Here is a 288,358-nt window from a genome sequence, read left to right as displayed (position 1 = left end):
AGCACGCGCACAGTAAGGCGCGCTGGTAGCACGCGCACGGTAAGGCTCGCTGGGTAAGGCGCGCTGATAGCGCGCGCACGGTAAGGCGCGCTGGGTAAGGCGCGCTGATAAGCACGCTCTTCGAAGAGGCGAGGCGCGGTGACAACACGCGCCTGTTGAGGCGAGTCGCGCCGATAGCGGGCGAGGCGCGGTGACAGCACACGCCTGTTGAGGCGAGGCGCGCCGATAGCGCGCGCCTAGGAGACGAGGCGCTCCGCTAGAGCAACCGCAAAGCACCACCGGACTTGGGCGCGTGCAGAGAGCGCCAGACTTCGCCAGGAACACAGGTAACTTTTTAAGGAGCGCGAGCGAGGGTTTCTTGATGGTGCGGGGCCTGGCTTGGCCCCGCACGGACCCTTACAACTGACGTTCCTTTATTGGGAACTAGAAGCAAACTGAATTCAGATGTCCGCTGGGCCGCTTATATAGCTAGCGATAACATATTCTAGAATTATTGTTTACTTTGTTATTATTTTTGAAAATATTTGAAAATATTTGTTCACCAGTAACAATTTTTAGATAAAATTTAGAACAAACTACTTGAAAACTATACGACCTAAACTTCATGCTAAGGAATTTAGAGTAAATTAATAGTTTGACGGATTATGTCGAAACAAAGAAACAAATATGTCAAGGAAAATTTATAGTGAATTTTAGGTCGATTAGCTTTGAAATCATTATAAAAACATGAAATGATTAGAAAAACAGCAAGGTAAGTTTCAGGAATTATGAAACAGCAAGCGGGGCAGAGGTTTCAGACTTCGCACGCGACAGGAAAGTTCGCGAGAGCTTAAAGCATCTCCGTAACGTTATCCTGTGATTTTCAGGCGCAGATCAAGAAAATAGTAATTTAATTGGAGCCAGGGAATGCAATTTTAAAAGGTTCGATCAATTGGATTCTTACGCTAGAAACCAAAGAAGGGAGGAGTTACAGAGAAGTAATCCAAGCATGCAAGGTAAAACACTACATTACCCCAAAAACCACGGAAAAAAAAACTTTTACGTTAACTTCAACGGGAAAGTTTTTTTTTAAATTTTTATTATTATTGTCTAATATACGTAAAAGTAGTGCAAAGTGAGGTGAAGTGCTAAAGAAAACATAGAATTAATTATTAAAGAAGAATTAGTGCAGGGTATGAGATGAAGTGCTAGAATAAAGTTAAACAAAATGAAGTAGGGAATTTCCTGTCCGTTCATACCTCTCTTTCAAAAATCACGCGATTATCCATCTCTGACATGAGTAAGGGGTTGTGGTTCACGTTCGATGACTCACACTCCTAAGGAAAAACTCTCAATGACCTATGGCTTGTTTTTCGGGAGTAGTCGGCCGCTCCACTGGAAAAAATGATGAAAACTATATACAATCTAGTCGGTTTAGAGCCGACGAGAGTAAGAAAAAATAGAGTTAGTATCTACTTAAGTTGTGGTAGGGGTAGACCTACCACGAGTATTGGGCATAAATAGAATGACCAAGTAGCTTAATATATATATATATATATTTTTTTATATTTTAGATTGGAGAACCGCTCCGGAAGAAGATGCCATGCGAGACATTGAAGTCTAGTCGCAAGCTGAAGCATATTAGATGCCTGGAAATATAAGATAAAAAAATAAATAAACCTAAGATGAAGTGATGAATAATAATTTAATTAGGTATTAATAAAAATTAAGTTTTGAAGTCCTTAATGTGCCATTTATTTCTGGACCCATTAGGATCTTCAAGTATATAGACAAGAGGTGAGAGTTTTTGGATAACTCTGCATTTGATATATTTAGGGGCCAGTTTGGCACTAAAATAGTTGCCGGCATTGCTGAGGACGTAATTTTTCCTCCAAATTATATCGTCAACCTCAAATTCCTTAAAGGATTTTCTAAGGTCGTATCTAGTGCTGTTTTTAGAGTGTGCCTTAAATAGGGCGACTTGAACTTTATCGAAAATTGGGGATAAGAGCGTCAGGTTATTGGCATAAATATCTCTAGGAAGGAACACTATTTCGTCAAGATTTTGACAGTGTGAATAAATAGAACCACAAGGAATAGTTTCGCGTCCGAAAACCAAAAATGAAGGCGTGTAGCCAGTTACTAGGTTAGTCGAGTTATTCATAGCAGACTGAATCGTTGGGAGGTGAGTATCCCATGATCTATGATCATCACCAACCAAGGATGCTAGAGCAGTTATTATGGTTCTATTATATCTTTCTGTCGGGTTAACCTGTGGACAGTAAAGGGGATTAAAGTTAGCGAAGGGTATTTTATATTTATTAATTAAGTTGTGGAACTCACGTGAACGGAATTGAGGTCCGTTGTCCATGATTAGCGTTTGTGGGACTCCAAAAACTAGAAACACGAAATTCTCTAGGTAGTAGATTATGTCTGGAGCTCGGGCACGCTTTAAAGGAAAAATTATACTGTATTTAGTAAAATAACAGTTTATGACTAGTATGTATTGATTTCTTTTTCTAGTCATAGGTAAAGGGCCTAGAAGGTCAAGGGATATACATTGGAAGGGTCGTGAACAAATTTTTGGTTTGCCCATAGGACCATAGGGTGAATGATTGGAGTGTTTGTAGGATAGGCATGTTTCACATGTAGATATGAGTCTAGCCACATCTTTAAACATGCCTGTCCAGTAATAGTGTTGTGAAAGTTTCTTGTAAGTCTTGAAGGTTCCCAAGTGAGGTGCCGACGGAAGTCCATGAAATTTTTCAATCAGCGACTTTCTTTCTGCAGGAGGTGGAACTTCTTTCCAAATGAAATCATTCGATAAGGAGTCTTGATTGCACCTCTGACGGAATAACTTGTTGTCTTTGAAGTTGTAGTTTGGATAGCTGTCGGGATTGTTTTGACAATCTGTAACAAGTCTGTTATAAAGTTCTTCGTCGTTGTTTCTATGCTGATTTTCTTGGACTATAGGTGCTGTATGGTGAAAATCCGAGTCTTTGTTATTGAAGCGTGATAGTAAGTCTGGGACGACATTATCCTTACCTCGTTTGTGCTTTAGAATGAAGTTGAAAGTTGAAAGTCTGAGAGTCCATCTGGCAAGTCTTCCTGAAGGATTAGATAAATTTGAGAACCATTTGAGGGCTGCATGATCGGTGTATACCGTGAACTGTCTGCCGTTGTCGACGTAGCATCTCCAGTGCTCTAATGCAGTAATTACAGCTAAAGTCTCGCGTTCAGTGGTTGAGTAGTTTTGCTCGTGCTTGTTTAGGGTCTTGCTCATATATGCGATGACAGCTTCTTTATCTTCATGTTTTTGAGTCAGAATCGCGCCGATTCCGTAATTTGAGGCATCACAATGGACGGCGAAGGGTTCTTCAAAGTTAGGGCAGGCAAGGACGGGAGTTGTAGCCAAGAGTTCTTTGAGTTTCAGGAAGGCTGTGTTAGCTTCAGAAGTCCAAAGGAATTTAGGAGCGTTCTTACCCGTAGCTGCTAGCTTGTTCAGTGGTGCTGCTATAGTGCTGAAGTTAGGTATGAACCTTCTAAACCAACTGCAGGTGCCGTGGAATCTTCTGATTTCTTTCTTCGTGGTTGGTGTAGGATAGTCTAATATAGCACGAACCTTATCAGGATCAGCCCTTAAGCCTTGTTCGTCGACGATGAATCCCAAGTATTTGAGTTCCTTTTTAAAGAATTGACTTTTTTCGAAGTTAATTGTTAGGCCAGCGTAAGTTAGTTTTTCGAGAACTTTTAGTAAAAGGGAGATATGTTCGTCAAAAGTTTTGGATACGATAACGATGTCGTCCAAATAGCAAAATACCTTATGTTCGAATTCTGGGGTAAAGAGTGTGTCCATAAGCCTTTGCTGCGTTGCAGGAGCGTTGGTGAGACCAAAAGGCATGACCACAAATCGGTACATTCCTCTGCCGGGAACGTAGAATGAAGTTTTGTCCTTGTCTGGAGGATGTAATGGAACTTCCCAGAATGCTTTAGCGATGTCGATGCTAGACAGGTATTTAGCTTCCCGCAGGTGATCCAAGATCTCGTTCATGAAAGGAAGGCTGTAGGCGTCACGACGAGTGATGGCGTTCAATTTCCTACTATCTACACAGAAACGCCACTCACCATTCTTTTTAGGGGTTATAATAACCGGTGATGACCAAGGGCTCTCGCAGGGTTCGATTACCTTCCAAGCGAGCATCTTGTCCACTTCGTTGATCAGCGCCTTTTGCTTCTCAGGAGAGAGTCGATAGCAGCGTTGTTTTATTGGAGGGGAATCACCGGTGTCAATCTTGTGGCAAACCAGGTGAGTTCTTCCAAGTTCGCCCTTTTCTTCAAAAGAAATCTGCCGAAAACGAGTAATTATATCTTTAGCGATGTTTTTCTGTTCAGACTTTAAGGCTTCGAAAGTAAAGATTTTTTCTTGTTCTAGTGTAATCGTGTTACACTTTAAGTCATCAAGAAAATTAGGTTTTAGTAAATCAGGAATCAAGTCAAAAGCTTTCCAGAAATCAACTCCAAGAATTATAGAAGGGTGTATTTCCGGGAATACGTGAGCTCTTATGGCGTGTGTTTTGTTGTTAAAAGTCATGAGCAAGTCTATATGGCCAATTGAATGTAGTTTATTCTTCTTTTTGGCTGTAGAAACTGTAGTTGGACACGACTTAGATAAAGGATAACCCATTTTCAAAAGGCTGAAATGGGAGTTATTGCCCAGAATGGTTAATGAACTGCCGCTATCTAGTAAGCCAGAGAAGGGAATGTTATCTATAGTGAATGTTAAGAATGGTCTGTCACTATCTTGTTCTTCCTCATAGAGAACTGAAGAAATTTTATAGACAGTGAAAAAGTTACGAAGATAAGACAGCCAATCTTTCCAATCATTTGCATTAAAGTAATGAGCTTTATCTAAGTCGCGCTGAGTTAGTTTTTTGGAGAAGAACTATTTGAAGGATTGCATTTAGGGCAATCAGGGGACTTGTGACCTTTCAGACCACATTTGAAGCAAATAGGATAGTGAGGAGGTGCTAAGGGAATGTCCATTGCTACGGCATCGGACGCAGAAAAGGTTAGCAGTAAATTTATTATTAATGCTATTTACTTGCTTTGAGAAATTATATCTGCCAGGTCTAACCTCCGAATTGAATGCAGGTTTAGAATTATAATTAGAAGAGAATTTGGAAGTTGATGGAGTAGGCATATAGTTGAACTCCGAAGCCAGTTGGTCTACAGCTGGTTTGGGTTCTGTGAAGTTGCGGTCTCTGTCCAAAATATGTTCATAATTTTGGCATGCCGCTAGGAGTTCATCAATAGAATTTATTTTGTTGAGTGCAACAAAAACTGAGTAAGAAGGACGTATGTTTCTCAGGAGGATTGCCAGTTGTTCAGATTCCAGCAATTGCTTATTAAGGCGAGAGAACATGCCGTGCATAATGGAGACGTAGATAACGATCGCTTCAGTTTCACCTTGCGTTCTAGCGTGAATAGCAGTCAAAAGTTTGTGATCGTAGTCCGTATTTCCGAAATCTCTAACTAATAAGTTAGAAATATCGTCCCAGGAAAGATCTGGTTTACGGATTTTTTGAAAGCGTATCCAATGAAGGGCTTTATCAGTGAAGATTTCAAACACTAACTCAGCAAGACGTTCCTTTTTAAGGTTGCGAGAGGTGCTGAATTCTTGTACCTTTTGAAGAAAAGATTTTGGGCAAGAGTCACCATTATAAGCAAGTTTCCTCAGCTCAGAGATTACGTTCGAAGGAGAAACAATTTGGAAGGTCTGTTGGCCGAGAGGAGATTTTAGTTGTTGGGAGTTAGAAGTAGCTAATGATGTCTCAGAGGTCTCGGGCGCGGGAGCGTGTTGGGAAAACTGAGGGGTAGATTCCGCTGATTCAAATAGTAAGCCTTCATAACTGTTCTCCAAAACCTTGAATCTTTCAGAGAGAGTGTTAAGATTATCTGCAAAAGGAGAGTCATGATCTAGATCAATACGATTAAATCTATAATGTAAGTGATTGATAAATGATTCCAACCTTTTAGTTGCATATAGCGAAGGTTTCGCTTGAAGCTGCTCAATTTTTGCTTGTATGAAGGTAAGGCAAGTCTCAATCTGTAATAAATCTTCCTGTGGAGGAATAATGGAATTAAGTACCTCCGATGCGGGTTGCGATTGACCCAAAACCTCTGCTTGCTTTTTCAAGGCAACCAAGTTTTCCCTAGGTTCCTCTAACCTAATGCGAACCTCATATTCTAGCTCTGCTTTGTTTAGATTAGCGTATTTAATGGTGCGTGCCATATTTGACTAAAGAAATAAAAATAAAAAAAAAATTAAACAGAAAGAGGCCGAAAAGTTATTTAAGATTTAAAGACACGGATTCTGTCTATAATTTAGAATTTAGTGGGTTAAGAAAGCCGGTAAATTTAAAAGTTGGGCGCCAAAACTGTCACGTTACTCCCTCCTCCACGTATATTGGAGGAGTGAGTAACGGAGCTGGGAGTGAGGAGGTAGAAAGGAAAGGATAGATATAACAGGGGTAGGTTCTTTATTTATCGGCTATAGTCTAAATATGACACGCTAACAGATGGTTTAAATTACAAAAAGAATAAAAATACGTTTATAGTTGCGCTAGTAGCACGCGCAAGGCAGGAGCACGCACACGGATAGGCGCGCTGATAGCACGCGCAAGGTGAGGCGCGCTGGTAGCACGCGCACAGTAAGGCGCGCAGATAGCACGCGCAAAGGTAAGGCGCGCAGATAGCACGCGCAAAGGTAAGGCGCGCAGATAGCACGCGCAAGGTGAGGCGCGCTGGTAGCACGCACACAGTAAGGCGCGCAGATAGCACGCGCAAGGGTAAGGCACGCAGATAGCACGCGCAAAGGTAAGGCGCGCAGATAGCACGCGCAAAGGTAAGGCGCGCAGATAGCACGCGCAAAGGTGAGGCGTGCTGGCAGCACGCGCACAGTAAGGCGCGCTGGTAGCACGCGCACGGTAAGGCTCGCTGGGTAAGGCGCGCTGATAGCGCGCGCACGGTAAGGCGCGCTGGGTAAGGCGCGCTGATAAGCACGCTCTTCGAAGAGGCGAGGCGCGGTGACAACACGCGCCTGTTGAGGCGAGTCGCGCCGATAGCGGGCGAGGCGCGGTGACAGCACACGCCTGTTGAGGCGAGGCGCGCCGATAGCGCGCGCCTAGGAGACGAGGCGCTCCGCTAGAGCAACCGCAAAGCACCACCGGACTTGGGCGCGTGCAGAGAGCGCCAGACTTCGCCAGGAACACAGGTAACTTTTTAAGGAGCGCGAGCGAGGGTTTCTTGATGGTGCGGGGCCTGGCTTGGCCCCGCACGGACCCTTACAACTGACGTTCCTTTATTGGGAACTAGAAGCAAACTGAATTCAGATGTCCGCTGGGCCGCTTATATAGCTAGCGATAACATTTTCTAGAATTATTGTTTACTTTGTTATTATTTTTGAAAATATTTGAAAATATTTGTTCACCAGTAACAATTTTTAGATAAAATTTAGAACAAACTACTTGAAAACTATACGACCTAAACTTCATGCTAAGGAATTTAGAGTAAATTAATAGTTTGACGGATTATGTCGAAACAAAGAAACAAATATGTCAAGGAAAATTTATAGTGAATTTTAGGTCGATTAGCTTTGAAATCATTATAAAAACATGAAATGATTAGAAAAACAGCAAGGTAAGTTTCAGGAATTATGAAACAGCAAGCGGGGCAGAGGTTTCAGACTTCGCACGCGACAGGAAAGTTCGCGAGAGCTTAAAGCATCTCCGTAACGTTATCCTGTGATTTTCAGGCGCAGATCAAGAAAATAGTAATTTAATTGGAGCCAGGGAATGCAATTTTAAAAGGTTCGATCAATTGGATTCTTACGCTAGAAACCAAAGAAGGGAGGAGTTACAGAGAAGTAATCCAAGCATGCAAGGTAAAACACTACAGTCTATCTAAAATCTAATTTCCTGAGTGGGTGTTATTAAAAACACCATATATATATTAATTATTGCATATTATCAATTATGCATATTATTATTATGTCAAATTTTTGTTTCTAACTGACAGGCCGATATTGTCCGGCGGACTGATAGTCAGTGGGCACGTTTAGACAACCTAGCACATAATATAAAAATACATAGAAAGCACTCAAGACTCAGGAACAAATAAATGCTCATCACACAAATAAATGCCCTTACCGGGATTCGAACCCAGGACCATCGGCTTCACAGGTTGGGTTACTAGGCCAGACCAGTTGTCTTTTTGAAACTTTTTGAAAGATTTTCAGTCTAAATGAGACATTTTCTTATGTATTTGAAATGTATTTATTTTATGTAATGAATGATTTTAATGTTATTATTTAAGATTGGCAATATTTTTAATGTTTTTATTTTTAAGATCTTGTTAGTTAAGTTATATTATTATATAAATTATTTTAAGAACATGTTTTTGTACGCCAAAAGGCAAAACATAGTGAGACCAATTTTATAATTCTATACACTGTAACAGTTTTATCTATGTTTTACAAATAAACACTTTGACTTTGACTTTAGCGAAATAAATTTCGCTATATAGTGTAATTTCATAAACAACATTCGTCCCTAAAATTACCGCCACCCATTTCGCTACTCTCGGCTATTTCTCATTCTGCGTAATGTGTAATTTTTCGAGTGCTTTCCTAAGGCACGCATCCATTGACGGAGGACGACCTGAACCCTATATTTTGGCAGATTCCCACTTCTTAAATACATGGCATATCAGAATTTTTTTTTACCAAAAAGTTATTTATTAAGTCCACATACATGTCATACAAAATAAAACATTACAAAAATCTTAACCTTAACTAAAACTAACAAACACAAAAACTATTCACAAAATTTGCCCCGTGCCCCAGCAGACGCAAAGGAGCCCATCACGCTCGCCGCGTTGCCACGTTGAACAGCGATGGTCAACCTTATCATATCAGAATAGAATAGAATAGAATAAAATAGAATTTAATTAAAAATAATATTTATTTGCAGATTTTCACGTCACAGTAAATAAAACAGTAAATAGAAAGTCTATGCATAGATCGTGAATTTAATTTAATCAAGTAGGATTTTACAATCTCTTTTAAATCCAGAACGTGCAAAATGTGGGATGAGTTATAGTCTGCATCTTCTCAAATGAATTTTTCTCCAAAGACCCTAATCTGTTAAACAAAAGCCTGTTACTTTTGTGTGTGCGCGTGCCCATTGTTGGTGAGCGCGTGGCCATTGTTGGAGAGCGCATGCCACTCGCTGATACACAATGAGCGTTCACCAACAATGGGCACGCGCACGCACAAAAGGAACAAAGGCTTTTGTTTAACAGATTGGGGTCTGGCGAAAAAATCATTTGAGAAGATGCAGATTATACCTTCTGAGGTATTTCCTTTGCTAGGCGAAAAGAGAAGAGTGGTGAAATAAAAGGGAACTAATACATTCTATGACTTCTATATTTCCGCACAGGCTTTATGCGACATGGGGTTCTTTAAGTCCCCAGCAAGCTCGGCCGAATTTCACCTTCCCATACAAACGGAGTTTCGTTCTCATTTTAAAACTACGTGTTGGATTGTTATGAAAGTTCCTCGTTTGCTGTCACATAAAAGAAATACACACCCTCTACAACTTAGTTCTTTTTTATAGTGTTGGAATATTTATCAAGTAGATAGTTCTCTTACATAAATAAATAAGAAGCAAATTTTATTTTGACTGACATAAAACCGGAATTTATAAGTAAATTTTCATACAAAATGACCCGTTGACTTTGCTCTCGAAAGTAGGTTAGCTTTATATAGCTTTAAATTTCTATCGCCTGTCAATGGTCACACGACTTTCCCGTCGACTTGAGTTCTAGCTAAATTAAATAAGTCCGGGGTCTATTCCGGCGATATGAGAATGAGAATATCACACAAAGGCTTAACACGTACAATTGCTTTTTTCATCGCGTTTCAGTCGCGGTACATTTCGACTGTAAGTAATTCGGCCGGTGAGTTTTTTAACATAATAGGAATGTTGGAAGAGCAGATTTTGACAGACGCCTGATATGGAACACCTTTGTTCGGGTTTCTTATTTTATTTTAGCTTTTCTTTTGTTGGTGCAAACAGATTCTTTCAGTTTGTTTACGTTTGTGTTTATACGAGTACGTCCCATTGTTAAACAACGTTATTCCAAGACACCACGTGTTTCAGCTATTTTTATAACGATGATAAATAAATTGAAAGATATCGATGGACCACAGTTTTTACTAATTGTTCAAATAATGAAACAATTTATATCTAACACATTTATTTTACTAAAACAAACTATACAAAAATATATATATTTTATATTAAATCTAGCACAATAACGAAAACTAGCGACTTAACAAAAGAATTGGTTTATTTAACTTCATAAATTCTATTACTTAAAATGGCACTTCAGTTTTCGCTGCCACCTTAGTATCAAAAGGACGTAAATTATTTTGAAGTTGGTATTCAGTTACGATCTTTTTAAGTAGCATCTATAGAGCACGTGAAAAATGAAAGCAATTTATTTTCATCGCGTCTTCGTATTGTGTGTTAAATGTAATGTAACTTAATAGAGCGAGTAGAAGTTGTGTAGGGGAGACCGAGGTGAGTTGTGACATAGGAGAGTTGTGACATAGTCGATTTTTTTGGAATCTATTAACTAATAACGAGCTCGCAATAAAGGGCGTTTGTTAGTTCAAGTGACTAGCTAATAAACGCGCACTGTTCCAAAAAATCGACTATGTCACAAATGTCCTCTGACACAACTTACTTGGTCCCCCCTATGTGAAACTTCTACTCGCTGTCATTAAATTTCTTTGTATTCAAATTTATGGCAACGAAAACTAATAAGACAGATATACGAGTATGTATGTTACATGAATGTTCATGTGAAACTAGAAAATGCTCTATGGCATCAAGATTTTTTTGTTTTAACATTGACGCCTTCTTTTGAACAAAAAAACAATAATAAAATGTACTAGTACCTCAGTGAGCTGTTAGACCTCGCGAGCATAGCTCAAAACTAAAGATGCCCACTGACTATCAGTCCGCCGGACGATATCGGCCTGTCAGGGCTGTCAGTTAGAACAAAAATGTGTCAGTTCCGAACAACTGACAGGCCGATATCGTCCGGCGGACTGATAGGGGCTCCTTTGATAAATGTGTGGCTATGCTGCGCTGCATGCCGCGCCCGTTTAGGATAATTTTTTTTTACAAAAAAATATATAATTATCGAACTTACTCATAAAAAGGGCTCAAACACAGAAAAATAGTTAAAGTTTTGAAAGATTCACGGTTAGTTTCACTAGACTTATATTGACCGGGATATAGACCGTGATGAGCAAGAATGAGGGTAGACAGAGCGCTGTCTACACAGTTTTGACACCCACCCGCTATCTTCAGTCATCCGTGAACATGATGCATGTAACTGCGTCGAAATATCGGGAGCTCACAAATAATACAAAAGGTAATCACGGTCTATATCCCGGTCAATATAAGTCTAGTGAAAATAGTTAAAGTTTATAAATGCAAATAGTGTTTTGTTTATAAAATTTATATGTATAGTCTAAAAGGTATATGTAATATGGGCCTTGTTGCCTGATAAATTTTAAAATAAAATAAATAAAAAGACGTAATTCAAGTGCAAAAAATATACAAAAAGTCATATTTCTGCATACATGTCCGGGGTTCGTACCCGGGTCATTAAAGTTAAATAGCGCCTGTTTTCCAACTGCGCCACCATAGTACAGTCGCCATCAGATATATCTGAGCGGACAACGTGTTCACAATATCTGAACACGCACTCTAACGCCTTGACAATAGAGGCGTGTTCAGATATTTGTGAGCACCTCGGCCGCTCCGATATATCTGATGGCGACTGTACATAGGTATTTGGGTGAAATTTGGCTACTCCTTCTCGAGTAGAATTTGAATATAATTTATTCAATAAAATTTCTAAATACAGTCTACCAGCTTTCCAAAATTTTTGAATTTTTTGCCAAACACTGCATACAATGTCTCAAAAACATGATACTCTAATGATATCGAAACCGCTATTTGTGTAGGCGCCATCTAAGTATGACTTCGCCAGTATATATATTGTGAGGCTTATGAAACTGTTAGTTTAAGCGTTTAAGTTATAACAATAATAAATACATATTAGGTTGAATATACCCTTCGGTTGAAGGGTAAAATTTATAAAACGATCATAAGACCTGTCGTCATGTATGGATCAGAGTGTTGGGCCCTAAAGGTGAAGGATGAAAAGAGATTGCATGTAGCGGAGATGAGAATGTTAAGGTGGATGTGTGGCGTGACGAGAATGGATAGGATAAGGAATGAGTATATAAGAGGAAGCCTGAAAGTTGCACCCATAACAGAAAAAGTAAGGGCAAATCGCCTAGCATGGTACGGGCATGTGATGCGGAGGGATGAAAGTCATGTGACGAGAAAGGTATTAAGAATGAATGTGGAGGGAAGTACGAGGAGAGGAAAACCGAGGAAAAGGTGGATGGACTGTGTGAAAGATGATATGAAACTAACGCAAGTGAATGATGAGATAACGGGTGACAGAGATGTATGGAAGAAAAAGACATGCTGCGCCGACCCCAAGTGAATGGGACAAGGGCAAGCGAATGAATAATAAATACATATTATAGGACATTTTTACACAGATTGACCAAGTCCCGCGGTACAAGACTTGTAAAAAACCAACGAACCTGCTCACAAAATTTCACGAGAATCAGTTGAAACGGGGACTTACGCTAACAGTTCGGTCAATAAAAATATACATTTAGTAAGGGTTTTTCACCGCAGACGAAAACAACGTAATTATCTCAGTCTGCTTATTTATTGCAACACTAACTAGGTACTAGACATGAGTAGTTCGCGAATGAAAGATTCAAATGAAGTACTTCACTTGATGTCACTCTTTCATTCAGTAGTTCAGTTCGGATTTATTTACTTCTTTACTTCAACAGTTCAGTTTAATTAACTTTTCATTTACTTGCTCATTCGCTTAGAGTGACAAGGACGCCACGTTTAAACCTTCGATTCATAAATTCATTTATTTGAGTGATTTATATTGAATGAAAATATCAATCGAATCCTTCATTCAACTCAATATATCGGCGAATTATGAGCTACTGAACTAAACTGAACTAGTGAACTAAAAGAGTGAAGTACTTCGCAGCGTATGAAAGATGCATATCAATCTTTTCTTTTTTGTGACACATTTTGCGCATGACTACTAGGTACTATAACGACACCGTGACCTCAGCAGGCGTTTCGAGTCAACAGACACCGCACCGTTCATCACAATAGTTCGCAGGATTAATGTTGGAAGGTGTTCAAACAGCTTTAACAGCCAGCATTTGACATCGATCGGTAATTTGCATCTCGGAGGTCATGATTCTACGTCGACACATCGTTAGCGTGTTCTATTTCGGAGGTGGCGCCATCTCTTGACGAGATTGGGCACCACATAGTATATAAAAAAACCCTTTTTTTCTTTTTGTTCTTTTGTAGATGTATCTAACATCCTATATCGAATCGGACAATGTGAAAACGCTCTAACACAATAGTGATAGAGCGTTTTCACAAACAAACTCTATTAAGAGTTGTAGTTTATTCATACTAGAATAGAATAGAATAGAATAGAATAAAAATCATTTATTCAGACAACACATCAATACAACACATATATAGCAAATACAAGACAAAGATAAACGAAACAGTAGAAATAGAGATGTGAAGCTGAAATGGTCTCCACTCAGCAATGCAGCTGGCACGACTAGCCTGGTCAACGGCGCTGGTTTTCTGTGGAGCCAGCGGAGTGTGCGGGACAGCATAGTTCGTGACGGGACACGTTGTGGACGGCGTGATATAATAACATAGAGTACTACTAACATAAATATATACATCGAATTTATATATATATATACAAATATACATAACTTAACTTGTGAATAACTAAAGAACAGAACAGAATAGGTAATAATGACGATGACGGGATTTTTTAAATTTTTTAAATATTTAGCTAGGCAGCAAAACTTTGTTGGTCCATTAGGTACGCTTTGAGTCTTGATTTAAAGGAACCTATAGTACTGCTCTGTCGGATTGGTGGCGGAAGATTATTACAGCACTTCGTGGCAGCGTAGCGAAAGCTGCCACGGAATGCAGCGGTTCTGTGCCTTGGGCATAGTAGTCTGGGACCACGTCTGATGTGTTGATAGATGGTCAATTTCTCAAATAAGTACACCGGCCTTTTACTGTTACAGATACCAAAGAGGAGCGTAGCAAAATGTAGAATGCGTCGATTATTCATGTTTAAGAGTTTATTAGTACTACCGTACTACCGTCACTTTGCCCACAAATGGCTCGAAAGTTCGGGTTGTTCTAAATAACGTGCACTAAAACCCGTTTAAATAGTTTAAATTAAACGAATCGACGCTCTCCAGACTTTGCACATAAATTCTGAGCGTTTTATCATTTCACTCAACTTGTAATTGGATAGCTGAAATGTACCTAAGAATACCCAGAATAAAGTCGTAATATTATTTTATTTATTTTAACTTTTATTTATTTCCATTAAAATTAAATCGACACTTAATATTTATTTTATTATCATTGAATTGATGTAGTGTGGTGTAGGTTAGTGGTATTTTTTAAATAAATAAATATTAACGCGTTTCAAAAACTTTCCTTAATAGAAACTCTATTCCTAAAAACCACGAATCGGCATAATTAGCTCCATGCATGTTTTTTTTTGTAATGGAAATTTATATCGTTTGAACACTGGAAAAAATAAAAATACTGTTGTAAACCTTCACATTATTGTATAAAAAAATATTAAAAATGTTGAAAAATTTTGAGTCGTTGAAACGCTCATAATTTTTGGCGCGAATTCGCCAGAGCGTGATGACGTCACACGTTAGACGGTCGAACTGACACCCTAGTGAAGGTGTGAATAAAACGATTGATATTAATAAAGAGCTTTATCGGAAAGAACTGTGACGTGGTATTTGTACCCCCATTACCGGCCCGCCCCGATATGTCACGGCAATTAGTCCGAGACGGCGCGTTGGGCCAGAAACGGCGATATTCTAGAAGGGCGTAAAACCAGGAAATTAGATGGACCCAAGAGATATGGACCGCCGTGCGATGTTTGCATCGGAAATAATGGTATTTATGGGTTATGGTGAAACCCGTCCCGAGGGTTTTTACTTTTTATCCCAATTACTGATGCTTTGGTTTTACTCGCCATCCCTCGACTATCACAAGCTATTGTCATACAAAATGTTTACTGCTATAGTATGACTATCCAGGGTAATGCTAATAAACAACCGAAAACCAACAAACATTAGACATGTATTGTATTCGTGATTTTTTGCTATCAAGTTACTGTTATTCTCTATTCAAACAAACATAAGTACAAGTTTGCAGCTGCTTATGCCAAGACACTTATATATATAATTGTTAATGTATACACTTTTCGAACGATCTCTAGGAACTTAAATTAAACATACATATTACTAAGTTACATAGTGGGCGGAGTTTAAAAAAATCCAGATATTTACTACGTTGTATGGAATTTGTCTGCATTTTGGACTGTAGCTATGAAGTTATTTAGTAATTCTGTTACTCGGTACGTGGGTGCGTTTGAACCGTGATAGTGTAACATGTCAGAGGCTCCCTTTCCATGTTAGCATTATATGTTACCATAATATTGTTCTATTTTGAGTCGGTTAAATTCCATTCTTGTGTCTCACGGTAATTCAAACAGCTATATTTCTTTTCATATCTTAAGTGGACCTTGTTATTTGAAATTCTAGATACACCACTTGGAGAGTTTAGCTGATATAGTAAACCAATATATTAAGAAACTTATTTTTAAAATAATTTGAACTTTATTTCAATGTCATAAAGCTTTTTGCGTTATAAATTTTTGTGCAAAGTTAGTTTGGTTATTAATTTCAAGTGTTTGTTTAAAATACCAACTCGGATTTCACGGTAATGATAAAAGTTAAGTTATGACTGTAAAATATTCTATGCAAAATTGTACCATATTATTAAGAATTAAAAAAGGGCGTATCCCTACAATATGTGTCTATATAGAAAAACAAAGACGTTTAGAATAAAAAATTTAAAGACATCCCACCGACGAGAAGGAATAGTTTTGGCTACACCCATTAAGTAGGTCAATTTGGACCTTATGTTAATTAGGAAATAAAGAGTAATTTGTATAGGATAGTACGGAATCATGAAATTCAGGATTGGTTTAGGTGTTACCAATGGGGTGCAAGGAGTTTGCTAGAGCGGGGAAATCGGGATCTGGGAAGGGATTTCATAAAACCCCTTTGCGGGGAATTCTGGTGGCCATTCGCAGAGCGTTGGAGGGAGTTCTCTAGTGTAGGTTAGGTCTATTTAGGTTACCTATATTGTGTCCTGGTCTAGATTTTGCTAGTATCTTATGATGCTGGTAGAGTTCGGATTGGAGCATAATATGGTGTAATCTATCGTGGGGTTTAACTTGAATATTTTTAGAGAAGTGCATTTTAGATTGTGTTTATTTAGTGGGTTTAATTGTTTTATTGGTTTGTGGTTTAAACAAGCGCTAGTGTTTGATATAATACTAGTGAGGTCTAAATTATAAATCAATAAATTTAATAAGATTGTAAAGTTTGTTTTGTTCATAGTGTCATTTATAAACTATTTAGTGAATTGTAATTATTAGTTGTTTGTTGATTTGTGCCCAGACAAGTGCTAATGTAAGTAAATATATTGGTGAAATTTTACTTACAAATCAATATATTATTAAAGGTTGTAAAGTCATGTTTGGTTCATAGTGCAATTTATTAATTTATGTTTTAATTGTGCTTAATATATATAGTGTTTTGACCTGGATTATTTTAGTGATATTTAGCTCTGGAATGATTTTGGTTGGAGTACTTTATATATTATTTTAAAGTTAGTTTTGCAATTTATCTCACAGCTTTCTTAAATAACTTATGGGGTAGAGAGAACTAATTCCGATCCAGTACAGTGCTGGGCAGATGGAGAGATAGGGCGGGTACCTTACGGTGACAACGACAGTCTTAATTCTCCTACTGCGCTGGGTTGATAATATCAGGTGGGTCCCTGACAGTTCCTGGGTTTACAAGGACAGGTTCTAACCCCTGGGGTCTGGACAATTTGGGTTGTCACCTAGACTTCTTAAAAAAGCCAGATTCTAGACCAACTATCCCATTACCTTTTTCCCGACTTACATCGGCTGTCCCAAACCCTATCGCTGATGCTGGTCCACGTGGAGAAATAGGGGGTCAGTTCTAAATCGAGGTGTCTCCACTCGTCTTAGTTAGCTGTAGCCTAGGAATTTCTCATTGCACTTCGAGAAATTACGCGAGTAAATTAAATGTACATCCCGGGATGTTAGTTTGCAATTATATCGATAGATTAGTTGGTTAGTTTAACTGTTAGGGCTAGGATTTAAATTTGTGTGGTTTAGGGAATTGTAGAATTGATCAAGGTTTATAATTTTATATAATAAAGCCATTAGATCTTTACAGTAGTTAGCTAGGTTCGCTTCCGATATATTTATGGCTATTTAAACTACATAGGACGAGTATAATTATGAGTTTATGGGTTAAATTTAAATAGAGGTAGCTAGGATGTAGTGTGGGTTTAGGGATTGTTAGAATTGTATTACATACACTTATTTATGACTCATTGACAAACCTGACATATTTATGATTTTGAATATAATTTGGTCCTTTGCAACACTACTGGTAGAAAAATATATTGTGGGAAAAACATAACAAATAACCACATTATAATGTAGTATTTTAGAATCAATTTGCTTATAAAAGAAATATTTGTTTTGCCTGTCCCTTGGCAGTCTGTATGACGACTTCATTCTGTGTTCTAGATATCTGTAATTTTCACATTCGACCTTAAAAATACAAGGTCATATTATCATAAAAACTTTATTATTGAAAATATATATCAATGAGAGATTTACCCAAGCTAGATCGATGCAGAGCAAGATCGTGGTTTATTTTGGTCCGAAAGGTGATTCAAAATTACTACAACTATAGTTTGGTTAATATTATTTCATCGAATACCTACTAAAATATACTACAAAATTACAGTATTCTGGGAAATTGGAGTGGATCAAATACAGCTGCTCTAACTACCAGTATTTTGTTATGTTAAATTGTCCCTTTGATGTCCTCTCATTTATGACGAAAAATGTCATAAAATAATGTTCAGGGCAAATGACGAAGTAGCCCTGTCATTATGAAAAGATGTCCCTTCAGGACCACATGATAGTTCCTTCAGAACTGGGGCGGGGGTCTGCCCTAGCAACTGGATGATGACCACGGATAGTCGCGGCGGAGCGGGCGACATCTATACCCCAAAAACAAAATATTTGTAAATTGTGACATTTATTAGTGATCGTACTTTGACCATCTGACTATTACATTCGACAGACTTTACTTATTTTGACATACATTATTGAAGACTTAACTAAGACATTCTACAGACTTATAAAATTATGTTTTATTTACTATTTATTGATTGCAATTTAAATAAGACTTCATTTGATTAAGATGTACTTTACATTTGTTTTACAAACTGTATTTAAACTTACAATGATTTTTCTAAATACTCTGACTTATTTTACACTGGCATAATTCACGTTTTATTTATTATTTATCATTATTAGGATTTTTAGGCGTATTATTCATAACTCTTTCCTATTATGCGAAAAGGATTTCGGTTACTATTAACGGTTATGACGAAGGGTTCTACATAAACACAAGACGATCATTTGGCCAATCTACTGATCCAATTCAAGATATTAACTTATATATTTAGATTTGATTTAGGTTATTTACATTATTTTATAATAATTAATAAAGGTAATTACGGATTGCGGTATTTTTAAAGTTTTTTTAGAATTTTAGATTTTCTTATTGGAATTTTTAGTATTTTAGGCAAGTCTAGGTTTAGCTGATTAGGGCTAGTTAGGGAGAGTGGTGGGAGAGTGTTACAATAGCGGACACTTGAATATGCGAAAAGGCTTCAGATTCTGGCTCTACATGCGCTACGCCCTACTGCAGCTATGTAGTAGTTGCCCAGGGTAAAAACTTAACTTTCTTCTGGTCTTGGTGGCTCAATTGGCCGAGCGCTAGAGTATCGATCCAGAGGCCGTGAGTTCAAGTCTCACCCAAGGCAGTAATTTTTCCACTTTTAAATTTATTTTATGTAACATTTAAGTAATAAAAGTAAAAACATATTTTTAGGGTTCCGTACCCAAAGGGTAAAAACGGGACCCTATTACTAAGACTCCGCTGTCAGTCTGTCCGTGTGTCTGTCTGTCACCAGGCTGTATCACATGAACCGTAACAGCTAGACAGAAATTGTGAAATTTTCACAGATGATGTATTTCTGTTGCCGCTGCTATAACAACAAATACTAAAAACAGAATAATATAAATATTTAAATACTCCCATACAACAAACGTGATTTTTTGCTGTTTTTTCCGTAATGGTACGGAACCCTTCGTGCGCGAGTCCGATTCGCACTTGGCCGGTTTTTTTAAATTATGTTTTGCATTAAGCCTAACCAAAAGACTTAAAGGAACTGTCATAGGCACCATTATTCGACGCTTGAGGTTCCCGTTAGTTTCGTAGCCCGCCCACTTAAGCACCCCGCACACGTCCCGGCCATGTCTCCGACTTCATCGGATAGGTGATTATCTTCACGGACGGTAATCCCGTTAATTTGGGTCAATATCGTCCGGCTTTTAGCGGTTAACAACTTTGAATGGACTTATGCGGTGGTTGTTAGTAACAGTTAGGAGTAAAACGGTTTTTAATTTAAAACTTAAACAACATTAAAATATATATATTTTTTTAATATTTATTTTATTTAATCTTTATTGCACAAAAGAAAATACAATCGTACAAAAGGCGGAAGGCGTGCTTTGAGGCATTCTCTACCAAACCAACCTTCAACCTTCAGGCAAAGCAGATAATTTGTAGGCGGTGCAACATTGTGATTACATATATTCAAGTAATATACTTAAATAATGCATAAGCATAAATATACTATACATATATAGGTATATATAATATTCATATAAATACATATAATATACATACTGTATTTATATATATAGGCAGAGGCAGGCCAAAAAGGAGATGGCGAGACGACCTGGACTCTTTTTGTGGCGACTGGCGGGAGCATGCACAAAGCCGTGACGAATGGCGGAAGACAGGGGAGGCCTTTGCCCAGCAGTGGGACACTATATAGGCTATGAAAAAATCATCATTCTGCCAGCAAAGTACTCACGTAAGATTTTTTTTAAATGCAAATCTATTCGGACACTATCTAATTAACAGGGAAACTATCTTCCAATAAAAAAACGTCCAACTTTTTAACAATTGTAAAAATTGTTAATAATAGTGTATAGGTAGTCGTGGCAAATGGCATCCCCAGTGTAGTCGTGGCAGAGGCAATCCGAGAAAGAGATGGCGGGACGATTTGGATGCGTTCCAGCGGGATTGGCGGGATCTTGCTCAGCACAGGGAGGATTGGAAAGGGAGAGGGGAGGCCTTTGCCCAGCAGTGGGACACACACATAGGCTAATAAACTAAAATAAAAATAGTGTCATACCTACTAATAAATAATTTCAAGTGAGACTTCTTTGAATAAAAGTATAAGTGCACCAAGATATTCCAGAAATGTTGCAATATAAAATATAACGTTCTCAGCGAAGCACTGAATCAGCTGAGTACGGTACGGTATGCATACTGTGCAGCGTGCATTCTCCGATTTGCATCAATATGCAATGTCTGCGAAAATATTTCGAGGAGTTTCGCACATATTATTATACTTTATCGTAATGTTGTTTGCTCCTTAAGACGAAAGGGGATAACTGCTTTTTAGGGTCCCGTACCCAAAGGGTAAAAACGAGACCCTATTACTAAGACTCCGCTGTCCGTCTGTCCGTCTGTCTGTCTGTCACCAGGCTGTATCTCATTAACCGTGATAGCTAGACAGTTGAAATTTTCACAGAGGATGTATTTCTGTTGCCGCTATAACAACAAATACTAAAAACAGAATAATATAAATATTTAAATGGGGCTCCCATACAACAAACGTGATTTTTTTGCCGTTTTTTTCCGTAATGGTACGGTACCCTTCGTGCGCGAGTCCGACTCGCACTTGGCCGGTTTTTTTATACAAACGTAGTCCCAAACAGATTTAATATATAAGCTAGATAACGCAAATATCACGATTTGTATTGAAACCAAGCGTGCCGACTTTTTCATACAAAATTTACGCATAATATAATTTTAAAATTACTTACATGTGATAGGAAATATTATGTTTTTGCCTTTAGTGCTCGCAATTTTTTGGCTGTCGCAGTTAATTATCACGCAACGAGGCATTTTTTTCATGGACGTCCGGCTGCAACAACTGGGGCGCGTGGAGTGTCAAGAGCGACAGTGAACCTCGACGCTTGGTCGGCGTTTGGACACGCGAAGTAGATGTAATTGCGTCATCTATGGTATATTTATATCTGTGTAGACCCCAAATTCCCTATATGGATATTGACATTATACAAAAAATATACCTACGCAATTTGATGTGTATTAACCACAACTATGCCCCTTAGTCTGATATTTTTAGATTTTTTAATTATCATAAGAGTTAGGTTTGGTTAAGCTTCTAAAATTGTACATGGCATTTGTTCTTCGCTCTGATGAGTGTTTTTAAAAGTAATATCTTATAAAATAGTACAACAAAGCTTTGCTGAATATACAATAAATTGTTTTTCAACACACCAGCTGGTAAAGGCTCTTTTAATTGTTCAAAAACTGATAAGAAAGTTGCATTTTAATATTCACATGAGAGGCAAAGTAATCAATTGCAGATTTTGAGATGTTTTCTTATGTTTTCTGGTAGAATTTACTTTTAAATGATGATTTTGAATGATAAATACATAATAACATACATCTTGAATCGATTTGCTTTGATTTTGTTTGATATTTTACAGTTAGTATTTTCCTTGTGTGGTGAAAATTTTTGTGTGTCACTCGATGGCATATTTTTTTTAACCCTCGTGCCTTGAAACCCTCGCAACCGCTTGCAACTCGCTACGCTCGTGGTTCAATTTTGGAATCTTTCGCTTGCTCGGGTATCAATATTAGCACGAGAGGTTAAACAACAACTGGCCTTGTAAAACAAATAATTATAAAACTATTTTTTGATAAAGTCAATATCCAGGGAGGAAAATGGGGACTACGTCATTACGGTAACATATAATTATTATTATGTTGCTAGAGCGACAGGCAAATAGGCGGAACTTCAATTTTCGTTAATCGCGGACGCGGTAGCCCTTGAGCACACCCTATCACTGGTCACACTGTTAATTGGCAATTTACACTTTATCACAAAGAAATAAGGTCTACCGATGGTACGTTACGTGATGATATTAGAACATCCATAGTTAATGCCGAAAAATTACCCATTTACATCTATTTCCTGCACGCACCTACATTGATGCCCGAAGGTGGAATATCTTTATTCAATTGAATTATTAATTTTTAATCATTTTTATTGGATGATACTACGCTATGAATTTCATTATTTAATTTAACTGAAACGGAAAAGGAAAGTAGCTACTTTTGTTTATATTGTTACAAAGAAGTATCAATGATCCATTTTAGAAACATTTATTTATTTATTTATTTATACTTTATTGAGATGTATGGAAGAAAAAGACATGCTGCGCCGACCCCAAGTGAATGGGACAAGGGCAAGCGAATGATGATACTTTATTGCACATAAAATAAGTACAAATGGTGGACTTAATGCCTTAAGGCATTCTCTGCCAGTCAACCACTGGGCCAAAAAGAGACGTTCCTAAACATTCCTTCGTAATTCCGCCATACAAAGTTATATGAAAAATGTTTACAAAATAGGAAAATCTTTGGGAAACTGTTTCCCTTTTAAGATTGAAAAATGTCGTAATTCTGAGTAAAAATTGCAAATTCATATAAATTAAAAAAAAAGTATGTGTAATCATTAGCGATTGAAGCAAAACTTCTTTGACGATGACGTTTAATCTCTATGTTGGCATTTTGACGTGTCCTATTGTGCGTGTCACTACTGAGCGTTACTTCCGTCAGAAAAAATCTGAGTTACCCTTTAGTCGCTTTAAAGAAGTTTTGCTTCAAAAAATTAAAGCATCCGTTTTTGTAAAATATTCGTACATTTAGAACACATATACATGTTTAAATATGTACCAACAATATGTGCGGTCGGATTATGTATGACACGCCGGTAAACCCAGGAATGTAATAAAAGCAACCTCCGTCGTAATATCGCATGTTTTGAGATGCCTGCCATACAAGGTACACAAAAGTTTATAATGTTAGCGGAACTAGGGAACAAATCAAATTATTTTATGAAATATTGGCCGGCCGGCGGGCCGGGCCGGGGGTTGTGGCCAGGTGGTCTAGTGGTCAGGACGTTCTAATTCCCGCCTCGGCCACCAGTGAACTTGGTCACTTTTTCTTTAGTGTATGATATTCAGTGGCGTAGGGTGAACCAATCTAGCCGAAGGCGAAAACCACATTTGCGAGGCCCTTTACAATGAATGAATGAATGAATGAATGAATGAATGAAATCGTTTATTCACAATGAACATATGGTAACATAAGATCTTAATTTATATACATTGCTTCCCATTCCCACTATACATTCAGTCAAGATAGACATGAGACATGTGAATATTTGTCAGTGATAAAACCTGCAAACCTGCAACCTGTCTTGCGAAGCCCCCCTAAGTGCGAGGCCGTGGGCGAAGGCCCCATTCGCCCACGCCTAGCTACGCCACTGATTATATCAATTTCAGTATATAATGTTAGCGGAAATTAAGTTAAAAGTTTTTAGACGATTTTTCGGTTGAAGTTTTTTGTGCTTTGCTCATTAATATTGTTTAAAGTGTAATTATTGAGCCAGAGGGGTAACTATTGAGAGTGCAATTACACTATCATTTTAAAATGACAAAGAAAACAAACTAAGGAATGAACTGTTGTCACCCGCGGTTCCGGACCGATACTGCCTTCTCAATCTCAATCTCAAACCTTCAAGAAAAGAGCGTACCTACTGAGCGGCCGGCAAACGGCCGTCAATCTAGATAATTCGAGTCGGGACGGGGCGGTGCGTGGCCGTTCTGTATGATAATACTATTACTTATTCTGTGGTAAGGACACTAGGCTCTCTGAAACATGTCGCGCGAGTGACTAAAAATATGTAAGTGAAACCGTATTAGAAGCTTAAAATGCACTTATGTGTGGTGACCACGTGCTCTTACCTAAACGTTTCATAATGCGATGTTGGTGGCTGTAGTATCATAGTATGTGAGCTAGCCATACAGCCAATGTACTAAATTATTTGTATTCAACCCTCGCCCGCCGCGCGGGCAGTGCCAACAGATTGGGTCCATTATACCCGAACAATGCGGTCTTCACAAAATTCAATGGCAAAGGAGGGTTAGGTTTTTCTGATCTCATGTTTTCTTTAGCGTGTTCAAAGGTGATTGTGGTGTGATTTTAAGGTTTGTCATTGAAATTTTGGGAAGGGTGAAATTACTTGGTAATTTTCAATACGTATAATTTTTCAGAGCTTATTTTTTGTCATGTTGTGATTTATATTTTTGGCACTTATCTGTGGCACTGTCAATTATCGTAGTTATCATTTTTTTACAAGTAAGTACATGAAGAGTCATACAAGAGACGAGAAAATCATGATAAAAGTGCAACCATCATACTACTGGCGTGCCCTTTGTTTTAGTCAGATTTTTTAAGATGTCTATATTGTAGCAAGAGCTCTTAAGAGGCTGTCAATCCCTAAAACGCGCACACTGTCTATTTGTATCGGAGTAAATGAGATATCACTTCGCATGTTACCGCGAAATAATGAGAAAACTATTGTAATAAAAATAAAAGTGCATTATTTGTGTAATATCACTCGTTAGCGGTTTAGGTATCAATGTTTTGAAATGAATATAATGCGAAATAAAAACTTGCTAAAATTTCATTTTGGGAAATGAAACTGATGCCATAAGTTTGTTGGGAAGTGAAATTTGGCGAAAAATATTTTGGCTAAACGGCGGGATCCCACAGAACCCATATAGTGTTAGTACAAAAATAATAATATGCTACCTATATCTATGTTAGTGTGTACAATATGTAGTAAAACAATAAATACCTAAAAACTAATTAATAGTTATTTGTTATACAAGGGTGCAAAGTTGTATTTTACCCGCGAGTGTTTCAACACACGAGAAGTAAAATACATTTGCGCCCGTGTGTAACACAAAACTTTTCACCTCACTATAGCGAGGAAAGTGCAACATCCACAGGCGTTAGATCATCTTCATCACTGGAATCACTCATTTCTTTACGATATTATAACACAAAACTCTGGAAGTTGTGTATTTTTACGCGAGTCGGTGAGAAAAGGTTTAAGTAAATAATTTGTTGACAATGTTGACATTTCTGATGTATGAAATGTCAACGATGCGTTTTGAAATTGCATCGACTCAACTTGTGCGTTCAGAATTATATTTAACATCATTATAAAAAAACAAACGTTTCTTATGGAATTTTAAGGTTTATGACTTAAAATCATTAAATAAAGCTAAATTTGGTATTTTTATTAGATTCTCAAACCATTTATTTAATGATAATTAATATCGAACGAACCATTATCATGAGCGTTTTACGTTTTGTTATCTGTCAAGCTACTTAAACACGCTCCATCCAAGGTCAAATTACTTTCCCCACTAGTGGATAAAACGCGTTTTTCCCCGCTTGTATTGAAGGACAACTTTCCGAGCTAGTGAGGGGAAAAACTAATTATTTCGATGATGCGCTGGGCTCATGTAATTGGTTCCAACGCCTCATCAGTGGGCAGTCCACTCTGACGACAAATGCGTTTAGGAGACTGTTGGTGCTACCCTGCAATCTATGCAATAGGGATGCCGCTCTTTTACGTATAATATCAGATTTTGATTGCAGACCCACAAGTCAAAAAAATAAAGACATAGAACAATTTAATGGTGATTTTAAGACCAATATTTGTAATTATATTCTAAAGAGCCGATTTCGCTCAATCGTGTATCGAGTACGGCCACGGTCTTTGAAACATAATCAATATTAACATTTTTTTGCTTTACTAAAACAAATAGTTTTTTTCTTAGAAAACTGCTTAAGTAACATCAATTTCAAGGACATTGGGTGTTGACAGCCCCTTAAGTAACGAACATCGTAAAAATCCAAATACTTAGTACAGATGCATCTACCAAAGATCCTGTTTTTACACCACTACTACCCAAAATCTAGTGTAATCTTAAACTCACTGTCTCGGGCCGGACTCGAACTTCCAACTCCGGGATACCACCCCACCAACTGAGCTACCGCGACTTGCCCTTTGCCAGTGAATATTTTCACTCTCTTTAATATGCGCCTAAGAGGGGCACTGTTCCTTTATTTCTATTTTTATATTTTTGCTTAATACAAAGTAATGCTGTTACGGAATCGGTTCGGGTTTTTCACGGTTTAAACTTTCAAGGGGCCGCAGTCTATTGCGATGCTCCGACCAGGTTATCAAATCGCTATAATATCCATGAAGGTCCATGATGCCTTAGAAATCGCAACGGATCGGAATGCCTGGAAATGTGCCACTTGGAATAATGTGCTCCACGTAGGAGGTCACGACCCTCAGCACTGAGAAGAACGAAGCAAGGAGGTGGGAGAATCTATTTTTACACATAACTGCCGGTAAAAGATAAATATCCTTTAAAAATCTCAAATCAAATTCTTTTGCCTTTGTCACGGCAACGCATTAATAAAACCTGTATTCTGAACTTCAATAACTGACGTATTTATATCCGATTTAATTTGTCTGTCATTTCAATGCGTTTCGATTCCTCTTACCATTCACGTTTTAAAACACAACGTCGCACGAGCTCGCCGCCAAAAAGCCGCTTGCATACAATCGGAGTTACGCTCTCATTTTAAAACTTCATGAAACTTGGTATGAAAATTTACGTAACATATATCTTTGTCTGTTGCTAGTTTTTGTTGCTAACAATTATTAAACAAAGGAACCAGAGCGAATAGAAAATTTGTAAATTTTATTGAATTAATCTTTGTGTTACAATTTCTAGCAACAAAAACTAGTACCAACGGTATTTCAGAATGTACTTTTAAAATGAGAACGTAACTTCGTATCAAATTGAGATTATATTTTTTACCGCTGCATGAGGCTTCAGATTAAAAATCACAATTGGATTCGTCTGTTTTTTACCGAAAAGGTACGAAGTTGCTAAACCGTGACGAAAAAATTCTACCCCATGTTAGACGCTGACCCGAATGTTTATGTAATGCTCTCCTTTTTAAAAGCCTTTGCAATCGTTATTATCGTAAGTGTATAAAAAAACCGGCCAAGTGCGAGTCGGACTCACGCACGAAGGGTTCCGTACCATTACGAAAAAAAAATGCAAAAAAATCACGTTTGTTGTATGGGAGCCCCATTTAAATATTTATATTATTCTGTTTTTAGTATTTTTTGTTATAGCGGCAACAGAAATACATCATCTGTGAAAATTTCAACTGTCTAGCTATCACGGTTCATGAGATACAGCCTGGTGACAGACAGACGGACAGACGAACAGCGGAGTCTTAGTAATAGGGTCCCGTTTTTACCCTGTGGGTACCGAACCCTAAAAAGGGAAACCCTTCACGACTTTTTTACCATAATGCTACATTATGTTGGAAGATTAGTGACATCGTTATTAGATACTCAACTGTATTCTATTACGAATATAGAAAAATAATTTGTAAGTTAGAAAATTAGTACACCTATATTAAAATGCCGTGATTTGAGAATTGGTTTAAAAATCCATACCTATTGAAATTGGGACGACTTTCACTTTTACGTAATTTCAATTTTAGAAATTTTTGGTTTAAGGACCTAGGACCTACTGAGTTTTTTGTATGCAGTAGTAAAGATATTTACCAGCGGCAGAGATTTACATCTTTTCATTTTAGCTGTGACCAAAATGACGGGCTTAGATGTATTATTACTTAATACTAAATAAGAATATAATTTTTAATACAGTTGCTCAAAAAGTGGTACTTTTTGTGGCTGCGTAGCGTGCGAGAAGCTCAATTTCTCGAACTAGTGCTTTTACTTTTTAGTTCCAAACTATACTTTCGAAACGCAGTTAAAATTGAATTTAGCGCGGAGCAGGTACCAGGGCCTCATGAGTTATGAGGAGGTGTCGTTGACCAACCCGCGCCGGGCCCGCGGCGGCCGCGGCCGGGGCGTGCACGAGTATGAAGGTATCGCGGGCTGCGGCAGCTCGCGTATCTTAGCTGTATAGGTACTTTTGGTTTTGGTTTGGTTTGGTGGTATGATTCTACTAATGATATATTAATTTATTATTTTTTCGCAATTGTATTAAAAAACGTCGTTTACAACACGTGTGAAATGTCTTTTCACACTAGTTGTAAAATGTACAGGCACGTAACGTTGAGTTGAGTTCATGCACATAACAACTTGTCACGAATAGACCGCGGATCTTTCTTTTTTCGTACTGATATATAGAAAGTTTATCAGCTAACTTTTTTTTTAAATATACTACGTCGGTGGCAAACAAGCAAACGGCCCGCCTGATGTTAAGCAGTCTCCATAGTCTATGTACGCCTGCAACTCCAGACTGCAAAAAATATTCAAAGTATTTATCTATCGTACACCCAGTACCTCCAATCACATTTCACTCATTCGCTCTGGACATCGATACTATGGAAGGTATAGAAAGGACGACATATCTCTTATGGCAGAACTGTTGCAAAAGTGACCAGCTTTCAGCTTTAAATAATAGTTCTTAATCTCTCCGGTGGCGCTAGGTAGGCTCAAGGACATCACATGAACCATAGAGATATAATAATATAGAGATGAAATGCTTGAGGGGCAAAAAATAACCCGACCAAATTACGTAGGTTGTTTTTGGTATGTTGTCAGGAATATTAAAACGTGTTTTTAATTTTGTCGCATTGCGTATGTTCTGTCCCTTACGGTCGCACGGGCGCACATCTATATAAAATAATAGATTTATGACATTTCATTTTGGTGTATGGCGCCGCCTATTTACTGTTTTTGATTGACACTTTTCATACACAGAGATTTCGCTCCTTTATGTAGTCTCCATGATCGATATCCTGCTAATGACATAAACAGTAGAGATTGAAACGTCACCTGACGCGAGGGTACATTCAGATTGATGAATGACCTAATACGTGCCACGGACGCGTTTCATCAATTTTACGTTTCCTTCGTTTTATCTACCGGCGGCAGTTTTGTAAAGATTTTCAAAATGAAAATCCTAAATTGGCAACTTTAGGAACAAATCAAATTATTTTATCAAATATTTTGATTTATGTTTTATTAATACTTAGTCACAAATTTTATTAGTAGTGTACCTGCACCATCTCTCTCGCTATATTGTAATCCAGTAGGTAAGGGATAGGTGGTGTAAGCACATGCTACTCGTCTTTAGAGCTGGTCAGAGATACCTAGTCACTCTAAGATGGCTTATAGTCGAGAAATTGGCACGGATACCGCAGTGACCCGGTAGCCTAGAGGTCCAGAGGGTGTACCGCGAACCATGTTCGACGTGTTACCTCCCTGTCATACTTACGTACGAATTTACAAGCGCGACACAGAGCCAACACGTTGAACGTGGTTCGCGGTAGGCCCTCAGAGCAGAGAGGGCCTACTGCTAAATCCGAAATTCGAATATTGCGGGGATCTTTCTCTTTTATTCTCATTAAGACGTAATTAGAGTGACAGAGAATAATGCCCGCAATTGACGAACTTCGATTTTTGCGGTTATAGCCCAGGACCATCGGCTTCACGGGCAGGTTCACTACTACCCACTACGTCAGACCGGTCGTATAATTATGTAATTTTTCATGAGAATTTCCATAAAAAATGATGCCTTTTCATAGCTTTTGAGTCTCAATTCGTTTTAACGAATCAATTTAACGTCTAAGTAATATTATACGCTTATTTATGGAATAAATCGAAGACTTACTAAACTCGCCCCCTTGAGACAACTCTGATTCGGATGTAACAATTTAATATTCGCTACTCTCTTGGGCCTGGATGTTAAATCGAACTTACATTTCGATATCAAAATGACGTCATTCTGTTATCAAACACACGTGCACTTCGCTCGTACTTGTTCTTACATGTATAGGCGAGAGCGAGACGCACGCGCACGGGCGAATTATAACATTTTGATATCAAATGTAAATGGACTTTCACTAAACAGTATTATAACGCATTTAAACTGTTGTGAGGTGAGACATTAAATAACTTTAGTGCTTGAACTAAACTTTAGACACTTGTTTTTAGTCACTCGCGCGACATGTTTCGTAGAGCCTAGGTCTCCTTTCTCAAGCACTAAAGTTATTTAATGTCTCACCTCACAACAGTTTAGTCACTCGCGCGACATGTTTCGTAGAGCCTGGGTCTCCTTTCTCAAGCACTAAAGCTAAACTCTAAACCGTGAAACTATTTAATGTTAGTGTTATAACGCCTTAAGCGACAAGGCGTTTGTATTAGAATAAGTCTTTTTTAATACAGCGATTATTCTTAATGCATACCAAGCTTTGAGAACCGTGACTCTTTGATCTCGCTTAAAATTTTAATAGCCTTGTGTTTTCAATAATATTTTACAAAAAACAGACAGTAAATTATTACTAAGTCTATTTAAATTCCGTCAATTTATTGTCCCTGAATTCCTTTAAAGATAATGAATGTTTTAGTCATAAGATGGAGCGACGACCTGGTGAAGGTCGCGGGAATTCGGTGGTTGCGAGCGGCACAGGATCGGTCGGAGTGGCGAGCCTTGGGGGAGGCCTATGTCCAGCAGTGGACGTCTATCGGCTGACATGTTGATGATGATGATGAAGCTTGGAATTTTCTGGGACCGATTAATAATCGCTGATTGATCTCATCGAGTCTCAGTCTCCGTAAATTTTATATTACGTACAGTCGCCATCAGATATATCGGAGCAGCCGAGGCGCTCACAAATATCTGAACACGTCTCTATTGTCAACGCATTAGAGTGCGTGTTCAGATATTTGTGACCACCTCGGCCGCTCCGATATATCTGATGGCGACTGTACCTACCTAATTTTATTTGCTGATGTTATACTGTGATCCATGATTGTGAAAGTTAATAAATGTATTTATATCTTATTTATGAGAATATAGTAGGATTTATATATTCCTTTTTTGATTTAGATTTGTTACTGTTCATGTAGGTCACTTGTAAGATCTTAAGTTCGGGAAATAAATAGTTTAAATTAAACAAAAATATAGTAGGATATCAAACAATGGTAGTTGTAAAACAAATCTTCGCATAAGCTCAGTAAGTGATAGGAATATAGCAATAGTAGGCGTGTGTTGAGGCTAGCGGCGCGGCGTAGACTTAATATTATTAATACCATTTTTTTTTTCAGTAAAATTGTTTTCTACGAAACATTGGTAAATGAAATACCTTTCAACCAATAGTCTTGAGGATGTTCTTACAGGTATCTATTTTCTTTTAAGTCTAATTTTTATATCCATTTTTAGGGTTCCGTAAATCCGTACCTCAAAAGGAAAAAACGGAACCCTTATAGGATCACTCGTGCGTTTGTATGTCTGTCTGTTTGTCCGTCTGTCACAGCCTATTTTCTCCGAAACTAATGGGCAATTAAGTTGTTTTATCTATATTTATTTATGTTTATTTTTTTTTATAATTTTAGGAGAAACAGTTTAGAAGTTATTCAAGAAAATAGGCAAAAAATGACCATTCCCCCCCTTTATTTCTGAAAGTACTGGGTCTAAAATTTTGAAAAAATTACACATAATAGTTCTTTACCTATACATCACAGGAAAACCTATTAGACTAGTGCAGTCAAGCGTGAGTCGGACTTAATTACTTAGTTTTTGATCCGACCCCTACGGGTTTTTTAGACGTTTCTCATAAAAAATACATTGTTTAAATTGTGTAATGTACGGAACCCTTGGAACGCGAGTCCGACTCGCACTTGGCCGGTTTTTTATCACTAGTAGGTGTATAATTCTTTTCTTTGAGTCTAATGTTGAATCAAACGAGACAGTTCCCTTTTGATGTATGTCTTTGTAAATAAGTTGGTGTTTCGCTCTTGATGTCTTCAGACATATAAATATTTAACTATTTAACTTTAACTACTTCACCAGAGTAATTGTACCTATATTAAAGTAATTTATAGTATATCACTTCGCATTTTAACTTCAACGGTCTGCGTTCGTATTCGGAATGTCACAGTTTCCATCTTCATTTGGAATATCTACGAATCTGGCCGCTGTCCAGTGGCGTAATTCCAATCGCCATTTTCAGGGGAATCAAACGCTCGCTCGAATGAAATAAACCAGTGTAAGAGATCGATAAACCAAAGAGAGATGGCGGGGTGACACCGACTAGCGGAAAGAAGGGGACGCCTCTGGCCAAAAAAATAGATACCAGTAGTTTTTAGGGTTCCGTACCCAAAGGGTAAAAACGGGACCCTATTACTAAGACTCCGCTGTCCGTTTGTCCGTCCGTCTGTCCGTCTGTCCGTCTGTCTGTCTGTCACCAGGCTGTATCTCATGAACCGTGATAGCTAGACAGTTGAAATTTTCACAGATGATGTATTTCTGTTGCCGCTATAACAACAAATACTAAAAACAGAATAATATAAATATTTAAATGGGGCTCCCATACAACAAACGTGATTTTCTTGCTGTTTTTTTTCGTAATGGTACGGAACCCTTCGTGCGCGAGTCCGACTCGCACTTGGCCGGTTTTTTTTATTGGAGCCTGTCGTTAATCGTTATCATTTGATTTTTAGTAACCACCAGTCATCACTCTTATTATCGGGATAATAAAAATCATTACTAAGTAAATGGTATTCACTCACTATGTATACTACAAAACTTATTGTATTAAACACACTTGTCAATGCAGCTCACAGTAGCGTAGTAATCATTTACTCGAAATTTAATATAACTGTGTACCTATGTAAAAAACTTAATAGCGCGAAGTAGCCGATAGAACAGCGCCATCTACTATGAAATTTGGCAACTAAACATTATTTTATTTAACAACAGGTTCAAGTGGCCGGTCATCTCGCTTGAACTTGACCGAATTAATATTTAACTTTGATAACTTAAAACTTATTTACCTACTCCAAATTCGATTTGACCTTGTGTGTAGAAATCTTAATAGCGCGAAGTAGCCGATAAAACAGCGCCATCTATCATGAAATTGGGGAACTAAACAACACAAGTTAGTACAATTGGTCAACGTGGCCGCTCGTCTCGCTTGTACAGTAACCGATCGATGGCAACATCAATCCAGGCCAGTGAGGCCAGTCCAAGTCCGACCCAACGCCGAGTTGCGAATACTTCGGAAGTTTCGAAATTGTTACGTTACAACTTTGTCCCCTCCGTAAGTAAACGCTCCTTAGTAATATGGTAATATTTAAGTTGGGTTAGGATTGAATGGAAAAGTTTTCGTATCGCGAATGAGTTTGATAGTTGTTTTGAGTTGCAACGACAAATTGAAATTGTGTTTTGTTTGATTTTCGATAAGTTTCAGTGTGTTTGCTTGGTTAGTTTGTTTATTGTGCTTTGTTTACTATCACTATAATAATTCAGCTTTTCTATAAGCTTGAGTCTCGCAGTCTTTGGAAAGGTTTTAGAGTGGCGACCACGTACCGCAAGGCGCAGCGTGGGTAGACCCCCACAAGGTGGACTGATGACCTGGTAATGGTCGCGGGTGTCCGCTGGATGCGGGTGGCGCAAGACCGGTCATTGTGGCACTCTTTGGGGGAGGCCGTAGTACAGTAGTGGACGTCCTCTGGGTGATATGATGATGATGATAAGCTTTTATTTGGCATTCACCATTTACAGGCATAGTCAGAGATTTTTTTTATGATAAAGGAGGCAAACGAACAGACGAATCGCCAGAGGAGTTGCAAGTGCGTTGTTGGCATTTGAGATGGGAGTGCGTTTTTTCTAGAGATAGTTGACCCCGCTGCATGTAAAATTCTATGAATGGGTCAATCATTTCTGTACGCTACTGTACATTGTGACTTGTGAGTTGTGACATCAAAATGATTTTTAAATGATGTCAGTCGCCCGTACGTCTCGCTCGCGCTAATACATGTACGGAGTACGAGCGAAGTGATGGACTGACATCGTTTTGATATCATTTTGATGCCACAATATAAGTTTGAATTGGTGTCCAGGAAATTGACGCCCAACTTGGCAACTGAAATCAGATTAAAACCTCAATAAAGAAAGTGCATTCAGATTAAGAACGAATCACATTTTCTGATGCTGGCCGGCGCCCCGCAGTCGAGACAAATAAATTTTAAATTTCGAACAATTCACTACAAACTGAGATTTGCGGGTGGACAAGTTTAAAACTAAAGCGTTGCATGTAATAATATACCTAAAAGCAGGATGACAACGCCATTTTTGGTGGTTTAGATAAATTTGTAACGCAACCTTTGTATAATGCTGGAAAAGTCGTATCGTGTATCAATGTTTCGGAATATGAACCTTAAAACTAAAGCAAGAAAATTATGTTTCCAGTATTCTTATGTTTCGCCTTACGTATCTGTATAAGAAATTCCTCTGTACCTATCTCTAGCTTGGCTGGATCACATCCAGAATTCCTATCGAAAGTTGGAGATTGTTCAAGATTATGCTAGAGCGTTCGACACAGTAACGAACCAATTTAAAATTCGAATGAATGAAATCCGCGAAGATGGTTATGACTTGGAAAACTATTCTTATTTTAAAAAATCTTAACTTGATCTTATTTACCTGTATTTTACGAGGATCGATCTCATTCCCACGAAAAAACAATCACTGCGAATAAATTCAAATCGATATCAAATCCGGTTGAGAATACAAAAGCTCAAATTGGCCTTATTTGTCTGTACAGTTGCTACCAGATACATCGGAGAGGCCTAGGAGCTTTTTTTGACTATCAGTCCGCCGGACGATGTCGGCCTGTCAGTTGTTCGGAACTGTCCAGTTTTTGTTTTAACTGACAGGCCGATATTGTCCGGCGAACTGATAGTCAGTGGGCACCTTCAGTGCACTGCGAGTAAAGTCAAATCAATATCAAATCCAGTTGAAATTTAAAAGTTCAAATTGACCTTATTTGTCTGTACAAGTCGTTGGATGCAGATAAATTTATAAAGTTTCTGCAGTGAAGAAGTTTTGGCAGAAAATATGAATTTTGAATAAAGATTTGTGATGTGATAATATCGGCCTGTCAGTTGTTCGGAATTATCAATTTTTTTTTCTAACTGACAGGCCGATATCGTCAGTGGGCCCCTTTAAGGTTTTGGTTGGAGTCTGCCCTCGCAAATACCTAAAATCTAGTTTCCCTGTGGTTTCCCTTGATTACAGCGCGTCAAATTTCAGCATTAAACCTATAATTTCGCGTTAGCGCTACATTTTACAAGTAGTAGTAGGTATACAGGGTGAATTCGGGGTCATGTAGCAAGAGAACAACATCATACAGAATTCAAAGATGAGCCTAATGATCTTAAGCTTAGAATAAATTTAAATGGTAATTTGGATGGATAGAAAATGGATTTACGCAGTAAATTTTCCATTTAAATTTATTCTCAGCTTAATAACATCGTTCGCAGACGCTTCTGCTTGTTCAAAATTAATTTAGAAGGTAGCACATCGTACCTGACGAATTTAAGAAGTGTAACGCTCTTAAAGGTAGATGTCGCTAGGGTCCCCTAGACCTATATAGTGGGAAGATTTGCTGACTATGGACACACTATGGATGAGGTCTTGGTGGCAGTTGGCAGAGCGCTGGAGTATCGATCCAGAGGCTGTGAGTTCAAGTCTCACCCAAGGCAGTAATTTTTCCATTTAAATTTATTCTAAGCTTAATAGCATTGTTCGCAGACGTTTCTGCTTGTAAAAAATTTATTGAGCCTAATGATATTGTTAATTGGTGATTATGTTTTAGATGACAAGTAGGAAAAAAATGAATTTTGCATTGTTTTTTCGAAATAAACTTGAAAAAAAACGAGCCGTTTCGAAATTTTCCCGGTTTTTTCAACGCTAGACGTATTGTCGCTTTCCATACAGCGTATGTCAAAAGTCAGAGGGTGACCATGATTACTTAGTATAAGATTAATTTTACTTGAAAAATAAGAAAAATTAAACCAATTATCTTTTAATCGAATACAATATGATAAGTGGAATCATTTACAGTTAGAAAAAGTGGTTTTAGATCACGACCCAGAAATCATCCAGTATACATATAATTATTATGTTTTATTATATTTCCGACTAAAGAGAACATAGTATATTTTCATCGGAAAGCTAATGAATAAGTTTTGTTTGACTTTATTTGACTTGTATTTATGCAATACTGACCCAATTTTTCATCCTCATGCAGTAGCTAAGCAATATAAAAGTTGGTTCACTATGAAAATTTCTTTTTACTTAAGACTTGCAAAAAAAGCTAAATAATTTACCCTTAGCGCAATGATTGAATTTTTTTTGCTTTTGCTTTGCAATTAACATTTTCTTCCGAAATGCTAGAGTTTCTATAATATCTAATATTGCGGTACAATAATATGCAAACTACACTATAAATCATTGCTTTTTTTTTCTTTTTTTAATAACCTGTAGTATCCCACTGCTGGGCAAAGGCCTCTCCCTTAGATTTCCATGACTCCCGTTGTTGAGCTGTTTCCGGCCAGTTATTAGTGAAGGTGTCTAAGTCGTCCCGCCATCTCCGCCTGGGCCTGCCACGTCCGCGCTTCTTTTGCGGCATCCACTTGGTGGCTATACTAGCCCACCTATCCGGATGCAGTTACTCACATTAAATTTTGGAGGTACAAAGTTACCACTACTTTTAAGGTTATAAAATTTCTTATCTGAAAATAACGGACTATATGGTACCCCCGTAGACCGTGGCCGGGTGGCCACTTCACGGTCACTTTTTCTTTAATATATATGACATTTCTTCCAGTTTAATTGAATTAAATGGCAATTCGCGAGGGGAACTTTAATTGTCACTAGACATTAGACATATTGAACGGGATATAGACCGTGATTACCTTACCGTACCACCTATCTACGTACCCTACCGTGAACGCAGCCGACGCGCAAGAATGAGGGTAGACCGAGCGCTATCTACACAACTTTGACACCCACCCGCTATCTTCAGTCACCCGTGAACATGATGCTAGTAACTGCGTCGAAATATCGCGAGCTCATAAATAATACAAAAGGTAATCACGGTCTATATCCCGGTCAATATAAGTCTAGTGAAACTAACCGTGAATCATTCTTTAATTGTCTCCTCTGTATTTCCGTAAGTTGTGACTTATCTGCAAGGGCTCCACTTACAAGAATCGCTGGCTGTCATTTTGGGAGTATTTTCAGGAGTTCCGCAGCTAAATTACTTTGGAACTTGGTAAGTGCTTCGTGAAAAGATCTAAGGATTATTGTGTAAAATAATAACAATATTTTTATATTTTGGCGGTTACGGAAGAGGAATTAACTGATGAGAGGTTTGATTCTTACTTTTCTTTTGTTAGCTGGTTTTAGTTTACCCTTAACGTCTTGTAAGCTCGCACTTCGCACGGGTTACACAAAACCTTAACAAATTATACACCTAAACCTTCCTCAAGAATCACTCTATTGATAAGTGAAAACCGCATGAAAATCCATCCAGTAGTTTTTGAGTTTATCGCGAACATATAGACAGACAGAAAGACAGACGCGGCGGGGGACTTTGTTTTAAAACATGTAGTGATCTAACAAATCTTATTATTTATTATGACGACCTGTCAGGCCTAGTGGGTAGTGACCCTGCCTGTGAAGCCAATGGTCCTGGGTTCAAATCCTGGTAAGGGCATTTATTCAGTGATGAACACGGATATTTGTTCCTGAGTCATGGGTGTTTTCTATGTATTTAAGTATTTATATATTATATATATCGTTGTCTAAGTACCCACAACACAAGCTTTATTGAGCTTACCGTGGGACTTGGTCAATTTGTGTAATAATATCTTATAATATCTATAATATTTAATATTTATTATTCAGAGCCAACTGTGTCCCACTGCTGGTCAAAGGCCTCTCCCCTCTTTTTAGTGCTATATATCTGGCCAGCCTCTCAAAAAGGAGTAGTAATTTTGATTCTATATTTAAAATGAAATCCTATGAATGAGACACGCCTACCAACTATATATCTTGTTGTCAGACATCTGACACGACGAGAAGTAAGACGGAACTTTCATCACAATTTACAAAACTCTCCCACAAACTAAAGCTACTAAATCGAAATTTTCCAGGCCGCTACGCTAGTTCGCTCAATTTGCGCAAAGTTTCGAGTGGGGCAGAGTTGTGATTAATTGCACCCTGCTAACGGGCTCTATCTGGACCCAAATCAGTCAACTATACTGCCGACACTCAATACTAGTCACCCTTACTATGAGGCCGTTTCAAGGGCCTGGCACTCTTTGATAGAGAAAGATAGTCTTATTGCGATTCCTATAAGAGGAAAGATAAAATAGTGCCATGCTTTGTTCTTATCACCGACCGGGTTTTTTTTCATGGTCGGGTTATGGCAGCATTTGTAGGAGGCGATGGCGAAATACCGAAATTTATAAGTGAAAGAGAAAAAGGATTATGCTGCCATACATTAACCTGTCAATACATGAATATGTCTTTCTCTTACCCCTGGTCGCTCGGTTTCATGTCTATAACTACTATGTTATATCTATGGGCCGTTTAAGGCCGTTCCATCAGTTTGCCGCTGTCACTGTCACATTTCGCAAGAAAGAACGGGAAAGATCATGCGCGCCAAGTGTCAATTTTGATCGAATTTTGTCGATTTTTATTTATTTTAAAAATGTTACCTTACAATAACGAAATTCAAAAGCTATAAAATTACTATTTAAGTTAAGATTGTTTTATCTTCTTTTTTGTTTATAGACTTTAGTATCACATAATAAATAGCCTAGTAAAGTTTGATTAAAAGTCCGAGTTATAGGTTAATTCGGGAATTAATTGTATAGAGCGAAGTGTCATAATTCGTGTATCGGAAGCTATGTTATTAAAGATAATATAATCAAGAACTACATATATTTTTTCCACGTCTACGAATATCAACGCCTTAGAAAAACATGATCATATAAATAGATTTTTCGCCTTCTGGCTCAGGGAACCTCGTTAAAGTAAGGACGCTAAGCAGAATTTCGGACATTGACCCGCCATTTCCTATCTCTATCGCACGCGCGTAATACTCGTAGGGTAGTTGACAATCCGAACGGTATCTTGTGTTTGCATTGACTCTAAACATGGCAGTTTTATAGGGGGAAGTGCTGGTATGAAGGAGCCATTGAAAGAGCCACTTGCATTATTTCGGTAGCTTTAATTAATTTTGTACGAACTTGTTTTAAGAGTCCCCGGCAAGCTCGGTTCTCCATGCAAACGTAGTTCCGCTCTCATTTTAAAACGACTAGCTAGATTCCTCTGAAACTTCGTACTTACAATATAATAAGATATATCTAGGTCTGTATTTAGTTTAAGTAGGTTCAGATACAAAAGTGAAAAAAATACAGCGAATGTAAGTTTTTCATAAATTTATTTTATATACTAGCTATATAAACTAATTGCAGACCTAGATATACCTCATGTCATTGTATTTTCAGTTTCATTAGAATCCAAACGTAGTTTTAAAAATAAATGAGAACGAAACACCGTTTGTATGGGAATGTGAAATTCGGCCGAGCTTGCCGGGGACTTTTAAGCGAGAACACAAATTTCCCGTCATCTACAAACATTGACTTAACTCGCACAAAATTCGCTCAAAAACTACCCATTACAAGGGTAAGGGTACTGGGTTGTTGGTAAGGGTACTGGTCAAACTAGTCGGCAATCGATGAACTGAACGAGTTACTCATCCGTGAAAGCGCATGAAAGGCATGTTATCAACAGTAGGCTGTAGAAGCTGGTGACTTGTACACGGACTTTAATTGTTAAGCCATTAACCGGTCAATTCGAACAATGAACTAAATACGAGAACAATACGAGATCTAATAGATACGATAGTTCTCAACTAGTTATCTTTTGCAGTTCGATTCGAGAAACCAATTGTCATTTCACGCTACAATTATTCCATTGGATGTCAGAAATATCTTAAGCAAATCTTAAAGAGAACGTTCAAGAGGACATTCGGAATCGCGGAAATGTCAAATTTGACATGACTTTCGTAAATATCTCGTTATCGTTTCTGTTTCATATCATGTGGAGATGTTGATATCTAGATCATCAATTGACCTTCAATTGGAAGATTTAATCAATTAATAACCCACATTTTTAGAATTCCTATATTCTAGACGTGTGTATCAGCAAATAGTAGTGATAATAATTATAAAGCCTAATTAATTGAATCCTTTTGTTTATGTCAAATTATTTTCACCATAGGTAATAACGTAATTTTGTCTTTGGCTTACAAGATTCTGATTTATAATTATAATACAAACTTTATCTTCTGAATAATGTTACGAGTAATGAGTAGAGCGATAGTATACCCACTTAAAAATGTTAAAAAGTATTTATTTTCTGCCGGTCTTAACCGTAATTGAGGAAATGATTAAGTAAATATTAAAAATAAACCCGCTTCAAAATCTAATTGGCACTTATTAAATTACATCGGTATTTACTGTAACAAAATTTTAAATTGGATATTTTCCTTAGGGTATAAATTTCTTGTGGAGTGTGATAATAATATTTGTATAAAACAATAGAAAACCGGCCAAGTGCGAGTCGGACTCGCGCACGAAGGGTTCTGTACCATTGCGTAAAAAAAAACCGGCCCAGTGCGAGTAGGACTCGCGCACGAAGGGTTCCGTACCATTACGTAAAAAACGGCACAAAAATCACGTTTGTTGTATGGGAGCCAAACTTGAATATTTATTAATCGCCTTCAAAAAAAAAAAGGAGGTTTTCAGTTTGACCCGTATGTTCTTTTATTCTGTTTTTGGTATTTGTTGTTATAGCGGCAACAGAAATACATTATCTGTGAAAATTTCAACTGTCTAGCTATCACGGTTCATAAGATACAGCCTGATGACAGACAGACGGACAGACGGACAGCGGAGTCTTAGTAATAGGCTCCCGTTTTTACCCTTTCGGGAACCCTAAAAATGGACATAGTTTTTTTAAACGAGAACGGGTAGTCCCCAAAAATATTGAAAATCGAACTTTACTGTTAAAACAGAAAATATTTGAATGAGGATATTGTGGGTTGGTTCCTGTTTGCAGAAATACATCCAATTTAGGCATAAAGGAATAAAGGCATGAAAAATAAGTCAATCAAAATTAAAGCCAACAAAAGTTTCCGTTTCTAACTTTATTTTTATCGAGAGCATAATGGGCTTTTGCGACTTCCGTGCCCCTAAAATTGACAGAGAAAAGAATAAAAAATAATCCAAGTTACCTAATCAGATACCGAGCGAATTAGCCGGCCGTAGAAATTAGAAAAGTTCCCTGTCATTATTCAGAAAGCAACTCGAAACAGCCCGTAAATATTTAACTTGGGAGATGGCTAAAAATGAGGCAGGTCTGAGATTTGATTGCCATTGGCCGACGGGTTCCCATGAATTCCTTCACTTCAATTTAGAATCAGAATCAAATGTTTTATTCGTGATAAACTTAAAACTAGAAACATACAAAAGTATAACTAAAACTGTAGGAATTTATAAAATAGGTAGGAGTTGAAGTTTACCACAAAAATGGTTTCGCCTCAGCATATTGCTGACCCGAAAGTCAGCGCTGATCTTCCGGCGGGACCATTTTGGGCCACGATTGCAGCCGTACGTCTAATTTAGTCTTAGATTTGTTTTAAATTCTTATTCGTCGTCTTAGCTGCTAAAAGCATGCTGCTACAATGATGAAGCAAGCTGCTATTGAGCACTTTAGGTACTTTTATTTACAGTTTAAGTACAGTATAAAACTGTAACATAGATTCATAGACATAGTATAGTAGTTATAGACATGAAACCGAGCGACCAGGGGTAAGAGAAAGACATATTCATGTATTGACAGGTTAATGTATGGCAGCATAATCCTTTTTCTCTTTCACTCTTATAAATTTCGGTATTTCGCCATCGCCTCCTACCTATGCTGCCATAACCCGACCGTGAAAAAGAACCCGGTCGGTGATAAGGACAAAGCAGGGCACTATTTTCTCTTTTCTCTTATAGGAATCGCAATAAGACTATCTTTCTCTATCAAAGAGTGTCAGGCCCTTGCATAGATTGCACCTTACGGATATACGGATCCCTGTCCTAAGATAGTCTGAAGAATACAGTGTCATGCATATTTAAGCGAGTGGGTTAGGAGGGTTATTTAATTCTCTTAACCAAATTATCTGGTCGCTGGGGTAGTGATGTGATCACTATCCCATGTAGCTACTGGGAAATAATCGACTCGTTTTAATGACAGCTCGTGACATGGCCAAATTAAAAACTGATGAACTGTCAAATCTGCATTTTGCCTTCTGCGACGATTCGGAAGTATAAAATTTATTCCTAAACCTGTTATTTACTGAACGCAAATACTAATATTAAATAAAGTTCGTGACCCATCAGCAATTCAAATTCAATTTGCGATCCCTTGAGTTCGTCTTAAGAAGTGAAAAGTTATTTTATTACGGATGCGTCTTGTCTTATTTCTGTCTAGACCCATAAATATAATACATTAGTACAGTGTGAACATCTCATCTATTATTCTCTTTATTTATTCTTTTTCTTATGTTAGGTTTTTTATAATATGCATATAAAAGTAAAATATAAAAACACTTACAAAACAATACAAAATACATATAAACAAATTATAAAAAACCTAACCTAGGGTGCCGCCAGCAGCGGGGCAGGGCCCAAGCTGCCGGTGGACAGGGCCGCAGAGAGAGGAACCGGCGGACTATCCGCGTCGTGTCCAAGATCACCGCCTTCTGCATCTGACCCTTGATCCAACCACCTAGCGAGAGTCTCTCAAGGTGTTGGTCGAGACTCTTCGCTATGAGACCGTTCGCTGAAACGACTATCGGGACAATGATCGTCGAATCAACATCCCACATGGCGGTTATCTCGTGAGCCAAGTCTAGGTACTTACTGGACTTGTCCTTCTCGGCTTTCACGAGATTCTCATCATGGGGGATGGTGATGTCGACGAGCACGGCCCGGCGCTGCGATCGATCTATTATCACAATGTCAGGCTTATTGGCTACAATAAGATCATCTATTATTATTATTATTATTAATTGTATCTCCGTTACAAACTCGGATTTTCAGGCCCGGTCATTTATCCAGGCGTGCGTGGGGATATAGATCCAACGAGACCAAGAAGGTTGCTTAAGACAGAAAGGCGTGGAAGGATCTTCTGGAGGCCCTATGCACCTCCGGGGTGCCCTAGGACAAACAACAACAACAACATTTAGCTAACCCTCATAATTTAAAACTAATACGGGACTTAATCGCCCTAACCCTCTTAATTGTATCATTAAATCGCATTTGTGTTTATTGACCAATTTTGCGTTTTTTAAATCAACTTGTTTACCTAACTTACCTATATACCCAGAGTTCATACAAACTATGCTCAAAATTCGCCCATAAATCGTATTCTAAAACTTTATAATAAACAATTTAGTAGTATCGACTTGTTCGACTGCACAAAATCAACTTTAAAAAAAAAACGAGTTCAGTCACTGCTACTGAAATCTAAAAATAACGACAATTGACGAAATCTAACTAGGTAACTAATTACACACCTTAATCTTTCCGTCTTCCATTACACACTCAGTCACAGTCACATACACACACACACGAACACGCACACACAATCACTCAAAACAGTTCAGTCACTGCTAATGAAATCTAAAAATAACGACAATTGACGAAATCTAACTAGGTAAATAATTACACACCTTAATCTTTCCGTCTTCCATTACACACTCAGTCACAGTCACATACACACACACACGAACACGCACACACAATCACTCAAAACAGTTCAGTCACTGCTACTGAAATCTAAAAATAACGACAATTGACGAAATCTAACTAGGTAAATAATTACACACCTTAATCTTTCCGTCTTCCATTACACACTCAGTCACAGTCACATACACACACACACGAACACGCACACACAATCACTCAAAACACACACGTACACATGTTATGCAAGCCATCTCTAGTTTGTATAGAATGCTTTTTTACTCCCTTCTTTTTTTGTGTTTCCACTTAGTTATTGCATGTTAATTGTACTTTTGTGGACATCTGTTATTGGCTATGTTTTCTGTTCACTATGATTTGTATTAATTTTTGTATTGCTGTTGATGCCCCAAATAAATAAAATAAATAAAAAATAACTTATATTTACCTAGTACTTTATCTACGGAAATGACCAGCATTATTACAACCAATTTTACTATGAGAACTTTCATATCTGTGGTAGTAGGTAAAATCTGTACTTTAATGTTTCTTTTCTTGATGGACTTGAGGGCGGTGTTGCCCGTAGCCAATGTCACGTAAAAGGGTAGGAACAAAATAAATGCTCTTAGAGCACGACGCTGTTCGGTGGTTGTTGTAGTGTAGTTGTCTCGTAAAACGATAGCTGGATTTTACGAGAAGCACGTGGACTACCGGCCGTTGACTCCAAAATGGTGGTTAAACACGCTTTGAGATTAATTCTCCATTCACTGCACACTACCACATTAGATTATTGTATAATAAAGCTATCGATATTACACTTTAAACAATATTAATGAGCAAAAAACAAAGGAATTAATCACGAGGCTACTATCAAGATGGCGTTCGAACCGGAAGTCCCTACTTTAATGTTATTACATTATAGATTTTTGAAAGGTTATGAGTTTAAATTTGGAATAGCTGTTGGAATTCAAGTGGGTCTCTATTCTAGTATCCATAGATATTAAAACAGTTATCGATACGAAACGTCAATTCAGTATGTTTTTTTAATATAAACCGCACGACTATTGATCTCGAGTGACATGGGAATATGGACTTAATTCGTTTGTCTATAATAATAAAAAAAACCTGCCAAGTGCGAGTCGGACTCGCGCACGAAGGGCTCCGTACCATTACGGAAAAAAACAGCAAAAAAATCACGTTTGTTGTATGGGAGCCCCATTTAAATATTTATATTATTCTGTTTTTAGTATTTGTTGTTATAGCGGCAACATTACAGAAATACATCATCTGTGAAAATTTCAACTGTCTAGCTATCACGGTTCATGAGATACAGCCTGGTGACAGACAGACAGACGGACGGACAGACGGACAGCGGAGTCTTAGTAATAGCAAAGATAGATATAACTCCGTAATAGATGGTTACAGTCTAAGTAAAAAACGTGCCTCGAAAATCAAGAAAATTTGATTCTCGATCAGATGGCGCCACTAGCTTTGGCCTCCTCTCGTATAGAGGGCGTTGACCGTTTCGTTTGTAATTTATAATTTTAACGCATAACCGTTAAAGAACATGGGTCAAAATCATATAAAAATAATTAATGCAAATAAAAAAAATATTTATCCATATTTAATCCGTATTTTTACAAATCTTCATTTTTAGTTTTAAAGTATGTCGATAGATGGCAGTGAATTTACAGTGGTTACAAAATTTACTATGACAGTGTACCGCTCTATCTTATTATATCCTCTTTGGTAATAGGGTCCCGTTTTTACCCTTTGGGTACGGAACCCTAAAAAACATTCGTCTTGACGGGGGTCGAATTGCCGCCGTTTACTGTTGTCATTTATTTTGATTGTTGGTTTTTTGCTGTAACGAAAGTAGCATTGTAAAAAGTTGTTGGTAATTTACATTTTAGTTGAAAATACGAGTAGTTTGTTTCTGTATTTGTTCAAATTCATTTTTTATTGCATTATTTTAATATCATAAACATTGGCTTTATTCGCATTTAGGAAACTGCAGTAGCGACCCAGGTAGCATTTACGTCATTATAACGTCCGTTACGTCATTATGACGTCGTAACGCTCTTATGACGCGCGTTACGTCATTATGACCTCCGTTACGACATTAAGACGCCCGTTACGTCATTATGACGTATATATGTCGTCATTATTGTCGTTGTCGTTACTACTGTAAAATTAAGTTAAATTAATGCATGTCACGTTTGTGGTTTTAAATTCGCATTGTTTAGTTCTTTAGCACTAGATCTAGAGATAGTTTAATTGAATTGTACAAACAAGTCTTGTCTGAGCAACCATAATTATCTAATTTCAGTAGTGGAAACTGTTTTGGCTTATGTATGTATTTAAGTGTAATTATCTATATGTGTCATCTTTCGCTGTGTGTTTCCCATTATCAATAAATAAAAAATAAAAAAATTATGACGTCGCAGACGTCACTGCTTTGCTGGGATGAGGATGACTCACGCCCGCTAGAATGATAGAACAGCACCGAGGCGTCCCGACACTTTAGTTTTCACTGTCACAGTCATAGAAAACGAAACGTCGGACGCCTTGGCGAGGACTCGGACCGTTCTGGATTGAGTCGTCCTTAATGCCCTCTAATTTCTGTCTAGACCAATAAAATGACGACCTTCGTAGTTAGGGAACCAAATAAACGAATAATCACACAATTGTTAGAATATTTCAGGAAACCTATAGTCGTTGCAACCTTCTTACAAATACAAATTGTATTCCATACAAAAATAGCAATGGGATTCTGAAGTTAATGGTGCATTGGACTTGAATAGCGGTTTTGGATGTTATTGCGTCGACATTGAATACATTCGTGAAATCTATGAACTGTAAAGTAAAAATTTGCAGGCCAATTACAGCAGGCGTTTCTACATGACATTAAAGCTCTCCAAAGGGCCTCTTCGTGTTGGATCTGTATCACCACGCAAGCCAAAAGACCAGTATTTATAGGCCCGTGAAATCCAAAATGGAGAAATAAAATAATAATAACAAAACTTTAACAAATTGTAAAATCAAAATACCACCCCTTATTATTCGCCCATCTAAAACTGCTTAATACTGCTACGAGCGTTCTGGAGAAATAAATATCTTATTTAGCACAATAAAGAATATTTGGATGTGTAATGGGTATATTTGAGGGTGCTCGAACGCGTGCTTTTTTTTTTTTTTTTTTTTATTACAAGAAGGCAAGCACTTGACCGCAATCTCACCTGATGGTAAGTGCCGATGCAGTCTAGGATGGATCATGCTTACCTAAAAGATGTCTATTCACTCTTTCTATTTTTTGATCGCAGACAGATTAAGTAATGAAAGGAGGAGTAAGTTTTACAGATTTAAGGTTACATTCGGATGGCGACTGCAGCAGCGTTGCTGCAGCGTTGATGCGAGCGATCTTTCCGATTACTCTTATTTATTTAGCTGCTTCTATATTATTATAATGGATTAAGGCGGTTCCCTGAGCCAGAAGGCGAAAAATCTCCCTATATGATCATATTTTTCTAAGAGGCGTTGATGTTCGTAGACGTGAAAAAAATATATGTAGTTCTTGATTATATTATTTTAATTTATAAGCTTCCGATACACGAATTATGACACTTCGCTCGATACAATTAATTCCCAAAGTAACCTCTAACTAGGACTTTTAATCCAACTTTACTTGGTTATTTATTATGTGACACTATAAACAAAAATAAGAAGAAAAAACTAATTTTACCGCTAAAATACTAATTTTACCGCTTTCGAATTTCGATATTGTAAGGCAACGTTTTTAAAATAAATAAAAATCGACAAAATTCGATCAAAATTGACACTTGGAGCGCGTGGGCTTTCCCGTTCTTTTTTGCGAAATGTGACAGTGATAGCGGCAAACCAATGGAAAGGCCTTAAATAAAGAAAACACGTTTTAGAGATATTACTGAAAACAACCTCGGCAGAATGTAACTTACATTATATCGACCTAGTCCCACACAGTAAGCTAGGCTCGTGTTGTGGATACTAGACGACAATATACACGGTGGTTAAAAATAAGTACATTCCCGTTGCCAGGGAGGTTTTGGGATTATATTAAGCAACTTTCACTATGGGACCAACCCCGAAATCGTGAAAAAAAATTTGGCTGTTTCATACATTTTGGCTGGTCCATTTCCTATGGGAGAATAAAAAAAAAAATCGCGATTTCGTGGTTAATCCCGAAACCTCCCTGGCAACGGGAATGCACTTATTTTTTAGCCACACTGTATATAGGTATACAATATATAAACTACATAACACAAATGCCCTTACCAGGATTCAAATCCGAGACCTCCAGCTTCCTTTACAGGGTCACTATCGATTAGGGCAGGAGGCCGTCAGATTACTACATTGCAGAAGTGAAACTGGTTTGTTCTGCATTACTCGTATACCAAAAAACCTAGTAATTTACAAAAGGAAATAGACATCAAAATATAATTCTCGCATGCAATCAACCTTAATATTAAGCTGGATCGATGGACAAACCAAACAGAATACAAATGAGTATGTGTCCTAATAAATTACGACATAAAATTGCTTTACTGGTCCACATGTTGGTATTGACTTTTCCTATGTCGGCACCATTGGGATGGATGCCTTGTTTTATCTGTGTGTAATATAAGATCATAATACGAAGCCAGCAAGAAGACGTCCTATTGGACGCCCCAGGTATCGCTGGTGCGACATGGTGGAAGCGGATCTGCGCGAACTTGGAGTCACCAATTGGCGAGAGGTCGCACAGGACCGAGAAAAGTGGCGCTGTCTTGTGTCGGAGGCCAACTCTCACTTTGGGTCGCTGAGCCAACGGAGTAAGTAAGTAGTAATATAAGATGGAACTCGCAGAACTGATGGCCGGTGGGGCCGGAAGGTTCTGGAGTGGCGTCCGCGTACCGGAAGACGAACTGCCGGTAGGCCTCCAACGAGATGGAGCGACGACCTGGTGAAGGTCGCGGGAATTCGGTGGTTGCGAGCGGCACAGGATCGGTCGGAGTGGCGAGCCTTGGGGGAGGCCTATGTCCAGCAGTGGACGTCTATCGGCTGACATGATGATGATGATGATGATGATGAATATAAGATGGCGGATTAACAGATGTAAGCGTTTAGGAAGATGTATGTTTGCGACGTTTACTCTGGTATTAGAGGTGAACCTATAGTTGTTCTTTGTGTTATAAAGAAAGAAAGAAAATACGTTTATTTTTAAAGCCACAACATAGAACTTAAAGAAAAATAAGACACGCAGATAAAAAAAACCCTCAGCATAATGCCCTTTTACTTGGGAAATCGTCAAGAAGCAAGTATTCAGAGTTGCGTAAAACATCATAGGCACCTACATAAAAACAAGAAACAACACAGAGATTAATTACAGATACACCAAAATAGGATGCCGCTCAGCATAACGACTTTAGTTTTCAAGACCAGGTTTGATGGCATAAGTGGTCACTCGTTGACCACGAACGCTGTAAAGGGTTCGAAACGTCGGGATTATAAATTCAATATACGCGATATAATCCGTTTTCATAGTTTTATTTCACCGTCTATAATATTGAACAATGCAGGAAAATTTGGAATTTACACAACGTATTAAATACAAAACATGATATTCTGATAATTATGAATTGTTTAGAATACAATTCACTATTTACGTTCACTAAGATCCGGTTACAATTGAACATTAATCCATAAATTGAATCGTAACAATGCCGTTAATAACCATTAGACCGGAAGTCCCACTCCGCTGGAGGAAGCGGAAATGTATCGACTAGAAGAAAACAGTTTTGGAGCGAGGTTTGCGCAAACGCCGGTATGTAACTTCCCGTACAGTATCGAGATTGAAAACAGTATCATCACTTAAAAGCCGAGGTTAGTAAATAAATTATTTACGTCAATTTTACACATATCGACCTTATCCCACAGTGAGCTCAATAAGGCTTGTTTTGTAGGTACTAAACAACAATATATCATAATATTATAAATGCGAAAGTCTGTCTGTCTGAGTGTTAATATTACCTCTTCACGCGTAAACCGCTAAACTGATTTAGTTGAAATTTCGTATAGAGATAGTGAGTCCTGGAGAAGGACATACGATAGTTTTTATCCCGAAAATCATCCCTTGAGAGGGTCAAAAGCGGGGTGGAATTGAGATAATTAATGAATTGCTTGATAATTTGTGTAAGCAATTAAGCATAATTATGCTCAAATTGAATGATTGAAATTAGACTTTATCCATGCGCTATTCTTACCCTAGCTGCGGTTACTAAGTCCACGCAGACGAAGTCGCGGGCAAAAGTTATATCTAAATACTGATATAACCAGAAAACATCCATCACTCAGAAACAAATTTTTATAATAAACACAAAAATAAGTGCCCTCACCAGGATTCGAACGCTTGATCTTTTGCTTGGCCGGCAGGGTCACTACCGACTAGGCCAGGAGGTCAAAAACAGAAGACTCTTTAACCTCCATACAACGTCGCGTGATGCAGATGATTTTTGCGTTTTGGCATTGAGCGTATGAAAACTACCACTTTGCATATATTTTAAAGTATCGAAACTAATTTGGACTTTCTTGACTGCTGTCACAGTCACAGCCACAAAAATACAATTAACGCATAGTAAATGCATTTTGGAAAACAATCTAATTTAATTTACTGCTCTGTGCTTTCAAAGTAATGATAAATCATGGTCATGTTTATAGTAAAATAAGGGGAATTTGGTTGTACTTATTTTTCACTGTGAGATTTCTGTTTGTTAGACTGAGTCACAAATTTAGGGGAGGAAGGGAGAAACATTCAAATGCTATTTCGGGACAAGTATTCGTTCGTCAGCTTTATTTCAAAAAGTTTACATTTTTGAGTTGAAATTTTCTGGTCATGCCAATAAAATTCTTAATGAAATTTATCAAAATTCGAAGATATTGTGATGCTTCTTCTCGCATAGTTACTATTACCAACAAAACAATGGAGGTACTTACAGGTACTCTGACCTAACCAGTCCTTTGCGATGCGTCCTCTTCCCGTCTGACGGCCTCAACCCAAGTGAACGGCTTTGAACAACCGTCTCTTTAACTCCCGCTTATCACCCTGATATTACGTTCAGGTATTTTAATAATATTGCCAAGTAAAATTCATTTTTGCTCACACTTTTGATATAATTACTCACGACAACAATGAGTCGAATTGTCACGAATGTCGTGACAATGAGTCACGACATTCTTACCTACTGTGGTATATTCTCCTCACTGCGCATCCGACCTAGAATGCCCGGCAGTTTTCACAATTTGCTAGACATTGGCGGTTCTCCAGGGCCCGGCTACTCTGTATCCTTTTCCGGTGGCTCGACCTTGGGCTGCATTTTTATTAAACGACCCACTGGGCGTCGAGACGAATCTCCAAACATGGTGAATGTCTTCAGTATTTTATACTTTCCGGTTAGTGATAAAAGCCAGGGCCTTTCATAATTTCTGACATCCATTACTATGCTCTAATGGCCCGACGTGGAAGCATAAGCCGCTGCAGCGATTTGTGTATACACCACGTACCAACATATCCTTAATGTGTAAAGTAATTAAAAAGAAATGGCTTAGAAGATGGTGGATGTTATCTATCCATCGCAATAGAACTAAGTACCTAAGTCAATTTACTAGACTTATATTGACCGGGATATAGACCGTGATTACCTTTTGTATTATTTATGAGCTCCCGATATTTCGACGCAGTTACATCCCGCAGTTATAGTTATATCCCGGTCAATATAAGTCTAGTGAAACTAACCGTGAAGTCAATTTAAATTTCGTCATCAATTTAAACTCTTCAAAGCTTTAAAACCCTACTGAAAAATCATTACTTGTATCTTCCTTAATATGCCGCTAATCTAATATTTATTTATTTTACTATTGGTATGTCTTGTTATATTTATTTAAATTGTGAATGTTCTGTATGTACTATCTGCGTAATGTATGTGTAATTTTCCTATTAATCTAATTAACTTCATATAATTACAATAAATCAAATAAAAGGCGTCGGTTTCGAAACATCATAATTATGTCCGTCTTTAGGAACGTGACCAAACAAGCCAACCGCAACTGACAACATCATGTTACCATAAAACATATGCGTTTTTGTCCGCAGCAGACGTGACCAACCCATCTCGACATACCAATTACAGTACAAAAAAATACGTGCAAAATGTCGCACACATTCAATCATAGCTTCAACAACATCCCATTTGCTCTGCTCACGTTTTTCAAATTCCAACCGTCGGATCTAGGACATTAAATTGAAATTCCGAAAACTTTTTAGGAGTTTTGGAAATTTTTGAAAATTTTCTATTCAAGGGCGTTGTTAATTGTTTTCCCTCGCTAAGTGGAGTCGTGTTAATGACATTTAGGCTTGATGGGAACTTGAAACAAGGCCACTTACGAAGGGACACTGTCCATCGTAGGTGTTCACTTTTTTATTTTTTATAATAAAATTACCAGGATAATAGTCTCGTTTCCGCTTTTCAATACCAAATTATTAATGTAATTTAATTGACGATAAAAATGGTTTGTTTTGTTATTCGTTCCTTTCTCATGTAATGGGTGTGTAAATGGGTAATTTTAAAACTCATCCAATTCACATTTAAACAGACAATGGACTTTAAAATGACATATTGTGAAGTGGAGTTTATCAAGGATATTGACAGATTGACAGTGACAGCGCCCTCGTACGCGCCGCAGCAATAATTCCGCAACAAAAATAACCGTTAATATTGTCTTCGGTTACCGCGATAGTTACTCATGAAATAAAACTATGAAACCCACCGGTCACCCATTGACCACGAACGCTGTAAAGGGTTCGAAACGTCGGGATGTATTATAAATTCAATATACGCGATATAATCCGTTTTCATAGTTTTATTTCATGAATAACAACCGTCTCAATGACCGGTCTTGCGCCACCCGCATCCAGCGGAGTACCGTGACCTTTACCAGGTCATCAGTCCACCTTGTGGGGGTCTACCCACGCTGCGCCTTGCGGTACGTGGTCGCCACTCGAGAACCTTACCGCCCCAATGGCCATCAGTCCTACGTGCAATGTGCCCCGGCCACAAGGAAGGGTGGCGCAAGACCGGTCATTATGGCACTCTTTGGGGGAGGACTATGTCCAGCGGTGGACGTCCCCTGGCTGATATGATGATGATGTTGATGATGAACACCCGTTACAGTAATTAAGCTGAAGTTGCCATCCGAATGCCACCTTAGGTGTATTTTTAGGGTTCCGTACCCAAAGGGTAAAAACGGGACCCTATTACTAAGACTCCGCTGTCCGTCTGTCCGTCTGTCCGTCTGTCTGTCTGTCTGTCACCAGGCTGTATCTCATGAACCGTGATAGCTAGACAGTTGAAATTTTCACAGATGATGTATTTCTGTTGCCGCTATAACAGCAAATACTAAAAACAGAATGACATAAATATTTAAATGGGGCTCCCATACAACAAACGTAATTTTTTTGCTGTTTTTTTCCGTAATGGTACGGAACCCTTCGTGCGCGAGTCCAACTCGCACTTGGCCGGTTTTTTTATATAAGTACACGTAGTTTTCCGAGCATTCAAAATAAAGCTTGTCCCGGAAAAAAATGACGCATTTTAATTTTCACAAAATCTTACACAACAGTTAAAAACCAACTGTTTTACGGTAAACTCTTGTTACAAATTTAATAAACAACTTATGTGTATGCATGTTTTGAGTTTTTGACTTTATAAAGCCAGAAATTTTGAAATTTTGTTGTTTTGTTGTTGTTTCGACATGGGATTCTTCAAGAAGCGGGTATTTAGGGTTCTCAAGGGTCGGCAATGCTTAAGTGGCTCCTGTGATGTTGCTTACGTCCATGGGCGACGATGACTGCTTCCCATCAGGCGGCTCGTCTGCTCGTTTGCTGAATATCACATAAAAAAAAAATGCCTGAAATCAGGTTTTGTACATAGGACTCGTTATAAATTTCTAAGCTTTTTTCCATTTCGACTTGAACTTTTCAACTGATATGGCATTAGTTTTATGTTTTAAGAGTTTTATTATTACTTTATTATTTTTCAATGGATCGTAATTCAGAGCAGTTGGGAGGAATAAGTGTTTTTCCACAAATTTGATATTGTTGCCTTAGTACCACTTTATCGCTTTCTTGGATAATGGCAGATGTGGTTTCCACTTCAGTTTACTATTTTGCATTTTTGTTAGGTACTTTAGTTTATTTGTAGGTCTTTATAGAGTTATATTTTTAAATAGTTTGCTCTGTTCATTTGTACGTTTTGCACTTTTGGCTAAATATAGTACAGACAGGGTAATAGGCGGTTTTTGCAGCGCAGCTATGATGTTCTTTTCTGTATTGTTTATTAGAAAACCCGGGCTTATGACCATTTCCAGTCCGCCATTGTCTTCATCAGTTTCTTAGAAATGTTTTAACACCCTTTGAACAGTTCTTACTAATTACATATATTAACTTCACTGCTAGATTTTCGTGAAAATGCCTCCATTTTGTGTCTGTACAACACTTTTTTATGTAGTCTTTTCTGTAATGGCGATATCTTCGAAAATGTAAAGAAAGAATAAGAAAGCAGGTATTTTTATACATATAACAGTCTCCTTAAGCCTTCTGGTCGGAAGTCTGTGCAACCGGTGCGAATACAAACAACATTTTTTCTGGGACAAGCTTTACCGTCCAATTTTATTCTCTTTAGAATTTACCTTAGTACAAAACTTCCAAAGCGACACCAAATGAGCAGCATGTCCTTTAAGAAAAAACTTCGGACAAGTCGGACTCGCGCACGAAGGGTTCCGTACCATTACGCAAAAAACAGCAAAAAAATCACATTTGTTGTATGGGAGCCCCACTTAAATATTTACTTTATTCTGTTTTTAATATTTGTTGTTATAGCGGCAACAGAAACACATGATCTGTAAAAATTTTAACTATGTAGCTATCACGGTTCATGAGATACAGCCTGGTGACAGACATTAAGATAAGCGTGCTCCACCGTAGACCACATCATCACTTACCATCAGGTGGGATCGTGGTCAAACGCCTGCCTATTCATCATAAAAAAAAAATATATATATGTACAGACAGACGGACAGCGGAGTCTTAGTAAAAGGGTACCGTTTTTACCCTTTGGGTACGGAACCCTTACAAGGTTCAAAGTTCTTAATCTACCGACAACCTTTGGGTGAAATTAGAAAAGTTCCTTCCTTATTTTGAGAGAAACATCCGCTGTTAGTAGCAAGTATTTAAATATTAAATTTGTTTATTAAGCCATGGCCTTATTTTTAATTTAAAGGGCGATACTTTACTTTCACAATTGGTGGAGTTAATTAAAAAGGGAAATAAGGGAATTTGATGTTAAAGTACAAAACGCTAATTTGAGTTGTTGCGGTCATGTTTCTAGAATGTTTACCACTGATTGGAAAAGACGATATTGGATGACACGTTCGTTATGATCTATGAGATAACATTTGGATAGTGACTGCAGCTAGGGTTGCTATTAGAGTTGTGCCATTCCCGGTAACATTCCCCATTTTGTATGGGGAAATTTCTCGCTCGGTAACATTCCCCATACAAAATGGGTAATGTTACCGGGAACGACACAACTCTAGTTGCTATATAAAAAGTGGAATAACCTGACAAAATTCCGGACATCAAAATTCTGCCAATTTCTGGACGGTAATTTCTTCGTAAATTTATATCTTTTATTCCAAAACCATTGGTGTGCCACTAGCCCCTTAACTCGCCACAATATGCTGTAGCTACATACCCAGGTAGCAAAATTACGTCAGCGACGTCTTAATGACGGCATTATTACGTTATAATGACGTCGCTGACGTCATAATGACGTATAAATGCTACTGGGGTAGTAACATAAGTTTTATGTTTCTTTAGCATTTAGTTATACAAAAGCGATGAATAAATTGCTAGGAAAGTCATACATATTATTAAATTAGCAAGTATAAACGTTTAAACTAACCGAGATTTAATGAAGTGAATTTATGGAACTGTTTTTAGACTTCATGAATATACATCTTAAACGCCTCCAAAACTCGGTTATTTTATTCATAGCACCGGAATAGTTTTAAACTGTAATTGCCTTCAAAGATGTTTTCTGGGGTGCCGCCATTCACTCTAACTAAAGAGTACTCAATCAATCAATCTTTAATGTCAAAAATTACAATACAAATAAAATTAAAAATAAACAACTTACACTATATTAAATAACAAAACCACATAATAAAAAATAAAATATCGTAAATTATACAAATGTCAAAAATCAAAAACCACTTCCACTTACTTCCGTGAATTAAAAATTCTAACAGTGCCCTGTTTATGCATTCTTGAGGTAGCAAAATATATGTGTTCTCTGTCCGTCTGTCTGTTACCAGGCTGTATCTCATGAACCGTGATAGCTCCAGAGTTCAAATTTTCACAGATGATGTATTTCTGTTGCCGCTATAACAAATACTAAAAAGTACGAAACCCTCGGTGGGCGAGTCCGACTCTCACTTGTCCGGTTTTTTGAAGTAAAACTTCTTTAGGCGCGACTAGAGGGTAACTCAGATTTTTTTCTGACATAACGCTAACGCTGAAGTAACGCTCAGTAGTGACATACGCACAATAGGACACACGTCAAAGTGCCAACATAGCCATAAACGTCGACAAATAATTTTTAATTCAATCGCGCGTAAAAATTACAAGCGCACACTTTTTTTAAGGTTTGAAGGTCGCATCTGTTCGGAAGTACCGCAGGCGATAGTTCATCCCTCAGTTTAGCTGTGCGGTTTCTGGAAACGCACAGTTGAAGACTGCCAACAATCTAAGTGGTGAAGATGGCACGTAGAGCGATGGCGGAATGAAGCGGCAGGGATTCATTCGAAAAATTTCTCGGAGCACTCCCCGTTATACATGCGATAGAAAATGCAGAGACAGTCCCTACGTTCAACGTACTCACTAGCGCCACTGCTTAATAATTGGGATTATTTAAATTTAACGATATATATTCAAAAAAGGGGGCCGCTACGTACTATTGTATTTAAGTACCTTTTGAATACATCAAACTAGTTTTTATGTTGCCGATCTATGAACTCAAAACAAAAACGACCGTTTTAACTTTGAACGCATAGATTGACGAATCCAGCAACGTGAAAACTATTATAATGTATTCAAAAGGTACTTAAATACAAAATACAGTACGTAGCGGCCCCCGTTTTTAAATATCTATCGTTTACTAGACTTATATTGACAGGGATATAGACCGTGATTACCTTTTGTATTATTTGTGAGCTCCCGATATTTCGACGCAGTTATATGCATTATGTTCACGGGTGACTGAAGATAGCGGGTGGGTGTCAAAGTTGTGTAGACAGCGCTCTGTCTACCCTCATTCTTGCTTGCTAATTCTTGGTCTATATCCCGGTCAATATAAGTCTAGTGAAACTAACCGTGAATCATTCAAAACTCTAATCTATCGTTAAATTTAAATAATCACAATTATTTCGTGGCGCTAGTGATGGGCTCTTAAGTATAGTTTGCGTATACTTACTCAAAGTTAAACTCGGTTTAACTTTCAACATTAGGCCTAATGTTTCTCACACCCGGATGTTAACACGATGAATTAATGGAAAAGGGCGCAAACAAATAGCATAATGATGTAACCACCGCAGAACTAGTAGGCTGACTACGGTTATAGAATACTAAACAGGCTAAACGGGAAAGATTTATATCAATTTATTTTTAGTTTTACTTTTTCACAAAGGGCTGCTACTTCAACGCAAATGATAATAGTTATTTGTTATACAAGGGTGCAAAGTTGTATTTTACCCGCGAGTGTGGAATTGAAACACGAGCAAGGGAAAGGATCCTGAGCGTAGCGAGTGTTTTAACACACGAGAAGTAAAATACATTTGCACCCGTGTGTAACACAAAACTTTTCCCCTTACTATAGCGAGGAAAGTGCAACATCCACAGGCGTTAGATCATCTTCATCAACTGGAATCACTCATTTTTTTACGATATTATAACAAAAAACTCTGGAAATTCTGTACTACACTACACTATTCTGTACGACAATGTTGACATTTCTGACGTATGAAATGTCAATGATGAGTTTTGAAATTGCATCGACTTAACTTGTGCGTTCAGAATTATATTGAACATAATTATTAAAAAACAAACGTTTATTATGGAATTTTAAGGTTTATGACTTAAAATCATTAAATAAAGCTAAATCTGGTATTTTTTTATGATTCTCAAACCATTTATTTAATGATAATTAATATCAAACGAACCATTATTATGAGCGTTTTACGTTTTGTTATCTGTCAAGCTACTTAAACACGCTCCATCCAAGGTCAAATTACTTTCCCCACTAGTGAATAAAATGCGTTTTTCCCCGCTTGTTCTAAAGGATAAAAGACGGCTTTCCGAGATAGTGAGGGGAAAATAAATAAATACTGGACAATCTTATACGAATCGTCCTAGTCAGCTTATTAAGGCTTGTGTTGTAGGTAGGTAGGTAAAATTTTAGTACTCAAGAATATTTTTAGACAAGCAAAATTGAAAAAAAAAAAAAAACTGAGCGCAGTTTTTTTTTTTAGTTTTGAGTTAACTTAAGATTATAAGGCAAAGTGCCTCCAGGGCCCATAATACATATTTTTTAATATAGTTGCTCAAAAAGTGCTACTTTCCGTAGATGTTTAGCGTGCGGAAAGTTGGTATTCGCGAACTAGTGCTTTTTACTTTTCCAATTTTTCAAATTTATACTTGTTCCAATTCATGACGACTTATTGATGAGTGTTAATATTAGTTTCCTTTAAACGTCGTAATCAACATAAAAACCTACTGTTAATGTAAGAATACGAAAAATATACATATTTCATATTTTATTACTTACCTCTTCATCATTATAACACGTTTATTTTTAAATATTGAAGATTGAAAAACCGTTTTTAATAAGTTGTCTGATTGGACCGGAATAAGTAGCTATGCAAGGTAGAGGTAGGAATAGCTGCCGAAACGCCTGTCAAAGAAGAGGCGTTTTTTCTTACTGCAAGCTAAGTTTCCAAAGGCAACATTCGATATTGGTTTTATTCCTTACTTGTTGTTTTTCTTACTTTTTCGCAACTGCATTAAAAAACGTCGTTCGATACACGTGCGGAAATGTCATTCTTCACTGGTTCCGAGTCTTGCCACTCGCCTACGGCTTGTGGCAAGATATCTCGGTGCTCGTGAAGTAATGACATACTTTCCGCACTAGCATCGAAATTTACTATTTCCATACTGTATATGATACGTCCATAACTTAGAAACAAATATTTGTGATAAATACACAAATTAATGCTTTACCAGGATTCGAATCTAGGAACTCCTGTTTTATAAATAGGTAGCCTGCTGCCTCGTTTAACTGATGAAAAATAAAGACAAATTTAAAAAACCGGCCAAGTCCGAGTCTGACTCGCGCACCGAGGGTTTCGTACTTTTTAGTATTTGTTGCTATAGCGGCAACAGAAATTCATCATCTGTGAAAATTTCAACTGTCTAGCTATCACGGTTCATGAGATACAGCCTGGTGACAGACAGACAGACGGACAGACGGACGGACAGACGGACAGCGGAGTCTTAGTAATAGGGTCCCGTTTTTACCCTTTGGGTACGGAACCCTAAAAAGCACCATGGGTAAAGGTAACCCTAAATGACCCTACAGTTATACAGCAGCCCTGCAACAAATCATACGTGAGATTACAGCATAGCCACCTACCTATAGGAAAAGTTTTGATACGATTTCTTTAAGAACCTTCCGAGAGATTACGCTAACCAACATCATAGAACTTTCATAAATATTAAAAACTGATATGCAAGGACGGAGGTGCTTTGCGAGGGATATTTAATTCAAACTTTCTAAGAGATTGGCTAGAAGACTCATTTAAAAACATTATAGTTAGATGTTTATTGGAACTAAGAAAATTGGTTTTGGAATATTAAAAAAAACCGGCCAAGTGCGAGTCGGACTCGCCCACCGAGGGTTCCCTACTTTTTAGTATTTGTTGTTACAGCGGCAACAGAAATACATCATCTGTGAAAAATTTCAAATGTCTAGCTATCACGGTTCATGAGATACAGCTTGGTGACAGACAAACAGACGGACAGACGGACAGCGGAGTCTTAGTAATAGGGTCCCGTTTTTACCCTTTGGATACGGAACCCTAAAAAGTAGTTTATCAAGTGTAGTTTAAAATAAAGATACGCGCCACCTAGTGAAGATAAAAAAAACCTACCGTTGAAAGCGAACGCACGCACCGCGCCGCGCTCCGGTTGAAATTATTCATATTTCGAGTTCTGTCGTTGCAATTTAAGTGAAAATCAACCAGAGATCTTTCGTAACCCAATGCCTATCGGATATATGTCAGCTGTCGATAAAAGCCGAGGATCTTCACATAATATCAGCGCAGCACACGGTCTGCAAGGCGCTACTGGATGTAATGTAAGTTTGCCCTCCAAATTATCTCAGCTATATACATATTATATTTATCCTTGTCTGAGTACCCAGTACCTACAGTTGCCTTCTTGAGCTTACCGTGGGACTTAGTCAATTTGTGTAAGAATGTCCCTATAATATTTAATACAAAAATACATTTTTCAACTACCGCCAAGAATTTCATCACAACATTTTCATAGCGCCTTCAAACGCTTTAACAATTCCAGCGCCTCAGTTGGCTCATCTCATCTGAACTGAATTGAACTATGATTTCGTTCTTGAAATATTCTGCGAAATAAAAATGTCTAATGCAGTTGGCTTGAGCAGGTTGGTGTGAAATATTTGTTTAATGCTGGGTGCGCATATTTTGAAACTACCTACATCCATACTCGAGCCTGCCAATAGTAATTAGCTAAGTACTAACCAAGATTGATCATCTGTTTGGAGGACCAATAAATTCGATCTCGTCGAGTACACTATAATCACAGACCTAAAATGTATGCTTAGACAACATATAATATAGGTAGCTAGAGACGTGAATATTTACAAGTATGTATTAATACTTATTGGGGTTATTAAAAAACCGGCCAAGTGCGAGTCAGACTCGCGCACCGAGGGTTCCGTACTTTTTAGTATTTGTTGTTATAGCGGCAACAGAAATACATCATCTGTGAAAATTTCAACTGTCTATAGCTATCACGGTTCATGAGATACGGCCTGGTGACAGACAGACAGACGGACAGACGGACAGACGGACATCGGTCTTAGTATTTTTTTAATAGGGTCCCGTTTTTACCCTTTGGGTACGGAACCCTAAAAAGGTTTTAGGGCGAATTGTTTTATAGTTAAGATTTGACTTGAAAGCCACAAATAATGATTTAATCCCTAACATCGCTTCATGAAAGCAATTTCAGTTCAAAAATATCACTAAATTTATAAAATAGGTACTCGAGTTTAAAGTCTCGTCGTTTCTAAAAAAAAAGTGCGGCCAAGTGCGAGTCGGACTCGCGCACCGAGGGTTTCGTACTTTTTAGTATTTGTTGTTATAGCGGCAACGGTCAGACGGACAGCGGAGTCTTAGTAATAGGGTCCCGTTTTTACCCTTTGGGTACGGATCCCTAAAAATGAAATAATTCTGTAAAACAAGATAAGTTTTTTGTTTAATATCGATATACTCGTAAATACCTTGATGTTGCCAAGATTTTTGACATTTGCAACCGCAATGTCGCGCAGTAATACTGCAGCAGTTATCCTGGTGTCGTCTGAATACGAACGCTACCTTTAATGATTTCCAACCTGGGGGTAAATGTTGATCAATTTTGTACCTGTTTCCAGAAATTCTGCCATCGGCAGGGTTTTCATCCTCACACCCTAGCACCTAAATGGTCGCGTACTGTGCCGTTTAAGAGGAATTTCCTTCCGCGTACGCTTCGGCTGTGGAATGAGCTCCCTGCCGAGGTTTTCCCGAGTGGCTACAGTATGGGGTTCTTCAAAAAAGGAGTGTACAGGTTTTTAAAGGGTCGGCAACGCGCGTGTAATATCTCCGGTGTTGCAGGTGTCTATAGGCTACGGTAACTGTTTACCATCAGGCGGGCCGTATGCTTGATTGCCACCAACGTGGGATAAAAAAAAGAGAAAATCCCAATGTAGACGCAGCATAATGATGCGTTGGATAAATTCATGACTTACTTATGTTTGATTTTCTGAGCCTTTTCAATTATTCAGGACCCTGTCCTTAATAGAGAAGGGGTATATGTAACAAGCTGATTTTCCTTTTCTCAGCAATCTTGTCTTGGGATTTCTTTGTTTATTTAGTATATAGATAAATAAAATTGAACGTAGGTACGATTAATTTAGGTAATAGTTACGAATAATGGAAAACCATTTTCAATTATACTGTGTCACTTTAGATCAGAAATGACACTATGACATAGTCTCTTATCAAATTAGATTAAATGTTCAAGATTTGTATGTATATTCGTCAAGAAGTAGGTACCTAACGACATAAAGAAATGAGTAAGCTAAGAGTAGTCATTCCATACATACATAAAAACTCATTTTTAATAAGTTTTAAGCGAGCTTTGCGAAAACTTATTTGTAATAAAATTTAACCTTAATTAGTATTAAGTTTTAAGCGAGTATAAAACTTATTAATAATATGTTTTTCAACACACTTGCTCAAAACGACGTTTTTATTCCACCGATTTTTGGCTCATAATCCTAGATATTAAACACGCGTGCTCTTTCAGTGTATTATTCCACTCGTGATTTTTCATTATATTATCCGACTGAGTTAAGAAGGTAACTGATTGCTAATAATATGCCTGGAAAGGGAGCCTTCTTTAATTGGTCAGACTGGCGGGCACGGGCGCGCCCGACCTCCTGCGCGGCCGGGGCGAGCGAGGGCCGGCCGGCAGTACGAGTATGACAGATGAAACACACAATACTAACTGTTTTAACTATTAAAATTTGATTAATATGAAAGTTTCTTTTTTTCTCGCAAGTTGAAAAACGTCGTATGAAACGCGTGTGCATTGGTCATTACACACATCGGCTTTCTTATTGCGCGCTCGCTTATAGCTCGCGCGCACAATATCGCCTTGTGTGTAATGACCAACTTAGCACACTTGTATCATAATGTACTATTACCACACCTCCAATAGGAACTTATTATTTATTAGCTAAGGAAACTGATGTATGGAGTAAACACTCTAATCTTACTAATTACTTTATGCTAATTGAATATCAAATTACCACATTAAGACTCGCAACATTAAAAACTGATTGATTGATAGAATTACCGCATAATGAATTGCTTCAAGTGATATTTTTTATCCCAGACATTTTAAACTCGGGAAAAACCCATCACTACATTATCACAGAAAAAGATGTCATCAGCTAATGATTAACCTTTAGGTAAGATTAATGACAGGTCTAATTTAAATTTCAGGCTTGGTGAAAATAATTTCATCCAAAACTCTCGTGTCAATTCCCTTTTGGGTAGCTTTTAATATCGCTTTGGGGGTGAGAGCTTTTCGCCTAATTGCAAAAAAATGCGTGAATTTCATGCAAATTGCACGCGATTCCGTAGGAAATATAAGTACTAAAAAGTACCACAATTCACCAAACTTATATGTTATTAAGTTTATCAAATTATTTAATCATTTAGTCGTATGGCATGTTCTTGCAAAATAGGAATTATATTAATACACTTTTACGATTGTATTGCGAACAATAAAATGGACCCAAAAGAATAAAATTCTAGAAATTTAAAGGTCTACATTTAAAACCTATTCGCATTCGTATTCATCGTAATATATTTGCTTCGTCTTTTGTCACTCTTTAAAGCGCTGGGCCTAGTGGTAAGAACGTGCGACTTTCAATCCGGAGGTCGCGGGTTCAGACTGTGGTTCGTACCAATGAGTTTTTCGGAAGTTATGTACGAAATATCATTTGATATTTACCAGTCGCTTTTCGGTGAAGGAAAACATAGTGAGGAAACCGGACTAATCCCGATAAGGTCTAGTTTACCCTCTGGGTTGGAAGGTCAGATGGCAGTCGCCTTCGTAAAAACTAGTACCTACGCCAATTCTTGGGATCAGCGGACCCCAGGCTCTCAATTATGAGCAGTGGCAAAATGCCGGAACAAAGCGAGGAAGATGATGATGGTTTGTCACTCTTTAGTTATAAACTAAAGTGACAAATGCACGGTTGTGGTGTTTATTATATTCCTAGGCCATTTTATTTAAACTGTAGGTATACTACTTACACTTTTTTCACATTTGGTATTTTTTATTATTTCTACTTATAGTTCGTTCTCGTTAAGGATGTAGTAAAATCATCATTGTCCGCCGGTCAAGCGATGCTCGTAACCAATCAAATCGTTTCTAATTAGAAAATATGCCTTCAACTGGTCACTGTGAACTTGACTTTCTAATTAGGAACAATTTGTTTGGTTACGGGTGTGGCTAGGCCGACGGACTATAATAGATTCACGAGCTCTTTCCATCCTAATAGGTGAAGAAAAGTGTCCCAAAATTTCCATGCAATTTTAGTTCCTTCTATCTAGCCTTTTGTGGTATTGTCTATTTACCAAAAAAGTGGACGGAAATCTTTTAAGCTTAGAATAAATTTAAAAGTGGAAAAAATACTGCCTTGGGTGAGACTTGAACTCACGGCCTCTGGATCGATACTCCAGCGCTCTACCAACTGAGCCAACAAGACCTCATCCATAGTCAGCAAATCTTACCATTATATGTCTAGGGGACCCTAGCGACATCTACCGTAAGAGCGTTACACTTCTTAAACGGCCACCGGAGTTAAGTCATATTGGAAATTAACTATGTGCTACCTATTCTATATTAATGTTTAACAAGCAGAAACGTCCGCGATGCTATCTCCCAACGACGGTTTAAAACTTTTATCTTAACAGCTTTGATATCTACTCTTCTTCTCATGAATAAAGAACGTTTTTCTACTCCAGCACTCTTATTTGTAGATTAAATGACTGCCAGTGAGATCGAAATCAACTTTATAAGAAGTGCGGCGCGCGGGGCCCCGGCGCAGTGTCTTTTTAGGAATATTCGTACAATATTATGCAACTGTTTTTTTATACTGACTTCTAGGCAAAGATCTACAAATAATTATTTAATAATAATTATTATTATAGGCGATATAATCCGTTTTCATAGTTATATTTCTTAGCAAATGAGTAATGTTAAAGATGATATTGTTTGTATTTGTATACTATCTTGTGAGCGTTTTGGGATCAACTGTTATAAGCCCGCAGGAGTTTTTATAATAAATAAACAATTCGTTGTATTACTGTACATTTATATTGTCAAAAGGGCCTCAATGTGCTGGTTTCTCTGCGCATACACCCAAATGTCCGGGACATTATCGTTACAAGAAAGATTTACGGTAAAATTTCCTTAAAACGTCATATTTACAGAACCCTAAAAGCGCAGGTGTTGCCGAGGTCAGCAAAAAAATTGAGACTTCTTTTAGTTTTTTAGCTTGCCAGACCCCATTCAAGATTTTTGGGGATCACGAAAGCATTTGCAATTTCTTGTAAGAAAAACACTACCTATTTAGAGTCTGTGCGGAAAGAGTCGTGGAATATAGGGGACCCTTCCCATTCCGCACAGACTAGTTAATTTGGTTATCTTTGTATACCTTCTTAGCATGGTATAATCAAAGATAGATATAACTCCGTAATAGATGGATACAGTCTAAGGAAAAAACGTGCCTCGAAAATCAAGAAAATTTGATTCTCGTTCAGAGGGCGCTACTAGCTTTGGCTTACTGTCGTATAGATGGCGTTGACGGTTTCGTTTGTTATTTAACAATTTTAACGCATATCAGTAAAAGAACATGGGTCAAAATCATAAAAATAATTAATGCAAATAAAAAAAAATCATTTATCCATATTTAAATACATTTTATCGTATTTTTATAAATATTTATTTTTAGTTTTAAAGTGTGTGAAAGATGGCAGTGAATTTACTGGGGTTACAAAATTTACTATGACAGTACCGCTCTAGTATAAATTTTATTACTCTATGGTATAATAAAACAAGGTACTCTCTTCCGAGACTCGCGAACTACGTGACTGACACAAGCCTACGTCATCGTGCTGTTAACAGGTTCACGATGACGTAGGCTTGTGCCAGTCACGTGGTTCGCGAGTCTCGGAAGAGAGTACCAGGCGGAGTATATTATTATACCATGCCTTCTTAGTATAACTTGTACCTTTTAAGGTTTTAGCTGGAATCTGCTCTTGTATATATAGTCTAAATATAGTATCTATGTGACTTTTTTATGGCATTTGCACTTGATTAAAAATACGATTTTGTGATAGCCCACTCTTAGTAAAACAATAAAGTAAATAATAGTACATTACGATACAAGTGCGAAAAATAGGGAATTCGAAACGAGTGGCGATAAATTAAAACACGATCGCAGGGAGTGTTTTAAATCGACACGAGTTGCGAATAACCTATTCGCACGTGTATCGTACAACGTTTTACAGTACATATGGCCCTTTGAACTTTCGACATATGCACGAAAAGTCCTCATTCCCGCACTAGTGCGAAAAAGTATCACCATATGTACTGTAAATAAATATTAAAGCACATCATTCACAGATTGACTAAGTCCCACAGTAACCTCAAGAAGGCTTGTGTTGTGTGTAACTACTCAGACAACGATATATATAATATATAAATACTTTAATACATAGAAAACTCCCATGACTCAGGAACAAATATTTGTGCTCATCACATATTAAATGCCCTTACCGGGATTCGAATCCAGAACCATAGGCTTCGTAGGCGGGGTCACTATCACTACCCATCAGGCCAGACCGGTCGTCAAAACAAAGTAGGGACAAACAACATTTTTCCCTCGTCCTTTATAAACCTTTGGAACCCATGAGGTTATAATGCTACTTTTAATTGCATCTGCAATTAACGGAACCCAGTACAAAGCGACGAATATTTCATCTGCATTTTGTAATGCAGGTACTCAAACCGAAGCCAACAGACTATAAAGGCTCCTTCTACAGGAAATTCTTTCTTACCGTAGCTTTGGAGCGTTTCCCAGTAATGTAGTTTGCCAAAACTTTTGACTTCTATTCTTATGGCGATAGGGTTTATTTTTAAGTGACAATAAAGGATGTGATTCCTCATTTGCACTAAAGCTCTTGAACGTGGGTAAGTTAGAGTTTAACTCTGTATAGCTACCTACAATATACCTACTTTTCGTGAAATAAAACTATGAAAACGGATTATGTCGCGTATTGAATTTATAATACATCCCGTCGTTTCGAACCCTTTACAACAACATGTGAACCATAATGATGATGTTTCATGAGAAACTATCGCGGTAACCGTAGACAATATGAAATACCTAGTTTTGTAAAAAAAAATTGCTTCGGCATATTGTTGATAATTTTAGCAAACATTTGCGTTTGTGTATCGACGATAATGACGAATATTTTGACGAAAATACGTTTTGGTTTAGTTAAATGATTGTAGTTTTAATTGTAAATTACATTAGATGTGTAAATAAGAAATTCTGTTAACATATGTGCCATTTTCAACCAAAAGGTTACTCATACTCATATAAATATTATTGTTATTCTAAGCTGCATGTTTTCTATGTACCATGTATGTTGTGGAAATGAATAAAGTTTTTATCTATCTATCTATATTTATTGCATCCATGGTAGGTACACAGGTGTTACATAATAATTGGTCTCACATAGGCCCTGGTAGGGCACGGCATATACTTAAATCTAGAGATTGTATGTATGTACAATGATTATCAATATCTTAATTAATTAAAATTAAATATTCATGCTGAAAAAAATATTACGGTAAATGTCAATTATCAAATTATGTTAATAAAACTTAAATAAAAAATTAAAAACAAAAATTAAAATTAAGCATCAAAATTTAAACATTAACGTTACTTATTGTCGCTTGTCAGTAAGGCGCTATTTCCATATAGCTTCAATTAGAAATCAACCTTATAAACAAGCGACAATGTGGTACCTTTTGGTTAAAAACACATATTTTTGGGCCAACCTGTCACATTGGAGTCATAATATTATTTCAAAATGAAAATGTTACATTAAGCATGTGACGATTTTAACGTAATATTATAAAATGTCTTATTTAAGGTTAAAATATTTATCGAAACTACCAAATCATGACTCTAACTTAAGATAAAGTTTACTTAGAATAGCTGTACTAGATCTATCAGGGAAATCCATCCAATCGTTTATTGCAACCATGGTCACTGACAAATATTTTTACATGTCTATCTTGACTGAATGTATAGTGGGAAGCAATGTATATAAATTAAGATCTTATGTTACCATATGTTCATTGTGAATAAAAATAAATAAAATAAAAATAAAAATAATTTATTTTCAGACAGTTACAGTCCATAGTTGTTAGTTTTAACTTACAGGCTATGTGTTATGTTACAGAACAGTACCTACACTAAATTACACACATGAAACTACACACTAATAAATTACAAATTATTGTGGCCGATCTATCGAACTGCATGTTTGTGAACATGCAATTCGATATACCGTCCCAAAACAAACGAATCTAACCTGTTGGCTATCATTTTCAGGATCCCGTTGGAGCTCCCACGTATACGGTGTACCACTGATGCTATATTTTTCCGCATAATGGCATAAAAATCATCTACGTGCGCGTCCGCAAACATGCCAGAGGCACTACAGTATCGCGGGAGCCTCACCAGGGCCCTGAAAATGTTGTTATACTGGACCCTCAGAGAGTCAAAGGACTTCTGCTTAAAATTAGCCCACAGGCCGCCAGTATAATAAACGATTTCATTCATTCATTCATTCATTCATTCATTCATTCATTCATTCATTCATTCATTCATTCATTAAATTATTCATTCATGGTATTACAAGGTGTTGGTTCTTTCGATGTTAAATTTATAATATCGCTTCGTATAGTTTAAAAATATTAGCTTCTGCGTGAAATGATAATGATGAAATGATACATATCAAATTTCATCTAAATCGGATTAGCGGATTAAGTACAGACATAGACAGATAGACGGACAGTTACTTTCGCATTTATAATATAGGATGCGCAAGATAAGTTGCGCACGAAACATAACGTAGCCTGTAACGTGTGACATGTGATATTTGATTTTACTCCCATACATTTTCATACACCGGGCTTATATATGAAAATCTATTCTTAAGTAGTAAACTCCATAAACATACGTCTAAAAAGTAATTTGTTAACTCCTTGTTTTGTTAATGGAGATCGGTGCGGGGATTAAGAAGTTGCTCTGTCGGCTTATCTCGCCTCTGGAACCACTTTACTTAGCCAATTACAGAACTGAGCGTTGCGGAAGGTACTCGTGGAATAAGGAGCTAAATTTAAATTACTTGTTTTAATGGAAGATTAAGATGTAGAGGAATTGAACGCAGATAGATAAAGCCTGACCAGTAATATATGATCACGCGCCATGTTGCGGAATTTCAGAGGAACTAATTTATTAATACTATACTTAACTGTCAGTCTATACATGAGAATAATAGCGCCCTCTTGACATTGATCATATATTACTGGTCAGGCTTTACGAGTACATATTATTCCTTTATTTATTTTCAGTCTTAGGCTAGGTTTTTTATAACATGAGTATAAAAGTAAAATATAAAAACACTTACAAAACATTACAAAAATATATAAACAGATTATAAAAAACCTAACCTAGGGTGCCGCCGGCAGCGGGGCAGGGCCCAAACTGCCAGTGGTCAGGGCCGCAGAGAGAGGAACCGGCGGACTATCCGCGCCGTGTCCAAGATCACCGCCTTCTGCATCTGACCCTTGATCCAACCACCTAGCGAGAGTCTCTCAAGGTGTTGGTCGAGACTCTTCGCTATGAGACCGTTCGCTGAAACGACTATCGGGACAATGATCGTCGAATCAACATTTCATCATATTATTATTATTTATTTGTATTAAGACGATAGTGGATGACCGCTTTTTCATATCTACAAACGTAGAACAAACATAGTCTTACCACGAGTATACATACTATGGCGTACTTGATCTTAGAAAAGCAGAATTCTATACTTACAAGTACATATACTTACTTTGAAATTAAATGTCACTCCATCAACATGCAATAACCTTACCTGAAAAGCCTTTATGAAAATACAGTAGAATCCGCTTATAATGATATCGAGGGGAAGTGACAAACACGTCATACTAAGCGGATGTCATATAAAGCATAGAGGATTATTAACTTCTTATTTTTGTTAATTTTTCCAAATGAATCTCAAATTCCTTTGTGAGAGATAAATTTTATTTACTTTGTACCTACCAATTATCAACTTGTCACTGAGAATCAAAACTAAAAACAACTTACGAATAAATGGTTTATCTATCTATCTATCTTACAAGCCACGCAAGCTCCAAACGTCCTCGCAGGGAAAGACGAGGGGACGGCCACGAAAACCAGCGCATGTGTCAGTATAACCGGACATAATTTCGTGAAAATTAGATTTATAGGTCATATAGGTGTATAGTAAGCGAAGTCATCTTATGCGACTTCGTCACAAATAATTTTACATGAAATTCAAACTTCGCACAGTAATTACGTCATAGTAAGCGGTTGGTCAGTATAAGCGGTGTCATAATAAGATTCCACTGTAGTTTATTTGGAAATCTTCTTAAATAAAATCCACTGTTATTAATAATAACTTCACAACAATGTCACTCAAGTTACTGAGATTAATTTGTCTGCAGATTTCCGAATCGTAATTTAATTCCAAGTTCGGAGACAGTTTTGTCCGAGTAATCGTTATCCTGAAGAGCATTGAACCGTGGTTCGGATGACTTTTATATCTTGCCACGGGCGAGAGATAAAAATGGAGCGTTTTTGTAAGAGGCTGCTGACAGTTCACAAAATATTTTATTGTAGCGGCGTATTTTTGTTGGCTAAGACTCATTGGTTGTATGTCCAAGACAAAATCATGCTTCAATTTTTTTCACCTAATTTTAATTGTTTTTTGGACTTCACGACTGTCACGATCCTTTTTAGAGCGAGCTTGTTTAAAATGACCCATATTTCAATTGACCCCAGTCTCCCTTACTTAATGTCTGTCTGTTTGGCCGAGTGGTTGATTGGTAGAGAATGCCTTAAGACATTAAGTTCGCCTTATGTACTTTTTACTTCTTTTGTGAAATAAGCTTAAAATAATCATATTAATACTGAATTCTTCTTTGGAGCATCATGCAGATGACGCCATTAACGCAGCAACCAGGAATAGGAAATACAAATTAGACCATATCTACATTTGCCTGATGAGGAATAGAATAAAATAAGCTTAGTGGAGCTTTAAACCATTTATACGTTATAATTCCTTGCGCGATTGTCGTTTTACATCTAACGTCGTGAGGCGGTAGACCTAACCCTCCCACGAGTATACGTACAATACGGCCGTTCAACTCTACTGCCGTGAGTGTGAAAGAGTTTGAGAGCAAGTCTGGCATGGCCAGCCACATTAGAGCTCATGACAGGAAAAAGTTGAGGTCGCCGTCATCGAAATCGATGTGGAGGACTATATACGTTATAATTATTATAATCAATAATCATGTTTCAAATTCCTAGGTTCTATTATCAGCGGTTTAGGTTTATGTTTGGTTTCCGTTGTTAGTGCATTGCTGTAGCGATTAGACCGTACAATCCGTCACTCATTTTATGGCGGAAATTGACAGTGACAACATACCGTCCCTGTAAACACCGCAGTAGTGAGGTTACAGGGCGGACACGCTATACATCAAAAATGACTTGCGTTTCTATATGTGAATGGCACGTCTGTACACGCGTCATGCGTCATTGTGTAAGTTGCTTAAAAATAGTACTGAGCGGCCGGCAAACGGCCGTCAATCTGCTGTCGCGGGGCGAGGTAATTCGAATCGGGGCGGGGCGGTGCGTGGCCGTTCTGTATGATAATACTTTTACTTATTTTGTGGTGACGTTGCAACCGTAATTCAGCTACAGTTGCCATCTGAATGTCACCTTAATGCTGTTGCATTCGCTATCTAAATAAAGATAAAGATAAAGATGCGCTTATCAACGTCAAATAAAGCTACGCCGGCTCTAACCCTACAGCTCTGCCCGAGAATATTTAAATCCCTCCTAAATTCTAGGAGGGTAGGTATCCCAATTTGGGACCGGCAAGAAACTCGGCGGAACACATCTTTTCAAAACATTACATCTTATACTTAATTAATATGCATTAATACACTTTACGTAATTTACTTGAACTGTGTCAGTACCCTAGTCTCCTAGACATATTACAATTAACATTTAAAACTTTCGCGTTTTGAACACATATTAAATCACATTTACAATCGGGTCTATCGCGAATTTATTTTGTTACCTTTACTTACCGACGTTGCGACAGGTTTCAGTAGTCGTGGTCGCGGCTAACTGATAAATAAATTCGCGATAGACCCGATTGTAAAATGTGATTTAATATATTACAATTATTTAATTGCTACTCGATTTTGTTATAGGTTCTGATTTGGAAAATGCATGTTTGTCTGTCAGGTAGGTAGGGTAGGTCCACTCTCTAATACCAACTTTAAAGGCAGCTTCGTCGTTTTCTGTCATCGGTGTCAGTGTCGTCTCAATGCAGTTCGCAGCATCTCAGGGCACGCCAATCGAAGTTCACAAAATGCGGGCATTTTTCTCTGTCGCTCTAATTACGCCTTCATTGGAGTAAAAGAGAAATAGCCCCTCAGTTCTTCAGTCCCCTAAGGGCCATATACTTTATCGTTACAACAATATATTCGGGTTTATCACCTAGCTTTATTGCCACTTTAACAGTTATTCATTGCTATTGAGTCTGGTTTCTGATATTCTTTTAATAAGATTTATTGTACAAAGTTTTAAGTTCAACAACTTCCTACATGGGAAATAGTTTTGGAATGTTTTTTGATTACGGTAAGGGTTTCAAAGGTTATGATTTCAGCAGTCTGTGATCTTCCACGGTAGTATTGAAATTAGTGAGATAGAAGACTCGATTGTCATCTCACTAAATTTTAATGTATACTAGCGACCCTCGCTGGCATCGCACGGGTTTAACAAAACCTTTACAAATTATACACCTCAACCTTCCTTAAAAATCATTCTATTGAAACATGAAAATTGCATGAAAATCCGTTCAGTAGTTTTAGAGTTTATCGCGGACATACACACCTACATACAAACAGAGAGACGCGGCGGGTGACTTTGTTATATAATGATATGCATATGCTGAGCCCGCTCCTTTTGTCGCGCATGCCAATTTTTTATGTTATTCGTTTCCTGTAATTTCTCTTCTGTTGTGTGGCAATAAATGTTTTCTTATTCTTATTCTTAGTGATAGTGATTATAGATTATTCTATAATATAATATTAATCTATTGGGACCATGTACGACGACCGCGCACACAGCGGTTGCAACTATTTAGGCCCGTATTTTGTCACAATTACATATTAAGCGAGACGTAAGTAGTAAATCTTTATAATTTCAGTGAAATGCACTGAACGGATTTTTATGTGGTTTTGATGTCACACTGTAAATTTGAATTGGCCTCCTTACCGGCCAGGTATAATTATTCCTCACCGTGTATACCGGCGCGTGCGTTATTCGAAAAAGGCGAACCTAAGCTGCCGGAAGGCGCAAACATTGAGCTAAGAGCCAGGAATGTTGAGAATTGCCTTTTCTGGCAAGAATCACATAGTCAGGAGGAAGCCATATTATTAATATTTGTCTTTTTGCTCACATTATCTATATAAAATATTGCTTTGTTTAAATACTAACAGGCAACGAACCGTGAACTATAATAATTTTGAGCGTTTAAAAAAAAATATTTAAAAATATTGCATTAAATTCCTTAAGTGTGACAAAAACCTAAGCTTGTTATTATTTCACTCTTATCAACCATTTTGGTCCTAATAATACTAATTTTATTATCCTTCATAACCATTAGGTACACCAAGTATAATTCGTTTTTGTCATAAAAAAAGGGTAAAAACAGGACCCTATTAATAAGACTACTGTCCGTATGTCTGTCTGTCTGTCTATCACCAGGCTGTATGTCATGAACCGTGAAATTTTCACAGATAATATATTTCTGTTGCCGCTATAACAATAAATACTAAAAAGTATGGAACCCTCGGTGGGCGAGTCCGACTAGCACTTGTCCGGTTTTTTTATATTTGTTGTATACGAGTTTACGTTGTATTTACTCTATGAGTAAGAAGTGTTGTATTCCTGACGAAGGGTACCTAACGTTTCCAGTGCTCACAAGGAAAAAATCTTGTAAGCTTGTAGGGTCAGCAACGCGCGTGTAACTCCACTAGTTGCCAGCGCCCATAGGCTGCGGTAGTCGCTTAAAAACAGCAGGTAGCAAGCTTGTTTACCACCACTGGGGTATCACAAAAAAAAAACTAAAAAACTAACAGAGAGAAGAATTATCACACATTTTTATTTGATGCCACATCTATCATCCAACTAAGGCCGGTAAGATACACCGTTACTCGTACGTCATAACCGGCTATTATTTCAGCCCGCAATTTGCTCTAAATAAATCACCACCGAACCAAGCCGAGCTGCCGGTGGTGTTTATATTCCCTATCTCGGTAATATCAAAGGCCGTATCGAACCGAACATCATATTTCCTTGATTATGGGATGGAAGAGTTGATGCTTTTCGTACAGGAATAATTTAAGGTAGAAAAACTGGTGGGAAATATTGATACTTCTACTAGATTGTTCTGTTTGCTTAAAGGAGGACATTTCTGATGAAAATACTGTATATTTATATGTAAAGTGGTGGGAGAGTATTACAATTGGTGCCGTGACCAGGATAAAGAATAATACACATTTCTAATCCAGCTCTCCAACATGGTAATACCCCCAGCGTTAAATTGGCTCTTTTGAATCAAAAACGGCAAAAAGCGGCCTTTATGAAATACTAATTGTTATGTTGCTTTACATGTTATGTTGCATTGTGCACACAATTGCGATGGCAAAAAATTTAAATCAGTTTTTAACTGTCGTCAGTTATTTGTCTAACTTACCATCTAATCTCGTCTAGATAAATAAATAAATAAATTGGCATGTAACTGCAACTTTACTCTTAACTGAACATTAGTTACACAGCGTTTCGACGCATAGTACCAGATACGCAAAGTGCCATTTGGCATTTCGCTAAATATAAATATATTTTACGCAAAGTATCAAGTTCTTAAAATACCAAAATACGCTTAGTGCCATTACGCTTAATGCCAATTACGCAAAGTGCCATTTGGCGCGGCGCGCAGTACATGTACCAATTCCTCGAATATGTGCAATCTTTGAAAGACTATGCTTTTTAGGGTTCCGTAGCCAAATGGCAAAAAACGGAACCCTTATAGATTCGTCATGTCTGTCTGTCTGTCTGTCTGTCTGTCCGTCCGTATGTCACAGCCACTTTTCTCTGAAACTATAAGAACTATACTGTTGAAACTTGGTAAGTAGATGTATTCTTTGAACCGTATTAAGATTTTTACACAAAAATAGAAAAAAAACAATAAATTTTGGGGGTTCCTCATACTTGGAACTGGGACAAAAAATTTTTTTTCATCAAACCCGTACGTGTGGGGTATCTATAGATAGGTCTTCAAAAATGATATTTAAGTTTCTAATATTTTTTTTTCTAAACTAAATAGTTTGCGCGAGAGACACTTCCAAAGTGGTAAAATGTGTCCCCCCCCCCCTGTAACTTCTAAAATAAGAGAATAATAAAACTGAAAAAAATATATGTTATACATTCCCATGCAAACTTCCACCGAAAATTAGTTTGAACGAGATCTAGTAAGTAGTTTTTTTTAATACGTCATAAATCGTAAACCGCAATTTACCTTTCACTCACGTTTCACATTAAAAATACATTGTTAAAATTATGTAATGTACGGAACCCTCGGTGCGCGAGTCCGACTCGCACTTGGCTGGTTTTTCTTTAGTATATGACATATATTTCAGTCTGTAATTAGTGGGCCCTTTATCTTTGTAGTAAGGTTTACTAATTATCAGTAAAGTGTCCAAAACGACAAAATTCAACGCTATTTAGTTAGGACAATTGTGTTCTGCAGTCTGCAATCGTAATGATTGCTCAATGTACTCCGTATGATGTTCAAATTGTAGTTAAATATAAAGCCTTGCTTGCTTATATTGGCAGTAGATATACAGTGTGGAAAGAATAAATGGAGGAAAAATACCTCAAAACCTTAAGTAAGCTCATTTTGCTTAAAGGAAACATTATATTAAATTTTTAAAATAAACAAAACTGCATTTAAAGATTTTTTGACATTCGCTTGTTTCACTTGGAATAAGAAAATTATGTATAAGTGATTAAGTTTGGAAGTAGAAACTAAAATGATTTCAACTAATGATCAAAAGGGGAAAAAATATTTTTGCCCATTTTGATCACTTTTTCTTTATTACAGATTATAATATTGTTTCACTTAAATCGTAAAAGTTTAGAGTATCATCTGAAAAAAAAAAAAATTAGGTTATTTCAGGAGGATAAATGTTAAGAATATCACGTTACAAATTTAACTCAACTGAAGTTTATACAAAGAAACATTTTCTACAAGTAAAAATTACTGTCTCGCTGCCAACTGAAGCCAAAATGCGTATCAAAAGAAAACTCAAATGTTCATCGTACTGAATAGTGAAAAATGCATGTGAATTTAGTATATTTCTGTGTCCTCTTTGTGGAGTTTATCCTTCGTGTAAGCGAAATTTAGATGTATAAATAAAAGTAAAGAGAGCAAAAATTACGTCGCTTGGTATCCCTGTCGATTTTTTACTTGAGTGTTTTGAAAGGATTAAGAAATAAAAACCGGCCAAGTGCGAGTCGGACTCGCGCACCGAGGGTTCCGTACTTTTTAGTATTTGTTGTTATAGCGGCAACAGAAATACATCATGTGTGAAAATTTCAACTGTCTAGCTATCACGGTTCATGAGATACAGCCTGGTGACAGACGGACAGCGGAGTCTTAGTAGGGTCCCGTTTTTACCCTTTGGGTACGGAACCCTAAAAATGAACGCAATTTTTTTTAACAATGTTACTTACCTCTAGAATAACTCGTTATACTTTGTATAATAAGATATCATTATTTCGATTATCCTTATCGCTAAATTATTATCTTTATTTTTTTCTTTTTGAACTACTTTATGAGTTGTCTTGTTCTCTCTTTAATTAAAAACATGATTTCGCTGTCATCTAATTGTCGCTGCATTTGACCATTTAAATAAAACTTTCTTAAATCATAAAATTCATGATTTATTCAAAACAATAACTAACTTATATCCATTTGCACCAAGAAAAGCATCTTATCACTTCACCTTTTGCATTTCCTGATTAGAAAAGCCATCTACAACAATACAGCACTCAGAGCAGTCATTTGCCCGCATTTACCACAAAGAACCTTCTACAAGCCTATTATGTTTCAGAAAATTGATATTAATTTTATTTTGATGTTACCTAAATTCATGTCTTAAGGCATCTCACGCGCACCAATAAGCAGGAGATACTACAGGATACAGGAGACGAACTACCACGTAGCCTATACCTATTTAGTTTTGCTCATTTTTATATAAATTTAAATCAAGCTCCTACGTATGTCTATACGCGCAGACATATATTTGGGTCTTATGAGACCACTTCTGATTGCATCTCTTGAGGACCAATTAGCGTTAACGGCTCACGCTGTTTGGTGGTATCAACGACTGAAGGTTATGTCAAAATACAATGAAAACGATATCAAATTGCCGAAACAGAATCCGTCACCCATTCAACTTTTATTCTCGTAGTTCCCCTAGTGTTGTTTTAGCGGCCACAAAGGCTGTTTGAGATAAAATGCAACTGTTTTATCAGGCTTCACGTGTACCATGCAATTGCATCGCAAAGGTGACAGGTTTTGAATTGAAACTGAAATTGTTTTAGACTGGGCACAGAAAAATAGATATAGTTTCAATGAAAATATGATGCGGATATCAAAGATATATTTACCTCTCAAAGTTGCTTACATCTAGCTAAGAATTTTAGAGCATAAAATTTGTGACAAGTTAAATTTTAGACATTTTTCTTGCCATGTCATACTGTCATAAAGGGTTTTGAATTGATACTGAAATTGTTTTAGACGGGGTGCCTTGAGTGAGTAGCGTAGAGAAATAGATATAGTTAATAGGAGAATGAAAATATGATGCGGATATCAAAGATATGTTTAGCTCTCAATGATGCTTACCTCTAGGTAAGAATTGTAGAACATAAAATTTGTGACTATTTCAGACATTTCCTTGCCATGATTACTTTATGTAACGTTTTTCAACCACATACTCAGTGGGTTAGCTACAAATGCATTGTGCAGGATGTATGTCATCGTTGTAATTGCAACGTGTTTTTGTTGCAACTCTTTTCTTCCATCCTTTATTAAAAACTGCTTCTATATTCCAGTGAAGTGGTGGTGGCCGAGTGGATATGACGTCCGACTTTCAATCCAGACGTCGCGGGTTCAAATCTTGGCTCGTACCAATGAGTTTTTATGTACGAAATATCATTTGATTTTTACCCCTAGCTTTTCGGTGAAGGAAAACATCGCGAGGAAACCTGCGTACCTGCGAAATTCAAAGGTGTATGTGAAATCCCCAATCCGCATTGGGCTAGCGTGGGGATTATAGCCCAAGCCAAGCACATGAGAGGAGGCCTGTGCCCAGCAGTGGGACGTACTGTCCGCGCGCGAATTCCGTGCACGGATGAAGAATGTTAAGAATAAATGTTGGGCGTCACGACCGATCAAGTGCTGTCATTTTGACGTACGGGCGCGGCGCACACCCTCCCACTTCCTCGACCTCCGAATGCACGGAATTGGCGCACGGACAGTATATAGACAGTTCAAAACCTTCACGTTGATTGGTGCATACGAATCGGAAAGTCGTGCTTGGGATGCGCGCCAATCACCAAGTTGATCGTTAGGGTCGTATTAAAACCAGATCAAAACCATAATGAATTGTTAAATTTGAATCGACCTACTGGAAAACGCAAAGGATTGAAGGGGGGAGTCAGACAATCAACTGAAATTATCAACAAGCTACGTTAAACTTGCTTACAAAACTGCCATAAAGAAAACAGTATCCAAAATATTTCCTCATAAAATTTTATGTAAACTGTCAACAAATCGTAATCGCATATTCCGTAAACCCGAAACGAGGGCTCATTACATAAAATAATTCTATGACATAATAAAATGATGTTTAGTCATGGCTATTCCATATTTTATGAGTGGCCTGTAAATAAAGTTACCCGTAAGGGCTGTGTCACGGGGATGATATATCTGGGACGAGGGGGAGTAACCAGGGTTGGTGGTCAAACAGCTGTTAAGGGTTTGGAATTGATAATGTATTTATATAGAACATTGTTGTACCTACAAGCAGAGTATTAAACGAATGATGTAGTACAAAATTTAAGTGACATCATTTTCAAAAGATGACATTATCTTATAAAATCTGTGCGAGGCAGCCAAATTTTGTTTTGGAACGAAGTTCCTTATCGGACGGTTGGCGGCTGGCGGTTAGGGGCCAGACAAAAAAGTAAGATAAGATAAGATAAGATAAGATAACGGTCCTCTTTTCTTTAAATTATTTCTTGAGAATAAGTAGCCTAAATTCGACAACTTACGTTTTTCCTATAGTGGCGCAGTTGGCAAACAGCCGCTTAGAAACAGGTGGTAACAGCGACAGTTCGGGTTGTATCCCTCGGACGTGTATGCAGATGTTATTTTCTGTATTTTTTTTGCACTTTAATTTTATATTTTTGATTGACTAAGCGAGTGTGAAGCTCGAGCTAAGCGTATCAGTTTCAGCGTATACAATAATGTTTTCTTATGTTTATTTGGTCTCCCTGCCTGTAAGTCGCGAAATGATTTGTGAAATTTTGTGAGCAGTTTCGATAATTATTATTTTGTTGATTAAGTTTTTTTTTGTATTTGTTAAACAATAATGTACTACGTTTATCAATAATAATATACTTCATTCCAACCACATTTTTTTTCTTAACTCCGACTCTGGCTTGACTGTAGATTTCTAAAAGGTTTTTCTGTCATCTAATAGGCAAAGAACTATTTTGTATATTGGTTCAAAATTCTAGACCGGGTAATAGTTTCGAAGATACGCGGGGATGGTAATTTTATTTAAAAAACTTCATGTATATAACACGATAGGTATAGTTAATTTTTTTTTACTTTCTCAGTAACCCTACAATAGATTTTACCTTTTGAGATACGGAACCCTAAAAGTAGGTACTTATACACAATTTTTTTATGCGAGCACGTTACATCTAGGTACCGAAAAGGGAGCGAGCCGTAAGTTTTTGCGTCATTCATATTATCATTTACAGGTGATCACTAAACAATTAGGCAATGGCATCAGTTTTATCTTAGGTCCACCGGCACCGTAGCACATAGTACCCAGCATTTTTCTATTCTTGCTTTTGTTATTTATATTCTTTCGTAGAAGAATATATGAACACAATAATAAAACGTCATTGAAACGGTAAAGGAAATTATTTTTCATTTTTAAACATTTCTCCTTAATGCGTCTAAAGCTTTTTCCAAGTCCTGACGATACGCGGTTGTGCTGGGAATTTTATTAGCAAGGAAGGGAAAATGTCTTTATAAGTGTTGGAAATGGGGCCTGGTGAATATAAATAGGAGTCTGATACGAACTTAATTAATATAAAACCATTTAAAAAAATGACTTATTAGTAGTCTTCTACAGCATGAAAGAGTTTAACGATTATGATAATAGTGCATGCATGTATTAATTTTGTTATTTAGTTATGGTTTAAAGAACTTTATTTCCCAAAGAAATTTACATTTCGCTTAATGAGAAAATTGCATACAATACAAGTGTATCTTGAATTACAAGAGCATCAAAAGAGCAGTTTACATTAAATGTAAGTACTCACTATTATATCTATAAAATAAAAATAAAAAACTAATATTACAATTGTACATATAACTATTAACTAAGGCAATCATTCTTATAACAATGTTTATGCTACACAAGTGTGTGGGTATTTTGCAAAACGTAAAAGTTAACTTATAATACTTATATGCTAATCACTGGTGCAGTTATAGGTTAGTAATACCGTGATGGATAAACTGTTGGTTCCTAAATGTATTATTGTCAACATCTCTAAACACAGTTATACAAAAAAAAGTCTGTTCTTATCTCATCTCATCTTATCTTATCTTGTCTTACAACATACTGTTATAAGTTATAAAAGCAAATCATTTACGCAATCATACTTGCTAGATCATAGCATGAGGTGCGTTCTCGCGCGACGCGCGCGCTTCAAGTATGAATCCGCGCGCGAGAACGAAATGCTAGCCGGTCATATATTTTTTTCTCAATTCAATACTTTCAATGACACTTGATATCATTCCGAGTTTAGTCGCACTTTTGATATATAATATTTGACAGTGCTTGCTCACCACATATTTTTTCTGAAAGCTTAAATCGGCAAAATCCCGCTACAACAACAAACGAAGGCTTCACGTGGAACGATCCAAGGCCGTATAAATACTATCTAGAGTATTCCAAAGGGTGCCTGATGTAAGCAGCTGAGTCTCAAGGTTAAGTTCAAGACTCAAGGTCACCGGCCACTTTGCGATCAGGCTTGTCCCTTCCTAGATATATTGTCTCGTCCTTGACATTACTGTAGCTCTTAACGGATATCTTTATTTATGGGCTTCAGGGTATTAAAGTTGGGTAAGGAAGACCCTTTTTACGTTAGCGAGATTATCTTGGTTAAGTTGTTGCGCTAGTTGCTGGAGTCAGGAAATAGTAGGTAAGTAAAATCTTATGTCAGTTCATAAGGCAGGTTTTTCGGAACTTATGTATGAAATATCATTTGATATTTACCAGTCGCTTTTCGGTGAAAACATCGTGAGGAAACCGGATTAATCCCAAAAAGGCCTAGTTTTCCCTCTGGGTTGGAAGGTCAGATGGCAGTCGCTTTCGTAAAAACTAGTAATGCCAATTCTCGGGATTAATTATCAAGCGGACCCCAGGCTGCTATGAGCCGTGGCAAAAAGCCGGGATAACGCGAGGAAGATGATGATGAGTCCTTAAAGCAGGTGTATTAGCAATCCAGGCAGCTTGATAATGTAGCCAACTAAGGTTACCTCTCCACTAAGGCGGAGTTCAGTGGAGATAAGAGGAGACGTGCGGGAATCAACCAATTGCATTGATTGGTTGTAATCCGTCCTCTTTTCCTTTGCGCTGGATTAGGGCAATGCTATTTGTTGATTCCCGCACAGCCTCTCATCTCCGCCTCACTAGAAAAGCAACCTTAGGTGTCTACATTTTCGCATTGGCAGAGATAAACTAGGTACTTATCATAAAAATAATTAAGTTTGGAACCATAATTTTAACAATTCATTAAAAGTTTTTTTTTAAATTAAGATATCGTCCATATCTCAGAATTAAAACTCTTAGTTAGTCATATTTGGTTAGAATAAATTTTAATTTCTAAAGAAAGATCACACCTGCCTTCTCTATTCATACTGAAAAGGAATAATATAAGCATCCAACCACCGTCCAACTTCTATTCCAATTTCTGACATGGGCTACAAAATCACGATTTATTATTTACTAGCGATCCGCCCCGGCTTCGCACGGGTAATTCCACTAATTTACACAAAACCTTTACAAATTATACATATATAAACCTTCCTCTTGAATCACTCTTATCTATTAAAAAAACCGCATCAAAATCCATTGCGTAGTTTTAAAGATCTAAGCATACATAGGGACAGACGGACGGACAGACAGCGGAAAGCGACTTTGTTTTATACTATGATTAGGTACTCTTCTGTTTTATTGCTAATGTAAATCAAAGCTCTTTACAATTTCCTGTTAATTTGTTGTTTAGAAATACATAGTTTTAAATCGTTATTATTATAATAAAAGCTAACAACAAACTAGGCCGAATATTTCCAAAGATACGGAAGATAACATGAAAACCGACACAAATTCCAAAATACTACTATTTACGAGTGTACCTATATATACTCGTTTGGAACCAAACATGTAAATAGACTTTTACTACTCCGACCCACCAAATCCCATTCAATAAAATTTTAAATAGACCTTATGTGTACATTCAAAAGGTTCTAATTTGAGTGCTGGTTTGAGAGAAATAAATGAAACTGGTGACATAAACAAGGCAGATAGCTTCCATGGCATTTTACGACGCGTTGGATGATATAGATACTTTCTCATATGACTCATATCATCACGCGTATATATTACTAGCTTTTGCCCGCGACTTTATCTTCGTGGACTTAGTAACCGCAGCTAGAGCAAGAATAGCGCCTGGATAAAGTCTAAAAGCAATCATTCAATTTGAGCATATGCTTGTTTACACAAATTATCAGGCACTTCATTAACTATCTCAATTCCACCCCGCTTTTGACCCTCTTAAGAGATGATTTTCGGGATAAAAACTATCGTATGTCCTTCTCCGGGACTCAAACTATCTCTATACCAAATCTCAACTAAATCGGTTCAGCGGTTTAAGCGTGAAGAGGTAACACACAGACAGACAGACAGACAGACTTTCGCATTTATTATATTAGTATGGATGGATTTTGATATCTAGTGTAGGAAGATACTGGCGGCCTATGATTTATCTAGCAAATCCAAGACCTTTCTTAACGGGTCGACGGTCAAATTAACTCGTTCAACTATTGGCAGGCGTGGCTCACTCCGCGATTTCATCGCGTCGCTACAAGTACATGCGGCCCACACCAATTTTGGTGTCTAGCCATAGAAAATGCCGCGCACCACTACGAAACGAATGCTTGCTCGCGCTTGCGCCACCTAGCGGTCATATGTGTCGTAATAGACGCGTTTTGTTAGAGAGTGAACCTTCTGTACCTAGTACTATTATTTGTTCTTGCTTGGTCACTTTCTAGCCTCTTCAACAATCTACTATTAGGTACTAGATTACTACTACTATACTGGGCTGTCCCAGAAATATAAACAAATTCATTTTCAAAATATTTAATATAAAGCTAAATACATACACATTTAATATACACAATAGACAAGAATTGAATTATATCTCATTATTCACACCAATTAATGTACATACATACAAAATAAAATATTACAAAAATCTTAACCTAAACTAGAACCTAACAAACACAAAAACTACTCACAAAATGCGCCCCGCGCCCCTCCAGATGCAAAGGAGCCCATCACGCTCGCCGCGTTGCCACGTTGAACAGCGATGGACAACCTTTGCAAAAGGAACGACCCGGAGCGAGGGTCATGACCACTCTCCCGCAACCGTCTGCCCACTTCCCGAATAAAAGTTTAACAAAAATATAAAGTAAACATTGAAAGTATTGATTTAGGTTGAAAGTTGTAATTAAATTATTAGGTTTTCTTTTTCGTATGGCTTTTTGTGTTACTCTAGTTCAGAGATTTATAAGTTTTTAAGTATTGTACCGCTTCCCTGGTTAAGGTGGTGAAATCTTCCACTTTGCCCATGGTATAACATTTTTTTGGGCGATCGTTTGGGCATGTTTGGGCATGAACCGTGACAGTTGAAATTTTCACAGATGAATTTCGGTTGCCGGTATAACAACAATTCAAATACTAAAAACAGAATAGAATAAATATTTAAGCGGGGCTCCCATACAATAAACGTGATTTTTTTGCCGTTTTTTGCGTAATGGTACGGAACCCTCCGTGCGCGAGTCCGACTCGCACTTGGCCGGTTTTTTTCATAACGTCTTATTATTCTACAACAATACAATTTTTTCTTGCTCCTCCTTGAAGAAAGTGTTTTACTGTGCCATTTTTATTATGAGACGCGTAAAATAGAATTATTCTATTATCAAATGCTTTATTATTATATACTTGATGCTTCATTTTAAAACACTAACATAAAAAAACTAAATTCCTGCTTCAAATGACAGATAATAAAACCACAAACGCCTCGATGCCAAAACTTTTTTTTAATAAAACAGCCAATAAGACTTTGAAAATTGTCTCTACTCCTGGGACAGACTTTATTAGGCGAAAAGCACTAACTACTTAATACCAGTCATTTTATTCGTCTGCGCTAGTAATCAGCATAATATTTTATTACAGATTGTTAAATAAAATTGTACATTTTGTAGACGACGACTGTAATGTTCTAAACCCGCGTAATTGTTGTTTTAATAGTTTCTAACTCAGTTTTATCTACTAGCTCTGAGCTCTGAGCTTCGTGAATTTTAATTATACAAGAAATAAAACGATGAAAACGGATTATATCGCGTATATTAAATTTATAATACATACCGACGTTTAATTATACAATTTCATTTATTCGGAAATTCGAAAGAGCGGTGGTGGCCTAGCGGTAAGAGCGTGCGAATTTCAATCCAGACGTCGCGGGTTCAAACCCCGGCTCGTAACAATGAGTTTTTCGGAACTTATGTACGAAATATCATTTAATATTTACCAGTCGCATTTCGGTGAAGGAAAATATCGTGAGGAAACCGGACTAATCCCAATAGGGCCTAGTTTATCCTCGAGGTTGGAAGGTCGCTTTCGTAAAAACTAGTGCCCACGCCAATCTCGGGATTAGTTGTAAAGCGGACGCTAGGCTCCCATGAGCCGTGACAAAAAAACCGAGACAACGCGAGGAAGATGATTTATTCGGAAATTCATTAAAAAACTATATTTATATAGAGAACATATTCGTGATTTCATTAAACTAAAAAATACTAATATAATCCATTAAAGTAAGCTCGTTGCTAATATAATGTGTATATTTATTTATACAAATAAATATAAGTATATTGCGGATGTCCATGGGCGGCGGTAATCGCTTACTATCCTCGCGCACTAAGGGTTCCGTACCATTACGCAAAAAACGGCAAAAAAATCACATTTATTTCATTTCGTTTAGTATTTATTGTTATAGCGGCAACAGAAATACATCATCTGTGAAAATTTCAACTGTCTAGCTATCACGGTTCATGAGATACAGCCTGGTGACAGACAGACGGACAGGCAGACAGTGGAGTCTTAGTAATAGAGTCCCGTTTTTACCCTTTGGGTACGGAATATTAAAATTATTTATAAGATTTATAAAATTATTTGTAGAATTTTTTTTTTTCACAGAATGATAAAAAAACCCTAGCCAAGAAAACAAATGTACGTATTAAGACCGTAGGACGCTAGAGGCCGAGTTCCAGCTACAACATGTAAAAGGCAAAAAAAGACTCAAACGATATCCAAACGTACATAACGCGGAAATTATCAAAACCCTATAAAAACACTCGTTCCGAACTCCAACGTACAATATCTGTGATTTTGTTCGTGAAGATCAAAACTTTTTGTCGAAGTTCTGAAAGTCATTGAACATTGTATTTATTCAATACGTCAGGTGGGAATAACCCTTTGACAGCGACGAAGTTTTCGGTTGGATTCCGGGAATTGATTACATTTATTTTCAGTTCCATTCCCGAAGGGTGACAATCTGACAATGGGCCAGTTTTTCAAAACTTCAACTGTCCGTCTGACTTCAATAGGATGAATTCCATAAATACACAATAAACATGCGATACACGCATACATACACGTGTTTTTATTGAATTCCATTAACTTCAGGGTATAGTTAAGTACGTTTAAGAAAACTAAATGGCATAATTATTTAATTTAAAAATATTTTTTATTTTTTATAAAAAGTAACGAGGCCGTGCCGTACAGCTGCGATCGTGGCCCACAAATAGACTCTCCGGAAGATCAGCGCCGACACTTTGGTCGGCATTATGCTGAGGCGAGACCATTTCGTGTTAAACACTGCAAATATGTTTTTTTAATTTTCCTTGTAATGTTAGTATGTAAGTTTATCACGAAAATAAATGATTTATGAATTAAATTAAATTTTGGAGGCTGTCCAGCAGTAGGACACTATAATATTAGGCTAATAAAAAAATATACTAATTTTTCGTTTCATATCAAACTAATGTTATAATTTACAGATGTTTGGCTCAAGTGTACCTTTTGCGTCATCCTTCTCAACCCTGTCATATGCATGCCTCAAAAACCGGACTCGCCCACCGAGGGTTCCGTAATTTTTAGTATTTGTTGTTGTAGCGGCAACAAAAATACATCATCTATGAAAATTTCACCTGTCTAGCTACCACGGTTCATGAGATACAGCCTGGTGACAGACAGACGGACATCGGAGTCTTAGTAATAGGGTCCCGTTTTTACCCTTTGGGTACGGAACCCTAAAAAAACATGGACCGACCAGATATCGTAAATACCGATTCCGTCGGACCGTCATCTCAGCAAGACTCCTTTCTTAATCTGAAATCGGATTTATCGGTATACTCGAAATATCTGCCTTGGCTTTTGCCCGTCGGATTATTGATGAGCACTTGGCAAATGCAACTAAATGTTATATTCGGATTGAGACTGTAGGTACTAGCAGTATCATGGATTTCTTTAATCAGAAACGTCACTTCTGACACTAACAGATCATATCCATAAAAAATCCAGATCAAATTCTATCGCCTCACATATGATATCCATGATCATATTATGCAGGGATATATTTTTACTCATTATTATTCACAAGGACGGGACTTAATCGCGTAAAATAAGTTTTAAATTTACATCCGACGTTTCGATGTTAATGTCAACTTTAGCCAGTCTTCTTCGATACCACGGGGACAACGTCCTCCTCGAAACGTCGGAGGTAAATTTAAAACTTATTTTACGAGATTAAGTCCCGTCGTTGTGAATATGGGGTAATACCATAATTACTTATTTTTTCTTCTCTCGCCTTCCACTGCCAATAAAAGTAACAAAGACTATTTGTTCTTCATCGCTATCCGAATCCATTTTACAACTCGCACGAGTTCCAAATACTTAACTCCTTACTACGAAAAATGACATCAGTAATTCGCACGATGTGATCCGTATAATGTGATGCGTGATATGCGGAACTGCGGATATATCTGTCATATGGCTGTAAATCACTTTTTCCCCTCACTAGCTCAGAAAGTTGTCTTTTATTCTTTAAAACAAGCGGGGAAAAACGCATTTTATCCACTAGTGGGGAAAGTAATTTGACCTTGGATGGAGCGTGTTTAAGTAGCTTGACAGAATCAGATAACAAAACGTAAGACGCTCATCATGATTCGTTTGATATTAATTATCATTAAACAAATGGTTTGAGAATGTAATAAAAAATACCAAATTTAGCTTTATTTAATGATTTTATGTCATAAACCTTAAAGTTCAATAAGGAACGTTTGTTTTTTAATAATGATGTCAAATATAATTCTGAACGCACAAGTTGAGTCAATGAAATTTCAAAACGCATCATTGACATTTCATACGTCAGAAATGTCAACATTGTCAACAAAATTTTTAATTAAAAACTTCTCACGTAAAAATACAGAATTTCCAGAGTTTTTTGTTATAATATCGTAAAAAAATGAGTGATTTCAGTGATGAAGATGATCTAACGCCTGTGGATGTTGCACTTTCCTCGCTATATATTTTACTTCTCGTGTGTTGAAACACTTGCTACGCTCAGGATTCTACTATTTTAGAACCACTCGCTTCGCTCGTGGTTCAACTATAGAATCCTTTCGCTTGCTCGTGTTTCAATTCCACACTCGCGGGTAAAATACAACTTTGCACCCTTGTATAACAAATAACTATTTCACATCACCTATTCGAAAAAGGGCTTATTCTTACATTTACACATTTAATTCGGTTTATTTTGTAATGAGTTAGGATAAAATATTTTCAAACACACAGCATGACATGTCATTACATAAAATGACATTCTAGATGTTTCCTGCAGCAATGTAGTCGGCTGCATTACTGCAGCAGTATTGCAGCGCGACTTTACTGCCGACTGAACGACGCCGCGCCGCGCCGCACCGCTACGAATCCGAATATCCGATTACGTCACAAACATTATACTATTGCCAGACGCCGAACTCAATGGGGTTGGCTCGTTGAAATATTTAGCAGATGGCGCCAGCATAGCTTGCCCTGTCAATCCCTAGAATAGTGTCAACTTTTTGATTTTTTAATGGATGGCAGCCCTTTACCTAAGCCAAATCTCATAGAAAAAGGGGCAAGCTATGATGGCGCCATCTCTGCAAACCTTTGACAGTTGCCAACCCCATTTGAACGCAATTATTCTTAAAATCTTTTTATCCAAAAAAAAATAGGTTACGAGCAAATCCAGGGCCAGGAAATTAGTCAAATTTGGCTCGCTCGGAGAACTGATTGTCTTTTATGAAAGCTTGGCCGGTTGCCTAATTCGTTGCCTTTTAAAAGAAAAGTGTACAGCGGTTTATTGTTTGGTATTCGAGCTTTTGTTTATGTTTTTTAATTGGAATTAAATAAATAAATAAATATTATAGGACATTCTTACACAGATTGACTAAGTCCCACGGTAAGCCCAAGGAGGCTTGTGTTATGGGCACTCAGGCAACGATATATATAATATATAAATACTTAAATACATAGAAAACACCCATGAGTCAGGAACAAATATCTGTGCTCATCATACAAATAAATTCCCTCACCGGGATTCGAACCCGGGACCATCGGCTTCACAGGCAGGGCCACTACCCACTAGGACAAAGGATCATTTCATAACGGGATATTATGTGCGTAGAATGGTAAACAGCATATTTTATTTATGTATTATGTTTATAAGTAAGATGTATTGTTATAAAAGATGTGTCCCGCGGAGTTTGTTGCCGGTCCCATATTGGGATACCCTCCTCCAATTGAGGGGGGATTCAAATGTTATCGGGACAGAGGTGTAGGGTGAGAGCCGGTGTAGCTTTATTTGACGTTTATAAGCGCATTGTAATATATTATGCCTACTTGATTAATAAACTATCTAATATTGTCTTCGGTTACCGCGATAGTTACTCACGAAATAAAACTATGAAAACGGATTACATCGCGTATATTGAATTTATAATACATCCCGACGTTTCGAACTCTTTACAGCGTTCGTGGTCAACGGGTGACTGAGGAAAAATTACAAAGTGCAAAAATACCCACATACTAAAATAATGAACAATCATAGACTACAAACTTTAAGGCTGGTTGTACATGCAAAATCGGTTCATAAGGCTAGTTATACACTATAATTATTTTTCAAGTAAAGATATATATATATATACGCGATAAAAACTACGCCGGCTCCAACCCTACACCACGGACCCGAGAAGATTTAATTCCCTCCTAAATTGTAGGAGGGTATCCCAATATGGGACCGGCAACAAACTCGGCGGGACATAATCCGTTTTCATAGTTTTTATTTCATAATAAACTATCGTTATCTTTATCTGTATTTATTTTTATTCAGCCCTTATTCACCCACTTCTGAGTATAGACCTACTCTTACTTCGTCACTCTCGACGATTCTCAGCTGATCTTATCCATCGCAACAAGAATGTGATTTGGTTAAGTGAAATTAACCTTTATTTTTTACACTTGTGATATTTATATAGGTATAAAGTATTTAATTTATTTTATACATGTATATTATTGTATAATGTTATTTATGTGTTTTATTTATTTGTAAACAGTACAAAATGTAATCACGGTCTATATCCCGGTCAATATAAGTCTAGTGAAACCCGTGAATCGTTCAAAACTAAATCAATTTTGCTGTTTTTTTTAATATACAACATACTTAAATAATGCCTGAACCCAGTACAAGCTTTGCTTAGCGTGGCCGGGTGGTCTAGTGGTCAGGACGTTAGCCGCGTAAGTTGAAGACGCGGGTTCGATTCCCGCCTCGGCCACCGTTGGACTTGGTCACTTTTTCTTTAGTGTATGATATCTATTTCAGTTTATAAACATAGATTAAATAAAGAACTTATTCAATGGAAATAAGATAAACAATTGCATGACTTTTTAACGGCGATTTCGCTTTCCGCTGTCTGTATGTCTGTCCCTATGTATGCTTGTATCTTTAAAACTACGCAACGGATTTTGATGCTGTTTTTTTTAATAGATAGACTGGTTCAAGAGGAAGGTTTATATGTATAATTTGTAAAGGTTTTATTTAAATTTGTTGACCTACCCGTGCGAAGCCGGGGCGGGTCGCTAGTACTGCATAATTTTATTATGATGTAAGCACGGCAGAATTAGGATTATTCAGTATGGATTAAGAGATTTACCACCCATTACTGGATTACGCAGAAGCTTAATTAACTCCTAGCTGACCATTGTAATAACTAAAATCCTAGGAACTAATCCTATTCCGTCGCAGTTGAATGCTCACCGCGATCCTGCGCCGCCCCTTTAGAATAGAATAGAATAAAATATAATTTTATTGATATTAATCACTGTCTGTTACACAACAATAATTACTTACAAAATGATAATGAATTTACATTCATAGAATTAGAATTTGTATTTGTGGCCACCTGACGAAGCCTGCGTTGCGGATTTTTTACATGTAACTATATTATTTTTTAAGATTTTCTCAAATTCTGTATTTTATTTTTAATGTAGTGCGCAAATTAAATATTTTTTTTTTATAAACATTTATTTACATACAAGATATATACAGTGGTACTACGTAAACGAAATTAATAACTAGCTTAAATCTAAAATAGGCCCTTGAGGCATTGTACCAAGGATGCTGGCGGCATTTCCCCGCTGTATCGCAATGCTGATACGTTGTGAGAGAAAGCCGCCAGCTTCTCGGTCACCAGTTACGTCAACCAGACGCTTCGCGATTTCTGCAAACAACTTTTGCGCGCTGGGACGCCATGGACCTAGAGTTTCAACTCCAAATAAATTATTTAGATTCATATATCAATATTTTTAAAATGCACATAACTATAAATTAATAATTTTATTTTATTTATTAAGTACATCCACATCGTATGTATTACATATGTTGCATTAAAATTGTGTCAAGGTACTTCACCTGATACAGTACGACAATTAAGGAGTACATAGCATTGACTGTGTATAATAGGGCTAGGAACGAGATCTTAAACTATACATAAAAAGAAACATTAAATTTTTAAAACAATTAACAATTAACTAATATATACATTATTTACAATTTTACGGTAATCCTTAAACAAATTAATAAATACTAATACAAATGGTTTACTACTACTATTTTCGTCAACAGTATAATGTATCGTATAATGTCAACAGTTCCATAATTCAAATTCATCAAGAGAATAAACAGTAAGATATATATAATTCCAATTACAATACAAAATTACACAATTTATTTAATCTAGTCTATGTACTTGGTCACATGTATAATTTGGCTTTAAAGGCGGAGGTGGCACCTCCTTGGGTTTTAAGACGGTAGTAGGATCCTCGTCCTTCAGTCCGTCATATCCGTCTCGCTCCCCTCGAGACGGGATGCGTAAAGGCATTTTCCCAACGTAAAAAAAAGTGACTAATCCTATTCAGCTTGTTTAAATTTTTCGTGACATGGCACATTTTTTTTAAAGTAACCGTTATTTTCATTGATAAAGCGCTGCAGTAGTTATAAGCATTATTTAAAAGAAATATCATTTTTCTTGTGACAATAATATCTTACACTAGTTATTACAAGTTACAAGGTGGACTGATAACCTGGTAAAGACCGCGGGAGTCCGCTGGATGCGGGTGGCGCAAGACCGGTCATGGTGGTACTCTTTGGGGGAGGCCTATATCCAGCAGTGGACGTCCTCTGGCTCATATGATGATGATGATGATGATGACTAGTTATTGACAGTTATTACTATTAGACTTATATTGACCGGGGTATAGACCGTGATTACCTTTTGTATTATTTGTGAGCTCCCGATATATATCCCGGTCAATATAAGTCTAGTAAAACTAACTGTGAATCATTCAAAACTCTAGTTATTACTATTATTTTTGCGTTGTATGCGAAAGAGACATGGACACTGAGACAAAAAAACAGAAAAAGGTTGGAAGCTTTTGAAATGTGGTGTTGGCGGAGGATGGAAAGGATACGTTGGACTAAGGATAAGGATAAGAAAGACGAATGAAGAGGTTTTGAATATGGTAGAAAGGCGAAGCTTATTAAATACAATAAGGAATAGGAGAGGCTAGATGTTAGGGTACCTGATACGAAACGACTTTTTCCTAGACATTCCGGAAGGCAAAATTGAAAAGACGAGAGGCAGTGGAATCACATATCTGAGCCAAGTTAAAGAGAATGCATCGTACGAGCAAATCAAAAGACGGGCTCAGTAATGTAAGGATTGACAATTGGTGAGTTCCTATAATTGGCTTCCTGTAATATTTTTTTTTTAATATTAATTAGGGGATTCTTAAAGGGGAACGAAAATTTAATTAATTTTGCGCTACGACGCACGGTTTAGGTTTAGGAGATACAGGCCTATAAAGTTTTTTTTTCCTTTTTTTTTATTTTTTTTTTCATTGTGTTTTTTATATATTACTTAGGGGTCTCTTAAAGGGGAACGAAAAATTTGATTATTTTTGCGCTACGATACACGGTTTAGGAAGCACAGCCCTATAAAGATGAAAAAAAAATATAATTATTATTAATTGGTATTTTTACTGTCATTCTTACATTAAAATTTCAAAAAAAATTACTAGGCAAAATTACTTTACAGTTCTCTCGGGTTGCTCCGCCCGAAACGTGATACTTTGAAGCCTGTTATAACGCACGTATTAACGACATTTCATTGCATGTTTGAGAAAAAATTCAATTCATAATACTTTCAAAAATCACCGCTGGCAAAAGCCATAAACTAAAAATTTTACCTCTGATAATCCAATCCTAGAGAAATATTTCGTTAAACTTTTTCGAGCTATTTACAAGATTAACTTTCTACAGTTCAACCGCAAACTGTACACGTACAGATATATTAAATAACAGTAAAGACACCTAAGAATCCTTACAAAGATCTGCTAAATAAAGATGTGGGTTTTGTACGAAGTTGTGCTACTGTTTTTATGTAGCTGTGCCTGCGCGCTCCATCGCCGCGTAGACCTCAGTCTTGCTACGCCAACCGCCTCGGCCGCTCCGACGCGTAGCGGTCACGGATGGCCGTTTGCTACGAATGCTACGAAACTACAACTTTAGCTCGACTCAACTAAAAAGTGTGTGTTATTTAGTAAAACAGATTTTTAGTGGACTAATTTTAGTGTTTGTGTTTGGTGAGTGTGAACATGGAACGGTGTCCAAATTCCAAAAACAACAAACGATGACCTTTATATTTTGCAGGTTAGTTGTTTTTTTTTAATTAAGGGCAAAGTCCGTAACGTCTCTTGGTTGAGTAGATGGTAGCGCTAGTGCAAAAAGGCTTTGCAGGTCTGTTATTTGAATTTTAATTAGCTCTTAAGAGTGTGTTTGAAGAGACTTTGGAATTAAATTGAGCACCGTTTTGTAGTTTGTAATTAGTTTTAACTGGTATTGCGTCTAAGGCAAATATTGCGGTGAATTTCAATCAATTACCTCGTTCTCGATAGGTAACTTTATAAATTAAAATTTTCGAAGGTTTGATACAAGTAGTGTGTAAGTGTGTGTACTTAAATTTTTACCTCTTGAATTTGTAAACGATTTAGAACTTTGAAAACAATTTAAGCGTTTCCTTTAAATATTCATAATTAATTACGACATCTAATTACAATAACATTATTAATAATAGAACTTAAACGTAACTTAAACGATGTTATTAGTTATTCACCGTAACCTTGAGATTAAGTTGATATTGAATGCTTATTTTTAATAATTTCCAATTTTACAAGACAAAATTATTGCTACCAAAAAATATATTGTATAAAATGTAAAGGCTCATTCTCAAAAAATATGTCTGCAGTCTAATTGCCGCGATCCATACACAATATATGAAAAGATTCGTGGCAATTAGACACAACCGCAGAAATATTCTCAGAGAATTACCCTAAAAACATTTTAAGATAACATCTCAAGAAAAAAAACATTATATTCATCAGATTTCCAATTTTTTTAATTAAATTAATGAATAGCGAGCAGACTAGCCTCAGGGGAAGCAGCTATCCAATATAGTAATAAAGCCAATTTACATAAGCAAAATCAGGGAGCCTAGCCAAGATGAAGATTGTTGATAGCTTGTAGATGGTTGATTGTTGATTGTTGAAAACGTTAATCGAAACTTTAATAATGTATGGAAATAGTCACGTGACTTTTCGTAGCATTTGTCATGCGTATAGGTACATTTTGTCTTTTCATTTGGCGTTTGTACGATTATCAATTTGGCTAGACCCCCAGCAGTCACTTATATACAGTATGTCTCTGACCATGGGGCTTTAAATTTAGGGCTGGATTCTACTCGCTAAACTGAGCTACTTTTATTATTAGACCGACCCCAAAATCGTGAAAAAATGTTTGGCTTTTCCATAGAAAACGTCGACATCTGATCAGCCAAAATGTATGAAAGAAACAAATTTTTATTCGCGATTTCGGTGTTGGTCCCATAATTAAAGTAGCTCAGTTTAAGTAGAATGAGCCCTGAATTTAAAGCCCTTCTTCTTCTTCTTTTTGTAATTTTGGGTTAATTTTATTGTTTGTAAAAATTGACATGTAAAAGTGCCCCTGTGGCCTATTTGCTGAATAAATGTTTGATTAATTTTTAACAAGCAGAATCGTCTGCGATCGATGCTATTAAGCTTAGAATAAATTTAAAAGTGGAAAAATTACTGTCTTGGGTGAGACTTGAACTCACGGCCTCTGGATCAATTCAAGTCTCACCCAAGACAGTAATTTTTCCACTTTTAAATTTATTCTAAGCTTAATAGCATCGATCGCAGACGTTTCTGCTTGTTAAAAATTAATTTAGAATGGGTAGCACATCGTAACTGGTGAATTTCCAATATGACTTGGAACTCCGGTGGCCGTTTAAGAAGTGTAACACTCTTACGGTAGATGTCGCTAGGGTCCCCTAGACCCATATAGTGGAAAGATTTGCTGACTATGGATGAGGTCTTGGTGGCTCAGTTGGCAGAGCGCTGGAGTATCTATCCAGAGGCCGTGAGTTCAAGTCTCACTCAAGACAGTAATTTTTCCACTTTTAAATTTAAATGTTTGATGTTTGATAAAGCCCCATGCATGGTTAGGAATACCCTGTATGTCGACTATTAAGTACCTAGTCTCTTACTGTGAATAATTTACTTATATACTATGTGTGACGTCAATTTTACAGCATTGAAGATTCCAAATAAGGCATTTGTAATTAATACATAAAACATTTAACGATGACTAGTACATAATTAATCTTATCTTCCTTCCTCTTGATCTGATCTTCCTTGATCTTTATTCCTATTCTTATTCTTATTATTTATTTATTTATTTTAAACTTTATTGCACAAGAACAAGTACAAAAGGCGGACTTAATGCCTTGAGGCATTCTCTATCAGTCAACCACTGGGCCAAACAGAAATTCTTCCTAGTTAATCCTTCTTAAAAAGCAAAGAGATAGGTGCGGGCTGAAAAACGGCGCTGTGCAGTCGCTAGACTCGCGGCACAAGCTGAGTCCCGAGCCTATTGTCGCACGCAGCATTTATAATATTGTTAATTATAATTTTAAATGTCATATATCCATACTAATATTATAAATGCGAAAGTCTGTCTGTCTGTCTGTCTGTGTGTTCCCTCTTCACGCAGGTTGAGTCCCTGAGAAGGACATAGGATAGTTTTTATCCCGAAAATTATCCCTTAAGAAAGTAAAAAACGGGGTGGAATTGAGATAATTAACGAAGTGCCTGCTAATTTGTGTGCATAATATGCTGCAAATTTAGATTGCTATGAGAATTTTTCCAGGCGCTATTCTTACTCTAGCTGCGGTTACTAAGTCCACGCAGACGAAGTCGCGGGCAAAAGCTAGTGTATATATAGTTAGTTCCTACTTGTATAATAATACTGCTGTAATCTAAGCTTGTACCTACTACTGTTTTTTTTTTGTATACTTACTGCGACAATAAATGACTTTTTTTTTATGGTTCGCTTGAGTATGAGGATCGTGACCACATGCTATTGCTCTTCATAGTCTTTATACAGCTCGGGTTTCTGACAAAGGGATAATTTGGCCTGGTAGCACATTACATTGATAGCACACACACACAGCCCTCTTATTAATTGTGGCTATTAATAGGTATATCTCTACATAATACATTTCAAGATTCAAGATTATATCCTTTATTCAAATAGGCCTAGCAGCAAATAATTTCTAATAGTAATTTCATTACAAATACAAATCGTAAATTTGAATTCGTATTATATTAGGTTCCCTGTACATAATTGTTAAAAAAATTCAGACACTTAAGCTCATATCAATTTTATTTTATTACTAGCTTTTGCTCGCGACTTCGTTTGCGTGGACTTAGTAACCGCAGCTAGAGCGCGGTAATAGCGCCTGGAAAAATTCTCATAGCAATCTAAATTTAAGCATATTATGCACACAAATTAGCAGGCACTTCGTTAATTATCTCAATTCCACCCCGCTTTTTACTTTCTTAAGGGATGATTTTCGGGATAAAAACTATCCTATGTCCTTCTCAGGGACTCAACCTATCTCTATGCCAAATTTCATCTAAATCGATTTAGCGGTTTAAGCGTGAACAGGGAACACACAGACAGACAGACAGACTTTCGCATTTATAATATTAGTATGGATAGCAATAGAATGTATGATGTAATTTTATTTTGAAATGTTGAATCGAGATGTCAAATTTTAAGAATTTTACAATAATATCGTCACATAAATAATTATGTATAAAAAAAAAATGTAAGTAAATTTATCTTTCCAGTGATGAAAATGTTTGTTTTTTACTATAATTTGCAAACTTAGATAATATTCAACTAGGGAACAAATCAAATTATTTTTATGAAATATTTTGATTTGTGTTTTTTAAGTGTTCACACTACTATTATATAAATTATAAACTGAAATAGATGTCATACACTAAAGAAAAAGTGACCAAGTGGCCGGGTGGTCTTAGTAGTCAGGACGTTAGCCGCGTAAGCTGAATACGCGGGTTCGATTCCCGCCTCGGCCACCGGTGGACTTGGTCACTTTTTCTTTAGTGTATGATATCTATTAAGTTTATAATTGATAATATTGTTAAATCTACACACTATTTAAAAATCATAGGCTATTTGTGTTCTTGTGTCGCATTCGGGTAAAAGTGCCAAGCTTTAAAAGTAAATGTAAAGGCAAAGAAATTCGGTTAACTTCAGACAGTTCTCTAACGTTCCATTACGTAGAACGACGTCTTTATTACTAAGTTTGGACGTTGGACTAAATCTGGAAAGGTTTTTATGGCCGATAGGATTGAAATACTGGCTTAATTGAAATAATCTAGACAGTAGAGTGTCTGAAATAATGTTATTTTTGCTGCTAATTGCAGTTTAGGCTTATTATTAGGGTTATTAGCTTCGCCGTCGTGTTAATGTATATTTACAATAACCGCTGGACTTTTGAAGTTTCATTAGTATCACATAATAGTAAAGAAAAAGTCGCCACCTTGAAATACTCGAGTGCGTCAGATTAAGATATGGTGCATTAATTACTTGTTAGATAGTGCCCGTTTCATAAATCTGACGATTTTAACGATCCGAAAGCGAATGCTGGTGGCAAACGGTACCTTTATTATCGCCCCTGTACCGACTATTTTCCGTACATGTCTGGGTCGGTAAATAACGACGGCACATATTATCGTCAATGTTTACTTGTAGGAACTGTGCACGCCCTTTACTACCAGGAGCAGCTTATTTGAAATATCTCGTTATCGTTTCTGTTTCATATATAGTTGATGTCTAGGTCATTGTTCGAATTGGCCCGTTACAAAGAAACGCAAATGATTTTTGATGTATGGCGTGTCTGCCCTGTGGCCTAGGTTTACCTTTATTTAAAACTTTAAGGTAATGCCGACTGACACAAAACCCTAACAAACTTTAAAAACGTGTAATTATTTGAACACATGTTAAACCTGTTACGGTTCACATGTGTAAAAGGGTTTCGATCAAACAATTAAACAATTAGGCACTTTCAATGTTTAATTGTTTGGAACTCAATCTATATCGAAGGCTTGATAATTTGCCTTTAGCACTTTATCTTTTCGGTACTGTCTCGATTTTTTGTAGGTAAAAGTCAGAATAATATTGAAAATGCAGTTTTGATTTTGGCGATTCTCTGTAAACTCGTAAACGTCTGTCCTGAAAATAAATAATATTTCCGAAATCAAAAACTTACACATAAAAGCATAGCAATATTTATAATTGGAGCGCTTGTAAATAAAACGAAATAATTTTTAGTTTTTAGGGTTCCGTACCCAAAGGGACCCTATTACTAAGACTTCGCTGTCTGTCTGTCTGTTTGTCTGTCTGTCTGTCTGTCTGTCTGTTTGTCTGTCTGTTTGTCTGTCTGTCTGTCTGTCCGTCTGTCACCAGGCTGTATCTCATGAACCGTGATAGCTAGAAATTTTCACAGATATAACAACAAATACTAAAAATAGAATAAAATAAATATTTAAGCGGGGCTCCCATACAACAAACGTGATTTTTTTGCCGTTTATTGCGTAATGGTACGGAAGCCTTCATGCGCGAGTCCGACTCGCACTTGGCCTGTTTTTTATAATAATTCTTGAACTACCTGAAGCACAGTCCCCTGGATAAAAGAGGTTGTAGAATCTGTTCAATTAGGTCTTATTTAAATATCTCATTAATAGGGTTTTTTTTACGTAGTAAAAAACATCATAAAAACCTGATAATGTTTCATACTTAAATATACTCCAGAAGTCGAGTACTATCAGCTATAAAAATATTGGTCACTAATTTGTTAGCACTATCACTACATAATATATAGTATAAAACAAAGTAGCTTTCCGCTGTAGGTATGTCTGTCCCTATGTATGCTTAGATCTTTAAAACTACGCAACTGATTCAAGATAGATAAAAAACATTATTCTTCTCGTAATTACATTTCCCTAATTAAGAGAGGAAGATTTGGGTTGCCAGAGCTCAACGAGGGAGAGGAGTGTTACGGTCGGCAACGCGCGTGTAATATCTCCGGTGTTGCAGGCGTACATAGGCTACGGTAACTGCTTACCATCAGGCGGGCCGTATGCTTGATTGCCACCGACGTGGTATAAAAAATGTATAATTTGTAAAGGTTTTGTGCAAATTTGTTGAACTACCCGTACGAAGCCGGGGCGGGTCGCTAGTAAGTAAGTAAGTAAGTAAATATTCTTTATTGCACCAAAATTATACATTTTACATACATGTAAAACTGCAAAGAAATATTTAAAGAAAAATAGAACCAGGTAACAACAGGCGGTCTTATCGCTAAAAAGCGATCTCTTCCAGACAACCTTTGGGTAGCAGGAAATGTAGAACTCATACAAAAGTCAACAGGTAGTGCAAAGAGCTAAATATGGAGACTATTAAACACAAACACACATACTACAATTACTACTTATACATATAAGTATTAAAACAAAACCTAACACACAAATAAATATACAATACAATATATATATACCTATATATATATATATAATATATTTATACAAGCATATATACAATATGTAAAATGGCAACTTAAGGCAGAGATAGAAAGTATAGTTTTAGCTGATTTTTGAATATGGGGAGAGATTTAGCTAATCTTAATTCTAGTATATATTATAGTAATAATAAGGATATAATACACTACCCCTTAATGAGACAATTAATTGATGCCGACATTGCCGACGTTCGAGATCAAGGGTATCAATATCAATGGATTCATTATCGCGTTAATAATTAAACATTGTTCGGGAGCTGTGCAAAACTAGTTCTATTTACGTTACTACCCGTTAATAACCTGTGGTAACGTATGGGAACAGGCAGGTAATAGTAATTAGTGACAATCGGGGAACATATTGCGTGTTACAGAATGACAAATTGTAGTTTGTTGATAATCTAGATAATTTTTTGATATAGTCGTGGTGGCATCATTAGTTTTCACAAAAACGGCAAGAAATCAGTAATCATCGCATTTATTCTTTATAATACACAAGTATAAAAAATTACAGACCAGTTATTAGTACATTGTGCAACATGGGGCGTAAGTTAAATGTTGCAAACGAGTGTATCGAGTTTGCAATATTATTACGCCCCGAGTTACACACAATGTTTTTCATCAAACTTGCGATACAAAAATGAAATATAGAGACAAAAAACTGTTAATTATAATACTAGAAATTTCATAACTTCCTAGGGAAAACGCTTTTTATATAGTTCCCGCTAAGCCTGCGTGCGATTCCACATTTACTTAGCGAGTGTGATGAAAACATTATTTCAGATATTTAAAATTACTAGTTATGCATCATGTAGCATTAGTTTATAACGGCCGTATTCGAACAATGCTTCTAAGAGATTACTGCGGTATGATAATGATCTGTCAGTGTCAAAAGTGACATTTGTTCAACCAAAAACGTCACTTTTGACACTGACAGATACATACTGACGCGAAAGTTAATTAATTCGTGGACGCGAAGCGCAATTTACTTTTACTTTAAATCTTATTAGTAGGTATCTGTTGGTATTTTCTTTGACATTGGCGATTTTTTAAATCTCCAAATTTAATGTGTTGTTGTTGTGTTGTGTGTTGTTGTTACACTGTTATACATTTCTGTTATAAGTACGGTAGTAATTGTTTATTGAAGTAAAACTTCTTTAGGCGCGACTAGAGGGTAACTTAGATTTTTACAGTACATATGTTGCTACTTTTTCGCACTAGTGCGGAAATGAGCACTTTTCGTGCATATGTCGAAAGTTTAAAGGGCCATATGTACTGTAAAACGTTGTACGATACACGTGCGAAAAGGTAAAACGCAACTCGTGTCGATTTAAAACACTCCCTGCGGTCGTGTTTTAATTTATCCCCACTCGTTTCGAATTTCCTCTTTTCCGCACTTGTATCGTAAATAACTATTTTCTGACGGAAGTAGCGTTCAGTAGCGACACACGCACAATATGACACACGTCAAAGTGCGAACATAGCGATAAACGTCAAATTAGTTTTACTTCAATAGCGCGTAAAGATTACACGCACACGCTTTATTAAAATAATGTAATAGTTATCAACCAAGGTACTGGCTGGTTTATTTATGAAAGTTACTATTTATGTATTTTTCATGTCACTATAGATGTTGTTGTAATGACTCGTGAAAGAGCCCTTTGAGCCCTCTATATAGACAATACATTTTTGAATTTAATACTTTTCATGTTAAGTAATCATAAAAATATTCGCCTCCAACGTCTGCCTGAATCCATTTGCGCGTAACGTACACGGGAGTAATGTCGTTGGGATAACGACATGTGCTCTCAGCGTTGCTATTACCGTGCTTAATGATGAGCGCCGGCGGTTGCTAATGGTTTTAGTGATCATGCTAGAGATGTCAATGCACTATGACTTGACAGCTGATATTGATCCATAACGTTGCCGGTTTCGCCCTTTTTTAGGGCAGTTCGGATTCAGACTGCTTCATGCCAACTGCATCATCATCATCATGTCAGCCGATAGACGTCCACTGCTAGACATAGACCTCCCCCAAGGCTCGCCACTCCGACCGATCCTGTGCCGCTCGCATCCACCGTATTCCCGCGACCTTCACCAGGTCGTCGCTCCATCTCGTTGGAGGCGTACCGGCAGTTCGTCTTCCGGTACGCGGACGCCACTCCAGAACCTTCCGGCCCCACCGGCCATCAGTTCTGCGAGCAATGTGCCCCGCCCACTGCCACTTAAGATTCGCAAATGGCTGACTGCTGGAAATATCTACCAGGAATTAAACCCCTAACCTCCCGCTTAACAGGGTCACTACTGACTAGGTAGGCCTATTTAACTTACCTAAACTTAACTGCACTTTTAACGAACATATTCCATCATGAAAATGTCAGAATTTTATACTGTTGGTAATAAAACAATCCAGAAAGGGAAACTTGCTTAAATATAAATATAAAACTATCAGCTGCGCCATTATATTTCAGTTTTTATGATAGGCAAACTATTACCAATATTGAATATACTTATCTAGTAAAAATCGACCAAGAGAATGTCGGGCCATGCAAAGTATAGGGTTCCGTAGTTACCATTCTGTCAGAATAGGTTAAACGGGGGCTTTTACTTAAACATATAAGTATTATGTACATTACAAGCATAAGGGAGTAACTTCGCAGCGCTTTGCACGTTTTTTTACTAAGAACAGGAGATTTTTTTTATACCACGTCGGTAGCAATCAAGCATACGGCCCGCCTGATGGTAAGCAGTTACCGTAGCCAATGGACTCCTGCAACACCGGAGATATTAAAAACCTGTACACTCCTTTTTTGAAGAACCCCATACTGTAGACTTTTGCAATAACTCAAAAACGGCTGAATCGATCATAGATTTCATTGAAATTATTTATTAAGCGTTTGTTTTACGATTTTTTTTGGACCTAATGGTTCCAAAGTTAGAGGGGGGTGTGATACATATTTTTTTTTCTTTCGGAGCGAATATTTCCGAAACTATTAACTTTACTTCTCGACTATGGAACCCTAAAAATGGCACATCTACTAAGATATTGTCATAAAATAAGCCTACACATAAGATTGATGGATCTTGTTTAAATATATTTTAACACCAAAAAACACTCACGATGTAATATTATTTTGAAGCAAAATGGATTAAACTAAAAGCAAGCGTAAAAATATAATAGTATAAACTGAAATGAGGTATGTCTTAATAATAAAAGGTTACTTTAGTATTGTATTATTTTTCTTAAATACCCTGATAACAAAACTGATGCAACTTTCATTTTATGAAAATCAACGCGTTTCAGCATATTAACATTATTTTAAAACGGGTCACTCACGTATATTTACGAAATCCAATTTACGAGGATCCTCGTCACCGTCATCGTCGTCGTCGTCGTCGTCGTCATCGTCGTCGTCATCGTCATCGTCGTCGTCGTCGTCGTCGTCGTCGTCATCGTCGTCGTCGAGTCTCACGGGAGTTTTAGAGTTTCAACATTTAAAGAATTTGTTTAAACAAATGTACTTGAATATTTTACTTTGATTTACTTAGGGCCACTTGCACCATCACACTAACCTGGGGTTAAGCGGTTAAACGTTAACCCAGTGTCAAATTGCACCATGTAACCATGGTAACTCCAGGTTTAACCGGTTAACCCCGGGTTAGTGGAATGGTGCAAGTGGCGCTTATTGTATTATAAGGGCAAAAACCTATAAGTAGTTACTTTTTAGTTAGTGCAATGAAAGTGTAAGGGAAACTATTGGGATTAGTCCGGTTTCCTCACGATGTTTTCCTTCACCGAAAAGCGACTGGTAAATGTCAAATGATATTCTGTAAATAAGTTCCGGAAAATTCATTGGTACGCGCCGGGGTTTGAACCGGCGACCTTCCGGATTGAAAGTTGCACGCTCTAACCGCTGGGCCACCAATGCTTTTTATGATTTTCCAAAAAGTACAAACTAGGTACTAGTCATTAAGCTAAGTCGTAACACATGTAATGTTTTAACTTTCACAATAAAATCGCTTTCCACCTTGCTTATTGCTGCCTAAAGAGGAAAAAATTCTTCCGCAAAACACGAAACCGCACGGTCACGGTCTAAGATTTTTTCATCAAAAGAAAAGGCAATCGTGGCAATATTTATAACATAGAATAGATCGTAACTATAAAAAAGTCGTTTGCCAACCAACGAGCCGGCTCGGCAGGGATCGCTAAATCCAGGTATACTTATTGGAACAATTGCAAAATGCCTTCTTTAACTGAGGCTCGTGTACTTTTAAATCAAATTATGTGGTGCCTATGCGATGCGGTGTTGGGTGAATCAATACTATGATTTTAACTATAAAACTCCCGTGAGACTCAAACATATTAAATTATTTTAAAACGGGTCACTCACGTATTATTAAGTCGAATAGCTCGACATGTTTCTGCCGTTTTGGGTGGTTGAGGGGTTTGGTTTTGGCCGTTTTGGGTACTGCGTCGGTGGTCAGTGTGGACCAGCCTTTAGCAAGTGACTCAGTGAGTGTTGTGTGCGATCCGACATTTGACAAACGCAATACGGAGGGTAGAGCCATCCTCGCAACGGTGACGTCGTTGCTCCGTGAAGACGGTCCTCGTAAATTGGACCGAAACATGTCGAGCTATTCGATTTAATAATACGCGAGTGACCCGTTTTAAAATAATTCAATACTATGATACCTATAGAAGTATCCTACGTGGGCGATCTCGTTGTGAATGGGCCCGCCGCGCCGCTTCGCTTCCCGTTCGCGAGTCGTTCGCTTACGTAAGACGCTGCGTTATTGTTCTCACATTCAAATCGAATTGACTCGGTCGAATTAGTGGTAGTTATATTTGGGCCGATTTTTAATTTGTCGTAGATTTTTTTCGTCAGATTTGGATAAACTTTGGTGGATGGAGAGAGTTCCCTAACTAATTCTAAAAAATCTTTCGTTGAGTTACGAAAACGTATAATGGTACTTTGGTGGTCCTCTTAAAACAAACCAATTTTTATTCAATTCCGACTTCCACTTGGCCGGTTTTTCTTTAGTGTATGACAGGCTGAGAACGCACTGAAATTATTTCTTTGCGGTTTCAGAACCGCAAAAAGTGTTACGTACGGCATGCTTCATAAGCGCAAGCACTTAAAAGACTGAAACCGCAAGAAATTAGACTGAAACCGCAAGAAATTTGACTGAAACTGCAAGAAATTTGACTGAAACCGCAAGAAATTAATTGCAGTGCATTCTAAGCCATATCTATTTCAGTTTATAATTTACATATAGTAGTGTGGCTACAAAAAAAACATAAATCAAAATATTTCATAAAAATAATTTGATTTGTTCCCTAGTTGGATATAAGTAGTATAGAGAAACTTAAACGGAATACGCGGTTAGGCGCTAAAGAAGAAATAATAATGTGTCCAAGACATTAATAGCGTTTCAATGTGAGAAAATAATAATTTCTTATTCTTTGTTCATGCTTATAATTTAGAATTATTATACATTTTTCGTTATAGAAACATTCCAATTCCAATTCCAATTCCAAATTATTTATTTGTTAAACATAGGTATGTACAACAGTTCTTAAATGTATAATATAGTATCACAATGTTTCGCCACATGGCACACAAATAGCTACAGAGCCGTAGCGTGAAATTATAAACTAGTCTTAAAAAAATATACACAACACAACAAATTAAAAGGAAATGAAATCTCCTGAGTCAGACAAAAAATCTTGAATAGAATAATATGCTTTACTTACTAGGAAATCATATAACATTTTTTAAAATTTATTTAAATCATCAATTACCAAAATTTGTCTTTAAATCATCAATTACCAACATCAGGGATCCTTAAACCTTTTACGTGTGATATAAGAATAGATGTCATGGCGATTTTTTTTTGTGAGAATGCATGGGCGCTAAAATTAAGTTGACGTAACATTTTATGATACAATACATAAAAATAAATGTTAAAATACACCGACTGTTGACCTCGAAACTCGATGTATCCGATTCTGTAGATTTCCCCTGTGCCTGTAGGTGCGAACGATATCGTTACCAATATGTAATAACAACAATATATTGATGTACTAACACAATATACATGTCACAATGTGATGAGATGTTGATTTGGTAGTTCCAGCGTTAAAATAGTAAGGAAGTAATGTAGCTACATGCATGCATGTATTATATCGCGTATTTTAAATTCAATATACGAGAATCCGTCTTAATAGTTTTTATTTCATGAATAACTATCGCGGTAACCCAAGACAATGGTTCAATGGTCGTTCCGTGGTGGAATGTTATCGATCCCAATGCGCCCTCACAAAAAAGACAATGGTCGTTACTTGCGATTTTTTAACGCATCACAGTGTTTCAGATTAAAATATAACTATGAAAACGGATTATATCGCGTATATTGAATTTATAATACATCCCGACGTTTCGAACCTTTTACAGCGTTCGTGGTCAACGGGTGACTGAGGAAAAATTACAAAGTGCAAAAATACCCACATACTAAAAATAATGAACAATCATAGACTATAAACTTTAAGGCTGGTTGTACATGCAAAATCGGTTCATAAGGCTAGTTATACACTACAATTATTTTCAAGTAAAGATATATATATATAATAAAATAAAATAAAAAAATTGCGTTTTCATAGTTTTATTTCATGAGTAACTATCGCAGTAACCGAAGACAATATTATTATTTCAGATTGTTTAATCTATAACATTATTTTTGTACAAATGGGAAACTTCAGAATATGCTCGAACTAGACGAGAACATGTGCATCGGGGCTAGTTGATTCCTATCTCCTATTGTTTGTCAATGACTTAACACAAGAGCACAGAGACAAGAGCTTGGATGCAACCGTCATTCAATGCTGAATGGGGTTGAATACTCGAAGATAAAGATGTGGGTTGGCGCAGGATGAACTGATTTAGTGTACGTTTGTGTGAATCTACGATAAATCTACAATGTGAAAAAGGGAAGCTATCACGTATATAAATGTTTCATGAGTGCGAAAGAGGCAGACTACAAATGAAAAAAAACGTGACCACTTGAGTTTCATACCGGCCAATACGGGCGGCGGAGGTTAGCGGGGGAAAGCTGTATCTACAAGATACGGTGCATAGGTGATTAATGATTATACCCGTCGGGTGAGAATATACGTTTGTGTCATACGCCACCATTGGTTTGCAGGAGAGCGAAAAGAAGCAAAATTGTTATTTGTGCAACAAGAGAGGAAAGTTGGTTTTTCTTGCGAGTGTTTATTTTGAGTCCCAAGAATGCGAAAAATTCTATAATTGAATCACGAGCGAAGCGAGTGATTATAAGTTAGAATCTTGAACGTAGCGAGGGACTCAAGAACACGAGATGTAAAATAACTTTGTTCTCGTGTTGCACATACAATTTTTCACCTCAGTAGTGAGAACATGTTAAAGGTAAAAATGTATTTCGAATAACACAGAATAATACAGAGAAAAAAAAACAATTTGTAATAGAAGTATGAAGTGGCAGTTCATGGCCTTCACTAAATTAAAAAGCTACTTTGTTTCACTCCCTGGAGTGACGAAAGTAGGCTTGTTCGAGCTGCTGAGGTAAAAAAAATATTTTTTGAAAAGTTTTAAATTTAGGACATATTGAACTTATTTATTATTCAGGCCCATATGTTTTCTATATATAGCACCATACCAATATTTTTAATATGGTGGTAATCATGAAATAAATTTTTATTATTGGCATATCCGTTTTTGAGTAAATATTAAACGTACAATGTATGACATACTGTTGGATATGTCACACTTTTGTGATAATTTTCTGTTAACTGACATTTTTGAAAAATATGTTTTTCAAAAACCGATACTAATAAATACTTATGGGTATTTTTATGTATATAAGTATGTGTTTATATATGTATATATAAGTATGTATATCGTCGCCTGGCACCTATGGTACAAGTTTTACTTAGTTTGGGGCTAGGTAGATCTGTGTAAGATGTCCCCTAATATTTATGTATTATTTCTTTTACTTAATATATTCGTCATTTATTCGTCGTTTTCTGATTATGAAATTAATAATTTACGAATATGTAAGGTTATACAGAGTTTATGATGCAAGAACTACAGTTAAATAAGTCACTAGCCTTTCTCATTATCTACCAAACACGCCGTTTAAGTTTGAGTGCCGGGAACCCGCTCGGCGGGCGCTCTGTTCGTAGTCGCTTTCCTCTACAAAGCGGGAAAACGCTGGGATCGGCTACGCGTGTAGCGCTACGAAAACGTTGGCAGTGAATGTGTTAAACCCAGGCAGCTCCCCATCAACCCATCGCCATCCATGCATTTGACAACAGGTTGACAACCGCATTGCTGCATATTGTCCCCGCTGTTTCATTTACTTCCAAACTCACTTCCTAATTCGAACGAACACTGACATCAAAATGATGTTCGAATAATGTCATTTTATCATAGTGCATTTCGCTCGTACTTGTCCGTACATGTGTTGGCGCGAGTGAGACACACCATATTAATGACATCATTTAGATATCATTCTGATGTCAGTGTACATTCGAGTTTTAGCACACGCTGTTAGTGTTAACTGACAGTAGGCCGAGCACATGATTGGCGCGACAGTATCTCGCCGCGAGATAGACTACCCGTCTTTTACTAACTGTATGAATTAAAGGGGGACGGGTAGCCTATGTCGCGGCGAGATATTTACTCTCGCGCCAATCATGTGCTAGCCCGGCTGGCCTGGGATGACAGGACTGACAGCTGATGTTGAATTTTATAAAGGTTTTCATCGATTTTTAACAGACGAAAAAAACGGACGAGGTTCTCATGACGACGCGTATTTTTTTTGACAAGTTTACAAGTTTTAGATAGATAGATAGCGTTTATTCGTGGCAAAAAAGAGGAAAACACGTAGGTAACCAAACATAAATAGTATAAGCCACGAAATGGATCGTATCTCCTAGTTTTGCAGAATTTTAGAATAATAAGACGTTCAGCTATCGGTTCCTCTATCTTTTATCTCCATTTTCGTCTACCGGATTTTGAAATAAATGAATACTTATTTATTTATGATTTTTTAAACATTGTCTAAAAAAACTCTTTTTTCGTATCTCGATTGTTGTGAAAGATCTTACATATACGAAATCTACATATTTGGGTTCATCTTTGACGTCTCTAAAAATGTGTCTAAGGTTTAAATTTTAAACTATTTAACACAAAAGTTATGGTCAAAAAACCAGTTTTTTGCCTAATATTGTTCAATTTTGATGCCAAATATCTCGAAAACAATGAACTTTGAAGTAAATATGGGATATTATATTTCTTAAAGCCGTTGCTGTTAATATGATAAGCTACAAAACACATCAGAAAACTAAGCTATTCAGATCGAAGGTCATTGGGACATGGGATCCCCTTAAATAAATACATAGAAAATTAGCAATTTACCACAACGAGGACACAAAATAATGGCAATGACAAAAAAATACCAGACTTTATCTAAGATTAAAAATTTCTTTTTGTCTATCCAACTTGAATCTCTTAAGGTTTTGGTTGGAGCCCTTTCAAATATACTTACGCAGCGTAATACGTAGGCGTACAACACGCGAACGCGAAGCGAAGCGATGCGGCGCGGGGTAAATCAATCCTTTGATACCTATATCGCCGCTTCACTTCGCGCTCGCTAGTTGTTCGCTTACGTAAGACGCTGCGTAAGTAAGTTTCCGTGAATTTTATCATGCCATTTGCTCTTGAACAATACGTAAAATTTTGACATAAAAACTACAATGTTGCTTTAGCCCCCTATTCGTAAATCATATTGCAAGGGCATAAGGTTCAAGATAGTGTGGCTAATTTAAAATTAAATTGTGACATCAAAATGATAATGTATCTAAATGATGTCAGTCACGCGTGCATTTCGCTCCTATTTGTCCATATATCTGAAACTATATTAAAAAAAAAAAAAATATCTTTATTTAAATAAACACAATTTCACAGAGGCACATTGCAGTGAACCCCGCACTAGGCATGGCCTGTATCGTGGGGGTCAAGGTCATCACGAGTTACCAATATTATATTTATGTGTATACTAAACATAAGGATTAGAAAGAAAGAGGAGTGTGAAGTGTGAACTTGTATGTGTGTATTTGTGTAAGCTTGTTGTGAGGAGGGAGTGAAATGTGTGAGTGAAATCTAAAAGTGTAATATAATGTAAAAGTTTGTATGGATTTAATTGTGTTCGCGCGTTATGAAAAAGTGAATAGAAGAACTCGAAACAGAATAAAGAATTAATCCTATGTATTGGCGTGAGCGTGACGCACACACGGCCGACTGACATCACTTTTTAATTTTAGTTCGTAGTGGCCTCAGTGCAGTGTTGCTGTTATTACAATGTACGAGCATTACATCCAAAATTAACATTACCGCGATGACAACGTGCATCGTCAGAAATGCATTACCCGTTCTGTGCGTCTAAGGGAAAAAAGGCTTATATGCTTTTGTTCGGTGCAGCCGAATGCATTGCTGCAGGAAACATCAAATAGGTTATATCATCGAAACTTTATATCGAACTAGTTTTTGCCCACGACTTCGTCTGCGTAGAATTAGTATTTTGGGTAGCTTCTTTTTTATCTAATCTGTTTTTATATTTCATAATTTAATATTTACATTTCTTATACATTTACAACAGTCTTAAACGTATATCTCACTTTCAGAGTAGAAGTGAGATAATTTTCACCCTCTTAATCTCTATGTCAAATTTCAACGGAATCGGTTCAGCGGTTTAAGCGTGAAGAGGTAACACACAGACAGACAGACTTTTGCATTTATAATATTATATATAAGTAATCAAGCATACGGCCCGCCTGATGGTAATCAGCCACCGTAGCCTATGGACGCCTGCAACACCAGAGATATTACATGCGCGTTGCCGACCCTAAAGTATCGACCCTATCTGTAGAAAACACGAGGGAATCCATCAATATAGCAAGAGAGGAAAATATAAATAACTTCTAGCACCCAATACGTCCTATTTCAAGTTTCCTCGCAACGTATTTCCACAAATAAATTATTCAATACCCGAGCGTTTAAAATTAGAAAATCAAAGCGCCTTTTACTTTTAGTGTAAACGTAGTAATTCTCCAAAGTTGCGACGGCTCGTCAAATATTAACCCGTCATGAATAATATAAGGAGCGGCGCAAGTACTCGACGACAGGCAAGCAAAAACGAGCCTCACGTGGGTGTGTTACCAGCCTTATCTAAAAAGATATATATGTCTACAAAACACTGGTATACGCCTTTTTAGCTTACCACTAAAATTTTGTACCGGATTTGTTGGTAGGGATACTAAGAGCGTTTACACATTGTGCGATCCGATATCGGATGTAGGAAGGAATGAAGTGGCTGATAATTTGTGTACATAAGCAAGTAGCATTGAATTATTGCTATTACACTTTATCCAGCCGTTATTCTTACTCTAGCTGCGGTTACTACTAAGTCCACACAGACGAAGTCGCGGGCAAAAGCTAGTAAAATGAATTATGTCCAACAACGATAACATTATTGTGCATTATAATAATTAAGACACAAAATAACCTTCATTAAAGAACATTACTCTCTAAATTGTCCGCTTGTGTTTGTAATGGGCTAAAGTAATGATTTTTCTAGTAATTCGACGAACCATTTAGGGAACCATAATTCGGTAATTTATTTTTAGGGTTTCGTACCTCAAAAGGAAAAAACGAAACCCTTATAGGATCACTCGTGCGTCTGTCTGTATGTCTCAGCCTATTTTCTCCGAAACTACTAGACCAATTAAGTTGAAGTTTGGTACGCATAATTATGTAAGTTTGTGACCCAAAGACGGAAATGAATTTTGAACACGGGGGCCACTTTTGGGGAGTTAAAAAGAAAATTAAAAAAAAAATAGTTTTTTAAACTATGTCGTGTTACATATCAAATTAAAGAGCTTGTTGTAAGAATCTCAGATATATTTTTTTGTAATTTCAAAATAAATAATTTAGAAGTTATTTAAGAAAATAGCCAAATAATAACCATTCCCCACCCCCTTTATCTCCGAAACTACGGGGTCTAAAAAAAACTAAATAGTTCTTGATATATACAGTGGTACTACGTATGTAAATAAATGTAATACTTGTATGTAAATAAATGTAATACATTAAATAAAAAATATTTTGTGATAAAAAAAATAGTTCTTTACCTATATATCACAAGAAAACCTATTAGAAATATGCAGTCAAGCGTGAGTCGGACTTAATTACTTAGGTTTTTTATTCGACCAATGCGGATTTTTTAAAAACACTGCTAATTTTTTTTGATATTTATGATATTTGTTGTCATACAACCTTTACAATACAACTCGTGTGATGCTGAAGGGTCCTGGATTTTCCCCAGGCTACCACACAGTCCTACCGCTCTAATTTCCCTAGAATAGAGCCCAAGTCAGGTTAAAAAAAAAAAAGAAAAAAAGAAAAGAAGACGCAGCGTATTTCGCTGACGGAACCAAGTACAGTCAGCATTAAAATTAGGGAATTAGACTAAGCGTCAAAAGTAACAAAACGAGATGATAATATGATTAATAACTTACAAGAAAACAACAAGCTTTAATAGAAATACTTTTTAGAATAATAATTTAGAATCAAATCAATACGACGCCAATACAAGCTAGCTTCCCAAGCGCTAGCGATGTGCGTATACTTAATTTAGGGCCTGTTTCACAATGTCCAAGTAAAGTCCTGAATAAGCTACTTGCCACTTATCTGACGAATAAAGTCATCGTTGGCGTTTCACAATCTCCAAATAAGCTTTATCTGCTGGATAAAGTGCTTTTTTTGTAGGAAATTTTATCTGGGAATTAATTTATTTGTTAATTAGCTATCCAACACTTTACTTGGACATTGTGAAACAGGCCCTTAGTAGTTAACACTATATTTAGTAGTTAACACTATTTATATGTAGAATAGTTAAATTGTAACAGATGCTTTTGAACACGAACTGTACATATTCATCTCTAGTTGTAAAAGTATTTTGGTGTGGCAGATAATTTTGGCTTGTATGATCCGCTACTGATGCAGACAGTACGAGCAAGATGTCTTATGACACGAGTCACAGTGCCTTTCACGTGTAGCAATAACCACGAGCGATCGTAACTTATCGATATCAAAACTAGAAAATATGCTATCTGAATACCCATATTCCTCCACCAACAAATTACAATATAAACTAAAACAGTTAAAACTATGAAAACGGATTATATCGCGTATATTGAATTTATAATACATCCCGACGTTTCGAACTCTTTACAGCGTTCGTGGTCAACGGGTGACTGAGGAAAAATTACAAAGTGCAAAAATACCCACAAAAAAAAGTGCATAATATATTTCATAGTTTTATTTCATGAGTAACTATCGCGGTAACCGAAGACAATATTATAAAACAGTTAAATTGACATTAAATTTAAATTCTAGCTTTATGTCAATACAGAACTGTGCAAACCCAAACACGCACAAACAACTGACGAGAAAGCTCACAGGTATAATTATAGTTTGCTTATCACGAGGTCCCTAAACTTTGGCACTTTAAATAAATTTACCTAGCATTACATAAACATACATTAGTAAGTTTGGTGTTTGACGATCCTTTTGTGAAATTATTATTATTATGTTTGACATATCCATACTAATATTATAAATGCGAAAGTCTGTCTGTCTGTCTGTCTTTCTGTCTGTGTGTTCCCTCTTCACGCTTAAACCGCTGCACCGATTTAGATGTACCTAATTTGGCATAGAGATAGGTTGAGTCCCTGAGAAGGACATAGGATAGTTTTTGTCCCGAAAATCATCCCTTAAGAAAGTAAAAAGCGGGGTGGAATTGAGATAATTAACGAAGTGCCTGCTAATTTGTGTGCATAATATGCTCAAATTTGGATTGCTATGAGATTTTCTCCAGGCGCTATTCTTACTCTAGCTGCGGTTACTAAGTCCACGCAGAAGAAGTCGCGGGCAAAAGCTAGTCTATAATAATTCAATGTTTTAAGAACAATAATGGCTGCAGCTGCATCAATAAATTGCTCTGATATTTAGATTAATGTAATATTTATAAAACTTGTTAATTTAAAAGTATTTGTTGCTACGCCTATTTGAAAGAGGAATATTTTGACTTTTGACTTGACTTTGCTTTTACAGGATTGTGCACGTTAATAGAGTGCATTTTACAAAACAACATAATTTACCTACATTTGCATATAGGACATAACATTGATTTATATTTTATTCAGACAGCATTAGATTACACATTATCGAGATTAATAATAATAAAACATTTAACTAAACTTTAATTATCAAATTCTAAAACTAAACAATTAATATCATGTAGATTAAAATAAAACCATCTTACGCAAGAAAAATCAAAAACAATCAATATGTATTTAATTAAAAACTAACTTTCGACAACAGACATTAAATAACTAAAACACATGCTAAAATAAATATACTTAAGATTACAAATAAACTATACAACAACTACCACACAAACACCCAAAACACTAATCCCCAGATGATGTCCCCTAATTTGATTTCCAACGGAAGAGTTCCCATAATACTGGCTAATTCCCCACTGGATGGCATTATCCAATGATACATACTCGACTACTCTTATTACATAATCATTTCCAACATTTGGAGCATCTTCAAGCGCAATGAACACGTCCTTATCAAAGTGTGTGAATGTATAATAAACGATCCCTAGTAATTGTATTATGTCCCCTTATTACTTAAGTTTCTGAACAAGCGTTCCTTAATTTATTCAGAAGGCCGGTTCTGTTGTAATAATTTGATATCGCTCCTTGAGTATCATATTCATATTTACAATACAAAATATGGTTCTTAAAGTGCTTATATTATGATTTTCATCTCATTTTGATGCGACCTTTAGTTGTGTCATCACTCATCAAGCATCTCACGAGAACCAATAAGTGCAAGCGAAATGCTTTATCAGATCCGGATTACATTTCATCGGTGCCAATTAGCGTGAGCCACGTGTGAGCCACTAACGATATGAACGATGAAAACCATATCAAAAATATAAGACATAATCGGCGTCAAGTTATCTAGTTAGAGGAATATAGAGGGTTATGTGATGACGAAGATATTGAATTTACGTATTCGATATAAACAGTATTACTACTAGTAGTAAACGCTTTATTGTACAAAAACACTAACACACAATAGAAGTAACTTACATTACAAGATTAGCAACAGCAATGCAGTCGGCAGCAATGTTGCGCCGCAATACTGCAGCAGTAATGTCGGTGTGGTCTGAACCCAAACAGCACTCGCCATTCGAATGCCACGCGCACACACAACACGGCTGAGGCAGATGGCTGTCTTTATCATTTCATGCGACACTCAAATCCATGATTATTCACTGTACATATAGGATAAATGAAATATTACGTTTCAAATATTCATCATAATTATCCAAACATGAAATTGTTACAGTGTGTACTTTTTAATATACTTCACAAACCAGCGATCACATCTCCCCCGAGAGAACCAAACTCATCTTTAGCCATTTCGCCGTTACTCAATTTACAAATACCTACCTCTGTTCGAACGAAAAAAATACCGATCATGAATTTAAACACGTACCTATTACAGCACCGATAGAATATATTGGATTACGGATCGTAAGGACACAAATTTCAACCGCAAATTGGCGACAAAGGGGCTAATTTCAATTCTGCGACGTTTTCAGAATGCTTTGTAAGCACTTGCCTCCTAATGAGTAACTGGCAACATTCTTTTGTAAAAGTTTCATTATTTTTCAACAATGCAACAGAATTTACGTGTGATGTACCTCAGTAAATTACTTTGTTTAAAAACTTTTCGGCATCGGCTCGTGTTGTTTTTGATGTGTTTTTGCGAGTGTTTATTATTCGAGGCTGGATAAAGTAAATGAACACAGTCATGTTTTTCTTTAAAAGCTTATGGTTTTCAGGTCAGTATTCTCTCCAGTCCAGAAAGCGAAACATATCTCAATGAACATTTCTGAATTGTTTTATACCTATAAGTACTAGACAAGGGATAATGGCGAGGAAAAGATTAAGCTCCCAATCAGGGGCAGCCGCTGCGCTTAATGATCTTATGTTTAGTTCGTTTGCTTGATCTCGATTTTGGATTTCATTGTCAAGGATGTCAGTCGTTAGTGGTAATTAATAAAAGCTAAGGTTTAGTATGTTTAAAGATTTAGTGCGTTATTATAGGAAATATCATAAAACGACAATAAATGTTAAATGTTATTTTTGTGTTAAATAACAAAAAGTATGAATACGTAAAAAAATTAAAATTATGTAGTTGCAAACTTATCTTCAATTTGAACTAGGTAATAAAAGCCCAAAAGCTATTTGTGAAGGGTCAGTAAAAGAACAAAGTTCGCCCACATTGATTTTCTTTTTTGGATTGGTCTTATTTGAATTCATTGGTCACAAAAATTAATAACTGATAATTTGTGGAGTTTTTGGCAAACCGCGAGTTCTCAGTTGGGGTCAAACTACTAGTTAGTAGATGTGTGTAATGTAACTAATAATTACGTAAGTGTAGATATTGTGCATAACAAATCGGAATATATCCTTAAAATATGGATAAAGTCCCTATTATAATACTTTAGACTCATTGTAATTTACTAAAATAGATGTTATAAGAAATTTACGGTAATATACTACTGGGATCGAACCAAAAGCGTCTTCTACTTTCACAGCAGACACAAATAATATTTAAATGTTAAAACTTAATTTTATCTCTAGTTAACTACATATAATTATGTTATTAACCAAAACAATTAATATTTTTATTCTTCGTCTTAAATAGTACCGAAGTCTTAACTCCTTTAACCCCATTGCAGCCTCGACTGGTAATTGCTGAGAGCATCACTTCTTTTGTTTTGTAGTTGTTCTCGAGTTTCAGATCTTTTTATTATAGAATGTTTTTGTTTTTAGTGCTGGCGACTTCCTTTGATTTTCTTTGTTGAGTTTTGGTAGTTAGTCTATTATTGTCTTCGGAGAGAGTTTGAAATTTGTTAAATTGAACTGTACATTTAAAATTTACGCCTCCGATGCAGTATTTAGGTTTTAAAATTTGTTAGTTTTCATATTGTCATAACTAGCAGTGCTAACATTAGGTATTACATTTTCTGACAGCTACTTAACTTTAAAATTTTTAATGTTTTTACCTAATTCACAAAAAAGCAAACAATTTTGTTTACAAGAAGACTTGATCATTGATACGAATTAATATTGAATAAAAAATGAAATAGCTTCTACCAGTTCTACCGAAATTCGTGTTTCAATAGAAAAATTGTAAAACATAACATTTAGTCGATGTAATACCTATATCAGTTGATGTTATTTGAGATGTGTAATAAAGAGTTGGTTATTGTATTATATTAAACCTGTATTTAGTGAAAAAGTTATGAAATACCTTTATCCTATCACCAATTTAAACTGTTTTGTTAATTTATCTAAAATCCGACTCATTTAATACTCAACTTTGCCCTTTCAAAACTTTACTAGGCTACAACGCTTAACAGAGCCTTTCAGCCCGTAAAAGCCTCCCTAATTTACTATTTCCGTTTCCTATGTTAATCCGTCCGGTTAGAGCCCGCGCATATTTTTCACCGATAACTTTGGCCGAAAATATGCTAATGTTATTCAACAAAACGAGCACAGGATCCGGCGATTTGTTAAACATCTAAAATGTGTTAAGAATGATTTCTTTGTAAAATACAGATAAAGCACATAAACATCCCACAGCTACAAATAAACAAATAAAGTCGCTTCTGGTGCAAAGGTGCAAGCAGCATAATTTATTTAAACTTTATGGCACAAATAAGAAAAATATAAAAATGGCGGATTTAATGCCAAAAGGCATACCCTCTCAGTTAACCATTGGGTCAAACAGAGACATATACGAGTATGTTGGTAGGAGAGATTCATAACTTACAAAGATAAATTTAACCGTGAAGTCAAATATTGTAATGTGTAATAAAAATAAAGCTACAAAATGTGATTAAATACTACTACTTATATGATAAACAAAAGAGAAGCTATTACTACTACACGCATAATACAAGATGAAGAATATTATTCAAATTATTCTGACAGATGATGCTTGCTAAGTAGTCGCATTTTTGTACCTATACTTATGTAAACTTCATGTGTGTGTGTGTGTGTGATCTGTACACTAAAATGATTACTACTTACTCCTGTGCCTGATGAATGAAGTCCGTGCAATTGTGCCTCGAATTTTTTATGTATATATTATTATTATCATTATTCAGGTAATCTGCCTCATCTTTGCATAATTCTTAGTAATCAGGTAGGTACGGAACCCGAAGTATATCATTACCAAATTTTCGGCCAATTTTTTTCGAAACCTGTACGCACCGCCATTCACTAACGACTTCGTAACTAAATTTGACTGACGGGTGACTCGCCCGTTTTGTAGCGTTTGTGGGTTGCGTTAAAATGGCTGTTAAGGTGTTTCCTGCTTGGGAGGTCATTTGTATGGCCCAATGCGGTGTACCGCAGGGAGCTATACTTGGCCCTACTGTTTACACTTTAATCAGTAAAGTTGTACTAAGCAATTTGTTCAGTTGTATAAGTTTTGTGAAAATTGCTTTAATTATTTATATTGTTTTTTTTTAATTGGAATATTAAATAAAAAGTTGTATTCCATAATCCATAAGTGAAAAATTTATAATTGGATTTTTTAGTAAGTGGCATTATTGAGTTCAGTTTAATTTTAGGTTAATTAAAGAAACCTAATTAAAATGAATTCGTTATTAATTAATTTAAGATTTTACACTAAAGACACTCGCAGTATTTTAGGTTTTTTTTTCATACCTACCACAAAATAATAATTATAAAATTTAAATTATATTTTGAAATTTTAGAATACTTTGAAGCAATGTAGGCACACTTTACGGTAACAGAATATTCCCTTGACGATATCGTATTCGAGGGGCGAGCCGGCGTTCGCTAGTCTATAGGATCATAATAGCAGTGTTATTATAAATATTCATATAATATAGTACCATCGCCCACACTCTTGTAATTTTTTTATGCTAATTTAAAGGCCAATATCTACAAATCACATTGATTTACTCTTATGCAGGTATACCTATCTAAAAGCTTATTTTAGTATCTCCTTTATTAAACTGAAACATTTAAAACTGAAGCCCTGCTACTTCTTTTTTATACTTGTTCAAAAAATGACTGTCTTTATCCTTAAGTATAATTTATTCATTGCACGCGACCCGGAGCGTGACTGCCAAGGTGATGCCAATAATTGCTCTATTACTGGGAAATGATTTACTGAGCTAACAGAGGAAAATGTGCAGTTTTTAGAACATTTCTGTGGCATAGTGAACTATCTATAAGTGTTTGGCTACACTTATATTGACCGGGATATAGACAGTGATTACCTTTTGTATTGTTTATGAGCTCCCGATATCGGGAATATCGGGAGCTCATAAACAATACAAAAGGTAATCACTGTCTAGGTATATTCTGGTCAATATAAGTCTAGTGAAACTAGAATGGTAAGCGTAAAATTGGTGGCCAGCACTTGCGATACAAGGATGTTCTGAAAAGACATATGAAGAGATGCAAACTACAACCCTCGGTCTGGGAGCGGAAGGCAGAGCAGCGGCCCGAGTGGCGGCATTCACGATCGAGTCACTGATTTCGAGACTGAACGCCGCAGTGAGCTCGACAGGAAACGAGATGAGCTTAAGGCTCGGCCGCCAACCTCGATTTGCTACAACTATGTAGGTGGTGCGCTGACGTGCCCAAAATGTGCTCGAGTATTTAGCAAGAAGATAGGGTACGTGAGCCACCTAAGGGCGCACCAGAGAGCGGATCAGCTACACGCTAATAACGCGAATTAAAAATTGCCTACTCCAGAGCACACAGTCGCTGTGGCCGAAATCGGTCAGGAGAGCATCATCATCAGTGAAACTAACCGTGAATCATTTAAAACTCTTATAAGTGTTTGATTTATGGCTTGCATTAGGTTTTATGGTATACTTACTTACGTACTCCGTTGGCTCAGCGACCCAAAATGAGACTTGGCCTCCGACACAAGACAGCGCCACTTTTCTCGATCCTGTGCGACCTCTCGCCAATTGGTGACTCGAAGCTCGCGCAGATCCGCCTCCACCCTGTCGCACCAGCGATACCTGGGGCGTCCAATAGGACGTGTTCTTCGTTTTCAATATACGCGATATAATCCGTTTTCATAGTTTTACTTCATAAGCTTTAATTAGTTTTAATTTATTGTAGGTAAGTAGACCAATGAACATTACTGTAAGAAATGTAAATTCTTCTGAATTACTATAAGAAATGTGAATAATCCAGAACATTAACATTGCAATTGTAAATGTCTGCATTACGTATATTGCTGTAAGAAAAAGCAATTTAGTAATTTAGTCTCCGAAATTAAAAACTTTTTTTCGTACTTAATTTTTTTCGTTTAATTTGTCAACATTATTTAACTAACGCCAGTGAAATTTTTGAAAAACCATTACCTAATTTCTAATAACACTTAGTATACTAACCTAGTATTTTTGATCGCAGAACCAAGAACTGACTTTGTTATATGACACTCCAACAAAAACTTGATTGATGGCCTAGGCCGTTTGATTTTATACCCCAACGTAGGCGTATCCCACAAAAAGAAAGAGCCGTACGATATTCATGCTATAATGATCTTAAATAACTGATGTTTATCGATCTACTAGTACAGGTCAGGCATAAATAGTTGAGAGGAATTCTGGGAAAGTATGTCAATAAGTATTTTAGTTCGATCAAAGATAGATATATCTCCGTAATAAATGGATACAGTCTAAGGAAAAAACGTGCCTCGAAAATCACGAAAATTTGATTCTCGATCAGATGGCGCCACTACCTTTGGCCTACTCTCGTATAGAGGGCGCTGACGGTTCGTTTGTTATTTAACAATTTGAACGCATATCAGTTAAAGAACATGGGTCAAAATCATATAAAAATAATTAATGCAAATAAAAAAAAACATTTATCCATATTTATACATTTTATCATATTTTTATAAATTTTAATTTTTAGTTTTAAAGTGTGTCGATAGATGGCATTGAATTTACTGTGGTTTGAGTGTGGTTACAAAATTTACTATGACAACAGTACCGCTCTATCCTATTATATCCTCTTTGGTTCGATTGAAATACCTAGAGTAGATTATACTAAGAGGCAAATTCCAACTTACATTGTATACACTATTATTATGGAGGCTTTTCTAAGCTCAATAAAATTGTACAAACTGCTTATGTGATGATGGCATACATATATGACACACTGCAGACTTATCATGACTTTATCAGACTGTAAACTGAAATAAATGTCATATACGAAGGAAAAAATTACCAAAGCCTCCAGTGTCCAGAGCTGGAATCGAACCAGCGCCCCCGTTTAACGGACAGGTGCCTGAACCGCTCGGCTAACCGGTCACGGTGGCATAGGTCGAAATTTCCTAGTATATGACAATTTCCCGAATTGTCAGTTTATGGTTTAAATAGTATTTAAACCATAAACTGACAATTCGGGAAATTCGGGGGACGCTGGTTCGATTCCAGCTCTGGACACTGTCTACTTGAAAAAACACAAATTAAAATATTTTCATAGAAAATAATTTAATCTGTTCTTAGAGTTTATCAGACTTATTTTACCTGTATATCATAATCATGTGTAATATCATATTTTTCAGACGACCTGTCTGGCCTAGTGGGTAGTGACCCTGCCTGTGAAGCCGATGGTCCTGGGTTCAAATCCCGGTAAGGGCATTTATTCAGTGATGAACACGGATATTTGTTCCTGAGTCATGGATGTTTTCTATGTATTTAAGTATTTATATATTATATATATCGTTGTCTAAGTACCCACAACACAAGCTTTATTGAGCTTACCGTGGGACTTGGTCAATTTGTGTAATAATGTCCTACAATATTTATTTATTTATTTTTTAAGTAAGCACACTCTTCTTGAGCCGACTGGCATTATCAGAGATGATGGCAAGAGGCCCGATGGGATGTCCTTGGTTCCTTGGAGCTTGGGACGGATGTTGGTGTGGGATGCTACCTGCGTAGACACACTGGCACCGTCCCACCTCCAACGGACTAATGTAAAAGCGGGCGGAGCGGCGGAAAGCGCCGAAATTTTAAAACGTAATAAATATAAGAGCCTCGGTAGAGAGTATCATTTCGTTCCATTTGGAGTTGAAACTCTAGGTCCATGGGGTCCCAGCGCGCATAAGTTGTTTGCAGAAATCGCGAAGCGTCTGGTTGACGTAACTGGTGACCGAAGAGCTGGCGGCTTTCTCGCACAACGTATCAGCATTGCGATACAGCGGGGAAATGCCGCCAGCATCCTTGGTACAATGCCTCAAGGGCCTATTTTAGATTTAAGCTAGTTATTAATTTCGTTTACGTAGTACCACTGTATATATCTTGTATGTAAATAAATGTATTTTTAGCACACTTACATAGGATATTTACACAATCAGTTAAATAGTATGTACATAAAACAAACATAAAAATATAAAAACAGAAATAATACTAAATTAAATTAACTACAAATATCTACCTATACACATATTTAGCGCCCTGAATAAACCGAGAATTTTATAAATACCTATTCCAACCCGTCCCCGAAAACGCCCACTCGCCCAAGTGAGATTAATTATTTAGGTGAAGAACGTTTTTAGTAGGTACAACTAACTATAGGGGAACGCGTATAATTTAATTTTGACTGAAATATTAGGTTAAAGCCGGAACAGTTACGTACCCAAGTTTAGCTGAGAGATACATTTTTGATGTGCGATGGCTAATAATGTTCGTTACTCGAAAGTTTTCTAAAGTTTGAGGCTTGAGACTACTGGGTGCTGGGGGTCAAAGGCTATTGCCTTTATTAGGGAAGTGGGACATCGCATTAGGGAGAAGGGGTCTGACGCCCGCGCGGGTTCGTACCCGGTGCAAAGGTTGTCCATCGCAATTCAACGGGGTAACGCGGCTAGGGACAACTTTCTTTTTTTAACTTCTTTTTCAACTCTTAATTTATTATTGAATTGTTTTTTATTGTCATACTGACATTTATTGAATAAATAGCATCTTCTTCTTCTTTTCGTGTCGAGGTTCCTTTTCATACGATGGATGCCCAGCAGGCAGCGGTGTTGACAGCCCTGGCTGTCGCGTCCCACAGATCCAGCTCCGAGCAGTGATGTGGGCATGCGGGGCACACCAGTGGATGTGCCATTGTTTGCGTTGCTGTGCCGCAGGAACATTGAGTTGAGAGGCTACGGAGCAGTCCCCATCTGGCCATGTTTTGCTTACATCGACCAACTTGGGACCTGAGCCTATTTAAGGACTTCCAAATTGGCCAAGCATAAATTGGTCAATAGCATTATTATGTCTTAGTTATATTTACGGCTGTTGTTCTCCTAAATACCAATAAAATAATAATAAAAATAAAGAATAAAGGGTATTTGGCATGTTACAATAACTACGTCACATGCAGCGTTGCAAAAAGCTTCCTCATTCAACAGACTCAGCGAAGTCTTAAAATTAGAGTTCCTTTATGTCACTTTCACACTAACCTTTCATCTGGAGAGTGAGAAAGCACGCGTAATTTCGACGCGCTCTGACCCCTTTTGTCAACAGAAAGCCTTTCATTGTTGCCGCTCTAATTCGCAGCGGATACGGCGTTTCCTTTTCTTTTGATTAGTGGCTTTGCTACAAAAATTCGACAAAGGTATCTCAAAGTTTGATAATTGCCACCTCTGGACAAGGCGTGGGCACGGCAGTGTCTGTTTTCAATCAGTGAGAGCGACAAAGGAGTGACAGGCTGGATGTGCGAATTAAAGGACCAAAAGCGGCAAAGAGCCAACTGTGCTCAAAGTAAGAGCGAGGTGAAGTTAACTTCATTTTGGCCAACCCGCAATCAAAAAAGGCGATGAAAATATATGAAATTGTTAACCTAGGTATTAAGCGTAGATAATAAGAGTTGATTTGTCTTGCTATGTCACAATAAGGGTGACATTTTCATTTGTGAAAAAACCCTTTTTCTAATAAAGATTTTTAAAAAAGGACCAAAAGCGGCAAAGAGCCAACTGTGCTCAGAGTAAGAGCGTTCTCACATTGTCCGATCCAATATCGGATGTAGAATCCTACACCTACAAATATAAAAATACATAAGTAATAATACAATTTTAACAATATTTAAATTAATTAAATTAGAGAAAGAAACAAACATGTGAAAGTATGATGTGTTATATATTGCAAACGGGTCTCTGTTGTTTGACATAATTATTGAAAGTCATAATGTAATGATTGTCATATTATCATTAGTCATAATTTGGTTTTGGACATACTTTTGTTATTAGGTACAGTCACTAGTCAGTATCAATACTAGCGAATAAGATTACGTACCAAAAGTGTCGACTATATTCTAATAGCTTTACAAAAAGTTATACGTATGTATGTATATTTATGTGTAAAATAATCAGGATCTGGCAAGTTCTTTTTTAGGGTTCCGTACCCAAAGGGTAAAACGGGACCCTATTGCTAAGAGTCCGCTGTCCGTCTGTCCGTCTGTCTGTCTGTCACCAGGCTGTATCTCATGAAACGTGACAGCTAGACAGTTGAAATATTCACAGATGATGTATTTCTGTTGCCGCTATAGCAACAAATACTAAAAAGTACGGAACCCTCGGTGGGCGAATCCGACTCGCACTTGGCCGGTTTTGTAAACTATTAAAGAGTGGCAGATACTAATCTAACCGTCTACAATAATTTTACATATTTTAAAAGAATAATATACAATCATTAGCGAACTGTGCAGGAATCTGTAAGTGAAAAATATATTTCAAAAGCTTCGTGGCAGTTACTTGGCTAAAACAAAAAGATACTAGATACATTCATATACTCGGATATAAATATGACACAAATAAACAAAATGGTTTGACATCCTCGAAATGGGCCCACAAATACCAGCACAATATTTCACTGCCCGCGCTGGACTTTTACCCAAATGATGTACACAAATTTTATGAGGAAATTATTCTCATGATCCTTGTTTCTTTGCTGGTTGTTATATGTAGTATTTCCTATAAAAAGGGACATTATTGTCGATGGCGCTTACGCCATTATAAACGATGCTCCGATATAAATACAATGCCGCGCGACGCCGTGCGGCGTAAGCGCCATCGACAATAAGGTCCCTTTTCATAGAAAATGCCCCATATATGTTTTGTAATTAATTGTCCGATTGCTATGCATTATTCAATTTGTTTCTCCAATCAAATATCGGTGTGGAATATGTTATTTGATTGTTGCTTCCACATTCTTCGAGGAAACTTTTTTTTTTGCTTTTATCCGATTTCGGGAACGAAAAGGTATGTTTTTTCAAATTTTACTACTTGTTACGGGTTTAAACTGGTTTTGATGCCATCTTGAAGATAATTATTATATCTCAACATTAACAGTACCTATAAAATACTTCACGATTATAATACAAACTTACGACTAAGTTAAACAATACAAAAGGTCTTATGAAATAAATATTTAATGCCTTTTTAATAATTCAAAATTGCCAACGCTGAAAAAAGTATCGAGTTAAACGCGTTAACTTGAATTGCACCAACGTCCAATTGTCTTTATAAGGCCAGGATTACACTTGCAAGTTTTACTTACGTAAGTAGGGACAAAGCTATTTGCTAGAATGAGATAACGATATTCATATCTCATTCTGTAGTATAGCTGTGTCCCTACTTACGTAAGTAAAACTTACAAGTATAATCCTGGCCTTATGTCAGCAATTCACGACCTTAATACAGTTTTAAGAAACCATGTCCACCACTCAAGCAGTTATTTCTGATCTAGGACAAAGTAAAACTACGACACGCGAAAAGTTCGCCCATAAGCCAAACTTGAAGGGAAAAGTTCTGATGGCCGATCGTATTTTTTTTTATACTACGTCGGTGGCAAACAAGCATACGGCCCGCCTGATGTTAAGCAGTCTCCGTAGCCTATGTACGCCTGCAACTCCAGAGGAGTTACATGCGCGTGCATGTTACATGTAAGAATCAGACTTCATTCATGACTTTTTACGGCTATTCATCACATGACATTATTTAACACATTTACTTATTTAACATTAAATAAGTAAAAATAAATTAATAAAATAAGTTTAAATTCGAAGACATGACACTTAACTGTTAGGGAAAAGAAAGAAAAGATTTAATTATTTTTGTGGTCCGTAGTTACGGGTGAGAACAAAAGATACTTCTTTCGCTAAGGATCGCTCCTACATTGTTCGATGTAGGTGTATTTAATACAAAAAAAAAACCGGCCAAGTGCGAGTCGGACTCGCGCACGAAGGGTTCCGTACCATTACGGAGAAAAACAGCAAAAAAATCACGTTTGTTGTATAGGAGCCCCATTCAAATATTTATATTGTTATGTTTTTAGTATTTGTTGTTATAGCGGCAACAGAAATCTGTAAAAATTTCAAATGTCTAGCTATCACGGTTCATGAGATACAGCCTGGTGACAGACAGACAGACAGACAGACAGACAGCGGAGTCTTAGTAATAGGGTCCCGTTTTTACCCTTTGGGTACGGAACCCTAAAAATAAGACATTTATGGGGCGGATCTAACACTCTTTATATACTTTTCCTACATTCGTAGTCAATTAGAAATCAAACAAGATTTATTAAGTTACTAAAAACACAATGGAATATACTTTTCTGAGCTTAATTTCTAAAATTGTTAACTCCTAAAAAGCTGGCCTACATTTTTTAACGTGTATGCCACAAAATTTAGGTAAAAAATAATATAACTCGTCGAGAAGGTAGTTGTTTTCTCTTATTTTCCTACTTTTGTGACCCGATTTGCAGGTTTGATTTATACAAAAATACAAACACAAAATAATTTCTGTTTGGCCCAGTGGTTGACTGGTAGAGAATGCCTCAAGGCATTAAGTCCGCCTTTTGTACTTGTTCTTGTGCAATAAAGTTTAAAATAAATAATAAATAAATAAAATAGTTTACAAATTACAAACAATTCTTTATTAACATAATTACAATTTTACAAACGAAACTTACATTATAACGTCATAATAAAATAAAAACAGGAAATAGAAAATCCATGCATAGATCGTGATCGGCAACAGACAATTTACAATTAATATACAATTTACAATTAATATACATTAAATTTATAAATTATATTAAAAATAACTGCTTCATTAAGTTCTCTAAAATACTCGTAGTTGTATTTACTTTTAACCTTCAAACCTTCCAGAAAAGAGTGTACTTCTTAAATGCCGGCAACGCACTTGCAAGTCCTCTGGTGTTGCAGGTTTCGATCAGGCGATTTGTTCGCTCGATTGTCTTTTATATCATAAAATATACAAACACAATATTTACATAATAAGTAATACATATTATTAATATTATTATACATACAAGAATAAAAAATGGAAGCGCTTGGTGGCCTAGCGGTAAGAGCGTGCGACTTGCAATCCGGAGGTCGCGGGTTGAAATCCCGGCTCCTACCAATGATTTCTTCGGAAGTTACGTACGAAATATCATTTGATATTGCCAGTCGCTTTTCGGTGAAGGAAAACATCGTGAGAAAACCGGACTAATACCGATAAGGCCCAGTTTACCCACTGGGTTGGAAGGTCAGATGGCAGTCGCTATTGCCCACGCCAATTCCTGGGATTAGTTGCCAAGCGGACCCCAGGCTCCCATGAGCTGTGACAAAAATGCCGGGAAACCGCAAGGAAGATGATGATACAAGCATAAAAATAACTACACTCGATTTTTTCCCTTTCAAACCTGACAAACGCATGTCCCACATTTACAAAGCTTTTGTAACTCTTAACAAAATACCTGAAGAGTATTACATATATATTTTATTATAACAAAAACGTCATAAATTTGAAGATACATTACATTACAAACACATAAGATACATTTGTCGCTCTGGTTACGCAGTTGAGTGTAACTGATGGCCCGTGCTACGGAGCCCAATTCAGATTTAACAACTTGTTACGGAAATATACGAGCAGCCACCATGCAGACCTTCACTTGACGACTCTACGCCCCCGCCTCCGCCCAATCAGCGCGCGCGGGCAGTGCACAGAGTACAGCCGCCGCGGACACTCGTGCCTGAGGAAGGACTCCCGTTGAGTCCAAAACGTGTCGCCAAAAGCGACTAAAAATACCAGTGAGTGAATTCATACACCTGACATTTTTTTTTTTATGTGATATTCAGCAAACGAGCAGACGAGCCGCCTGATGGGAAGCAGTCATCGTCGCCCATGGACGTAAGCAACATCACAGGAGCCACTTAAGCATTGCCGACCCTTGAGAACCCTAAATACCCACACACATCATCAAAACGAAATGTAAATAATGTAACCCCACCAAAATTTTTTTTATGTAAAATGTTGCCAAGACGAGACCATTGTAGCTCGCACTGTCACAAAGTTATCAGATCTCATGTAGAGCCAAGATTCTAACTCTACACGTCCTAACTCCACAAGCCCTAACTTCACAAACTCTACACCTTACGGCGCGATTCGGGAAATGAATTAGAGATTCACTAGATATGAAATAGTAAAGATATGTGACGTCCCACGGGTAAAGGTACCTTATGGCAGTTGGAGCTTACGCTATTATTGACGCCGCTCCAATTAATATTGAATGGCGCTTACGTCGCATAGCGCCGCAATAATTTGCGACGTAAGCGCTAGCCGCCATAAGGTACCTTTTGCCGTGAACAAGCATATCTTTACTATTTCATATCTAGTGAATCTCTAATTCATTTCTCGAATCGCGCCGTTAGTCAAAATATGTGACTTGGCCGTTTCAGATTATTATCGTTTCGATGTCAAGTGTACTTACGTTTGAATTATTCTCCTGGTTTTGATGTCTCGTGCACGTTCGCCTTGACCTAATTGGCGCGCATCTCACGCACGACACTTCATTTCGCATACAGCGATCTTCAAGGTCGCATCAAAATCAAAACCGTAACAAGTTCTTTAATCTGAATCGGGGGCCTGTCCGCCTCTCGCTTTTTGTTCGTCAGGTAAACACAGAACGTATTTTAGCGCTCTGAGAATGACAGGTACTGTATTTGAATGGGAGCGTTGTACTTGTTATGATAGGGCGGATTGATTTGATTCCACGTTTTACGCTGAAGCTATTTTTGTGCTGCCAGTAATGTAATGATCTGTCACGAGGTGGAATGAGAGATATTAGATATACCATCGCAGACAAAATAGTTTCCGTGAAACCCAACTATAGTAAAAAGCTCCGAACTATGATCAAAAAACTGGAATATCTTCGTTTGTCGTGTCACTATTGTTTGAATGTCGTGGTTGTTTTGGCAAAATATGTTTATAAACGGAAGGAAAATATACGAAACAAATAATAAGAGCGTTGTTATTATATTTACATAATGAATGTCTGGACCATAGTTGTAGTACGGTTTTTATTATTCCTTTTTTTTATTTCTCTGTATCGTTTTGTCTAGAGAAAAGTAGGACAGATATGTATCAAAGATTTGCTAACCTACAAAAAATATACATAATATAGTTTTATGTATTAAAAGGAAAACTGATGAACTGCTTGACTACTAACATAATTATAAAAAACATATTTTATGTCTGCCTGGTTACGTTACTGAAAACAAAGACACACATTTTGCATCTATTATTTGCGGGTCTCTATTGTATCTTATAAAGTTTTAAGTCATAATGTATTGTTTGTCAGAATTTTCGTTAGTCATTTTTTTGTCAGAAACGCGTTACTTTTCAGAATTGCCATAAAACAAACCTAACCTAACCTGATGATGATGATGATGATCCTTCCGGCCGATTTCGACCATGGCGACCACTTCGACTCCTAGTAACTAGGAGCTAACTGTTACAGTTAGCACGGCGCTCGTGCACCCGAATATGGCTGACGTAGCCGATCTTCGAGGCGAACTTCCGTGCACATTAAGAGCACGTGAGAACACCAGCCACATAATGGTAATGAATGGAAGCAGGCTGGCGTGCTTTCAGCTCGTCGCGTTTAGCATCGAGGTCAACTATGCGTTGCTCCTCGAAATCACGGACTTTGTCCTGCACCAGCCTGCGCCACTCAGGAAGCTGTGCTGCCAAACCTTCCCACTGAGAGGGCTCGATGTTGCATCTTTTCATGTTTCGTTTCTGAACATCTTTGTATCGGAGGAGTTGTCCGCCAGGTCTTCGCTTACCCTCCTCTAGTTCAGAAAAAAAAGATGCGCTTCGCCACTCTCTCCTCCGCCATACGTGATACGTGACCGCACCACCGAAGCTGTCGACGCAACCTAACCTAACCTATCTATAGGATAACCTTACGAAAATCCTGAAATGTTAACGGTTTCAGAATTATGACTAATGATAATCATTATTACATTATGACTCAATAATTATGTCAAACAACGGGATCCCATTATTTATATCGCCCGCTCGTTTATTTTTCTTTGTTCATATTATGTTTATTCGCTATCAAAATGCATTTCAAATCTTGTCGATTCCATCAGCCTTAAGACTCAGAGCCTTCAGAATCTTCCACTCAATATCGGGTTTAACTGTGATAATTCAGCTTCTATGTAGTGCATCGCATGTTACGAAAGCTCTCTGACACTTAATAAGATTAATTATCGTCGTATTTCGAATGTAAGCGAGGAATATACGTTAATTATATTCATATATCGGATTATGGTATTCACATTAGCATCGTCATCTTTTTAGTGCTCCGGAATATCGACCCGATTTCTATAATATTTCAATACTAGAATAAACTTACTGCTGTGGCGCAACGACCCGAAGTGGATCTTGGCGTCCGACGCCAAAGACCGCCATTCAGTAGCATGACGCCACAGACAGAGGACAGAGTACTGTCCAAAGCCGTTTATGTCCAGTCGACGGCGCCGAGTTCGCTGAGGTCTACCAGAGTAGAAGAGAACCCAACATGAAACTGCCCATAAAAAAAAACATTAATTCAGAAAACATGGTTCCTATAACCTATCTGTATCTTTATAGTATTTATATTATCTGTATTTTTATATTTGTTTCAAATAATCTAAGCTACCCTCCGGCTCCGGCCCGGGGTGCCACAGAAAACCAGCGCTGTGATATTTATTTATACCAGAGCATATGCTGAGTGGCGTCCTTTTGTAGCCACTATAGCGGCGCCATAATTTATTTTGTAATTAGTTACCTTATAAAGAAAAAAAGAAAGAAAGAAAGAAAGAAAGAAAGAAAGAAAGAAAGAAAGAAAGAAAGAATGAAAGAAAGAATGAAAATATATTTATTTAACGCCAGAACAAATTACATATATGGAAGAGGAAACATACAGACATAAAACATTGGACGCTAAAATAGGACCCCACTCAGCATAATGCCGCGGTAATCCGTGGCGCTGGTTTTCACTCCTTTTACTTCTCTTTTTCACTCTGCTGGTGGACCTATCTATTTTTGTGTAACATTTACTTTAATAACTACCATGTACCTAGCTTTAAGTGTTTAGTAAGTTTTTTTTTGTAACTTTTTATTATTATTATACCACGTCGGTGGCAATCAAGCATACGGCCCGCCTGATGGTAAGCAGTTACCGTAGCCTATGGACGCCTGCAACACCGGAGATATTACACGCGCGTTGCCGACCCTTTAAAAACCTGTACACTCCTTTTTTGAAGAACCCCATACTGTAGCCCCTCGGGAAAACCTCGTAACTGAAGTGGCGCTGTTTGTAGAAGGTTTTTACAGTATGTCTTTTCTGTCTAGATACTTAAAAATGGAGGCCGCTAAATAAAAAATACAGTTCGTAACTGTATTTTGTATTTAAGTACCTTTTGTATACATTAATAGTTTTAACGTTGCTAGATTCGTCAATCTATGCGTCCAAAGTTAAAACGGCCGTTTTTGTTTTGAGTTCATAGATCGACGAATCCAGCAACATAAAAACTAGTTTGCTGTATTCAAAAGGTACTTAAATACATATCGTTAAATTTATATAATCACAATTGTTTAGAAGTGGCGCCACTGTGCACAGTAATGTGTGCGAAAATAATACATATAATATTATATTCTCCTGAATTTTAACTCCGTCACCCAGATAATCTAATGAATATTTATGTATATTATTATTGTGCCGTGGAGGCGTGAGGCGCCTGTCAGGACGTATTAATTATTTGACAGATTCTGATGTGACACGGGAGTACCTATATGCAGTCTCGCTTTACAACGCGTTGACAATAGGGATGATGACATATGTCACAGAGAATTAATAAAGACTGCGTGCCTCATTGTGTTGCGGATGCCGTTGTTTACTGTTTATCCGTATTTTTATCGTATCGTATTCTTTTTCAGTTTTGATTTAGAATTTTACCGTTTACCTCTCGCGTCGAACGACGGGCCCCTATGACAGTTAATTTTTTTAGGGTTCCGTACCCAAAGGGTAAAAACGGGACTCTATTACTAATACTCCTCTGTCCGTCTGTCTGTCTGTCTGTCACCAGGCTGTATCTCATGAACCCTGATAGCTAGACAGTTGAAATTTTCACAGATGATGTATTTCTGTTGCCGCTATAAAAACAAATACTAGAAAGTACTCGCACTTGTCAGGTTTGATATGGATTCCCTATCACGTAAAATTATTGTTGACATTTGTGCCATTTTCAACCAAAAGGGTACTTATTGTCGCTTGTAAGTAAGGCGCTATTTCCATATAGCTTCAATTAGAAATCAACCTTATTGACAAGCGTCAATATGGTACCTTTTGGTTGGAAAACGTCACATTTGTTAAAAGCTTATCATATTAATTTATTTAGAAATGTTACATTTAGATACTTACTCTGAAAATCACTCATAATTCTACCATATTTCGATATTAGAGTCCATTTTCAGAATTGAATTAAATTATACCAAATTAATTCGCTAGTTTCGCAAGTAATACCCAAATACACCTAATTTAAGGAATATCTTATTTTTGATTGTACATACTTTTTTTATGATTATCTTATAAAAGAGTATCAATTGACTCTTCCCCCTGTCAGTGGTCCCCGCCATTTTGAATTATTATAAAAGGCACCCAATGTATACCTTCAGCCAGGGCTATGAGGCAGTTCGGTTCGTTTTGTTCTAAAGATATTAGATTATTTTAAACCGGGTCACTCACGTATTGTTAAGTCGAATAGCTCCCTCGCCGCTCTACACGCCGCGCCCTCGACCAGTGAAGACGTGTCGTGTCTCCGTGAAGACGGTCCTCGTAAATTGGACCGAAACATGTCGAGCTATTCGACTTAATAATACGTGAGTGACCCGGTTTAAAATAATCTAATATGAACAAGTTTGGGAACAAATCAAATTATTTTATTAAAATATTTTGATTTGTGTTTTTTTAAGTAGTCACACTACTATATAATTATAAATTAAAAACGGTAATAGATGTCATATATTAAAGAAAACTAGCCTAGGGGTTCATGGCGATAGCCGCGATAGCTAAAGACGCCGGTTCGAATCCGGCCTTCACCACTGGAGGGCTTCGTCACTTTTTCTTTAATATATGACATCTATTACAGTTTATAATCTAATATGTTTGGGTTTCACGGGAGTTTTATAGTTTAAATTGTTCTAAAGATGTTTTGTGAATATTATTGTAATTTTTTGGTTGTAATTGAGTTTGTAACAAATTAATATAAAGTGAAATTACTGGTAAAAGTATTCGGTTTTATCATCAACCCGGTAATATCCCAATACTAGTAATAAAAATAAAAACATTTCCTCCAATTCAACACGAACACACTCACCGCCCATACTCTAAACGCAATTAATCAAACGTAACCTTCTTCAGGTAATTAATATTACCCAAATTAATAATGTGTGTCAAAGGCGAGGCGTATAGGTAATCGTGCCATTATGGAACCTTTCCGCTCTAACAACCCGTCTGATATCGTATACTAGTTAATGAATAGGCAGCATTAGGTGAGTAGACAAGGTCCTATACGGTCATTGAATGGGTTCGATTGTCAATTTCAGTGAAGAGAAAATCGGCGTGGGAAAACAATATGAGTCACAGCCTTTGAGACGAATTGGAGATAAGTACATAATATATTATTGCAAAACAACGGAAATAAAATGAAATTTATAAAATTACCTATATTGGGCTAGCATAATATATAATAAAAACCGGTCAAGTGCGATTCGGACTCGCGCATGAAGGGTTCTGTACCATTACGCAAAAAACAGCAAAAAAATCACGTTTGCTGTATGGGAGCCCCACTTAAATATTTATTTTATTCTGTTTTTAGTATTAAAAAAAAGTCATTTATTGTCGCAGTAAAAAAACAGTAACAGGTTTGTTGTTATAGCGGCAACAGAAATACATCATCTGTGAAAATTTCAACTGTTGTCACGGTTAATGAGATACAGCCTGGTGACAGACGGACAGACGGACAGACGGACGGACGGACGGTCGGACGGACGGACTGACGGACGGACGGACGGACAGACGGACGGACGGACGGACGGACAGACGGACGGACGGACGGACTGACGGACGCACGGATGGACAGACGGACGGAATCTAATTTTAATAAACATCAAAAATCGACGAAAATCGTTTTGCTTCAGACAAAAACGTCACTTTTGATAGTGACAGATCCGTTTCATATCGTATCGAAATCTAATTTTTCACGTTTACTAAAATTAGAATCAGGCCATGTCACAAACAGCACAAATTTCAAGGTTCAGATTGTCACAACGCATTGCATATGTTGGGTAGGTGGCGTGGGCTCAGTATGTCCCGGCCATAAGGCCCCCACTGACTATCAGTCCGCCGGACGATATCGGTAGTGTCAGTTGTTCGGAACTGTCAAATTTTTGTTCTAACTGACAGGCCGATATCGTCCAGCGGACTGATAGTCAGTGGGCCCCTTTAATCAAAAAACTTCAAAATTAATTGGTACTCCTTTGCATTTTGAAAATAGGGTAAAATTATTTAAAACGAATGTGTAATGTAAAGCACCACAGGTTATTTAGGTACATAGTTTCTAGTTTAACCCTTAACCACCTACGCAAGGTCTCTCAGACCTTTGCAAATACAAAATAGTGAATAACTCAACACATGTTCATTGCACGGACCTCTGTGACCCTGTACCTTTCCCTGCAGCCGTCTCAGTGCCGGCCATGTGATCGATGCCTTCGGACGTGTGTCTTTGTGAATTTGGTGAGCAAAAGACTGTCGTCGGTGGTCTCAGCGACCTTGCCTAGGTGGTTATATACTATATCTCGCTGGTCTCTGAGACCTTGCCTTGGAGGTTACGTTTATTTTTATGGGCTTGTAGTTTTTAATATTTTAACGCATTTTATGTTTTTTCTTTGTAAAATTGTTATGCCTGCACTCCACTAATAGGGGATAGAGGGTAAAAGTTACAAATTTCTTAATTTTTATGATCTTTGTATAGAAATCATATAGGCTACATACCAAATATTTTATCTCTCTAGGACATCGGGAAGTGCCCTGGGCACACTAGTTCTGTATAAGTATTTAGAACTGCACCCCCTTTATAACGGGGTGCAGTTTTAGGATAGCAAGCGGGGGAGAGGAGAGGGGGAGGGGGTTACGGTACAGCGTTTTATGTAAACCGTAGGCTCATCAGGACATCGAGAAGTGTCCAAGTTTTACTTGTAATATATTCAGAACTCTACCCCCTTTTTTTGAGGTGGGAGGGTGAAAGTTACAGATTTATTAGTTTTACTGTTCTATGTAGGTATCTATAACATAGACTACATGGGAAAGTTCAGCTTTCTAGGACAGATATAATAAAGTATTGAATAAAATGTGTAAGTATTGTATTTATTGGCTGTGCATTGGCTGCCGCGAAAAATGGCTATTTGAATAGCTTGCAATTTTATAATAATAATACGTTTTTATATAAAAATTATAGCTGATTAGCTAGACTGATTATTGTTCTTTAAGATTTATTAATAAAAAAATATATCATGCGAATAATATTTTGTGATCCCTTGTCCCAAAGGATTTACAATGATTTTTTGTTAAAAGTAATAAAAATGTTATATGTTAAGTTCAAGCTATATGTTATTGATTAATGTTGTATCGGTATTTGTTAATAAATGCCTTTAACAAATAGATAGGTAAATATTATTTAATTTTCCCTCTAACATAATTCTTATAAATATTTTAGACCCATTTCAAATAGTGGTCTACCAGACCTTTCGTAGGTGGTTATGCTATAGAAATCGGACGTAGGTAGTTAAGGGTTAAGGGGCCGTAGTCGATTTTGGAGCAAAAATTTAAAATTGATAGATTTAGTCGTTGAAATTATACACGTTTTGTTACGTAATATCTAAATAACAAGTATTGGTTTCTATTAGCACGTCTTCTCATCTTGCCTTTAAATAATCAGATCAAAATTATGTTGAAATTAAGTCGATGTTCAGAGAAATTGTTACTTGTTTTAAAGTAATTTCTGGAGAAAATTGATTTCGTCTAACTTTCATTTACACTACTTCAAAGTCATAATAATAAAAATGTAGTCTGATAAACGTCAAGTACAGGATATGTGTAATACAAAATTACCATGCCTAAACATCCAAACTTTAAGAAATATACAAATAAGAGCGACAAAATCAGTGCTTTACGCGCGTTTACCTAAACGTCCATCAGAAAATCCAACATTACTAATTTAGTGAGTCTGTTTTCAAAAAATTGATCTGATAAAAGGTAAGATAAGAAGACGTGCTAATATAAACTAGTACTTGTTATTTCAATTAGGTAACAAAAGGTGTACAATTTCACCGACTAAATCTATCAATTTTACATTTTTGCGACTAAAATCGACACCGGCCTCTTATTTGTAAATTAATGTGTGAAAAAAAAATGTGTATCGAAAATTGTATTCATGTTGTATCCGTTGAAAGAAATATTGCTGAACAAGAATAACGCAATCAGATTCCCTCGTATATGTTTCAATACTATGTGTACAAAAGCTTGTCTATATCCTGGGCATAAAAGACTCGTCTGCTATAGTCAGAAATATAGCTCACAATAGCATCCACAATTATATTCATTCCTATAGACGTTTTGCATTCATCGTTGCCACGTTTTATTTTCTTGACTGTGGTGTAAGTTATAGGATTCTTTTAGTAAAAAGCCAGCTAGCTAGTTTATGGTTACTGACTTTAACATCAAAGAAAAAAGTTCCTGAACCAAGAATATTATATGTTTTAGGATCTTTTTAAAATTCGATATAAGGAAACTCAAAAATGTCTTCTTTAAAGATGTAATGACAAATATTGAAGATTTATTCATCCTTTAAAAAAAATGCGTACGTATTCTAGGCAACATCAAAAGCCCAGAGAGTTGTAAGCTGCTCAATCTATATTCTCGCAATATATAAATTCGTTCGGAAATATCCCCACTTATTCACAAAAGTCGATGAACAACCACGACGATACCCCGCGAGATACGAAAATAATTTGGCAATTACAACAAACATTAATTTAAAATTGTACCAAGTAAGCCCAAACATGATGGCTATCAAGATCTATAACAAGCTCTCAGATAAAATAAAGAACGAAACATCTGAAAAAAAATTCATAGATAAACTCAAACAATTTCTAATAAATAAAAACTACTATAGCCTTCAAGAATTTATTGATGATATCGAAGAAACATAACAAATAAAAATCGTCGGTCTGCCTCTATTCACACTATTCACAGCAATGTAATGCGCATAATAAATTCCAATAATACATTATATTATTATTTTAGCTAAGTATGTAGTAATGTTATGAATGATGAAACTAGGATTTTACATTGCAATTTGACATTTTTTTCTATCATTAGCCTACTTATTATTATACGACATCAATAAATTAAAATTATAACTATTAATAATAAACTGACAAATCAATTCAATTAATCATTTACCAATATAATTATTTTTGACGATATATTCTTAGATTTAGTTTTAAGATTTGCGGTCATTTATTTTATTTTAATTTAAATTGATTACTAATAAGTAAATGTAATTAGCCTAGAATAATATTACTATTGTGTGCCCTTACAGGGTGTCATGATCTGACTTTATATTATGTAACACCTATTATGTACATGACAATACAATAAATAAATGATAAAATAATCATGGACAAAGAACTACTTTTTTGTGAAATAAAACTATGAAAACGGATTATATCGCGTATATTGAATTTATAATACATCCCGACGTTTCGAACTCTTTACAGCGTTCGTGGTCAACGGGTGGGTCACGAACGCTGTAAAGAGTTCGAAACGTCGGGATGTATTATAAATTCAATATACGCGATATAATCCGTTTTCATAGTTTTATTTCATGAGTAACTATCGCGGTAACCGAAGACAATATTAACTACTTTTTTGTTTGAAATAACAAATTATCAAATAAAAAAAGGTCAGTTTTAATAAAATTTGTATATCTTGACCCAAGTAATAAAATGTATATGTCTCGTCTTGCGCACCAAAAACCAATTACTCGGCCAAATGACAATACAGTATAATGACTCGCCGTGCGTCTCGCTCCCGCCAATACATGTACGGACAAGTATTAGCAAAATTCACGTGCGACTGACATCATTTTTGCCTTTCAGTTGTCGCTACATCCTATAACTCGCAAACCACATTCATTCGTTTATCTCCCATGACTCGGCAAATGTGCCAGTGAATGGCATTCAAGCTCGCGTCATCGTTACTCTGTCATTACCTGCGGAGCGAGAATGACTAACAGTAATGACGGAGACGGCGAATGAGCGTACCGCTCGAGAGCTACATTCGAATTTTGAAATCTGTTTTTGGTTTGTTATAACTTGCGAGTAATAGGAAATAAAGAAAATACATTTATTTAACGCCAGAACATAAGTACATAAAGAAAAAGAAGACATGTAGATGTAAAAAACAGGAGCATAAAACAGGATCCTGCTTAATGCTGCATCAATCCGTGGCGCTACACGGTGGTACCGCCATAGGTCATCTCCCAAAAACTGATTAAACCATATACGACAACCAATGACAGCTTTCGATAGGCCGATAAGCAAGCTTTGTAATGGTATATAACACTTCGATTTTTTCCTCAATCATCACTTTGTTATTTGAATTGAACGCATCGTAATTAGTACAACCACTCGACGCTGGTTTTTAGTGGGGACCCGACTTAAAACTATTAATTTAGTGGCGACACATACGACAACGATAAACAGAAATAAAAACAGACAAAATAATGAAAACAACTAACCATATAATAAATAGATAAGCCATACACATGACAATTTTAATATTTACTAACGCCATTACACTAATAAAATGTTAATAATAACGCATCTTGCGCACTAAGCAAACGGCTCGCCATCGGGTCATCATAACTATGGACGCCTATAAATCCAGATTTAAGTAACTACATGCCCGTTGCTGATCAAACATCAAACATTTATTCAGCAAATAGGCCACAGGGGCACTTTTACATGTCAATTAGCTGACACTTTAAAATCCTGTACCTAGACTCCTTTTTTGAAAAAGCCTATACTCTAGCCCCTCGAGAAAACCTCGGCTCGGCAGGGAGCTCATTCCACGGGAGAGTAAATTCCTCTTAAACCGCACAGTGCGCGAACATTAAGTTCTAGGGTGTGAGAATGATCTCCTTATACCGATGGTGAGCGGTGCGGTGAAACAGAAAGCTTTCTTTGGCATCATATCAAACGATGAGGGAGACGATGGCTGAGATACGCGTCATACTCGTGAACGGGTGCTGTTTGTGGAGACCGGTCTGTTTAAGTTTACACGGGCTTCATGTTACGTCCTATGTAACTTTACTTTTGAGTGGCATTAACGTGAGATACTTCATTCGGTTCTTGTCTGATTTAATAATTACTTATATAACAATTCAAGTCTTGGAGACCCTTTACACCTCTAAGGATAATTTGATGATCGTTTTTTTTTTTCATTATACATATTTTATATCTGACACCTAGAGACTTTTACATCTCTAAACAATTTTAGTAATTGTCTGTTGCTTGTATATTTTTTATTAGTTTTCTTTTTTTTTGTGTAATTCGACATTTAGACTGGAAGGATACATCTCTGACAAAGTATCTAATATTTTATTGATTCCATATTTGTAATTGTTTTTTGTAAATTTTGGTTTTGTATTGCTTGTAAAAATTGACATGTAAAAGTGCCCCTGTGGCCTATTTGCTGAATACATGTTTTGTTTGTTTGATTCTTCAGAGCACAGCCCATTGTACAAGCGGATCACACAGGGATACTTTCAGATGTTCTAATTGCAAAATGAGTTTTGGCCTCCACAACAAGAGCACTCCACTTTGCCTGGTTCAAAGAGATATCACGCCAGCTTTCACCGACGCCGAGCTCACGGAGATCCGCCTCCACTCCATCCGCCCAACGATATCTAGGACGACCAACAGGACGGCGTCCAGTTGGTCGACCCAAGCCCTTTTGGCTGCCCGATCTTCACCCATCCTTTCGAGGTGGCCAAGCCAGCGGAGACGATGCGCTTTGGTCTCACCTATTATATTTGGCTCGGCTATTAGCTGTTCTATTTCGGCATTCTTTCGGATTTCGGATTGAGATCAAAATCAACAATAATTTGCAAGTTCGAATCTGCCTCTAATCTGCGACAATGGCGGTGTCACTCCATTTGATCGAGAAATTGCACTGAGTGCTTTTATGTTTTTCATGCTTGAGTGAAGATGATGTTACTTTCATGACGTATGTTTTGATCAGAAGAAGAAACTGTTTCAAAAAATTCAAGGAGTTGATTCTAGATAAACCTTGAACGAACTATCGACATTGTTATATTTTATTCAGTCTTTTTAAAAATAGTGGATGGTAAGTGTTTTAATAATCAAAAAGTAATTAACTAATAATCACTGAGTTCCCTCGAGCATAATATTGCTCATTTTTAGGGTTCGGCTCGGTAACGGGACTCCGCTGTCTGTCTGTCCGTCTGTCTGTCTGTCACCAGGCTGTATCTCATGAACCGTGATAGCTAGACAGTTGAAATTTTCACAGATGTATTTCTGTTGCCGCTATAACAACAAATACTAAAAAGTACGGACGTACGGTGGGCGAGTCCGACTCGGATTTTTTAGAAATATTTTTAGTTTCTGTGCAAAAATTATAATTTTGTACGTGCAAGTTAGAACTAACTTCGTAATTTTTTTCTATCGAGCTAAAGTCAAATACTCAGGATTCGAATCCCTAGAGAAAGGCCTTAAGATTGCTAATGAAATTTTTGGCAACCGTATTGTGATCTAAAAAGGCGCTACGGCTTTTAAAATACTCCGTTCTCTGAACCTACTGATCCATAACGCTCTGTGTATTTGTGTTTTATAATAGAAGGAAAATGTTACACAATAGTACGTAAATGCTTGATGAAGCTTCGTTAAAGTTGGATAGTTAGAATTACATTCTAGTCTAACTCCTCTCTAAGTCCCGCTATCTGGAAACTTGGCGCTAACACGCCGATGCGCCTTTATTAAGTTATGCCGCGATCATGGCATAACTTGGTGAAGCTGTGACTCTAGCTTAGTTCATAATGTGTACCTATCACTTAGATGTTAATATGCACGCAAAATTAGAGGTTAGATCTTAAGAGGGTAGAGGTAGATAGATCGCTTCTCGGTACAAACAAGGACTTCTCTGGAGGTTGGCTTTATGGAAAATATTCCTATACCATTTATTGTAAATTAACCATTAGCTATGATATATTAATAACGGATCACTCACGTGTTTTAAGTCGAAAACGCTCGACATGTTTCACTCCGTACCGAGGAGCTATTAATATATTTAATATGTCTGTGTCTCACGGAAGTTTTGTTATTAAAATTAGCTATGAAGCTATGATCCTTCATTTGACTTGTTTCCATACCCAAAGGGTAAAAACGGGATCCTATTACTAAGACTCCGCTGTCTGTCTGTGCGTAAATTTTCACAGATGATGTATTTCTGTAACAAAAAATACTAAAAACAGAATAAAATATTTTTTTAAGTAGGGCTCCCATACAACAAACGTGATTTTTTGCCGTTTTATGCGTAAAGGTAGGGACCCTTCGTGCGCGAGTCCGACTCGCACTTGGCCGAATTTTTGGTTATTAAAACGGTTACGAGCAAAATAGCTATTTATGCAACAACTGCGGAAAGTGTATGTACTCGTATTCCTTTATACACTCGCTCGCTTTGCTCGCTCGTGAATAAAATTCCACTCGTCGGAAATCATCTTTACGCACGTGTATCAAACAATGTTTTACTATGCATTGTGCGAGTAAATAAAAAAACATATCATGGCAAATAAGTTTAATTATTAAAAAAATGAAAACAAGAAGCACTAGTGCGGAAAGTGCTCTTTTCCGCACTAGTGCGAGAAAGTAGCACCATATGTACTGTAAAAAAAATGAAAACAAAAAGCACTAGTGCGGAAAAGTAGTACTTTCCGCATGATATGGCTCCGTAGGAAACGCACTTTTCGATCACATGCATTGTAAAACAAATTTCATACACATTCTTAAAAGCTCCTAACTCTGATAATCATATTTATAATATAATTATCGGTTTTGTTAGTCTAAGAAACATGTAGGAAAACTCAACTAGGTCACTTTACTAAATGGAATATATATTATATATCCCACTTGGTTTAAGTCTTTTACGATCCGCTTCTTTAACTCATCTTTCGCAGGAACACTTACGTAAAAGCCTGTATTCAGATTTATTGACAACCAATTTCAATCAATCTGTGTCAAATTTATCATAATCTCATACAATTGTTTTTTTTTTTTTAATTATAAACTGATCGGCGATTGGCCCTAGTCACACCTGATGAAAAGTGAAGACAGGGCCTAAGATGGAGCTCACCGGTTCAATAACAGCCTATTCACTCTTGTTTTAAAGAGACCGAGGTCATATTGATCATTTCTCATGCTCTGAAAAAGGGTCATTGTTGTTCTAAAAGGTGTGCCGAAAATGATACGTGTCTACTAGGGCATTTTACGTTCAAGTACAATTTTTTTTACGATAAGCAATTAACTTTTGTATTTAAATGGATTTGTTATAAAATTTCCATTCTAATATTTGACTCCCTATTCCATAAATCTTTTGCCTAAATTGTTAATTGAAAGTACCCTCAAGAAATACTGTAAAAAATTATACTTAGTCGTTGTTTTTAAAAAAAACACATGCATTTTACTTTCCTCGTATTCCACTTTCCGAGGGTTCCGTACTTTTTAGTATTTGTTGTTATAGCGGCAACAGAAATACATTATCTGTGAAAATTTAAACTTTCTAGCTATCACCGTTCATGAGATACAGCCTGGTGACAGACAGACAGACAGACGGACAGAGGAGTATTAGTAATAGAGTCCCGTTTTTACCCTTTGGGTACGGAACCCTAAAAAAATTAACTGTCATAGGGGCCCGTCGTTCGACGCGAGAGGTAAACGGTAAAATTCTAAATCAAAACTGAAAAAGAATACGATACGATACGATAAAACACAGTGACAGACAGATGGACAGCGAAGTCTTAGTAATAGGGTCCCTAAAAAACTACTAACCAGCTCATTTTTCATTTTAATCCAAGCTGGCTGTGACTGTCCAATACATTTCCAATCTAATTTCTGTGTCCAAAACAGAGAATGGACACAGGTCAAACTAATGCTGAAATTAATGGACACCTTTTTGACGGCACTCAAGTGGAAGGGCAAGCCCGTTTATCTCCTATTTGACCCTCCATTAGGCGAGGCTAAACAGTTCAAGTATTTCGGAAAAGTTGGAGGCGGAAACAAAGTCACGTATGGATGGTACTAAACTCTAACAATCCCTAGGGAGTTACCTATAGATTCTTTACAATTCATAACTCCCGGGGGTAACAATAAAACCAGTCCTTTGTCCTTCAGTATACCTGCATGAAATAAGATCTTTTTCGAGCAAGTGTGATAAAAATATCATTTTCAATAATTATGTTTCTAATACTTTATTTACTACATTATGTTCACGAAATGACTTAAAAGTCTAGAAGTTTTGTGTATAAAATGTTTACTCACTCTATTTTATTTATTTATCTGAACGCTATTCACCAAGACGAGCCAAGCGAAGCGCAAGGAGGGCACTACCTACGCTTTCTCTGGATTATACCAGTTAAATAAATTCTCGGAATATGATATTAATAGTACAGTATTAATAGTACTATTAATATCATATTCCGAGAATAAACCTACTTAGGTTTATTAAGCAGAATTTTTTTCAATTGCGTAGCTCTTATATTTTATATTTTATTTACATCTCTGATTTTTACTGATTCCCCATACAAACTTCAACCCCCTTTTCCCCCCTAAGGCACTTAACCACCCTTTTCACCCTTATGAGGTGAATTTGGGATTGAAAACTATTTTATATCCTTAGTGTAAAGGTAAGGATGTAGTTTGTGAAGTTAGGGCTTGTAGAGAAGCTTGGCTTTACAAGAGATCTGATAACTTTTTGACAGTGCGAGCCTCATGGTTTCGTCTTGGCAACATTTTACATGAAAATGTTTTGGTGGGATTACAATTTCTAGTAACGGAAACCAAACATAGTTAGATTTAATATTATGTTACTTGAATGTCTAACCCAAGTTAAATATCGATTTATGGTGGCTTATAATATAATATAAGCTTATAAGAATCGCACAACCCTAGCCTTGTGCTATTCTTATAAGCTCAAACAAATAATACGGTTTCTGAAATGAGATTTACCATACAATTTCTTTTAGTTTAAATACCAACACGCTTATTTCCATGTATTTTATATATATTTAAAGTTTAAAAATAGAAGTTATCTTAATAAAGAAAAGTAAAGTTGTGGACATAATTTTAGGCACGCAGCATAAGAGCTCGTTCCCACTATGTCGGATGTCGGGACGACTTTTAATCGGGTGTCGGCGCCTTTGTTCACACTAGTCGGCTGTCGGGACGATTTTTAATCGGGTGTCGGTGCCTCTGTTCACACTAGTCGGCTGTCGGGACGATTTTTAATCGGGTGTCGGTGCCTCTGTTCACACTAGTCGGCTGTCGGCCGTGACCGCAGCTAGCTGGTGCCATTTGAGGTTCTCATTTGACGCGCGGGAGGCACAGGGGGTGCGGCGCGGCCGGGGTCGGTCCGACATCCGACATCATGTGAACAGCGCCGCCGACACGATTTTTTTCCGGACAGAGGGCTGACAAAACACACGATATTTTATGCCGGATCCGACACAAAATCGTTGTCGTTCGTGTGTGAATAGCTTCATATAAAATGTTCTGCCGCTACAACACCCGATTAAAAATCGTTCCGACATCCGACATAGTCAAGTGGGAACGAGCTCTCAATCAACATTTTCATTGAAAGACAGAAGTAATAAACAAGTTTCAGAAGTACTGAAGTTACAACTACGTTAGATATGAGCTGTTCGTGTTCGTTAGATTTCAAATACTCGTTATTACTTCAAATATTATATAAGTCTTATTTAATTATAAAAAGCGATTCAGGTACATTCACTGCCGTATCACACGCAACTCATGTCAACGCAACTTTAAAACATGAGTTACAATATAATTACGTATAAAGTTTTAATGACTCAAATGCCGTTATCGTTGACGATTCGTCGTAATTAATATTTATTTTATAATGTAGATCTAGGAATTATGGTCACAGAAGAGCTCTAATTTATTTTTCGTATAATTGAATAGTTTTCATTTTGTTCGAGTTAAGTTCCGCATGACCAACTCTTCTATACTATAAAGTTTTTCTCGGTAAATAGTTTATTTATTTTATTAGCCTATGTGTGTGTCCCACTGCTGGGCAAAGACCTCCCCTCTCCCTTTTCAATCCTCCCTGTGCTGAGCAAGATCCCGCCAATCCCGCTGGAACGCATTCAAATCGTCCCGCCAGAGATGGTTCTCGGTATGCCTCTGCCACGACTACACTGGGAATGACAGCTAGTGGCTATCTAAAAAGATAAAGATACACTAAACAGTTAAGATTTTAAATTTTTTTTAGTAACTAGATATGTTGGACCCGGGTATGACCTTAAACTACGTCCAAAAGGACCCAGGTATGTCCTTAAACTACGTCCAAAAGGACCCGGGTATGTCCTTAAACTACGTCCAAAAGAGAGGTATGGGCACTGTGAATGACATCTCGCTTTGTGTGGTAGGGCACAGGACAGCGGATATCATTCCAGATCTAGAGCAGAGCCCAACCTTACAGAAAACCGCAGCCAAATAACACTAGACCCTAATAATAGTGTTGTGTTCCTGCCGGTGAGTAAGGTTGCCAGAGCTCGAGGGAGAGGACTGTTAGGGTCGGCAACGCGCATGTAACTCCTCTGGAGGCTATGGAGACTGCTTAACATCAGGCGGGCCGTATGCTTGTTTGCCACCGACGTAGTATAAAAAAAATGTTAGCGCTCGGCTTCCTTAAGAGCGCTATTCGTAGTAATTTATAACAGGAGGGCTGAGGTCTTCGGTGTAGAAAAGAAACTTCGTTGTAAGACACTAATATTTATCGTTTATAATAATAATCCATACTAATATTATAAATGCGAAAGTCTGTCTGTCTGTCTGTGTGTTCCCTCTTCACGCTTAAACCGCTGAATCGATTTAGATGAAATTTGGCATAGAGATAGGTTGAGTCCCTGAGAAGGACATAGGATAGTTTTTATCCCGAAAATCATCGCTTAAGAAAGTAAAAAACGGGGTGGAATTGAGATAATTAATGAAGTGCCTGCTAATTTGTGTGCATAATATGCTCAAATTGAATTATTGCTATGAGAATTTTTCCAGGCGCTACTTTAGCTGCTGTTACTAAGGCCACGCAGACGAAGTCGCGGGCAAAAGCTAGTAATAATATATTCTTTATTGTGCACCACATAATGAAAAAAGAATACAGATAAAGAACACACATTTATTTATTTATTTGTAACTGGCGTAGTAATAAAATTGGCATGTCATGGCGCGTATTTGTTTTCCCTTTATATTTTTCTGCCTGCTTGCCATTTCTTGTGAAAATAAAAAGCATTACGGTATGCCGAAAAGCCATTTATTATTTAAACACATTTTCCCGTCAACATCACATTTCATCATATGATTGAAATGAATGAAATAAGTATGAACTCCTTTAGGCATACGTAGAAAATGTAGATATGTAATATAAAATAACGCTATAAATGTTGATGATTTTTATTGTTGTCGATTTTTTTATGTCAGAATTCGATACAATTTAGTGGATAGATAAAGTTCTCTATTCTGCGGCGGTATCATGGTTGCATTTTTATCACTTGTCATGTCATGCGTCACTTTCGCTTTTACATACTTGTTAGAACGTGACAGACATGATGACATCCATACTATCCATACTAATATTATAAATGCGAAAGTCTGTCTGTCTGTCTGTGTGTTCCCTCTTCACGCTTAAACCGCTGAATCGATTTAGATGAAATTTGGCATAGAGATAGGTTGAGTCCCTGAGAAGGACATATGATAGTTTTTATCCCGAAAATCATCCCTTAAAAAAGTAAAAAGCGGGGTGGAATTGAGATAATTAACGAAGTGCCTGTTAATTTGTGTGCATAATATGCTCAAATTTAGATTGCTATGAGAATTTTTCCAGGCGCTATTCTCACTTTAGCTGCGGTTACTAAGTCCACGCAGACGAAGTCGCGGGCAAAAGCTAGTAGGTACATAATAGTTGATAGCTGTGCTAATATTACTGCTCATATATTTTTGGGAATATATTTTTGGGAACCCTGTCCGGTCTGGGTCCCCACGATACAGGCTGTGCCTAGTCTGGGGATCACTGTAACTTTTATATGTGTACAAATGGACTTTTTGGAAAATACATAGATTTTGTGTTTTTGTATTTTGTATATAAAACCGGCCAAGTGCGAGTCGGACTCGCGTTCCAAGGGTTCCGTACATGACATAATTTAAACAATGTATTTTTTATGTGAAACGTGAGTGAAATGTCTTTAAAAAACCCGTAGGGGCCGGATGCAAAACTAAGTAATTAAATCCGACACACGCTTGACTGCACATTTCTAATAGGTTTTCCTGTAATCTATAGGTAAAGATCTATTTTCTGTATTTTTTTTCAAAATTAAACCCAGTAGTTTCGGAGATAAAGAGGGGAATGGTCATTTTTTGCCTATTTTCTTAAATAACTTCTAAACTGTTTATCATAAAATTATAAAAAAAATATATTTGAGATTCTCACAATGAGCTCTTTCATTTTATTTGTAACACCATATAGTTTGAAAAACTTTTTTTTTTTTTTTCTCATTTACCCCCCCAAAAGTGGCCCCCGTGTTTAAAATTCATTTGTTTACGTTACATGTCCGTCTTTGGGTCACAAACTTACATATGTATACTAAATTTCAACTTAATAGGTCCAGTAGTTTCGGAGAAAATAGGCTGTGACAGACGTACAGACAGACAGACAGACGCACGAGTGATCCTATAAGGGTTCCGTTTTTCCTTTTGAGGTACGGAACTCTAAAAACGAGACAATCGCATTTTTTGAACTCGGAATTTGTTCTACATGTTTCGCTTCATTCGCGTCCGATATAAATAGTTTGGACCTGCAGATAGAGTAGATATACCTGGTCTTCTACTAGCACACGGTCTGATTCGAGCTTTAAGATTCGTCAAAAATTTGCTAAAGATTCGACATGGATCGGATGTCAGTATCAAAAGTGACGTTTTTGTTTGAATAAACTTCACTTTTAACACTGACATATCCGATCCATGAAGATTGGAGAAGAATGGAGAGAATAAGTTGGACGGAGAAAAAAACGAACGAGGAAGTGCTGCGAATTGTGGGAGAGAAGAGAAACCTGCTGAGAACCATAGAAAATAGACGAGGCAGAATGATAGGTCACTTGATAAGACACGACACTTTCTTTAACACAATATTAGAAGGCAAGATAGAAGCGAGAAGAGGCCGCGGAAAACCACGAGCAAGCTACACACAACAACTGAAAGCGAAAGCAAATGTCGTGTCTTACAGGGACCTAAAGAACCTGGCCGAGGACCGAGAAAACTGGCGCATACTCCACCGACAAGAGCCATGCTCTTAAATTATGATGATGATCCGATCCATATCATATTTTTAGCTAATTTTGGCTTAAAGGGGACAGTATACAGAAAGTCTTAGGAAATAATGATTGAAACTATAAAACTCGTATTATCTTGTCCAATGTTTTTTCGGTTCTCAAGTTCTATAAGTATAAAAGTCATTACCATAGTCTAGAGCGCCATCTACGTTTAGTTTCTACCGTATCCTATTAAGATGTATTATTTGTTTCATTTTGTTGACACTTAACATAAACGCTTCGACATTTATTTTAAGTCCGGGCAAGCTCGGCCGAATTGCACATTTTCATACAAACGTAGTCTTCTCTCATTTTAAAACTACATATTGGATTGTAATGAAACTTTGTACATACAATGATTTGAGGTATATCTAGGTCTGTCATTAGTTTATATAGCTCCAGTTTATAAAAAAAACGAAATAGAGCAAAAACAAGTTTTGCATGAAAAACTTAAACGCGCTGTATTTTTTGTAAATATGGTACCTGAAGCTACATAAACTAGTACAAACATAGATATAACCTTATCCTATTGTAAGTGCAAAGTTTCAGAGCAATCTAGCTAGTCCTTTTAAAATGAGATCGAAACTACGTTTGTATGGAGAAACGAGCTTGCCGGGACCCTTAAATGCACCGGTTTGAGCACCAATAATTCCTGGCCCCAATAACCCGTCCGACGTTCCCAAACTTCGTCATCAATATTACAAGCATTATAGCCCATAAACAGGCATGTGCGTATAAAACTGCAATCAAATAGCGATCGAAGTGGCCATTGCGGGCAAATGACTGCGGACGGAACGACCAGTCATTGACTGACGGGCTATGGCCCGGTTCACTAAATTACGTAGAGTTTGAGTACACAGGGGAAAATTATACGATATCTATGAAAATTAAATCATTTTACGGTTTAGACTCACTTGTTTTAGTCACTCGCGCGACATGTTTTCTCGGCGCGCGCGCAGCGAGCGACGCGGCGCGCGGCAGCGGCAGTACGCAATACACGGTCGTCGTGAACGCTGTTCGCACTATTAGTGCTTGAGAAAGGAGACCTAGGCTCTCCGAAACATGTCGCGCGAGTGACTAAAACAAGTGAGTCTAAACCGTAAAATGATTTAATGTTAGTATGTCTCACAACAGTTTAAATTCGATCTATGAAAATAGTTTTTTTTTTAAATAATCATTTTGCTTGTCAGCGGCAAATAAGCATGCTTGCTTACCTGGTGGTAAACGGTTGCCCTAACATATAGACTGCAATTCTGATAACAACCATCATAGCATTGATTGCTGATTAATGATATGGGTTACTTAAAGGTTAGCTGGAAGAGATGTCTTAAGGGGATAAGTTCGCCTTTGTACACATTTACTGTATTCTCTCTGTTTTATATACTTGTTTTGTGCAATAAAGTGTTTACTACTACTACCTACTACTACAACCTATGAGGTGTCGCGAATATCGCGAATCGGCTAATAGTTGCCAACGTCAAGGAGTAGATGAACAAATCTACGGGAAGAGCATGTAACTCCTTTGGAGTTGCAGGCGTACATAGGCTACGGAGACTGCTTAACATCAGGCGGGCCGTATGCTTGTTTGCCACCGACGTAGTATAAAAAAAAAGTGATATTTGCTTTGGATCAATTCACGAACTTTCTTATGGTGTTATTAGAATAATGATGTGTCTCTTGTAGATGTTTACGAACGTATATCAGATATTCAGAGTGAACAGTGATCCGATGGAAAGCGCGAGGAATGGGGTCGCTAATGTCGCTATAAGGGGAGGTTTGGAGGCGACTATTAAGCTCAAGAAACCAGATGAATAATCAGGTGAAACTCACGTTGTCCAGCTGTAATAATTAAAACTACACTAATTTAATAAAACAAAACGTATTTTCAAAATATTCTCCTTTAGCTTTTGCGCAAACGTTTGTTGAAATTATACTCACCAAAAGAGCATTATTAACATTTATCAATAACAAACCGTCTTTTTGTTACAGGTATTATACGACAGTTGGTACTATCGGTTATTCCTCACTTTGAAGCAAAGAGGTACCTAGATTTATAAGCTATTGCACTTTAAAGAACCAAGTAAAATAAACGTTCAAACGAACTACTTGATTCCTGACCCAGTGTGAAACCTTTTCTCAATTGCTACGTCATCGATTTACTACGTTCTATTCGTGAGTAACAAATCAGTTTTTTCGATTGTAAATGCATTCAAAACTTATACTTATTCATCATTTTATTTAAAACTACTAATAACTCGAGTGTTTGGTATTAGTTTTCCAATTTACACTAAACCGATTAATTTACCACATTTTCAACTGTCGCACTGTAATAAATCACCAAATATAAAAATATGGAAATGAAACCATTGAAAATTTATAACAATGGGGTTTTATATTACATAAATTAGGGAACAATAAAAACCAACTTTGTTGGCCTTGCGCGGTAATATGCATTTTATGGGTAAGTGATTTATTGCTGTACTTATCTCCGCGTAGGCATATTTTAGGAGCTTTTGGACCGAAAGCGGGGAATTTGTGGAAGCTAAAAGACATTTTTTTACTGATTTCGGTATATTAAAATATGTACATTAAAGCATTCACTGCCAGTGCGAGCTACGCGCTACGCGTGTAGCCGATTACTTTATTTTTCCGCTATATAGCGAAAAGCGTCTACGAACGGTGGACCCGCCTAGCGGGTCGCTTGCAGTGAATTCGTTAAGAGATTGTTATAATAGGATTTAATGTGATATTCTGTTAGAATGCGTTTCCTAGAAAATAGATTATAGTAACAACTTTAGAAAACGATTTTTTTTAATACCATAACGACCACTCCGTTTCATCATCATCATCATCATGTCAGCCGATAGACGTCCACTGCTGGACATAGGCCTCCCCCAAGGCTCGCCACTCCGACCGATCCTGTGCCACTCGCATCCACCGAATTCCCGCTACCTTCACCAGGTCCTCGCTCCACCTCGTTGGAGGCCTACCGGCAGTTCGTCTTCCGGTACGCGGACGCCACTCCAGAACCTTCCGGCCCCACCGGCCATCCGTTCTGCGAGCAATGTGCCCCGCCCACTGCCACTTAAGGTTTGCAATTCTGCGAGATATGTCGGTGACCCTAGTTCTACTGCGGATATCATCATTTCTGATTCTATCACGCAGAGAAACCCCGAGCATAGCTCTCTCCATTACCCTTTGCGTGACCTTGAGCCTTCTTATGAGGCCCATCGTTTATTTACAAAAAATGCATAAATCACATATTAAAATTAAGACAGATCGAAATTATTGAGATCACAAATTAAAAAGTTTTAAGCACTATCTTTGAAGAAATAAGCTGAGGTTATAATTCTATAGTAAATGTGAAAATCGACGACAAGTTCCTATATTCAGAGCTTATGAAGTTAGATTTTAGAGTTAGCTTTTAGTAATAGGTATTAGTTAGTGTAGTTAGGTATACTAACTACACAATGACCGTAAACCGTAGCCGCCCTCAATGCCCTCATACTGAAATAACGATGAACTACTATGAAATTAACTTACATAGACTTACCTTTTGTTTTTTCTTCAATTGCAAACCTAAATAAATACCTTCATCCAGCTCCTAGTATACCCCTTTCGGCTCTTCGGAAGGGCGTAGTTATGTAAGATACGACTCCGTCCGTACTAATGACGACCGGCCATCGTTACGGCCGCGTGCGGAAAAGCGATACGAGTAATCAACATGGAGGCGATGGAGTCTGCTAGTAGGAAGTAGAGTTAATTTAGACTAGATTCTGAGATGTTGCCAGACATTGCGTGATTCGGGAAATGAATTAGAGATTCACTAGATATGAAATAGTAAAGATATGTGACTTCCCGATCCTAACAAGGCCTAGTTCCCTCTCTGGGTTGAAAGGTCAGATGGCAGTCGCTTTCGTAAAAACTAGTGCCTACGTCGACTCTTATTTTTACCCCTTGGGTACGGAACCCTAAAAAAGATAATACCTGCAATAGGTTGACTTTTGAGAATAGGTAGTTTTAATGGAGGAAACCATTATGAATATTTGGAAAATTGTTTATGGGACAAAAACGGTTCAAAAATTTTAATGGACATAATTGAAGTTGAGTTAATGTTTTAAACTAAACTTAAGAGTTGTCAAATAAGTTTTTGTTAATACAAAGTCTTTTTCTCTTCTACGCTTCTAACATAAAAACATCCCTGACAATTGTCAGTCCACATGGCACAATGAACGAACTTGATATTCCGGATGATATTTCATTTCATTATGCTGCCTCGTCGTTAGCAGAATCCTTTTAGGGAATTGCGGTATAAAAATAATAAGTGGATTTCGGGATAGATATACGTAAAACGTATGCTGGGTAAAAGTAAATTTAGGTAGCTTTTGTTTAGGTTCAATTTACATTTAGCTTTTAGGGTTTACTAATGTATTGCCAAAAATCGTTTCCCAAAGTATTACTTCCCAAACTATTTTACGCAAATTATCATTTGGCAAAATTTCATTTCGCAAATTTTCATAATCCAACCTAACCTAACCCAACCTAGTACGTCATTTTCATTTCGCAAGTATGGGGTTGGGAAATGAAATGGTTGCGAAGTAAAAAATTTGCTAAAATTTCATTTGGGAAATGAAACTGATGCCATAAGTTTGTTGGGAACTCAAAATAATTATTCTCTATGACGTGCACAAGGCTTCATCACTTACCACTTTACTGGGAAGTGGGTTGGGAAGAACTGGGTTATAAAAATCTGTTACTAGCTCATGGTCCACTTTTAAAGCTCATAAGAGTAAGTATAATAACAGTCATCTAGATAGCTTAATATCCTTTAATAGCGGTATACCAGCTCCTTAAAACGCTAGAACCTCGTAAAGCTTATGATATAAAACCTGTGTGCCCTCATGATGGCAACGATGACCTAAATGGAAGGAACGAAATTAGCTGCGTAATTTTATGGGCGTAATCGACCGCTTTTAAAAGGTTGTATAGCCATTGGTATCACACTTTTTTTTAATACCACATCGGTGGCAAACAAGCATACAGCCCGCCTGATGGTAAGCAGTTACCGTAGCCTATGGACGCCTGCAACGCCGGATACATTACATGCGCGTTGCCGACCGTTAAAAAAACTGTACCTACACTCCTTTTTTGAAGAACTGTAGTCCCACGGGAAAACCTCGGCAGGAAGCTCTTTCCACAGCCGAACCGTCCGCGGGAGAGGTTGTAGGGTGTGAGAATAAACACTAACCGACGGAGAGTTTAAGACGGCCATGATACGTCTACTTTCCTGTAAGCTTCTAACATCGCAGCCTTGAGCTAAACCTACAAATCGATTACACACATCATAATTTTACGTCCTTTTACGACGATATATAATAAAAATATCAAAATATCCCCTACATGTGTATGGCGTACAGTCTCACAAATGCTTTAGCTTTGGGAAAATAAACTTTATTTATTAGGCCTAGAGGTTATTTTGATGTATTAAGCTTGTATCGATGCCTGAAAGCATTTGATTTACGAAGGGTCGTAAAAATGTGACAAAACTGTACCAGTCAGGGACAGATACGATGTTATAGGCGTATGTCGTTGGATCTATTGATTCGGTGTTTAAATATCTGTAACTGTCTAGCTTACAAAATAAGGTCAAGTTATTACGAGAATGTAGTTTGAATAAAGTAACATTTGAGTAAAGTAATAGGCACATTCCTATTAATTAAGTATCTAACTAACTATTATTACTTACTCAGCGATCAGAAAAGGTTGTGGTTTCCGAAATCAGAACACGCCATCTATCCAGATCTATCTCCATCCCGCGCAATTTTTTACTTGTGATTTGTTGTAAGCTGATTGGCCGGTAGGTACATTTTCACGCCAGTGATGCCTAGACCGATCGATCAGATCGTCTCAAGTACTGCAAAAGGTTTGTAACCTTTACAGCCTTTTTTATCTTTTTTAGCTGGCAACAGCCACGTTTTGAATTTAGAATCGTATCGCCCTGTCAAATGGAACGGGGGTGCGTGATCGCCATTCCTGAAGAGGCAGCCATCTAGGCTAGTCATATTTAATTGTTACTTAGCTAACCTGTGAGAAAAGAATATAAGTATAGATCAAAGAAGTGCATTTAAATATCTACATCATCCTCCTCGTTAGGCGTATCCCCTTTACAGTACGCACTCTTGACAGCTTGATAATTATTCACACGTTATCTGCGAGCATCTATTTTGCGCACTTATAGCTAACGAAGTTTTAGGAATTTTGATATGCAAAAAGCTGGAGGGTACACCGCCGTACACCGGTTTCAGTTGCATGTGGGTCTTTCCTAAGATTGCTCAGACTATATACCTGAATTTTAGCAGCCAAACCTGCGGTATGTGGGATTCCATATTGTCAATAATACCCTACATCCTGGTACTTCATGGTGTTACAAATTAAACAGTTTTTTTAACTTTGCTTCATCAAAAGTCAAAACAGCTACGATACAAGTGACTTGATCAAATTTAAATTGTTGTTTGTTGGAGTTTTGTTATTCAATAAAGTATGTTTTTATTTATGAAATAAAACTATGAAAACGGATTATATCGCGTATATTGAATTTATAATACATCCCGACGTTTTTACGTTTTTATCGCGTATATATATATCTTTACTTGAAAATAATTGTAGTGTATAACTAGCCTTATGAACCGATTTTGCATGTACAACCAGCCTTAAAGTTTGTAGTCTATGATTGTTCATTATTTTAGTATGTGGGTATTTTTGCACTTTGTAATTTTTCCTCAGTCACCCGTTGACCACGAACGCTGTAAAGGGTTCGAAACGTCGGGATGTATTATAAATTCAATATACGCGATATAATCCGTTTTCATAGTTTTATTTCATGAGTAACTATCGCGGTAACCGAAGACAATATTATGTTTTTATTTGTTGGATGTTGTCGGAAATATTCTAGAAAATTAAGCTTCAAAATAACTTTTCAAGTAAGATGTTAACTTCTAGTTTTCTTGACTTAACAAGCATCCTCAAAAGGTTTTATTAATCAAATATCCCGATTTCTAGGATCCATCCGTGGGGAGTACAAGGTCCCAGAAGTGATAAATCAAATTATATCGAGTTGGTTCATGGAAATAATTCTATTACACGATTTACACGGTTCAGACACAACAACAAAGTAATACGTACATAATTTTTGTAGATTGTACAGAGGTAATATAATTTTGTAGATTGCAAAGAATATTTCTATCGTACCTTTTCTCAACTGTTTTTTAGAAAAAATATTTTAATATAGGTAGCTTCCCTGTCCTGCTGCTTATGACTGACTTTTCACCTAGTTTGTTTAAGTTTTATGGATAATATGGTACCTATTTTCCACTGCGTTTTTAGATTTTTTACGGTACCGTAAAATGGGGTGAGTAGGAGCAAAACTGACATTCAAACCTCGATAACATTTTATTTTTACATATGCAAACTGAATGGTGTATATAATAAATGTTCCGGACCTTTGTATTTTAGTTTTTATTTTATTTTGGGTAGTTCCATTTTATAACTTTGACAATAAACAGGAAACCCCACCTCATCCCGTAGTCTCTCGTAGTTGGGGTGAGATGGGTTTTCATACAAAGATGATTTTGGAATATTGTTGGATCGATTCTTTATTATTATGAGTATAACTATAGCTCCATTTTAAATTGGAATACATTATTTTTGTAGCAGTAGTCTTAAAAACCCATCTCACCCCCCTTTCAATCCTTCTCTCCCCATTCATAACCCAACTCTCCCCGCGAACCCTACTCACCCCATTTTACAGTACTTAAAATACATGTGTTTTCGCAAGTCAAGTTTGAAACACCATTTTATTTTAAGTATAATGCTTAAGCACTACGTACTTTTTTTCTTACTTACGTATGTACTTGTATTGTTTATTTTATTTGTATAAAGATGAAAATAATAACATATCTTGACACTCAACAGCATTTCTCAACTCCATTATGCTCGTTACATTCAACATTATTTACAGGTACCTTACCTTATGCGCAATTGTTTTAACACGCTTGTATAGTTAACGCTATCTCTACTGAGCTCGTTCACTTACGTACTAACAATGGCATTATGTTAAACAAAAGCCATTATGTCTTTTGTGCCCGAGCGCGTGGCCTTTGTGCCTGAGGCTCCCACACAATAGCCACGCGATCAGGCACAAAGGCCACGCGCTCAGACACAAAAGAAATAATGGCTTTTGTTTAAAAGAATGTCATTGTCAGTACAGGTAAGTGAACGAGCTCAGTAGATAGACCGCATACTATACCACCTTTTGTCGTGCCTGACTTTTTGCCTTAAATTTTTTTCTTATAAATGTTGGATAGGCCTAAACTTCTGACGAGGGTGGGCGCTCCAGGCAAAGTTAGTGCAGTCTTACTCATTCTGACGGGCACACCTGCGAAGTAAAACAAGTATGTATATATACTATAGGTATATATACACGACCATACTTGCTAAGTAAGTTCATGTTGTCTCTTGGGGCAGTATCGAACATAATGCCTTGCATTTCAAAAAATTTATTTGTACTTTTATCCTTAGCTTTATATAGGTACTAGCTTTTGCCCGCGACTTCGTCTGCGTGGACTTAGTAACAACAGCTAAAGTAAGTATAGCGCCTGGAAAAATTCTCATAACAAATTCAATTTGAGCATATTATGCACACAAATTAGCAGGTACTTCATTAATTATCTCAATTCCACCCCGCTTTTTACTTTCTTAATGGATGATTTTCGGGATAAAAACTATCCTATATCCTTCTCAGGGACTCAACCTATCTCTATGCCAAATTTCATCTAAATCGATTCAGCGGTTTAAGCGTGAAGAGGGAACACACAGACAGAAAGACAGACAGACAGACTTTCGCATTTATAATATTAGTATGGAAGTATGGATGTGCAAATGCAGTAATTACATAGGTTAATAACGTAGGTTGTTGTGTAGAGGCTTAAAACTGGTTTGAATAGGTAATATTTTGAACTATGAAAATTCTTTCATGAGTAACTATCGCGGTAACCGAACACAATATTATGAAAATTAATTTAAAAACTGTACCAGGCTGTTCCCCTCTCCCCTATGGAGATAATTACGCATGTCTTTGTTATTAATTTTCTGCGTATTCTGCAATCGCTTTTACATAATATTTTGACTAGCTCTCGATAGTTCATAAATCCTTCCGATTTTCCTCTTTATTCCAGTAATAAGGAAAGACTGACTGGGTGATGGATGGTTGGCAGTAAAACAAAAGTTTTTTCCGAGACTTTTTGCTGATAAACAAGGCCTCGATTTGTGAGCGCTATTTAATGATGCTGTCAAAATATTTAGGCTGCAGATTTACAGACGATTTAAGTTTTTTTTTGTGGCTTAAGGTTTAGGGAATTTGATTTGGACCTAGGATAGACTGGTGCATAAGATAAGTAAGCGGACGATAAGAGTCCACAGTGAAACTAGCTAGCTTAATTCACCTGCAGTCACTATAAATGTTGCTCCAGTTGATGATCCTCAAAATGGATCGAAAATTAGGCATGTGAGCGACAATCGACCAAAATAATGCGAGGAATCCGTTTTAAAACAATTGTAATATCAGAATCAGTTTTTTTTTTTTATAAAATACGGAAGACGAACTGCCGGTAGGCCTCCAACGAGATGGAGCGACGACCTGGTGAAGGTCGCGGGAATTCGGTGGTTGCGAGCGGCACAGGATCGGTCGGAGTGGCGAGCCTTGGGGGAGGCCTATGTCCAGCAGTGGACGTCTATCGGCTGACATGATGATACAGATTAATCAAAGCAAGACAAAACATGTAAAATAGTAAAACTAAAATAACAGATGAAATAAAACTATGAAAACAGATTATATCGCGTATATTGAATTTATAATACATCCCGACGTTTCGAACCCTTTACAGCGTTCGTGGTCAATGGGTGACTGAGGAAAAATTACAAAGTGCAAAAATACCCACATACTAAAAATAATGAACAATCATAGACTATAAACTTTAAGGCTGGTTGTACACGTCGGGATGTATTATAAATTCAATATACGCGATATAATCCGTTTTCATAGTTTTATTTCATGAGTAACTATCGCGGTAACCGAAGGCTATATTAAAATAACAAATATTAAAATTTTATATAATAAATCCGAAAACTTCCGGTATATATCCGGGCAGAAATAGAGCAAAAAGAAACAGTGAAGATTACCACTAAAATAAAATCGATTAGTTCATTACAATTAAATCATGATGTTAATAATAAATATGATAACGAATCCAAAGTGACTACCATAGTCAAATTACCGACCAAACTCTTTCGAATCCTCATCGGATCTGCTTATAATGCAAATGTCCTGGTTAAGCGTAAATTCCGTTCGGTCTGATTGTTTTCGAGAGATAAATTTTAATAGCTGCGATACAATAGGCAATTAACTGGATTCAAATCACAATCGGTGTTAACTCTTCTGTATGATTCTGGTTACGGCTGATTACAGTGAATTTTAACAGTTCAGAGGTCAATTGCGGGTAATTTACCCTCTTTTATAAGGCTAGTCGTTACCCGCGACTTCGTTTTCGTTGAAATTGTTGAAATGTTCGTTATTTTAACCCTTAACCACCTACGCAAGGTCTCTCAGACCTTTGCAAATACAAAATAGTGAATAACTCAACACGTGTTCATTGCACGGACCTCTGTGACCCTGTACCTTTCCCTGCAGCCGTCTCAGTGCCGGCCATGTGATCGATGCCTTCGGACGTGTGTCTTTGTGAATTTGGTGAGCAAAAGACTGTCGTCGGTGGTCTCAGCGACCTTGCCTAGGTGGTTATATACTATATCTCGCTGGTCTCTGAGACCTTGCCTAGGAGGTTACGTTTATTTTTATGGGCTTGTAGTTTTTAATATTTTAACGCATTTTATGTTTTTTCTTTGTAAAATTGTTATGCCTGCACTCCACTAATAGGGGATGGAGGGTAAAAGTTACAAATTTCTTAATTTTTATGATCTTTGTATAGAAATCATATAGGCTACATACCAAATATTTTATCTCTCTAGGACCAGGGACCGGCCCGCTATCCCTTATCGGGGTTTTATAAGGGTATTGCATAAGGCTTAACTCACCATACCCTTTGCCAGACGAAACCCTTTGTTTTGGTTTTAAAAACCCTTATATAAAGCTACCACATTTGAGTAATCGGTAGCCCAAATACCCTTACAAAACCCTTATCATCCGCTTACCAACACCTTGCATATTGCTTATAAGGGTTAGCCTTATAAAGGGCTTCCCTTTTAGCATATAAGCGTGCTAATTTAAGTCGTCTACCTTGTTCATAAAGCACACATTACTTCGAATCCGAGCGATCGTCGGCGGCGACGGCGGCGTTCTTTGACTAGGCACGTATTTTCTTTCCTTTTAATACACTACCGTAGATATATACTAATCCTGTCTCTTTCACGCAAAGGGAAACCTTTATAAAAAGCGCTTAAAGATAAGGGTAACCCTTATTAAGAGCTAGCCTTATTTTTGGTTAGCTTTTCGGTAAGGGTTAGTCAAAGTAAGGGTATGAATGGGCTTGCAGTTCAAAAGGGAAAGTCTTTCAATGTGTTAGCCGTGTTTAAGTGTCGCCCATTGAAAGGGTTTTATCGCGGAAGGGGTTGTCCGGTCCCTGCCTGGGCACACTAGTTCTGTATAAGTATTTAGAACTGCACCCCCTTTATAACGGGGTGCAGTTTTAGGATAGCAAGCGGGGGAGAGGAGAGGGGGAGGGGGTTACGGTACACATGTCCTGATGAGCCTACGGTTTTATGTAAACCGTAGGCTCATCAGGACATCGAGAAGTGTCCTAGTTTTACTTGTAATATATTCAGAACTCTACCCCCTTTTTTTAGAGGTGGGAGGGTGAAAGTTACAGATTTATTAGTTTTACTGTTCTATGTAGGTATCTATAACATAGACTACATGGGAAAGTTCAGCTTTCTAGGACAGATATAATAAAGTATTGAATAAAATGTGTAAGTATTGTATTTATTGGCTGTGCATTGGCTGCCGCGAAAAATGGCTATTTGAATAGCTTGCAATTTTATAATAATAATACGTTTTTATATAAAAATTATAGCTGATTAGCTAGACTGATTATTGTTCTTTAAGATTTATTAATAAAAAAATATATCATGCAAATAATATTTTGTGATCCCTTGTCCCAAAGGATTTACAATGATTTTTTTGTTAAAAGAAAGAAAAATGTTATATGTTAAGTTCAAGCTATATGTTATTGATTAATGTTGTATCGGTATTTGTTAATAAATGCCTTTAACCAATAGATAGGTAAATATTATTTAATTTTCCCTCTAACATAATTCTTATAAATATTTTAGACCCATTTCAAATAGTGGTCTACCAGACCTTTCGTAGGTGGTTATGCTATAGAAATCGGACGTAGGTAGTTAAGGGTTAAAGGAAATCTTTTAAATAATGCCTGCCTGCTCGCAGTTCAGAAGAATTTGTTTTGTTATTTCCCTAAAGGTGATTAATTTAAATGATATAGATGTAGGTCTTATACCTAGAGTATACTTGACAAAACGCCTCTAAATCAGTCACGCGCCAATCTGATTCCGAATCACACCTACATAATCTATGATAATCCACGACAAGGCTTTCCCTAACCATTTGTAGGGTAACCTCAGGAACGTTTTCACATTGTCCGATCCGATAATGTAGCATGACCCTTTGAGAAAGGGAGCTTCTAGAGAGTGCTCTATATCATCAGTCCTTTCACTTTTGAATTAATGCTTAATTTTAAACAATAAACACTTTTTGAGTTCGTAAATCACTTCAGTTCGTATAATAAAGGCTTTAATAATAAAAATAAAAAAAATCACTTCATAATAACAAAACTACACGACCTGATCCCACCTTCATGATCGGACATCCAGGGATCCGGGGAGCGAATGCACCCGTTCGTGGTCCACATTCCATTTGTTCGGACGAAACGTTTTGCCTCCTCCTTTTTGGTACGGACGGCTAAGGCATGGAATGCGCTCCCGCCATCTGTATTCCCTGAGCAATATGACCTCGGTCTCTTTAAAACAAGAGTGAATAGGCTGTTACTGAACCGTTGAGCTCCATCTTAGGCCCAGTCTTCACTTTCCATCAGGTGTGACTAGGGCCAATCGCCGATCAGTTTATATAAAAAAAAAAAAAAAAAAAAAAAAAAAAAAAAAAAAAAAAAAAAAAAAAAAAAAAAAAAAAAAAAAAAAAAAAAAAAAAAAGGAAAAAAAAAAAAAAACTTCCGTGAGACAGAATACGAATACGAATACGTGAGAATACGTGAGTGACCCGTTATTAATGTTTAATATATGTTTAATAAATCACTTCTTTGTGGTCGTATACTAGCCGTTCGTCCATCCGTTATGCTCAGATAATGCGCAAACGCTCTAATGTCGATTACCGTGTAATAACTGCTAGCTCATTATGCAGACTAACATGGAAATGTGCAGCTCTAATGAAGAATTAGTCTTGAAACGCTGACCATTATTTAGTCACCCCATAGTGCCTTCATTTGTTAAGTCCAGCTCTCACTTTACCAAAAGCAAATACCGTAATGCTCAACTGCACACGTTCGACATTATCGAAATCATAAATTTGATGAAAGCCGTTTTTATAAGGAGAAGTAAGATGAGATAATGGAGTTTCCTTATTTTATGGCGGGGATGTGCCAGCCCTAATCGAGATACAGGATGATTAGAATGTTAACCGCCCCGCGCTCGGAATCTGGATTGTACGCGTAAATCGTTAGGCGCAATCAACCTGTACGTAAAGCTGTTGATACATGGCTGTGCTTTATTTAAAGGATATATATATTGTTATAATATAAAATATAGCATCAGTGGTACACCGTATACGTGGGAGCTTCAACGGGATCCTGAAAATGATAGTCAACAGGTTAGATTCGGTTGTTTTGGGACGGTATATTTGTGAACATGCAGTTCGATAGATCGGCCACAATAATTTGTAACTTATTAGTATGTAGTTTCATGTGTTTTAGTGTAGGTACTGTTCTGTAACATAACATAGCCTGTAAGTTAATACTAACAACTATGGACTGTAACTGTCTGAAAATATTTTTTTTTAATAGGACATTCTTACACAGATTGACTAAGTCCCACGGTAAGCCCAAGGAGGCTTGTGTTATGGGTACTCAGACAACGATATATATAATATATAAATACTTAAATACATAGAAAACATCCATGACTCAGAAACAAATGTCTGTGTTCATCACACAAATAAATGCCCTTACCGGGATTCGAACCCAGAACCATCGGCTTCACAGGCAGGGTTACTACCCACTAGGCCAGACCGGTCGTTATTTTTATTTATTATTATGTAACGATTTTGAAAGAAATTTTAAATTTATCCTAAAGGTATCAAAAATACACGCTGTCGCTGTATACACGTTACCAATTACATTAAATAAAATGGTTCAATTGTGACGCGATAAAATTAAATGTTTTTTTTAATGTACCAATTTACAAACAATTCTATTATTTATCTATTCAGAGCCGTCTAACACCATTCATCATCATCATTCGCTTGCCCTTGTCCCATTCACTTGGGTTCGGCGCAGCATGTCTTTTCTTCCATACCTCTCTGTCACCCGTCATCTCATCATTCACTTGCGTTCGTTTCATATCATCTTTCACATAGTCCATCCACCTTTTCCTTGGTTTTCCTCTCCTCGTACCTCCCTCCACATTCATTCTTAATACCTTTTTTGTCACATGACTTTGATCCCTCCGCATCACATGCCCGTACCACGCTAGGCGATTTGCCCTTACTTTTTCTGCCGCCTAACACCATTATCTACCTATATTTATAGTGTATTTCTTCACATATTATAAGAAACATAAACCTCTTTTTGCCACAGCGGTTTCAAACTACGACACGTAAGAAGACAAAACTAAGAAAGATGTCTCGAATGTCTCGATCAATCCAGTAATGTGTCTTGGGACCGAAGTTAGAACTCGGGACTCAAACATCCGACTTAAGAACTAGTAACTTAATTAGTGGTACCAAAGCTCATCGACACGTGGATGCTCGCGAGGATTTTTGCTGCTAGGTACTGTGTGTCTTAATCTCATGCCAACTAGACTTATATTGACCGGGATATAGACCGTGATTACCTTAAAGATAATAAGATTAAAGGTAATCACGGTCTATATCCTGGTCAATATAAGTCTAGTGAAACTAACCGTGAAACATTCAAAACTCTCATGCCAACTATTTTTTAAGAAGTGAAAAATATTTATTTTCTTCCAAATATTATTGAGATAAAGATAAAGATAAAAGACATTTATTCGTGATGATCACAACACAAGTACGAACATGTACAGACAACAACAGCAAGAAAAGAAGAGATCATCAAGTGTGCATCACGAAATGGACCCAACTCAGCATAATGCTAGCTATAAAGCCAGCGCTGGTCTTCCGTAGGGCCCATTTGGTGATACCACGACACACATAATATATTGGCCCACAGCACAATGAGGCAATTGAGGCAATCTGTAATTCTTACAAGTAAAAATTAAATATGTAAATAGTCATAAAAAATAACCTCAACACTTGAGCATAATGAAAAAAAAATGTACAATTGGGTTGTGTGACCGTGACTTTAGGAATTGATATGAGCGTCCCACAGGGCAGCATGGCAATGTAAACACTGATTATATGTAAAAGCAGGATATTTACTGCCTTTCAAGGGAACAATAAAATTATTCAAGTGTTAAACTTGACATCACAAACTGCACATAATATTTTACTGTAATGTCAAATGCAATTAAAATATACTCCATTATTTCACAAAATTAATTTCAATTTCAAATTCAAAATAACGAAACGTTAAACATTTTATGAATGCCTTTGTTTGATCTAATTGAAATATTTGTATATGCACTTAATTTAATTCAGTGAGCATTGCGATGTTTGTGAAGTTATTTCGAATTTACAACGTGTAAAATATAACATGTAAATATTGCTGGCTGGTATTTATATCAAGCTCGAAAAATGCAAAATATGAAGTAAGTTTATTTATTCCTATTCATTCACAGTAAATCTTATTTTGCTATGTACCAATTCTGCAAACAATCACCACATTTGTATAATAGAATAAATAAAAAATACTATCCACTTTTGTTATTTATAAGCTTCTAATCTTACTTAATATAAGTACTTATTGTTCATTTATTTTTATTATCTAGGTAACTAACATAACGGATGAACAAGATCTCCTGCCACAGGTATTGAATACCTACTAGGAGATCTTTACCATTGTAAAATAACCTGTATGTTTTAACAGAAATAAACATTTTTCATTTTCATTAATTTTTCATTCCTATTTTGAAAATGGAAAGAGTAGGTACTTTTACTTGCCCGTAATGTGGAACTTTTATTAAACCAATTTTAGTCTCATAATAATTATTAATACCGCGTGCTTATTTCTTTATAATTATCGAACTTGTGCGGTAATGTTATAATTATCCAAGTAGTGCGGTAACGTAAGTTGACACTTTTTTTATTGTACTTTTACTGTTTTAACAATTAAAATTTGATGAATGTATACAGACAGGGTGGCTAAAAAATAACCCCTGGCCACGAGAATGCACTTATTTTTTAGCCACCGTGTATATATTCATCATTAATATATATATTCATCAAATTTTAATCGTCAAAACAGTGTTTTGTTTTTTTTCCTTTCAAGTGTGTTGAAAACCTTCGTATGAAATACCTGTGCTTTGGTTATTACACACACACACTGACTTTCTTATTTCGCACAGTATCGCCTCGAGTGTAATGACCAACCAAGTACCTAATAAAATATCGGCTCAGTACACTCAATATCTGAAAGCCTCTAGATCTAACAGCATCTCAAGCTTTACACCTAAATACACACATATCGTTGTCATAAATCGAATCCCAGAGACCATATATTATATTATAATATAATATTTGATGCGAAATCCTGTACTTAAGCACAATTTATACGACTTCTACATGTAATTTAATACTACTACATATGGAAGTCGTATACATTTCACTTTAGTCACGGGTGATTCAGGATTATGTACAAACACAGATCCAACCTGATCTACTAAAACGCAAAAATTCGCTTTAGAAACAATTGTCTTATACACAGTGGCTAAAAAATAAGTGAATTGCATTTTTTCTAGAGTTATTTATTTGACCTCCAATGAACAACTGCCAGACGCCCGTTAGCCGTTATCAAATATTATATACTAACTATTTTCTTGTGAAATATATTTGTCCATTAAAATGATACAATATTTTCTTAAATTCAGCCTTTGAACTTTTCAAACATGCCACTGTTTGCGAGACGTCTCAAACAATAATGCTTGTTTTCCACAAATTGTCTTGAGTTATATACAAGCACTAAACAATGGGGTGATTTCTTCGCATTCTCAAAAATGTTTTATATTTCTTGCTTCACTGCTCTTCTTTGATAACTGCCTGTTGAGTGCCTTGTTGTTGCCTTTTTGTAATTGTAAATCCCAAAAAATGGAATGTGAAGAAAAAAACAACATAACTATCACATACCTATTATCATCTTTATATGTGTACATGTATAACTATAGGTATATGTTTTATCGTTGACATAGGTAACTGGATTTGTGTTTCACATATCTCAGCTCGTTATTTAGAATCCTGCTCTAACTACAAGTTTATGTTTGACCCAATGGTTGACTGGCAGAGAATGCCTTAATGCATTAAGGCATTTGTACAATTTTATATCATGCAATAAAGTTAAAATAAACAAAATACCTACCTAATAAAGCAATTTAGTAAAAACGTCTGTATGAAATGAACAATTTAACGTTTCCTACAGCAATTCAGTCGCAACTATCATCTGTAATAATGCTGTGGCCAATGATGATGATGATGATGACAGCAATTCAGTCGGCAGCATTACTGCAGCGTCTGCAGCACTATTGCAGCGCGACGAGTGTGACTAACGTTGTGTTGTGATATAGGTATACCACAATACAACGTTAGTCACGCTTCTATGACACCTCCAGTGAAGGCACTTTTAGCATGAATTGTTCCAATATCTTCAGTTTCAATTTTCTGGTTCAGAGACTCTTTAGATGTCTCAATTGGCACAGTTCTTATACAAAACATGTTTAAACGAAATAAAACCTTAACCTAAAGGAATAAGAACCACTTATTGAATCAATACGTCTTTAATGTGGATCCTTTTGTTGAATACGAGGAAACAGTTTATTGTTAGTAGTTGATAAAACTGAAATGATACGGATAACAATAATTGAAGTAAAAGGTTAGAAGTGAGATGGGTAGGCATCCTCTAATGGTTAAGTAAGTGATGGGTAACATAATATACTACAAAACCGTATTTCATGGAACTTTATTCCTTCTATGTTTTTGTTATAATAGGTATGTAATTAATCTCGTTTTTGTTTACGAATAATAAAAGTATTCTATTCTATTATATGTATACATATTTGGAAGGAGTGGCAAAATAGAGTAAAAACATTACATTTCATTATGTTATAGTCATCTTGATTTGAAAATACTCACGAAATATTTTTGTTTATAGACAAAATATAATTTATTTATGAAAACGAAAATACGTGTTTTTATCCCAGCAATAGTTGTAAGTAGTATTTTTTTAAAGGATTGATCAATTTAAAAATATGACAAAATTGCGAGGAAACTACAAGAATGTTTAGACAGTTGTGGCGTTATTTATACTGTCAAATCTAACAAACCGTTGATAATCGGTTGTCCCTATTAGTCATTTTCACTTTTTTTTTTGTTCGAAAAAGACAAAATTGAACTAAGGTTTGTAAGTGGTTGCTAAGTTTTATAAATAAGGAGGAGGTACTTAATGGATAAAAAAACCGGCCAAGTGCGAGTGAGACTCGCGCACCGAAGGTTCCGTACTTTTTAGTATTTGTTGTTATAGCGGCAACAGAAATACATCATCTGTGAAAATTTCAACTGTCTAGCTATCACGGTTCACGAGATACAGCCTGGTGACAGACGGACAGCGGCAGCGGAGTCTTAGTAATAGGGTCCCGTTTTTACCCTTTGGGTACGGAACCCTAAAAAATGATCTGCAAATCGTCTGTTGCTTATACAAATAAATAAACAAAACTAGACCAAATTCATTAAGAAGCTACTCTGAATCTGAATGCTAATAAACTAGGAGAGTCTGATACAGAAAACAAAGATACTTGTGATAATCTGCAAAATTAATACAATACATTTCTATGCCAATACGTTCCGAGCCATGAATGACAGCCATCTTGAATTATCATAGAAATCTCTCGACTTTATCCGAATAACTGTGCTATAAACAGAGCCTGTTTCTATAGGTACTGAAACAAATGGTATACAGAAAGCTGTTCTTTGCATTTCCTCAGGCTCAGTACAGTATACGTTATTGTATATCAAAAGAAGAATAACGGTACAGTTCGAACCATAGCAACATCGAATTTGTCATCTGCTGCAGCAATGCAGTCGGCAGTAATCTTGCCCTGCAACACTGCAGCAGTAATGCTGGTACAGTTTGAATCCGAACGATGCCTAAAATACAAAATTTAAGGACAGTCAAAGTAGGATATTAAATTGAGATCAACAAATAGGCGAATACTAAGTCCATAATCTACACACATGCTAATACGATAATACTTACCCCGTTACGAGTATGCCAAATTGCCGGGTGATAAATAATCTAAATCTCTTGTGTAAAAGAAATGAGCGACCCTCTTCAATATAATACGAATAGAAGAATCGAAACTAGTTGAATTATATTAAATTATTTTGAAACGGATCACTCACGTTTTATTAAGTCGAATAGCTCGACATGTTTCGATCCAATTTACGAGGATCGTCTTCACGGAGCAACGACAACGACACGTCTTCACCGGTCGAAGACAATAATACGTACCTAAGTGACCCGTTTTAAAATAATCTAATATGTTTGAGTCTCACTAGTTGAATTGCAACTCATTCCTTAATTATATTGAGTACAACGTTCCTATAAGATAAAGTTTTAATGAACCGAATCACATTTAATTTTCCATTAAAGCCATGCAGTCGCGTTCAAAGTTTGTTAGTTCTAGCTTATTCCCAGGTGCATGCGCTGAAAGTTCTGCATGTAATCATGTAATTTTGATATTAATTCGAACATAAGGAATTTATAATAGTTCTGCCTTTGAAAATTGTGATTTAAAAATGTATTAATAAATCATCAGATTTATTATAACCTTTCGCATGGCTTGTCCCGTATACAATTAGTCAATTTCAAGGTTTATTAATTAAGTAGCATATTTTTAACAAGGGTATACAAAGGGTTAAGGGTTTATTTTTACGGAATAACCTATAGGCGTTATTCGGCAAACGAGCATTTCTTAAAAAAACCTAAAACTTTTTTTTGAGAAATTTTCCGTAATATTTATTTTGTTTCTTTTTAGACTTATGAGCTCTTTTGATAGGAGCAAAGATCTTCCAATGATTCTATTATGTTGTGTTACCTTCCATTATTCCATATATTTCATATAAACCTATAGATGTTCCGAAAAATTGTTATCCGATTTTCACTTTATGGAAAACGGTTAGCCAAACTTATATAGCAATATATTATGTTTTTATACCTATACACGTGCAACCTGTGGAGTGACTACACTAAAAAAGCCTACAGTGCTCTGCGCGTCCAGTACAATAACGCCTGCAGGGGGTTGTTGGGGCTGCCCTGGCGCTGCAGCGCGTCAGGAATGTTAGCCGCGTGGAGAACTGACGGTTTTCAAGCCGTGCTGCGCAAGCGGGTGGCGTCCCTGGGCGAACGCGTGCGGGGCAGTACCAACACTCTCCTGAAGGTGATCGCTGAGAGGATGGACAGCCCTATCCTCGCTCACTGGATGTCCGTGCATGTCAATTGTAATTATAATTATACTTTCCACTAACACACCTAATATAAGTTACTACTAACATAATATGGATTATTTGTATCCGAAATAAATGCTTTTCATTTCATCTCATTTATATCACAAACTAGAAGAACAATGCCTAACCTTATCATTAACATTTGACAACTAATTCGTTTATCATCTTCTCATAATCCCGAATTCAAAACGGTTTGAGGCGTATTTGAAGTAGAGGCCACTTGAAACGTACATATTCATATTATCTAAATGATGTAATTCGTTATCATTTCCGCGTACATTTTATAAGTACTTGTTCGTACAACAAATGGCGCGAGCGAGACGCACGGGCGAATGATATCAAACAGATATCATTTTGATTTCAAAGTGTAAATTCAAATTGGCCTCCCGGTTGACGTCTCCTAGACTAATTAGTCATTAGGAATGCCTATCAATTTTGAATTCTCGTTCCGTAATTATAAAGCAGACTGGTTTAGAAAATGAATTCGATTCCTATACCGAAATAAACAGAAAATTAGGTACCTAAACCCCAAACTTATCAGACTATACAATTTGAAAGGGAAAAAACCGGCCAAGTGCGAGTCGGACTCGCACACGAAGGGTTCCGTACCATTATCTATAAAAACGGTCACCCATCCAAGTACTGACCCCGCCCGACGTTGCTTAACTTCGGTCAAAAATCACGTTTGTTGTGTGCCCCACTTAAATCTCTATTTTATTCTGTTTTTAGTATTTGTTGTTATAGCGGCAACCGAAATACATCATCTGTGAAAATTTCAGCTGTCTAGCTATCACAGATCATGAGATACAGCCTGGTGACAGACAGACAGATGGACAGACGGACAGACGGACGGACAGACGGACAGCGGAGTCTTAGTAATAGGGTCCCGTTTTTACCCTTTGGGTACGGAACCCTAAAAATGATTATTTGAATAATTATTTAAGTTTAACCTTATAGTTTAGAATTTTATGATATTTGTAGTTACACGCTGCAATGTAACATACTTATTGACAAGTAATGTTAATCATAATCATGATCATAATCATAATCATAATCATAATCATAATCATAATCATAATTTATTCATAATATAACATTACATGTCAATAAGTATGTTACATTGAATACGCGTATTTTATGAAGCGGCATTGTAGCTAATTAGAGTTTTAGGAAATAATTTCATAATCATAATCATGATCATAATAATAATCATAATTTTGAGAGACTCTCGCTAGGTGGTTGGATCAAGGGTCAGATGCAGAAGGCGGTGATCTTGGACACGGCGCGGATAGTCCGCCGGTTACTCTCTCTGCGGCCCTGACCACCGGCAGCTTGGGCCCTGCCCCGCTGCTGGCGGCACCCTCGGTTAGGTTTTTTATAATTTGTTTATATGTATTTTGTATTGTTTTAAAAGTGTTTTTATATTTTACTTTTATATGCATATTATAAAAAACCTAATGTAAGATAAAGAATAAATAAAGAGAATCATAATTTATTCATAATATATGAAATTATTTCCTAAAACTCTAATTAGCTACAATGCCGCTTCATTAAATACGCAAAGTCCAATCAAAGTCATAAAATATGTACCTACAGTTTACACGTGTTACATTATTATTTCAAAGGATTCAGGTTTAGAATTTTAAGTAGAACCTTACTTACATAATTAAGTTTATTCGGATATCGGCACAGATATTTTCACTAATGGATAATACTGTTCGGGTTGAATAAATTGCTTATGATATCACAAACTACATACCGGTTACGACTTTCCGTTTTTGACCGTAATAAATAATTTGGCTACACGAAGCGTTTAGAGTACAACTCAGATAGGGAAGTTTGTGTATCATTAAAAATGTACAATTTGTGTTCGTTATTTACTGCTTTTATCTCGGTGGGATAAATCCCAAAGTGACTTTATCCTAATTAGAATAGGAGCGGCAGCCGGGCTAGCACATGATTGGCGCGAGAATATCTCGCCGCGACATAAACTACCCGTCCCCCTTTAATTCATACAGTTAGTAAAAGACGGGTAGTCTATCTCGCGGCGAGATACTGTCGCGCCAATCATGTGCTCGGCCTACTGGGCTCGGAAACCGTTTTACTTCTCAAACCGGTTTCTTCTTCACCCGGGAACGAAAAGGATTTCGTTTCCGTTTGCGGTTGCCGGTTAAAGAACTGTCTTTTTGAGATAAAGGTTTATGCCAAATAAACTAAATTAACCGGTTAAATTGAATATAATCAAGCAAGATAGAACGAGTAAGTATTGCTGCTTCTTTCACGTATGATAACGAGTTTAACCCATAGTCTCCGAAAGATAAGAGCAACCGGTATTATATCGTTCCCCGCGAACCATAAAATTCTATTTCCCTGTTTTTTACGGGTTAGAATATAGAAAGAATTATTTTAGTTCGTGTTCCAACAATTAACCGGTTTTTAATCAACGAAATAAAACGATATTAACAGATACTTTATTACCGGTTCCAAGCCCTGAGGTGCGGTATTCTGATATTTTAATATATACGTCGTGATGGCTTTCCTTTTCAACACTTCGATTATTGACATATATTTAAGCGTAAGCGTCATTCTAGTCACACAATTATATAGAAAACCACTGTTTTGCACGATTAAAATGGCATCGAAGACTAAAAGCTTCATTAAGTCTTTATCAAACAGCCAGTTTGTTAGCTTCAAGAGCCAAAGGCGTGAAATCAGACTACTATGTAAAGTTGATATTGAGCTTCTAATAGGATTTAGCCACTAATCATTCTTTGTTGGATATGTTGCACAAATGAAACTTTAAAATTCAATGTACCGTAAACCGTGTATCGCGCAGGGCTCGGAACCGGTATTTTTTTAAAACCCCGAAATAGCCCAATATTTTGAATTTTTTTATGCTCATTACGTAGGACTGAATCATGTATTTAGGAAACAATTTTGCATTATTAAAACGTCCCATTAAAAATGAAATTATAAACAAAAGAACGAAAAAGAACGTAATAATACCGGTATTTTTGTATGGAGCAAATACCGGTTTCCGACCCCTGGTATCGCGTCGTGATAGCGGACATGCAAGAGAACAATCTCACACCTGAGGATTCCGAAGAGCGAGCAAAGTGGAGAAGAATAATAGGAAAGCGGACCCTGGCGCTAAGCCTGGAAAACGCTAGGTCGAAGATAATTGTGCCTACTTTTGCTTCTAAATTTTCTCCTAAATTCGAAATTTTTTTTTTGATGTTATATGTATACACATACCAACCGATTTAAAGTAGACCTTCACTACTGTCATGTTGTAACACTTTAATGAGGTTGTGTTATAGTTTTCATAAGTAATTATAATAATAAGCTCACAGACTCCGTTGGTTGGGCCATCTTGAGAGAATGGATGAGGATCGGAACGTGAAAAGAGCATACCTGGGCCGCCCAGCAAGAAGACGTCCTAGTGGACGCCCCAGGTATCGCTGGTGCGACAGGGTGGAGGCGGATCTGCGCGAACTTCGAGTCACCAATTGGCGAGAGGTCGCACAGGATCGAGAAAAGTGGCGCTGTCTTGTGTCGGAGCACAGAATAAGTAATAGTATGTCGGAGGCCAAGTCTCATTTTGGGTCGCTGAGCCAACGGAGTAAGTAAGTATGCAATTATAATTATAAAAACTGCTGGAGCACAATTACCCAGTGGGAACAAAGTAGACACATTTTATAATATCCTTGTACTCATACGTCATATAAAATCTTTGTAAACTCATACGTTCGTTGTATAACTAGTGCCGGTGAGGGAAAGAACGCACCCAATACGACGAACTTAAAAATTCGTTTTAACATTACTGACAACATACAAAAAACAACTAACGTAACAATCGGGTTCTTTAAACAACATTAGTGAGCAAAAAATGTACCTACTCCCTACTCCGAGACGACTTTTTGATGCTCAACCGAGAATCCTCATCAACCGTCTTGTAAAGGTTTGTTCGGACTAACGGCGTTAGTAACTTAGTCGAGAAGCGAGTATTTTAGTTGCTAAAATCAATCAACTGACTAAATTAAAGTACAAGAGGCTAATGCCAAAAAATTATCGCACTAATATATATGATATGATAATATAAGAATAAAATAACAATTATCATATCATATCATATATTAGTGCGATCGTTTTTTGGCATTAGCCTTGTACTTTAATTTGTTATTGATATTTGATGATAAATTTTATCTATATTAACATTCGTATATATAATTATAATAAATAGTTGACGATCATAATATAAATTAGCTTAAAATTATAATTTATAATGTAATTTAATATTATGAAATAAATAAATTGCAAAATAGAAAAAATGGGATCCACTCGACTAAATCACTGACACGCTTCTCGACTAAATTACTATCGTAGTAAGAACAAGCCTTATGAGACACGCGCGGCATTTCCCAGGATGACAGTTGCGGCGCGTAGACCCGAGATTACCCTTTAAATCAGTCATAAATTCCCCGAATCGTGTACTTCACCCTCGGGGTTGCCAGATCTAACCGTGAAACACCCATTTCAATGTAGCAAATCTATTTCGGTACGTGCGCGGTTTGCACTGATTACTGTTACGTGACACGCACTCGTATGTTATTGGGAATGGTGGTACATTTTTAGAGGTTTTTTCTTTATTTAGTGGTGGAAGTCTTTTTTGACGTACATAAGAGTAATTTTAGGGTTAACGATAGTACGTTGGCTTCGCACCCAGGGTCCCAGAGGCTATAATTTATCGTTTTATGTATTAATGTTGTTATATTGCGGTGCACTGGTTGAAATTTATTTATAACCTTATACATATATTATTTCGATCCCACGGACTTTAAAGTTAGCTACCTACATGATTCATCTATGAAATCTGTGATTGTGAGAAGTCAATTGTAGGTATGTTACTTTTTACTTTTTTCATTAAGTAGGATTTACTAAATTTGTACTATTTAAATGAGTAAGTAAGTAAAAATATACATGTCTTTGATATTTTTAGTCAAAAACTATAAAAAGTGCTTTATTTAGCGAATAACATTTAAAATATAAACTTTATCCCGCCGTAAGGAAGTATCGGTACGTATCGTGTTACTTTATGACTTAATAAGCTTTTTTTTAATTTAAAATTTGAATTATAAACCTACGAATTAAGCTATACAAACAACATGTATTGTTTATTTATTTAAAACATTTAATTAAACCTTTAATACCCTATAGTTAATAAGTACTTTACTTACGAGAAAAGAAATGAGTTTTTCTCACTCCAAAGCACTAAGTGTAAATGTTTTGCATAGCAGAGCAAAAAAAAAACTTTTAATTACCTCTCTCACAGTCAATACGGTATTTATCCACAAAATGTGCCTCAAAGCCCTATTGCTTCAGCTTTACGTATTTAATTAAACATTTCCTACTTGCTTATACTATGCATGTATGTCTTTATTTACTACTTTTTCTAAACGCATTGCTATGTTCAAGAAAATTTACGATAATTATAGGCCTAAAGTGCTTGGTTACAGAAATAATATTCGCAAAACATTGCCTGATAAAAAAAACTTGGTTAAGTTAGCTCAGTTAGCTTTATCATTAAATTTAAGAGCTGTGGGCTCTTGTCGGAGCAGCGTGATTAAGTTGTCTCCACTTTGGTCGATCCGAAGCCAGCCCTTTGATTAGTGTCCTGGTACGACACGTCCCGGCCCCTACATAACATGCTCCTTTACTTGGCTCATATAACTTGTTAGCTTAGATAAGGGAAAAGGATTCAGTCCACCATTATTTGTGTCGTTCTCAATCAATAGGTACCACATCGTCGCTTGCCATAAGGACTCTCTGACAGGTTATTCGTATTAAGATACAAGCCAATTTCGTCATTGTGGTAAGCGACAAAGTGGTAACTTTTCATTGAGAACGTCACATTTGTAGTTATACTATTCCCAATTTCCTACGGAAGTCAATTTACAATGTATTGAGTTTGTTGTTTCACTGAAACAAATAACTTACTGCAGCACTTTTAAAACTAGAAATTAATTTAACGAAATAATCTAATTGCACATTGCACACAATGCTTTACTATCTCAAACATTTTAAAATTCTATACCCATTCCCGCAAACCGCCAAAGAATGGAAAGCACCTGCATAAGGCGTTTTCGCTTAATCTTTCCGCATTTGAGATGTTTTGAAAACCTCCTTATCGCCGGGATTCTGTTGAAAAACGCCCTTTGCACGAGTCAGCCATATTTTTATAGATAACAGGGATGACAACGTTTCTCAATGGTTTTTAAGAACGAAATACTTTTTAGGGTTCCGTACCCAAAGGGTAAAAACGCTGTCCATCTGTCCGTCTGTCACCAGGCTGTATCTCATGAACCGTGATAGAGAAATTTTTACAGATGATGTATTTCTGTTGCCGCTACAACAACAAATACTAAAAAGTACGGAACCCTCGGTGCGCGAGTCCGACTCGCACTTGGCCGGTTTTTTACGTATTATGTTGCAGGTTAATTTGACAGTTTTGGACATGGTATCGTTTCTCAATGGTTTTTATGGTTTTTAAGAACGAAATACTTTTTAGGGTTCCGTACCCAAAGGGTAAAAAACGGGATCCTATTACTAAGACTTCGCTGTCCGTCTGTCCGTCTGTCACCAGGCGGTATCTCATGAACCGTGATAGAGAAATTTTCACAGATGATGTATTTCTGTTGCCGCTACGACAACAAATACTAAAAAGTACGGAACCCTCGGTGCGCGAGTCCGACTCGCACTTGGCCGGTTTTTTACGTATTATGTTGCAGGTTAATTTGACAGTTTTGGACATGGCATCGTTTCTCAATGGTTTTTATGGTTTTTAAGAACGGAATACTTTTTACGTATTATACAAGCAGTATGCTACAGGTTTATTTTGGGTGGATTTCGGTGTTTTCTTACGATATAGAAATTACTTTATCCTTTGTTGTTCTAAGTGCTTTAGAAAGGTTAATACTTAGTTTAAGGTGATACAGAGATAATACCTTCGCTTTCTGAATAATAATGTCGAAATACGCCCACGACTTAAATTACAAGTGACGCTGAGGGATTTTATTTTGAAGGTTCTCGAAGTTTTCGATCATTATGTTAAGTAAGCCGTCACCGTCAACGCAAGCTCCTGATGAACCTCGGTACGGAGTGAAACATGTCGAGCGTTTTTCGACTTAATACGTGAGTGACCCGTTAGTAATATGTTTAATATGTTAAGTAAGCTTTTAAAATTCCCAGATATTTATATAAAATACTCCTTTCTTCGTTTGTTAACACAGTGTGGATTTTTCAACGCGCTAGCGTAGACAGTTACCAGCAGAGTCACAGTGCCTCCCTAGCTGTCACACTTACGTGTTTACAAGTGCGATAGAGAGGTAACACGTGAACAGGAACGAGATTCGCGGTAGTCACGTGCAGTCGGCCTGTAGTTCCCATACAAATGACAGTTGGGTTTAATTTTTAATTTTATTTATTTGGGAAACATACAGCACATAATAATACAATAAGGTAAAAGTTATAGTTAGAACATAGGCCAAAAGAGTTTCCATTTATAGTTAATACAAAATTCCTTTGCTCCGAAAAAAAAAGTACAATTATTAGGTATTTTGAATTTAAAGTTTAATTTAACAATAACATTGAGTAATATTCCACGAGCACGATAAAAAATAAAACAAGCATAATTAAGAATTTGGAAAATAACAAGCACAATTTTCAATTTAGAATTTGAAATCAAATAGGTACAATTACAACAACAATCATAACAATACAACACAAGATTACAATTTTATTACTAGCTACGAGTTAACGAAATTTGCCATTTTTTATATTTTTTTATTTTGTTTGATGACAGAAACAAATCTATTGCACCTATGCTGGAACAAATCAATGTGTGAATTTTGGGTTGCAGTCCGTCTGCATCGGCCCTAAGATCCTCGACATTTATACTAGGACATAATAATCCTGGTAAATTCGCACCGTTTCGCCAATATTCTACGTGAATAACAAATTAAATCGGTGTCAAGACGATTGGAATTTTAATTCGGCTGCGAACTTTAGCTTTCCGACTAGGGAATCTTTCAGAAAGCATTTAGTTGCTGCTAGCTTTGACATAGAATCCCTAAAATGGAATGCTAGTTTCTATACCTAGACTGTGCTTAGGGCTGGGTCGTTTCGAGTTTTCCGTGTAACGAAACTGTTTTTAATCGCTTTTGGCGACATGTTTCGGATTCGTCGGGAATCCTTCCTCAGGCACGAGTGCCCGCGGCGGGGGTACTCCGTGCACTGCCCGCACCGCACTGCACTGATCTAAATATTTTGAAATATATCCGATTACGAAATTGTTTTGAAAAACGAAAAAAATTGGTTCTTCTTCTTATCGGATCAAAACTATATAATATTTTGCCAATATCTTGCCACCTCTAACCCCCGGGGGGTAGCTCTTATCAGGTCTTCTGTAGTGCACGTAGTTGGACACAGGGAACACTGCATCATATGTTGCGTTGTTTGTAGGTCGCCACATTCGCAAAGTACATCACTTTGTCCCGGGTTCATTCCCCATTTCAGAAGGTTGTCTTTGGATCGGCCCACTCCTGATCTTAATCTATTTCAAGACTTCCAGGTCACCCATTTTTCTCTTGCGCCACGGGGTAAGTGCTCTTTAGGTGTTATGTTTAGAGAGTCTTCATTGAGCTGCGATTTCCATGCTGTAATAATTGGTTGCTGTAGGTAAACGCCAAAGCAAGGTCATCTAAAGGCTACAGGGATTTCACCATTATGTGGCACAGGTATTTTTGTACTGAATATGCTTGTGCCGCCGTCATACATTGCGCTCGACCAAGTATATAAACGGGCTTATTTTGCTGCTCGCCGCGCGCCGCTTGCGTTTAGTCCGCGGCCTTTGCGTTATGATACATACAGCTACCGTCTGCTAATATTTTTAGTCTTTATTACATTAAAAACAGGCCAAGTGCGAGTCGAACTCGCGCACCGAGGGTTCCATACTTTTTAGTATTTGTTGTTATATCGGCAACAGAAATACATCATCTGTGAAAATTTCAACTGTCTAGCTATCACGGTCCATGAGATACAGCCTGGTGACAGACAGACGGACAGCGGAGTCTTAGTAATAGGGTCCCATTTTTACCCTTTGGGTACGGAACCCTAAAAATGACCTTACTGCTACCTAATCGAACTGCGCGCGGCACGCGTGTCTCCCGCGGGTTATAAATCCCGACCCGCTCGCAATAATGATAGCGCGATGTCGAACTATTACGTAAAACAAGGATTTGATGGCCGCGGGGGCTCCAAGGCTTACATCTAACATCGCGGCTTTGCGAGCATCAATGGGGAATTAGTGACCTAGTTTTGCCGCCGATTTTTAAACGGTGTAACTACTATAAGAGCCATTGTGGGAACAACTTATCTGACGTATACCATTTATTATTATTTATTCACCATTTATTAATATAAAAATGACATGTAATATTATAAATATTGTAAATAAATATGATATGATATGATATGTACAATGTAATAGCAATTGTCAATTAAGAGTAATTTATTCAAACGATAAAAAAAATTACGTAATAATAAATAAAATAATCGTAAAACTATAGCATAACAAACGTACAAATAAAAGATAATTATAACTCAACACCAAACATTATTTTGCTGGACGCTGTTCCAATATTTGCTACAAACGCAACGCTTCGTCATAGCCGATGGGTGAAAATTCTTTTCATTGTCTTGTTTCTAACCACTCAGTTAGGCTTCTATTTTTGTCTTTTATCAAATAAATAAAAAAGTCGAGTGCTATTGCATGCTAGATTCTGATTTAACAACTGGTTACGGCTATGATCTTATTTTGCTACGACCTTGACGACGACTTAGTGTAAGGTTAAAGGCCTGATTGGACGCTCGAGTTGGGCGTGTAGCGGGGCGGGGCGTGCGGCGTGCATGTTAAACAAATGCAAACGTATAGGAGCGGCCTTAGTGCACGCTGCTCAAATCACTTGTGAGCCCGACGCCACGCTGCACGCCCCGCCGAACGCTCCGCTTCGAGCTTCCACTCGGGCCTTACACTTACGCAGATTACTGCTTGCGAAATGAAGTGAAAGTCGTGCTTAAGATGGGCGCCAATCACCAAAGACGATCGTCGAGGTTCCAGCGTACGAGCCAGAACGAATAACATGCTTTCCTGACCTCAATATTATAGCCTTATCCTAGTATTACTAAAATCTAGATAAGATTACCCGTATCAATCACTTAAATCAGCTACTACGGCAGTCCGCTCACGCCTGTGGCTAAATAGGGCACGGCTGCTGGCTTAGTTGTAATATACTAGATTGAGTACATACCTGAGCCCGGACCTATCTAATATAAGAACAAATAAAACGGCCACTAAAACGGAACTTTGACTGGAATACATTTTGTAATTATTTCTGATTTCTTGCTAAAAAAAAAGTAACAGGACCAAAATCTGTCAATTTCCTTAATAAAATTCCGTTCATTCCACCACCCATTTTATCAAGGCAATTGACAGGTACAGCGCTGCGATGGTAACAACTACGTGGCAAAATTAATTCGGCTGCAGTTGATAATTGATATCCGAATTTCACCTCAATAATTACGTTGGGTTTATGGGTTCTGTAACATAACATAGCCTGTAAGTTAATACTAACAACTATGGACTGTAACTGTCTGAAAATAAATAATTTTTATTATTTACTTTTATTTTTTATTATTTATTTTATGTCATAGATTTAGCAGCACAAACGGTTCGTCAAAGTCTTTTGAACGTAAGTGTATAGCTTCTCAAGGAAAATCCTCCATTATCTACATACTCGTATTACATGGTATTAATCGTCCCAAAATGCCAGTTTAACGTCAGATCGTCACGCGATATAGTCGTTTTGAGGATGAAGCGTTTCCAATACGCTTTTTTGAGCAACTAGCTATTAAGCTAGGCTAAGCAAGTTGTGTGCTTTATCGAGAAATTAATGGGCTTTCATAGTATATCTTTTAAAATAGTTACGCACGACGCATTATATTATATATATTACGATAATACGTGTCCGAATAATTTTTGAAACAATCATTTCATTTGCTGAAAGTAGTGATTCTTTTTAGGGACGGGACGAAAACGGGACCCTATTACTAAGACTTCGCATGGCATGGCCTTTAGAAAGGTTAAGCCCTAACCTAGGGATTGACAATGTTTTTTTTTATGTCCACCCACTCTGAACTGACACAGATGGATTTCCATGCGGGCTGAGCCACAAAGCCAGTATAGTTGCTATAAATAAAATTGATCTTATAAAATAGGTAACCTTTGAAACTAATCAGGTAATTTCTTATAATACTCCAGTCATTTTACGGACCGGGAGTATGGCGAATTTGAAATAATTTATAATAGCTGATGTTTTTAGTTTAACGGATAATATATGTGACGTTATCAACCAAAAGGTACCGCATTGTAGCTTGTCGATAAGGTTGATTTCTAATTGAAGCTATATGGAAATAGCGCCTTATTGACAACCGACAATAAGTACCCTTTTGGTTGAAAATGGCACATATCATGAATGAGCACTTTCCGTGCCTATGTCAAAAGTTTAAAGGGCCATATGTACTGTAAAACGTTGTACGATACACGTGCGAATAGGTAATTCGCAACTCGTGTCGATTTAAAACACTGATTTATCGCCACTCGTTGCGAATTTCCGACTTTCCGCACTTGTATCGTAAATAACTATTCTAGGTCGTTTAGTGAGCATCAAAACACAGTTTTACTTATTACTATTCGTTTCCAGCACATTAAGACAAGTATCACAAGCGCCGTAAGTTTGTAGATCTATCCACTATCATTATACAACAATACAAGGAATTAATTTTTTTTTCCAGAGGCCGTGAGTTCAAGTCTCACCCAAGGCAGTAATTTTTCCACTTTTAAATTTATTCTAAGCTTAATAGCATCGATCGCAGACGTTTCTGCTTGTTAAAAATTAATTTAGAATGGGTAGCACATCGTAACTGGTGAATTTCCAATATGACTTGGAACTCCGGTGGCCGTTTAAGAAGTGTAACACTCTTACGGTAGATGTCGCTAGGGTCCCCTAGACCCATATAGTGGGAAGATTTGCTGACTATGGATGAGGTCTTGGTGGCTCAGTTGGCAGAGCGCTGGAGTATCTATCCAGAGGCCGTGAGTTCAAGTCTCACCCAAGGCAGTAATTTTTCCACTTTTAAATTTATTCTAAGCTTAATAGCATCGATCGCAGACGTTTCTGCTTGTTAAAAATTAATTTAATACAAGGAATCGTTTTATAACTTTAGAACCCAGTCTCATTGTCCACGCAAACTTAAATCCATAGACCGGTATACTGTTCACTTTTTCTACAATAGTCCCAATGCCTGCTGCGACCGATTCATGTGTGTCTATTGTTACGCCTGGTGAATGTTCTACATGATATTAAAGCTCTCTCTACGTGTTTGATCTATATCCCCACGCCTGTCAAAAAATCGGGATTTATAGGCCCGTGAAATCCAAGGAGATACAAATAATAGATTTAAATAAAAAGGGGGTTATTATTTTCCTATTTAGGAGGAAGTCCCCGAGTAGCGGACACTTAAGGTTTTATGAAGAAAATAATAATAATAATAAAATCTTTATTTATGAATTACTTTAGTCAATAAACTTTAGAATCGGAATAAAATAACACAAATACAACTTCTACATAAACTAATTCATATTCATAAAACGAAAAGAAACTTTCCTTTTCCTTTTTCGAAAACCTCAGTTTTTGGACCTAGTACCGGACGGACTACATTTCGAAACCCTAGCACCGGACAGTTTAAATACATTTGACACTGATCGCAAATATAAGCTTCTGAACATTCTGAAATGTAAAGCACAGGCTTCGTGCGCCCACCCATGGCAACTGGAGCACTGTCTCCAGTCTTTGTCATAGTCTAAACATACTACGAGATGCTTCAACCAATTGCTGCTGTTTTACCTCCTTCTTTAACTTCGCTTTTCACTTGTTTATTTAGTTTCGCCTTAGCTGCACCTTTTTCTTTACTTATTGTATCGTTAGCTTGCTTTCCTTTATTATATCAAATTTTCACTTCTTTCACACTATCCTTTCTGAACTATTATTTTCTGATCTTCCATTTTTATTTACCGTTCTTCTATCTGAAACGTCGTAGGTACAAAAATAATGTGAATGTGAATAATGAGTATATTTAAATTAAACATCCAGCTGAACACAAAAAGTAGGCAAACACTCACTCGAATCTTATTTATGCGACGCACACACAGTTGCTGCGCGAGTCACAAGCAATGCGCGTCCCGTTTATCGACATTGTTACGTCCCCCGCGCTCCTTTCACTTAGCCTTCAATTCCTCGCGTTGTTAGTTGTCGAGTTTGTACGTGTGTCCGGCAATATCTGCCATCCGGCGTTACGGGACTTCCCCCTACCTACTTCCGGGTAGGATTTTTGTACGTGCATATAATTATTATCTGTAAATATCTTATTAGAATGATGAATGATGAGGTGAAGAAATCGGGCTATTATTTTAATATTTTGCGCAACTGTATCTTTACTGGGCTAAAACACATTTTCCCGCTGCTAAAAATAACAAATTCCATTGTGATACACTTTCCATCCCAGAATAAATTCGCTTTAATCCTCATCGAATCCACTCGACACTACATCGGAACCACGAAAGGGCAATCCAATTTTCAATTTCAAGCTATTTTAAGCGTCTCTCGTAACTGAAAAAACATTTCATTTAAGTACTATAAATAAGTATTTATTGAGACGACTCCCTTTGATCGTTTTGCTTAACTCTCAAGTTCTGCGTATAAAAGGTAGTAACTGATACTAATTTCCTGTCGTTTCCGAACATTTGTGTCAAGAATATTGGGATTTCAGAAGTTCCCAATTCGAGAACAGGATATATTGTTTGAGTCTTTATCAACTTGACGGATTTGAATATTTCAATATTTGATTTGGTCGTGAAAATTGAGTTTTGCGACTTGTTTTGGCATATAGGTATTGATTTTGTAATTGTGTGGAAGTTTTAGCTGACGAATCAGTATCATATAGCTTATTAGTGCGAGTCGGATTCGCCCACCGTGGGTTCCGAACTTTTTAGTATTTGTTGTTATATCATCATCATTAGGCCTTGTCCATCTTTAGAGACGATTTAAGCAGCATCCATGAGTTGTGTTATCTAACGACAGCGTCGCTCGTGGCAAAATAACCCGATCCTTGAAGTCGTTTACATCTATAACAAGCAAAAGTACATTGAGGGTCCACAGCGAGGCGACCCTCATCGCGGATGTGTCTTATGGCGCGTTTTCGAGCCGAGTGGGTTTAGCGACCTCTTAACAGGCTGTTCCTCCAATCAGCGCGGTTTGTTGCCAGGTCTTCCCATGAGTCGCAGTTGATGTTAAACGCAACCATGTCGCGCTTTACGCAGTCCTTAAAGCGGAGTAATGGGCGTCCCACGTTGCGCTTGCCTACTGTTATTTGGCTCAGCATGGTCTGTCTGGGCAAGCGATCATTTTCCAACTGCATTCATATTAAATAATTATAAGAAAAAAATATATAATAAAGGGTCTTCCTTCGTGCGAGTAGCGGGTACCTTATATATTATTTTGCTGCTAAATTAGTAAAATATACAAAAACAATTCAAGTTAATTACTGCTATTCTCAAACACACTGTTCTACATAAATATATTATTCAATAAAATAAAAAAATGTCGTTTTATCCAGAATACGAGTATGAGTGAAAGAAGGCTAACAAAGAGAGTGTATAAGGGAGTGTAGAAACGGGAGTTGGAAGGGGCAGACCTCGGCGGACTTTCTCTGATCAGATCGGGGAAATCCTGAAGAAAGGCCAGGTCAAGAGCACCCTAAACCGGCGAGCGTGTATGAGGAATGTCATGAAAGTGAAGGAAGCAAAAGAGGTATGTCAGGATCGTAGCAAGTGGAAATCCGTGGTCTCTGCCTACCCCTCCGGGAAATAGGCGTGATTATATGTATGTATGTATGTACGAGTAAGAATTCTGGATAACACGACGTAATTAATTAATTATTAACTAAGTAACTACGTATAGTTGTTCGCATGATCTGTAAAAAAAAGGTTACCTTTTAGTAATGTCATCTACCCTGCACCTGACATAAACTAGTTTTAATACTAATTTGTTAAATAAATTAATACTTACATAATGATCGTTAACGTCAATTGAATTCTTTTCATCAATAAGCTTTTAAAGTAAATACAATTACACAATCCAAGACAAACAACGCATTTTTAGAAAACATGCTACTCGTACTTCGCCTTGAGCTACTTGTACAGTCGAGATCAGATATATCGGAGCGGCCGAGGTGCTCAAAAATATCTGAACACGCACCTAGCGCCTTGGCAATAGAGGCGTGTTCAGATATTTGTGAGCACCTTGGCCGCTCCGATATATCTGATGGCGACGGTACTTAGCCTTGATGCATATGTAATATTAATAGGTTAAAATTCGGGACCAATGAATTGTCAATTAATACTGGGTATACATAATCGACGATCAAATAATAGAAATGAAATTTAACCGATACAGTATCTAATTGACAAAGGTAAATCTTGTTATTATTATAGAGAAGCAATGGCAAACAATGAAATTGTCGTAATCACAACCTTTGCCACGCGACCAAAGTCGTAAGCGACGTAAAATTACGCGTTTAGGTCGCAAGGTTCACGCTCATGGTTTGTTGTCAAAACAACATCAACTTATGGCGCAAAATACTGGTTCTCTGTGCCGGTTCTATATAGTAATAGTTCAATGGGTAAATCTAATAAATGGGGAACCCTCCGGCGGCTATTTGACACTCAAGTTGTCGAAACTTGTATAGATGCAAATGGTCCAATAAACTTCGAAACCGATCTAGCCCATGTCAGACTTAGTTTCAGAATAGATTTAGATAAGTATTGCCTGGGGCGTTGTGTTGTGGGTGATTTGGGTGATCAAATTGCGAGACGACATGAGCGAAAATCGATTTCTAGAAGACTTCTAGACAAAATACTGACTCAGTAACTCAATTTGAAACTGAATACAAGCAAATAAAAACCGGGCAAGTGCGAGTAGGACTCACACACGAAGGGTTCCGTACCATTACGCAAAAAACTGCAAAGAAACGTGTTTGTTGTATGGGAGCCCCACTTAAATATTTATTTTATTCTTTTAGTATTTGTTGTTATAGCGGCAACATAAATACATCATCTGTGAAAATTTCAACTGTCTAGCTATCACGGTTCATGAGATACAGCCTGCTGACAGACAGACGGACAGACGGACAGCGGAATCTTAGCAATAGGGTCCCGTTTTTACCCTTTGGGTACGGAACCCTAAAAAAGCATAAATCGGATACTTCGCCATCTATCGGCTAATGGCTACAAACACTAGTGGAGTGTACAAAAGCTAGTGTGTCGTGCATTACCGAGCCACTTTGTTCTCAAACGGCAACACTCGGGTAAATGTAACTGATACTGACGGGCGTTGTGATCGGATACTGCCATTGCCCACACTGTTGATTGACAACTCTTCCTTATTACAAAAGGCATTTTAATGTTCACTAATGGACATTAAAGTACTTGAATAATTATGTATTCTGCTTTTGAAGCCTTTAGAAATTCGTTTCTTTCTTAATCGGTTTTATAACGCTTAAAGAGCCTTTTACATCTCCAAATGCCTATTAAGCGAAGTTTTTAATACATTTATTATTTACAATTACAATTTCAATTATTAAATTAAATTATTAAATTACAAAACAAAAAAAAAACAGAACAAGAAAAGCACAAGCAGCATAATTAACCACTAATCAAATAACCCACCCCGAGTCACTCCAGGCGCAAAAGTTCCCAACACGCTCGCTGCGTTTCCCCGTTGAACCGCCATAGATAACCTTTGCACCAGGAATGACCCGGAGCGGGGCGGGGCGGGGATCTCTAAATTGAATGTAATAACCATAGAGACTATGTACACCTCTTTTTAGCATGTCCTTATGTTATGTTTTATAATTGTTTGTATATTTTTTATTATAGTTTTTTTTGTAACTCGACATTTAGAGACTGGATACATTTCTAACAAAGTATCTAATATTTCATTGATTCCATATTTGTGATTGTTTTTTGTAATTTTTATTGATTGTAAAAATTTCTCATGTAAATGTTCCCCTGTGGCCTATTTGCTGAATAAATGTTTGATGTTTGAATGCCATTGTATTGACTTGTAAAACGACTTGCAAGTAGGCCTCATACTTGCAGAAAAATAAATCTGAATGTTGTCATTTATATTTTAAAAAAAGTATTCATTTTATAACAGGATAACAGGACTCTTCAAAATATCTTGTTACGTTTATAATCTGTTAAGTGAGTGTTCATTAAAAATTCTTTCATTCGAGTTTTGTCCGCGACGCGCAGCCGTTTCTATCATTTTACTTTTTAGTACTAGGTATAGTTAACGCTATCTCTACTGAGCTCGTTCACTTACGTACTAACAATGGCATTATGTTAAACAAAAGCCATTATGTCTTTTGTGCCTAAGCGCGTGGCCTTTGTGCCTGAGGCTCCCACACAATAGCCACGCGATCAGGCACAAAGGCCACGCGCTCAGGCATAAAAGAAATAATGGCTTTTGTTTAACAGAATGCCATTGTCAGTACAGGTAAGTGAACGAGCTCAGTAGATAGACCGCATACTATAACTGTACTATTTGTTAGACTATCTATAAGTTTAGTTGTTGCTAATAGTGTGTCAAACTGCCACATCGTTACTGCTGCAGTGTTGTTCGCGACATTGCTTCCGTTTGCATTCCAGCTGCAAATGTCGAAATCTGGGCGTCAAAATTGACCCAGCAGCAATGACGCGCTGCAATATTGCAACAGTAATGCGGCCGACTTCAATACTGCAGGAAACGTCAAATTGAAAGTATTTACAAAATACGTCTTAATAAAATAACTTTTCGACTGTTTTGTGTAACGGGTATTAACAACATAAAATTAAACAACTTAAATATTGTCTTCGGTTACCGCGATAGTTACTCATGAAATAAAACTATGAATCCAAATTATGAATTCAATATACGCGATATAATCCGTTTTCATACTTTTATTTCATAAACAACCTAAAATTAAAAGGAAAGGAAGGACATAAAAAGGAAATGTAAATTGATACCTCACTTACCCATAACGACTATAATGGTTGACATTTACTGAATAAATAAATGTATAAAGTACCTCTATTTACTTTCACTGAGACTCAACAAGCAGTAGTGTACACGAGTATGTTTAGTACACAAATACGGACAGTATACTATGTAGATAAGTTCTCATGTATACCTACGATAGTAAACCGAATATTCTCTTTGTTATTAGTGTTCCTTACGAAACTAGGTTCATGAAACATAGATAGTTTGTTTTTCAAGTGCATGTATATGCACTTATGAACGTCAAATGGGATGACAATGAGACACTAATGGGATCAGTTCGGTCTGTCCTTTTAGGCGTTTTTCTCGGATCTTTTGATGTTCTTTTTATGACGGTATTACTGCCGACTTCATTGCTTCAAATGTTAAATCCGGGCAGCAAAATCGATTTTGTTACAACAGTCGGTAGTTATATGAATATCGCGCTACATTACAGCAGCAATCCAACAATCAACAACGCAATAGCAATACAGAAATGCAGCACATCAGGGATGTTTGCGGAGGCGAGACTTGACTGCTTCTAACGCCGAAAGAAATGCACGTCCCTGGTGCGGCGGGTGCGGGATAGCCGCAACAACATCCTGGCCATGATAGCTGATAGGATTGATTATCCATATATATATACGACATTCCTGCAGTGTGCACATCTCTAACAATGCTCAAGTAGTCTCTGATGTGCGCACAGTTGACTGTTGCAGTGCACCGTCTGTCTGTCTGTCACCAGGCTATCTCATGAACCGTGATAGCTAGACAGTTGAAGTTTTCACTGACAACAAATATTAAAAATTACGGAACCCTCGGTGCGCGAGTCCGACTCGCACTTGGCCGGTTTTTTTATGTACATAAGCACCTAAGACAGTGTAAACACGTTAGATATAAGAATACTAACGTAGAGAATAAGGTAATGAGCATTATGTTACTAATCATGTATTATGAATCTTTGTTATTTGAAATAAATAATTATTGAATTGAATTGAATACTGCTGCAGTAATGCTAAATTGTTTAGTCTGAATTCAATCAGTACTTTTATTTTGCGTTTATAATAAAGGTATTATTACAGCTGTCAATAATTGCTGTGCTGAAGGCAGCACAGCAATTGTCACCAAGTTTGTTTCTCGAAACTGTAAGTAACAAAAGATTTTAACCTCGTTTTCAAATTCATTGTTTCCCAACGCTCCACCAAATGTAGCCAATAACGGGCACAATAACGATACGGGTAACGTAAAACCGAGCATTGCTGTACATATTTTACGGAGTTATAATTTTTTCGTTACATGCTAATGGATATTTTCTGAGTGCGTTTTTTATTACAGGCGTAAAATGAATTATAAAATTACCAGTAATGTAACATAAAGCGCACTCCGAAATATTTAAAATTAAAATTTGTGTATTTAGAGAAATGCTAATACCGTACAAATTATGCTACGCAAAATATTTCACGTCACATCTCCGTCACCTTAAAAAACTAACTTAGACCTTCTTCTTTTGGTGCCATGCCCATCTAATGGGCGTCGGTGATCAGCATGGCATTCAGCTTCCTGGTCTTTGCTAATCTCTTGAGAGTGGCTGCGTCTTTTGTAAGTGTCCAGTCCTTAATGTTATCTATCCATTTATATCTAGGTCTACCTCTCCCTCTTCTTCCCTCAAATTTTCCCTCGATAATAGTTTGTAATAAGTCGTATTTCTTATTTCTGTATATGTGACCCAGATAGGCTATTTTTCGTCTTTTAATGATGTTGAGTATTTCTGGAATCTTCTTCATTCTACGCAGTACTTCTTTGTTCGTAACGTGTTCCGTCCATGATATCTTTAACATCCTTCGGTAGAGCCACATCTCAAAGGCAGCAAGTCTATTTGATGTGTATTTATTCAGTGTCCATGCCTACATGCCGTACAGCAGGATAGATATAACATAGCATTTGACGAGTCTCCACCTCAGTTTGGTATTTATGCTTCTGTTAGTAAACAGCGATTTCATTGACATGAACGTGTTCCTTGCGATTTCTATTCTTGTTTAAATTGCCTGATCTGGGTCCCATCTCTAATTGAACCACGCTCCCAGATATCTATATTGCTTAACTTTATCTATGACTTGATTATCAAGTGTAAGGGGTATTGTGTTTACTCTATCGGGAAATTTCGAAACTACCATGTACTTTGTCTTCTTAACATTCATTTTCAGTCCTTAGACCAACTAATACTTAATTACTATTAATCTAAAATGTATTTTAAACATCTTGTAAACTAAGTACACATGCATTGACAACGATTGTATTTCATGTTTAGTAGTTTCCTAAGGCCCGTAATCATAGGGTCCGAATTTACTAGGAGACGATTTAAGAGTTTAAACTCGCGTTTTGAACACATTTAATTATACGAACGGGTCTACCCCCCATCAATGTCAACGTCGGGGGTAAACGTCGGAATTTAAGGTAAAAACAATGAAATTAAATCGCAGCAGACCCGGTATAATTAAATACGATTTAAGACATCCGTAATCGTCTTGGTGCGTGACATCTTCTGAGTATTTTTTTTCTGTATGTATGTGTTCAAAGGTCGGCTGGAAGAGATCCCCTATATGGATTATTTCCCCTTTGTACATTGCATATATTTTGTTTTTATTGTGACTGTAATCTGTCTTAATAAAGTGTTTACATACATACATTTGAAAAATGCTCAGTAAAATAATCATCGACTTGATAATATAAAAATAGTAATAATGTAAGTCTATATACGTCCTACTGCTGGGCACAGGCCTCCTCTCATGCGCGAGAGGGATTGGGCTAAGTTCCCACGCTAGCCCAATGCGGATTGGGCTAGCGTGGGAACTTACACCTTTGAGTGTCTTCGCAGATGTATGCAGGTTTCCTCACGATGTTTTCCTTCACCGAAAATCTGGTGGTAAAACTAATGATCGCACATACGTTAAGAAAAACTTATTGGTACGGGCCAGGATTTGAACCCGCGACCTCTGGATTGAAAGTCGGACGTCATATAAACTCGGCCACCACCGCTTCGACTTGAAACATTGAAAAAACCGGCCAAGTGCGAGTCAGGCTCGCCCACCGAGGGTTCCGTACTTTTCAGTATTTGTTATTATAGCGGCAACAGAAATACATCGTCTGTGAAAATTTCAACTGCCTAGCTATCACGGTTCATGAGATACAGACAGACGTATAGACCGACAGAGAGACAGCGGAGTCTTAGTAGATCGTATATACCCTTTGTGTACGGAACCCTTAAAATGTAAGTAATTATACGAAACAAAATGCGTTTGTACGGGACAGCAGCTCATGGAATGCACCTAAATATGTGACGTTTTCAATTAAAAGGTACCACATTGTCGCTTACCATAAGGACGAAAATTGTTTGTATCTTTATACGAAAAACCTGTCAGAGCAGCCTTATGGCAAGCGACAATGTGGTACCTTTTGCTTGAAAACGACGCATATTAAAAATATATGATCTATCTTCAATACATTTTTTTTATTCGCGCCTTTTGCTAATGACAAATAGGTTTGCCAATTACACAGCGCTAAAAGACCCTTAATAACTTTTCGCGCAGGAATTTCGCAGAGTTTCTAAGGGATTTAACTAAATTCAACGCCTGAAAGCCACGGACAAAAGCGAGTATGAAATAAATTATGAATACGACAGAGTACGCCAGAAGTGCAAATTCTCTGTACTGAGTTTACGTTATTTTCACAAACTTGTCAGTACATACATTTTAAAGTACCCTTCCTGCTAGAACAATAGTCTGAATCTATTTTTTCACTATTGTAAAAATTAGGCGCGAAAAACAGATATCATACAAATTTTTAAATACTGTTAAAATATAATATTGTCTTCGGTTACCGCGATAGTTACTCATGAAATAAAACTATGAAAACGGATTATATCGCGTATATTGAATTTATAATACATCCCGACGTTTCGAACCCTTTACAGCGTTCGTGGTCAATGGGTGACTGAGGAAAAATTACAAAGTGCAAAAATACCCACATACTAAAATAATGAACAATCATAGACTATAAACTTTAAGGCTGGTTGTACATGCAAAATCGGTTCATAAGGCTAGTTATACACTACAATTATTTTCAAGTAAAGATATATATATATATATATATATATATATATATACGCGATTAAAACTACGCCGGCTCCAACCCTACACCACGGACCCGAGAAGATTTAATTCCCTCCCTCCTAAATATCCTTCCACAAAGAAAATCGATACCCCACACGAGAGACAATAAAGCTAAATTTAATGATGTTTAAGCATAATTATGCAGGGTTTAAGGGTAGCTTTAGGTACGCTGCTTCAAAAATATGGAACAATATACCACCACCGATTAGATATAAACGTTGTTTGATTACATTTAAAAAACACTGCAAACGCTTAATATTTAATAAACAACTGGAAACGGCAAATCTGCGTACCTAGGTAAAAATAAAATAAATAAAAATAGATGAGTAGTCTTAGAGATTTTCAGCACTTTGTTATTTATATAAATTGAAGTTTGAGATTTGGTTAAGTGAGAATTGTATTTGTGTTGTGTAGTTAAATACGGAGCTAATTTAATTTATTTTAATTGGTATCTTGGTCTGGGCTGAAAAACAGCGCTGCAGTGTCACTCACGCTGAGCTGATGCTGGCAGCATTATGCTGACGCCCAAACCATTTGTCACAGCAAATGTTTAGTTATTAAGTTACAGATATAAGGTTAAGGTTATAGATATAATGTTTATAGGTTAAGTAACTTTTTGATATTGTGTTTTCTGTATTCGCTGTTGTGGCAATAAATACATATTCATTCATTCATTCATTCAAAATTGTAGGAGGGTATCCCAATATGGGACCGGCAATTTTGCATGTACAACCAGCCTTAAAGTTTATAGTCTATGATTGTTCATTATTTTAGTATGTGGGTATTTTTGCACTTTGTAATTTTTCCTCAGTCACCCGTTGACCACGAACGCTGTAAAGAGTTCGAAACGTCGGGATGTATTATAAATTCAATATACGCGATATAATCCGTTTTCATAGTTTTATTTTACTGTTATAATAATTAAAAATTCAAAAAAATCTAACGTAGAGGCATAGCTGTGGTTGATATACAACAAATTGTATCAAAATATTTTCAATCCGGGGAGGAAAATTTGTTTGTACAAACTCATATTTTTTTTCTCAGTAGATATCTGTTACAAAACTCACTTATTTAAATTATATTTTTTAACTAAAACTTATTTGAAATCAAAAGTACCTAGTGCATTTTATTAATCAATTATTCACATGTAAAAATACCTTACTTATTTTGTGCAATTACAGTAATCAGATCATCAAGTTTTCATACCGTTTGATTATCTTATTTTGTCCTTAAAAATACAGCAAGTAGGTTTAAGTAGATAACACTAAGAAAAACACTTATTAAACAATTGTTCGCCATTAAATATGACCATAATTTGTGTACAAATACCTAAGAGAATATAACATTTAAAACTTTCGCGTTTTGAACACATATTAAATCACATTAACAATCGATCCCGAATCTATTGTGTTACCTTTATTTACCGACGTTTCGAGACAGGTTTCACTGGTCTGATGGTTTCTATTGACAATAATTAACATTTATGTGTAGTGGGTGGTTTGAAAATGTGATGTCTACCCCAAACTTTAAATGCACTTTTCGTGGGGTAGTCACACAAATCTCTGTTTTGACATTTTGCTGGGACGTCAATAGCCGCGACCACGACCAGTGAAACCTGTGTCGAAACGTTGGTAAATAAAGGTAACAAAATAAATTCGCGATAGACCCGATTGTAAATGTGATTTAATACCTAAGAGAATACCCGGCCACCATCACTAGATCTCTCTTCTCACCACTCTCGCTTCTCAACCATTCCTTAATTGATCCTGACATGGTGCAAGTAACTTTGGTTGGTTATATTTCTAGTTGCCATGGGAAATTACCCAAGCAATTTCTTAGTCGGATCGTGTTTTGTTCGGGATAGATTTTATCCAGGATAAATCGGGGATATTGTTGCTTTAGGGAATTACTGAAAACTGAGAAGGTCAAAGTCTAAGCTTACGATGGTTTAGGGTTGTAAATTGGTAGGATAATTTGCTTATGCCGATGTTGCTTTGAACAGACTGAATAATTAAAGCCAATTTTACAAGATATTAACATTATTTATCTAAGAATGTTGTACTAGTACATTGAAAAGCTTTATTAAGTGATTTCTTAACCAAGTAAATAGTAAAGGTTTTAAGAAGCTCAAAATAATAAATCTTAAATTAAATTCGATTGAAACCCACTACGAACCCATTACGCATTACAAAAGAGAGGTATGGGCACTGTGAATGTCATTTCGGTTTGTGTGGTAGGGCACAGCACAGCGGATGTCGTTCCAGATCTAGAGCAGAGCCCAACTGGGGAACTACCTCCACCATACAGAAAACCGCAGCCAAATAACACTAGACCCTTCCTGCCGATGAGTAAGGTAGCCAGAGCTCAACGAGGGTGCGGAGTGTTAGGGTCGGCAACGCGCATGTAACTCCTCTGGAGTTGCAGGCGTACATAGGCTACGGAGACTGCTTAACATGAGGGCCGTATGCTTGTTTGCCACCGACGTAATATAAAAAAAGTCGGATTTGTGACTCAAATCGTTTGTGTTTTGTTTCAGATTATGAGGCGTCGCATACGCGGCCTCGCCCGGGCGCCATGTGGAGCGCATGCGTGATCCTGCTAGCACAGATAGTCGTATGCCAGTTTGCTACAGGTAACTAATCATTTGACGACCGGTCTGGCCTAGTGGGTAGTAACCCTGCCTATGAAGGAGTCTTAGTAACAGGGTCCCGTTTTACCCTTTGGGTACGGAACCCTAAAAATGATAGACAAAAGTTTATTTCTCAAATTTTAAGTGAGATGTTTGCGGCGACCAAGAAGTAAAGCAACGGTAGAAAATAATGCTGGGAATATTTTTAAATGTTGCAAATTTTATATTTTTAATAATGCTGCGAATATTTCTGAATGTTGCAAATCTTATATTTTTTACGCTCAATAAGATTTAAGACTCTTCACGGCTTATGTATTAGTCAGTGTCTTGAAGTTTAAAGATTAGTTTACTTTTGTTTAATTAGTTTAAAGTAAGTAAGTACTATCCGAGTCTCAAGTAATTCTAGTCTTTGTCTCGGTAATCTAATTTCATTTATTTGTTAGGATCATCTTAAAACGTAACTTCGAGCGGCGAAATAAAGAAGAAAATTTTATTTGCAACATTTTCATACTAATTCGTTAATTAGCACAAAGCGATACCTAACTTTTACTTAAAACTTACTAGTTTAAATACTAAATGGCTTCTGCTATTAAATGAAATTCACCTTTTCACAATAGTTCAAAAGTTCTACCGGTTCTTAGAATAAAATGACCATCGCGGTCCGTTTCTCATTGAGTTTATTAAATAAGCAAAAAAATAAAATCCGTCGGCGGTCCGGATGCGGACTGCGGTCCGCCATTTGGTGACCCCTGTTCTAGAGGTACAACAAAGGCGCATAATACATATACCTAATTACCTACACATACTTAATTAACATCACTATTGGAGACTTCTGGTGGCATAGCGGTTTTTTCTTACAAAAAACACAACTTTACATAACAATCAAAATGCTACAGTTTCAGAATCTTTATTAGCAGTTCAACTTTAGGAAAACAGTATTAATTAGAGCTCAAATTACTTTTTAAGTTCCCTAGATATCTCCAGGGTTCCATCATCAGATACTAATTTGCTGACACTATTGATTTACTTTAAAGTATTGTAACCATTCCTAACAAAAAGTAATTTCCCGATGTGGCACAGGGATATTTGACAACTCGGCGACATAAAGTCCCTTATAATTAAGAACCTCCAGCGAAAAATTGAATGTTAAGAGATACTCACTACAGATTTTTCTGTTTCAGATAACCCTACAACACTGACAACGGAAGAGCAAACGGTCTCATCATTCTACCCTCTCAGCTCAGCACAATCCCCTGCCCCAATAATGCTGCGCCTGGGCAAGTCCACCATCGACAGCACCAAATCATTCAAAGTACCTCAGCCATCTCCACAGCCCACTACCCAGCCGAGCTCAGACCGGCCGGCAGCTTTAGGCAAAGTAGTGGTGCCCCACGTCGTGTCAGTGTCGAGGAACACGTACTTCGACCACGATCGGAGATACGGGCCGACGTTTGAAGATGTGCCTGATGGAAATGTTACGAAGATAACTGTGCAGTTGGGAGAGGATGCGCATTTGAACTGCAGGATCAGTTTGCTTCAGGATAAAACGGTGAGTGACGGTATCAGAAAAGAATTCTTGGCTGTTAATATGGCTGTTGAGCTCGCTACATAATGTGATACCGATGTGATTAAATTGATCACGTCACGGCGGAAATATCACACTTTGTTAGTCGACTATAAATCGAAATACGGCACGTCGACATGACAAAATTCTGCAGTTCAAACATGACATTGTTATTTATGCCCAAAATTATCCAAACGAAAGTTGTTGTTTTCATTGCTCCGAGGTCATCAACTCATTAATGGCGCCCAACGTGGGGCCATGATTTACTGACATGAATGACTAGCACAGTTTACATGTGATGGAGTTTAAACCAATTGACATGATTTAATGTAGGCATATTAGATTGCAGCAGATTCATGATCAGCTGTTTGTCTAAGAAGATAGTGGAATTTATAGCTTGTCAAAGGACTGTCTTATTTAAAATATAGACAGAGAGAATCATAGTAGGTACCTATCTTTGTCTTACTGTCTGTCTAGTACTAGCACCCAAAAGATAAGGATGAGTATAGTTTTTTTTTGTTCTTTTTTACTGCCAATTTAGTTTGACCAAATATAATTATTTCACACATTTTAAAATAAATATTAAATAGCCTTTATTCACTTTCTGCATTTTCTTGTTTATTTATCTATCTCTGTCATTTTGCTGACATATTTTTTCTCCTTATTCACATTTACTTTATTTGGTTATATAAACTCTGGTTTGTTGAATATAATTATTGCTCTTCTATTTTATAAACATTATTTTTATTATGCTGTCCGATCTCTTTTAATTTGGTATTTTATTTCATTCGTAATAAAATTCGTAATAAAGTACAAGCACTACACACACGAGGTCCATGCTACGTTTATTTGAACATAGGATTATATACATTGACTGGTTACAATTGTACACAATACAAATTGTACTTACATTGATTAGTTACAAATATATTTTTCTGTGAGAAGGTATATTTTTGTTACAAAAAAAGTGTGTGTTGTGTTGTGTTGTATAGGTATGTTTTTGTATATGTGTTATATAGTCATATAACAGTCATTTTGTAACAAAAATATACCTACTCACAGAAAAATATATTTGTAACTAATCAATGTAAGTACAATCATAGTCCTATGTCCAAATAAACGTAGGACGGACCTTGTGTGTACAACGTCACAAATATCAACATCCAATAAACCAACCTTTGACTACTACACGTACGTATGGCAATCTCACTTACGGCTTTCTTTCAGTTATGAAGTCAAAGTCCACAAACACCAATTTGATTTTAGTCCCTAGGGCACGACGGCGACGTCTCTTCACACCCCCTTCAGTTGACGCAAATGTTTCCCATAAGTTTTTGTTTTGTTTAATCTTTAGATGTCTAAAACTAACTAAGACCACAGTAAAAAAATCATACCACAATTTAATAGACTTCTAATTTTTCTGAATTTAGTTTTACAAAAAACATGTTTATCTTCATATTAAAATCATAAAGTAAATCATTCAGAGCTTTTTGAAAGGGCCCTCGTATATTTTTTTAGTTAGTTGATTTATGTTTCGAGGTAAAAAGAAAGCATTTTTAACAAATAAAATATTTTGTAAGTTTATTTCTTTCGAAAAATATTATTATTAAACTAGTGATTGTGTTCATATTATTAAGAAACTACTTAGTTGAGAAAGAATTAGAACTTCATGTGTAAGAAATAACATCAAGAGCTTTGTGGTTATCAGGCACTAATAAAAATGAAAGCAAATCACACAACTTCAAATACATTCCCTAATTGCAAGCAAATTTAATCGTTAATAATGAAATTTAGCTATATGTTAAAATTTGCACGCCAAAAGGTGAACTATTTGCACGACATAATTATTAGTTATAATGGGCATTTCCCCAAATTGACAACCATTTGCCTGTTTAGATTGCACGAAATCATGTCAAGTTAATTAAACTTTATTACGCATAAAATATGCTTGGGTTTGAGTTCCAAAATCAAACTCTAACCATGGCTCCATGTTGGGCGCCATAATATTATATGAGTGTGTACGTGTTCAAAAATATTTGAACACGCACTCTAACGCCTTGACAATAGAGGCGTGTTTAGATATTTGTGAGCACCTCGGCCGCTCCGATATATATCTGATGGCGACTGTACATAAACAAAGTACCTAACTTGTGACACAAAGATGATGATTAATGACTAAAATAACTTAAATTTATTATAATTATTGTAATATGAATATTAACCATTTATTCTTTCTTCCTTTTGTATTTTTATTTGTAACAAATAATCGAAATTAAACTATCGTCCTAAGGATGGATTCCTGGTGAATCCGAAACGTGTCGCCAAAAGCGACTAAAAATAATAGTGAGTGAAACCGTACTGATCTAAATATTTTGTAACAAATAATACGTAAGAGTATAAACGGGTGTGTTTATCGGCTAAGATAGAAAAACTGCTATGGGAGAGATAAAACTTCGCTCATTCTGTCATCTACATTGTTATTTGACAATATATACCTTATTTCAAAACCATAAGGTCCAAAGTGGTGTGTTTTGTGATTGGTACGGCGGGTTTTGACCTCATAAAGTAATTTGGTTAGTTGACCGTTAATGTGATTCGTTACAAAATGTTATTGTGCTATATCATTATTGATCTTCATTATAAAAACAAAAAGATTGGTTAGTGTGATTAGAAATAAAGGAGTCCTAGCAAAATTAATGGTATCAAAATATAATATTAATACAATATAATTATCTATAGAAATGAGGTAAAGTATTTCCGTTATATCACGTCGGTGGAGAACAAACACACTGTTGGCCTGATGGTAAGTAGAAAAAAGAAAGTAATTGCAAAAAAAAACATCTTGGTCCCACATGAGTCAAAACAGTGGCTTTTATCAACATCAAAACGAGAAAACCTTGTGTAGACGTATTTTACGACAAGTACATATTATGGATCACCGTTTGAATAAACCAAAAATTATTTACACATTTCCTTAATTAATAATTTTATTCTACCCCAGTATGCAGTGATTGCGAGAACTGTCACACACCAGTCACGGGCTTGCGGCCTCGCCTGTAGGCTGAATATAGCCTCTATTTAAACGAATATAAACACAGGACTCGGAGTTATCCATTTTGTGTTTCTTTGCTTGAAATGCCCCAATTAACAGCTCATTTATGATTACCTTTTGTTTTTCGATGAATATGACAGGAACATAGTCATATTATTAAATTTTAAACCGGGACTTAATCGCGTATTTAAGTTTTAAGATTTACCTTCGACGTTTCAAGGTCTCGGAGAAGACTCCAAAATAAATAAAATAAATGGGAAATAAATTAAATAAATAAATAATTAATAGTAAAAATAGTCATATATAATCGAGATATATCTAGTAATATTTCCATGAGTTTTCTTTGCTCAATATAATGTACCACTCAGATATTAGTTTTAAATACACGCAGAAAATTTAAACACTGTTTAAGAAATAAAAACAAGTTACTACTTCGTAAAAATAGAACGGGTTACGGCAAAACCAGCGTAATGTATGAGGGAGCACGGATGTATAATGAATTAATGAACTACCATATAACGCATTTAAAGCCAAATTAAAAATACAAATACAAAACAATAACCTCTAGCGATCATGCTATTTATGTTAATTTTAAGAAAATTAACTCATTTTTAGTGAACTGTATTGTTCTTATGAGTAATAAAGAATCTCTAAAACCTAAATCCATATTATGCAGATACGGTCGACAAAATTTTTGTGCGACTTCGTATCTTGTCACAGCCTAATAATCTGAGATCCCTAGTCCGCTAGCGGCTTTCATATGGATTATCGCTATGACAAGGTACAAAGTCAACAGTAAACAACGCTAAACGCGACGAGCTGAAAGCACTCCAGTCTGCTTCCATCCACTACCACTATGTGGCTGGTGTCCTCACGTACTTTCATTGTTCGCCTCGAAGATCGGTTACGTCAGCCACATTCTGGCGCACGAGCGCTGAGCTAACAGTAACAGTTAGCTCTTAGTTACTAGGAGTCGAAGTGGTTGCCATGCTCGATATCGGCCGAATCATCATCATCATCATTAAACAAGCATATGAATTTTATTTAATCGTATGGCATAGTAAAACAGTTATAGATACAAATTTAGTCCAATCAGCCACTCGATGGCCTCTTCGCTAAGGACGATCAGGTCTTCAGTAGGTCCATTGGCATAGCGCGTTATGGGGTAATCCTCTATTATATGTTTGATAGTTTGTGCAGCCTCGCCACAACTGCAAGCCGGGGATTTCACACATCCACAGCGGTGTCTGAAATAAGCACAGCGACCGTGGCCAGTGCGAAGTCTATTGAGGTTGCACCAATGCCGTCTTGGGAGGTCGGCCCCTTTAATTATAATAATAATAACTGATAAAGAATCTCTCAAATCTGTTCCTGACATGGTTTTTGATCAAATTAGCATTGATTTACTACAATCAGTAATAGGTAAAACGCATAACTGGAAAGCCACTGGTTCAGATAAAATCCACAAATACTGGTTAAAAAAGTTCACTTATTTTCACCCAATACTGCTCAGACAAATTAATGATTTCATTGACGCTCCAGAAACACTACCGAAATACATCACACAGGGCGTAACATATATGTTAATTAAAGAAAATCAGATAGAACAAATCCCGCTAAATATAGGCCCATTACTTGCTTACAGACCATTTACAAAATTATTACATCATGTATTAGCAAACTTATTTACCGTCATGTAGAAGCACACAATATATTGGCCGATCAGCAAAAAGGGTGCCGCCAAAACAGCCAAGGCTGCAAAGAACAGCTTACAATAGACGCCGTCATCTCTAAACAAGCTAAGAATAACAAGAAAGATATCTACACTATGTATATAGATTATAAAAAGGCCTTTGACTCAGTACCACATACTTGGTTAATCCATATCCTTAAGCACTACAAAATACACAGCTCTATCATACATTAATGTAACATAGTATTTTTAAGGAATAAAAATACTATGTTACATTGGTCAACTGTTCTGAAAATAATTAGCAATACCACTAATGTCGAAACGGAACCCATTAATATCCGCAGAGGAATTTTCCAAGGGGATGCCCTGAGTCCGCTTTGGTTTTGTCTTGCGCTCAACCCGCTATCTACTTTACTGAACAACAGCAAATCTGGATATAAAATCTGCTATGATAATACTTCGCACACAATATCGCATTTGATGTATATGGGCGACATCAAACTATATAGTAATATATATCACACAATCGTTTTCTTCAGATATACACATGGAATTTGGCATTGACAAGTGTAAAATCCAATCAGTTCGAAGTGGTAACATAGAACGTAACAGCTACACCCTCAACAATGGAGAACAAGTAGACCCTGTCGACGAAGAAACTGGTTACAAATACCTCGGTTACCAACAAACACAGCAAATCCACCATAAAATAACTAAAGCTTCACTTAAACAGAAATTTATAGGCAGGCTGCACAAAATTCTCAACACTTATCTTAATTCACGTAACACCATCAAGGCAATTAATACATATGCAGTACCCATTCTAACCTACTCTTTCGGTATTATACAGTGGTCACAAACAGACCTTTGTAATCTTCAACGAATAATTAACACTTTAATGACCAAATATCGAAAGCACCACCCGCGAAGCTGCATCCAGAGACTGACCCTACCAAAATCTGAAGGCGGAAGGGGCTTAATTGATATTAAAAATCTTCACAACAGACAGGTAAGCTCACTCAGGAATTTTTTTCACAACCACGCTATTAATTCCGAAGTACATCAAGCTATTGTAACCGCTGATCAAAAATGTACTCCATTGAACTTAAACGACCGCAGGACGCAGAAAAGTGAGGTAACAGTAGATCACCAGCAAAAACAACAAGCATGGATCCAAAAGTCACTCCACGGCAGACACCGACTCGACCTGATCAACCCTAGTGTCGACAAGCTGGCGTCAAATATGTGGCTTAAGAGAGGTGAGTTGTTTCCAGAAACCGAAGGATTTATCATAGCCATACAAGATCAAATAATAGATACTAAGAACTACAGAAAGTATATAATCCGCGACAGTAATTTACAAACCGACTTGTGCCGACGCTGCCATGCTGCGTCCGAGACAATACAACACATAACAGGAGCATGCCGATCCATAGCCCAGACCGATTACAAACACCGCCATGCCCAAGTTGCAGCTATCATTCACCAATATCTTGCATTTAAATACCACCTCATTAATAACAGATCCCCTTACTATAAATACACCCCACAAATTATTTAAGAGTCTACCGACTACAAACTTTACTGGGACAGAACTATCATCACCGACAAAACAATACATTACAATAGGCCTGACCTTACCCTCCACGATAAAGTTGCAAAAACTGTGTATCTCATTGACGTAGCCATACCCAACACACATAATCTCACTTCAACTCACACTGAAAAGATAAGTAAATACGCAGACTTATCAATAGAGATAAAAACCCAATGGCGGGTGAATACCGTAAAGACTATCCCAATAATATTTTCATCTACCGGTGTTATCCCTCGTACTCTGCATACCAGCCTCAAAACCCTCGATATACATCCACTCACTTACATTCTTCTTCAGAAAGCTGTTATAATGAACACATGTAGGATAGTACGCAAATTCTTAGCTTTAGAAAATTAGGGTATTACACACGAATTAATAAACTAGTGGATGTGAAATGACTCCTATTTAGTATGAAAACCAGTGTCGCTAAACTCACACATTCATAGCCACGTTAAAATACGTCACACACTTACAAAATTGCTCTGATTCGTAGCAACTTTCCCTACCAAAAGGTTATTACCAGTGGACATTTCTCGAACGAATATCAACTGTAGGCTACATGAGTGACGGTTTAAAATATAATGTCAAAGCTATATGACATACGACTCTTTCATTATCTCATTCATCTCACAAAAGCTCGCTCAACGTTCACCTAATACAACTACTCAACACCAGATGGCGGTATTTTATATAATTTTAAAATCACTTACTTATTACAGGCGAGAAAAGGGCTAAAAAACCAGTATAAGTAAGGTCTAATTACGCATGGTTTGTTACGGATCTCACGGTCACGTTACACTGGTGTTTTCGAGATCTCTACACGCCTGCGAGTAGCTAACCTTTGGAACTTCTTTCCATTCGACGATATAGGGAGGGGACAGTGTAATCGGAGTGTTTTATCGATATTTGTGTGTTCAGTTAGGTATTGATATTTCATTACTGTATGTTTTAACACATTTAGACGATACTTTATTTATGATTATAATATAGGTAGTGATAATCGTGATTGTATGAAAAATAATATGTAGTACAGTACAACAAATATCTAACTAGAAATTTGTTTCTTATTAATTGACCAACTAGGTTGTTAATGTGAACATTAAATATATCTTAGTCAAACAGATAAAATCATAGTTCTTTAAAGGTCTATTAACTCGGTATTGCTGTTATTTTGTAATCACAAATCTGCAATTACTTACATAAGTAAGTATTCGTCTTTAACAATATATTTACTTGTAGCAGCATTTAAGGCTAATCTAGACGGGACAACCTGATTAAATTGTCAAATTAATTGTATGGTGTGAAAGCATACATGAAACTGGCTCATCGATCCCACTTGATTTGATTGTAAGATTGTGACCTATCAAATCAGGAAGGGGGGCGGCAAAATTCCAATATTTGACGCTAGTTTCCATGGTACGGAACACTTTTTATTAATTTAGTGAGCCCGAATGTCACTAATAAGTACTAAATTAGTAACTAAGTTTTAGGCGTGTGGACGCTAGATGAGATGTATGGCAATTTTATCCCCAGAAATCTTTCTCTAAGAAATGCTCCTAGCATATGGTGCTATATTCTTGCCCAGTAGCATTGATCCATTTATTTTTAATATCGGCATCTTGTGGTAACCTACAATAATTAATAATAAAGAAATAGAAAATATAAAACGTTTATTCATGGCACATTGCATGCATTGTACGCATAAGTGCATTAAGTACCTAGTCTAATTATATTAACGATGAAAATATGATGGGTGTAAAAAACAAAAACGTATGTAAAGGAATACGAAGGTTTGAAAGGTTGCCATGAAATGACCCCGACTTAACTTAGTGCTTGATGACCAGAGCTGCCATATTTACTAAGACATTGATTATCCCAAATAATAATTAGAAACGTGTCTAAAATAATAATTTATTACCGAACTAAACATCAAACTTGAAATATCGTAACTTTAACTTTATCGATATAAATATCGACATTGCGCAGCATCTGAGTAGCGAAGTTATTTGACATTTAGGATAGCGAATATTCCAGATAAACGTAAAGAATAGTGACAAAGGATTGTGAACTCTAAGTTCTAACTGATAAAATATAAATTTACTTAACGAACATCGTAAATAATGCAATATAAACAGATTTTTCGTATTTATCGGATTATATTTAAATAAATAACCACCGGTGATAGGAAATACCTCCACGTGAAAGATTTTTTAAACCGCTGTGATTTCTGCAGCTTAATACTGCACAATACGGCATTTTAAATTTAATTATCAATTTTTGTTAGACGAGCGTACGTACGACGTGAATGTCATTCGAGCATGAAGTTTACACAACAACTGAGCATAGTCTGTGCATAAAGTGAGTCGGTCGCTACTAACTGTCGGATAGACGGGAACGCCCACTTGCCATCTCCATCCTACTCCGTGGTATTACATATCCTTCTATATTCGTTTGGCCAAAAGCCCGCGAATATGGAAGTAAAATCACCTCCAACCGGAGAGAAAAACAAATTGAAACAAATAAATAATAATAATAATATTGTTTATTTCAAGTTTTAAACTCATACAGTAAAATAAAATAAGGTAACATAAAACTTAAAAATGCAATACAATACAATGATGCGGAAGCTATAATTAGATCCTTTGTTAAATTATACCTTAAATAAGTACATAATTATTATTTACCATTTTGGTTCAGGTGGACGGCCGTCCAGTGTTTTAGGATATTATTGCTCGGGTTTACAGTAAACAGCGCCAGAATATCATTTTGCTGCGAGTTTTGCCATACGTTTGCCCAGACCGAAGCTATGCGGGACCTCATGATTGCATAAAAATCAGGTACTCCCGCATTAGCAAACATGGTCTTAGCACTGCAGTAACGAGGTTGTTTCATGAGTATTCTGAACGCATCGTTATACTGAACCCGAAGCGCGTTATATGAGCGTTTGGTGTAGTTACACCAAAGTGAGCATGTATAAAAGCACTGACAGAATGCCCTAAACAAAGTAATTTTTACGTCAGTGGTGCACTTGGAGAATCTTCGCGACAGCATGTTACACCGGACCGCGAGCGCGCGGCGCTCTCGCTCCATATCCATGTCGTCGCGAAGGTGCTCCGTTAGAAAATGGCCTAAGTACTTGAAAGATGCTACGACCCGAACCGGTGAACCATTCAAATAAACTGGCGGAACTACCTCCGGACCCTTGCCGTATCTGAAAACGAGCAGTTCTGTTTTTAAAATATTTTAGATAATGCTGTTTTGAGAATGTTTCGCAGATAGTAAGCAATTTTTGGATACCCTGGCTTGAGGGGCTGAGAAGCACCATATCATCGGCATAGCTCAGGTTGTTAACGCATATGTTAGCAACATGGCAACCCGTCCTGGTACCTCTCAGCTCCTCAATCAGACCATTAACGTAGAGGCAAAATAGGTCCGGAGAAGTTATGCCCCCTTGACGTACACCACACTCTAGCCTATAATAGTTAGAGAGGGTATCGCCCCATTTTACGTTGTTTGTTTGGTTTTCGTACCAATACCTAAGAACATTGACCGTGTCTACCGGCACGTTTGATCCCAAGAGCTTAGTCCACAGTAGTTCGTAATTTACTAGGTCGAAGGCACGGCTCACGTCTAGAAAACATGCATACACAGATGTATGTTTACTGATGTAGTAGTTAACTACGGTTTTGAGACTAAGTATCGCGGACTCGGTCGATAGGCCGGCACGAAAACCAAACTGCGCGTCATTCAACCTTATGTTTTTCGTCAGTTCGGGCTGCAACAACCTCTCAAGCACTTTACCAATTATTGTGCCCAGGGATATTGGCCTATAATTTTTCAGGTCAGACAGATCACCGCTTTTATTTTTGACTATAGGGACCACTATAGTTTTCATTAATGCTTCAGGTAGGTAGCTAAACTAAATTATGGCACCTGAAATTATTTATGAAATATTTAAAAATAATTAGCATATGAATGATATAATAGAAACAAGTGACTAGAGGGTCACAAAGATAGCATAGCACACGAATGTTTTTGGTTAACTGGTTGATATTTCCCAGTGGATCATTAATTTGTTCAATTAATTAAAAGTACAAAAAGTTTAATACATTTGAACAAAATATCCGTCAGCCGTATGCTACTCGTCTATTTTACTCGCCTCTAACGACACCAAGTCTTGGAAACTTGCAAAATTATCCGAATTGTAATACAAAAGGCAAAAGTTTAAGTTCTCCGCAATACAGTAATAACTTGGAATTTGTCAAAAGTTGAGCGAAATCTAAGCGAAAACTTCGCGTCTTATAATTATTAAAGTTGATAATTATCCTAAATTGCCTTGGGGAGCGTTTTTGCAACAACATTTAAATATGTTGAGAATTAAATAATGATAGGTGAAAATTGTAAATAATATATATTATAAATCAAGTCCAATCAAAAAACAAAAATCATTTATTGTCAGACAACCATGGCACGTACATACATACCTTACAGACTAACATAACATACATACAATAATTATAACCTTTGAAACTAAAAATAATTTTGCCGACACAAGTTTTTTGCTGCGTCAATTGTTCTGGTGTAGGATTCGGCAGATTCACACGGAACCGCCGAAAGCACGCGATACGTATTAACGGCCCGGCCACGACATCGCGCGGCGGCCATAGGTGGGAACGAAAGGTCCGATCGCTGTGTCTCGCTCCAACCTATGGCCGCCGCTCGCCGCTGCCGCCGCCGCGCTATGTCGTGGCCGTTCCGTAATTACCATGAATAGCGCTCAAAAGGAAGTCGAGCGCTAACATACATTTCATAATCTCTCCAACCTTAATATTGAGTAAGAAGCCTATTATATCCCATAAATGAATAAATTATTTATGTTCTTTATAACTAAAACTCCCGGCTTCATCTGATCAATCGCGAAAATTAATCATCGGCCGTGATTGATCGCACACACGAATACATCGGATTACTATGGATATGGATCCCGATATCCTTTAATCACTTCGGATCATGTTGCGATGACGGATGCTCACACAATGGATAGTTGAGGTTTCTTCTTTATTTTGTTGATGTGGACAAGAATAATTCCTTTATAATAATATGTAGTATCATTTCACTTAATTAGTTGTTTCCCTTATTTATTTTTTTACATTGTGTTTATTAGTCCATCTACTGGGCCTTACTGAAAATCAGCGTCGCGGAGTGTGCCATGTTGGCTCACACCGTGACACCAAGCTGAGTAAGGACCATTTAGCGCAACCTCATTCTGTTTAATTATTTCTAGTTTTAGTCTTGTTATGTTGTGCTAATAAATGCTTTTTCTTTCTTTCTTTCTTCTTTCTTTCTTGTTAAAATAGTTTAAAAGGTGTAGTGACAATTAAACAAAAGGATAAAATAATATCTTTTTTTTAATAGTCATCATAAACTATCGCCATGCATGTTCGCTTTTCGGATAGTATCTAAGTTTAGTTTTTTAAGTGCATAAATGTTTAAAATATAAAAATTAGCGCGACCTCGCCAACAAACTGCAATCGCAGTTTGGCGAGGAATATAATTATAAGAAAATTGTTGTGTTGTAATTTGAGATTAAAAAAAAAAAAAAAACAATTCAATTTTATTCCAAATTATTCAATTTATTTGTATAATCTGACCACGCTATATATGTGTCACTCAAGTGCTATGTATGTTGGTGTGAACATAGACATAGTATATACAAGTAGTTATAGACGCGCCACAGAGCGACCGGGGGTAAGATAAAGAATATTCATTTTTTTTCTTTCACTCTTATAAATTTCGGTATTTCGCCATCGCCCATGATGCCACCCGGTCGGTGATTAGGACAAAGCATGGCACTATTTTCTCTTTCCTCTTATAGGAATCGCAATAAGACTATATTTCTCTATCAAAGAGTGTCACGCCCTTGCGGTGTAAACTTACCGAAGTGCACTCTTGGCACATATGTGTTTTTGAGTCATCGGTATGATTTAACCAACTCAACATTAAAATGTCCATAAAGCATTTTTTTATGTTGATTGGTTAATTCAGGTTTAAATATCAAATATTTATTACCACACATTAAAATTTTACTTTATATAATTCAAAAATACTTGGCCATTTAAATCGTTCCTATGCCAGAAAGTCATATTTATTTAAGCTATACATAGGTATTTAAAACAAATAATATTCAATGTTCTAACAGAAGCATTAAACTGTGACAAATAAATAAAAAATATTCATTTTGAGCTTCATTTTTCTTTTTTAGGGTTCAGTACCCAAAGGGGGGGGGGGGGGGGGTCCTAAGGGAAAACGGGACCCTATTACTAAGACTCCACTGCCGTCTGTCTGTCTGTCTGTCACCAGGTTGTATCTCATAAACCGTGATAGCTGTTGTTGACAATTTTACAGATGATGTATTTCTGTTGCCGCTATAACAAAAAATACTAAAAAGTACGTAACCCTCGGTGGGCGAGTCCGACTCGCACTTGTCCGGTTTTATATTAAGATTGATAGCCATCACTTAAGTTAACAGAAAGTTACCCTCGTGAATGCTCAGTCACTAGTTAGCTAGTTTCTTGCGAGCTCCCGAATTAATTCTATCCCGAATTAGTGTAGGCCGATTCAGCCAAGCGAGCACATGATTGGCGCGAGAGTATCTCGCCGCGACATAAACTACCCAGTAAAAGACGGGTAGTCTATCTCGCGGCGAGATATTGTCGCGCCAATCATGTGCTCGGCCTACTGTATCAATTTGTTAAGATTAAGCTTTGTTTTGTCCGCTAACCTACCCAACGACACTACGACAACACACCTACTTAATTTTGTTGTAGTTACTAAATTTAAGTCGTTAATTTGTAACATTTAAGGGTGGGGGGTGGTATACAGCTGCTTAATGTAATTTTAATCAGTTTCTGTCGCTCCTTATGTGACATTGGATGTGTAATTAAAATATTTAAGTTCTCATTTAGGTGAATTGTACAAATTCTTATGAGAATAAAGAATCTTTAAACCGATTTCGATACGACTTTGACTGGTGCGCGGTGACTGGGCGATTGGTGCGCATCTCACGCAAGACTTTCATTGCTTTTCGCATGCACCAAGCGCGAGCGAGCAAGGTATTTATGTAGCCATTAATTACATCACACGTTTAGGGGGAGGGAGAGGGTCAAGAAAATGTGACATGTTGTGACGTCACATCAAAGGGGGTAAACCCACCAAATGTGACCAAGTGTGACAAGGCGGGGGGGAGGAGGTCAAAAAAATGTGGAAATTCCTGTGACGTAACGTAACAAATTGTTAAATTACAATTGGCCATCTGAACAAATTGATGAAAATAAACGTATGTATTATACATATCGTTCCCAACTAGTTCAGAATTCTCTAACGGCGGAGAAAGCCTCTTTGTTTCATGTTCCTTTTGTTGTAGTAATTAAGCAAATCACTCCCATTGTTTAAGAATATTAACGTTAGCGAAGCGTTTTTTTTTGTTTCACCTTTGCTGTTACTTGTATTATTATCCGTCCTTAGATATATTTGAATGCAGCTTACCCACATTCAAAAATAAAATCCGCAAAATTTTGTGTCCATAGGCTGCGTTCATAATTGTAATTTCCGTAAACGCTTTTTGATTAATTAATTAATTGAAAATATTTAGTATAATTTAGTTTTAGTTTTAGACTTAGGTAGATTAATTACTAGCGCACGCAACTCTGTAAACTGGATCTTGCTACTGTTTATTTTACTTTTCTGTCCATAATCTTGTGTAGAAATGGCATCTCACCTCCCTAGCAATAAATTGTAACTAAATCTTCTAATCCTTCTGTGCACACATGCTTAGAGTTATAGTCTAGATCTGAACTGTATGCTAATATTGTATTAATTTCTGAAATTGTCTGTAACTTGTTTTGTGAGCCAAATAAATAAAATAAAATAAATAAATTATAACTAAAATGACAAAAAATAAAATTAGGAACATATTTGTAAAGACAGCTAGGTAACATGGTACGTATTATAGAAAAATAATAATTTGAAGTACCTACATGGAAATAATCTTTTGACTCCAAAGTGACATACTTAAAATCCTTTTTAGTCCTGCTAGAAAAGTATGCAAAATTATTATTTTTATTTATTTATTCAGGTAAATACACATAAAATACAACTTAATTACAAAAGTACCGTTAAACCAGTAAGGTTTGTCTCGGTACACCATCCGCAGTAGATTTGATGCAATAATAAAATATAACAACAACATAAGAAAGTTCATAACATGCTCAATTTAAGTAATCTATTATTTAAATTACAACAATTCGACACCGTTGCACTGAGCGCATATTAACGCATTTTTTCCTTATTAGACCGATAGTGGGACCATATTTTTGACCTTAAAGTTATGATAATTCTAAAGAAGGAAAAGTGATGCTTATATGGCAGGGGACATGTTTTTAAGCATATTTGTAATTTAAGACGAAAAGTAAGAACGAGCGTTAGGTATAAATTAGGTATTTATATATTTTGATTGATGCTTTTTGAATATTGAATTAAAGTGCAAAGTTTAAGCTTCATCGTTTAAATTATGTATGACTCTTTAAACTGTTACATTTTTAGAAAAAAATTTAACATGCTTCTTTGTCAAACTAAAATTAGCTTATTATTTTGTCGATATTGAATTAAAATTTTAAAAATCCACAATAATATCTCTAAATTCTTAAGTTAATAGACAAAGACGAAAAATTAGAAAAATAGGATTGCTGCTTAAATTTTAATATGCGTTTTTTGTCCTGTAAGGTCCAATATTGAATTAAAGTCTATAAAGATAAGTTTCATACTATAAAATAATATATGCAACCATATTATGAAAAGTAAGAAATTTCTGTGTGTAGCTTCCATTGTTATAGCCAAATCTATTTAAAAAGGCGCAAAATTCATACATAAGCCGCGCTGGTCAGTCAAGGTGCCGGCGCGGCACGCGGGAGCCTATCGCAGCATTCGTATCTATCTATACCTATAGGTACCTCGCCCGGTCGCCCCGTTCCCCGCTCAGCTTTGTAAGCGCTGCTTGACTTTTCTTGTCATTCATTAGTTTGTTTACCGTGCACATACATTAGATGCCGATATTACGTGAAATTAATGTAATTATGACTTCAAAATGAGTACAAAATGTTTGTTATGTGGACTGATTATTTGTAGTTACTTAGTGGTCCGAGAGCTGGTAGACATTTTGGAGTAGGTCCTTGAGGCAAGCTGAAAATTTGCCTGATACTTCTCCTATCATACCCTAACTCAGCACTGGAGGTCTGGCTGCAGGGTAGTGGGGCTAAATCAACCCTTATATTTTTTAAGATTTTTTAGGGCTCCAAAAAAGTTCGTGAGGCAAACTGTAATTTTTACAGGTTGAAGTTAAGTATCTAAATAGTCACAAAAAAATAAGCCTGAACATTTGGTCGGGTCTTTGACCTTGCCAGAAGATCTAAAAAGTAACGTATGGCACTTACTCGTACGCAAAATTAAGTTTGTCTACTATAGCAATTGTATGCATTACAAAGTTATTTTTGTAGTTCAGTAAATTAAAGACTACTAGGTAGGATGTACAGTCAGCAATACTATTCGCTTAGCACCGTTGCATACAAACTTCTTTACAGGGGTGGTATCTTTTCTCTGCAGCTGACTGTACAATGTGATTGTAACTATGACGATGGTGTATATTTATGATGTATGTTATTTATTGTGTTTTTTGTATCTTACTTAAGGGCTTCTGTTAAGGGAACGAAAATTTGATTATTTTTGCGCTACAACGCACGGTTTAGGACATACAGCCCTGTAAATTTTTTTTTTGTTTTTTTTTCTATTTGTTTTTTTTTTAATGTTTATTAAGGGTCCAGTGCAGGCGAACGAAAATGTTTATAATTTTGCGCTACGGCACACGGTTTAGGAGATACAGAATTATAAAGGTTATTTGTGTTTTTTTTTTAATATATTAATTAAGGGTTTCTTAGTGGAACGAAAATTTGATTATTTTTGCGCTCCGTCGCACGGTTTAGGAGATACAGCCCTCTAAAAAAAAATTTCTTTTTTTTCTTTTCTTTTTAAATGTTAATTAAGTTGAACGAAAATTTTATTATTTTACGCTACGACGCTATTATTAAATTATGTTAGATTTTGAAATTTTTATATTAAATATATCTACTTATATATAAAGTTGAAGTTTGGTTATGGAATTTTATATTATATAAATATACAAAAAAAGAAATATAGGGCTGTATCTCCTAACCCGTCCGTCGTAGCGCAAAAATAATAAAATTTTCGTTCCCCTTTAAAAACACTTTTAATATACAAAAAACACAATGAAACACAATAAGAAAAAAAAACTCTACACGGCTGTATCTCCTAAGCCGAGCGTCGTAATATAAAAAAATAAAAACAAACAAAAATACCAAAAAAATCTTTATAAGGCTGTATCTCTGAACCGTGGGTCGTAGAGTAAAATAATAAAATTTTCGTTCAACTTAATTAACATTTAAAAAGAAAAGAAAAAAAAAAACAGAATTTTTTTTAGAGGGCTGTATCTCCTAAACCGTGCGTTGTAGCGCAAAAATAATCTAATTTTCGTTCCCCTTTGAGAAACCCCTAAGTAACATACAGAAAACACAATGAAAAACTAAAAAGAAAAACAAAGAAAAAAATGTTTATAGGGTTGTATCTCCTAAACCGTGCGTCGGAGCGAAGAGCAAAAATAATTAAATTTTCGTTCCACTTTAAGAAACCCTTATTAATATTTAAAAGATACAAACAACCCTATAAAGATTTTTTAATTTTTTGTTTTCTTTTTTGTTTTTCATTGTATTTTTTGAATGTTACTTACGGGTTTCTCAAACGGGAACGAAAATTAGATTATTTTTGCGCTTCAACGCACGGTTTAGGAGATACAGCCCTGTAAAGATTTTTTTCTGTTTTTTTTTCTTTTTTTTAATGTTAACTAAGGGTCCACTGCAATGGAACGAAAATTTTATAATTTTGATGCACGGTTTAGGAGATACAGCCTTATAAAGATTTTTTTTTAAATATAAATTAAGGGTTTCTTAAAGTGGAATGAAATTTTGATTATTTTTGCGCTACGACGCACGGTTTAGGAGTTACAGCCGTGTAAATATTTTTTTCGTTTTTTTTTTGTTTTTTCTCATATTAAAAAAGAGTTTCTTAGAGGGAAACGAACATTTTACTTTTTTTGCGCTCCGACGCACGGTTTAGGAGATACAGTCCTATAAAAAGATTGTTTTCTTTGTTTTTTTCTTTTATGTTTTCATTGTGTTTTTTGTATGTTACTTAGGGGCTTCTGATAGGGGAACGAAAATTTGATTATTTTTGCGCTATAACGAAGGGTTTAGGAGATACAGCCCTGTAAATATATTTTCTGTTTTTTTTTCTTTTTTTTTTTAAATGTTTATTAAGGGTCCACTGCAGGCGGACGAAAATGTTATTATTTTGCACTACGGCGCACGGTTTAGGAGATTCAGCCTTATACGGATTTTTTGTGTTTTTTTTATACCTATATTAATTAAAGGTTTCTTAAAGTGGAACGAAAATTTGATTATTTTTGCGCTCCGTCGCACGATTTAGGAGATTCAACCCTATAAAGATTTTTTCTTTGTTTTTCATTGTGTTTTTTGTATGTTAATTAGGGGTTTCTCAAAGGGGAACGAAAACTAGATTATTTTTGCTCTACAACGCACGGTTTAGGAGATACAGCCCTCTAAAGATTTTTTTTCCTTTTTTCTTTTTTTTTAATGTTAATTAAGGGTCCACTGCAGTTGAACGAAAATTTTATTATTTTGCGCTACGACGCACGGTTCAGGAGATACAGCCTTATAAAGATTTTTTCGTTTTTTTTGTTTTTTTTTTTTTTTAATATTAATTGAGGGTTTCTTAAAGTGGATCGAAAATTTGATGATTGTTTTTGTGCTACGACGCGCGGTTTAGGAGATACAGCCGTACAAAGATTTTTTTTTCTTTTTGTGTTTCATTGTACGACCGGTCTGGCCTAGTGGGTGACCCTGCCTGTGAAGCCAATGGTCCTGGGTTCGAATTCCGGTAAGGGCATTTATTTGTGTGACGAACACAGATATTTGTTCCTGAGTCATGGATGTTTTCAATGTATTTGTATATTATATATATCGTTGTCTGAGTACCCATAACACAAGCCTTCTTGAGCTTACTGTGGGACTTAGTCAATCTGTGTAAGAATGTCCTATAATATTTATTTATTTATTGTGTTTTTTGTATATTGAAAGAGGGAACGAATTTTTTTTTATTTTTGCGCTGCGACGGACGGTTTAGGAGATACAGCCCTATATATATTTTTTTTATTGTTGTTTTTTTTTGTATGTTATATAATATAAAATTCCATAACCAAAATTCAAATTTTTATATATAGGTAAGTAGATATACTCAATATAAAAATTTCAAAATCTAACATAACTTTTAATAGAAATATCCTCATACATCATAAATTTACACCATCCTCATAGTTACAATCACACTGTACAGTTAGCTGCAGAGAAAAGATACCACCCCTGTATAGGTTTGTATGCAAAGGTGCTAAGCGAATAGTATTGCTGACTGTACATCTTACCTAGTGGTCTTTAATTTACTACAAAAATAACTTTGTAATGCATACACTTTGTTTAGTAGACAAACATAATTTTGCGTGCAAAAATAACTGCGATGCATACGCTTTGTATAGTAGAGAAACTTAATTTTGTGTGCAAAGATAACTTTGTAATGCATACAATTTGTATAGTAAACAAACTTAATTTTGCGTGCAAGTAAGTGCCATACTTTTTAGATCGCCTGGCAAGGTTAAAGACACGACACGACCAAATGTTCTGGTTTATTATTTTTATGACTATTTAGATACTTAATTTTAACCTGTTAAAAATACAGATTGCTTTTAGAACATTTTTTTGAATTTTGTGAAATATTATTTTGCACGCGTCTAGCAAGGTTAGGTTACCCGCTAGCCCGTTGATCTATATACCGTTGATCTACCTATATATCAATACCGTTTGATCGCTGCCTCGGCGGCGCACAGCGCGGCGCGCGCGAACATGCCGCGCGTTTGAAATGTAACGTAAATATAAGCACGGAATGCATACGTATCAGTATTTAGTGACGCACAGATTTTATATTTCTAATCTTTTGTGTGGGAACTAAGATCATTGTCATAACCGTTTAATATTAACTCTACAAACTTTAATTCAATATTGGCTATACTGCTTAACCAGAAATCAATATCTAGAGAAGCACATTGTCTACATTTCTAATTTTTTACAAGTATAATAAGCTGATCCATAATATCGTAATTTTGCAATGTCAGCTACTCTAATTCTTTATTTACAAAATAATTCATGTTTTTAAGTTCACCAGAAAGCACATGTTCCAGATTTCTAAAAACCGAATATTGTGTATAAATTAAAGTGGTATTGAATATGTTAAAGTTTTTTGTAACTTTAATTCTATATTTACAAAGTTATTAGCAGAAATTAAAATATTTCAATATATCCGAACGCTCACCCTAAAAATTTCTAACTTTTTACGAAAGTCTTATTTAACATGCTAACAATGACATATCGAAAAAGAAAAAACTTTAATATTATCAAAACCCATTTTTGTTCCACCGCTGGTCTATATCCTATTGTTCTGCCGGCCGGCCGCTCTGTTCGGACCTGTTCTGCACTCGCTCGAGTACAGGATGAGTACAGGATGCTCCAATTATGTTATGAAATTATTAAATATTATTATACAATAATGTAAATGCGAAATTAACTCTGTCTGTAATTTTACGACTTTTCTTACAGCTGATCCAACAATGCTCTTTTAAGATAGCTTTTAAGATAGCTAAATATTTAGGGAGAGCTTTATTCAACTATTACTTTTAAACCATTAGTTAGTAATAGTAGTTAACGTTCCTTTCTTAAAAAGGTCCTAATGCATAATGTATGGATTCAATACAAACTGCTGATTTGCTATTAAAAAAAAAAAAAAAAAAAAAAAAAAAAAAAAAAAAAAAAAAAAAAAAAAAAAAAAAAAAAAAGCCGATAATACTTTTCATTCACTATTTACGGCAAGATTTCACATTCACAATGCATGTTTTAAAAACATATTTTATTTCTTTTCTACCTAATGTCTGATGATATATACAGTTCAATAGACCTTTCTAAAAAACAAAGTTATATTAATCTAGGCGATACTTTACTACGAACAACAACTCGTTTACGACATCGACAGTAATAAGATTTCAGACGTGACTTCACTCTGCTTAGTCACTTGATGGAATAAAAAGATTTAAGAAGTTGTATCGCAGGTTTACTGCATTATGAATAATGTTATGAATGCTTTAAATGAATTGTTTCTAGATGTTGCAAATCAATCACTTTTTGTAGTTTTTGTTTTGCATTTCAAGATGTTTCTTTTGTTTAATCCGACAGAATTCAAGAAGCACTAGATCTAGAGATAGTTTAATTGAATTCTACAAACAAGTCTTGTCTGAGCAACCATAATTATCTAATTTCAGTAGTGGAAACTGTTTTGGCTTATGTATGTATTTAAGTGTAATTATCTATATGTGTCATTTTTCGCTGTTTGTTTCCCATTATCAATAAATAATAAATAATTTACTAGCGGCTCCACGACCTCTATTTTCAGTATAAATCAATTCGACAAAAACTAATTTACCTATTTAAGCGCGAAGCGAAGGCAGAAACTCATTATGGAAGACTTAAACAAAAACGTTTACTGAAATTTGCACGGAAATACCGACGTTATATTTTTTGTAGTGAAAATATTGTCATTATTCATTATGTTCGTCATAATACACTTTATACGTACCTGTGGGCACTACGACATGCCTGAAATGTACATATTTTTATACAACGTTGGTCCGCTAAAGTTACCCTGAGCCGTAGACAGTCACATCATACCTATAGTTCGGTTTTTAGCATTAGAAAAATGGTAGACAAACCCTTGACGTGCCTTTTTATTAAAAAACGCTTTTTAAAAATCAGTAACTACAACCTATGAAAGCATAAGAATGTAAATGATTATATATGATTTATAATTGTTGCAATTTGCTGTAACTTATTTTTCAAAAGTGTTTATCAATAAAAGACACGTCAAAATAGTGTACTTAGTCTTTTTCTAATGGTAAAAAAACGAGGTATACACGCCGCCGCATAGATAGGTGCGTCGTGTTATACATTAAAGTTTTACGTTGTTATTGTTTTATTACCCCATAGTAAAGCCATTTCGAGCGCTAACATTCATCGGTGCAATATTTCTTCAACACCACCAGGTATCCTGGGTCCGGCGGAGAGGCAGAGACGAGATGCCGGAGCTCCTAACAGTCGGCGCGGTGACGTACGCGGCGGACGACCGCGTCACCGTAGCCAAGCGGTACCCTGGCAACTGGCGGCTTCTTATTAGGGAGGTGAAGCCGGCGGATGAGGGCGTGTACGAGTGCCAGATATCCACGCACCCGCCAAGGGTCAGCAGGACCTATTTGCATGTTAACAGTGAGTATTTATATGTCTCTCATCTTAACACAATATAACAATTATTGTTATAGAATCGCTTTCAATAACGATTGATATATAAACTTTGAATAAATTTAAGAGATGAAAAATTACTGCCTTGGGTGAGACTTCACGGCCTCTGGATTCTGGAGTCACCCAAGGCAGTAATTTTTCATCTCTTAAATTTATTCTAAGCTTAATAGCACCGTTTGCAGACGTTTCTGCTTGTTCAAAATTGATAATACAGAAAATACAGAAATACAGACTTTATTGGTAAATATAAACATAGTATATTTATTTTACTATGATATATAATATATCAATCGTTATCGAAAGCGATTCTTACCAACCCAAAGTGTACTTATAGTTATTCAAACCAACTGAGCCGCTCCGCCACCACATGGAGTGTCTTGAGGATCTTAATAAATACAGTAAAACCACATATTAATAACTATGTTTCAACACTTTAACTATGATCCAAAAGTTCAATACGTATTAAGTACGAAATCTAATGTTCTTTTTGGTTGTTGCTTATTTTTTCTTGTATTTATGAAACTATTTTGCCTCTGAAATAAGGCTTTCAAATAATGCTTACATCTAAACGAATATATTCGAGTTAGCTTTGGACTATAGATATTTAAGAGATTTTAGGCTATAGTTAGGTAGTCTTAAGGTACCTAACGTTACAATTTAGTTATTTACGAGAATGCAAAGTTGTAACGAAGTTGTAACGAAATTGTAACGAAGCTGTAACGAAGTTGTAACGAAGTTGTAACGAAGTTGCAACGAAGTTGTAACGAAGTTCTAATGAAGTTGTAACTTCTTAATTCATGACACTGCGTAAAACGCTTTTAAAATATTTACACTAGTACACCATTATGACTATTATCAACTTATAAACAATTTTTTTTAGACGAAGCCAATTTAAAATCATAATGTATTATGACCGTTGAATACCTACTTAGTCATAAATATATTTCAAATTGAATAAAAATCATAAATACTTTAACAATTTAAACATCAAATGAATTCAATAATGAAAATATTTTCGACGCCACCGATAACAATAACGCGAAACATTTCGCATTTTTATTTAAAAATATTTCTGTAAAAATGATTGACGTAAACAAGAAAATATTAGCAACAAGGTGAAACATTTAAGGCAGGCGTGGCTTGAATACGTTATGCCAAAAGAACAACGTTGCCTTTCCGATATAATCGTCTTGACATAAGCCAATTTTCATCTGAAGGCAAATATTTCACGGTCGCTACCCACTGAATGACAAAAAGATCGTAAAACCGTTTTTGCTAAATGTCCGAATGAGAATTCCTCGGCGTAATTGCTCTAGACGCTCCAACAATTTTGCTTTCGATAGCTTTCTGACATTGAAAATATTGTAATAAGTGGTCTTAGGTACCATTAATTTTGCCATCTTGTGTCTTTTTTATTATCTTTCTGTAACTAAAATGGTAAAGCTAAAAAATTTGACAGCTGATGACATCAACATTTTTCACAAAAGTCTAATGCTGCCTGATTTTATGACAAGCTTTATTTACTCGTCTGTCGGTGTGTCTGTCTGTAATCAAATCTTACAAGTAAAATTTGACCCGCTTCCCGGGTTCCTGAAAATTTGCACACATATGTAAGTTGGATAACAATGCAATATTATGGTATCATCGAGATGATCTGATGATGAAGACAGGAGGTGGCCATACGTACTCTGTGATAAAACAACGAAACCTAATTGTTGTGTTTGGGGTTGTTAGAATTATCTCGATGAGTATTAGTTGCCTGTAGAAAGAAAAGTACAGTCAGCGATAAAAGATTATAAGCAGACTAAATTTGCATCAACGTGAGCCCAATTTGGTCTACATACTTTATGGGTCTTGAGATACATCGGCCCAAAGTTGCTTGATTTTTAGGGTTCCGTACCCAAAGGGTAAAACTAAAAACGTGACGCTATTTCTAAGACTAAACTCACTGTCCGTCTGTCTGTCACCAGGCTGTATCTCATGAACCGTGGTAGCTAGACAGTTGAAACTTTCACAGATGATTCTCTTGCCGCCATAACTGTTTTTTTTTCAATGCCAGTAATGTGTGATACCAGATTGAACATAGTACAGATCTGGTAACCAGAACCGACTTCTAATATTTTGTTAAGTAATGCAAGGCAAAATGGAGCAATTAATTGGGACACCTAATGTTAACCAAACACTCATTTCAAATTAATTATAAAAACTCAATCAATTTAAGTCAATTTATTGAAACGAGTTTGGATTACATTCGAAAGCGACTTCGTTAAAGCTTGTGAAAAACAGTTTCATTTGTGCTATTAAAAACAATGTGGAGGGTGATACCGAATAAAAAACTGAAACGGTGCAATTTCAGAATAAATCACATCAGAATATTTTAAAAAGTTTTAACACGAAATCGTTAAGGTAATATACAAAATTTAATGTTGAATTACAAGCTTATGTGAATGTTAAGGAATTTATCATGGCTCTTTGTGTAAGTATAACAAAATAATTAATACATACAAAATGGCTTACATAATCATCAGCGGCGGCACGTCCACGGAACTCGAGTCCTACCGACTTGCCTAATTTCAAATTAAGTAGCACATTTCGTGCTACAAACGTACAATAATTTGATATGTAAATATATTTCGTAAAAGAAATGGATATCTTACTTATAACAATTATAGTTAGTATGTTAAATTTTCAAAAACCTTCTACAAATAAAATATTTTACAAAAAATTTAAAACCCTAACTATCAAACACAATTGCTTAATTCCATTTGAAACATCTTAATAAAACAGTCAATACAATGAATCAAAGCAATTTGTCGCAGAGTAAATAAATTAATTACTGAATAAATTTAATCCTGGTAATTGGATAACACTGTTCAACAGACTGAAGCGACCTTTGTGATTTAAGTGTAAGTATCTACATAAAAGTCGTAAGAGACTAAAATTTTCTATTAACAGGTAATAAACCTTTTTAATACAGTTGCTCAAAAAGTGCTACTTTTCGTGGCTGTTTAGCGTGCGGAAAGTTGGTTTTCGCGAACTAGTGCTTTTTACTTTTCCAATTTTTTTAAATTTATACTTGTTCCAATTCATGACTACTTATTGATAAGTGTTTATATTAGTTTCCTAAACGTCGTAATCAACATAAAAACCTACTGTTAATGTAAGAATACGAAAAATATGCATATTTTATTACTTAGCTCTTCATCATTATAAGTATTATAACACGTTCATTTTTTAATGTTGAAAAACCGTTCTTAATAAGTTGTCTGAATGGAACGGAACGCCTGTCAAAGAAGAGGCGTATTTTCTTACTGTAAGTGCGTTAAGTTTCCAAAGGCAACATTCGATATTGTTTTTATAAATATACGATACACAAATAATCGTAAATAACGATATTTAGGTAATAATAGTACAATGTTTTAATATTTACAATTGTTTCTGTCTTATAGAACATGCATTTGAAAAAAAAACTTTCATTGAAGTGGGTTCAATAACAATAACAAAATCTATTCTAGTCGAATAAAAGCTAGAAAAACACCTCTTCATAATGTCATTGTCAATGATGCCACAGAATTAATAATATAAAAAGTTTCGAATTCCATTCCTTAATACTTGTTGCTTTTCTTATTTTTTCGCAACTGTATTAAAAAACGTCGTTCGATACACGTGCGGATATGTCATTCTTCACTCGTCCCGAGTCTTGCCACTCGCCTACGGCTTGTGGCAAGATATCTCGGTACTCGTGAAGTAATGACATACTTTCCGCACTAGCATCGAAATGTACTATTCTCTACCTTCACGCTTAGATAAATCTACAAGTAATTTCATGTTAATAAGATTTTTTAAAATAATTTAAAGGGTGAGGATAAAATACCCCGCTAAAAAAAGTCTGAAACCTAAAGGAAAAAGGATAACGAGACCTTATTACTGCTAAAAATTTACTGTTTTTTATTGCCCACGCTCAGGACCTAAAAAGGTTTCTTTTTGCTAACTACAATTGAAGCCTGCCAATCACAAGTCAATTAATAGAAAAATACAATCAGTTTAAGAAGTTTAATTTTACTTTTTAATAAGAGCGGATTTTCCTACGTATTTAATGAATTAATACGAACATCAGAAAATTTACATCACGCTTCTGACTTCTTAAGAACAATTTAAGTCCACTATTCGAGAGCGTAACTTCGTATGTATAAGGGCGGCTTTTTGGGTCCGGGTCATCTTAGCTACGGCCCCAGGTGAAACAACATTTCTAAATGTAAAACTTTAAACTCTCGCGTTTTGTACATATAATTAATGTCATTACCGGGTCTAACGCGATCATATAGTTTAGTGTTGTTTACCAATATCTCAATTGACATTTGGCTGGGACGTCAGTGTTCCGTGACTACAGCTAGTGCAACCTAGCTGAAACGTCGGAAATAAGGTAAAATAATGAAATGTTATCACGTTAGACCCGGTAATGACATTAATTCTTTGTAAATGTGTAGAAATACACGATTTCAAACAATAGCTTCCTATATTATATGTTTGTAAAAAGCCCATTTCTAATAGTAGTTAAGACAAAACTTATATTATTCCCGCAGCTCCACAAGTGTGGGTTGTCGACGAGGCCGGCAACCCGCTCCTAGAGAAGTTTTACGAGGCCGAATCCACTTTGGCCCTGGTCTGCCGAGCGAGACACGTGGAGACCCCGGCGGTATTGATCTGGCTCCATGAAGGAAGGGCCCTTAATGCTGATACTACTAGAGGAGGGATCAGGTAGGACACAATTTGCTTACTTTCTACTCATCATCATCATCATCATCATGTCAGCCGATAGACGTCCACTGCTGGACATAGGCCTCCCCCAAGGCTCGCCACTCCGACCGATCCTGTGCCGCTCGCAACCACCGAATTCCCGCGACCTTCACCAGGTCGTCGCTCCATCTTGTTGGAGGCCTACCGGCAGTTCGTCTTCCGGTACGCGGACGCCACTCCAGAACCTTCCGGCCCCACCGGCCATCAGTTCTGCGAGCAATGTGCCCCGCCCACTTTTTACTGATTCAATTTAAATCAAATTAATAGCGTTATGAAACTAAGTGATGTAGTAGGTATCAATATCAGCACAAGGGGTAAATAACAACTGTGCTGCCTTGTTCCTAAATAACTATTATTTGCTCAGCTATCGATATTTTGAACTTGAACAAGCGATTACATGAATATGTCCCCGCACTGCGCAATTCTTTAGCTAGTTTCAATGTAACTCCCTTAACATTACTCGGTCCATTTAATGTTCCAAATATTAAAAAAATATCGGTCATATCTGGTACACAAAGGGCTGGCTGTGAGCCAATCTATCTCCACTATCGCGTCGCGTTAACCGGAGTTTATAGAGCGCAATGGAGATTTCCGGGATATACGATAGTACAAATGTACTATCAGCAATATCACCATCAATTAGAGTTTTGAATGATTCACGGTTAGTTTCACTAGACTTATATTGACCGGGATATAGACCGGGTCTATATCCCGGTCAATATAAGTCTAGTGATCACCATCAATATTACCCAAAGGATGAGAATACGCATCGCATTGTTATGTTATACTTAAAAAATAGTTTTAAAAATATATTATTATGTCTCTAGTTTACATTTTGCTACACTATTGCATTGGGCAGCTCTTATGATATCTGTATCGTTATTATCAATAAATAAATAAAATAACTTCTGCCCACGACTTCGTCTCCGTGAAATGATGATAATGATGTTTGATAAAAACTATTCTGTCTCAATAACAAATTTCATCATTTTAATTTGATTTAAGCGTGAAGAGGTAACGGTCAAACAGACAAGAGTTTTCACATTTATAATATTATTCGTAGGGAAGTATGTATTAGTAGGGATATACTCGTATTATACGTATTATATGTATAACAAAAGATACATTCGGGGGTAGACTAAAAATCAGCGCTGTGATAATAAGTCTGCTCCACGCCAACCACTGAGTTCAGTCATATTAATAATTAATGTCATTAACGGGTTTAACGCGATTAAATTTCATTATTTTACCATTTTTCCGACGTTAAATAACGACGTGAATTAATTATGTGTACAAAACGCGAGAGTTCAGCCATAATGTCATGTAATTTTAGTAATTCTAGTTCATTTTCTGTTATGTTATATTTTCTCTATTCTTTCTACGTTCTATGTCTTCTTCTATGATTGTAAACTACTATATTATATTATTCTATCATAGATGACTTTTGATTTGATGATTGATAATTGGGTTTTAAATTGTCATTCCTTTTTTCGAAACAATATCTTTGGCGACACAAATCTCATCAATCAATCTGAATATAGAGCAAAACTTTATAAGGTACGGTTTTGAGAGCATTTCAAAGTTACGTAATCGACATTTGCATATTTTTTTTACTTTCTAAGTCTTCTCTTTTGGCTTGGCTTTTTAACTATAAGCAAGCTGCTTTAATATAATTCTAATAATACACTAGTATTATCTTAAAGCAGCTTGCGTTCTTACAACTTTATAACTTACTTTTACTAATACCTACGTAAGTTGACAAAGAAATTCGATATTAAAGAAAACGCGAATGCAGTTTTGTTTCTTTTTAAAAATAAAAGAATGTCTCCTTTAAGTAAAATGAGCTAACTTAAGGTTTTGAGGTACCTTCCTTCCAGGGCCCATTATTTTTTTCACACTGTAGTTTTATTTCATAAGGTAGGTGTTGAGAACTGTCAGTCACACTTCGGCCCAAGCAGTTTCTCTCTCAATATTCTTTTTCCACTGAGAAATCTAAGAATATTCTGAGGTTGAATTTCAAGAAACTTTCAAGTGTTAACTTGATTTATTACCCCTCTCGAAAGTGAAAGAATCGTTAGGCTGCTCTTCTCAACTAAAATGTTAGTAATAAATATTTATTTTCTATATAGTTATTATTATTTTAGAAAGCGCTGGTAAGAGCGTGCGACTTGCAATCCGGAGGTCGCGGGTTCAAACCCCGGCTCGTACCAATGAGTTTTTGTTTTAATAAATGCTTACTTAGCACCCGCTTGCTATAAAACTTACTTGGAGCTCATCTATTGTTTTATCTAGTTTAGATAAAACAACAGATAGAGCTTATAGTTGCAACAACAAAAGTCATTGTTTCTTTTGTGCGAGCGCGTGGTCATTGTGCTCAGGCACAATGGCTTTTCTTTAACAGATTAAGGTGTTTGGCGTAAAAATCATTTGAGAAGATTCAAACTATGTATGTTGTTTAAAATTTGACAGTACCGTAAACCGGGGTGAATAAGGATGGCTGGGGTGAATATGGACAAAACTTAAAATGTGTTTTACCTGACAATTTCTTAAAACTACGCACACAAATTGTATCATACTAAATCTACTATTATTTTCAATCGAATGACACATTTTGTGTAATTATTTTTTAAGAAATTGTCAAGTAAATCACATTTTATGTTTTGTCCCTATTCACCCCAGCCATCCCTATTCACCCCGGTAGACGGTATCTAAACGTTTATTTATAATCTTCCCACGAATATAAAAGCCTAGAACCCTTTTCTGAAAAGAAACGAGCCCTATAGCAGTTCTTATGATGTAATTTTCGTAAGAAATATGTCTGGAAAATATATCCCGAATAAAAAACATTTGTGTTTGACACTTACCTTAATTCGTTACATGACTGACAGCCCAATCGTACAAAAGATATTTTTCTCGCAATATCGTTGATTGAATTCTTTGGTCAGTTATTTTACTCGGAATAACACATCGTATTTTGGATTTGCTTTACAGACTGAATAGTTACACAAAGGGCATATTAAAATAAAAGGATTGTATGATATTTAAGGTGTGTGTCGTAAGTCGTTTTTAGTTTTGTAGTTGAATTCTTTAAAAAAACATATTTTCATGTGAGAAACTACAAGTAATTTTAAATTAATTTTAAACTGGTATTTAGAAATACTGAAACTTAAAGTTTGTTATATTATACAAGTTTATACGAAGATAATAACAAGTTTTCATGACGAAAATGTTAACGAAAATATTCGCTCGATTTAAAAATAATGGCAGTGCTGTGTAGTCGTTGCTCCGAGAAAAAGATCCTCGAAAATTGGATCGAAACATGTCGAGCGTTTATTCGACTTGATAATACGGGAGTAACACGTTTAAAATAATATTAATAGATATATCTCTTTTTGGACAACGATTACAGGGTGGCAGATCCTTCCTTCATCTATATGACAAAAGGATCTGCCACCCTGTAATCGTATTTGATCCATTATTACTATTTAATTGAAGCGGCCTCAATAATTTAAGGCGCCATGAGTTCAGAGGGCCTACCGCGAAATAATCGGTTCTTTCGTTCGTCTATTTGCTTCTCTATCGCTCTTGCATTGTTAATTTTTAGGGTTCCGTATCCAAAGGGTAAAAACGGGACCCTATTACTAAGACTCCGCTGTCCGTCTGTCTGTCTGTCACCAGGCTGTATCTCATGAAACGTGATAGCTAGACAGTTGAAATTTTCACAGATGATGTATGTCTGTTACCAACAACAAATACTAAAAAGTACGGAACCCTCGGTGCGCGAATCCGACTCGCACTTGGCCGGTTTTTTTTTAATATTAACCGTTAAAAGGTTAAATAAATGTAGTATTATAATCTAATGCAATGTTTATATCTACAGCGTCAAGACCGAACAAGTCCCAGGTGGTGCGGACAGCCTGCTTCGCCTCGCACGAGTGAACAGCAGCGACGCCGGGAACTATACGTGCGCCGTGCGAGGAGCTCGCCCACACACCGTGTCCGTGCACGTGCTCAATGGTACGGTCTAACTCACTCACAGCGTCATGACCGAGCAAGTCCCAGGCGGCGCGAGCAGCCTGCTTTGCCTCACACGAGTGAACAGCAGCGACGCCGGGAACTACACGTGCGCCGTGCGAGAAGCTCGCCCCTACACCGTGTCCGTGCACGCTCTCAATGGTATCTCACTCAATCATATAGCGCTAGAACGAGACAGAGCAACACCTGTCCCGTGCGAGAAACTGGTCCCCACAGGCGTGTCCGTGCACGTACTCAATGTTATCTCACTCACTCATATAGCGCTAGAACGAAACGGCATTTGCGTGAACAGCAGGGCAACAGAACTAAAGTAAGGACGCTAAGCAAGGATAATTTCGTAAAGTGCCGCCTGTTCCTATCTCTATTTCAAGCGCATAATTATTTTGTTGTCCCGCTTGCACAATGGCATTGACCGCCGGCATCATCGTCTTGACAGCAAAATAATTGCGAGCGTGTGATAGAGATAGGAACAGGCGGGTCAATGTACGGAATTGTTCGTGCCTAGTTTTAATGTTTTATGGCGTTATTCATAAACGCGTTACTGGCCTGAATTAGCTATGAATCGTTTTTCTTTATCTATCATTTTGACTTTTGTATTTGTAAGAACAAACATAGGTAAACATAGGTAATTTAACTAAATCAGGCCCGTAAATTTTTATGAATAAGGGGGTAAAATGTTTATTTGGGAACAAACGGTCTTATACATAATTCATAAACCATGACAGTTGCCACCACTTATTAGCTCATTAAAGAAAAACAAAATACGGGATAATTAAACTTAAAAAACTAACGACAGTCGAATTAGGACAAGGGCTTAATTAATGAAGGTAAAACTATTATTATACATGAAATATGCAATTAAAGTGTAAAGTTACAGTGTATTTAATTCGTTTATTCATTTACTGTCTACTTTAGAACGTGAAGCTTATTCGACAGTAAATATAACACCTCATTAAATTCAAAAACTTCCGCGCACAAATTCCAAACTTCCACGTTAAAATAACTGTGTAATATGAAGATGTCGAAATCATTAACGTATTAGCTCATTACTACGCGAACTCGTACTAATTTGATAACTAGGAGTAAAGTTTGATTAGGGTTTAGGAAAATTTAATATTAGCAAAATAAACGCCGCCGTATGGCATGTTTGCATTAGTTATGAGCTGTAATTTAATCCATATTATTCCATAACTAACATCTAAATAACCCTTCAACGAATTAAATATTCTGTCATCATTAAACTAAGGTATAAAGTTGCAAGATGGCTAAAATTAAATTCAAGTTGCAGTGAATGTTATGCTCCAAGCATCGTTGAACGGTAGTGGACGACTAGTAACTGGTCAGTTTTCTCGTATCCTCATTATCCAGTATAAACTGACGGTGTACTGTTCCGGCTTGCTAACATAGCAGAAACAAGTCATAGTAACAAAGATAACAACTCTGACAAGATCATTTTTAGCATTGAGATAGTGTCGTACAAGCAGCTTATGGCAATAATGATTGTACCGTTAAACGGGGTAATCCAAATAATAAAAGTAAAAATTGTGATTCACAACTACGGGACGTAATCGCGTAAAATAAGTTTTAAATTTACCTCCGACGTTTCGAGGACGGCGTTGTCCCCGTGATAAAAAAATCGAGTAAAAATCGTGAAAGTTTTAATCAGTGAAAAGTAAAAACTATGACATTATTTTTGGTCTTGGTTATTACTTTAATTTTGCATGTGAAATAATTTTTTACCCACCTATTTTAGACAAAATCAAAGAAAACTACATGTTTTCTTCATACCCTGGGGCCGATATCACTACTTATATATATAGTTGGTCAAGCAAATCTTGCCAGTAGTAGTAGAAAGTAGGGCTCGCGGTCGAATCCGTGTTTCGTTTACACGTTTCGAATACCCGTTTCCGAATAATACGTAAACGGTTTTCTGGCCCGTTCCACACGTTTAATTAAGAAACGTGTAGTTAAGACCCGTGTACACGGATAAACGGGTATTCGAAGATACGTATCTTATTTATCCGTGGCGCCGGACACGTCCTTGACGATAGTAGCGAAGGAACGAACGCCAGTTACAAATGAATAGACAAAAGATTCATGACGAGTTTCTGTCATATTTAACCTTGTTCCGTGGGTCATAGAGTCGAAATTCAATAAACGGTTTAGAAACTCCTTTCTTGAGCATGTAGTTTTTGCTTGCAATAGGTATTAAGAGTATTCACGCTTCTTATCAAAGTATAGTATTTTATATAGCACTTTAAATAGCTACTTTTTTTTACGTTGCGGGTTAGCAATATAATATAAAAACCTGCTAGTACCTATTTAAAAAAAATATTAGAACCATCGAGTTCAGTATGTAGGCAGGAAGTCAAACTAATGTTCGAAATTGGCATTAAGTATTTATAAAAAAATACAATTTTAACTTGCTTCTTTATTTTAAGTTTAATTTAAGAACATGATATGAAATTGTATTTCTTGTCACGTAATGTAGGTAAACCTTATAAAACAAAGTCCCCCGCCGGATCCGTATGTCTGTCTGTATGTTCGCGATAACCAGACCTCACCTATGAATGAAGTTTTTCTTTGGGAATGTTTATGTGTATATTTTGTTAAGGTTTTGTTTAAATTGGTAGAAATATGACGATGTTTGCTAATGAAGTTAGAAAAAATCACGCTGGCTTAATCGAAAACGCTGCCCAATCTATTTGATGTCAATGTATGGTGGACTTGTCTCTTTTTCATTGGTCTACAAAAAAGTGCGCCATGGCTGTCTGTCTATATTTTAAGAATAATTAACCCATTATTAACTTCTAAAAAAAAACCGGACAAGTGCGAGTCGGACTCGCCCACCGAAGGTTCCGTACAAATACATCTGTAAAAATTTCAACTGTCTAGCTATTACGGTTCATGAGATACAGCCTAGTGGGTGGTGACAGATAAATGGACATTGAACTCTTAATATTATTAGGCTTCCGAAGTGAATACTTGTTACAGAATGTATTTTATTATGCTTGACTCTCCATGCGAAGCCGGGGCGGGTCGGTATAGTTATTAATAAACACTTTAAATCAACTTGATAAAATTGTACCTTCTCAATAAATTCTAATTGTTTTTACTTTAGGTACCTCTTACCACAGTAAAACGCTTTTTAGTGCGGTGCAGCTACAAAACAATTGAAAACATTTTCTTGTGCAGATGTTTTGACCTTATTACAACGACATAAAGCTTGTAATTGGCAGTGACACTTGTGATAATAGTTTGGGAACCTACATGTTTTCGACGATGACAAACAAAAGGATATTGGAAAACAATGGATGGATGGACCACCGGTCGGCAACGTGCGCATTTAAGTTTATTACCTAAACGCTAGTGCGAAAGTGACCAAAGTGAATTATGAATGATTACCAATTTAAAGATCTATCTTAATGTAATTAGCAATATTATCGCAAGTTATCCAAGGCAGTATGGGTTTTTATGGTTCTTGGGTAAAATTACTCGATAATCCCGCTTTTGTGTACCTACTAATAACTTTTTTGCGCCGTTGGCAGGTTTGTTGTTTTCGCAAAGCAGTAATAGATCCGAGATAAAAATAACCACGAAATAATTAAACTGTTATTTTTAATTAATATTGTATTCTGTCTGCACACCTATTATTAACGAAAATACTATACCATTATGTAATTATAAAAAAAAACTATGATCGATATCAAATTTTTGTAATTAGCTTAGAAGCAATCGGTTTTATTAAATGATATAAATAGTTTAAAATAAAAATTATGTATACCTACTATTAAAGTACCTATGTTTTATCAATACGGTTAAAAACAATAAAAAAAAGTAATTGTGCGGTTTTATGAAACCACGATGCAAGTGAAACTTTTTTCGGATTGTAGGCATTTAACTAAAAAAAATCGGAAATTAATTCGATTTACGGTATTAAAATCGCGGTTTTAATCTTAACTTAATAAATTGGGGCGATAGAATAAAAGCTTCACTTTAAAAATCGTACGACAAACGAATTCATCTGAAGTCAACATAATAATAGTGGACCTTGTTACCATTGTACATTGGCTCAAACTGGTTCGGAGTATTCAGACCCGTTCGGAACGGTCTTAAGTACCCGTGTAAACGGAGATACGTGTCTGAGATACGTTTCTTGGGAACGTTCCTTCGAAACGTTTTCGAATCCCGGCGGTTCCGTGTAAACCGGGTTCTTAGTACCGCCGGGCTTAAGAACACGGGTATTCGTATCGGCGTGTAACACGGATACCGGGAGCCCTAGACTAGAAAGCGCGAAATTCTAATTTTCTATGGGACGATATCCCTTCGCGCCTACATTTTTTTAAATTTGCCGCCTTTTTCTACTGACAAGATTTGCTTGACCAACTATAACTACCTGTCAAGTCAATAACATAGAGTTTTGAATATTAGCCCAAACTTCTTCCAAGTCCACTTAGTTTAAACGGTCGTCCAATTATAATTAATTAACAACTGGATAAATTGAGTTGATGGTAATTATATATTCTGAACTACTGAAAACTACCCAAGTAATAACTATATAATAACTTTAGTATGTTTCAGAAGTTCATAAAATATTTCGTCTCAAAATTGAGTAATTTTGTACGGGATTTTGAGTTACCGCTTGGCGCGCTGTTAAAAATCCCATACAAAAATAGACGTAACGCAAACGCGAACGCTTGTCACGCTATCGAATGAAATTTAAACTAGGGGTTCAGTACCCGTACCATGAGTCACTGACAGTATCAAAACTGACATATAGGTATGCTAACGTCCACGTAATATTTACTTTCTATACATCTTGCTCGCACTAATAATATGCGAGTACGAGTGAGATGCAAAGAGAGTAAGTTACGTTCTTTTCAGTGCCAAACTGGTGTTGACCACATAGTTACCAAAGTCCAACTTACTGTTACTATCCCGCTTTTGAAAATAACCTCAATGCACCTTATAACCCTTATATCCTTTATAGTGTATCATTTCCAATTTGTAGCACAATTTACCTTGTTCCAGAAGAAAGCCTAGCCGAGCTGCACGCCGGCTCAGCACACCACCCTGTCTCCGCAACCACAATAACGATAGCGTTAATAACGTTAACCGTTATAACGTACGACATAACGTCGTTAACGCCGTTGCTCGTCGCATCACTAGTCTGCGCAACGAAGGGTCCATCGAACGGAAATGTTAGGGTACTACCCACGTGATAAATAATATTGTGTAAATAAATTAAGAGATTATTGAATAAATAATATAATTAACGGTTACGGGGAAATAAAATTTCATTATAACTATGTTTTGTTGTTTTATTTTAGTGTGACATAATATTGTCTTCAGTTACCGCGAGTTACTCATGAACCCGCCCCCGAACCACCCGTCACCCGTTGACCACGAATGCTGTAAAGGGTTCGAAACGTCGGGATGTAGTATAAAGTATAAATTCAATTTACGCGATACGCCGTTTTCATAGTTTTATCGGCCGGAGCTTCCTGCCCTTCCGTTCCTGCCTGGAAAGCACCCGAAGGACCATCCCGGTCTAACGTGAGTCATCCTTAAATTAGAATTAGCAAAAGAGCAAACATTCCATTGGTAGACAACATTTTACAGAAATAAAATTTGTAATTTTTATATTTTCTGTAATCGCAACGCTTACTCAACCCTGAAGCCACTTCGCTCAATAACTGAATGCTCAACTCAACTACAAGCGTGTAAATTAAATTCAAAATGTAAATTTATTAAACCGTAATACTGTGCTGCATAATTAATTGAGTTTTCTTTACAGAATGGTGGGTTTGAGTATGCTAACTTATTATTAGTTTTTTAACAGGAAAAATTACCCACTGTTTTCATTTCTGTCGTAATATTTTCTATATTGTACTTTATTTTATGTTAAAATTATTAAATTGTCAATTATTTGCATGTCGTGTCCTCGACTGAATACTGATACATGTAAACCTTTTCTGTTGTCATCTTATACACGTATTCTGGCAAATAAAGAAATTCTATTCTATTCTATTCTAATTAAATGTAACGTGAGTAATTAGTTCTAGGCTGGGGTCTAGTTTTTTCTTCATACAAAAAATACCGGCATTTTCACGTTCCATAGAAATAGTATCTAAAAATAACTGCTGTCTATGTTTCTCTATTAAGAGCCCGTTAACGATTTTCGAGCAAAAATGTAAAATTGTTAGATTTAGTCGTTGAAATTATACACGCTTTGTTACGTAATATCTAAATAACAAGTATTGGTTTCTATTAGCAAGTCTTCTCATCTTGCCTTTTAATAATGAGGCCGCGAGCGTGCGTCACCGGTAATATATGAAGAGATTGTTTAAGTATCAAAATTACGTTGAAATTAAGTCGATTCTCAGAGAAATTGTCACTTGTTTAGAAAGTAATTTCTGGAGAAAATTGATTTCGTCTAACTTTCATTTACGCTACTTTAAAGTCATAATAATAAAAATGTAGTCTGTAAAAGGTCGAGTACAGGATATGTGTAATACAAAATTACTATTTTTAGCCATCCAAACTTTACATTTATAAATAAGAGCGACCAAATCAGTGCTTTACGCGCGTTTACCTAAACGTCCATCAGAAAAAAAAACATTTCTAATTTAGTAAGTCTGTTTTCAAAAAAAATATCTATAAAACGGCGAGATGAGAAGAAGTGCTAATAGAAACCAGTACTTATTATTTATATAACGTATCAGAAGGTGTACACTTTCAGCGACTAAATCTATCAATATTACATTTTTGCAACTAAAATCGATAACGGGCTCTTTTTTTTTTAAATCTTTATTTAGGAAAACAGGCCTTCGTCGCTGAGCGATGATGCCGGCCTCGTAAGAATTACATAATAATTATGATTAATGTCTACACTTTAACAATTTGATTATTAAGTGGTACAATTTAATAGTCTGCTTAGATGTAGGTTTAGACAACAAAATATTACATGAGCCCACGTCAGTTAAATTAAGTTTGGATAACGGGCTCTTAATCTTCTAGTGCTTTATTTCTTGCATGATAATTTATAATAAATACAGTCAAATACCCTATTGGTACGTTCTACGTGAATTTATGCTATGAATTGAACTCAACATCTTCATAATTGTGATTACCTTATTTAAAGCGCAGCCAAAGTGACGATCACAAGATCACAGCAACACTAAAATCCTCAGCACTAATAGCATTCTAAATAATAAATGAAGCATTAAACATATTAATAACGGGTCACTCACGTATTTTAAGTCGAAAACGCTCAACATATTTCACTCCGTACCGAGGAGCGTCATCCGTCACCGTCGACGTAAGCGCCTGATGACGCTACTCGGTACGGAGTGAAACATGTCGAGCGTTTTCGACTTAAAATACGTGAGTGACCCGTTATTAATATGTTTAATATGTCTGTGTCTCACGGAAGTTTTGTTATTAAAATAAATAAAGCTACCTCAACTCTATTAAAACTGTAGTAAACTAGCTCTGTACTCCTACGTTCAACGTACCAACCTAATGTCGCGGAGTAAAGTAGCTGGAATCAGGTGGTCCATACAAAGGTTTATTTATGTTGTTAATTAATTTTAATCGTTTCTATCTTCACCACATATATATCTTCAACTAAAAACGTCACTATTGACACTGACAGATTCGCTTTTACCAACAAACATGATTATACTTAGTATCACTCGTTCACTCCTAATAGTCACAAGACACCTTTTTGATACGAAAATAAGCTTTATAGTGTCTCAAGGTTCAAATTGCAATAACGTAAAATTAAAAAATAAAACACCCATCACTATTTGTCTTCTCAAAGAGGTAAACTATTATGTGTTTGATCTGTCGTTTTGGAAACTTTCTGAGAAGTTACAAAGTGATCGAATATTTGACGTAGATACAAGTATATCTATTTTAAGCCTACTTATACTTATATACTCTTTGCTTGAATTTTAAATTAATATTACTGTCAGGATTTGAAGTAAACAACCACCCACGTAGTTCTGGTACGCGAGGGTATACGCCAGCCATACTCAACCTGAGACCCGTGAGGGCCGGGCTTTTTAGGTGGTCCGCCAGGTGATCCTGGTATAGATACCTCTATCTGAACGTCAACTTTATGCAAATTCATCTCGCGACCCGCATACAAGACAAAACGCGTCTTTGAGGCCCTCATAAAAAAAAGTTTAAGTATGGCAGGTCTACGCAATCAGCTCAAATCCTCGACATCGAGATCACTTCGGGACTTTTAGGATGCCTGCGGAGACACAAGCTGGATCCTGCGCGAGGAAACCGGAGCCCATAATAATAGCCATATGTCAAGATATTGTTTACAATAATTCATCTTTTGTTTTCCTTGGCATCATGTTAAATATTAAGTTTCTTTTTTATTTTGAAATAAGTACCTAAATAAAGTAAACAACAGAACATGTTAAACATGGATTGGCACGTGTTAAAAATAAATGTCTATAGGACGGTGAATCCTGATCCACCGTGATACATTTACATTAGTACTTTTGGTCATAAAATAAGTTTTTTGTCAAAAATCTCATTTTTGGTACAATCTTTTACCGCTGACTGTACTTTTCTTTCTATAGGCAACTAATACTACTACTAATACTCATAGAGAAAATTCCATAAACCCCAAACACAATTAGGTTGCGTTATTTTATCACAGAGTTCCTATGGCCACCTCCTGTCTCCTCTCCATCATCAGATCAGCTCGATGGTACCATAATATTGTATTGTCACCCGACTTGCATATTTGTGGCCGGGAAACCAGACCCACACAGACAGACAAAAGGACCTTTTGTAGACCAGCCGGCGGTGATGAAGCCTCTTAAGATGAAGTCACGAACTGAAATCAAAGTGAGGAGGGAATTATTGTGTTACCGCATTTGTATTCTGCTCGGCGACACAGGTGACATGAACGTCTTGTTAAAGGGGCTTGGCACACTGCATCCGATTCGCACGACGCTCCCAAAGTTTGAGCGAGACAACGCTATGCGCGTATTATAGCGACGTCCCGCTTGCACGTCGGAGCGACGAGCCATGCTCCTAATTTGGGGAGGGAGAGCGTAAGTATCCACATTTGCGATAATATAATTATCTAATATATCTACATCCATTGATATATACCTAGACGAAATGGCTTGGGTCAATAATCGAAAAAAAATGTTTGTTCGTTCCGCTTTTCATACTATTCATACCATAAGCTAGGTAGTAAGCTGGTAGTAGGTTAACTATACTCATCATCATCTTCCTCGCGTTGTCCCGGCATTTTGCCACGGCTCATGGGAGCCTGGGGTCCGCTTGGCAACTAATCCCAAGAATTGGCGTAGGCATTAGTTTTTACGAAAGCGACTGCCATCTGACCTTCCAACCCAGAGGGGAAACTAGGCCTTGTTGGGATTAGTCCAGTTTCCTCAAGATGTTTTCCTTCACCGAAAAGCGACTGGTAAATATCAAATGATATTTCGTACATAAGTTCCGAGAAACTCATTGGTACGAGCCAGGGTTTGAACCTGCGACCTTCGGATTGCAAGTCGCACGCTCTTACCGCTAGGCCACCAGCAGCGCTTCAGTAGGTTAACTATACTATCTTTATTAATATTCGGAAAGAGAATATATTATACTAAATCTGAGTGGCTTGAAATTATAAGAAAGGTAGTACACCCTATTTAGAAACAAATCAACTATTGAAATAATTTTCCATTATTTCTTACGCTGCGTCTTACGTAAGCGAACAACTCGCGAACGCAAAGCAAAGCGGTGTTACCGTTCGCAACGAGATCGCCCACGTAGGACACTTCTATCGGTATCAAAGGATTGGTTCACCCCGCGCCGCATCGCTTCGCTTCGCGTTCGTGTGTTGTTCACCTACGTAGTACGCTGCGTTAGAACTGCAGTAGGTATACACTATGCAGGTTCTTACTAAAGCAACTGACAATTACAGGTTGTATTGCGCTATTCGCTAGTACTAAAGCCATAGCAACTAAGTGGGCTCAACACAATGCTTTGATGCTCGCTGTATAGAAGCCAACCTCTTGTAGTGTGGTGCAAGTAGAAGCGATAGGCGATCGTACTATCTTATCCTAAGGTTTTCGGGGGCCCTTGCGGATACACTTCGACTACGGTACTTATGTGCAGTTACCCCCTAGGAAAGATCCGTCAGCTACTCAAGCTTTCCCACCATCTCCATGTGCCGGATGATGGAGCTCATGGGTAGCGTTTTGAATTCCTTTGGTTCCAGATTGTTCCAAAGTCCTTCATTCTTTGTCTGCCGAGGGCGTGACATTCACACATCAGGTGGTCTACTGTCTCTTCCTTTTCGCCACACATACGACAATTTGGTGTTGTCAGCGTGTCCCATCTTGGCCATGATTCCCTTGACCCCGTAATGGCCATTATTTTATTTTTTGGAGTTGTCTTTGAAGCTCTTAATACAAGGAGTAGACTCCGGTTGGAGCAAAAAGCTTTGGAAACATAGCAAAGATAGCACCCAAAAGAAAAGGATGAGTACAGTTTTTTGTTTTCTTACTTACAGATAATTTGGTTTGACCAACTATAAAGCTTTTTTGGCATTGGTCTTACGATTAGCGTAAATTTTTAATTTAATAGTTATTTTGGAAATCGTTTGTGCGTTGAGGCGTCTCCATTTCTCCTCTACTGTGTACTTTACAGTAAATTTAAGGCTTACTTCACAGACCGAGGCGTTCTCGTGTTTCGCTGTCGACATAAATTGGCTTTATACTGATTTCGATGTTATATTTAGTTTCGGATTATCCTTGGATATTACTTGTATTCGAGAAATTCATACCAGCGTGGAACTAAGCTAAAGTTAAAACTTAAACCGATATACCTACCTATGATTCATTAAATATTTGTGAGATTAGGACCATCCTTCTTCTTCTTTGTCGGTCCCTCATTACTGAGGATCGTGAGCATTGGTTTTGCAGCTTCTGTGATTTGTCTCCTTCGGTCTCGATCTTCGGTAGCCCATATCCATACCCCATCGATATAATCACTGATTTTGGTAACCACAAGGTTGGAGAAGGGGCTACATATTCGTTCACTCAAAGAGAAAAAGAAGGTTTTGGATAGGAGGATATATGAAGCGAGAATACATTAAAATATTTAGCCTCCTAAGGCCAACAAATGAAAAACCCAAACTTTGCCACTAAAAGTTGAACCTAGTGCAGGGAATAGAGATGAGTTCAAAATGTGAACACTCATTCAGAGAACAATCAGAGTGGTATTTTCTTTCGAAATAACAAAACGTCTCATCTTCGAATGTGCTGCTTCATGAATTTGAATCATATAAATAGGATGGTAAATTTGCTTTTTAAACGGGCTTGTTCCCGTTACTTATGCCGGGGCTATTAGCAGTAAGCAGTGTCACTACTGCATAAAGGAAACAATACCTTTTGTTTAACAGATTAGGGCCCCGAGCCAGAAAAAAACATCTGAGATAATTCATACTATACCAACAAGTGGTATTATTGAATGAGTGCTAGCGTTTTTGTGCTCACTGGCGCCACTGTAGATGTAGGCCCAGAAAAACAGATCTCAAAATTCTTCTATGCTTATTTTTATAAAATCAATACGTTCTAATATACGTCTAAGGTATTTTAACGTCTAAATGTGCCATTTTTTTAACCTGTTTAATTTTGCATATATTATATTTAAGTTAGCACTTTTTTAAATCACTTACATTTATTGAGCTATAAGATGAATATCTATTGTTTACCATGATTATTCAAAGATGGACAAAGATTTACCACAATTATAAATAAGGAGTGAAAATTCCAGATAAAAAAGCTTGAATCCCCCAAAACTTCTATGCATTTGACATTTTGAAAGACCTCTATCTACACTAGCGCCCCTAGCGGCGAAATTAAACGCGGTAGCCCACATTCAGCGACATCTCCCAAGTACCAAGGAAGGTCTAATATCAGTGACCACTTGTCACTGATATTAGACCTTCCTTTCCTTACCTGAATGATGAGGATCGCGGATCGTATGGCTGTCGCACGAATCGGAATTTGAAGAACGTATCCAACTTTATCGGCACTTGGAATATTCGAGTGACAGCGACGAACACAGTATCGAGTATCGAAATTTCAGCCGTATTTCCGTACAATGTTTCGCCCGTGATTCCGATTCTCGGCAGCTCTGACAACATTGAATTGATTATTATTCGCAACGACGGGACTTAATCACGTAAAATTAAGTTACAGGACGGCGTTGTCCCCGGGCCGTGGTCTCGGAGAAGACTGGCTAAAGTTGACATCAACATGTTCTAGGCGCGCGTTTTTCGAAATTCGAACTACTCGCACTTTTTAAATCAGTACATTTAATTGATATTAAGTTAGACGTGGATTTTTTCTGTTTCCCACTTGGTCTATAATGACAATAAGTTTTGGACAGTACCGTTGGCCTAGATGACAAGTTTTTAGACGTATTCATCTATTTGCGGGCTATGGTAGCCAGTTTTAAGTAACGCTGCTGCTATCGCAATTCGAATGTCACCTTTACGTGGCAAACGAAGCTGAAGCAACCTCACTACCTAATCTAAACCTCGAAATAAGTGATGGCCATCAATGCCATGATCTCACTTTTTTCCATAAAACATTTCTAAATATGACATCATTTTTCCTTCGGGTGTCGGTTATCGTCAATCTCCCATCACATTTCCTCAGTGACATGAGAAGTGCCAGCGCGACAAATATCATTTGTCACAACTGTCAGCTGTCGTGTGCAGATATAGGTATTTTGTCGAATTAAGAGAGAAGGTTAGGTTTTATTGGAAAAACGCATTCACGGAATGGGTGATGTTTGTGATATGACTACTCGTTAAGATGTGCTTATTATTACTATCGAGTTATAAATCTTCTACCTTGCCGCATCCGTTAATGGCGACCCCATTAACAATTCTTGTCCGGATTATGAAATGCCCTAATGTGGCTCGCAAAACCAAACTTTGTCTTGAAGATGCGGTCACAGGATACGCAATGGAGTTGTCCAGTCGAGTTGCGGGTGTACAGTTCCTACACACAAAAAATCTCAAATATTTTTGCTATAATATTACCTACGTAGGACCTAGTGACAATTAAACCAATAATATTTATTTTGTACATACTTAGACTTTGGAGGCGAAGAAAGTCGTTAGGAATTTGGGTCGGCGGCTGAGGGACGAGGGTGTGACCCTCGGTCCGGGTCGTACCTAGTCCAACAGATCTCGTTGGCCATTCAGCGGGTTACGCTACCAGTGTGATGGGGACATTTGAGCCTGGTACGATTCGTGACGATTATTTTATTTAGCTTAAATGATTATTTAAAAGATGACGAGGCCTGCGGCCGTAGCACGGTCGCATTTTTATCACCTGTCACCATGCCTGTCACGTTCTAACAAGTATGTAAGTGCGAAAGCGACAGGCATAGTGACAGGCGATAATTCATAATTCATTTATAATTCATTTATTGCATTTATAATCATGTGTTTACAGAAGGTCTTACAAAGAGCATTTTACAGCTAAAGTGTTCACATGAACCCTGTTAGGGTATATAGCAATGTACTTATTAACTAAAACTTAATACTAAATACTAAAACAATAACATTTCAACATTTATTTTTATATATATTGCATGCAACATGACACGTCAAAAATACATATTTTTCATTTTAACTAGATTAGGAACCATTAAATTTAACGTCGACAGTAAAATGATTAAATTCATATATAATAATAAAATTTCATTTTTAATATTTTACATAATTGCTTAAAATCTAAATTGATTCAATGTACAAGAAAATATGATTTACATTTTATTAACATTTACATATATATATTTTAATTCGATAAGGTTGTATCATTAAAAAAATCTTCAATAGAGTAATAGCACCTTTTAATTAGCAGATCTTTAAGTTTTCGTTTGAACAATTCATCTTTGGTTTCGTTTTTTATTTCTTCGGGTATTTTATTTGCTATTAGTATACATCGGTAATACGGACCATTTCTGAACATTGCTAACGTTGAAGTTGGTAATTCTAGCTGGTTTATTTTATTTCGTCTCTGTGATTTTATTACTTTTTGTTTAAATAAATTCATGTTCTTCCTAACAAATAGAGCTGCTTCCAGAATATAAATAGAGGGTAACGTAAGGATTTCAAGTTTAATGAAATGCGGACGACAGCTATCTGGTACCCGGGTATTTGATAGAATGCGGATACATTTCTTTTGTAATATGAGTAATTGGTGTACATCAGTGCTGGCTCCCCATAATATTACACCGTATTGGAGCCATGCATGGGCGAAGGCAAAATAGGCTGATAACGCGGTTTTCTGATTTGTATTGACCTTGAGCACACTAAAAATGGAACCATGCTGCCACCGCTGATGCGGACATCAGCATTGATTTATTCCGATTTGCGTTTGAGGCCTGACGAAGCCTGCGGCGTTGCGGATATCTCACATACGAATTGAATATTTTTTATAGTTTTGTTTTGGTTATTGAAATTTTGAATTAAGAGGCCGGTGTCGATTTTAGTCGCAAAAATGTAAAATTGATAGATTTAGTCGGTGAAATTGTACACCTTTTGTTGCCTAATTGAAATAACAAGTACTGGTTTATATTAGCACGTTTTCTTATCTTACCTTTTATCAGATCAATTTTTTGAAAACAGACTCACTAAATTAGTAATGTTTGCTTGTCTGATGGACGTTTAGGTAAACGCGCGTAAAGCACTGATTTTGTCGCTCTTATTTGTAAATATCGTAAAAATTTAACGGCTAAACATGGTAATTTTGTATTACACATATCCTGTACTTGACGTTTATCAGACTACATTTTTATTATTATGACTTTGAAGTAGTGTAAATGAAAGTTAGACGAAATCAATTTTCTCCAGAAATTACTTCAAAACAAGTGACAATTTCTCTGAAAATCTGTAATTTTAATGCTTAAACAATCTACAACATTTGCTGAAACTATTCTTATACATCAATTTGTATAATTTACCACCATAAATTTTTAAAAACTGCCCATTCTTTTCATATATTAGCATATCTAATGCTTAAAAGAAGATCCCATCCCATGCTGTAAACTACTTGTAAGGAACCAATAAACATTTTTTTCATTTTTCATTTTTTTCATTAGCGGTGACGCACGCTCGCGACCTTATTATTAAAAGGCAAGATGAGAAGACGTGCCAATAGAAACCAATATTTGTTATTTAGATATTACGTAACAAAACGTGTATAATTTCAACGACTAAATTTATCAATTTAAAATTTTTGCTCCAAAATCGACTACGGCCTCTTAAATATTGGTTTATAAGTACTTCAACGACATGTTTCAGAGTGTAACCACATAAAAACTTCCATTCAGAAAACCTATTCCGGGGCCCAGGTGCGGTGCCGTAACTAGATACGGCCGGCAATTTGTTCATTGCGATACACTGTGGGCTGCGGGTTATGTGAATGGATGTGGATGGATATAAAATATGTGCCGGTTGTCAATAAGGCGCTATTTCCATACAGCTTCAATTTGAAATCAACCTTATTGACAAGCGACAATGTGGTACCTTTTGGTTGAAAATGTCACATGTGACGTTTTCAAGCAAAAGGTACCGCATTGTCGCTTACAATAAGGACGAAAATTGCTTGCATCTTTATACGAAAAACCTGTCAGAGCGTCCGTATGGCAAGCGACAATGTGGTATCTTTTGCTTGAAAATTACACATAATTATGTTGTTGAGATGTCGCACTAATATAGAATAGTGATAGAGAGACACAAATCGTTTCGTTGTCGAAGCGATAGCGATTGTCACCTTGGCTAGGCCGGGCACTACGTAAAGTAGCACTTTTTGAGCAAGTGTATTAAAATAGTTGTTTACGATACAAGTGCGGAAAAGAGGAAATTCGAAACTAGTGGCGATAAATTAAAACACGACCGCAGGGAGTGTTTTAAATCGACACGAGTTGCGAATTACCTATTCGAAAGTATATCGAACAACGTTTTACAGTACATATGGCCCTTTAAACTTTCGACATATGGACGAAAAGTGCTCTTTTACGCACTAGTGCGAGAAAGTAGCAGCATATGTACTGTAAACATTATTCCGATTTAGGTCGCAATTTTGATATGTGACAGGCAATGTTGTACATTCTAACCCCGTGGTTTGCATTCACCATCCTTTTGTTATTTCATGCTCTATGTCAAAGTTAGAAATATTGCCACAGTTTCGAAACACGAAAAATATATCAGGTGCATTTTGTCGTAGTCGTTTATCAAATGCAACAATCGACAGCAGCAATACGAATAAAACAGAAACTATAATGTAACTGCTGTTGTGATACTACAATAGTTATTTACGATACAAGTGCGGAAAAGAGGAAATTCGAAACGAGTGGCGATAAATTAAAACACGACCGCAGGAAGTGTTTTAAATCGACACGAGTTGCGAATTACCTATTCGAAAGTATATCGAACAACGTTTTACAGTACATATGGCCCTTTAAACTTTCGACATATGGACGAAAAGTGCTCTTTTACGCACTAGTGCGAGAAAGTAGCAGCATATGTACTGTAAACATTATTCCGATTTAGGTCGCAATTTTGATATGTGACAGGCAATGTTGTACATTCTAACCCCGTGGTTTGCATTCATCATCCTTTTGTTATTTCATGCTCTATGTCAAAGTTAGAAATATTGCCACAGTTTCGAAACACGAAAAATATATCAGGTGCATTTTGTCGTAGTCGTTTATCAAATGCAACAATCGACAGCAGCAATACGAATAAAACAGAAACTATAATGTAACTGCTGTTGTGATACTACAAAATATATTACCTTGCTGTGTTATTCCATTAGTTTTGGTGTAAACTAAATAAATGGACCGGCTGTATGCTATAAAATTTATACAAAGCTGATGTTAATTCCGCAGCAAGCTCGGTTCTCCATACAAACGTATTTACGCCCTCATTTTAAAACTACTAGCTGGATTGCTCTGAAACTTTGTACATACATTAATTTAATAATAAAGGGGCCCACTGACTATCAGTTCGCCGGACGATATCGGCCTGTCAGTTGTTCGGAACTGTCAAATTTTTGTTCTAACTGACAGGCCGATATCGTCCGGCGAACTGATAGTCAGTGGCCCCCTTAATATTAATATTTGTAATAGGATAAGGTATATCTATATTGTACAACTAGTACTAGCACCCAAAAGAAAAGGATGAGTATAGTTTTTAGTTTTCTTAGTATAGGATAAGATGTATCTATACATTTAATTAGTTTATATGTAGCTTCAGATACCATAGTTAAAAAAATACAGCGAATTTAAGTTTTACATACAAAACTTGTTTTTGCTCTACTTCGTTTGTTTTATATGCTGGAGATATGTAAACTAATTACAGGCATAGATATATCGCAATGTATGTGCAAAGCTACAATACAATCCAACACGTAGTTTTAAAATGAGAACGAAACTCCGTTTGTATGGGAAGGTGAAATTCGGTCGTGCTTTCTGCGGACTCTTAAGGGTCACACGAACCCGCCGCCAAAAAGCCGCTCCCATCCCTCCACCACGCGCTGGCTAAAAAATAAGTGCATTCCCGTTACCAGAGAGGTTTTGGGATTATATTGAACAACTTTTACTATGGGACCAACCCCGAAATCGCGAAAAACATATTGGCTGTTTCATACATTTCAGCTAGTCCATTTTCTATGGAAGGGTAAATTTTTCTTTCGCGATTTTGTGGTTGGTCCCATATTAAAAGTTGCTCAGTATAATCCCAAAACCTCCCTGGCAACGGGAATACACTTTTTTTAGCCATCCTGTATCCAAGTTATGCTCTCATTTAAAAAACGACAAGCTTACTAGGTACAGAAGGTTCACTCTCTAACAAAATGCGTCTATTACGACAGATATGAGCGCTAGGTGGCGCAAGTGCGAGCAGGCGTCCGTTCCGTAGCGGTGTGCGGCAACTACTATGGCTAGACACCAAAATTGGTGTGGGCCGCATGTACTTGTATTAGCGACGCGACGAAACCGCGGAGTGAGCCACGCCTGGTAGTAGGTACCTACTAGTTTTTGTTGCTAAAAAGTTACATATTACTCGCTCTAATTTCTTAGTGTAACAATTTCTAGCAACGAAAACTAGTACCAGACATAGATACATGTTATATATTTTTTTTTTTTCTTTTTTAGTTGTATGTATAACATTCATTCAAGCAAAGAGCATCGGGTAGACCTCCGGCTTCCTGGTGGTCCACTGTCAAAAGAGACCTGAAGACGCAAAACATCCCACCACTGACAACACGGGACAGATTGTCTTGGCGCAGATGCACAAGAAGGCCCGACCCCAAATGAAGTTCGGAAAAGGGCAGGATGATGATGATGATGATGTATAACATTCATGTCAAATTTCATGTTATATCAGAATGTCGTTTTAAAATTCAATTGAGATCCAATTGAGATTTGTCGTGCCCAATTAAGAGGGGATTTAAATCTTCTCGAGGCAGAGGTGTGGGGTTAGAGCCGGTGTAGCTTTATTTGACGTTTATAAGCGCATTGTAACATGCCTACTTGAATAATAAACTATCTTTATCTTTAAATGAGAGTGTAACTTCGATTGTAAGTATGGCGGCAACTAGTATGTAGGTTTGTGTGACTAAGTCACTGTTCTTGTTGTATTGTGCTCGCTCGTTTCCAATAATTAATATTTCTTGTCCACAATATTCCTCTTAGTAAATGTCGCTATAATGAATATTCTGTAGTGTAGCATAATGGCATGCTTTGTGCATAATAACGAGAATATTATGCCGCATAATTCACGGTTGCTTGCTCCCGAATCTGCGCGATCGACATAGCTGATAATAGCTTTATTAAATTCAGAATTAGTTAGTCCGTTGGTGGCCTAGCGTCACCTAGCGTCGTGACATCAAAAACATCGTAAAATAACTGGTCTGGACTAATCCTAATAAGGCCTACTTTCCTCTGGGTTGGAAGGTCAGTAGGGTAGTTTTTATCAATCATCAACATCACCATCATTTATTAAATCATTTTACGGTTTAGACTCACTTGTTTTAGTCACTCGCGCGACATGTTAAAAAAAAATGATTTAATATTAGTATGTCTCACAACAGTTTAAATTCGATTATCACCATCATCATTCCAAGCAGATGAAGTCACGGGCAGAATAAAAAAGGAAACCTAGAATAAAACCCTTACAAAAGGTCCTAGAGTAATAAAAACTTAGAATAAACAAATTTAAACAATCTTCGAAATTCAAGGTTCAGCAGTTTGGTGTAGCATAAAATCCATAATGCCAGAGGGTTCCAGAGGGCAGAGGCCAATTAAAACTTACATTGTGACATCAAAATTATATCTAAAAGGGCCTACTGACTATTAGTCCGCCGGACGATATCGGCCTGTCAGTTGTTCGGAACTGTCAAATTTTTGTTCTAACTGACAGGCCGTTATCGTCCGGCGGACTCACAGTCAGTGGGCCCCTTTAATGATGTCTGTCGCGCGTGCATTTCGCTTGATGTTTTCGAGCCTGCTCACAAAATTTCACGAGAATCGGTTGAGAATTACGAAAGCATTTTTGCCAAAGCTGAAACGGAGACCTTCGCTTACGCTCGGTACGCTCGGTCAATTATTTTAAAACTGACCTTTTTATCAGTTAGAACCGTAACTCGTGACCCAACCCCGACCCATAAACTCCTCTTCCCGCCTCTGACCCATATCCGTGTTCGTATCGTCCAAAATTTTATCCTTCCCTTGAGGGTTCCAGGAACAGTGACCAGTGACAGTCAGGCCAATTCGAGCGTACACTGACATTAGAATGATATTGAATCATAATATTTAGTTATCGTGTGTCTCGCCCGCGCCAATACATGTAATATAAGGACAAGTACGAGCGATATGCACGATATTTGAATGACATCAGTTAATGTCAGTCTGGTATCAGTGTACGTCCGAATTGGCCTGAACGTCACGTTAACTGGTGTATCTGCTATGATATAAGATAATCTGTAGCAGTTGTTCGGTTACGGCTTGATGGTAATACAGTTGGTTCGCTCGTTAAACACGTCATTTTCTGCCCTTGTTCGCTAACTAGCAAAAAGGGATACAACTTTCCTCGTTGTTGCGGAAGCAATGAATGATGTAATGTGCTGTTTTGTGTGGTGCTGAGGAAATAGACATTGGGTGGATGATAGTTATTGTGTTGCGTACCTTTAAGTTTGGCGAGGGATGCTATGTCTATTTATATATATTTTGAAATGAACAACTTATTAACGCAAGAACAAATGGGATTTAGTAAAGTTAAGTCCATCATACGGCAATTTTTGACCTAATGCGCGTAAATGTAACAATTATTGATAAGCGCGTTTCGGTATCAGCACTTTATATGGATATGTCGAAAGCCTTCGATTTTGTAGATCATAGAATATTGCTAGATAAATTATATTATTATAAATATGGAATTAGAGGTAACTCACATAGTCTAACTTAGAAAATAGAAAACAGTTAACTCAAATAAGTAGACAATGCGTTAAAACGAAAACCGAAGTCACTTATTCATCAAAAGTTAGACAAATTTACTATTGCGTGCCTCAGGGAAGCGTCTTAGGACCGTTATTATTTATAATTTATATTAATGATTTACCACAAGCCATCGAGTATTCAATGGTTCTTTTTGCTGATCGCTATCGTGTATCTCGCTCGCGCCAATACATGTACGGAGCAAAATAGCATCATTTAAATAAAATTCTGATGTCGGTGTACGTTAGATTTGACCTGTTTGTCGGGAATCATGGGCATATCATGTTAGAGAGAACACATTAGATCCTTCAGTCGTGGACGCCCCCTAAACGGTACGGTACCTACGGTTCATGACGTCACGATCAAGTTAAACCATCTTGAAGTTTGGAAATAGAGAAAATTTCGATTTTGACGGTGAATTTTTGGATTTATGTATAATTATAGTTGCTGTACAATCTTATTTTTAACAAAATGTTAGGAAACGAATTTTCTCTTATTTTCTTTTTGGAAGTTAAAAAAAGAAACGAATTTTGTATCTGAGGTCTTGTATTTTTTTATCATTTCCTTTTTTTTCATTTGCAAATATTGTGATATTGCTCATTTACTATCTACGTAACTAGATTTTGTTATAAAATTCAACATGTGTCATTCCCTATTGTGCCCAATGTTATTCATACTTAACATTATATAACTCCCTAAAGGTGCGAGATGTGAGACTTAAATGGAGTTGGGCGGGACATGTTGCCAGGCAGTATGATGGCAGGTGGACCAAAATGTTGACGGATTGGTGGCCGCTTTCGATGAAAGAAGCGCCTGGCGTCCGTTGGCTCGTTGGGTGGATGACGTTCGAAAAATCGCGGGGCACTTTTGGATGAGACTAGCCCAGGACCGGGATAAGTGGTGTACACGAAGAGAGGCCTATGCTCAGCAGTGGGCGACTGAAGGCTAGAATGATGATGATGATGAACTCCCTAAATATACCCCTTCTCGATCTAGAAGTATAAGACTTCATCTTCTTTATTTACATTATATTTAGCATTTTGTATGTTATTATAAATAGCTTGCCAATTCCCCTATTCTCGTTACCTTCATATGCTAAAAAGTCAATTATCCGCTCTGCCGGTTCGAGGCTCATTGAAAAGTGCTCGAAGTAAAAACCACTTAGCATTTTGGGTTAACGATTTACATTTAAAATTGTAAAGGTAAGTAATTAATAAAACTGTCCTGTCCAGAATTATGTTTAAATTGGAATTGTTAAAACGTCAGACTTTAAAAAATGTAAGCTTCAATATTTTTGGTAATTTGCGAAAAGTTACTTACTTGTATGCATTTAATGGTAGGTAGGTAGGTACTAATGGTAATATTAAAGTTATAATGTTTTATGTAGTTAGCTAAAAGCTTAAAGTTGAGTTAAAAAAGGTGATGCCTAGCTTTTTAATGAAACAGAGAGCTGGTTTTTTAAAAATGTAAGGATATTTACATCCGTAATTTTAAACCCACAACACTATTCACGTTTTAATAACTGACACTAAATATGTGACGTTTTCAACCAGAAGGTACCATTGTCGCTTGTCGATAAGGTTGATTTCTAATTGAAGCTATATGGAAATAGCGCCTTACTGACAAGCGACAATAAGTACCCTTTTGGTTGAAAATGGCACAAATAAGCCATCTTTGATGTTGGGTCGTTTCAAGATAATTTTATTTTGAACTATACGCTCGGCAAGGGGTATGTTTAGTTTGGAAAATAAGTAGTTAAATCAAGAAAAGGAGATTTTTACAGCACACGCAATGCCAGTGTTATTCTTACGTCATTACATAACTTCATAGTTTCAAGTTTGACGTTTAATATAACACCTGCACTGCTGCGTGTGCTGTCAAAATCTCTGCAGACTTTTCCTGGTTTAACTCTAACATTAAATTGTAGTTCTTAAAAAAATTGACATTTTAATGACATCGATCTGTTTCTAGACTTTCTAGAATAAAATTATTCACACAATAATGTATGTTATATCATTTTAATAACAAAATTTCCGTGAGACACAGACATATATTAATAACGGGTCACACGTATTTTAAGTCGAAAAACGCTCGACATGTTTCACTCCGTACCGAACGTTAAACATATTTTAGTATTACATTTTACATGATTTTGTTTTTTAAAAAGAAACCTACTTACTACTTAGTATTACAAAGATCCTTTACTACCTGACTGTCCACTAAAGCTAAGCTAAGGGTTATGTTTCCAAACTGCTTACTTTGGCCTCAACCTTCGTAGCAGCTTTGTGTAAGCTAAAGTTACATGCACTTACGTTGGTTTTCGATTCGACAGGAAATCCGTTTAACTCGGAAATCATAGGAATACCAACAAGGCAAGGGATTTGCTGAATTCCGTAGTCATGCACGGTGTTTAAAGTGTAAATACACGGCGTTGTTTTGTGAGCGTGGCCGCAGCGGTTTATGCCAAGGTATTGTGACTTGAACACGCAATTCAGTGTCTTGTTTAAGTTTCATCGGTGCACGGTGGCTAGTATTGACGACATTGATGTTTGACAGAACCCCTGTTTAAATTTTATTCGATAGCGTGACGAGCGTTCGCGTTTCGTGTCTATTTTTGTATGGGATATTGAACAGCGCGCCAAGCGGGACTTTTTGGAAACTCAAAATCCCATACATAAATGATGTACGCAAACGCTTACGTCACGTCGCGCTATCGAATAAAATATAGGGGTACAGAACGACATACATCTTATATATTTTATAATTAACATGCATTACAAGTAAATAAGAAAAAATACAATTTAAATTAGTAGTAGTAGTAGTAGTAAACCTCTTTATTGTACAAAAATAAACAAAAACACGAGAAAAACGCATCATTTTTACAAATGCGAACTTATACCTTAAGGGATCTCTTCCAGTTAACCTTTGAGCAATTGAGAACGGTAGACATCAAAGCTGTACTAAACGGCATAAAAGAAAATATTTAGTTTCCTAAAAGACAGGTAAACCTATAACCTACAGTATATAGCATGGGCATGGGATTTATGTAAAATAAAACAAATATATTAACAGTCATCTATAGTTATAATATATATGATAAACTACCTAACCGCACACATCTTTTAGTTCCGAAGTTCCGTCCGAAAGCCATAGCTTTTTTAAGTTCGCCTTCAGCGATGCGACCGACTGACACTTTCGAAGAGAAGACGGCTAATTACTATAGAATTCATGCTTGTTGAGTAGGGTTGTAAGTGCGTGGTAAATATGGGGCATTTTCTATGAAAAGGGACCTTGTCGATGGCGTTTACGCCGCACAGCGTCGCGCGGCATTGTATTTATATCGGAGCATCGCTTATAATGGCGTAAGCGCCATCGACAATAAGGTCCCTTATTATAGAAAATACCACATATGCTCTTTTCTTGAAGGTCGTGGCGGTCCGAAAATACCGCAGGCCATAGTTCATGCCACAGTATATCTGTGGGAGGCAGGAAGTTTGAAGAGTGCAGGAAACCGTTGGATAGCGCATTCCAAAGTCCATTAGCGAAACAGAGGGGGTACCGCGAAAACCGCAATTCGCAAATTGCGGGGATTTTTCTCTTTTACTCCAATGTAGGCGTAATTAGAGTGACAGAGAAAAATGCCCGCAATTTGCGAACTTCGATTTTCGCGGTTGTAGCACAGGACCGTCTGTATTTAATAACCCTGTATCGTCACGCATGGAACGTGTGCCATGTAATGTGACACGCGAACTAAACTCTATTGAAGAGTTAGGACTTACGAACAGGTATGTGGGGCGTGCCTGACATAATCCTCATTTTTTACAGTACCGTAGAGACCGAGGTGAGTTTTGACAGAGGAGAGTTGTTACATTGTCGATTTTTTAGAACCTCATCTTAACTGTTAGCGAGCTCCCAACGGTGCGCGTTTGTTAGCTAGTAAAAGAGAAAAAAATCCTATGCTGCCCAAATTTTATATGAATATTCTTTCTCTTAGCCCCGGTCGCTCGGTAGCGCGTCTATAACTACTCGTATATATGTCTATGCGTGTAACAATAACTCTGAGGTATCTAATCTCATATCTTATCTGTGACAGTACGTAAAGGAATCAAATAAATTGATGTATGCATTATTTGAGTTTACTGGGACCCGAAAGCATTGGCGATATCACTTTCCGTTAATGACTTCAATCATGTAATGTGTTTGGGCTTTATCGGTCAACTGATATCATCATTATGTTGCCTTAATGATTTTTCCTGTTGTAAAAAGATTGCCTCGCGACAACCTTATTATTACAACGGTCACAGCATGGTTCCATTTTTATCGCCTGTCACTATGCCTGTCACTTTCGCACTTACATACTTTTTAGAACATGACAGGCATGGTGACAGGCGCTAAAAATGCGACCGAGACCGAGCTTAGCCCGCTGGGCTTCAAAGTAAAAATTCATTAATGATAAATGTAAAACTGATTAATGATAAAAACTACTTATTATTACAGGGTTTTAAAGTAAAAATTCATTGTTGATAAAAATTACTGTAAACTAATTGATAATAATAACATAATATGACGACGGGTAGTGACCCTGCCTGTGAAGCCGATGGTCCTGGATTCGAATCCCGGTAAGGGCATTTGTTTGTGTGATGAACACAAATATTAGTTCCTGAGTCATGGGTGTTTTCTATAATTATATATAAGTATGTATATCGTCGCCTAGCACCCATAGTACAAGCTTTGCTTAGTTTGGGCTAGGTTGATCTGTGTAAGATGTCCTCTAATATTTATATTTATTTTATTTATATGATATCGCATTGTATAGGTATACTGCTTAATTTAATTAATATTGTTTTGTCATATGTATTAGCTTTGCATGAAATAGCTTAATAAGTTTCTCTAGAGTTGTAAGTACCTATTGTACCTATCTGTTAACATTTTGTGCCCTATCAGGGTGGCATGTACCAACTACCTGTAACTAACATCTTTTGTAATGCACATGACAAATGTTAAATAAATGAAAATGATAACAAAACTATTTTTCTTTAGAATAGAATAGAATAGAATAGAATAGAAATCATTTATTCAGACAACACATCAATACAACACATATATAGCAAATACAAGACAAAGATAAACGAAACAGTAGAAATAGAGATGTGAAGCTGAAATGGTCTCCACTCAGCAATGCAGCTGGCACGACTAGCGTGGTCAACGGCGCTGGTTTTCTGTGGAGCCAGCGGAGTGTGCGGGACAGCATAGTTCGGGACGGGACACGTTGTGGACGACGTGATATAATAACATAGAGTACTACTAACATAAATATATACATCGAATTTATATATATATATATATATATATACAAATATACATAACTTAACTTGTGAATAACTAAAGAACAGAACAGAATAGGTAATAATGACGATAACGGGATCCGCCCGGGATCTTTAACCCAATCATCCGCTCCGTGAAACCGCTACCACCACCAGCTACCAACCACCAGCGTTACTAGCTAGCGGAAGGCCTTAGGTATTTACTTGGCATTGTCAAATAAAATAATCCTTACATAAAATATGCGTGATGCGGTCCCGATCTGCCTCGACGCTTAAAGGGGCCTACTGACTATCAGTCCGCCGGACGATATCGGCCTGTCGGTTAGAACAAAAATTTGACAGTTCCCAACAACTGACAGGCCGATATCGTCCGGCGGACTGATAGTCAGTGGGCGCTTTTACGTGACGTGCATATAATTTAAATAATATTATCGCACCGTTTGGCTTCCGAACGCAGAAATGGCAATTTTATGGGAAAATTAACGATAAAACATTAAAGTTACGGAATCACATTCCTCATTTTCTCATAAATTTTGACTCTCTCTTTAGAGTATGTAATAATTATGGCAATGTATATTAGACGAAGTGTAAATATACCTTATGACCATTAGGTATACCAATAATAACATTATGTATATACCGTTAATTAGGTCTTATAATTACTATTATACCGTTTATTACGTTATTCAAAATAACGATATATCAATTTCAATAACAAAACTTCCGTGAGACACAGACATAAACACCCGCACTTATTACACCGACCAGACGAGACGAAATATAAAAACCGGCCAAGTGTGAGTAGCATCGCTTATAATGGCGTAAGCGCCATCGACAATAAGGTCCCTTATTATAGAAAATACCACATATGCTCTTTTCTTGAAGGTCGTGGCGGTCCGAAAATACCGCAGGCCATAGTTCATGCCACAGTATATCTGTGGGAGGCAGGAAGTTTGAAGAGTGCAGGAAACCGTTGGATAGCGCATTCCAAAGTCCATTAGCGAAACAGAGGGGGTACCGCGAAAACCGCAATTCGCAAATTGCGGGGATTTTTCTCTTTTACTCCAATGTAGGCGTAATTAGAGTGACAGAGAAAAATGCCCGCAATTTGCGAACTTCGATTTTCGCGGTTGTAGCACAGGACCGTCTGTATTTAATAACCCTGTATCGTCACGCATGGAACGTGTGCCATGTAATGTGACACGCGAACTAAACTCTATTGAAGAGTTAGGACTTACGAACAGGTATGTGGGGCGTGCCTGACATAATCCTCATTTTTTACAGTACCGTAGAGACCGAGGTGAGTTTTGACAGAGGAGAGTTGTTACATTGTCGATTTTTTAGAACCTCATCTTAACTGTTAGCGAGCTCCCAACGGTGCGCGTTTGTTAGCTAGTAAAAGAGAAAAAAATCCTATGCTGCCCAAATTTTATATGAATATTCTTTCTCTTAGCCCCGGTCGCTCGGTAGCGCGTCTATAACTACTCGTATATATGTCTATGCGTGTAACAATAACTCTGAGGTATCTAATCTCATATCTTATCTGTGACAGTACGTAAAGGAATCAAATAAATTGATGTATGCATTATTTGAGTTTACTGGGACCCGAAAGCATTGGCGATATCACTTTCCGTTAATGACTTCAATCATGTAATGTGTTTGGGCTTTATCGGTCAACTGATATCATCATTATGTTGCCTTAATGATTTTTCCTGTTGTAAAAAGATTGCCTCGCGACAACCTTATTATTACAACGGTCACAGCATGGTTCCATTTTTATCGCCTGTCACTATGCCTGTCACTTTCGCACTTACATACTTTTTAGAACATGACAGGCATGGTGACAGGCGCTAAAAATGCGACCGAGACCGAGCTTAGCCCGCTGGGCTTCAAAGTAAAAATTCATTAATGATAAATGTAAAACTGATTAATGATAAAAACTACTTATTATTACAGGGTTTTAAAGTAAAAATTCATTGTTGATAAAAATTACTGTAAACTAATTGATAATAATAACATAATATGACGACCGGTCTGGCCAAGTGGGTAGTGACCCTGCCTGTGAAGCCGATGGTCCTGGATTCGAATCCCGGTAAGGGCATTTGTTTGTGTGATGAACACAAATATTAGTTCCTGAGTCATGGGTGTTTTCTATAATTATATATAAGTATGTATATCGTCGCCTAGCACCCATAGTACAAGCTTTGCTTAGTTTGGGCTAGGTTGATCTGTGTAAGATGTCCTCTAATATTTATATTTATTTTATTTATATGATATCGCATTGTATAGGTATACTGCTTAATTTAATTAATATTGTTTTGACATATGTATTAGCTTTGCATGAAATAGCTTAATAAGTTTCTCTAGAGTTGTAAGTACCTATTGTACCTATCTGTTAACATTTTGTGCCCTATCAGGGTGGCATGTACCAACTACCTGTAACTAACATCTTTTGTAATGCACATGACAAATGTTAAATAAATGAAAATGATAACAAAACTATTTTTCTTTAGAATAGAATAGAATAGAATAGAATAGAAATCATTTATTCAGACAACACATCAATACAACACATATATAGCAAATACAAGACAAAGATAAACGAAACAGTAGAAATAGAGATGTGAAGCTGAAATGGTCTCCACTCAGCAATGCAGCTGGCACGACTAGCGTGGTCAACGGCGCTGGTTTTCTGTGGAGCCAGCGGAGTGTGCGGGACAGCATAGTTCGGGACGGGACACGTTGTGGACGACGTGATATAATAACATAGAGTACTACTAACATAAATATATACATCGAATTTATATATATATATATATATACAAATATACATAACTTAACTTGTGAATAACTAAAGAACAGAACAGAATAGGTAATAATGACGATAACGGGATCCGCCCGGGATCTTTAACCCAATCATCCGCTCCGTGAAACCGCTACCACCACCAGCTACCAACCACCAGCGTTACTAGCTAGCGGAAGGCCTTAGGTATTTACTTGGCATTGTCAAATAAAATAATCCTTACATAAAATATGCGTGATGCGGTCCCGATCTGCCTCGACGCTTAAAGGGGCCTACTGACTATCAGTCCGCCGGACGATATCGGCCTGTCGGTTAGAACAAAAATTTGACAGTTCCCAACAACTGACAGGCCGATATCGTCCGGCGGACTGATAGTCAGTGGGCGCTTTTACGTGACGTGCATATAATTTAAATAATATTATCGCACCGTTTGGCTTCCGAACGCAGAAATGGCAATTTTATGGGAAAATTAACGATAAAACATTAAAGTTACGGAATCACATTCCTCATTTTCTCATAAATTTTGACTCTCTCTTTAGAGTATGTAATAATTATGGCAATGTATATTAGACGAAGTGTAAATATACCTTATGACCATTAGGTATACCAATAATAACATTATGTATATACCGTTAATTAGGTCTTATAATTACTATTATACCGTTTATTACGTTATTCAAAATAACGATATATCAATTTCAATAACAAAACTTCCGTGAGACACAGACATAAACACCCGCACTTATTACACCGACCAGACGAGACGAAATATAAAAACCGGCCAAGTGTGAGTCGGACTCGCGCGCTGAGGGTTATGTACTTTTTAGTATTTGTTGTTATAGCGGCAACAGAAATACATCATCTGTGAAAATTTCAACTGTCTAGCTATCACGGTTCATGAGATACAGCCTGGTGACAGACAGACAGACAAACAGACGGACAGACGGACAGCGGAGTCTTAGTAATAGGGTCCCGTTTTTACCCTTTGGGTACGGAACCCTAAAAACTTACATTTTTAACAAATCAGCACTTTAATAAAAGATATTCATAAAAAATGCCTTTCTTGTTCAGTCTGTTTTTAGGGTTCCGTACCTAAAGGGTAAAAACGGGACCCTATTACTAAGACTCCTCTGTCAGTCCGTCTGTATGTCTGTCACCAGGCTGTATCTCATGAACCGTGATTGCTAGACAGTTGAAATTTTCACAGATGATGTATTTCTGTTGCTGCTATAACAACAAATACTAATTAATAACAGAATAAAATAAATATTTAAGTTGAGTTCCCATACAACAAACGTGATTTTTTTGTTGTTTCTTGCGTAATGGTACGGAACCCTTCGTCCGCGAGTCCGACTTGCACTTGGCCGGTTTTTGTAATATTGCAATCAGATATAACTCAGACGTAGAATATTTGATCTCTGTTAAATGTACATAAAATATAAAAGATTTCTATTAGATTTCTATATTACACTAGGAACCCTTATAGTTTCGCCATATATGTCTGTCTGTCTGTCCGTCCGCTGGTTTGCTCCATGATCGTTAGTGCTATAAAGCTGCAATTTGGCATGGGTACATAATTCATGCATGGCGACAAAAAGGTAAAATAAAAGCAACAAAAAATTTAGGATAGATTTTTTTACACTTTTTTCGCTTTAACCCCTTTATCGTTGGATATAGGTTTTTTGAAACGAATAAGGGACTCCAACAAACATTTTTTGATAGTGATTATTTTCGGAATGTGTCCCTTAAAGGTCCGCCGGACGATATCGGCCTGTCAGTTGTTCGGAACTGAAATTTTTTGTTTTAACTGACAGGCCGATATCGTCAGGCGGACTGATAGTCAGTGGGCCCCTTAAGGGACGATTGACGAAATGCATGCCAAGCGTAGTACAATCAACTGCAGAGAAAAGATACCCCACGTCCACCCATTTACAGAACTTTGTATGCAGGGGGGGTGCCTTTTCTCTGTACATGTTAGGGCCGGTACAGATGGACTGCAACCTGACTGCAATTTGTGCGGTGCAACAGAACAGTGCGAGTGCGGGTTACATGGTGTGGACGTGACGTTAGCTTGCGGCGCTGTCGGACAAATCAAAGGAATCAAAGGAGCACATTCCGTTCGCACGACGGCGTATAACCGAAAACACAACGTACGTATGGCTCTTGTCAATTACGCCAATTCTAACATGCACCTGACATCAAAGGACCGAAGCTCTACAATAGTTTGACAATAGATAACTCAGCATCGTTGAATATCTTTAAAAAAAAGCTTAAGTGTCATATTTGCAATTAAAATGTCACACAACTTGGAGACTTACACACAGTACACTACACACGGGTCATTTACCTACTGTCTTAATATTTAATCAAGTAATTAATCCACGACATGCACATATAATCACACTTTACACAGTACATTTCATTCCGCTTACGTAAGCACATCGTATGTATATTATCTGTTGTGACCTGGGTCCCGGCAGAAAATCAGTGCTTTGCTCCAAAGAGCGAAGCGTATCACTGAGCCGTGACCCTTTTGTCCTGCTGCAACGCACACAGTTTGCACATAATTTTACACCATTTCTGTTTCATTTTTATTAGGGTATTTTCGTTATAATTTTATTTCTTTGTTAGTGTAAGTAGTAATTAGTATTTTTTTTCTTCTGATGTGTTTGTAAATTAATATTGTGTGTAATTGCAGCTGTACAAATAAATCATTTATCTATCTATCTATCTATCAATACTCTACTAATATAGAATGTTACGTTTCCTTAGTTAGTTATCACGCTAGCTTGCCCCTCTGTTAGTAATCGGCTGCTGTATTTTGTGGGCGCCTGAAACTCCAGAGGTGTCGCATGCGCGTTGCCAATCTTTTAAAAACCTATACTACAGGTATAATAACAATATATGTGCATGCATAATTTATTAACAACTTTTTTTTGTAAATTTTCTCATTTAAGTGAAGTTTGTTATATTTTGAAAATAAAGATTCTTAAACCTGAAAACCATATGTCAGTTGGCGAGTTCATTTTGCTCGGACTTGTCCGTACATGCATTAGAGCGAGCGAGACGTACATATAATATCTACTCACTACATAATATAAACTCACGAGATCTCAATTCGTCGAAATCTTGTTTCGATTCCACCATCTATCGGCTGAATCGGCTCAACATTGCTCTACACTCAATTTGGTCTAAAGCTACCCGCCACCGCGTAGCCGCGTAGTTAGATAAGGTGATACGTGAGTGACCCGTTATTAATATGTTTAATATGTCTGTGTCTCACGGAAGTTTTGTTATTAAAATTGATCTAAAGCTATTAAAATTTCACTGCAATCCACTTTGCAGTGGGGCAAATTGGGATTAACGAACCTGCTCTTTTTTTTTAATTCGGTTAATAATGCTCAATTCATTAATTAAATTTTAGAAACTAGTTTTAAACGTTTTAAGGTTATTCGTAAAAACGAAAAATACGTGATCTGAGTTAAGGCGTCCGACGAATTTAAACCCTCCATTTTTAATTTAATAACATTCTGCTCTAATTCTGACTAAAAGATATAAATTGAAAAGTTTAATATCTAAAATCTATTCATTTGGAAGTGAGATTTAAAAGTGTAAAATTACTCAAGATTCCAGATTATTTAATTAAATCCCATATTTAGGTTCCTGCAAATTTACAATTATCAATAAAATTCTAAATCAGATTTTTTTTAAAGTACAGCTGGTAGAAGTTGAACCTCGGTAACTTCAACCTCGATAAGGCGAAATCCTCATTTACACGAAATAAAATGTCCCAACACCTCCATAACTCGAAATATTTAATAAGACAAAACATCCAATAATTCCCTTCACCTTATCCAACAATACAAGTTTTACCTCTGCTCTGTATCCCGAAAAATTAAATTTGATCTCTATAATTCGAAAAAATTTGCGGATTGTGTTATCCCCTCTATTTCTCGAAGTAATTAACTAACAAACCTCTGTAAGTCCTAACAGATAATGGGACTGTACTTTACGCGTTTGTATAATTTACCTCTCTAATACAATTTTTTCATGCGTTTTACCTCTGTAACCCGAAACGCCATTAACACGAACAAAAAAATGGTTGTCTGTAAAGTCGGTTTACTTTTGCGTGCAAAGGTCATAAGAAAACATTGACGAAAAGGTTGTTACCTTACCATGGAGATTTGTCCACAACGTTACCATGGAGATATGTCCACAAGGTAACAGTTTTTCGTGCCTATTAGGACCTCCGTAAGTCGATGCCCTCCATACGAAGAGAACTTGTTAATACGATGTTTTTGCCGTTTTCCTTGAGATTCGTGCTGTCTAGGTTCCACTGTATAATAATTGTATGTCTAACTCAGATCTGCCTACTATCATACGGAATGTTCTCATCGCGGGCTGCGTTTGACAACAAAGCGCTTTCTATTACGAGGGTTCACATTCTGTCAATAGAGTATTCTACAATTTTAAGTCGATCAGGTTTGTTTTAAGGATCAAATGTCTGTATGGGACCCATTGTCTTAAAGCAATACAAGTCACAAATGATGGTTAAAGTCTGGCACCCGCACGCTTTATACAAAATGACGTCACGTGATGTCAGCATGTCATCATCATTCGCTTGCCCTTGTCCCATTCACTTGGGGTCGGCGCAGCATGTCTTTTTCTTCCATACATCTCTGTCACCCGTCATCTCATCATTCACTTGCGTTAGTTTCATATCATCTTTCACACAGTCCATCCACCTTTTCCTCGGTTTTCCTCTCCTCGTACTTCCCTCCACATTCATTCTTAATACCTTTCTCTTCACATGACTTTCATCCCTCCGCATCACATGCCCGTACCATGCTAGGCGATTTGCCCTTACTTTTTCTGATTTCAGATTTTTGTGATGTCAGCATGTAACGTCGCTATATCCCAGAAAAGTTAGAAGCCGTGGAAAACAAGGAAATTGCGATTTTGTCGGTGAAATATTGCGTTTAATATATTATATAAATATTACTTAAACATAATATGAAAAATTTCACCTGAAAAGGATCGTCAAGTAATTACAATAAACAATGACAATGTCAAAAATAGGCCTAACCTTTATTCTTTATTTTTCCTAAAAAATAATCTATCTAAGAAGATATGTGACATTTTCAAGCAAAAGGTACCACATTGTCGCTTGTCAATAAGGTTGATTTCAAATTGAAGTTGATGTATGGAAATAGCGCGTTATTGACAACCGACAATAAGTACCCTTTTGATTGAAAATAGCACATATATTTATAAAAGCGCAAGCTAAATACAACATGTAGCTGATTTTACAACACCTTCAGGCGACCATTTGCCCGCGTCCTTACAAAGTGGCTTTGAAGTAAAAATGTTTTAAGCAAACTTGCATAGTTTCCAGGAAAATGCGGGTTTTTCAAGCGGTTTTCTTTGTGTTTGGCGCTCGGAAAACACTTCTAGCCGCCTGTCCTAGTGACGAACTGAATGCATTAAGGAAGCTAGTTTAAAGTTGCCTTTAATTCATTGTAGTTGTTACGGCAATACCTAAAGTGCATAGAAACCGGCGGCGGCCCGTGACCTTCAGCCCGACCCGCGCCTAGCGACCCGCGCGCTTATCCCCGGCTGCGATGCGCCCCTACCACGAGTACCATGACGTCACACACATGTCATCGCGTCATGCCCCCAGCAGCCAATGAGAGGCGTGCATCAGACATGTCGTGATCGGCAGCCAATAGTGTAGCGGCTCGTCATCCCTGCGCGCACCAATGAAGACAGAGGATGACAACACAATTTGATTTTCTCACCGAACAACTTACCTGCCTACTCCTGTTTTAGTTTGCTTATTTTTTATAGATAAAGTTAATTAAGTAAAAATCCAGAATTAATCATTTCAACAACCTGCCATCCACATCAGCGCAAATCCTGGCCAGCAGAGCTATCTACGTATGTCTATACGCGCAGACATAATTTTGATCCATCGATACCGGATATCAACCAGCCTTGGATCCACGGATTGGGTGTGAGAATGCATCGGCAGAGTGCTGAAACGACCAGAGTCATCGGCATCGGTGAAGATCTTCGGTGAGACGAGCCAGCTTACCTATCCTACCTTTCCCTTTTACGCTTGCGTCATACCGTGCTTTTCTCAATTCCAGTGCTTGTGCTTTCGTTGTGACCCTATCGCACGTCGTCGAGTCGACCTTCGCAAAAGTCTGCAAGCAGCCCGCGTCAGCTTCACTGCTAGCTGCCTTGCTGTGCTCGACCGTGGTGGTGATTGCAACTGTGAGTACTTAGCGCCTGCCTTTATTCGATTCGCGAAATGACTGGCAAATATGATTTTGTGTTTCACGCCGCGTTAGGTCCTAATCAAGAAGCGGACTCGGAAACGATAAAACATTTAAACCGTAGACGAGGTTCCGTAAAATGTAGGCTGACTAATTTCAAAAAGTTTGTAAAAACATTTGAGGGTTTAACTTTGTCCGATACCCAACGCACAGAGCTCAATTTACGCATGCAGGGAGCTCAGGGTATTTTCGATGATTTTAGTGAAATTCATAATCAGTTAGAAAGTTTAATTCCCGATAGCGAAATGGACTCACTTTTTGAAACCAGAGAGGTGTTTGAAAGCGAATATTACGCGATTTTAGCTCAAACTCAATGTATGGTGGAATGCTCGGAGAAAGCTAACGAACCTAAAGTGCAAGCTTCTAATAATTTGGCGCAAACAGTTCGGCTCCCCGTCATTTCTTTGCCTACCTTTGACGGATCTTATGAACACTGGTTACAATTCCGTGACACATTCGCGTCTTTAGTGCACAACTCGCAAGAAATAACCAGCATTCAAAAGTTCCATTATTTAAAATCATCGCTCAAGGGTAATGCGCTTCTTGTTATCGATTCGCTTGAGTTTTCGGCAGATAATTACGCAATTGCTTGGGAATTACTACTGAACCGGTATGACAATAGTAGATTGCTAGTGCACAATCACGTAAAGGCCTTGTTTTCTATACAATCGCTTAACAAAGAATCGCCGGCACTGTTAAGAAAGTTATTAGATACAGTTTTAAAGAATTTACGCGCTTTAAAATTGCTCGGTGAGCCCACAGAAAGTTGGGACACACTAATTATTTATTTAGTCGTCTCTAAATTAGATCCCACCACCGAACGTGAGTGGGAGCAATATAAAAGCACTTTATTACCAGTGTCGAACGAAAACAAAACCGCGCTTAAGGTAGATGATTTGCTAAAATTCATTCGCGACCGCGCTGATATGTTGGAAACATTATTGGTTACGCACAGCCGGTCCAACTCACATAACACTTATCCGCAGCATGATGCTAAAAAATCATACACTCATAACGCGCACACGGCTCCAAAGGTTCACTGTAATGTTGTCACCGAAAAGTCCGTGGACAAATCTCACTCCAAACAAACACATAACAAAAAATTATGTATTATGTGCAACGGTAAACATCCTTTGTACTCGTGTCAAGCATTCATTGATTTAAGTTTGCAAGATAAATTAAAGTTAGTTCGCGATAAATGTTTGTGTGAGAATTGTTTACGAACAGGGCATGCGCCCAGTGAATGCCGATATGGCCCGTGCAGAAAGTGTAACAAAAAACACAATTCCATAATTCACGAGAACGAGAAGGAAGGTGCCAGTGACAAGCGCTCCGTAGCGTTGCTGGCAACAGACAACGCATCAAAGTCGCCCTCCTCCTCGATCTCTGATAATAATATCGCACGCGCACAACACGTATTGCAGGTATCGAGCGCACACATAGACGAAGACTTATACGCGCGATTGTCTTCGAGGCGTCCTGTAATATTAGCAACCGCCATTGTCGAAATTCCAGATAGTTACGGTAACTATCATAAAACGCGAGTGATTCTCGATAATGGGAGCGAAGGTTGTCTAATTACCGAAGCGTTGTGTGACAAATTAAATCCGCTATGTATACAGTCCACAGAAGAACTAAACGGTATCATGAATTTAGCTACACATAGTTCGCGAGTATGTGAGATCGAAATAAATTCACTTGTTACCAATTTTAAGGCGCGATTACAATGTCGAGTTTTACCGAAGTTAACCTCGTCATTGCCTACGTTTCCGAGTAAACGTAATCAATTCCGCATTCCAGACAACGTACGTCTGGCAGATCCTAGCTTTCATGAAAGTCAACCTGTTGAGGTCCTTATAGGAGCTGACATATTCTGGGAGCTCCTCGTAGGGATAGTTGAGATAAGGCGCTTAACGAACGGATCATTTTTAATAAATACCCAGTTAGGATGGATCGTTTCTGGACCTGTCTCCTCTAATACGCGCAATACAAAGCCTATTAATTGTAATTTTATGCAATCTCTTGACGCGACCTCATTAGATAATCAATTACGTAGGTTTTGGGAAATAGAGGAGGTGCAGGTAAATAACAAATCGCACGATTCGCGCAGCGAAGAGGAAATTGCATGCGAAGACCATTTTGTCAAAACGACCACCCGTCTCGAGGATGGTAGGTTTTGCGTGCAACTTCCTCTCAAAGAATCTCCCGAGTCTCTCGGTGACTCATTCGCGCAAGCGAAAAGACGCTTTATGTCGTTGGAAAAACGCCTCAATCGCGATCCGATATATAAAGGCATGTACAGCGACTTTATAAAAGAATATCTCGCATTAGGTCATATGAAACGAGTATATACCTACGGGACCCCTAATTACTTTCTGGCCCACCATGGAATTTATCGTGCACATGCACAAAAAACACGTCTAAGAGTCGTATACGATGCTAGCGCCCCCACGACCAGTGGCAAATCGCTGAACGACATACAACGCGTAGGCGCGCCTATACAAGGCGATTTGATTGCTATATTGTTAAGATTCCGTGAAAATAGGTTTGTTGCATGCGCTGACATCGAAAAACATTATAGACAAGTCCTAATTGACGAATCTCAACGCGACTTACAACTAATTTTATGGCGCGATAATCCAAGCGACGACCTTGACATATATCAGCTGAGTACCGTTACGTACGGCACGGCGGCCGCTGCCTTCCTCAGTTGCAGGTGTCTAAAACAATTGGCGCTAGAATGTACAGATCCCGAAGTAGCTAGAACTATTAGAGACGATTTTTACGTAGACGATTTTATTTCTGGATCGTCTACGATTCCCGAATTGCTACGAATTTGTGACGAAACCGCGAAAGTTTTAAGTTCTGGTTGCTTCCCATTACGAAAATGGGTATTTAACTTCGATTGTAACGATCAACGTTATAATGACGACACGTCAAAGGAATTATCATTAGGCGAGCACGCGCATAGTAAAACTTTAGGTCTCGGGTGGTACAACAAAAGTGACGAATTGTTCTATCACTCGCGACACGAGCCAAATCCTAAACCTGTCACGAAACGCATAATATTATCCACGGCATCACAGGTTTTCGATCCGCTCGGATTATTAAGTCCAATGATAATTATCGCCAAATGTTTATTACAACGGTTGTTTTTATTAAAGGTAGATTGGGACGCAGCTGTGCCCGATGACGTCACGCAAGCCTGGCACCGCTTCGTAAGCAACCTGGCTATTTTACCTAACATTCGCATACCACGTCATGTTATGTGCAATGATCCTATATGTATAGATTTGCATATATTTTCAGATGCAAGCCAATTAGCTTATGGCACTTGCGCCTATTTGCGAACGATTGATAATAAATCAGACCGGCGTGAAGTTAGCAGCCTAAAGCTGGCAGCCCAAGATAATCCAACCAAATTAAGATGTCATTTTATACACCTCCTGTACACTCACATTTTAAGCATTTTCAAGAGCATATACAACATGTTTTTAAAAGAAATTTGACTTTTTTATCGCAACTGAAAGTGTTAAGCCCAAAAAGGGCCAAATTTTTCACAAAACACATAGGCAGCTAACTTCACAAACAGGCAGCCTACAACGTTTCTTCAATGGTTTCGTTATTTTTAGGGACACTGTCCAGATTACACTTTGCTTCTAGTATCGTAAGAAGTGGCATAAAAAACTCTTTCAAATGAGGTATAAGTCGTAAACATTGAAAGAGTATGGCTACCTCAAAATCCAGAATAACACCCAGCAGCCTAAAACTTTTTCAGAGTTTGTCAAGATTTCGACGAGAAGCTGTCTAGATTACACTTTGTGTCTAGTATCGTATGAAGCGGCATCAAAAACTCTTTCAAATGAGATATAATTCGTGAACATTCAAAGAGTATGGCTACCTCAAAATCCAGAATAACACCCAGCAGCCTAAAACTTTTTCAGAGTTTGTCAAGATTTCGATGAGAAGCTGTCTAGATTACACTTTGTGTCTAGTATCGTAAGAAGCGGCATCAAAAACTCTTTCAAATGAGATATAATTCGTGAACATTGAAAGAGTATGGCTACCTCTAAATCCAGAATAACACCCAGCAGCCTAAAACTTTTTCAGAGTTTGTCAAGATTTCGATGAGAAGCTGTCTACATTACACTTTGTGTCTAGTATCGTAAGAAGCGGCATCAAAAACTCTTTCAAATGAGATATAATTCGTGAACATTGAAAGAGCATGGCTACCTCTAAATCCAGAATAACACCCAGCAGCCTAAAACTTTTTCAGAGTTTGTCAAGATTTCGATGAGAAGGTGTCTACATTACACTTTGTGTCTAGTATCGTAAGAAGCGGCATCAAAAACTCTTTCAAATGAGGTATAATTCGTGAACATTGAAAGAGTATGGCTACCTCAAAATCCAGAATAACACCCAGCAGCCTAAAACTTTTTCAGAGTTTGTCAAGATTTCGATGAGAAGCTGTCTACATTACACTTTGTGTCTAGTATCGTAAGAAGCGGCATCAAAAACTCTTTCAAATGAGATATAATTTGTGAACATTGAAAGAGTATGGCTACCTCAAAATCCAGAATAACACCCAGCAGCCTAAAACTTTTTCAGAGTTTGTCAAGATTTCGATGAGAAGCTGTCTAGATTACACTTCGTGTCTAGTATCGTAAGAAGCGGCATGAAAAACTCTTTCAAATGTGATATAATTTGTGAACATTGAAAGAGTATGGCTACCTCAAAATCCAGAATAACACCCAGCAGCCTAAAACTTTTTCAGAGTTTGTCAAGATTTCGATGAGAAGCTGTCTAGATTACACTTTGTGTATAGTATCATAAGAAGCGGCATGAAAAACTCTTTCAAATGAGGTATAATTCGTGAAGATTGAAAGAGTATGGCTACCTCAAAATCCAGAATAACACCCAGCAGCCTAAAACTTTTTCAGAGTTTGTCAAGATTTCGATGAGAAGCTGTCTAGATTACACTTTGTGTCTAGTATCGTAAGAAGCGGCATCAAAAAGTCTTTCAAATGAGATATAACTCGTGAACATTGAAAGAGTATGGCTACCTCAAAATCCAGAATAACACCCAGCAGCCTAAAACTTTTTCAGAGTTTGTCAAGATTTCGATGAGAAGCTGTCTAGATTACACTTTGTGTCTAGTATCGTAAGAAGCGGCATCAAAAAGTCTTTCAAATGAGATATAACTCGGGAACATTGAAAGAGTATGGCTACCTCAAAATCCAGAATAACACCCAGCAGCCTAAAACTTTTTCAGAGTTTGTCAAGATTTCGATGAGAAGCTGTCTAGATTACACTTTGTGTCTAGTATCGTAAGAAGCGGCATCAAAAAGTCTTTCAAATGAGATATAACTCGTGAACATTGAAAGAGTATGGCTACCTCTAAATCCAGAATAACACCCAGCAGCCTAAAACTTTTTCAGAGTTTGTCAAGATTTCGATGAGAAGCTGTCTACATTACACTTTGTGTCTAGTATCGTAAGAAGCGGCATCAAAAACTCTTTCAAATGAGATATAATTAGTGAACATTGAAAGAGTATGGCTACCTCTAAATCCAGAATAACACCCAGCAGCCTAAAACTTTTTCAGAGTTTGTCAAGATTTCGATGAGAAGCTGTCTACATTACACTTTGTGTCTAGTATCGTAAGAAGCGGCATCAAAAACTCTTTCAAATGAGGTATAATTCGTGAACATTGAAAGAGTATGGCTACCTCAAAATCCAGAATAACACCCAGCAGCCTAAAACTTTTTCAGAGTTTGTCAAGATTTCGATGAGAAGCTGTCTACATTACACTTTGTGTCTAGTATCGTAAGAAGCGGCATCAAAAACTCTTTCAAATGTGATATAATTTGTGAACATTGAAAGAGTATGGCTACCTCAAAATCCAGAATAACACCCAGCAACCTAAAACTTTTTCAGTTTGTCAAGATTTCTATGAGAAGCTGTCTACATTACACTTTGTGTCTAGTATCGTAAGAAGCGGCATCAAAAACTCTTTCAAATGAGATATAATTTGTGAACATTGAAAGAGTATGGCTACCTCAAAATCCAGAATAACACCCAGCAGCCTAAAACTTTGTCAGAGTTTGTCAAGATTTCGATGAGAAGCTGTCTAGATTACACTTCGTGTCTAGTATCGTAAGAAGCGGCATGAAAAACTCTTTCAAATGTGATATAATTTGTGAACATTGAAAGAGTATGGCTACCTCAAAATCCAGAATAACACCCAGCAGCCTAAAACTTTTTCAGAGTTTGTCAAGATTTCGATGAGAAGCTGTCTAGATTACACTTTGTGTATAGTATCATAAGAAGCGGCATGAAAAACTCTTTCAAATGAGGTATAATTCGTGAAGATTGAAACAGTATGGCTACCTCAAAATCCAGAATAACACCCAGCAGCCTAAAACTTTTTCAGAGTTTGTCAAGATTTCGATGAGAAGCTGTCTAGATTACACTTTGTGTATAGTATCATAAGAAGCGGCATCAAAAAGTCTTTCAAATGAGATATAACTCGTGAACATTGAAAGAGTATGGCTACCTCAAAATCCAGAATAACACCCAGCAGCCTAAAACTTTTTCAGAGTTTGTCAAGATTTCGATGAGAAGCTGTCTAGATTACACTTTGTGTCTAGTATCGTAAGAAGCGGCATCAAAAAGTCTTTCAAATGAGATATAACTCGTGAACATTGAAAGAGTATGGCTACCTCAAAATCCAGAATAACACCCAGCAGCCTAAAACTTTTTCAGAGTTTGTCAAGATTTCGATGAGAAGCTGTCTACATTACACTTCGTGTCTAGTATCGTAAGAAGCGGCATGAAAAACTCTTTCAAATGTGATATAATTTGTGAACATTGAAAGAGTATGGCTACCTCAAAATCCAGAATAACACCCAGCAGCCTAAAACTTTTTCAGAGTTTGTCAAGATTTCGATGAGAAGCTGTCTAGATTACACTTTGTGTATAGTATCATAAGAAGCGGCATGAAAAACTCTTTCAAATGAGGTATAATTCGTGAAGACTGAAAGAGTATGGCTACCTCAAAATCCAGAATAACACCCAGCAGCCTAAAACTTTTTCAGAGTTTGTCAAGATTTCGATGAGAAGCTGTCTAGATTACACTTTGTGTATAGTATCATAAGAAGCGGCATCAAAAAGTCTTTCAAATGAGATATAACTCGTGAACATTGAAAGAGTATGGCTACCTCAAAATCCAGAATAACACCCAGCAGCCTAAAACTTTTTCAGAGTTTGTCAAGATTTCGATGAGAAGCTGTCTAGATTACACTTTGTGTCTAGTATCGTAAGAAGCGGCATCAAAAAGTCTTTCAAATGAGATATAACTCGTGAACATTGAAAGAGTATGGCTACCTCAAAATCCAGAATAACACCCAGCAGCCTAAAACTTTTTCAGAGTTTGTCAAGATTTCGATGAGAAGCTGTCTACATTACACTTCGTGTCTAGTATCGTAAGAAGCGGCATGAAAAACTCTTTCAAATGTGATATAATTTGTGAACATTGAAAGAGTATGGCTACCTCAAAATCCAGAATAACACCCAGCAGCCTAAAACTTTTTCAGAGTTTGTCAAGATTTCGATGAGAAGCTGTCTAGATTACACTTTGTGTATAGTATCATAAGAAGCGGCATGAAAAACTCTTTCAAATGAGGTATAATTCGTGAAGACTGAAAGAGTATGGCTACCTCAAAATCCAGAATAACACCCAGCAGCCTAAAACTTTTTCAGAGTTTGTCAAGATTTCGATGAGAAGCTGTCTACATTACACTTTGTGTCTAGTATCGTAAGAAGCGGCATCAAAAACTCTTTCAAATGAGATATAATTCGTGAACATTGAAAGAGTATGGCTACCTCTAAATCCAGAATAACACCCAGCAGCCTAAAACTTTTTCAGTTTGTCAAGATTTCGATGAGAAGCTGTCTACATTACACTTTGTGTCTAGTATCGTAAGAAACGGCATCAAAAACTCTTTCAAATGAGGTATAATTCGTGAACATTGAAAGAGTATGGCTACCTCAAAATCCAGAATAACACCCAGCAGCCTAAAACTTTTTCAGAGTTTGTCAAGATTTCGATGAGAAGCTTACATTACACTTTGTGTCTAGTATCGTAAGAAGCGGCATCAAAAACTCTTTCAAATGAGATATAATTTGTAAACATTGAAAGAGTATGGCTACCTCAAAATCCAGAATAACACCCAGCAGCCTAAAACTTTTTCAGTTCGTCAAGATTTCGATGAGAAGCTGTCTACATTACACTTTGTGCATTACATTACATAAATTACATTACAGTACATTACAATCAATTTTTTTTTACGATACGCAATTGAAATTAGAGTTTAAATGGATTTGTTATTATACAATTTCCATTCTGATATTTGACTCTCCATTCCATAAATAAAGATTTTTTTGCTTGAATTGTTAATTGAAAGTACCCTCAAGATATACTATAAAAATGTATAATTAGTCATGTTTTTAAAAAAACACATGCATTTTACTTTTTTTTTAATGAAAAGTAGTGTTTAACTCGCGTGAAAGGCATCCTTTCTGCCTCGGACTATTGGCGCTCTCACTGCGTTCGAGCGCCATAATACCTCGGTAGAAATTAATGCCTTTCATCCCTTGGTTAACAATCTACTTATTCTGTAACTCTTTGAACATTTCATGATTTACATTTAAACGAGGAACGTACCCGCAGAGCTTAGACTTGTCTCGCGCAGTCATTGTACGTTGAAACTTCTTATCCAAGCTTGCTACGGTGAACTCGTAGGTATAAAACAGTTCCTTTTTAGTTTCGATCCCGACAAAAAGACAATTCGACACGATTTCTTTGCCAACGGGCTTCAAATTTAAACTTTCTATTATATCGCGACGTAAATAAGTCTTCTGTGCTCCCGAATCAATAAAGCATCGTACCGGTATACATTTCTTATCGTATTCCTGGGTTCGAATCCCGGCAGAGGCATTTATTTGCGTGATGGGCACGAATATTTGAAGGGTACACGGAAAGAACATGTCTAGTCACTTTTTTCGGAAAATGAGATTTTCATTTCAAAATGTAGAGCTCTTAATGAACTAGTAGTTATATGTTTTGCTACCACTGTATAGTATATGTAACACAACTTTTTTTTAGTTAAAAAAGACCTGGTCACGGAATTACCATACATTTTGACATGGTTCCAAATTTTAAAACCGCGATTACTCAAAATGTTACTAAATTGACTAGACATGTTCTTTCCGTGTACCCTTAATTTGTTCTTGCGTCTTGGATGTTTTTTATACAAATTCATTTGAAGTAAGAAGCGGCATGAAAAACTCTTTCAAATGAGGTATAATTCGTGAACATTGAAAGACCGTGGCTACCTCAATATCCAGAATAACACCCAGCAGCCTAAAACTTTTTCAGTTTGACAAGATTTCGATGAGAAGCTGTCTAGATTACACTTTGTGTCTAGTATCGTAAGAAGCGGCATCAAAAACTCTTTCAAATGAGATATAATTTGTGAACATTGAAAGAGTATGGCTACCTCAAAATCCAGAATAACACCCAGCAGCCTAAAACTTTTTCAGAGTTTGTCAAGATTTCGATGAGAAGCTGTCTACATTACACTTTGTGTCTAGTATCGTAAGAAGCGGCATCAAAAACTCTTTCAAATGAGGTATAATTCGTGAACATTGAAAGAGTATGGCTACCTCAAAATCCAGAATAACACCCAGCAGCCTAAAACTTTTTCAGAGTTTGTCAAGATTTCGATGAGAAGCTGTCTAGATTACACTTTGTGTCTAGTATCGTAAGAAGCGGCATCAAAAACTCTTTCAAATGAGATATAATTCGTGAACATTGAAAGAGTATGGCTACCTCAAAATCCAGAATAACACCCAGCAGCCTAAAACTTTTTCAGAGTTTGTCAAGATTTCGATGAGAAGCTGTCTACATTACACTTCGTGTCTAGTATCATAAGAAGCGGCATGAAAAACTCTTTCAAATGAGGTATAATTCGTGAACATTGAAAGAGTATGGCTACCTCAAAATCCAGAATAACACCCAGCAGCCTAAAACTTTTTCAGAGTTTGTCAAGATTTGGATGAGAAGCTGTCTAGATTACACTTTGTGTCTAGTATCGTAAGAAGCGGCATCAAAAACTCTTTCAAATGTGATATAATTTGTGAACATTGAAAGAGTATGGCTACCTCAAAATCCAGAATAACACCCAGCAACCTAAAACTTTTTCAGTTTGTCAAGATTTCTATGAGAAGCTGTCTATATTACACTTTGTGTCTAGTATCGTAAGAAGCGGCATCAAAAACTCTTTCAAATGAGATATAACTCGTGAACATTGAAAGAGTATGGCTACCTCAAAATCCAGAATAACACCCAGCAGCCTAAAACTTTTTCAGAGTTTGTCAAGATTTCGATGAGAAGCTGTCTACATTACACTTTGTGTCTAGTATCGTAAGAAGCGGCATCAAAAACTCTTTCAAATGAGATACAATTCGTGAACATTGAAAGAGGATGGCTACCTCAAAATCCAGAATAACACCCAGCAGCCTAAAACTTTTTCAGTTTGTCAAGATTTCGATGAGAAGCTGTCTAGATTACACTTTGTGTATAGTATCGTAAGAAGCGGCATGAAAAACTCTTTCAAATGAGGTATAATTCGTGAACATTGAAAGAGTATGGCTACCTCAAAATCCAGAATAACACCCAGCAGCCTAAAACTTTTTCAGAGTTTGTCAAGATTTCGATGAGAAGCTGTCTAGATTACACTTTGTGTCTAGTATCGTAAGAAGCGGCATCAAAAACTCTTTCAAATGAGATATAATTCGTGAACATTGAAAGAGTATGGCTACCTCAAAATCCAGAATAACACCCAGCAGCCTAAAACTTTTTCAGAGTTTGTCAAGATTTCGATGAGAAGCTGTCTACATTACACTTCGTGTCTAGTATCATAAGAAGCGGCATGAAAAACTCTTTCAAATGAGGTATAATTCGTGAACATTGAAAGAGTATGGCTACCTCAAAATCCAGAATAACACCCTGTAAATGTAATCTAGACAGCTTCTCATCGAAATCTTGACAAACTGAAAAAGTTTTAGGCTGCTGGGTGTTATTCTGGATTTTGAGGTAGCCATACTCTTTCAATGTTCACGAATTATACCTCATTTGAAAGAGTTTTTCATGCCGCTTCTTACGATACTATACACAAAGTGTAATCTAGACAGCTTCTCATCGAAATCTTGACAAACTCTGAAAAAGTTTTAGGCTGCTGGGTGTTATTCTGGATTTTGAGGTAGCCATACTCTTTCAATGTTCACGAGTTATATCTCATTTGAAAGAGTTTTTGATGCCGCTTCTTACGATACTAGACACAAAGTGTAATATAGACAGCTTCTCATAGAAATCTTGACAAACTGAAAAAGTTTTAGGTTGCTGGGTGTTATTCTGGATTTTGAGGTAGCCATACTCTTTCAATGTTCACAAATTATATCACATTTGAAAGAGTTTTTGATGCCGCTTCTTACGATACTAGACACAAAGTGTAATCTAGACAGCTTCTCATCCAAATCTTGACAAACTCTGAAAAAGTTTTAGGCTGCTGGGTGTTATTCTGGATTTTGAGGTAGCCATACTCTTTCAATGTTCACGAATTATACCTCATTTGAAAGAGTTTTTCATGCCGCTTCTTATGATACTAGACACGAAGTGTAATGTAGACAGCTTCTCATCGAAATCTTGACAAACTCTGAAAAAGTTTTAGGCTGCTGGGTGTTATTCTGGATTTTGAGGTAGCCATACTCTTTCAATGTTCACGAATTATATCTCATTTGAAAGAGTTTTTGATGCCGCTTCTTACGATACTAGACACAAAGTGTAATCTAGACAGCTTCTCATCGAAATCTTGACAAACTCTGAAAAAGTTTTAGGCTGCTGGGTGTTATTCTGGATTTTGAGGTAGCCATACTCTTTCAATGTTCACGAATTATACCTCATTTGAAAGAGTTTTTCATGCCGCTTCTTACGATACTATACACAAAGTGTAATCTAGACAGCTTCTCATCGAAATCTTGACAAACTGAAAAAGTTTTAGGCTGCTGGGTGTTATTCTGGATTTTGAGGTAGCCATCCTCTTTCAATGTTCACGAATTGTATCTCATTTGAAAGAGTTTTTGATGCCGCTTCTTACGATACTAGACACAAAGTGTAATGTAGACAGCTTCTCATCGAAATCTTGACAAACTCTGAAAAAGTTTTAGGCTGCTGGGTGTTATTCTGGATTTTGAGGTAGCCATACTCTTTCAATGTTCACAAATTATATCTCATTTGAAAGAGTTTTTGATGCCGCTTCTTACGATACTAGACACAAAGTGTAATCTAGACAGCTTCTCATCGAAATCTTGTCAAACTGAAAAAGTTTTAGGCTGCTGGGTGTTATTCTGGATATTGAGGTAGCCACGGTCTTTCAATGTTCACGAATTATACCTCATTTGAAAGAGTTTTTCATGCCGCTTCTTACTTCAAATGAATTTGTATAAAAAACATCCAAGACGCAAGAACAAATTAAGGGTACACGGAAAGAACATGTCTAGTCAATTTAGTAACATTTTGAGTAATCGCGGTTTTAAAATTTGGAACCATGTCAAAATGTATGGTAATTCCGTGACCAGGTCTTTTTTAACTAAAAAAAAGTTGTGTTACATATACTATACAGTGGTAGCAAAACATATAACTACTAGTTCATTAAGAGCTCTACATTTTGAAATGAAAATCTCATTTTCCGAAAAAAGTGACTAGACATGTTCTTTCCGTGTACCCTTCAAATATTCGTGCCCATCACGCAAATAAATGCCTCTGCCGGGATTCGAACCCAGGAATACGATAAGAAATGTATACCGGTACGATGCTTTATTGATTCGGGAGCACAGAAGACTTATTTACGTCGCGACATAATAGAAAGTTTAAATTTGAAGCCCGTTGGCAAAGAAATCGTGTCGAATTGTCTTTTTGTCGGGATCGAAACTAAAAAGGAACTGTTTTATACCTACGAGTTCACCGTAGCAAGCTTGGATAAGAAGTTTCAACGTACAATGACTGCGCGAGACAAGTCTAAGCTCTGCGGGTACGTTCCTCGTTTAAATGTAAATCATGAAATGTTCAAAGAGTTACAGAATAAGTAGATTGTTAACCAAGGGATGAAAGGCATTAATTTCTACCGAGGTATTATGGCGCTCGAACGCAGTGAGAGCGCCAATAGTCCGAGGCAGAAAGGATGCCTTTCACGCGAGTTAAACACTCTACTTTTCATTAAAAAAAAAGTAAAATGCATGTGTTTTTTTAAAAACATGACTAATTATACATTTTTATAGTATATCTTGAGGGTACTTTCAATTAACAATTCAAGCAAAAGAATCTTTATTTATGGAATGGAGAGTCAAATATCAGAATGGAAATTGTATAATAACAAATCCATTTAAACTCTAATTTCAATTGCGTATCGTAAAAAAAAATTGATTGTAATGTACTGTAATGTAATTTATGTAATGTATTGCACAAAGTGTAATGTAGACAGCTTCTCATCGAAATCTTGACGAACTGAAAAAGTTTTAGGCTGCTGGGTGTTATTCTGGATTTTGAGGTAGCCATACTCTTTCAATGTTTACAAATTATATCTCATTTGAAAGAGTTTTTGATGCCGCTTCTTACGATACTAGACACAAAGTGTAATGTAAGCTTCTCATCGAAATCTTGACAAACTCTGAAAAAGTTTTAGGCTGCTGGGTGTTATTCTGGATTTTGAGGTAGCCATACTCTTTCAATGTTCACGAATTATACCTCATTTGAAAGAGTTTTTGATGCCGCTTCTTACGATACTAGACACAAAGTGTAATGTAGACAGCTTCTCATCGAAATCTTGACAAACTCTGAAAAAGTTTTAGGCTGCTGGGTGTTATTCTGGATTTAGAGGTAGCCATACTCTTTCAATGTTCACGAATTATATCTCATTTGAAAGAGTTTTTGATGCCGCTTCTTACGATACTAGACACAAAGTGTAATGTAGACAGCTTCTCATCGAAATCTTGACAAACTCTGAAAAAGTTTTAGGCTGCTGGGTGTTATTCTGGATTTAGAGGTAGCCATACTCTTTCAATGTTCACGAGTTATATCTCATTTGAAAGACTTTTTGATGCCGCTTCTTACGATACTAGACACAAAGTGTAATCTAGACAGCTTCTCATCGAAATCTTGACAAACTCTGAAAAAGTTTTAGGCTGCTGGGTGTTATTCTGGATTTTGAGGTAGCCATACTCTTTCAATGTTTACGAGTTATATCTCATTTGAAAGACTTTTTGATGCCGCTTCTTACGATACTAGACACAAAGTGTAATCTAGACAGCTTCTCATCGAAATCTTGACAAACTCTGAAAAAGTTTTAGGCTGCTGGGTGTTATTCTGGATTTTGAGGTAGCCATACTCTTTCAATGTTTACAAATTATATCTCATTTGAAAGACTTTTTGATGCCGCTTCTTACGATACTAGACACAAAGTGTAATCTAGACAGCTTCTCATCCAAATCTTGACAAACTCTGAAAAAGTTTTAGGCTGCTGGGTGTTATTCTGGATTTTGAGGTAGCCATACTCTATCATTCTTCACGAATTATACCTCATTTGAAAGAGTTTTTCATGCCGCTTCTTATGATACTAGACACGAAGTGTAATCTAGACAGCTTCTCATCGAAATCTTGACAAACTCTGAAAAAGTTTTAGGCTGCTGGGTGTTATTCTGGATTTTGAGGTAGCCATACTCTTTCATTCTTCACGAATTATACCTCATTTGAAAGAGTTTTTAATGCCGCTTCTTATGATACTAGACACGAAGTGTAATCTAGACAGCTTCTCATCGAAATCTTGACAAACTCTGAAAAAGTTTTAGGCTGCTGGGTGTTATTCTGGATTTTGAGGTAGCCATACTCTTTCAGTCTTCACGAATTATACCTCATTTGAAAGAGTTTTTCATGCCGCTTCTTATGATACTATACACAAAGTGTAATCTAGACAGCTTCTCATCGAAATCTTGACAAACTCTGAAAAAGTTTTAGGCTGCTGGGTGTTATTCTGGATTTTGAGGTAGCCATACTCTTTCAATGTTCACAAATTATATCACATTTGAAAGAGTTTTTCATGCCGCTTCTTACGATACTAGACACGAAGTGTAATGTAGACAGCTTCTCATCGAAATCTTGACAAACTCTGAAAAAGTTTTAGGCTGCTGGGTGTTATTCTGGATTTTGAGGTAGCCATACTCTTTCAATGTTCACGAGTTATATCTCATTTGAAAGACTTTTTGATGCCGCTTCTTACGATACTAGACACAAAGTGTAATCTAGACAGCTTCTCATCGAAATCTTGACAAACTCTGAAAAAGTTTTAGGCTGCTGGGTGTTATTCTGGATTTTGAGGTAGCCATACTCTTTCAATGTTCACGAGTTATATCTCATTTGAAAGACTTTTTGATGCCGCTTCTTATGATACTATACACAAAGTGTAATCTAGACAGCTTCTCATCGAAATCTTGACAAACTCTGAAAAAGTTTTAGGCTGCTGGGTGTTATTCTGGATTTTGAGGTAGCCATACTGTTTCAATCTTCACGAATTATACCTCATTTGAAAGAGTTTTTCATGCCGCTTCTTATGATACTATACACAAAGTGTAATCTAGACAGCTTCTCATCGAAATCTTGACAAACTCTGAAAAAGTTTTAGGCTGCTGGGTGTTATTCTGGATTTTGAGGTAGCCATACTCTTTCAATGTTCACAAATTATATCACATTTGAAAGAGTTTTTCATGCCGCTTCTTACGATACTAGACACGAAGTGTAATCTAGACAGGTTCTCATCGAAATCTTGACAAACTCTGACAAAGTTTTAGGCTGCTGGGTGTTATTCTGGATTTTGAGGTAGCCATACTCTTTCAATGTTCACAAATTATATCTCATTTGAAAGAGTTTTTGATACCGCTTCTTACGATACTAGACACAAAGTGTAATGTAGACAGCTTCTCATAGAAATCTTGACAAACTGAAAAAGTTTTAGGTTGCTGGGTGTTATTCTGGATTTTGAGGTAGCCATACTCTTTCAATGTTCACAAATTATATCACATTTGAAAGAGTTTTTGATGCCGCTTCTTACGATACTAGACACAAAGTGTAATGTAGACAGCTTCTCATCGAAATCTTGACAAACTCTGAAAAAGTTTTAGGCTGCTGGGTGTTATTCTGGATTTTGAGGTAGCCATACTCTTTCAATGTTCACGAATTATACCTCATTTGAAAGAGTTTTTGATGCCGCTTCTTACGATACTAGACACAAAGTGTAATGTAGACAGCTTCTCATCGAAATCTTGACAAACTCTGAAAAAGTTTTAGGCTGCTGGGTGTTATTCTGGATTTAGAGGTAGCCATACTCTTTCAATGTTCACGAATTATATCTCATTTGAAAGAGTTTTTGATGCCGCTTCTTACGATACTAGACACAAAGTGTAATGTAGACAGCTTCTCATCGAAATCTTGACAAACTCTGAAAAAGTTTTAGGCTGCTGGGTGTTATTCTGGATTTAGAGGTAGCCATACTCTTTCAATGTTCACGAGTTATATCTCATTTGAAAGACTTTTTGATGCCGCTTCTTACGATACTAGACACAAAGTGTAATCTAGACAGCTTCTCATCGAAATCTTGACAAACTCTGAAAAAGTTTTAGGCTGCTGGGTGTTATTCTGGATTTTGAGGTAGCCATACTCTTTCAATGTTCCCGAGTTATATCTCATTTGAAAGACTTTTTGATGCCGCTTCTTACGATACTAGACACAAAGTGTAATGTAGACAGCTTCTCATCGAAATCTTGACAAACTCTGAAAAAGTTTTAGGCTGCTGGGTGTTATTCTGGATTTAGAGGTAGCCATACTCTTTCAATGTTCACGAATTATATCTCATTTGAAAGAGTTTTTGATGCCGCTTCTTACGATACTAGACACAAAGTGTAATGTAGACAGCTTCTCATCGAAATCTTGACAAACTCTGAAAAAGTTTTAGGCTGCTGGGTGTTATTCTGGATTTAGAGGTAGCCATACTCTTTCAATGTTCACGAGTTATATCTCATTTGAAAGACTTTTTGATGCCGCTTCTTACGATACTAGACACAAAGTGTAATCTAGACAGCTTCTCATCGAAATCTTGACAAACTCTGAAAAAGTTTTAGGCTGCTGGGTGTTATTCTGGATTTTGAGGTAGCCATACTCTTTCAATGTTCCCGAGTTATATCTCATTTGAAAGAGTTTTTGATGCCGCTTCTTACGATACTAGACACAAAGTGTAATGTAGACAGCTTCTCATCGAAATCTTGACAAACTCTGAAAAAGTTTTAGGCTGCTGGGTGTTATTCTGGATTTAGAGGTAGCCATACTCTTTCAATGTTCACGAATTATATCTCATTTGAAAGAGTTTTTGATGCCGCTTCTTACGATACTAGACACAAAGTGTAATGTAGACAGCTTCTCATCGAAATCTTGACAAACTCTGAAAAAGTTTTAGGCTGCTGGGTGTTATTCTGGATTTAGAGGTAGCCATACTCTTTCAATGTTCACGAGTTATATCTCATTTGAAAGACTTTTTGATGCCGCTTCTTACGATACTAGACACAAAGTGTAATCTAGACAGCTTCTCATCGAAATCTTGACAAACTCTGAAAAAGTTTTAGGCTGCTGGGTGTTATTCTGGATTTTGAGGTAGCCATACTCTTTCAATGTTCCCGAGTTATATCTCATTTGAAAGACTTTTTGATGCCGCTTCTTACGATACTAGACACAAAGTGTAATCTAGACAGCTTCTCATCGAAATCTTGACAAACTCTGAAAAAGTTTTAGGCTGCTGGGTGTTATTCTGGATTTTGAGGTAGCCATACTCTTTCAATGTTCACGAGTTATATCTCATTTGAAAGACTTTTTGATGCCGCTTCTTACGATACTAGACACAAAGTGTAATCTAGACAGCTTCTCATCGAAATCTTGACAAACTCTGAAAAAGTTTTAGGCTGCTGGGTGTTATTCTGGATTTTGAGGTAGCCATACTCTTTCAATCTTCACGAATTATACCTCATTTGAAAGAGTTTTTCATGCCGCTTCTTATGATACTATACACAAAGTGTAATCTCGACAGCTTCTCATCGAAATCTTGACAAACTCTGAAAAAGTTTTAGGCTGCTGGGTGTTATTCTGGATTTTGAGGTAGCCATACTCTTTCAATGTTCACAAATTATATCACATTTGAAAGAGTTTTTCATGCCGCTTCTTACGATACTAGACACGAAGTGTAATCTAGACAGCTTCTCATCGAAATCTTGACAAACTCTGAAAAAGTTTTAGGCTGCTGGGTGTTATTCTGGATTTTGAGGTAGCCATACTCTTTCAATGTTCACAAATTATATCTCATTTGAAAGAGTTTTTGATGCCGCTTCTTACGATACTAGACACAAAGTGTAATGTAGACAGCTTCTCATCGAAATCTTGACAAACTCTGAAAAAGTTTTAGGCTGCTGGGTGTTATTCTGGATTTTGAGGTAGCCATACTCTTTCAATGTTCACGAATTATACCTCATTTGAAAGAGTTTTTGATGCCGCTTCTTACGATACTAGACACAAAGTGTAATGTAGACACCTTCTCATCGAAATCTTGACAAACTCTGAAAAAGTTTTAGGCTGCTGGGTGTTATTCTGGATTTAGAGGTAGCCATACTCTTTCAATGTTCACGAATTATATCTCATTTGAAAGAGTTTTTGATGCCGCTTCTTACGATACTAGACACAAAGTGTAATGTAGACAGCTTCTCATCGAAATCTTGACAAACTCTGAAAAAGTTTTAGGCTGCTGGGTGTTATTCTGGATTTAGAGGTAGCCATACTCTTTCAATGTTCACGAATTATATCTCATTTGAAAGAGTTTTTGATGCCGCTTCTTACGATACTAGACACAAAGTGTAATCTAGACAGCTTCTCATCGAAATCTTGACAAACTCTGAAAAAGTTTTAGGCTGCTGGGTGTTATTCTGGATTTTGAGGTAGCCATACTCTTTGAATGTTCACGAATTATATCTCATTTGAAAGAGTTTTTGATGCCGCTTCATACGATACTAGACACAAAGTGTAATCTAGACAGCTTCTCGTCGAAATCTTGACAAACTCTGAAAAAGTTTTAGGCTGCTGGGTGTTATTCTGGATTTTGAGGTAGCCATACTCTTTCAATGTTTACGACTTATACCTCATTTGAAAGAGTTTTTTATGCCACTTCTTACGATACTAGAAGCAAAGTGTAATCTGGACAGTGTCCCTAAAAATAACGAAACCATTGAAGAAACGTTGTAGGCTGCCTGTTTGTGAAGTTAGCTGCCTATGTGTTTTGTGAAAAATTTGGCCCTTTTTGGGCTTAACACTTTCAGTTGCGATAAAAAAGTCAAATTTCTTTTAAAAACATGTTGTATATGCTCTTGAAAATGATTAAAATGTGAGTGTACAGGAGGTGTATAAAATGACATCTTAATTTGGTTGGATTATCTTGGGCTGCCAGCTTTAGGCTGCTAACTTCACGCCGGTATCAGACCGGCGTGAAGTTAGCAGCCTAAAGCTGGCAGCCCAAGATAATCCAACCAAATTAAGATGTCATTTTATACACCTCCTGTACACTCACATTTTAAGCATTTTCAAGAGCATATACAACATGTTTTTAAAAGAAATTTGACTTTTTTATCGCAACTGAAAGTGTTAAGCCCAAAAAGGGCCAAATTTTTCACAAAACACATAGGCAGCTAACTTCACAAACAGGCAGCCTACAACGTTTCTTCAATGGTTTCGTTATTTTTAGGGACACTGTCCAGATTACACTTTGCTTCTAGTATCGTAAGAAGTGGCATAAAAAACTCTTTCAAATGAGGTATAAGTCGTAAACATTGAAAGAGTATGGCTACCTCAAAATCCAGAATAACACCCAGCAGCCTAAAACTTTTTCAGAGTTTGTCAAGATTTCGACGAGAAGCTGTCTAGATTACACTTTGTGTCTAGTATCGTATGAAGCGGCATCAAAAACTCTTTCAAATGAGATATAATTCGTGAACATTCAAAGAGTATGGCTACCTCAAAATCCAGAATAACACCCAGCAGCCTAAAACTTTTTCAGAGTTTGTCAAGATTTCGATGAGAAGCTGTCTAGATTACACTTTGTGTCTAGTATCGTAAGAAGCGGCATCAAAAACTCTTTCAAATGAGATATAATTCGTGAACATTGAAAGAGTATGGCTACCTCTAAATCCAGAATAACACCCAGCAGCCTAAAACTTTTTCAGAGTTTGTCAAGATTTCGATGAGAAGCTGTCTACATTACACTTTGTGTCTAGTATCGTAAGAAGCGGCATCAAAAACTCTTTCAAATGAGATATAATTCGTGAACATTGAAAGAGCATGGCTACCTCTAAATCCAGAATAACACCCAGCAGCCTAAAACTTTTTCAGAGTTTGTCAAGATTTCGATGAGAAGGTGTCTACATTACACTTTGTGTCTAGTATCGTAAGAAGCGGCATCAAAAACTCTTTCAAATGAGGTATAATTCGTGAACATTGAAAGAGTATGGCTACCTCAAAATCCAGAATAACACCCAGCAGCCTAAAACTTTTTCAGAGTTTGTCAAGATTTCGATGAGAAGCTGTCTACATTACACTTTGTGTCTAGTATCGTAAGAAGCGGCATCAAAAACTCTTTCAAATGAGATATAATTTGTGAACATTGAAAGAGTATGGCTACCTCAAAATCCAGAATAACACCCAGCAGCCTAAAACTTTTTCAGAGTTTGTCAAGATTTCGATGAGAAGCTGTCTAGATTACACTTCGTGTCTAGTATCGTAAGAAGCGGCATGAAAAACTCTTTCAAATGTGATATAATTTGTGAACATTGAAAGAGTATGGCTACCTCAAAATCCAGAATAACACCCAGCAGCCTAAAACTTTTTCAGAGTTTGTCAAGATTTCGATGAGAAGCTGTCTAGATTACACTTTGTGTATAGTATCATAAGAAGCGGCATGAAAAACTCTTTCAAATGAGGTATAATTCGTGAAGATTGAAAGAGTATGGCTACCTCAAAATCCAGAATAACACCCAGCAGCCTAAAACTTTTTCAGAGTTTGTCAAGATTTCGATGAGAAGCTGTCTAGATTACACTTTGTGTCTAGTATCGTAAGAAGCGGCATCAAAAAGTCTTTCAAATGAGATATAACTCGTGAACATTGAAAGAGTATGGCTACCTCAAAATCCAGAATAACACCCAGCAGCCTAAAACTTTTTCAGAGTTTGTCAAGATTTCGATGAGAAGCTGTCTAGATTACACTTTGTGTCTAGTATCGTAAGAAGCGGCATCAAAAAGTCTTTCAAATGAGATATAACTCGGGAACATTGAAAGAGTATGGCTACCTCAAAATCCAGAATAACACCCAGCAGCCTAAAACTTTTTCAGAGTTTGTCAAGATTTCGATGAGAAGCTGTCTAGATTACACTTTGTGTCTAGTATCGTAAGAAGCGGCATCAAAAAGTCTTTCAAATGAGATATAACTCGTGAACATTGAAAGAGTATGGCTACCTCTAAATCCAGAATAACACCCAGCAGCCTAAAACTTTTTCAGAGTTTGTCAAGATTTCGATGAGAAGCTGTCTACATTACACTTTGTGTCTAGTATCGTAAGAAGCGGCATCAAAAACTCTTTCAAATGAGATATAATTAGTGAACATTGAAAGAGTATGGCTACCTCTAAATCCAGAATAACACCCAGCAGCCTAAAACTTTTTCAGAGTTTGTCAAGATTTCGATGAGAAGCTGTCTACATTACACTTTGTGTCTAGTATCGTAAGAAGCGGCATCAAAAACTCTTTCAAATGAGGTATAATTCGTGAACATTGAAAGAGTATGGCTACCTCAAAATCCAGAATAACACCCAGCAGCCTAAAACTTTTTCAGAGTTTGTCAAGATTTCGATGAGAAGCTGTCTACATTACACTTTGTGTCTAGTATCGTAAGAAGCGGCATCAAAAACTCTTTCAAATGTGATATAATTTGTGAACATTGAAAGAGTATGGCTACCTCAAAATCCAGAATAACACCCAGCAACCTAAAACTTTTTCAGTTTGTCAAGATTTCTATGAGAAGCTGTCTACATTACACTTTGTGTCTAGTATCGTAAGAAGCGGCATCAAAAACTCTTTCAAATGAGATATAATTTGTGAACATTGAAAGAGTATGGCTACCTCAAAATCCAGAATAACACCCAGCAGCCTAAAACTTTGTCAGAGTTTGTCAAGATTTCGATGAGAAGCTGTCTAGATTACACTTCGTGTCTAGTATCGTAAGAAGCGGCATGAAAAACTCTTTCAAATGTGATATAATTTGTGAACATTGAAAGAGTATGGCTACCTCAAAATCCAGAATAACACCCAGCAGCCTAAAACTTTTTCAGAGTTTGTCAAGATTTCGATGAGAAGCTGTCTAGATTACACTTTGTGTATAGTATCATAAGAAGCGGCATGAAAAACTCTTTCAAATGAGGTATAATTCGTGAAGATTGAAACAGTATGGCTACCTCAAAATCCAGAATAACACCCAGCAGCCTAAAACTTTTTCAGAGTTTGTCAAGATTTCGATGAGAAGCTGTCTAGATTACACTTTGTGTATAGTATCATAAGAAGCGGCATCAAAAAGTCTTTCAAATGAGATATAACTCGTGAACATTGAAAGAGTATGGCTACCTCAAAATCCAGAATAACACCCAGCAGCCTAAAACTTTTTCAGAGTTTGTCAAGATTTCGATGAGAAGCTGTCTAGATTACACTTTGTGTCTAGTATCGTAAGAAGCGGCATCAAAAAGTCTTTCAAATGAGATATAACTCGTGAACATTGAAAGAGTATGGCTACCTCAAAATCCAGAATAACACCCAGCAGCCTAAAACTTTTTCAGAGTTTGTCAAGATTTCGATGAGAAGCTGTCTACATTACACTTCGTGTCTAGTATCGTAAGAAGCGGCATGAAAAACTCTTTCAAATGTGATATAATTTGTGAACATTGAAAGAGTATGGCTACCTCAAAATCCAGAATAACACCCAGCAGCCTAAAACTTTTTCAGAGTTTGTCAAGATTTCGATGAGAAGCTGTCTAGATTACACTTTGTGTATAGTATCATAAGAAGCGGCATGAAAAACTCTTTCAAATGAGGTATAATTCGTGAAGACTGAAAGAGTATGGCTACCTCAAAATCCAGAATAACACCCAGCAGCCTAAAACTTTTTCAGAGTTTGTCAAGATTTCGATGAGAAGCTGTCTAGATTACACTTTGTGTATAGTATCATAAGAAGCGGCATCAAAAAGTCTTTCAAATGAGATATAACTCGTGAACATTGAAAGAGTATGGCTACCTCAAAATCCAGAATAACACCCAGCAGCCTAAAACTTTTTCAGAGTTTGTCAAGATTTCGATGAGAAGCTGTCTAGATTACACTTTGTGTCTAGTATCGTAAGAAGCGGCATCAAAAAGTCTTTCAAATGAGATATAACTCGTGAACATTGAAAGAGTATGGCTACCTCAAAATCCAGAATAACACCCAGCAGCCTAAAACTTTTTCAGAGTTTGTCAAGATTTCGATGAGAAGCTGTCTACATTACACTTCGTGTCTAGTATCGTAAGAAGCGGCATGAAAAACTCTTTCAAATGTGATATAATTTGTGAACATTGAAAGAGTATGGCTACCTCAAAATCCAGAATAACACCCAGCAGCCTAAAACTTTTTCAGAGTTTGTCAAGATTTCGATGAGAAGCTGTCTAGATTACACTTTGTGTATAGTATCATAAGAAGCGGCATGAAAAACTCTTTCAAATGAGGTATAATTCGTGAAGACTGAAAGAGTATGGCTACCTCAAAATCCAGAATAACACCCAGCAGCCTAAAACTTTTTCAGAGTTTGTCAAGATTTCGATGAGAAGCTGTCTACATTACACTTTGTGTCTAGTATCGTAAGAAGCGGCATCAAAAACTCTTTCAAATGAGATATAATTCGTGAACATTGAAAGAGTATGGCTACCTCTAAATCCAGAATAACACCCAGCAGCCTAAAACTTTTTCAGTTTGTCAAGATTTCGATGAGAAGCTGTCTACATTACACTTTGTGTCTAGTATCGTAAGAAACGGCATCAAAAACTCTTTCAAATGAGGTATAATTCGTGAACATTGAAAGAGTATGGCTACCTCAAAATCCAGAATAACACCCAGCAGCCTAAAACTTTTTCAGAGTTTGTCAAGATTTCGATGAGAAGCTTACATTACACTTTGTGTCTAGTATCGTAAGAAGCGGCATCAAAAACTCTTTCAAATGAGATATAATTTGTAAACATTGAAAGAGTATGGCTACCTCAAAATCCAGAATAACACCCAGCAGCCTAAAACTTTTTCAGTTCGTCAAGATTTCGATGAGAAGCTGTCTACATTACACTTTGTGCATTACATTACATAAATTACATTACAGTACATTACAATCAATTTTTTTTTACGATACGCAATTGAAATTAGAGTTTAAATGGATTTGTTAT

The 288,358-nt window shown here is 36.9% G+C and overlaps 1 protein-coding gene and 1 non-coding gene across 4 annotated transcripts; both read left to right on the top strand.

The window, feature by feature from the left end:
• The first annotated feature begins 91,115 nt into the window (after positions 1-91,115).
• Positions 91,116-91,187, top strand: Trnat-cgu (transfer RNA threonine (anticodon CGU)). The gene has a single exon. It is a non-coding gene; the product is annotated as a tRNA-Thr (tRNA).
• A 3,124-nt stretch (positions 91,188-94,311) lies between these two features.
• Positions 94,312-233,945, top strand: LOC134748821 (uncharacterized). Of its 3 annotated transcripts, none has more exons than XM_063683627.1 (7): positions 94,312-94,621; positions 196,213-196,308; positions 197,487-197,854; positions 219,552-219,771; positions 224,388-224,562; positions 228,641-228,777; positions 233,668-233,945. In XM_063683627.1, the coding sequence occupies exons 2-7, from the start codon at positions 196,251-196,253 to the stop codon at positions 233,856-233,858; spliced, it is 1,149 nt and encodes a 382-aa protein (XP_063539697.1). In that variant the 5' UTR covers positions 94,312-94,621; positions 196,213-196,250; the 3' UTR covers positions 233,859-233,945. The 3 variants fall into 3 exon arrangements, with proteins under 3 accessions (XP_063539697.1, XP_063539699.1, XP_063539698.1); XM_063683629.1 differs by having other exon boundaries at positions 94,315-94,621; positions 233,671-233,945; XM_063683628.1 differs by lacking the exon at positions 228,641-228,777 and adding an exon at positions 228,482-228,618 and having other exon boundaries at positions 94,320-94,621; positions 233,671-233,945.
• The last annotated feature ends 54,413 nt before the right edge of the window (positions 233,946-288,358 follow it).

The sequence above is a fragment of the Cydia strobilella genome, chromosome 17 (assembly GCF_947568885.1).
Source record: "Cydia strobilella chromosome 17, ilCydStro3.1, whole genome shotgun sequence".
NCBI lineage: Eukaryota > Metazoa > Arthropoda > Insecta > Lepidoptera > Tortricidae > Cydia > Cydia strobilella.
The sequence above is the reverse complement of the archived record's forward strand: the minus strand, read 5'-3'. Positions and strand labels throughout refer to the sequence as shown.

Coding starts and splice junctions, on each gene's coding strand:
- LOC134748821 (XM_063683627.1), top strand. CDS start 196,251: ATGTGGAGCGCATGCGTGATCCTGCTAGCACAGATAGTCGTATGCCAG. Junction 219,772..224,387: donor GACCTATTTGCATGTTAACA/GTGAGTATTTAT, acceptor TTATTCCCGCAG/CTCCACAAGTGTGGGTTGTC. Junction 228,778..233,667: donor GTCCGTGCACGCTCTCAATG/GTATCTCACTCA, acceptor ACCTTGTTCCAG/AAGAAAGCCTAGCCGAGCTG.